General features: G+C 42.1%; 16 protein-coding genes and 1 long non-coding RNA gene across 25 annotated transcripts in view; 9 read left to right on the plus strand and 8 right to left on the minus strand.

Moving 5' to 3' along the window:
- Positions 1–5,855: 5,855 nt before the first annotated feature.
- Positions 5,856–19,807, plus strand: satb1a (SATB homeobox 1a). Its single transcript, XM_071204738.1, is given in 15 exon segments — positions 5,856–5,871; positions 6,261–6,423; positions 6,425–6,491; positions 6,576–6,616; positions 6,618–6,701; positions 6,703–6,720; positions 6,722–6,755; positions 6,839–6,965; positions 8,453–8,576; positions 9,892–10,003; positions 10,605–11,146; positions 12,860–13,057; positions 14,354–14,509; positions 16,922–17,119; positions 17,945–19,807. Coding segments are annotated over 14 exon segments (2,706 nt in total). The 5' UTR covers positions 5,856–5,871; positions 6,261–6,273; the 3' UTR covers positions 18,800–19,807.
- Positions 19,808–22,005: 2,198 nt separating this feature from the next.
- Positions 22,006–48,826, plus strand: tbc1d5 (TBC1 domain family, member 5). The gene is given in 23 exon segments (XM_071204880.1): positions 22,006–22,108; positions 27,141–27,192; positions 27,539–27,657; positions 28,486–28,543; positions 28,720–28,828; positions 29,004–29,093; positions 30,404–30,475; positions 31,344–31,411; positions 31,523–31,625; positions 32,067–32,155; positions 32,698–32,748; positions 33,509–33,578; positions 35,123–35,295; positions 35,935–36,077; positions 36,633–36,739; positions 40,201–40,286; positions 42,242–42,549; positions 43,713–43,921; positions 44,389–44,439; positions 44,441–44,489; positions 46,219–46,298; positions 46,403–46,759; positions 47,677–48,826. Coding segments are annotated over 21 exon segments (2,664 nt in total). The 5' UTR covers positions 22,006–22,108; positions 27,141–27,192; positions 27,539–27,557; the 3' UTR covers positions 47,968–48,826.
- Positions 48,827–49,524: 698 nt separating this feature from the next.
- Positions 49,525–78,446, minus strand: LOC117455160 (inactive phospholipase C-like protein 2). Its single transcript, XM_034094551.2, has 12 exons — positions 77,822–78,446; positions 65,596–65,697; positions 64,865–65,014; positions 64,577–64,737; positions 63,481–63,949; positions 61,472–62,674; positions 60,761–61,010; positions 60,377–60,663; positions 58,136–58,339; positions 55,896–55,971; positions 50,828–50,937; positions 49,525–50,661 (listed from the first exon to the last, which is right to left on the minus strand). The coding sequence occupies exons 1-12, from the start codon at positions 78,044–78,046 to the stop codon at positions 50,512–50,514; spliced, it is 3,387 nt and encodes a 1,128-aa protein (XP_033950442.1). The 5' UTR covers positions 78,047–78,446; the 3' UTR covers positions 49,525–50,511.
- A 2,467-nt stretch (positions 78,447–80,913) lies between these two features.
- Positions 80,914–120,690, minus strand: dnah3 (dynein axonemal heavy chain 3). The gene is made up of 62 exons (XM_034094544.1): positions 120,667–120,690; positions 120,086–120,187; positions 119,769–119,976; positions 119,567–119,612; positions 119,307–119,475; positions 119,015–119,207; positions 118,487–118,682; positions 117,821–117,946; positions 115,950–116,145; positions 115,686–115,865; positions 115,442–115,572; positions 115,254–115,359; positions 114,983–115,161; positions 114,671–114,855; positions 114,407–114,530; positions 112,969–113,122; positions 112,466–112,610; positions 112,087–112,298; positions 111,874–111,965; positions 111,411–111,525; positions 111,089–111,205; positions 109,568–109,747; positions 109,337–109,473; positions 108,978–109,179; positions 108,748–108,840; positions 108,395–108,505; positions 107,004–107,118; positions 106,718–106,916; positions 105,151–105,259; positions 104,949–105,062; positions 102,534–102,710; positions 102,336–102,427; positions 102,016–102,235; positions 101,775–101,909; positions 101,569–101,680; positions 101,235–101,476; positions 94,227–94,327; positions 94,008–94,113; positions 93,762–93,891; positions 93,442–93,675; positions 93,243–93,346; positions 92,864–93,158; positions 92,592–92,771; positions 92,390–92,513; positions 92,142–92,298; positions 91,914–92,057; positions 90,894–91,560; positions 90,340–90,505; positions 90,011–90,227; positions 89,753–89,935; positions 89,404–89,602; positions 88,774–89,287; positions 87,051–88,678; positions 86,684–86,909; positions 86,360–86,604; positions 85,550–85,666; positions 83,522–83,679; positions 83,078–83,245; positions 82,806–82,948; positions 82,477–82,681; positions 82,079–82,216; positions 80,914–81,985 (listed from the first exon to the last, which is right to left on the minus strand). The coding sequence occupies exons 1-62, from the start codon at positions 120,682–120,684 to the stop codon at positions 81,632–81,634; spliced, it is 12,135 nt and encodes a 4,044-aa protein (XP_033950435.1). The 5' UTR covers positions 120,685–120,690; the 3' UTR covers positions 80,914–81,631.
- A 1,390-nt stretch (positions 120,691–122,080) lies between these two features.
- dazl (deleted in azoospermia-like) lies at positions 122,081–129,415 on the plus strand. 2 transcript variants are annotated; one of them, XM_034094541.1, is made up of 10 exons: positions 122,081–122,214; positions 122,883–122,999; positions 124,592–124,683; positions 125,118–125,169; positions 125,260–125,326; positions 125,434–125,573; positions 126,089–126,169; positions 127,222–127,272; positions 127,645–127,714; positions 128,107–129,415. In XM_034094541.1, the coding sequence occupies exons 1-9, from the start codon at positions 122,212–122,214 to the stop codon at positions 127,687–127,689; spliced, it is 648 nt and encodes a 215-aa protein (XP_033950432.1). In that variant the 5' UTR covers positions 122,081–122,211; the 3' UTR covers positions 127,690–127,714; positions 128,107–129,415. The 2 variants fall into 2 exon arrangements, with proteins under 2 accessions (XP_033950432.1, XP_033950434.1); XM_034094543.1 differs by lacking the exon at positions 127,222–127,272.
- A 637-nt stretch (positions 129,416–130,052) lies between these two features.
- On the plus strand, positions 130,053–162,135 carry rftn1a (raftlin, lipid raft linker 1a). Of its 2 annotated transcripts, none has more exons than XM_034094812.1 (10): positions 130,053–130,297; positions 137,446–137,597; positions 149,634–149,817; positions 153,050–153,158; positions 155,459–156,155; positions 156,730–156,933; positions 158,511–158,620; positions 159,097–159,200; positions 160,147–160,222; positions 160,493–162,135. In XM_034094812.1, exons 2-10 carry the CDS (start codon positions 137,450–137,452, stop codon positions 160,901–160,903), a joined length of 2,043 nt encoding a protein of 680 aa, XP_033950703.1. In that variant the 5' UTR covers positions 130,053–130,297; positions 137,446–137,449; the 3' UTR covers positions 160,904–162,135. The 2 variants fall into 2 exon arrangements, with proteins under 2 accessions (XP_033950703.1, XP_033950704.1); XM_034094813.1 differs by having other exon boundaries at positions 155,459–156,152.
- Positions 162,136–162,165: 30 nt separating this feature from the next.
- Positions 162,166–171,445, minus strand: oxnad1 (oxidoreductase NAD-binding domain containing 1). The gene is made up of 8 exons (XM_034094814.2): positions 171,293–171,445; positions 170,483–170,591; positions 169,262–169,325; positions 168,391–168,494; positions 166,408–166,549; positions 164,647–164,892; positions 163,870–163,978; positions 162,166–163,646 (listed from the first exon to the last, which is right to left on the minus strand). The coding sequence occupies exons 2-8, from the start codon at positions 170,587–170,589 to the stop codon at positions 163,489–163,491; spliced, it is 930 nt and encodes a 309-aa protein (XP_033950705.1). The 5' UTR covers positions 170,590–170,591; positions 171,293–171,445; the 3' UTR covers positions 162,166–163,488.
- A 5,361-nt stretch (positions 171,446–176,806) lies between these two features.
- Positions 176,807–180,849, plus strand: LOC117455409 (proline-rich protein 15-like protein). 3 transcript variants are annotated; one of them, XM_034094924.1, is made up of 2 exons: positions 176,807–176,861; positions 179,449–180,849. In XM_034094924.1, the coding sequence occupies exon 2, from the start codon at positions 179,469–179,471 to the stop codon at positions 179,805–179,807; it is 339 nt and encodes a 112-aa protein (XP_033950815.1). In that variant the 5' UTR covers positions 176,807–176,861; positions 179,449–179,468; the 3' UTR covers positions 179,808–180,849. The 3 variants fall into 3 exon arrangements, with proteins under 3 accessions (XP_033950815.1, XP_071060840.1, XP_033950814.1); XM_071204739.1 differs by lacking the exon at positions 176,807–176,861 and adding an exon at positions 178,283–178,359; XM_034094923.2 differs by lacking the exon at positions 176,807–176,861 and adding an exon at positions 178,369–178,666.
- A 1,369-nt stretch (positions 180,850–182,218) lies between these two features.
- On the plus strand, positions 182,219–190,810 carry wipf3 (WAS/WASL interacting protein family member 3). 3 transcript variants are annotated; one of them, XM_034093876.2, is made up of 8 exons: positions 182,219–182,506; positions 184,707–184,795; positions 185,912–186,044; positions 186,540–186,674; positions 187,072–187,776; positions 188,080–188,214; positions 189,173–189,274; positions 189,450–190,810. In XM_034093876.2, the coding sequence occupies exons 2-8, from the start codon at positions 184,724–184,726 to the stop codon at positions 189,488–189,490; spliced, it is 1,323 nt and encodes a 440-aa protein (XP_033949767.1). In that variant the 5' UTR covers positions 182,219–182,506; positions 184,707–184,723; the 3' UTR covers positions 189,491–190,810. The 3 variants fall into 3 exon arrangements, with proteins under 3 accessions (XP_033949767.1, XP_033949766.1, XP_033949768.1); XM_034093875.2 differs by having other exon boundaries at positions 182,220–182,506; positions 189,170–189,274; XM_034093877.2 differs by lacking the exon at positions 182,219–182,506 and adding an exon at positions 185,302–185,345 and having other exon boundaries at positions 184,754–184,795; positions 189,170–189,274.
- Positions 190,811–190,889: 79 nt separating this feature from the next.
- LOC117455166 (peptidyl-prolyl cis-trans isomerase FKBP14-like) lies at positions 190,890–196,422 on the minus strand. The gene is made up of 4 exons (XM_034094560.2): positions 196,119–196,422; positions 195,241–195,392; positions 194,252–194,379; positions 190,890–192,117 (listed from the first exon to the last, which is right to left on the minus strand). Exons 1-4 carry the CDS (start codon positions 196,307–196,309, stop codon positions 191,959–191,961), a joined length of 630 nt encoding a protein of 209 aa, XP_033950451.1. The 5' UTR covers positions 196,310–196,422; the 3' UTR covers positions 190,890–191,958.
- A 622-nt stretch (positions 196,423–197,044) lies between these two features.
- On the minus strand, positions 197,045–206,183 carry LOC117455426 (acetylcholinesterase collagenic tail peptide-like). The gene is made up of 18 exons (XM_034094943.1): positions 205,767–206,183; positions 205,084–205,198; positions 204,895–205,004; positions 204,674–204,787; positions 204,411–204,455; positions 204,249–204,275; positions 202,910–202,981; positions 202,774–202,836; positions 202,639–202,665; positions 202,500–202,544; positions 202,145–202,180; positions 201,986–202,066; positions 201,632–201,728; positions 200,792–200,931; positions 200,560–200,679; positions 199,931–200,060; positions 198,932–199,034; positions 197,045–197,899 (listed from the first exon to the last, which is right to left on the minus strand). The coding sequence occupies exons 2-18, from the start codon at positions 205,184–205,186 to the stop codon at positions 197,830–197,832; spliced, it is 1,383 nt and encodes a 460-aa protein (XP_033950834.1). The 5' UTR covers positions 205,187–205,198; positions 205,767–206,183; the 3' UTR covers positions 197,045–197,829.
- Positions 206,184–206,874: 691 nt separating this feature from the next.
- Positions 206,875–210,014, minus strand: LOC117455253 (cytochrome c-a). The gene is made up of 3 exons (XM_034094683.2): positions 209,770–210,014; positions 209,174–209,351; positions 206,875–207,797 (listed from the first exon to the last, which is right to left on the minus strand). Exons 2-3 carry the CDS (start codon positions 209,340–209,342, stop codon positions 207,649–207,651), a joined length of 318 nt encoding a protein of 105 aa, XP_033950574.1. The 5' UTR covers positions 209,343–209,351; positions 209,770–210,014; the 3' UTR covers positions 206,875–207,648.
- A 2,335-nt stretch (positions 210,015–212,349) lies between these two features.
- Positions 212,350–214,345, minus strand: npvf (neuropeptide VF precursor). The gene is made up of 3 exons (XM_034094163.1): positions 214,199–214,345; positions 212,556–212,899; positions 212,350–212,464 (listed from the first exon to the last, which is right to left on the minus strand). The coding sequence occupies exons 1-3, from the start codon at positions 214,343–214,345 to the stop codon at positions 212,350–212,352; spliced, it is 606 nt and encodes a 201-aa protein (XP_033950054.1).
- A 40,316-nt stretch (positions 214,346–254,661) lies between these two features.
- Positions 254,662–257,126, minus strand: LOC117454689 (uncharacterized). The gene is made up of 3 exons (XR_004553015.2): positions 257,069–257,126; positions 255,976–256,071; positions 254,662–254,957 (listed from the first exon to the last, which is right to left on the minus strand). It is a non-coding gene; the product is annotated as an uncharacterized lncRNA (long non-coding RNA).
- A 12,407-nt stretch (positions 257,127–269,533) lies between these two features.
- On the plus strand, positions 269,534–279,390 carry nfe2l3 (nfe2 like bZIP transcription factor 3). Its single transcript, XM_034094041.1, has 5 exons — positions 269,534–270,403; positions 272,175–272,258; positions 275,179–275,286; positions 276,555–277,017; positions 277,118–279,390. The coding sequence occupies exons 1-5, from the start codon at positions 269,888–269,890 to the stop codon at positions 277,891–277,893; spliced, it is 1,947 nt and encodes a 648-aa protein (XP_033949932.1). The 5' UTR covers positions 269,534–269,887; the 3' UTR covers positions 277,894–279,390.
- Positions 279,391–279,956: 566 nt separating this feature from the next.
- cbx3a (chromobox homolog 3a (HP1 gamma homolog, Drosophila)) lies at positions 279,957–282,867 on the plus strand. 3 transcript variants are annotated; one of them, XM_034094043.2, is made up of 6 exons: positions 279,957–280,064; positions 280,154–280,215; positions 280,822–280,975; positions 281,171–281,327; positions 281,572–281,666; positions 282,256–282,867. In XM_034094043.2, coding segments are annotated over exons 2-6 (534 nt in total). In that variant the 5' UTR covers positions 279,957–280,064; positions 280,154–280,214; the 3' UTR covers positions 282,383–282,867. The 3 variants fall into 3 exon arrangements, with proteins under 3 accessions (XP_033949934.1, XP_033949933.1, XP_033949935.1); XM_034094042.2 differs by having other exon boundaries at positions 279,961–280,215; XM_034094044.2 differs by lacking the exon at positions 280,154–280,215 and having other exon boundaries at positions 279,965–280,064.
- A 3,634-nt stretch (positions 282,868–286,501) lies between these two features.
- Positions 286,502–288,358, plus strand: part of snx10a (sorting nexin 10a) — a 3,016-nt gene continuing 1,159 nt past the window's right edge. Inside the window, exons 1-5 of the mRNA XM_034094966.2 lie at positions 286,502–286,787; positions 287,640–287,689; positions 287,838–287,924; positions 288,002–288,102; positions 288,203–288,301. Coding sequence (XP_033950857.1) covers positions 287,657–287,689; positions 287,838–287,924; positions 288,002–288,102; positions 288,203–288,301 — 320 coding nt within the window. The 5' untranslated portion in view covers positions 286,502–286,787; positions 287,640–287,656. The remainder of the gene's footprint in view (positions 286,788–287,639; positions 287,690–287,837; positions 287,925–288,001; positions 288,103–288,202; positions 288,302–288,358) is intronic.

A 288,358-nucleotide genomic window follows, 5' to 3' on the forward strand; every position in this document is an offset into this window, starting at 1 on the left:
CATCCATTGCACCACAGCGCCCTCATGTGGACAGTAGAGTGCCAGTCTCCGATTCATTAAATAAGTATATCAAATAATAAAATCCACATGAAGTCTATAAAGAATTCAGAGAAAATAAACGCATGTTCTATATATTATAGCCAGATGGAATGTGTTAAATGGGATGTAAAGACCGGTAAATTAGTTACACTATGCAAACAGGAGAAATATGAGTTTCGTGAAGTTATCACTTAAACTAATAAATAAATAAATGTTATGTATACAGCATCTGTCCTTTTTAAGGGATAGATGTTGTACAAAAAGGGAACGTAGATATTTAATCAACAAGAAAATACCTAACACATTTAAAAATAAGTGGTGGACAGTATTTAGGTACTTTAAAGTACTTGAGTATTTCCCTTTCCTGCCACTTTATACTTTCACTCAACTACAATTCAGGCAAATATTAGTCCTTTACACTCATCTGACAGCTTTGGCTACTATGAAGATTCAGGTTAATAATCCAATATATAATCCAAAAATGATTGATTTTTTATTATTATAGGTTCTAATAAAACGTTATTGAAACCTTTACCTATGAGCTATATACATGTTGACTGATAGTGAAATCAAGGTTTACGAGCATGCCTCACTGGCAGACTGGGCAATATCACAATATAATGATGGAAATCATTTTGGAAGTAAAATGTTCCTCAGGTACTCCCAGTTTCTAATCCAAGTCTGCAAATTCTAGTCTGTAAATCCTCTAATTGGATTGCACACAACGTTTTTTAATGACACACATCAGATTGTAAGTACAAGACACCTCTGGCAAATAACAACAAACCTGGAGAACATCCACACGTACAAACACACACACATACTGTATATAAGCAAAACAACACAGACCAAACTCCAATCCAGGTCAATCCCATTACCTTCAGTGCCACAACATTCTGGCTGAACACCAACATCTAGCACTGTGCCTCCTACTCAGGTCCTCCACAAAATAAAAGTAGCTGTTATGTCATTGAAAAAGTGAGTCCTCAGGTAGGCTGGCTGCTGCATGTGAGTCACATACTACCTACTTGCACTCATACAAAGCACATGCATGATACATACAAAGAATCATGAGTCATTTCCCTGAGGTAAGTCACTGTGAAACGCAGAGGTTTATATCCATAAATGTATAAGCTAATCAAATGAAACAGACAGTACAGATGGGCAGCAATGCTGTACCTGAGTAATTACGTACTTAATGCATAATTTAAGCCTAATCACCGCTTCAAACACACACTTTGCATTGCTCACAGTTTAACCTCATGAGAAAGTTAATCTAACCTGCATCAACGTCTCTATTTCTATTTCAGAAATACATAGTGCAAAGCTATTTGAATTAAAAATACTAAACAAGGTGTCTTTCTTTATTCTACCAGTAGGAGTCGCCAAATATATTTGACTAATTGATACATACTGGAGGTTTAAGGCTCATGTATTGTCCTTGTGCAGTTGTAGTCCCTTTATGGTAAACAAGACAAATACAACCAACAACAGCAAGAGGTTTAACATTGACAATGTGTATTAAATATGACAGAAACGTCATAAGCATCAGTACCACCCATAGACTGTATAACCATGAGTACCACCTGATCAATTTAATCAGTTAAATGTTAAAGTCACACAGTTACAAGATTTGTGATGTGTTTTTTCTGAACAAACACACTACAGGAATTAGGTTTTGGCTAAGTATTTTTCTGTCTCTCTCTGTTCTCTAGTTTCATTATAACCCGTCTTGATTAAACTCTTATCAGATCTGGCCTTGTGCCTGCATACCACACAGTTATGCATTTATGCTTTAAGACTCCCTTGCTGCATTGCATAGGAAACATTGTGCATGCATTTTAACTTTATGGTTTTTATGATGCCCTCAGGTGCCATACAGGAAGTGGGCTTGGCTGTTTAAAGATGCAACCATACGTTTTGTGCAGATAGTTTGACAAAGCTAATGGTCCATATTGTATGTGCAGCATGTATAAAGCCACACACACACACACACACACACACACACACACACACACACACACACACACACACACACACACACACACACACACACACACACACACACACACACACACACACACACACACACACACACACACACACACACACACACACACAATGCAATCATCGCTCATTGCCAAAGTCATCCTTGTTATATTTTCTCATACAAGTAAACAGAAAAATGTCCCATGACACTTCATGCTCTCTTCCTACCCGATGTCTCTCTTTTGTCCTTTATTCTGTCTTCTCATCTTTATCTCAAACAAAAGCTTGAAAACCCTCTAACTACATAACAAAACCCATCATTGTTTCCATTTAGTTGGTACGGATCCTTCTGATCCCGAGCTCACAATCTCATTTGAAATCTGGAGGTCCCTGTATTCAAAGAATGACCCTCTTTTGTAACAGACTCCCTGATTTGTATACATCAAAACCGCCTTAACCTGAGGCTATGCTTTTTTCAGCCAATATTTGATACCTGCGCTGGTCCATTAACAGGGGAGAAACCTGAGGAGCGTCCATTCTCTTGAAGCCTGGTTTTGGCACAATGTCAGATAACACCATTGTATGGACATCTAATATGTCTATATAGAGACGTTTCTGGGTTAAGGTGTTTTAGGTTAAAGGCAGGCAAGACAAGGACAGTGGAAAAAGTCAAATGGATCCTTGTTTAACATGTAGTAATACTCAATTTGAAGTAACATTTAAAAAAAGGCAGTGATTGATACTGTATATTATTAAATACAGATATATTTTCAATACTGATGCATCAAGGTGCAAGTATCATTTCACTGATGTACTGGCTTCAAATAGACACATTTTATTACCTGAAGACAGTACAGTTAGTTTAGTCCAAAGGGATGGCACCCTTCAAAAGGTCTCAAGGTAAATCTTAGGGGATGTAAGATTATTAACACTTTGGTAAGATATTTCCCTGAAATGTGTTGCGGTTAACATAAAGCCAATACGTGGAAATACTCAAGAAAAGTACCTAAAATTGTACCTACAGTAAGTACAGTACTTTATTTCCTCAACCACTGCACTGGAGATGGTAGTATACACTTTGAGTAGATGATCGTTTAGTTTGCTTGTCAATCTGCACAAACTCTAACTTTGTATTGTGAATCTCTGTGTGTCTTCTATGACATGACGTGTATCATAGTGTGCATCTGCAAACATACTTCACATATGCACGGGCAAGAGAAACAGAGATGTGCAATACTGAGTGTTGGCAATCCATTTCCCCTTTAACGCGCCAACATGATGCCTCTCCGCCCATCTAATGGCAGCAGGCTCACTAACCATATCATGAGTTTATAATAACCACATCACATCCATGGCGAATGAGGTGGAATGAAAATCTAACCTAATTTGGTGAGATACACGACTGTGAGTAGTAGGGTGTCCCGTGAGATGAGGCTCCGAGGGAGGAGGGAGCCGTGTGCTGCACTGGTAGCATGCTCTGTGAGCGTGTAATGGTCTTAATTATCATTTAGCATGCCAGCCTCATTGACGACGGTATCAAAGCCAGTGATAAAATAGTAGAGCAGAGGGTGACAGGGAGAGAGACTTATGAACATAGCAACCCTCAGAGGCACAGGTGCAAACAACATAGTACTAAATATCTCTCAAACACACACGCAAAACAGTGAACTCTTACATACCCAGAGGTTCAATTGGGAGTGCAACACAAACACATTTCCATCCAGCTGAGTGACATCTCTCTCTTTAAATTAGTCACGATGAATGATGTGTAACCAGCCACGACTCGTTCTGGCTGGGGAGATAGCTAATTTACTTTGTTTAATTAGTCAAAAGTAGTAGAGCATGCTCTCTCTCCCCAAACATACACTCGGATTGCACAACATCCACCCATCTACCCGTTTCCTCTGCAGAGAAAAAGACCTGTGACAGCCCGGTGTAAGATTTCATGGTCCAGTCTTTGACTCTTATCTGCCAGAGTGATAGATCTCTCTTCTTCTCTCTTTCTGTCTCTCACAGACACTCAACACCTGCCACCCTTTGATTTGTGATACCTTCACAGTGTTCAGACTCCAGAAGTGCCTCTCGTCCGCAGTGGACGGCGTGGGGGAGGTCTGCTAGATACTTGCCTGAACGTTTCTGGGAACAGAAGATAAGTTGTGTTCGGGGCCAACAGATTCATCAGTCTCACTACTTTGAGGTACAGTGATGTTTCCTTTCATGTCTTCTTTTAGGTTTCGTTGATATTTTACAGTATCATTCAAATGAGTCAGTTAAATGATTGTTTTTAGAAAGATGTTTGCTTTATCTATATATCTAGAACTTACATCTGAACTACAAGTTGCCATATATTATACAACGATCCTATACTGTATTATAGTACTGTGTTATACTATACTTTACTGTGTTATACTGGCAATACTATACTATACTATCCTGTTATTGATTGTACTATACTATAACATACTACTATACTGGAATGTAACTGTAAAGAATAGTATAGGGTATTGTTGAGCAATAGTTCCTAAATACCTGTATTAATACTATACTGGTATTAATGGACATAATATGCAGCCTATTCTACTTTTATCTTTTTAGAAGTGAATATTATGACATCATATAATTTAGTATAAGCTGCTGAACCACAACAATATGCTTTTCTTTATATACAGTTTACTATATGATACTATTCTATATTTATACTGTAAGCAACAATGCATATAGCCTATTTACTGTGGTATAGTATAGCGATGACTTTAGCTTTAGGCCTATTGTATAATGTAATTTGATATAGTCACATTCGGACACGGTAATTATATCCAGGCCTACATATAAGTCAATAAGCCATAAGTTAATCTACGGTATGACAATAACACATACAAACGTTAAAAGTTAATATCAGCAGCCACTTGCTCCATTTTGGTTACCATGGAGAGCTCCATACCCCTAAAGACAATAATAAGTGCGTGCACTCATGCGGAGAATAATAAATAGATTTAGGGCGCACTTGTCCATTTTACTTTACAGACGCGCTATTGATTCATTATTACACCATAGTTAATGCTAGCTGGGACCGCGTATTTATAGTCTGTGGTGGTGTGGGAGTCTCGCTCTCCCAGCTCTCTTCCTCTCTCCCTCTTCTCGCGTGCGCTAGAGCTCTTAATTGTAAACCAACAACTGCTGTCCCGTAGTCCACCGCTGTTGCCTCATATATGATAGTGAATGCTCTCTGGGATCTGCAAACCGAGCATTGTTCTCTCCATTGCCGGATCCACAGAAGCAGCATGCCCCGGTGCTCTGGATGGGGGGGTCGCTCTCAACTTGCTCTAAGGCCAATGTAGCGTTCCACCGGAAAAGCGAAAACGCGGACGAGATAAAGGGGGCGATCAGAGGCAAACTTGGACAGTAAACACGAAATAATGCCGATGTAAAACAGGCGATTATTGTGAGGAAAAGGACGAATACAGATAGCAAAGAGACGCGTTTTGTTCCTGAATTGGAGATCAATAAAAGGGAGGTATGGACTACAGCCGATGTCTACATAGAGAAACGGGCTGTAATGTGTGATGGCAGGTCGGATTTGCACGTTGTGCCGACTGAAACAGGTGGTTTCTCCTCGATCAAACTTCAGCAGAATCAGACGTGGACAATTAGCGCGCATTTAGGCGCCGAGGGATGAACTGAGATCGCTCTCTCGCTTTGCAGCGGCGCGCCTGATATACAGCTGGTTTATTATGGGGAAACTGCGCTCCTCATTCACTGGCTTTTACTGGATTTAGAGGGTTATCCTAATGCGGCTGCATCGTGGCTGAAGGTCATCCAACACTGATCCGGATATCATTGTGTGTAGGTGTTTTTCAAAAATTGTTACCCCAGTTTTCTTGTTAGAAGACTTAACTGTAAAAGATTGAAACTGCTTTTTCCCCCACTGTGTGATGTTCGCCAGGTACAGTAATCAATACACTCCTTTATATTTAATGATGTCATTACTTAGTTACTGTAAAGACCCATGCAGCCTATTCTATCCCATGGACACATTTTTACAAGGACACTGTTTGTCATTGCAAAAGTTATTTTTCAATATAAATTAGATAACACTCTTTTGGAACATATAGCAGATCACCATAATCTCACTGCTGCCTACATACACACATATTATCAAGATTGTATGATACTGTTTCATTAGATTTCCTCGAACACTGTTTGATTTTAATGTGCCTGTGTCTCTGTATTAGTGTGAGCCCACAGATGGCCGCCCTGTGTAATGGAGCCAAGAAACCTGAGGGCAGTGATCTGGTTGTAGACCCCCGGCCGCCTCCTGCCAAGCTGGCTCGACTGGAACAAAACGGAGCGGGACCCTCGACGCAGGAGAGGAGCTGTCAGGGGAGTCCTGTGGCCAAAAAACCCCTGCCTGTCCCAGAAACCCACCCCATTGAGGCCCCAGAGCAAGAGCTGGCACAGCAAAGGTACATGGAATTAGACTGGGGTTCAGTGCATTATGACTCCTGTGTTATCCGATATGTCTAATAACTGTTTGTCCATTACCTCAGGGAGCCTGCTGCCGGTTTTCTGTGTGGTGGAGCACAGAGAAAAACCCTCTGGAGGTGGAGAGGAAAGAAGAACACGCTGAGTTTGTGTTGGTCAAGAGAGATCTGCTGTTCAACCAGCTGATAGAGAATGGCTCTGCTGACACTGGGGCTACTCGCACAGCTCTGCTGCGCAGGCCAGAGGTACATCACAGACACTTGCAAAGATAATCAATTACATACAAATTGGTTACTCACATTATTCATAATTGTGTTACTGTGTTCAGGTCTGATCCAGGTGGGCAGGTGGAACCCGGTGCCGCTGTCCTGTGTGACAGATGCTCCTGATGCCACCGTGGCTGATATGCTGCAAGATCTTCACCATATTATCACACTTAAAATACAGCTGCACAGGTAGTGGGATCACATCTATTTTAGTTTCTGTCTACAGTTAAGATTTAAACCACATCCTGTCCGTGGATTTACAATAATCAGGCGGTGTGAATGTGACCATTAGTAGCAAGGCTGGTTTCTTTATTTTCCAGCCTTTCACCATAGTGCTTGCTGCAGAAGCCACCAACTTGTATTACTTGTATTAAGAAAGGGAAATGACCAAAGGGCATGGGCAACCAGACCCAGCATGGAATGATACATCTCTTGTTTTATTCAATCTGGATGTCATTAGATTAGATTGAACGGGCGATTTTGCTTGCTTGTTGCAATTATTATGTAGAGTTATAGTGTATCATTTTTAAGCAATCAATGCCCAATTGTTTTAGGCGGTTTAGTTGCACAACTAATAGAAGTTGTGTCAGATCCACCATGAGTGTCAGGACATGTGCTGCACATTTATCATCACAAGACACAATAGATCATTTAATATTTGAAAACCACAGGTGATACCTATAGAATTAACAATGGTAGGCACTAACAGGAAGTCAGACTTCATTAACTTTATTATTTACAACCCACTTTTTCGACTGTGACATGGCAACATATGTTTCCTGTGTGTTCACATGAGTTTCTTCTATTCATTTGTTTAATAATGTATTTCATACACAGCCCAGACAATAATTGGCACTCTTGAAAACTGTTGTGTTTTGAGACTGGATGATGTTTCAGTTTACAAGAAGAAATACTCACCTGTGAACATAGTTGTGGGGCTCTGAAAAAGAGATTTGTTAAATCTGAGGAAACAACCCGAACAACACATCAGGGTCTTATCAACGATGCCATAAAGTTACATTGTGGGACTTATAGATACAGCGTTTTAAGAGCTTTAACCATAGAGGATACTAAAGCCAGTTTGTTGATTTTCACAACTTTATGGAAGTGCAACAAGAAATCACTGGACCTAAGGGAAATATATAAACAATATTCTATTGAAGGGTCAGAACAACTGTGAGAAGTATGTGCATAACAATCTGTGGGGTGATTGTATGGAATGGTTTGGAGCAGGAGTTTCAAACAAGCACAAATATAATTCAGTTTAGAAAAAGGGTGTACAGAACACTTTTTGGAAAACTATGAGAATGAAGAAGGTGAGTTGAAGATGAAGGGATTATGTAATGTCTGTGATAAATGTAAATATGTAAGTAGGAATAACTTGCAGAAATATTTAAAGGATAATCATTGATCAGCAGTACGTAAGGGGTGGGAATTGATAAGGCATTGCTTCCTCCTGCTCCCTTTCGGACATATGATTTATTATTATGAATATATTTTTGGAATATATAAATATTATTATGAATATTTTGTTGAATATATAAATATGACTATTTGTTGTTGAATATATAAATATTATTATGAATAATTATGAATTCTGTTTTTCACATGTGTTACTTTAATCTGTTCGAAATGAAGATGGAAATGAAATGAAGTGTGTCCTTTTCCCTTACTAGCTGTCCCAAACTGGAGGACTTACCACCCGAGCAGTGGAGTCACTCCACGGTGAGAAACGCTCTGAAGGAGCTCCTGAAGGACATGAACCAGAGCTCCCTGGCCAAGGAGTGCCCCCTGTCCCAGGTACCAGACACACACACACACACACACACACACACACACACCACACACACACACACACACACACACACACACACACACACACACACACACACACCACACACATTTTTAGCGCATACAAGAAGAAAACATAAGAGACATTGCACTGTAGTTCGAGGTTTGCATGAAATGTCTTTGCCCTTCCATGACCTGCAAATCTGTGTCTGTGTATGTGTTTTATGCCTACTTTGACGCACAAGCACGTGGTCCAATAGTTAGACAGGAAGTCCAGAGATGCAGAGGTAGATAAGGTGTGGGGGGCAGAGCGAGAGAGAAAGCAGATAAGAGAGATGGATATCTCTTAAAAGCCTTCCTGCCTGGGCTGCTGCATATCTCGATTCTCCTCACTGCCTACCTGTCTGCCTGTCACTCTGTCTGTCTGTCAGCCTCACCCCCCTGCCTCACCCCCTGCCTCACCTCTTGCCTCACCTCTTGCCTCACCCCCTGCCTCACTCTATCTGTCCACCACTCACCTTCTTTGGTATTTAGCTTCTGATTCAGCAATAACGCCCACATCTGGTTTTAAAATCCTGATTGTTTAATCAACCAAAAACAGAGACAATTGCAGAAGTAATTTTACGTTAATCATGCAGTATTTGGGAAAGACCTTTTTAATAAGATTTATAATTATCATCTTAGTCCTATCTGGTTATTGAGGGTGTGTATGACATCTACATTTTGAAAAAAAGCGAAAAAAATGCTCCCTATATCCTTTTTTCTTCAGATTTCTTCCTTCTCTGCAGATCTAATATAAACCCCCATCTTTTCTCCCCCATATCCCTCTCTTTCTCTCTCTGTCTATCTCTCTTTCCTATCACTCCCTTTATAACCCACCCCCCCCCGCTGTTGTTTGCGAGAGGCAGATTAAAATAAATACAAGAAGATGAAAGGTGTAATCAGATGTAAAGATTGCACAGTATGGTCTTAGGGGAAAATGTGAGAGTGAGTGAGAGTGAGTGAGTGAGACAGACAGACAGACAGACAGAGAGAGAGGCATAGTCTCTGATGACCTATACAGTGTTTTGTTTGATTGCACACACACACACACACACACACACACACACACACACACACACACACACAACAACAACACACACACACGCTAACAGTCTGACACACTCATCTGTCTTTATTATCCTATTTACCTGGGGGTCTTTTTAATAACACAGATCTGAGTTCATTAATATCAGATGTGTGAACAGCTGAGACACCCAGGCCGCCCATAGCAGGAGCTTGGAAAATGTAATGAATTTCTATTGTCTTTCCCCCTCTGTTTCAGAGTATGATATCATCTATTGTAAATAGCACTTACTATGCAAATGTCTCAGCTGCCAAGTGTCACGAGTTTGGTCGATGGTACAAGCACTTCAAGAAGACCAAATGCTTCAAGGGTGAGGGTCTTCAATCAATTATGCAAACATTAAGTGTGCCTGATAAGTCTCACAGCATGTCCCTAATCCATACCACATACTTATTCTATGTGGTATGTACAGTACTGTATGTAGACATCATGACAGTATACTGTTTTAGAAGTTAGACCAACTATGTTATACTTACAGTAAATCATGAAATATATGCAACATCAGACATCTGGATGTTTCCATGGTGTCTCTCTTGCATTGTGGAAGAGTGGCATGCCTTGAAGACCACAACCACTGATGAGTTTCCCTTTGGTCAGGCTGATGGTGTTAATGTCTCCATCAACCTCTTTTTTCTCATTTACCTTTTTAAAGAGGCATACAAGCTAATTACTGACATATTTTGAAACAAAACAAAACAAATGGTGTCCACTGGCAGCTCACTCAAAAATCTACCATATTTTGTTTGCATGCTGTCTGTTTTAAGTATACTTCAGTTTAGATACATGTTACCCTAATCCTATCACTCAAACCTGCTAGGGAATTAGTATCTAGTATTTATTTAGGACTCACTGTTTGCATTTGATGTGATAATAATGTAACATCTGTCTTTGCTTTCCTTTTCCTGCACCAGATATTGACAGCTTCTCTGACCAGACTGCACATATCACCCTCACTCAGCAGCCAATCACAAGCAGCCCAGCTGATCAGAGCCCAACCATGTTTTTCTCTCATGGAGAAGTAGCCAGCATATGTGGCCGGTCCCCGCTCGGCAGGCGCCCCCCCGGGTTGGTAACCCAGCCATTAAGCTCACAAATGGTCAACCAGCAGCTGGTGATGGCTCAGTTTCTCAACCAGCAGTATGCTGTTAGCCGCATGCTAGCTGGCCAGGGTCTCTCACCGTCCCCACAGCAGTTTCTCAACCACCCGCCGGTAGTGATTCCTCCCCCTCCTCCAATGGTTTTCTCCAAAGCCCCTGATTCCCAAGCCCCACAGCAGGCCCAGTGCTGCCCAGGAGGAGGCCCTGTAGCCGGGACGCAAACCCAGACATTGGCTGGGTCTTCTGTTGGGTCGTCAGACGTGCCATTTGAAATCTACCACTGTGTGAGGGAGGAACTGAAGAGAGCAGGCATCTCTCAAGCTGTCTTTGCACGAGTGGCCTTTAACAGGACCCAGGTACGGAAGTAAGGGGGTACGGAGACTGTGATCTGCATGAGAGGTGTTGAAAATTAGAAGGGGTTGCAACTGCTTGTGAGTGTTCTGTGAATGTGTGTTTGATGGTTGGCACATTGGCATGGCCTTTGCCGCAGTGCCCCCTCCCCCCTATGCATGTGTGTACGTGCGCGCGCGTGTGTGTGTGTGTGTGTGTGTTTTTTTGCCAGCTCTCTGCAGCATAAAGCTGGTGCCAGCACTGAAGCAGCTGCTGGGCCAACTAATCACAACCCCGTGGAGGGAAACTGTCTCCCTCTCTACCTCTTCTTCTGTTGTACTGTCCCTTCATCGTTCAACCTTTCCCTCTAAAAACCCCTTGAACAGTTTAAAAAAAAAAAATCTTTCCCTTTTTTCTTCCATTGGTCTCCCTCATTTTGTTTCCATATCTCGCTTCTAACACTAAAATGCCACATAATCTGTGTCTATCATCTTACATTCACCACCACATCCACATAAAGGGGCTCAGAGGACAGGCTCAGCCCATTGTTATTATTATTATTACCGTCATTATCATTTCCATCACAATAAGCAGAGCTAGCTATTATCCACCCCCATGTTCCCCACTGCCAAGTCCAAGGTGCTCCGGTGCCAGCCATACAAGTTGGGCATGATGCCAAGATGCCATATAGAAGTGATGGGAACATTTGTCATTTGGCGATTCACCTTAAAGCCGCCGTCTATTTGGAGGGAGGGGTTTGCTGGGTGGATCCAAAGATGATCCATGATTTGAATAAAAAGCCTCTTTCCTTGCTTTCCATTTCACTGCCAGCGTGAAATCTGATTTCTTGTCAGGACGGAAGCCCAACAATCAGCATGTTTAAAGGCTTTCCTGCATCCAAGCTCTACAGGCGAGTGCCGTGCGGCTCTGTATCATAGCTGTGAAACACTAAACCGCAGGAACTTGATAAGGTGCCTCTTTGAATGAGATCCAAATATGGATATAAGGAGCTTTTCAAAAAAATCCTTGAGGCATATGAGAAACGTTGTGTTAGCCGCTTTAACATGAAACATATAGGCAGTTCTATATTTTCCTAAAATCTTAAACATTGATTTCAAGTGTTTTTTATTTGATGCACAAAAAAGGAATAAACAACAGCCTCAAGATCATTTAGATCAGGGGTGTCAAACTCAATTTCATCGCGGGCCACATCAGCATTATTGTTGCACTCAAAGGGCCGGTTGTAACTATATAAATATACATATAAATATATAATATATATAAAATAATGTGTTATATTACATTATTGCCTCTGAATTGGATTATTATCGGATAGGATAATGACTTAGTAATTAATTACGTCTGAAAGCAAATAATTGCAAGTCTCTTCAGTGCGCATGTCACAAAACGAGATGCATTGTGGGACATGTAGTTTATGGGCAACCTGATTCTGTAAAGCGGCATTTAATCGTATAATACACGTATTACATTCTTTGCAAGCTCTTGCGGGGCCACATCAGATGAAGTCGCGGGCCGGATGTGGCCCCCGGGCCTTGAGTTTGACACCCCTGATTTAGATAGATGGTTACTTTTTACACCAACTATCCATTTATTTGAATAGTAATCTGATTTACATCAATATGCCTGGATGCATTTGACATGTGAATTTATCATTTATTGTGTATTATTTCCCCTATACCAATCAATGAGTAACTTGTGTGTTTGCGTGTCTTTACCAGGGTCTGCTGTCGGAGATTTTGCGGAAAGAGGAGGACCCTAACCACGCCTCCCAGTCTCTGCTGGTCAACCTGCGGGCCATGTACAGCTTCCTGCAGGTGCACGAGGCGGAGAGGGATCGCATCTACCTGGAGGAGAAAGACAGAACCTTGACTGGATTCATCCCAGGCTGCAATAACACGCCACCGAGATCCACACAGGTCAGCCTGCAGACAGGACATCAGTGGCACAAAGCTGCTGTGAAATGTTTGAACTGAATAGGGAAGTGGAAATAAAAGACAAAGAGTGCAAGACAATTCAAATGTACTGTAGGGATGAATCTTAATTTACCAAAGACAGGTAAAGGTCATAGTCAACAGCAAATCTAAATCATCACATCAGGGAGTCGTTGTTGAAGTTGTGAATGTCACAGACCCCTGACATACTGTACATCACATATTGCGAAAATAGATAAGAGTTGCCTGCTAACAGATGCCTTAACGACAAAAAGGATGCCGGTTTTTTTCTTCTTATGTCCCTACATTTTTCCAAATTGTAGTGCTGGAAAGGATGTACTGTATGAACCGTGTTGTGGCAGTAGGTTACTCTGACCCGACCAGCTTCCTCTCGAGCCATGTTTTTAATGAATCCTCCCTCATAGCTTATATTTCCATTCTGATATGTTCTGCTGCTGTGCTCTACGCTGCGGCTCCACCTCAGAACCTGGAGAGGTGCATGCATATATACATGAAGTTGCCAGCTGCTTCTCCTTCCAGGGAGGAGCTACATTCCCACTGAGCATCGTGTGCATTTGTTCATGTTTTCCACCCAGAGCACACCCCCTAGGGTTTGTTAAAGGACAGCATCCCTCACTGGCTTCCCATTTCCTAGTCAAAACCCACTTCTGATAAAGTAAATACGAAACAATGCTTTTTTAATTTAAGAGAAAAATAATGAAAATCTGTGTTGTTCCTCTCAGCTGTAATGATAAACATAAATATTCTGCTAACCCTCCCCCTCACTGCCTGCCATCATGAATGTTTAAAATATTCAAATATAATGTATTCAAGTTTATATTTCCTCACCACACGGTTTGGAGGTTTTCCTGAAAAAGGGCCATATCCCAAAAATACAATCTATTTGGCATCTTTCACTGGATCCGAAGAAACGTTAGGTAGCTATAGCGAACAGTGGCAAAACACTTTATAGTCTGTACCCTCTGTACGTGATTGGCTTGCTGATAAAAGGATGTTATTGGATTTGGAAATTACACATTTTAATTTGACATTTTTTATTGAGGTGAATTCCTGAGCACATTTCGTTAACTAGCTTACCAAAAAGCTAATACAATCCATCATCTGGTAGTACCTACATGGCCAACTGGAAGTCACTGGGTTGACAGTACCTCCTTTAAAAGAGTGTGTGTCTTAGCTCTGTATTGGATTATTTCACATCGCAGCAAATGCCGCTAAAGCTTACTAACTTGTCTTTGTGTCCTCTTGTGTATCTCTTCTTAGGCGAGACTGTCCCCAGTTTTAGGAGACAGAGGGTTGAGGACAGACAGCTGTGTACTCAATGTGAGCTCTTCTATCTACGAGGACATTCAGCACGAGATGAAGAGAGCCAAGGTGTCTCAGGCTCTGTTTGCAAAAGTTTCCGTCTCCAAGAGTCAGGTACTTCTGGTGTCCGATCTTTAACACACACATATTGCATCCAATAGTTTGCACTGCTTGATTGTTCAAATGCAGCTTCCATGATGAGATGAATCCATCTTCTCATTTAAAGCTGGGATAACTAGTGTGTGTAGAAACCCAGATAATCGACCCAGCAGCTGTACTCTGCAGAGGACTATCATCGGTGCATCAGGCTGCTATTGTGTCCTACATTATCGCTTTAATTGTCGCACTACAAAAACCAGTGCACACACACATACGTACACACCACTTATTTCTGCACAAAGACACACTGAACGAGCACATGCATGTGCAAGCAATCCCAACAACACACACATACACCCTGGCAAACAAATGCACTAATACGCATACACACACACACACACACACACACACACACACACACACACACACACACAGGCCTGATTCACATTTTTATTGTTCTCATTTTTATGGCGGCCCCATAAGCTTGTTATTGCCTTTTGTTTTGAGGATAATTTCCCTTCATGGAATGGGGGGATTTCAGCTGTCTCATTTTCTCCTCCTCTCGTGTATGTCTCCAGTTTTCATTTTCCTTCCTTTCTTTTTTTTTCTCTTTCTTTCTGTCGTTCTCTCTGACTTTCCTTCTCTCTCCCTTCTCTGTACTCATCATGAAGCGGTTTAGAGGTCGTTCAGCGGTCAGCCAGTACAGACAGGTGGTCCAAAACCCCTGAGGTTTTTTTCCCATCTCTTCGCTGGCCTCCCTTTTTACTTCACTTTCTCTATGTCCTCTTTCTCTCTCTCTCTCCCGCTCCCTTTCTCTCTGTATTACCCGAGTGTTTGGCACGCAGAACCATGCTGGATCTCTCTGTTCTATCTGCACTGTGCATCTGGATGGCATTGTGTGCTAGACTTGGGCAACAGCCAGGTGTGAGTGTGTGTGTAGGTGTGTGACCGCGTGCTGGTGTGTGTGTGGGTTTGTGAATCTGTGTGTGTGTGTGTGCTGTTCAGCTTGCTTGCAAATGTAATCATGCTCCAGTTCATGCATTTGAAACTAGCTTGGCTTTTTGTTACTCAATCTGCCACTCACAAGTTTCTTCCCTTCTGTCACGATGCAGACAACAACTTGAGTTAATAGGAACATCTCTCCATCATCATTTGGCTTTGCTTTTCAACATAACCCCTTTTTTAATCAATTATTGTGAATTCATAGTTTATAGACCAGGGAAAGGCTGAAACTAGACCTTAACTTTGCAGTTATTACTACTTGTATCTTCTTAAATTCTGATTAGTCACAAAATGGATGTGAGGGTAAATGAAAAAAAACAACTGCAAAAGCTAATAGAAATATTACATTTTTAAAGAACAATGCTGTGACTTTAAAATAGATTTAATTTAATTTACATTTTTGTTTCGAACAGATTAAAAAAACAAATGTGAAAAACAGAATACCGTATTGTTAAAATACAGTATTTATCACTATTCATAATCATATTTATATATTCAACAAAATATTCATAATAATATTTATATATTCCAAAAATATATTCATAATAATAAATCATATGTCCGAAAGGGAGCAGGAGGAAGCAAATGCTTATTAATTCCCACCCCTTACTTACTGCTGATCAATGATTGGATAATCATTTCTGCAAGTTATTCCTACTTACATATTTACATTTATACATTTACAATCATTCCTCATCTTCAATCACCTTTCTTCATTCTCATAGTTTTCCAAAAAAGTCCTTTTAAACTGAATTATATTTGTGCTTTGTTTGAACTCCTGCTCCAAACCATTCCATACAATCACCCCACAGATTGTTATGCACATACTTCTCACAGTTGTTCTGACCTAGAGTTATTTTTAATGTAGATTTCCTCTCAAATTATAAACCAAATGAGTTAAAATAATGTTCAATGGTGACCCGGCCACGATCGAAATTACACGACAAGTATGTTGACTTCATACATACAATAAAATACAAAACGTGTCCATGCATTATTTGAAGAGGTTAAATATACACATAGAGTGTATAAAAAATACTGACAAAAAAAGGCATGAAGTAAAAAATAATAAAAATGCTTAATAAGTAATAATTTGGCTTTGTTTATAGTCCCCCAATATGTTCCTGTTTTGTATACTTGCTAAGTTGCAGATGAACGTATTAAGGCCTTTGCATGCAGTGCTTAAAGGTGTGGTGCATGGTTATAGCTTAGCTTACCTTGAGAAGAAAATGTCTTTACAATCAAGTAGAAGCTCCATTTAAAGGAAGTAATCTGTACCCATACACTTCTCCAGACATACTGTAGATGCCCGGTCTATCTATTGACCTGTCAGGCCCCTAAATCTGCATACAACTAGAATGTTAGAGATCATTTATTAAATGTTTGCATAGTGCTTTTAAATAAGTGTGAGTGTTCCTCCTGTAGGGCTGGCTGTGTGAGCTGCTGCGTTGGAAAGAGGATCCCAACCCAGATAACCGGACCCTGTGGGAGAACCTGTGCATGATCCGCCGGTTCCTCAGCCTGTCGCAGACCGAACGAGACGCCATCTACGAGCAGGAGAGCAGCAGCACGGCTCAGCAGCACTCTGACAGGCTGACACTGCTCAGCAACGACAGCACACTGGTGAGAGAGCAGAGACAAGATAAACACAGCATCACGACACACACACACACGCTGCTCTACACACTCTGACTCGGTATATCTCGCTTGTCAGATATAGAAACAGCTGTTAGGAATACATTAAAATGGAAACACAAGCAGCAAGGCTAGCAGATAAATAACTGGTTAATAACTTTCTAAATCGTCATTTTTTTTGTAGGGGAGCCAGAGGTGATCTGACTTTGTTCTTGGAGGCACTTCTATCTGTGTAGGAGAAGTGATTTATTAGTACTGTAATATTATTCTTCCAGAAATGTTGAAAATAATGTGTCACATTAAATGCCAATAGATCTCTGGGGTGTTCAAAGTAAAAGGAGCAGTAATGGCAGCTAAAGGCCAAATATGTGCAAAAAATAAAAAGATGATTGCCACGTTAGGTAATGTTCTGTAAAGCTTATTAGTTACTAATCTTTCACATACAGTAGATTCTGCATGGATAGATGGCTTGATTAAAACACAGACCTTATATTTAACATACAAAATTCCTATGTATATCTATAGTACACTATGTTACATTGAGTACCATTGTATTTATAGCAAGACAAGAAGACTTTGTGTCTGCTGCCCTCGCCCACACATACAGACACACGCTAAAAAGTACGTACAGATTTAAAGAGAATATTTCATACACAGTTTCATATACATTGCGACAGTAGTTTTTCCTTTATTTTGCTTACAGACAAACATTACATCCCTGCCAGAAGTACTAAGTTGTTGTTAATACAAATATGAAATCCAAAAAGAAAAAATACAGCATTTTCCTCATATTTTCTCTTCTTCTCTTGTCAGTACCAACGCCACTCTCCTCTGCCGCAGCAGCACCATCTCCAGCCCCATCAGCCCCTGCAGCCAGAGGCAGGACCTCACCTGTCTCCACGACAACCATGTGCTGCATCACCAGCAGAGTGTGAGGCGGGGAACAACTGGGGGCATGTGAGGGGGCATCTGCAGGGCAGGGGCAGCAGTAATGGAGAGAGGGGAGACAGTAAGGACTGGGTTGAGGGCGAGGTGAGCATTTTCGGAGGGGACTGGGGTTGTACTGGGAGGGTGGGGGAGAAGGGTATGGAAAGTAAGGAGCAGGTGAGGAATGGGAGTGTTGGGGAGGAAGGGATTGGTGACATCATTAGAGAGTGCAAAGAGGAGGTGAAGCTCACTATGAAGTGGCCCAGCGTGAAGGATGAGGAGCGAGGTGAGGCTGGGGTGTGTTTAGAGGCAGATAGTGAGGTCCAGGGGTTAAAAGTGTCCCATGAGGCTCTGGGAATCCTGCAGAGCTTCATTCAAGACGTGGGACTCGACCCAGACGAAGAGGCCATACACACCCTGTCCGCTCAGCTGGGCCTGCCCAAACACACCATCCAAAAGTTCTTCAACAGCCAGGACCATGACCGGCATCCACACCACACCCAGAGCCCAAAACTGAGTCAAAAACACGGCTGCACGGACCCAAACCTCTCCCAGACAGTCATACCTGCAGAGGAACAAGAGGAGGAGGGTGATGGAAGGACTGAGGCAGAACTAAAGGAGGAGCAGGAGGAGAATCAAACGGGGAGAAATGAAGCAAACGGGATAGATGTTTTTAAAGATTCTGATGTCGGCACTCAAACCATTAGCACTATGAAGGAAGAGCACGAGAGTTACATATAAACTAATTCCATTAGACTTTTGCTATTTGCTATTGGTTGTCCTTAAATCCTGTGGAAAGACTAAAAGCTGACTTTCTACCACAGCCTTAAGGATGCTACTGCTACAATAGAAAGCTCTCATGTGGTTTGACCCCTTCTGCAATCGAGACAGAACATAACTGTGACTATATGAGCAGATGATGTCTCAACACATTGGTTCTGTGTTGTGTCTGGATGAATGGGACCTGATAGAAGAGCCTCAGATAACATATCACTGTGTAAAAAAGGGTTATTATTATATTTGGTCGGTGAAATGTTCAAGCCAGAAATGCCTTGTAGGAAGTGGCACTGCCAATCTGTTTTTTTAAATATACTGTATACTTTGTTTTTTTAAATTGTGGTTTGTGTTCAGATATTCGTAAATCATTTAAAACGGTTTCCTTCCTTCACTGTTATATCTTACATTGTCGTTATTTGTCACATTGTAATAAATCCTGATTATGTTAGTTGAATTTGTAAATGATATATAGCATTTAATCCTTTCATAAATGACAGGAAATAATCTGCATTGTTACTGCAGTGTTTAACAAAGGTGACCGCATGAGTTACTGATTCATCTAAACTGCAAATCGCTCCTTTTTTGTTCCACTTTGATCACAGAGTTGGTAAAGATCTAATTCGCTCCTGAACACATCATAGTTTACATACAATGTTTCTGTTTATGCATGAACCTACAAATCTCTCTCCCAAAATAGCTATGGAGTGTTTACACATCTTGCTGTTGTCATATTGTTCTTATTTACAGCAGTGACACAAAGCGTGCTGGATGGAGTGCACAATGTTCAATATTTCTTCATGAAAGATCGGGTGTGGACTAGAAGTGTGAGACTGAAGACGTGCAGTGTGTACATCAAATGTCAGCTCTATCATTTGTAAACATAAGGACGTATTCATAATTTGACTATGTGTATTGTGAAATTCAGATTTAGCAATTTTTTTCAAAAACAAATTCAATGCGATAAATAAAAGAAATGTGTTTTGAGATGGAAGTGAAATGTTACATTTGAAATCCCTTTATTTTATTTATTTAACATCACCCACACAAACAGGGACATAATGTTTATTACCAGGAATTTCTGATTTGAACCTCATGTGATAAAATCTGCGGGAACACAGAGGCTGTGATAGCTTGGAGGGCATTGTGCTATTCCTTCTCTCTGGTTCTTTTCCTCCTAAGTCGCACAATATCAGCAGATGATATTTGCACTTTGACTATATTTAGTGTGTAAGCAATGTATAGCATTGGATTTGGGGACGTTTGAGATTTATCACGTAGGAAAGACTTTCCGAAACAAGTAAATAAGAGATGAAGCTCATTTATCAGACTGCTATTTTAGGACAAACAGAAGCCAGCTATAAAAGACCCATTAAAGATTAAATCAATCGTTGTGATGCCCACAGTCTGTACCAGTTAGGGATGATGAATTTCTGTTATATAACTACGTCTTTGTTGGTGAATTGCTGTCATTGTTTCCATCCATGGGACAATATTCTACAGTGCTGATCTCTCTCTCTGTACCAGTGGATCTGTGTCTCTGCAACCACATGCCCCTCAGTGCTGACAGTGTTTCCTATCTGTCTCTTTTTATTCTTTTATTTTCCGAAGTTGCTATTTCTATCCATGTTTCCGTCTCTCTTTCTACCCCTGACTCTCATCTGTCTCTCCTCAGGACTCTTCACAGTGCAGCTCCCCCACTATTCTCTGATAGTGCAACATTCAAGCCCCATTTCGTCAGAATATCTTCATAGAGTAATTCAATAAAGCTATGCCCTTTTTCTGTCATCTGTTTCCATGACGATACCTAAGTCTGGGCCAGTAAGAGGCCATGAACGCCTCATCATCAGCAATATTAGCTATAATAATGATGATAATGGCTCTCTTGAAATGCCATGCCTGCGATGATGATGATGATGATGATGATGATGATGATGATGATGGTAATGGCAATGATGGTCATTATGTCTTCTTTCTGGTAACCCCCACTAACACACAAACACACACACACGTTTGACTCAATATTGCTTTTTAATGTCGTTTTTTTTTATTCACATGGACGTCTGATTTTTTTCTGTTGCATGACCATCCTGCTGCTTGGTTTTTGTGTCCTATGTTTATCCTTGGGGCAACACTTTGTGATGAAGATGTTTGATGCAAGCACTTTGCAGATCAAATTGACTTGTCTGACCTCAATTTTTTGCAATTAAGTCTCCATAAAACTGTCTTAATTAACCCTAATGTTGTAGAGCCCCGTCAATCTGTTGTATTTCTTCTGGTTAGTGTAACACAACTTTGCATGCATCTCTCTTTCGTACTTTCTTTCTTATTGACACAAACTATGAATGTTTTTGTTAAAAACTGGAATATTCTAATTTATTATTGATACAAATGGGAACCTGAAAGCCACAGTGTGCTGATAATGGGTAATTAAATTAACTTAACAGTGTTGAACATCCTAGTAGTAACCTCAAACATTTTTTAAACATGTGGTAGGATTTACATGTAGTTGTGAGGGGACAGTGTAAAGGGAAAGTGTAGGGCTTTAATAAGGGGGTGTCAATTATCTGAAATATGCTCACCTCATTTATTTTATGTTTCAGACCGTCTCGACATAACATAGCTACTGTATACTGTAAATAAGGAGTTCCCTGTGACACTATGTTTCATAGATAAATGGGTTTGATAGGTTTGATTCCAATATCTACATTTATTCTTTAGCAAGATACTTACCCCAAGCTACTCCTGTCATGATCAATGGTTTGTGAGTGTGTGTGTGTGTGTGTGTGTGCGTGCGTGCGTGCGTGTGTGTGTGCGTGTGTGTGTGTGTGTGTGTGTGTGTGTGTGTGTGTGTGTGTGTGTGTGTGTGTGTGTGTGTGTGTGTGTGTGTGTGTGTGTGAGTGAGTGAAGGATAGTCTCCCTTAGCAGGCGGCCCCTTGTGTGACATTAACTCATTCTGAATGAATGAGTTAATGTTGACCCTTTATCCATACAACTCAGTGTAATGCCTTAAAACAAGATTAGGCAGCCATTTTTAGTCATGTTTGAAAATGACTTATTAAGAAGAGTGTTTTAATTTATGTAAAGGTCTCAGCATTTCTCACACTTCCCTGCAGGCAGGTATCCTACAGTTGAGACGCTGCAAAGCAAGCCTTCACTCTGTGTTCACGTGATCAGTCAGCTGATCTTCAGCACATCCGCCTGACCCGCGACTGTTTACAAATCAGCAGACAGTCCGAGAGACACAGGATGAGGAGACCTGCGTGATCCCTACAGGTACCTGAGACATACTGTCAGCCCTCAGCGGGTTATGGATAGCTATGTGACGTTACTGACACTTATATCCGCCTGTTGGTGTGTGTATGTTACGAGTGTGTCTCGTGGCTTGCTGCAGCTTGGTGTCGGAAGTGCAGACAGGCCCGTGCATCGGCTCGGTCACTACTTGCTAAAGTCACTTTACATTACCTGCTTCCTGACATCTGTAGTCACATTCCCGTCAACATTGATAACTACAGCGTGCAATTGTATGTTTATTTACCTAGTTTAGCCTACATTTAGCATTGTTAGCCGACGCAGGATATGAGCTAGCTTAGCTGTTGTTTGGCGTTTTGACCTGCTGCTGGCATCGATAATCCATATGGTTGATATCACCATCGGTGTGCATGACAGAAGACGGACACTGCTTGTGTTTTACGTCAAATTATATATACATTGTCTGTACTGGCTTTGGATAATTTGCGTCTAAACGGTTCCTCTTCTTGACAGGTTTAGTGTGTTGTGCCTTTTTTCCTCGGGCTGACCCACCCTGCCTGACAGATTTAGTGATGTGTTCAGGGTAGTGCAGAGGTTTTGTAACAGTCAGTACTGCCTGCCTGCATGCACGGTTTAATACAGATTCACACAAGTCTTCACACTTCCAAGAACCAGTTCAGCACATGCGTGGGAGAGTATAGGCTGAATGTCTGCAGGACAGAGGAAAAACACTTTGACAAAGGCACAAATCAGGTGTTTTAGTGGCCGTCCCAGACTGCACAGTAGCTGTCTATTGTGTATGGAGACAATAGATAACATTTAATACATATGGGGAACTGTTTTTAATCTTTCTGAACTCCACTGCTGTTCCTACAAGTTTCTAAGTGTTTCTGCATGTTTTAAGCGTTTCATTCTTGCACTGCAGGTTTTCCGCTGTTGCAATTATTCCCTACCTTCTTGGCTATTGACCTATTACTAACAATATGTACTCATGATCACTCGGCACTGTTGCATACGTTTGTGATGTGTGAGCAGCTTTTATCAAATATCCTTTTGCCTTAATGGCAAAATTCACAAGCAAAGTCGAAGATTAGTCTGAAAACGTCTTGTTGATCATGTAACAACCCCTTAGATTTATCTCGTGACTTCTTGTGGAGATATAGACCCCCAGTTTAGAATCTGTACTCTAGTTTTTGTACACCGACATATATTTGTCAGGTTTAATATCTTGTCATGTATTTGATAATCAGATCAGTTCACGGCATTTTGCCAAGGTTGAGGTCTCAAGCATGTTTCCCAGCCTCTGGTGGAGCATGTGACTGAAGGCTCCTGGGCTATTTCTGTGTGCAGAAGTAGAGGCATGTGAGTTTGTTTAGCCGGGGTGTTTCACTTTGACTAAACTGCAATCTGCCGCTCCGACCGTAACTGCCAGGAACCGACCCACAAAATCATGTTTGAATATTCATCCTGAAGAGCCAATGTTCTGATTCTCTTTCTGAATCTACTTCACATCAGCAGCTCTGAGAGAGGTTAATGGAATAATAGACGAGTGGACTTGTTCATCTAATACAATTAATAAGTAGTCATCTTCATCAGAATATTTTCCAGAGCTGCAAACAAGGCTGCAGCTTGTTTATTTCAGAAGAACAACACGTGTACAGTCATTTAGTCAGACGTCTATACAAAGATATGCAGACCCTCTAGCAACACATTTAATACAGTTTAATCTGGGTTTAGTTTCAGACTTGTTAGCCTCTCTGCCTTTTACGTCAATGAGCTCAGAGCAAACTGAAACTTTTCTTCTTGTCCACTTCAACGTGAGATCTCTAGCATCTGGTCATCCAGTAGTTTCACAATCGAAACCTGTCACTGCAATTTGAAGAACAGCTGAAGTTAATTTGTCATCTTTTCTGCTGTGTTAAAATGAACCCTCTTGCTGTAAAATAATCTCATGACCCGCAAGAATGTAATGCTTGCCTCGGTTTTGATCAAGTGGAAAACAAGAGTGAAGTGACATTTTTAAGAGGCTCTTTTATGCTTTTTGTAGTTTACCCTGGAGTGTTTGGGAAACTGCCTGAAATGGGACCTTTGTTTACTTTGCTTAGATAGTGACAATCACACTTCTATTGGCTAGCGCTCCAACACATAGTACGTGATAGGCTAAAGGGCGGTTGACCAATCGCAACAGAGCCGGCCAGCTAACCGATCAGAGCAGACTGGGCTCTGGTTTCAGACGGAGGGTGAAAAGAGGTGCTGCAGTACAGGAAATATGAGAAAAATAAAGAGCTGTTTGAACATTATAAACATGTCATAGTAGACACACAAAATACAAATATGAACCTCAAAATAGCATATACGTCCTCTTTAGGTTGCTTTGAGATTAAATGTTTGTTAAAGTATAAAGGGGAGTGATGTGTTTTGTAGCTGCGATTCATTGAAGGAAGTGGAGGCTGACTGGCGCCGGTTGACTTGACTTTGATATGCTTCCAATTTGATTTACACAACCCGAAACATCCGCTTTGCTCCTTTTGAAATCATGCTTGAGGCAACAACTTGGAGAAAGTAGTGGTTGAGAAATGTTAATGTTCGTAACATGGTAATGGAATGGCTACAGTTTGGATTGAGCTTCACGCGCTGTTGTTGGAAATCCCAGGAATGCATCTTCTACCTTCCGAACAGATGGACGCAGTGTTATTTGTCTGTTGATTTATTTATGCATTTCATTATGTATTGATTTGATTATTTCATGAAAGTTTCGTGATTTGAATTATTGAGCTGTCTCCAGGTGCTGTGGATTAAATTATGCAGAAGCTAATTTGCCTTGATTATCATGTAGTAAAGTTAGGATGTCGTTTTACGGTCGACTCTGGGAAGAAGTAATGAAGGCAGCAGGAGGCTAGGAGAAAACTAGCTTCAGGCAAGAATCGCTAACACTGCAAGGCCTCGGGTCTTTTAACCACATCATCTTTCATTCGCTTACAGAGGCTTACACACAAGACATCCTCAAAGCACAGGGAGCAGTGAGAGATGTGAGAAGTCCTTAGAAACTTTAAATTGACTTTATTTTTAGAAAAAGGGACAAAGTGCAGGATGTAGGGAAAGTGTACCTGAACATATTTGTAGACACTCTGCAATGCACATTTAAGGTGACCATTGTTATATTTGTAATTACTCAGGAGAGTTTGATACATCTTTAATGGCAACCTTTCAAAGGAGAACTAAGGCAAATGGCTATTGTTGTAGATACATATTCACACCACTCCTCTGTCTTTCCCTATAGTTGTGGATTAGTTCTGATTATTTAATGGGATAATATCCTTATTATGAGGGAAGGGAGAAAAACCCCTCTGATTTAAGGAGAGCATTATTCTTTGAGGAGAACAGATGTTTCCTAAGCAAACAGACACATACATTATGCATATACAATTATTTCTATTTTGATGGCATGCATAGCTGATTGATCCAGCGGTGTCCCTTTCACATGGTTAATAGGTTTAAGAGATGCCTTTGTTGTGTTATTTCCACAATTAATAAAGCGGCAGGAAACATAATGCTCTGCGGAAAGCGTGCTATTCCGAAGGCCTGTGTATTAGGCTAACCATATTCATAAACGTGGAATAATCCCAAGCCGGATAAAGAACCGGGGAAGTATTGTTTAACCTAGATAGAGATATCTCAGAGAAAGTTACACTTTTCTCGTAGCTGGGATTGTTGGCAAAGACGAGTTGGCCGGGTTTATCTGCTAAAAACCATTACTATTGATTATTGAGTTTTAAAGATATCCTGCTTTTTCTGTTGTCTAATGCACGATTTGAGCTAGGGCTGTGCAATTAATCGTATTTTAATCTCGATTACGATTTCAGCTTGCAACGATTACGAAAACAACGCAATCGAAATAAAACGATTATTATTTTTAATTAAAAAAAAAAAAGTATTATAATTTTTTTTTTTTGTATTGTGTTTTCAGTTGAATTATACTTAAAGTTCAGGGTAATCAACTAAACATACAGTTCAACATTTTCTTTTCTAAAAATTAATGTTTTCAAAGTAAATGGATAATCGTTTTTAATAATCGTGATATCAATTATTGACCAAAAATAATCCTGATTTTCATAATCGAGCAGCCCTAATTTGAGCTGTAACCTAATCTTTATAAATTGTCACATTTACCCCATCTCCCTCACAATGTGCAGTTTGTCTGATGCAATAATAAGTGTGTCTAATAATAACTCAGACAATAGTGAGAAACTGCCATTGTGATTTCACGAAGCCCAAGGAAACATACGTCTTATTTGCTTCAAATAGTCAGTTTAGTAACACGTCATATGTGTATATAATGACATTTAGGCAGTTAGTATGAAGCACTTTCAAGCTAAATAGCCATACGTTAGCCTATTAGCTGTTTTATGACTAATCGACAGCTCCAATCAATATAAATAGAAAATGTTTTTATTGTTAGTGTTTGTTCTTTTTTGAAACTGTAGTTCTTTAATAACTCCTCATTCAGCGTTGATATTGTTTACGTGTATTGTGGAGAACAGTCTGTTGTCATTCAAATATATAATGAATGCATTCATTTACCTACTTAATTACCTCATTAGCATTACCGCTTATGTTTAATATATCACAGTGAGCATGGCGAGGCAGCTCAAGTGCTTCATGTTCATTTAAGCCACTGACGGCAAACACTGTCACTCTTTCATTTTAAATGCAGCAAAGTTGTTAAATGCAAAAGGTAAAGACACAGTTTGATCCTCACAATGCAGAAAATAGTGTGACCAAAGTTATTAGTTGTACTCCGAGAAAAGCATTGACGGAGATTTATGTCATGTCTTTATATCAAATTTAAACGTCATAACTTTGGGTTAGAGCAAAGTAGTTGTCAAAGCTTTATGCAAATGAAGTTACTATTTCAGGATATATAAATGCGATACACACCACTTCATTTTTTTCTTTTTCTTTTCACACAATTCATGATTACTTTATTTCTTTGCCATTCTCTTTACTTCCCTGTGAGCTGAAGTGCTTACATTTTATTGTTTCTTTTTTTCTGCAGAGACACCCTTTTCTTCCGAGTCTTGGCGGAGGAGAATCGCGAGGCTGTGACAGTAAGTCCTGAGTTTAAGCCGTTCAACCGTGTTAATGTTAATGGCAGGGGAAATGCAGTGCAGCAATTGATGTGGATGGATTTTACATGCAACCCTTCCTACAAGGGGGTCAAAGGTCAGGGTCAGAATAACACCGCTGCTCAGGAAAGCTTAAGCTGCAGATCAATTGCAAGCCCTGATCAAAGGTCAGTTTCCTTATCAGGAGAGCTATTGTTCTTTGACATTTAGAGTTTTTGGATTGTTCTCCGAGTTGCTTTACATAACCCACGCTGGTCCAGCTGATCTTCCAGCTGATTTGTGTCTTACTTCCTTTTTCCTGCTTCCTCTCTGGTCTCACTTTCTCCAGGTCCGGCTGGGTTGCGGTCATGCAGCACCCAAATTTCGAGACCTGCCACCCGCTCCAGACCGACGAGCAGCAGGAGACCGGCTTCGACCCGCTCAATAACTTCAACAAGAACCGCAGCAGTACGTCAACCCTGATACACAACTAGATTAGGATTTAAACCCTCCAACACACAAACACACAACTTGGAAAGAAATATGTAATTCCGTTGTCATTTCTTCATTTCAAACCTTTGTTTGTTTGTTTGTTTGTTTGTTTGTTGTGCTGATACAGTTCCTAATTCCTCTCTAATGGATTTGTGTTAACATTTTAAAGAACCAGGCACTAGATGTTTTGTTAAATCCCTTCATAAAAGCAGCTCTTTCACTCAAAGCAAGCACCCATTCTAAAGCTCTGACCGGAAAACACGACATCAAGTGAAACTTCAGTAGATTGGAGATGATCAAATATACATTTGACTCCACAGTGAAGTGTGAGTCACGGACGTGGCAGGAGACGCCCCTGGGGCTGAGGGTGTTTTTGTGTTTTTATGTTTACGTGCGAGAGAGAGGGGATGTTGTGGGCTGGCATGTTGTGGAACTGATGAATATTCATGCTGAGTGTCCCTGTGGAACGATCCACTCCTGTAACTAATGTTGATAGACAGCTCTCCGACTTGAATGCATGTTCACCTGCAGGCCAAATTAGACTTAATACCGCCAATGAAGAGGAAGAGGAGGATGGTGCGTCTTTCATTGTCGTCACTTGCCCTGCTTGTGGCTCTTTTCTGAAACGCTACAGAAAGAAAATGACTGATGGGTCATTTGGAAAGAGTAAACAGGCGTGTTCATTGTTATGTTAGCTGTCAAAGGTTATGTTTTTGTTTATAAATCTTTAAAAATGATTTATTTCCACTCCTTTGCACTTGGTAACATCCCCCCCTTGTGGTCGCTGTGTGTGCGCTTTAACAGGAGGCTCTCTTGACAGCAGCACTTACTCACAGTCTCAGTCAACCTTCCTCTCATACAGGTGAGTGTTTCCAGTACTTTCCGGTGTGTGGGTGTAGCATCAACTCTTGGCCCGGCTCACTGCTCCAGCCTCCTGCTTTAGTGCTGGATGACACATTAGATGGAATACCGAGCCCAATTTGGGTTGAGAAGCTCATAAATCTCCTTGTCCTCTGCCTCCCCCCCTCCCCTGCCCAGGAAAGAATGGGACGACTTGTTCCTCAACAGTAATTACTTGGCCAGGATCCGGCAGGCGGGCATCAACGGCCGACTGAGAAGCAGCCGCTTTCGGAGCGTGTGCTGGAAGGTAACTGCGGAGTGGATCAAGCAGTGCTTTTTCAGTTTGATGTAAAGTGCCTTTGGCAATTTCCCTGCAATTGGCAGTTCTGGCAGCCTGCAGAGTTCTTTGTTGGAAACAGCAGTCTAGAGTTTTGTTCGGAAAGTGTTATATGAATGTTAAGAGTGCGCTAACCTGTGTGCAGTTGTACCTGGAGGCTCTTCCCGAAGATAAGGATCAGTGGATCAACAAGACCAATGAGCTCCGGGCCCGGTATGAGAAGATCAAAGAGACGGTGAGAGCGCCTCTGTGTGGCCGTTTCCCTCAGCATCATGGGGGAAAATACATACAGTTGCAGGAGAATTTCGACCTACTAACTACATGATCCTTTATTCTGTTTTCCACATATGGTAGTCTAAATTAATTGTTGATTCTATTAAAGGTGGGGTAGGTAAGTTTCAGAAACCGGCTCGAGATACACATTTTGTTATATTCCATGGAATGCTCTTAACATCCCGATGCAATGAATATCTGAAGTGCTTTGACAACAAATCCATACAAAAATGTCATCTGTGGACGCCGTAGTACTGTAAAAAGTACAACCAATGGCTAAACGGATTGGTTGTACTTTTTACTGTCAGCCTTCCATCTCGTGCACGCACAAATGTATCTCGTGCCCTCATTGGGCGTGCATTGCAGCAGCACTTCAATGACTCGCCAGCAACAGGCGGCCACTTTCACCAGTCTGCTGACGTCGTGTGTGCGTTCATATGTGTTGGAGGAGGTGCTCTGTAAGGAAGTCTGAAGGAAGGGGCGGATTCTTTTCGGCTGTATACTTTCAAATGTTAGTGCACTCGAGCCGGTTTCTGAAACGTACCTACCCCACCTTTAATGGTGTCTTATTTTAACCTAGTAATAGCCCAATTGGAAACAAAATCTCTCTATCATGAGTGGCCTGGACAAGAATGAAGCATAAGCATTGTTACATCCATCATCACAACCTATACAAACAGACAAATACAACACACTACAAATGCATGAGCACAATATCCAGTTAATAAGCCATATAAAAGAACTGACATAATGCATACCAACGGGTGTAGCTTTAATGATGTCAGTAAAAGATTTAGGAGCAATCACATTGACCAAGAGTGATGGATCTTTATACTTCTCTATACGATCAGCTCTGACAGTTTCAGGTCTTTCAGTCCATTATTCCAGGAAGCTGGCGCAGTGTATTTAATAGTTTATTGACCTTGTTCTTTCCTGACCTAAGGGACACACATCATATATATTATATTATGGATGGCAGGCCATATTGATTTTGTGTTTTACACGTATATGAACACAGATAGCAGGGCACCAGACCATACATTTTTTATTATTGTTCATTATTTTGAGGAACTACTCACTGTTTATGCAACCACCAACATTTAAAACAAAATAAAAGGTAGTAAGTATGTGCTGCTATAGCTGAGGAAACCCAGGTCACAGTACGGTCATGCATGTGTAGCAGTGCAGCTCTTCTAGGAATAAACATGTCACCGTTCTGATGTCTGTTGTTGACATTTTTGTTGGTATTTCTTGCTTTTGTTGTTGTTGCAGCACATCACTAACCCTCGGAAGGCTGCCGGCCAGGACCTGGTGGTCAACAACCCGCTGTCCCAGGATGAGGGGGTCAGTTGCTTCATATTTGCATGCGAAATGTGACTCCACTGCATTCACTTCAGACTGTGTTGCAATAATTATAGACCATGTCAGTGATTTATTCGTGTTGATTCATTAACAGATTTTTAAGAAGTAATTATGAAGCCATTTAACAGATTTTGGGTTAGGCTATTAATAAAGTGTTTATAAACATTGAAAAACTAATTTAGTTTTTCTCATCTCCCAATTAATCTGCCTGCCGCTTTACCACTTGATGGTGACTTTGTGACTTGCACTCAGAAAACCACACTGATAATAGCAGAGTAAACAAGAGCTATGACTGGCCATCCAGGGACGTTTGTAGGATATTTAATATAATCTTTTGTAATACACAGCAAGTTTTCTAAACATGAAAAAACTGTCTGAAGTCAAGGTTTTAAGTAAATAAAGGATAGTTTACAATAATTAATGAATATTTAAATGTATTCATTCATCACAAATACCTAAATGCAAATGACTATCTCAGAATGTTGTAAGTAGCTTCCAGGGGGAGTACTTATTTTGAGACTTCAAAGAAGAAGAATTGCAAAACCAGACATTGCAAAACCAGACATTGGACACACAAATGGCAAATAAATGCACCAAAGCATAGCGTGTTTGTTATGTTTCCATCAACCAAAAAGTGAAAAATTGCTTTGGAAAGTTGTAGAAAATGGATAAAAAAAACTGTTACTGGACAGGTTATTTAATTCATCGATCTTCTATTGTCTTACTTTTCCAGTCACTCACAGAACGGTTGTTTTTGTAATTATTGTATCATCAAAGTGGTTCCTCAAAGGCCCCAGATTTGGGAATAGTATTTGTTCACTTATGTCTTGTTTTGTCCTTTCCTTTCCAGAGCCTGTGGAACAGGTTCTTCCAAGACAAAGAGCTGAAGGGGATGATCAAACAGGACGTGTTGAGAACGTCAGTATCACCATTCTGTTTGTTTGTTTTAATTTGATTACCTTTTACCTGAAAGCGTTTCGGCCTCCACAAAAAATACAATTAATTCTGTACTGTTTCCATTTATGTCAGGTTCCCGGAGATCCGTTACTTCCAGAACGGCGATGTGAGGACCATGCTGACGGACATCCTCTTCTGTTTCGCCAGAGAAAACGAACAGTTGTTGTATAAACAGGTACGACTGACACATTGTCCCAACTGCTCTTTTAGGAGATTAAATTAAAAAGTCAGACATCTTTGTTTTCTCTTAAAGGTCCTTGAAAATGAATCCTTTGATGTCTCTGATTGGGTTTTCCAACTGTGTTGTTAATCTCAGCATATCTGTTTATTTGTGTGTGTAGTGCCCAGTGAGACAAAAGAGAATACCTTTGTAACCTAATCATTATCAGTCTCTGTAACGGGTGCCAGCGAAAGAATAGACAAGCACAGCATCTGCTTTTCACAAACTGGAAGTGACACATGGCCGCGTAGTGGCTAACGATATCTAAATTAAAGCTGTCATCACAGATTAGAAAGCTCGTGCATCACTATTAAAGAAAGACTGACCACAAATGAACCATAATTCCTCTCTCCCCCGGCCTCTCTAAGCCTTTCTCTTTTTCTTCTCTCTCTGCAGGGGATGCACGAGCTGCTGGCCCCCCTCGTCTTCGTGCTGCACTGCGACCACCAAGCCTTCCAGCATGCCAGCGAGACGGCCAGCCCGAGGTCAGATCCTCACAGCCGGGAAACCCAATATTTCACCCTTAAAGGGGACCTATTATGCAAAATCCACTTTTTCATGTCTCTTCTACATAAACATGTGTCCCCTCTGTGTAAAGAGACTCTGAACGTTTCAGGAAAAAAGATTCGCTCACTTTTTGTCCTGATCCATTTATATAAAAACCTGTCTGAAAATGAGCTGATCAGATTTTGGTCACTTTATGATGTCGTAACGGTTTTTTGGCTTGTGTAACCATTAGCCAATCACCAACCAAGGTAAAGTAACAGACATACAATCAGCACTTTTGAAACAGGGCTGAAACAGAGGGGATTATGGGATATTGCAATGATCTGTTTGGTATTCCGAGCCTAAAACTTCAGAGACATGTTTTGTATATAACTGAGACCTATAATATATTGATGAAAAACAGTATAATTGGGGACCTTTAAGTGGCCTTGAACACTAGACCTGCTTTTACTTTAGCAGCTTGTTCAGGAGGGAAAGATATTTCTGCATTTATTTGAGATCCATTTTTATTTTTCCACAGTGAGGAGATGAAGAGTCTTCTGAACCCAGAGTATCTTGAGCACGATGCCTAGTGAGTACACTCCCAATATTGCGATGTTTACATATATATATATATATATATATATATGTAAACAGGTGTTCATGTTCAGAAATGTCATTACTTTTCAAGGAACTGGAATTGGTTCACATGTCTCTATTTTTATTTTACAATATGTCATCATTATTTATCCATCGGTCACCTTTCCACACACACACACACACACACACACACACACACACACACACACACACACACACACACACACACACACTAGGGTTGCTCGATTATGGCAAAAATCATAATCACGATTATCTTTGGTCAATAATTGATATCACGATTATTAAATACGATTATTCATTGACTTTGAAAACATCCATTTATTGAACTATAAATCAAATACAAATAATAATTTGAACAGTCTCTTTTGAACTGTTGATTACCCTGAACATATAATTCAACTGAAGAACCAATACAAAAATAAATGATACATTTATATTTAAATTATTTAAATATAAATAATATCAAAATAATAAATACCAATAAACAAGATCAACAAATATTTTGGAGCGCACTTCCACAAGCTACTAAACATATATTAATATGATAAATACAACTAAATTAGACCAAAATAAATTGGATCAAATATGTTGCATTGCACTCTCACAACCTAGCAAAGCAAAATAATCGTTTTTTTCGATTATGTTGTTTTCGTAATTGTGGCAGGCTAAAATCGTAATTGCGATTAAAGTAGGATTAATTGCACAGCCCTAACACACACCTCTGTCTACAGTACCTTGTTCTCTCAGCTGATGGAGACAGCAGAGCCGTGGTTCTCCAGCTACGAGAGGGAAGTGAGGAGGGTGAGTGTGATGTGAAGAACTGCTTTCGACGTTCTAAATACAATAATGTATTCTGCCTTGTTACACATAACAAGTTTATTGCGCGATAACTGTGAAAAAAGACATGACATTATACTATTCTGGCACGTTAAGTTATATTCCTTGAGATTTCACTCCTGGTTGAACTGACAACAACCCTTGGTTACCAGGGCAACGGCAAGTGCGATGTAATGCTACAACAAAGACGAAATAAAGCAGAGGAGCTTCTGCTGTATCTAGTTACTGTGCAGCCAAATAGACTCCTGTTGTTTTCATAATCTGATTTTCTGCTGCGCTTATTGCAAGCAGTTTTCCTCATCACAGCAGGGCAGTGATTTAGTTCATCTTGTAGAGAAGCTGGAGTATCGAAATAATTACTGTGACTACTGGTTTTTATCCGTAACTCCATGCATTATTTAAAACATATTCACTGTCTGTTTGTCTTATTCAGCAAACTCAGTTCTAATAAGTGGTCGTGCTTACAAATACATGCATTTCCTGCGATTGTTCAACAATATGAGCCATCCATGTTTTGCCTCAGCACTAACAGGAAATGTTGGGTTAACATCAGCGGTGACTTAACAGCTCTGTCATGCCGTTACTGTAGGAGAGAGAGAGAGAACAGTAAACATGATGTGCGACCCTGATAACTCTGTTGGAAATATTATAAGTGGTAATTCAGGGTGTCCGCAGGGTCTTAAAAAGTATTAAAAGTTAATAAATCAATTTAGCGAAAATTAAGGCTATTAAAAAGTATTAAACGGCATTTTCCAAGGTATTACATTTTGTAGCTTGTTTTCAATAAGTATATACATTGTGGTTGTGTTCTACAGTCTGCCTGAATGTAATCATTGCGTAGGTGTGTAGTGTGATTCTGTGTAGTTTATTTATGGCATCCCGTTGGCTTTGACGTCATCTGAACGGGACATTGCACGCTCACTGCTTGATAGCGCGCGAAGTTAAACAACATCGTTATGGGGAAATGCAAGTCTGCGTCAAATGGTTGGAAGACAAGGAGGAAGGACGATCAATACTGTATAGTAAATGTGAGGTAAAGTGTGTCGCCAAGGTAACCGGTTAAAACTCCAAGTGGTGATGAGGTCTTAAAATGTATGGAAAGGGTCTTTAAAAGTATTACATTTGACTTCAGGATTCCTGCATATACCCTAATATAAAGACTGTCCTACTAATAATCTAAAAAACTGTACAGAAAAACAATTACTGATTGCAATAAAGTAAGTGGCTTTTGGTGAAATGCCGGCCATAAATAGGATCACATTGTTGTTTGATTTAATGGAAACTTGAATGAATTTTCCATTATCCAAATTATAGCATTTGCACATTTGGTCTTAATATAAAATGCGTTCAAACTTAGCCAGTTGTACGTCCTCCTAAATAGAAACCTTGTATTTGTCACTCCTCCTGCTTTTCAACCTATCCGGTAAGAGTGTGCCATATGGACACAGATGGTGCTCACGTTTGTTTATATAATGCGAAGCTAATCACATCATGGTCTCCTGCTGCAGGGTAAGGAAGAGATGCTGACCAGCATCCCGTTCGCACGGCCCCAGGACGCGGGGCCATCTGTTGCCATAGTGACCAAAGTGAACCGCATCCAGGACCAGCTGGTGAAGAAGCACGATGTTGAACTGCACATGCACGTCAACCGGCTGGAGATCGCCCCGCAGATCTACGGCATGTCAGTATCTGGAGTTCAGTTCGTTTGATACTTTGACCCTCAGATGGACACATACATTACCCTGTCTCTCTCTCTCTGTCTGTCTCTCTGTCTTTCTCTGTCTCTCTCTGTCTGTCTCTCTCTCTCTCTGTCTATCTCTCTCTGTCTCTCTCTCTGTCTTCTCTCTCTGTCTTTCTCTCTCTCTGTCTCTCTCTGTCTCTCTCTCTGTCTGTCTCTCTGTCTGTCTTTCTCTCTCTCTGTCTGTCTGTCTCTCTGTCTCTCTCTGTCTGTCTCTCTGTCTTTCTCTGTCTCTCTCTGTCTCTCTCTCTGTCTGTCTCTCTGTCTTTCTCTGTCTCTCTCTCTGTCTCTCTCTGTCTCTGTCTCTCTCTCTGTCTCTCTCTCTCTGTCTTTCTCTGTCTCTCTCTCTGTTTCTCTGTCTGTCTGTCTGTCTGTCTGTCTGTCTCTCTGTCTGTCTTTCTCTCTCTGTCTCTCTGTCTTTCTCTGCCTCTCTCTCTGTCTGTCTCTCTGTCTTTCTCTGTCTGTCTCTCTGTCTTTTTCTGTCTCTCTCTCTGTCTGTCTCTCTCTCTCTCTGTCTGTCTCTCTCTCTGTCTGTCTCTCTGTCTTTCTCTCTCTCTCTCTCTCTGTCTGTCTCTCCTGCAGCCGGTGGGTACGTCTGCTTTTCGGGCGGGAGTTCCCGCTGCAGGACCTGCTGGTGATGTGGGACGCTCTGTTTGCGGACAGCTTCACCCTGGACCTGGTGGACTACATCTTTGTGGCCATGCTGCTCTACATCCGAGACGCTCGTACGCTGCGTTTATTACTGAAATAATCCAATAACGCAATGTGTTGTCTTTGCAGCATGTGATTTCACAAGTAACACTTAACTGGAAGAATTTGATTTATTCCACCTCATTTAATCAGATATTGCTTTGAATAGAATACTTGTAGATCTTGATGGAAGATAAGGCCTAATGTCAGAAAACATCGTCTCTGCTTTAAGGAGCTTTATTGCTCTCATCTTCATAATCGTATTTGTTTTTTTCCTATAACATCGACATGCTATAATGTGTCAAAAACATTATTTTAATATTACTATCGGTTTGAATATACCGGTATGTGTCCTTTGTTTAGCGCCTGTCTCTTTAAGACCCCCTTCGCAGAAAAAAGCCTAGTTTGCTCTGAGAAATATGGCGCACTTCTGCAAAGTTAATCCTCATATTGCGGTTGAATATACTTCTCATTAGCCGACATACGACATAAGAAGGGTAGCCAAAACTGATCATTAAACATTAATAGGTTAGCTCTCGGTCAAAGAACTACATCTTTATAATGTGTGTATTGTTTATTGTGTGTTTCAGTCATTGCTAGTAACTTCCAGACCTGCCTGGGCCTGCTGATGCACTACCCTCCTTTAGGAGACATCAACTCCCTGCTGCAGAAGGCTCTTTTCCTCCGAGATCCAAAGGTAAGCAAACAGCCACACTAGGATAAATAATTGTACTTTTCTTGCTGTATGTCTTTATTTTGTATCCAAGATAAACAGCTATGTGGTTAAGTGCCATTTGTATAGTTTTGTTGTGTTATATTAAGCTCTCTGATTAAGCCTGTCACAAGTTAATCATGCCTGTCAAGTTAAAAAGTGAGAAGTTTTGAGTTCTCAAAGTAAATGAGATACTTCTCTAACAGGATTTGTTGTTTCTGCAGAGGGGGGGGAGATTTGCAGAAGTGAAACACTAAACACACACAAAACACCTCAAACACCATGGAGTGTAAACCAAAAAGTCTCAGTGTACTGTGAAAGTGTTCGGGTGTAACAAGGGAAGTTAAAATTAGCTGCTTTTTTCCACTGCGTCACACTTCAGTGGTTACAGATTAGTGATGAAGCACTTGTTGTAAATACTTAAAGCACAGGTGCAGGCAATGAACCAGTTAATGAGACAGGAAGTTAGATACTCCTCCTTTATACTGTGTTTAACACTTGAATAAAGATTTTTAAATCTTGTTCAAAATGAAGACAAATTTACCTGTAAAAAAATCGGGTTTTTTACCTGTAATTTCCCCACCTGTTTAATACATAAACACTTATCTTTAAAGGGGACCTATCATGCAAAATGCACTTTGTGATGTCTTTTATACATACATATCAGGGTTTCCGCTAGGATTTTTTCTCGCCGGTCAAATGTCCGGGCAGAATTTATTTTACCGGACAAATTTCAATAATAATAAGAGTTGTTTAGCAGAGTTTCCGTTAGCAGGTAATTACCGGACTATGAGCAGATATGCTTCAGTTTAAAACTCAGTTCACGGGTCTCATTTTTATATTGCTTCAGTTTATAATCGTAACAGATCGAAACATTCAGATTCATTTTTCAATAAATGATTCCACAAACAACAAACAACATGATTATTACATTCAAACAAACTACTTGTAGTAGATAACGTACATTATTCCAAAGTTTACATTTGAATAGTAACACGGGAGAAACGGATCCTCTCTTTTCCCCTCTCCCTCCCTCTCTCTCCTGACAGTTTCTCAAGCAGCTCGCTAAACAGAGGGCGGGGCTTCAGGTGATTATGCAGAGCTGCGTGTCTTGGTCAGACTCAGCAGCTGATCTGATCTCTCTCTCGCGTCCGGTTACACTTCACTCGCGTTTATGTCCATATCGATCAGATCCAGCTCTCCTGATCGGCCTTCATAGAGAGCACCGATCAAACTATTAAGAGTGAATATCGGCCGATAATGACCGGCGGCCGATCGATCGGAGCCTCCCTAATTATTACCAGACATTTTGACCGGCAGGTTTTGAATTTACCGGTTTTTAATACATTTTACCAGCTAAAAACCGGTAATTACCGGCTAACGGAAACCCTGATACATATGTGTGTCAGGGAACTCACGCGGCGTCAGAAAATAAAACCCTCTCTTTTCCTCCGTACCCAAATCTCTAAAAACGGGGCTACAACGGAGCTGATCCAGATTTGCGTCCGATGTGAAGTAATATCGGAAATGTAGGCTGGCTTTACGCCCACGGCCCTATCAGAAATGTTGCTATCAGAAACAATGCCCGACTGTTTTGGACGTAATATGGTTGGTGTTTACATTAGCATCGCTAACACTCCGAGCTAACCGGTACTGGAGAGCATGTGTGTGAAGAAGCAGGAAATAAAAAGGAACTCACCTTGTGGTATAACCGGCAATAGAGAAATCCTTTGAGCTCCATACTGTTTCAGAAATAATCCTTGATAATCCATGATATGGCGTTTCATCACCGCAGTATCTGCCGGTAGAATCTCCGGCATGAGCTCAGCACCCTCCTTTTTTTTTTTTTTAGCTTTATACCCCAAATCAGGAAGTGAAATACAGGGATATGAGGCATGGCTAGAATGGGTGATCTGTTTGGTATTTTGAGCAAAACACTTCATAGACATGTTTTTTACATATTTTTATATATCTGAGACCTATGCTATTGCCTAAAAATAGCATGATACTGTAGGTGCACTTTAAGGAACTTGGTTTTAAAGGTGGGGTAGGTACGTTTTGAGAAACCGGCTCGAGATACACTTTTTGTCATATTCCATGGAATGCTCTTAACATCCCGATAGCAATGAATATCTTAAGTGCTTTGACAAAAAATCCATACAAACATTTCATCTCTGGAAGCCGTAGTACTGTAAAAAGCACGACCAATCATTTTAGCCGGCCCGGCCGGCTAAAATAACTGGATGGCCTGTCAGCCTTCCATCTGTGCACAAACTTATCTCGTGCCCTCATTGGTCATGTGTGTGTTGGAGGAGGGGCTCTGTAGGGAAGTGGCAGATTTTTTTGTGTATTTTCAAATTCTAGCGCACTCAAGCTGGTTTCTCCAAAATGACCTACCCCACCTTTAAGTGATTTTAAAAGGATAAAACATTTCAGTTTAGGCATTATGAGTCTATTAAAGGTTGCTCATAAACGTAACGAAAATACTATTCAAAGCTGTAAATAATTCATGTAAAGGCTGTGAATAAGGTAACATTTCAAGCAAAGAAAAAGACCACGAGCTGCCGGATGTCCCCCCCAACACGGTCAACACTTTCTGGCCCCAAAAATATCTCTAGAAATAAAACAACAGCCGAGTGTTGGAGGGTTACATTGACAATCTGAACTTGAAGACCTTCTGTTTCCTAATTAATGTAACTTCTGCCTATTGCAATGATGTAATTATCATTTGTAATGTTAGACCGTTGTGACTGCAACAGATGGAAAGCGTGACTCTGTGTCGACACCTTGAGAATTTCTGTACCGGATGTAATAAATCCTGATTCCTCTTTTTTTATTACCATATCTTACAGTCGTCAGCATTTCCTGTCATAGACTTGTTTCAATGTTGCTCTAGTCACACACACCATATCAGACGCCATGTTTTCTGTCACTCCTCCTCACACACAGCAGGCTTACATTCTTTCTTCTACCTTTTTATATAAAAACTATCTGTTGATGTGAAGGAATGAGAGCTCGGACATGAGTTCTCTTTTGACCTTAGCGAACACCACAAACCATTTTCTGTTCTTCCTGCAAGTTCACTGACCCATACACTGGAACACAACAACTGTCCCGGGATGATAATCCAGGAAGTAGCTGATCCGACGTGACAGCGTTTCCCCCAGATGAACGACCATGTCACAACATGTCCTATCACAGTGACACCTAGGGAGGGGGCATCATCCATGATGACAGGCAGGTTGGGGGTTGAGATGGAAACGGGCTCGTTGCTCATATGCTGTGACTAAGAAACGCACATGTATCTGCTTGTGTACGTAGTCATGCGTGCATATACTGTGCATATAGATTTTAGGCTGACATGTTTACTCTGCTTATCACGCACACCACAGATATTTTTAATAACTTTTTATTTAAAAAATGTTTGTATTTCCCTACTTTTACAGAACTATCCACGACCGGTTAATTACCAATTCCAGCAGAACCTGGATTACTATAAAACAAGGGGAGCTGACCTGATGAACAAGACACGGTATAATCTACATGCACGCACAAATGTTTATCGCTCCCAAGATTGAAAGTCAGTTTACCCTTTTTAAATTGTCCCATTTTATCTGAAACAAATATTTGAAACCCTCATCCCCTTGTAGACTGTTTTTACAGCCAATTACAATATTGATTACTTTTGTTAACGGTGTAAAGAGCCATAACCGTAGCTTTAACCATCCATCAAGGTGTTACAAACGGGTGTATCTTTTTGCCAAAATGGCGCTAAACACCCTGCTAATACTGGGGCCGTTTCTCAATCTCGAGGAAACTGGCTTCCAAGCCAATATTTCGTCATCGAGTGCCGCCGAAGGACTGTTCCATTCTCCAGCATACTTGGAATTCCACGGAGGCCGCGTCCTTGGTTTGGGGGAAATTTCGAGGCTGCACATGGGTAGACTTTGCGTCCTTAAAAATCCCCACAATGCTTTGCGCACGGACCAATTTCAAAAACCCTTGCGGAGAATTACTGAACCGACGGAGCACACATTTCAATGTAAGTATGTAGTGGCGTAGAACATGTGTTGGTAAATATGTTACTTTGTTACATTTGTTTGTTATCATCAAAAATGTGTTCCGTGAAAGTAAAGCAAGTTCATAATTAGATAGACATCGTGAGGTATTTATTTTCGGTACAGTTTATGTTGAAACCGTTAGAGAGTGGCACACTTGGTAGCCTGTTCCATTCTTCTTCGTTTTCCGAATCCGTGGCTTGGAAGTATACTTGCTTAGTTTCTGAAGGAAGTGACTTGGAAGTACGCAACTACCAAGCCAGCATCCTCGCATTGAGAAACACCCACGGTGTTTCTCAATGTCGAGGAAGGCTCCTCCAGAGCCACTATTTCAAGGATGCTACGTCATCGAGTACCGCCGAAGGACTGTTCCAATGTCCAGGATGCTTGGAATTCTACCGAGGCCAGCGTCCTTCGTTGCGGGAAATTGTGAGGCTGCACAGGTGTATCCTCCGCGGTCTTAAAATCCCCACAATGCTTTGTGCACGGACCAATTTCTAAATCTTTGGCAGAAATCGCGCTCCATTTAAGGCGGGGCCTCGAATATGATGCACACCCTGTTAGCCTGTTCCACAATTCTTCGTTTTCCGAGGCTAGGAAGGATTCTTGCCTCGCTTCTGAAGGACCTGACTCGGAGGGACATGTCCTACCAAGGAAGCGTCCTAGACATTGAGAAACACCCACTTTCTCTATAAGAGTTCTCATGCAGCTTTGTTTTTGTTTTTTTTGCATAATGAATAGACATATAAATCTGACTTGTCCCTTGAACTGAATTTTCAGAAACGTTTCCCATGCACAATTCTCAAGGTACTTTTGGTCTTGCCACCCAAGTTTACTGAAGCTTTAACTAGCTTCCATTTCCTTTCAGTGCCAAGCAGAAATCACTTAACAGAGGCTTGAAATATGCATGAGATTGGCAGCCCATTACAGTGAATACTCTGAGTTCCTACGTTTTTATCTTTGAAGTTTTATAACTTTTAATCACAGCCATTAAGTGGCAATTTTCAACTGCTTTGGCAAAATTGGTCTCTTTAGCGCATACGTTCAAGTCTTGAGAGAGCCAAGAAGACGAGGCCATTAAAGCCTCATTAATAGCAATTTTGTAACTATACAACTTCACCGAAAAGCATAAAGGAGTTAAATCGTTCACTGTGAGAGAAACTAATCACACAAGTTTCAAGTCTCGGAAAGTGAGGCTTTATTCATGAACAGAAAACAACAACAAATCCTGTATGGAATACATCTGAATATTAAAAGTGTGGCGGTAAGAAGGATCAACCATCTAATAAGAGTCTGACACATGGAAACCCACTGCTAATTTCCCCTTCTCTCGGCTATTGTTTTCCTTATTAACCTTAACATACATCAATCAATCAATCTGTTTATTTTAATTTTAATTTATTTTGTATTATATATCTTCTTCTCCCAGCTCTGGCTCCAAACCTGCGCCCCTGAACATCAACAAGGTGTCCAGCAGCCTGCTGAGCTTCGGCAGGAAGCTCATCGCTCCGGCCATATCCAGCAGCTCCAGCGGCATCTCGCCTATCAACACGGAGGTTCACTCCTCCTCCTTCTCCTCCACGTCAACCTCCCCCGCCTTGGGGTCACCGCCCGCCCTGCCTCACCCGCTGGCCGACCCCCCTTCAGGCCACACCCCCCCGCAGACCCCAAGCCGCGTCCAGAACCAGCACTACCGTCTGCTCAAGTCCGAGAGCATGCCGGTCCACCTCAGCAAAGGTGAGCAGCGTGACATTTGCTTTTTGTGGTTACAATGTAACTGCGTGCGTGCGTGCGTGCGCGTGTGTGTGTGTGTGCGCGTGCGCATGTGTGTGTGTGTGTGAGCTTTGACTCTCCTGTCTTTTAGATGTAGTTTCAGGGGAAGTGTCTCAGGTTGCTTTTCCAGCCCAGACTCACACTGACACACAAGGCAACATGTCTGCACACAAAGTCTTCATTCACCTTTCCTGCCGCTCTATTAGCAGCTAGTCAGGGCAGTAAGTGGACTTTAGAACATGTCATGGTACACTTTGACCAGCAGAGGGAGATCACAGCTATCCAGATCAGTGGAAATTGAAATGATAACATAAACATCCTGGAGGAATTATGGCATCTGCTGCCAGCATTGCTTTGACCATACAATATGCTGAAGTCTGTGTGTGTTGTTGTTGTTGTTGTTGTTGTTGTTGTTGTTGTGTGGCATGTGTTTGCAAGTGTTTTCTTTGCCTTTTTATAAAGAAAAATTAAATGACACATGGTTTCCTCTTCAACCATTGAGCCTTTAAATAACTTTAGATTATACTCAAATAATACATGTTTAAAAAACTATTTTAACATTTGCAATTTAATTATCAGTTGATAAACATCGGAAATTAAGTTTAAAAAAAGTTGGATTAATTTAGCATTTCTATTTACATTTTCAGTTATTTATACAGAATACAAAAAATTGTAATGTAATTAATCTTTGTTTTTGATTTTTTTTATCATAACTTTTGGATTTTAGATTTTATAATCATTCCAATTATTGCACGCTGGAGGATGCATATCCTGGTCGTACCCTGCTACTCCTTAATGCAATGGAATGGCTTGTATAATATAAAATATCTAAATTATTTATTTAGAAATGTAAAAATTAAAAGCACTGATTGTCCTAAACAGCAGTATCATGTGACAACAAATCTTAATGCAAGTTCCAAATACTTTTGTCCCACTTTTTCACAAATGGTCATAATGCTAAATGATTTTATGACACATAAAGAATGAACAGCCGTTGCTCAAGCTGTATCACACGGTTAAAACCTCTCGGTTCTGAGATCATATCTTATATTTGTGATTGAAAATGATGCGCATTTGTTTTGTGTTAATACTAATCTCCTGTCCTCCCTCTTGTGTCCCCCCTGCAGGCCAGAGCTCCAGGGCGGTCAGCTCCTCTCCCAGCATAGAGAGCCTCTCTGCTGGGCGCGCTCAGTTCACCGCCTCCCCGCCTCTCCCCCCCTCCGTCGGGAGTGATGTAAGCACTTCATCTCCTCCCCTCTCCGACACCAAGAAAGACTCTTTCTTCAACATCACTCGTTCTCGCTCGCACAGCAAGAGCATGGGCAAGAAAGAGTCGGTGAGATGTTCTTCCTGCTGTCTTTCTCCTAACGTTAACGTCTTTGTTTTTCTCTGACAGACTGTCTCCATGTCTCTGTCTGTCATATTATTGTTCGTCTCTCTACAGATACAACCCTAATCCCTCCTCTGTGGCTTTGTCTTCCCTCCGCCTGCCAAGCTGCTGTTTGTTTCTGTTCTCACCTGTGTGTGTGTGTGTGTGTGTGTGTGTGTGTGTGTGTGTGTGTGTGTGTGTGTGTGTGTGTGTGTGTGTGTGTGTGTGTGTGTGTGTGTGTGTGTGTGTGTGTGTGTGTGTGTGTGTGTGTGTGTGTGTGTGTGTGTGTGTGTGTGTGTGTGTGTGTGTGTGTGTGTGTGTGTGTGTGTGTGTGTGTGTGTGTGTGTGTGTGTGTGTGTGTGTGTGTGTGTGTGTGTGTGTGTGTGTGTGTGTGTGTGTGTGTGTGTGTGTGTGTGTGTGTGTGTTTTCAACAGGAGGAGGACCTGGAAGCTCAGGTGTCGTTCCTGCAGGGCCAGATCAATGAACCTGGCGGCAATGAGCAAATACTGCGCCAAGATGATGAACTCTCACATCTGTGAGTACAGAAACTCGACACCAGCAACAGACGACAGTCACATCTCCATGTTTATTTATAGGATCTAAAACATAGTCGGTTCAACACATTAAACGCTGTTAGTTATTTTATAGTTTGAATTACATCATGTGTTAGTGTCCTAAACAAGTAAATCCAACATTTAATTTGGATGTATTTTTACATTACATTTAGCTGACGCTTTTATCCAAAGCGACTTACAATAAGTACATTCGACCAGGAAGACACAACCTTGAGGAAAACAGAATTTGATATACTTTATTACTTTATTAATCCCCGTGGGGAAATTGTTTCTCTGCATTTGACCCATCCTAGTGTTAGGAGCAGTGGGCAGCCATTTTGAACAGCGCCCGGGGAGCAGTGTAGGGAACGGTGCCTTGCTCAGGGACACCTCGGTAGCACTTGGTCTTGCTGGGACTTGAACTGGTGACCTTCCAATTACATTACATTACATTGCATTTAGCTGACGCTTTTATCCAAAGCGACTTACAATAAGTACATTCGACCAGGAAGACACAACCTTGAGGAAAACAGAATCATATAAGAACATCAGGTTTCAAAGAGCCAATCATTTCAAGTGCTACTCAACTGGCTATAGATAACCCAGTCCTTTGTTAGTATATAAGTGCTCTGTTAGCAGTTCTTTGTTAGTCATTCTATCGCTCGAAGTGGAGTCGAAAGAGATAAGTTTTCAGTCTGCGCCGCAAGGTGTGTAAGCTATCTGCTGTCCTGATGTCAATGGGGAGCTCATTCCACCATTTTGGAGCCAGGATAGCAAACCCACGTGTTTTTGCTGATGGGAACTTTGGTCCCCCTCGCAGCGAGGGTGCAGCGAGTCGTTTGGCTGATGCAGAGAGAAGTGCACGCGCTGGGGTGTACAGTTTAACCATGTCCTGGATGTAGGAAGGGCCAGATGCATTCGCAGCATGGTACGCAAGTACCAGTGTCTTGAAGTGGATTCTAGCAGTTACTGGAAGCAGTGGAGGGAGCGGAGGAGCGGAGTGGTGTGGGAACATGTAGGAAGGTTGAAGACCAGACGAGCCGCTGCATTCTGGATGAGCTGCAGAGGTCCGATGGCACATGCAGGTAGACCAGCCAGGAGGGAGTTGCAGTAGTCTAGGCGTGAGGTGACGAAAGCCTGGACCAGAACCTGCGTCGCTTTCTGGGTCAGCTGGGGACGTATCTTCCTGATGTTGTAAAGCGTGTATCTGCAGCAGCGGGTTGTAGCAGCGATGTTTGCAGTGAAGGACAGGTTGTTATCTAGGATCACACCCAGATTCCTTGCAGTCTGGGTCGGGGAGACAACAGAGGTGCCGATGTTGATGGTCAGGTCAAGAGTGGGACAATCTTTTCCCGGTATTTAAGTTGATGAACATTTTGATGCTAACAGCAGTTCATCAACTTAAACTTAAATATTCCTTGTTATGTATTTGACTACATTTAAAAAGAAATGTGTCTTTATCTTGGATACTTTTGCAATGTATTCGTCTGATTACATTTAGATATTAGCACCTATGGTATGGACTCTTTTTTCCCTCCTTGAAATGCAGAAATCCAATTGACGAAATCCATATAACGTTTAATTTATGATATAGTGCACTAGATTCTTTTTTAGGGAAGTTTTTGAAATAAATGTTTTCCAATTTGTTAATATAATGTATTGTTTTGTAGCTGGTTGTATAGCTTAGTGGTGCTTATTACTACTCCACAGGTAAAATCCAGGAAGTGATTCTCCAAGAGCATCTGGAGAAGGAGGACGAGGTTCTAGTTTCTCTGGCTGGACTCAAACAGGTCAGTGAGCGAACCGCAGCAATGTCTGTGATGTGTATGGAATACATACTCTCTACATGTTCATTGTTTTCTGTAACATTGGCACGTTGCTCGTATCCAATCAGATCAAAGACATCCTGAAGGGGTCGCTGCGCTTCAACCAGAGCCTGCTGGAGGCCGAGGAGAACGAGGAGATCGCCATCGCTGACGATCACTACACCTCCACCGCGGCCGCCGCTGAGACGGCTCTGAACGCCAGCAATCACCTCCGAGAGGAAGAACAAGCCAACAGCGGGCAGAGCCGGGACTCTGATCTGGACGGGAGCGTGAGCACGGAGGAGAAGGAGCAGGAGGAGAAGGAGCAGGAGGAGAAGCAGCAGCAGGAGGAGCAGCAGCAGCAGCAGCAGGAGGAGCAGCAGCAGCAGCAGCAGCAGGAGGAGGAGGAGGAGGAGGAGCAGGCCATCACCCCCCCTGAGCAACAGGTTAACTGACCATCAGTCCTCTTTTACACTACTGGAATAAGAGCTATGCACTGTCGGCACTTGTATCAATATAAACTACCACGCTCGGTTCAGACAGGATTAGTTTTCAGTCATTGTTTGAACCGTTCAACCTTCTGACCCAGTGTTCAGTGACTTTAAATCTGATCATGTGATGCCAAGAAATTCTACCCTCTGTGCAAAAATGATCCAATGTTTGTACCAGAATTGTTTTCTCTGCAGGAAGTGGCTGCTTAAGCTCTCCCATTTGGAATAAATCAAACCCAGCAATGTGCTGTTTTTCACAGCGACTGTATAATGAAAATACTAAGTCACATGTTCCCTGGAGTCTGAGGTTTGTCGCATTTGAATTCATTTAGCTTTAGGGCCAAACAAGCAGCAGATTATGGTTATACAGCCTGGGTTTGTGTACACATCTTCTCCTTCCTCTTAGTGCACTAGATTAAACAGGGTACATAGTAGCACTGCACAATATACCTTGTATTAACGTCATTGCAATTGCATTACATTGCCAAAGCCCACACTATTGCACTTTGAACATAGTAACAACATATTATATTACATTCTGTCTGTAGGCACTGATTTTGTATGATAAGCGTCATGCTGTTAACTCTGGCCAATCAGACATAGCCCTCGTCTTTATTCATCATCTGATTGGTCAGAATCTAAAGTTGATTAGACCATTACTAGCATATCACTCTGTATGGTTAAAGGAGGAAAGTGTAACAAGATGAGTGCAGAGATATAAGAGGAACTAAATGTGTTTATTTATTGCAAGTAATATCATGATTTTCAACAAAGTTATCAAATATGATGTCTTTTAGACCTAGTAAATCATTACAATAGGAGGACTACACAAACAGAACAAAGACACAGACCTTGCCATCTCTCGTGTGCAGGCGGGGTCTTCCCTGGGCTCCGAGGGTAAGAACTGGGACGACTACATCCTGGTGTGTCAGGACGGAGACCTGGCAGCCGGCGAGGGAGGAGGAGGACGAGGGGGGGCTGCAGCCGAACGCACCCCTCCAATCAGGCGGGGGCACGGCCCGGTGCGCCTGGAGCCGGAGGGGGCCGTGGGGGTCCTCCAGGACCCGCTGACGGCCGGCACCTCGGGGTCTTCCAGCCCAGACGAGGGCTCCACCCACAGCAAGGACTCTGACTTCACCATCGTCAACCCCAACGACCTGTGAACCAGAAACAAAGTGACTTGGGATCAGAGGGTGGAGCTGCTGTCGGCTAAAGAATTGCACATGTGGACTGTGATGCTTCCTGTCACCATTACGTTATTCTCTGTCTCTTTCTGCCACTTCCTGTCAGAACTCATGCTGTATGCCGTCTCATTTCCCTAATGCCTGTCTCCTCATCATGTCCCCTCACCTCTGATATTTAACTGTAGCCCCCTGCTCTACAGAGAGAGGGTGCCATTGAACTGCTGACCCTGTCACTACATGATTACTCTAAACTAAAGACTTGGATCAAACTGCAATTTGTACACAGGGCGGTCTCTCTCTCTCTCTCTCTTACTGTAAGAATTGCTCTGCTTCTCCTGAATGTGGACATCTGGCCAAACCTCTGCTTGTTATGTCTGTTCGTCTCTGCTCTTTAGAGGGAGCTCTCTTCTGTGAAATGAAAGAAGGATGACATCCTCTGGCCAGTCATCAGCTCCCCCCCCCCCCCCCCCCCCCCCCCGAACCAGTGCCTCTGACCGTTCTTCTTCGCTCAACCAAACAAAACCTGACTCTGTGAACTTACTGTTTTTGTTAGCTTCTTTTTTTTTTTTAAGAAAGACTTTTAACCCTTAGTTTAGGTTCCTGGATGAAAACCATTAAAGTATGGAGTATGTCTTTTTTTCCTTTTCTTTTTTATTGATTCCAACGTGGACGTTTTAATCTTTTTATCGATGGTTGTCATTTTGTTCACATGACAACTGAGTTGTTTTGGTGTCCTGTGGTAACGTGTAACGCAGCACACAAAGAATGTCCCTCTCGCTGCCCATTCAGCATAACTAACTCAAGACCAATAAAACGACATCGCTCTTGCTACACTGATGTTACTGTGCCTGTTTGGGAATGCTTCAAAGTGGATGGTGTCCGGGTCCAGATTTCTCTCCACACTCCAATACGTTTCTACTCTAAGGTTTTCATCATATCACATAGTCTTCATCGGCCTATGATGGTAGCCTTGTTTTCATGGAATAACGGGTTGCTTTTTTCATGCCAACATGGTCAACAATAAGGCCTTTTATAATGCTAATTTTTTATTCTTCAGCACACATGGCAATGGCTGTAGTAAATGTTATTGAAATTAGTCCTATATTTTGTAGACTTTCCCTCGAAACCATAAAAGTAAACCATGTGGAGTAAATGAGTAAAATGTCAGTATTCCTCCTCTGGGGAAGACAAAATGTCATTACAATCCCTCCAATAGTTATCAAGATATATCGGTCTGGAGTGGACCAAAATATAATAAATAAAATGTCTACACTTTCACGAGAGCTCCAATATTGGTTAATATCATGTGATAGGATTGAATGCTCCAGAACAGCTACAAACTGAATGTTATGCTCAGATTGTTGGAAAAGTTGAATTAATTATTACAAATGCGCATAATTTAAGTGACTAATCAGCCTCTACCCCAGTGAGCACTGAACATGTCAGTTTCACATATACTGTCTCCAGCTGTCATCTCGGCCTACTCTGAGTGGATGCACATCAAAGGAAAAACAGTGACAGACACATGAGCATCAGTCATTTAAAAACTAGTTTATTTCCATCTTCTGTGAAGGAAGGCGAACCGTGAACTGAAACCTTCTGCCAGCCTCATCTAATGCACCCATAACTGGAATGTTCTCATTCGGGAACAATAACTTATGTAAAATATTCTTTACAGCAAAAGGATGACATAGTAAAATACTGTACAGTGTTTTGCACACAACATAAGCACTTTGAACCGCATGTGTTCCCTAGAGGCAGGCAGCTACACGTCTGTTGATCACTATGGTAGGTAACAGTGGTTTGTTTAGCACAAGGAAAATAGAAAAATAGAAAATACTGTATGCGAGACAACAATATTTTGAGAGTTAAAGGGAGGATTTCAACACAAAGCACCTCAAGGTGATTGGACGAGGACCCACAAATGTTTAATGGGAATTAGATGGAGGATGTAATAAAGGGGCTGCGCTGGTCCATGAGATTTAACGTGAACATTTCGAAAACATCCACAGACTCCTGCTTACTCCCACTTTTATAATCAGTGTTTCAGTTCAACCTTACCTCATCTTGATTGGAATCCTTGCTATGAATTGCTAGCTTTGTTGAAGCACAAGTCATTTTTTTAATCCCTCACTCAGCTCGAAAATGACATTTTTCTTCCTCTCTCTTCAAGACACATTGCACATTTAAAACATTGATAGACATTTGTGTATGTACAACAGACAACTTAACCGTGGCTTCCAAACTACATTCATCTCCCCAGTGTCATGTCTCTCCCGTCTCTTCAGAAGTGCCACGGATTGTTTTTCTGCGACAGGTGGGTGGACAGCGTCTGCATTCTGAAGACTAAAAAACAGTACTTGCTATTGCTCTCACTTGGCATGTGTGAACGTCTGACACTTAGACCTTGGAAACACTTTTAACAACACACAAAGGGTTTGTCACAGCAGCTACAATGGCAAATTGGTCACGTCCTCTTTTATTTGCTCGCTATGCCGAGGGTCCTCCAGCTCTGGTGGTGGGTTACTCATCCTGGCCTCGCCGCGTTTGGGAGCGGACTCTTTTCACTCCGATGCTCTCCTTGGTGAGGTTTCCCGTCAACGCAGCATCGTGGACCTGCTTCATGTTCTCCTGGACTTCAGCTTTGGCGTGTTTCAGCAAGTCAGCCTGACCCTGAGAAAGAAGACATGAGGAAATGGTGCGAGAATAATGAGTGGGGGGTAGTAAGGAGAGATGGGTAATGAAGAGTAGGAATGGAGGCAGGGATGCCAACTAGCTACAGGCCAAAACAAGTTTTAATGATGTACCCTGAAGGTGTGTGTGTGAGTGTGTTGCTGACCTTAAGGATGGTGATGTTCCAGCTGAAACTCTCCAGCGCGCGGCTGACCTTGCGACCCCGCAGCCCCTCCTTCTCCGCCAGAGTCTGCAGCTTCTCGTGAAACTCCATGGCTAGAGAGGAAATACACACAACCACAGCAGGTAAGACAAATACGCTTTGCACTTTATTTTAAATGATCCAAAGATCCACATGAAAAGATTGAGAATGGATGGCACAATTATCAATGTTTTATTTGTAGAAAAACAGTGTAAAAGTGGTACTATAGCTGTAATGATCAGGACACGGGGATCATTTTGATTGCTGTGTGTTCGTTATTTAAAACTGAGAGAACACTAGTCTTATAGTCTTTGTCTGCTTCAGGTATTGAAATCTGACAAACCAAACACACTCCTTATCGACCCCATCAAGTGCATCACTCAGACTTGCATTCCAACCAGCACATTGTTTTTCTTCAGTCCTGACTTCAGTCCTGACTTCCACTCCTCCAATAAAGATGTTTTCCCTCACATTTCTCCCTCCTGCCTCTCTGTTAATAACATTCACACATTCTGCAGCTCCATATCTGACCAGTCTTATTTTTCCTTGCATTCCTTAAACCAATCGGTTTGTGAGTTTCCATCCTCCACTCGCAGGCTTTACTCCTCTATAGTGAGTCGACTCCCAGGAGCTCTGTTATCTCCCGTCTTCATGCAGCCTGACGCCCAATGAAAACGCTTCACATCAATGAGGCCTAATCGGCAAAGTCTGTCTGTGTTGCCACCCTCAATTAATTTTCATACCCTTCTAATTAATCCCTCCTTATTGAAATTCAGACTATGAGCATCTGATTTCCCAGAGAGAGGAGAATAAACGGAGGATGACAAATGCAAAGGGAATATTGGAAAGCTGATGGCAAATCTGAGAAATGTGAGAGTGTCGAGGAAAGTCTGTCCTCCGGCTAGTGACAGTACGAGCGCTGAGTTGTGTTGTGTGTTTGGCTTCCTCTGACCGCCCCAGGCCACTGTCCCACTGTTACCATGGAAACCCGGAAATGGGTTAACACGGGCGCACATATCTGTGAGCGATCAACGAGAGCCTAGACATTAAACGTGCCAAACAGTGGACCACACACACACACACACACACACACACACACACACACACACACACACACACACACACACACACACACACACACACACACACACACACACACACACACACACGAAAGCGTAAACAGATTGGATGCAAGTATAATTTAACAATTCCTCACATCCCTCTCGACCAGACACTAAACGTCTGCAAACACACACGTGCACAAATATACGTCTCTGTCACTGCTCCACTCTCACACACACCTACAGAAGTTGCCTGAATAATAACCTTTCCCACACGGTTGCTAGGCAACTCGAAGCCTAGGTGCCAATTTGATGTGTGTGAGTGTGTCTCTATTCCCCTGTGAAACCGAGTGAAGCCAAAGGAGGGAACATTATTTCCAAGCCAACACTGAGAGAGTGTGCATACACAGAGAAACGGGGACCTGACCCACAAATATCCTTCAATACCGGCCAAACAGGGCGCTACAGGAAGTGCATCACCTTCACTTCCTGTCCTCTATCTGAACCGGGCGCAGGAGAACACAGATCTGACTTCCTGCGTTAAAAATAGCCAGGTATGAGTTTGTGTGTTAGCATCGTATGAAGTGTGAGATCTTCAGAGTAAATCCAGATGTGAGTCTCACCACAGGACAGGACTCTGGAGGGCATCAGCTTATCCACTGAGGTTCATTATAGGTCGCTTCACCCGAATAACAGAGCATTCTTCCAAGAGGTATCCCCATATTTGGCGAAGTTGGAGGAGAGCGGCTGAAATCTGGTATGTTATTCATCAAACCATCCACAGACTGTGCTCTGTATGGAAGCATGTTCATCTATTCATAGGGTGTCCAACAGAGCGCACTAACATGTCTATTTTCAACGGGAAAACGCTTTTACAGTACATATCTTTATTCAAATTGTTTAAAGACAGTTAAAGTTATGTGGAAAGGATTGTTGGTCATAGGGTTGGAGTAGTATCTGTTTGTATGAAAATGGATGTTATCTTGCCATCTCTTGTATATATAAATGGAAAAAATGCAACACAGTTTGTTTTATACATAACTTTCAAAATTAGATATCATTTACTTTGGAACTTGTTTTTTACTTATTTAATTAATTTCAAAAAGGGAAACTTTGTACACTTCTATTAAAAACAATTGTTTCGAGTAAACGTTATAATAAAGCGTTTAAACTATAATGCGACATTATAATTGATAATCAAGTATAAGTTGGGTTCTTCCACGTAATACTTCTAGCAGATTTGATCCCTTTTGGTTTGATCTGCTTTTAAGGTATTATTTTCTGAAGTACGGTGAACCAAATGTTATTCGGGGTTGAAAAATGGAACAGTGACATCTCTTACAGGAATTACTCTGGATACCCCCCCCCCCCCCCCCCCCCCCCCGACCTCACTGACCTGTTATTGGAATTGTTTTTTGGAGAGGAAAACCAAACCAGTGTGGATTATCCAAAATAATGAGGACAGACACTTGGTTGGAGAGAGAACAACCTCACACCCCCTAACAATCCACCCTGTGCTCCACGGTGTTACAGTACGTGTGTTGCAGACGGGAGATGGCTGAAAACAATGCTATTCAGTCTAGTTGCTACTTTTTAATAAGCTTTTCTTCTAATAAAAGAGACAGAAAAATGGCATTATTGAGAAAACAAGTGGGGTTTTTTGTTTACGACGAAATGGCCCTTTCACAAGCTTCAAAGAATTCCCTCTCTCTGGGTGTTCTTGTCTTTCTCTCAGCGTTACAGCGTTTGGTCCTCCCACAGCTTTCTTCTCCCTCTCCGTTCCAGCTCTGATGTAACTTCCAGACATCCATCTCTGCCCCCCCCCCCCTTCCCCGGCTGAGAGAGGAAGACCTCTGTCTTGGGATCACCTGATCACCATCTTTAATGTGTACACACAGGAAGAGCTTTGTTCATCTGATCAGGCCTCGGGGATCTGCAGCACCTCTTTTTTTCTCAGATGAACATACTGGCACCGTACTAAAATACTTCGCTTTCAAATCACACCATTGACAAATATTATAACTGGTAACATGTGATTTTCAAGTAAATGATAATAGATGGTTGCCGCAGAGTTTGCCCTTCCGAGCTGACCATGTCCCACATTGTTCATCAGCGAGTGGCCCTGTGGCCCCATACACGCAAAGTTAAGTTGAGTGGAGGACGGGTTGAGTTGACTCGGAGCAAAGTGGAGCAGCCGCAACATTCATCTTCCTCAAACTCTCCCGTCCTCCAAAATTGCCCCAATCCAATCATCATCTTCCTCTCCAAATATCTCCTCTTATCTCTTCATGCTTCTCTCCAGGGCGGTATTGAACATACTGATGAGTTTGCATGCATTTCAACTCTTATAAGACCTATAATACTTAGATATGTGTCCCAATTGTCATACTTATGAAACCCCTTGATGTTTGTCACCGCAGCTTTTTGAAACCAGACAGCGAGAGAATAATAACGTGGAAGTGTTTATTCTTCTTCCCAAGCCAATCGTTCACACTTCCAAACGTCTATCAAAGCGTCTCCTGGGTGACCGCTGAATAATGACTTGGGCTGAGAAAGGGGATGTGGGTAACATGTGTGTGTTGGTGTGTACGTGGCTTTGTTTATTGCTGCTGTGACGACGGCAGTCTGGCTGACTAATGTCAGATGACCCAAGGGGCCCTGCAGAAGTAAACAAACCTCTGCCAGAGATCTCAGAAGTCATAGCAGAAAGTAAGATAGAGTGCTTCGCCAAACAGACTGAAGGATAATTGTTATAATAATAATAATAATTGAATTGCCAATTCACAATAAACCCACTCAATCCAAAACATACAGATGAAGCGGGCCGGTAAAAACACTCATTTCACCCTCGTGTGAAACTGTTGATTAGCACATTTCTGCAGCAGATGGGATTGGAAACACGGTGGGAGAGAAGAGGACACAACTGAGGGGTTTCTCTGGAAGGGTTTCCTTGTACGATGTGAGGGTCTAAGGACAGAGGGTGTCGTATTGTCATACTGATATTCTGTACACACTGTGAAGACCACTGAGACAAATGTAACATTTGTGATATTGGGCTATATAAATAAACATTTATTGATTTATTGATTGATTGATTGATTGATTGATTGATTGATTGATTGATTGACATGAGGGGACAGGAGAGGACACAAGAGTGCAGGAGAGGAAAGGAGAGGACATGAGAGGAAATGAGAGGGCAGGAGGACATGAGAGGAAAGGAGAGGACATGAGGAAAGGAGAGGACATGAGAGTACATGCGAGGAAAGGAGAGGACATGAGAGGACATGAGAGGACAGGTGAGGACAGGAGAGGACATGAGAGGACAGGTGAGGACAGGAGAGGACAGGTGAGGACATGAGAGGACAGGAGAGGACAGGAGAGGACATGAGAGGACAGGAGAGGACATGAGAGGACAGGAGAGGAAAGGAGAGGAAAGGAAAAATGCAAGGAGGGAATGCAAGAGGAGCGGAGACAAGGGAATGAAAGGGAAACTAATGCTATGAGGATACAGGGAGAGGATAATAAAGTGCACAGGATGAGGATGAATGGAAAAAGGATGGAAAAAGGGGTGAAAATAAATTGGGAGAGGGAAATAAATTAATAAAATGCAAAAAAAGGGGATAAGCAGAACAGAGAAGATGAAAGTGCATAAACAAAAAATAATAATGAAGAAAGGAAAGGAAAGAGGATACAGCAAAAAAGGACAGAAAGAAAGGAGGGTATGAGAAGAGAGGAGAGGAGAGAGCATGAGAGGAAAGGGAGTTCAATTAATGACAAAAGCAGCCTCCGCAGTGTTTATCAGCACTGCTGAGGGTGTGTGGGAGTTTCATGAGTGCAGTAGGAACATGGGCATTGTACTGTTTCTACACACACAGCATAAAACATGCTCAACATAGCCGTAACTCACACACACACACACACACACACACACACACACACACACACACACACACACACAGACGCCTACACACCCATTGTCTGTATGTGCAGGATCCGGTCGTAGATTCCGTTGGAGAGCTCAATCACTGCTCTGCTCGCCTGGACCATCTGCAGACAGAGGAGCATCTATTAGCATGACACACACACACACACACACACACACACACACACACACACACACACACACACACACACACACACACACACACACGTAGACCACCACGAACAAGTGTGACCATGTCATGTTTTACAAGTCAGAGGGTCAAATCCTGGGTCGTGAACTCTGAGTTTCCATGCACTGGGTCATAATGCTTAATCATCTGTAACTTTTGACAAGAACAATTTGTTTTTGGTCGACCAACGCATTGGTTTTTTACCCAAACTAACGTTTTTTTTTAATCGTTTTTTTTGGTCTTTCAGGAACTCAGCGCTAGTTGTTCATGGTTATCTCCTGCAATTTCATGTGGTACCGGTTCAAACTAAGAGGATCTGGGGAATTAAATGCAGACTTGATGGCAATTAATAGCGTTAATTGTAGAAAATATTTGGTTTATGGCACAGTTTATCTGTTTTCTAGTATTTACGAGTTGAAAAGCTCAGGTCTTTTTGGATTAGTTCCATCTAAAGTCATTGTGTGTAAATCAAAACACGTCAGCTCACAGTCTGTTTAATTGCCCACTGTAAAATAACACGATACATCAAATTGGTGTAAATCCCACAGGATACGAACATTTACAACTAAATCAAACTCTATTGTGATGTTTTGCATAATGCTGGCGGTAGTTAAATGACTGATGCAGCCAATTGGATTTCACACTGTAGGCTGTTTCCACACACATTGCACAGCAGACACAAACAGTACTTTATATATTGATATGTACACACAAGGCACACAGAGATTAATGTGACAGCTCTTTCAAAGTAATGAAACACACACACACACACACACACACACACACACACACACACACAGGAATGACATGCATAGCTCCTGCCTTATTAATTCTGCGCACTACAAACCCCACTGGGACCAGACCCCCTGTATGGGGAGAACATAGTACATACATTTGACCAGATCCAATTCAATACCACACACACTCCTCCATATTTCCTGTCGCTGTTGTTCGCCTCTCGCTCTCCAGGCTTCGGGATTGAGGTGTGGAATCCATTCATCCAAACGACATTCAAATCTATGCTAATGTATTCAGTAAAGCTTTTTCTACTCTTACCCGCTAGACTGCAAATGAAAGCGGCTAAACACACACACACACTTCTTACACACTGATGCACACAAAGACACACTATACAGTTGCTTGTTGTATAGCAGAGACAAACAACCCTAGTTCAATTAAAGTGTCATGCTTTAAAGACAAACACCTTAATCATGACAACAGTAAGGGGTTTATTTGTCTTCAATCCAGCCTGTGTTTGGTCATAAACCTCCCTCACTCACAATGCAGTCACTATCTGTAAATTGGCAATTCATACTGCCTGTCCATCCTCCCTACCCACAATACTCCTGGGGAATATCCGATATGAAACATAAACAAGTGCACTTTGAGTAAATCTCCGACTATGTGTGTTGCAGCCGGCTTAAACAGGGTGTAATGTTGTTCACCACAGCAACACATAGAAAGGGCTACAGTATGTAAACCACTTATAGGGGGCCGGCAGCAAGCCCCTCAGGGAAGAAGAACTGAGAAAGATTAAAGGGCTGAGAGATAAAAGAGGAGATATCTAGAAAGAAAGACAGTCTCACACTGTATGCTTGCTGCGACCTAAACCCACAAGCTGAATGATTAATCCCGCCGTATTGACTAGTTAGTTGATTAACAGTCCAATTGACCGCTCTTCCCCCTTTTATTTCTCTCCGTTTACACGGGGGAGGCTGGATTTATTTTTAGACGTCATTAAATAAAAATAGGTCTGTTAAATAACTTTCTCCCGGTCGATGATAGCCTGCAGTTTATTAGTCTGGGAACACGTGGTGGCTTGGAGCCAAGGTGAGGATGTCGCCAATGTGTTTACGAGTCATGTTGCAGCCATAGCAAATGTGAATGTTGTTTCCTACACAACAATGAGAGCCCACTTTGTGTTAAAAAGGAAGCTTTTGTCTTGAAGCCGGTGGTGGGGGGTCATTGTTGGGTCAAGTAGACAGGAGATGGGAGGGGCGCACTGATCTTTGCTGCTTTTGTTTGCTGTTTCCTTCCTTTTTATGTCCATCTCCTTTATCTGAGAAACCTAACGCATATTTACTGTCTTCCTTTCTCACCATTTCATAAGTGGAGACGACCCGGCGGAGCACGTCAGGGAGGGGCCCCTGGGGGTCCAGTGCGGGGTAGTGGTCCCGGAGGTCAAACAGTAGCAATGGCGCCCCGTCTGGCCCTGAAACCCGGGAGCCCAGAGCGAGCACACACTGCATGAGGTTAGCCGCCACGGACACGCCACACAGATCTCTGAACACTGCTACTGAGTTCTGTTGGAGGAAAGAGAGACAGCGCGGACACATGTTAGTCTGCTACTGTACACACACACACACACACACACACACACACACACACGGTTTAGAATCTCTCTCTTTCTCTCTGTATTTCCTGGTGGAAAAACAGTACGGATACACGGAGTGAAATCAAAATTAAACAAACATAAAATCTGTGAAATCACTTCCCTGCTACGTCTCACACTTGATTTGCTTTCACACACACACACACACACACACACACACACACACACACACACACACACACGCACACACACACACACACACACACACACACACACACACACACACACACACACAGGTAATAAAAAGCCACTCCTGCTGCAAGAGTACAATCTGGTCTTTTCCTTCAACTATTGATTTTCTGTTCTGCAGCTGTGTTGTTATAGTAGACCAGAGGCCTATACTACGAAGCTGGTTCAACCTAACCTGAATATGTTTGAGTTAGCCGGTTGGCCTAATCCAAAACATACGCGCTCTCGCTAAACTGTACTACGACGCGGGTTATCAAGTGGATCGCTCAAGCCAGCCGTGTCCTATCTAGTTAGGTGCGCGTTCACATGAAAGGGGTGGTATTTGGAGCATTCGACCAATCACAAACATGGAGAAGCGTACTGACAGCGCAGCGTCATACTTCCTGAATGAAAAGTCAATTATAATATTAGACAAATATGAAGAAGTTAAACTTTAAACATCCATGACTTAAACACTTGATCCAGGATCAAAGCCACAGAGCTGCACCTGCAAGGTGAATACAGCTGGGAACAGAAAAAGTGTTTGAATGCATACATTAGCAGGTTTATTATATCACTGCCCCGTCTAAAACACGATCTGACTTTAATTACATTTGACTCGATTGTTTCGTCAACTTAATGTGTTGCTTAAAATAATAAATCTGCATACAGTATGTGACACTGTGAGTGTTGCACGATACGGCTCAGCTGACTCAGATAAGAAAATCTATGATACAGATGTGATATGATGTGATATGAATGATAATGGGACACATCGACGTCTGCACTCACAGTGCCGCGGACTGTACTTAATGTACTCTGATCCGGTTACTTATGTTGTGGCAGATATTTAAGTGCTTTCTTAACGCTAATGTTATAATAGTCAGATTGCTCTGAAGATGGAGGTGATATTCTATTCATGTTCACGTTCACACAGTCGGTGATTTTTGCCGGCCGTCTTTCCTGCAACGGCAATTTTTCTGTATTTCCTTTCTCCTGTGATATGACTTGATCGCTTTAAACTCCGCACACTGAGCTCTGATTGGTCAGCAGGCGGTGCTTTCACTGAGCTGATCTCTTAGCCTGCATCCTAACCTGCTCCGGAGCAGGTTAGCCACTCAGCATAAGTTACCATGGAGATCTAGCCCGCTAAAAAGAGAACCAGCGTCGTAGGACCGGAAACCACGAGTTTTCCCTGAAGTTAGTTCGCTAAGCAAACATCCGGCTTCGTAGTACAGGCCTCTGGTTGAAGGTGTAAAAATATATAATTGTATAATTGCTGTTTTTCCTCCGGGTGACACGAGAAACCACAGATCAAGTTTCTGCCTGGCTCTAAAAAGTTGGATCAGTTTTTAGATTGTTTTGCACTTGCAGAAAATGTGCCACCCTTTCTTCCCTTTGGTTCTTTTCTGGTACAAACACAATCATTACTGTTACATTGCAATAGATATGAGCACGAAGGATAAGACCGTTTACCCTCTATGAACAAGCAGGAATATAGTGGGTTATTTTTTTCAAGATTCAAGGCTTTATTGTCATTTGCACATTAGCTACAGTGTAGATATGGCAATGAAAACATATTTAGGGGTGCAACCTAATTTCCCAGAATCCAATGCAACATCTTCCTATACCTATGTTATCTGACCATCAGTCTAAAACCCAGTGATATTCAGTGTATCAAATAATCAAATTTGAGAATCCTGCTTGATGAATGACTTCAATGAACCCAAAAAACGAACAAAATCATTGTTCATTAATGTTATGCTGCTTTCTTCCTCACCTGCATGTTTTCCCTCAGGTCAGTGGCATCTCTCAGCGGAGGAGAAGCCATCTTGAAGACCTCGTCCACAGCCCGGACCCCCAGGTCCCTCAGAGCTGCGTAGTTCCTCCCTTTGCGGGCCTTCCTCACCGACAGTCCCCTCTTGTGAGGCTTCCCCCCTCCCCTCCTGTTGGTAAGTGCCACGTGGACGAACAGCTTGGCGTGGGGAAGCTCCTCCCCCGTCAGAGACTGGAGCGGGACGTGTCTGTACCCCGACTGAAGACACTCCAGAGGAATGGTGTACTGCCCTGTGGTGGTAGGGAGATTAGATTGAATTTGAAAGCATATCATGACATTTGAATCTAATCCATCGTTACAGTTGTGACCTCTGACCCGGACACTGACCTATAAACTCATCCCCTATGAAGTCGTCATCCAGCACCACGAAGCGCACCATGGTGAGCTCCGGCAGGTTGATCTGGAACTCGAAGCTCTCATCGAACACGGGGTTGTCTCCGTTCTGGGTCACCGTCCTGGTGCGGCGCTCCGTGCAGTCGGCCGGGATGCCGTGGATCTCGATGTACACGTAGGGGTCCACCACGTCTCCTTTGGCCCCCGAGCCCCTCGGCTTGGGCAGGTTCTGGCCGCTTATCACCTGGGAGAAGGATCAACATAAAGGTTGTTCATACATTTGGTTTTTTCAGAACATCATCATGACTTCAGAACCGAGGCTTTCAAAGTAAGAGGCAGGCCTGTCCAGGAGGGCTACATACACTTTTCAGGAGAGGTGAAACATGTTAGAGGTTATTACATTACTACATACTTTCGAAACAGTATTTCTTTTTTTTCTATTTTTCCCACTTATTCATAATCTTATAAATACAATTTAGTTTAGTCTGCAGTTGTGTCAACCAGCAATATGAAACTATCTTAACTAGTTTTTTCAGAGCGTTTATGACCAATGTAGGTTCCAGGAATTGAGAGACATTATGAAACTAAGGGAGATTAAGGAGATGCCTTTCCAGCTTTGTTAGGGTAGGCCCACAGAACCAGACTTTGAAAACACCTGATTAAGAGGATCATTCAAGTTTTAAACAACTTCACAAAACACCACACCTTGACATGTAGCAGCTGCGGAGACACACCAGGCACCGTGTCTCTGGTGTTGGCGCTGAAATAGGACACCTCCTGCCGCATGATGGCAGGCCGCAGGACGTAACCACAGTTCCCATTCTGCCTGAACCACGCCGTGTTCAGGTCCATCATCAGTCCCGCTGTCTGGAAATTCATAGACACTATCTGGCAGCCGCACTTCCACAGGTCCTGAGGGTTCATGTTGCTGGAGTCAATACGCATGGGGCTGGGGTAAACCCTCGACAGGAAATGCTTGTTGTGATTGACAAAGTCTCCGGGGCTCTCGCCAGCGAGACGCACGGCCAGAGTCTCGTGGAAGGAACACAGCTCCCAAGGGTTTTGGCTTTTAGATGACGTGGGGAAATCGATGAAGCTGATGGAGCGGCAAAGTGTCACGAGATCAGAGAGCTCCTTCAAGAGTTGGAAACGTTTGGGAGGAAGAGGAACAGGAGGGACAGCTGTGACACTTTTCGGCAACATTTCCTTTTCATTTCCTCCAGGCGCTGCCCCCCCGCTGTTGGCCGCTTTTATCTTTTGACTCATCTCTGCCCCTTCATCCTCCTCGCTCACCTCCCCATCCTCCCCACTAGGCCCCAACTTTTTACCCTTTAGTAGAATTCGATTCCTCAGGGCATGCGGTGATGGCAGGTATGACTTCCCTTCGTATGGAGGATCTGCGTATAACTTCTCCCCGAGTATCCTCACCAGATGTTGCCACATGACTTGCTGTTGTTGGACAGAACAATGGTTCTCAATACAAACAATTAAAGGGTAATGAGAAGCCACAAACGCAAACCTTCCGATTGCGTCTAACACACAATGCAGGAGCAGAGGTGGAGAGAGGCTGTGTCCCGTACAGACCACAGGCTCTCCATCGGGGCCGTCCCACACGTCCACCTCCACACAGCGACATCCCATCTTCAGCGCCCGGATGTAGCCGGAGATGTCGGACGGACCTCGAAACTGGTCCTCGATGAGGTAAGTGTTGTGGGAGGAGCTGATGTAGTAGTGGGACAGAGGCTGGGTCATGTCCTGGCACACGCCGTCGTGCTCCCTGTCGAAGAGGTGGCACTCTGCTGAGGTGAGGTAACTGGTGAAGCCGTCCAATGACAGGTACCCCTGCTGCCGGCCCTCCTCCGACGGCTCGTGGGAGAGGATGAGCTTCAGGCTGGTCCCCTCACTCACCTGGGGGAGGAAATGGATGGAGAAAGAAAATGGATAAGGGTGTATGCTATGTGTGTATGTGCATGTTCATATATCTCAACAACAGTTTGAACCTCACACTTTGAGGGTTTATTTCTTGTGACTGAAGGGAGTGCAGTGTTGACATGGGGCAAATTGGTAGGATGGTGGTGCTATATTAAAAAAAACATACATTTCCCCGACAAAATAATTTTTTGACCAATCCCGTCTATCCATATAAGCCATTTGTGTCTAAATCAATTTTCTCCCAATTTTAATTGCTTCCCAATCTTTTTCTGCTACCCCTAATATAATTACTTACCAATTTTCACAACATTTCGTACAGAACATCTCTGTACCAAGCCGGAAACAGCTACTTTTTAAAAAGTTTTATACAGTTTCGCCCAAATGCTGTGGGCAGGGCTTATCCAAAAATATGTATTGTGTTATTGCAATCACATTAGGTAGAAATGTGTAAATAGGATTCAAATTTGGTGCCATTTTTCCATTTAACTTTAATGGATGCTCACATCTCTTTCTGACTTGTTGTCTATATCTGTATGTATGTGTGCACTTTCTCAAGAACCGTTCATCCAATCGACTTCGCAGGGGTATTGCTGAGGACCCCATGGGAGGGAAGTGTCGAGTGGATCAGTGGTTCTTAACAACACTGCAAGAAGCCCTACAGAGGGCAAAGCAATCAGCCCGTTCTGAAGGGAACAGGCACTGCAGGAGTGGATGAGATTGCATTTGTGAATGCCTGACTTGTTTTCTGCTATTAGTAGGCGGGATTCATTTGTGTTACCCACTTGAGCCATGCCTTGTTCAGCCTCGAGGAACCTCATCAGGTCTTTGGTGTCCAGAAACTCCTTGTTGCTTGAGAACTGCACCAACAGGAAGTAGATCTCTGGACGTGTGCAAAAGTCATGGAATACCTTGATGAAATCCTGCTTGGTGACGCGCTCATTTCTTCCTATTGGTCTTTTGTTCTCGCCGGGATCTTTAGCTCCGGATTCATTTTCTAGAGTGAGCCCACTCATGCTGGTCCTGACTCTTTGAAGCTCTTTAAACCTGAGCTCCACTTTGCCACCGCCCACACCAGGATTCACGCTCCGTATCAACTTAACGGCCAGCTGCAAGCGTAACCCTTCCACGTCTTCTTCCAGATCGTCTGAATCCGCGGCCGAGGAGAACAGCTGCTCCAGCCAGCCGAGGCGGAGGCTGTCCTGACTGCTGGCCAGCATGTCCAGGGCGTGTTTCCCATACTGCATCAGATACCTGGAGGGGGATTAGAGAGGGACAGACAGAGTTAGAGGAAACAGAATGTTATCCTTACAAAGTAACTCGCTGACAATAAAATACAATAACTGCAGCAGTCGAATCAATTTCAAGTCAAATCAAATTCACCGCCAGTCCTGTAACACAAACACGTCTCAGAGAACTACACGAAGAAATAAGACAGCCACGATGTCACTATTCACAGCCAATAAAAACAGGAAGAAAGGAAAGTCTGCAACATGAGATATCAGGTTGGACTGACATAAAGGGCTGTATTTGCTAGATTAGCTTACACCACATTTACAAACCTCAGTTAAACCACAAATACATTTCACCTATCTTTAGGAACCAGTTTCTCAAAATGCACAGGTGTTAAATGCACCAAGTCGACCAAGTTTCTGACTGACAATGAGTGATTAAATGAAGGCAAAATGTCAATATATGGGTAAATATGTCTTCCCTAAATCACCAAAATGACAGCTTTATACAACAAAGACCAACATGCTAAATATCAAAAAGGAAGTATGTAGATCAGAAAGCTCTTTACCTATAAAATCAGTGTTTCTGGTACATATTACAAGCGGGTGAACAATGCAAGACTGCTCCTGATTATGTGTTGCATCATACCTCAGGCCGGTCACCCAAATGTTAGCCACTTCAGCAGAGTTGGCCACCAGGTCCAAGCTCTCATACATCTCTCCATAGATGATGGAGAACGCACAGTCCTCTGAAATCTGCTCATAAACACCACTGGTGCGGAACGTCTCTGTGTTGCGGCCGGTCCGTACCTAGAGAGATGGGAACAGCCACATCAGACGCAATAAAAACAAATCAAACGTTGACCTCCATTTAGTAAAGGGTTGTAAATATTCCCTCTGCCTCAGTCTAAAGGAGTTTCTTTCTCTGGACACTGACCTCTCGTATGGAGGCCAGAGATATGCGGGCTTTGTCTGACTCCTTCTTGGACGGCTCCCAGCACAGAGCCTGCAGCCCGGCATCCAGCAGGTAGTAACGCTGGTAAACACGGGAGTTGGTTCGGATTTTCTTCAGCTCAATCCCCTCAACCTGGAAGCAAAATATAATAATAATAATATTCATAATAATAATAAAGTGCTTTAATGACACATGACACATCACAAGTTAAAAACAAACAACAAGAAATTCCCCTCAGATTATTTGTTAAGAACTTTAAAAGGAGCATGCAGCAAAATATGACATGTTATCAGGTTAATAGACACAAGGAGGTCAAATGTATGATAATACAAATAAAATGAATAATAGGTAACACACAGGTAAGACACAAGACAACTGAGTCGATGCAACAATATAAAACCCCATAAAACAAAGTGAACATATAGGTACAACAAAAATAAAAAGATTAAGACCGATAACATAAATAAAACAATATAAAGGTAGGTAAATAATAAAGACTAAAAGAACATTTAAAGTTGGGGGTTGCTAATAAAAAGATGTGTTTCAAAATATGGATGAAATTGTAACCCTTACACCTCCGAACAAGCCCCTATTAGTGTTTGAGGCTGTGATCTTACATAGACCCTTGATGCATGCACTGGACATTCAATATGTATTGCACAGATATGTAAAATGTATGTTCTATGTAAAGGGTTACAGTGTGGCTGACCCACCATGGAGTGGATACAGTCTGCAGCACTGCTGATCTTCTTCTCTGACAGGCTGCTGCTGAAGGACACCGTCTTCTTCCGATCCCGACCGGCACGTGAGCCATCCTGATGAGAGAGGGGGGGGGGGGGGGGGGAAGGAGTGATGAGAGGACGTCGCAAATCAAGGGACGGTCGAGGAGATACTAAGAAGTGAGTTGAATGAGAGTTAGCCTGTTTTGCCTTTAGCATGACAAACAATTCTCTCCATCCACTTTTGATATCAGAAGATTAAAGGGCATGTCATTTTATATAACCGTACATAAACACAGATTATTTGGTCTACTGCATAAAAGCCTCCCATTCCCAATCCGTTATTGTTTTTCCTGATGCTAAAAGCCTTCGCGTGCCCTTGCCCTTCACCATAACATCATTAATTATACCTGAGGAGGCAGCAGGCAGCAGCATTTTAATTCTGCCCCCCCCCCCCCCCTCATTGACGCCCGCAGACCCAATCAGTTTATCTGCGCTCACCATCGCAGCTCATCCATCTGATCTATTGACCGATCAGATATCACCCCTACGGAAGACAGATAAGAGCATATATGTGGGCGAGGTTATTCAATTATAGATGTATTAGAGGCCTGATCAAATCCAATCAAAGACTTCATTGAAGCTAATCTGGGGCAGGATGACATCATTGGAGCTGAATCAAGCCTACGTAAAGTGATTGAAGACGCAAACACCCACATGCTCAACACACAACGGTCTTCTTATGTACTGCATATATATCACAACAAGCAGTGAAGAAGAAGACACAATGTCCTAAAAATAAAAGCTTTTAAATACTTTTCACACACTGGGAAGATTCCGATTTTCCTTATGATAATTCAAAAGAATGTACATACTGTACAATGTTGCCCATAAAGTTGGAATATCTTTTTCTTTTTTTTTAAGATATATACTTTATCTATCAAGAATAAATCACATTGTCACACTCATTATGAGAAGAAGTCAAACCTATGTTATTCCAACGTTATAGACAACAGTGTATAACTACTTTTATTATGAATTCATCTAAAAATCGATATAAACAAATAAATATATAATTGATAGTTAAAAAGACCATCACATTTGTCTAGAGCTAATAGTGCTGTCATCAAATAACATGTTTTGTATGACTTAGAGTAAAAAATGTAGATATTTGTTCTATTTTAACGTAAATCTTCACATTGTAAAAAATCTGGAACTTTTTGAAATCGACTGAAAGAATGAATCAATCATCAAAATAGTTGTGAATGAATTTTAGGTCGAGGTAACCTTAATAACACAGTTAAATACATGTATGTCGTGTGTGTGAGTCCTTCCCATTGTATATTTTAATACAATTAAACATGTTATCAAAGTCTAAGAATATATTTAGATCTCTTTATGAAGTAGTTTACCTTTAAAAAAAGTGAATACATCAAAGACAATAAAATATAAATACTCAATATCAGTATTTTTGTTGTTGAAACTTGATATCGTGCAGCCTGTTGCCGTGGGGCTAACACATACAGCTCACTTGTTTTGGAGTGATTCATAAGTCCAAATTGATCACCAGTAGACCAATCAACATTTTCATATTCATAATGAACATCTGTGAACACTGATCCGCCGCTAATTAAAATCTACTCATCAGCATGACTATGATATCATTCAAATAAGAGTTCAAATGAACCTCAAGAGCACTTGGATCTTTTATGAGAGGATAGAGAAGGAAACCTTTCATATAAAAGAAATCTGGGGGATATGAAAGAGATATAAGAAAAAGAATATATCTGAAGAATATGAATGAACACGTGAGAGAAGGGAAGCTTCATTCTCAGAGGATGAAAAGCTTTTCCTCAGAGGGAAGTGAGGTCACCTAACCATCGCAAATCCTCATTGAGTTGCCTCATTACGATGAAGAAGTGTTTCCAAAGGAGACGCGCTCGTTTAAGCCGGCGCACGGAGGGAGGGAGGTGTCGCTCTAAAAATACCCACGGTGCTTTAGGGTATAATAGATGTGGTGGGGTCGTAGAGACAGTAAGTTCCCTTCAAGACCCCCCTTTTGAGCTTACTCTGAAAACTGCAGGAAGCTAAAGGAAGAGATCCACATTGGAAAATGTCAATCGTGCTATATATGAAAATGATTGACCTGTACTTCAAATAAAGAAACATTGCAAACTCAGATCTGTAACACAACCTTAGCTATAGATGATCACTCGTGCTTGTGATCCCAACTACAATATACTGCAATTCACTTTTAACCTGCCTCAGCAAATCGTCTCTGAACTGTCTGCAAATGGTCCAAAACGCTGCTGCAAAGCCCCCCATGTACTGTAATCTTCTTTACTCAGCCTTCCAATCAATATCAGGATTGTGTTCCTTGTTTTTAATAAAGGGCCCTGCATGTTCAAGTACATCTCTGACCTGTACCATCCTTAATTCAGCCGCTGTAGGTCACCTAGCTTACAGGTTATCGTACGCACTCAACTTTAATCTTCTTTGAAAGCAGCGAAAGAAACACTCATTCAAACTGGCCTTTTTCTCACCTTGTGGCCTACTATGTTGTGGGTTTTAAGGTCTATTTCGGCTTAGGTTTAATTGTTTGTTTCTTTTTACTGTTTTAGTGTTGATTTTTACCAATGTTCTTGCTTGGGGAGAGGCACTTGGCTTCACTAAATTAACTTTCAACACTCACCTACTCTGATGGTCAATTTTAGCCCCTGAGAAAGACATTAGCAAATCAAAACACTAACTGGGATTTAAGCTAATTGATTTTGTGTTCTAATTTTGTTTTAAAGCTGCCATTTTCGGAGTGTTAGAGTAACACCTCTGATTGTTACCTCAAATAGAAAAACAAATGCAAGTCCACCCCACCAGCAGCAGCATTTAATTTGAAGACTGTGCTAAATTAGAAAGCTCATGGGAAATTCCGAGTGATGCACAATGAGGCGCCGAGACACATGCACCATCACACAGGAGTACAGTATACCACCATCCATAATGGTAGTGTGTGTGTGTGTGTGTGTGTGTGTGTGTGTGTGTGTGTGTGTGTGTGTGTGTGTGTGTGTGTGTGTGTGTGTGTGTGTGTGTGTGTGTGTGTGTGTGTGTGTGTGTGTGTGTGTGTGTGTGTGTGTGTGTGTGTGTGTGTGTGTGTGTGTGTGTGTGTGTGTGTGTGTCATTAGCAGTAATGGTCCCGGTGTGGCTGTACCAGCACCAATCACAGTTCACAGGTTACTGCACATAAATAACATGGTCTCCACAGACAACCATGTGACCTGTAACACACGTCATTCTCTGTTTAATAGACCAGCGATAGACAAGAAATCTTATGGAAGTAATATAATGTTCTCTAAATACTGTTAAATCTAATAAACCGTGAAAAGGATAAACACCAGGATCCTCACAGTGGTTTCTTCAAATGTTGGGATTCAATCATCTCACATGCGGAGGTTGTCGTGCACCTCTGTTAGCGCAGACATAAATTACAGATAGAGAGAGACATAGCCAAACAGCACTAACGTCACTGTGGACTCTAAATTAATTATCCTGACAGGATAAAACTAAAGGTCACAGATTAACCCGCAAGTAGATAAACACATGAATAAAACACAAAGGTAAATGAATTGATTTTTCCATGTAAAAAAAAAGACACATGCCTAACCAGATTAGAGTACACAAACACACACACACACACACACACACACACACACACACACACACACACACACACACACACACACACACACACACACACACACAACAAAGAACAACAAAACTAGTCATCCTCTATACCCTGAAAAAATTCCATTTGGCTTTAATCTCTGTGAGAAATTACTTTATGTCTCCGTCACAAAGGCCCTATTTTGTTTTTACTGCCTGAGAGGAAGATGAGTCTTCAAAACCACCACTGCGCTTCAAAACAGGAAACCGGCCGTCAGCTCGTCACAGAGAACTTCCTGTGGCTTCACTGAAGCGACACAGAAGACTGAACCAAGAAAAAGAACAACGAGAGGATTCCTGTACAGTGACACCGCAAGGGCGGGTGTCACTGCTGTGTGAAAACTCATCACTCCGTAGTATTGAGTTCTATTTTTATTTTCTTCGGTATCCACATGCAGTATGTGAGCCCAACAAGTTATTTCTTACCAAATGTACAATAGTAGCCATGTTGACAAAATTGGTTCCTCTCAATACATTGTAAAAACAGCTTGTTGAATATTTATATCAAAGTATTTATATATATTCATCAGAACCTCTCTTGCAGCTTCAGAAGTTAGTTAAAGGGGCCCCATTATGCTAGTTTTCAGGTTCTAATAGGAAAAATATTTTTTAAAAATAAAAGATAAATCATAATTTGAAAGATTTACGGAGCCCTGGAGGGTTCATTGAGAGAAAAATAAATAAAACGTGGCCACGCTTTAGTAACTCGTGCGCACGCTTTAGTAACTCGTGCGCACGCTTTAGTAACTCGTGCGCACGCTTTAGTAACTCGTGCGCATGCTTTAGTAACTCGTGCGCACGAGTTACTAAAGCGCGGCCACGTTTTATTTATTTTTCTCTCTATGAACCCTCCAGGGCTCCGTAAAGATTATTGATTCGAAAATAATATGATGCACTACAGTAAAAATACGTCTGGGTCTCTGTGTTTCATTCAAGCTTGGTTCTGTGTGCGTGTGGAACGAGCCATTTTGTGTGTGTGTGCGAGCGAGAGAGAGAGCGCACCGGTACCGGAGATCGTTGTTGTTAGCTTCTGGTGCTAGCGAGCTACGCTAACGGATATAAGGAGCTTTTTCAACAACAAGGTGGAGGAGAGTCCTCTCCTGTCGGACTGAGAGGCTCAGTGAACTAAAGGACTCCCTCAGTGGCCGGGTCTCAAACGTTTGTAAACAATTATTTCCGAGGCACACGTTTATATGATCATAAAAAAATAAGAGAATAAATGAAAAACAGGTATGAAATACTATATGACAGTAAAAAAAGAAGTTTAAAAGGAGAGTGATTTGTAAAATATCCATAAAGAAATAGTAAATCTGTTTACAGTTCTGTTTCAAATGGGTGTTGAGAGATGTATCCATAGATCTCTTCATTTTGCTCTCAAAGTGCACCAGATGGATGCTTTTAACTTCAATATTTAAAAAAAAATCTTCCCGGGGGAGCATGCTCTGACCTGTTTCCATGCTTTAATGTTCAAAAAGATCTATTTTGTGGAAGAGAAACTCCCTCTGGTGTGAACTTTGGTATTTTTGCCTTTACAGACCATTTACATGCACTAAAACCTATATAACACTATACACAAGAAAGAGAAAAGCTACAAAAAGCATAATAGGGCCCCTTTAATAAAAAAATGTATCTGCCGGTTTTTAGACTACTGTGAATACATTTTTGAAAATTATGCACTGCTATGAAACTACTGATGTTCCTGATAGGACAGATTTAACGGTAGGGGCAGATGGACGGAAGAAGGGCGAGAGAAATGGGGTAGACTGTGTGGCAGAGCAGATTAGATGCAGTTATGACAGAGAGACATCACAGAAAGTTCAAACTTGAGGACAAAGATTAGCAAGAACAGAAGAAAAAGCTAGAGGACGGCTGGAGCAAAACAATAAACAAGCTCTTTGGCAGATTGCTTCTTATCTTTATGGATACAGTCACAAAGACTCTGCCCAAGGGCACAGTTTAATGCCTGTAGGCAGCAGCAGAGCCTTCAGGACCCAGCTGACATGCATGAATGGTATGATGCATGAGAGCTTATGTTTATATGGATGCAACAACAAGCCTGTATCACTAATTACAGCATCCCACACTCGAGAAGAAGTATGAATGAGAAGTAGTTCATTAGCGCATGTCATCTTTTCTTCCACTAATTCAGACAGACAGAAAATCACAGAGATGGTTGTTAGGTGGGAATATAAAGAATAGAAGAGAGATAAATTGGCACTGTCTTCCCTGTGGCCTTGTGTTTGACGGCAGATGATGGATGATTAATGGCATGGCTTATTCCAGTGTCTCTCACAGTGGAAGGGGCTTTTAGGAGGTGATTTACTGGGAAATGTGAGATACAGTGTGGAACGAGCAAAATAAGGCATTCAAAATAAATGTAAGGGACACTACTACCAAGATTTAGTGTTTTATGCCGAAACATAAGGGGTTGTTTTTAGGTTTAGTTGTGTTTCATTATAATTACTTAAAGGCTCAATAAGTAGGATTAGTAGAAAACAATCACTTATGACCAAGCGGCAACCTCCGGTGCTGGGAAAATAACTGTCATATTGAATAATCATCAAAGTACTTAATATTTGGGGACCATTTTTGATCCATGGTACTAATTACAGTTTGTTTAATATTAGTTTGTAATAATGTGTTGAGTGTGACTGCAATTGCTAACAGGACAAGTTAAAGAGCCTGTGACACCATCCCAACAACTGTTGTGCAATGAAATATTGGGCTACTAGTAATCTCGAACCGTCAGTTTAAAAAAGAAAAAGCCATACCGTTTCGTTAAATATCAATAATTTCGAACATCGCGGGGACATTCCTTCACTCATTTTGAAGTTTTGGGGGAAGCCGGAAGTGACGTCAATGCGGGAACGCTTCGAGAGCCAAACACGGACAAAGTGTGTTGTGTCATGCGTAGAAATGGTGAATTACTGAGTTTAGGCACGTTAATAACGTTTTAATGAAGTTGACTACAGTATATTCATATTTGTCAGTGCTTTCATGTCAATTCGGCGACATAAACATAAATGATCGTGGTGAAGATGATACATTAGGATTACAAATCGGGAGTGAGAGCTGCTGAATTTCCTCCCGTCGGATGTGATATAAAAACAAATCGATTATTTTTGTGGTTATAAACTCAAGTGGATGAAACTACATGTATTAGTGCTTTCATGTCAATTCGGCGAACATATGATACATTAAATGATGAGTGAGGATGATGATTAAAAATCGTTTGTTTGAGCCGGTCTGCATTTACTGATGAGAAAACAAACCGATGCTTTTTGTAGTTGTAGTACACCAACGTGGATTAAACGTGTGGTTTTTTACCACAATGTTGGGGAAATTAATGGATAAAATGCACGGATTATTATTATTATTCCCACTCCGATCGGGACACTAGGTCCACCGTTTCCCCGCAGCGAGGCTCCCCCCGTTGACAGTTTACGTGGGCTGGGTGCAGTGGCGGACTGGCCATCGGGACGAATCCCGATGGGCCGGTACCGAAGTGGGCCGGTCGGATAAGTAACTAGCACATCCCCCATAGGCGGCGCGTGAGGCTCAGGTTTGAGAAGGCTACATAACTTATTTTACCTGACGCTGCCCGCCTCCGGCGTCTATAGAAAAGAGATCCACTCAGTGTGCGGAGTTTAAATCTCTCAAGTCATATTACAGGATAAAGAAAATACAGTTTAAACTGCCGTATGCAGAGAAGACGCCGACGTGTCGCACTTATCATTCATATTACATCATCAATCAGATCATCGATCATATAATATCATAATATATCATATATTTCCTTATCTGAGTCAGCTTCTCCAGCCTCATCTGGCCGTGCAACACTCACAGTGTCACAGACTGTATGCAGAAGTATTATTTAACACATTATGTTGACGAAACACTCGAGACAAATGTAATTAAAGTCAGATCCACTCGTGTCTTAGACGTGAACGCGCTCTCAGCTGGAGAGAGAAACCCTGGCTTGATTTACCGAGTTGATAACCAGCGTCGTAGGACCGCTTAGCGAGATCTCGTTTGTTAGTTTGTTGTTAGTTTGTTTGTTACTCAAACATATCCAGGGTCTGTTGAACTGGCTTCGTAGTACAGGGCACAGGTGGCTAGCAGCGCTAATGTCAAAGACACAGACATTATACATTATATTTGTATTTTACATCCCCCGCTCCCCCCGTTGACAATTTACTAGCGGTACCGAAGTGGGCCGGTCGAGAGTCTCGGGATGATTTTTAGTCCCATTCCACCACTGGCTACATGACCATATGATCGCCCATATTGACGCACCTCATTCCTAAACTTCTAACAGATACAACATAAACCGATCCTTCAGCCTCATATGAGCTCTCAGACACGTTCAACATTAACCTGTCATCGCTGTCTGAGCTTGCTGCTGTGTGCGCCGTCGTGCGTTTACATCTGACTGTATATATATATAAAGGTTTACATGCAGATGCTGGGATCCTGAACGGTGCAGCTGGAGCGCTGTGCCCGCAATGACGTCACCCATCATTTGGCGGGACTTGAAGAATCCGCGAGAAGATCCAGAAAATTGTCAACATTGAAGGCAGATTAATGGTTATCAAAGTACAAATATCCAAAATCAGTTCAGTAACGGTTTTCAACGGGACAATATGTACTCAAATTGATGGGTTTGGATGATGGGGGAAAACCGTGTCACAGGCTCTTTAAATGGGGCGCAGGAAGCATTATGTGGTGAAATTATTCTGTCAGCAGCTCAGTGTAGAATATGTGGTGATTCACAGTGTCTCAACCACTCCGTCAGTCAGCTGATTATTTTTGGTGTATAATCTCTATTTTGTATAACTTCTGCAAATGCACGATAAAACTCTAAATCTAGAAAAAGTCTGAGACTGCTCAGTCTGACTTTAAACCCTGCCTTTGAGGCAAGTAGAGCTGCACATGCTCTTTTACGCCTCAAACCTTTGAAGTCCCATGTGAATTCTACACGTAAACAAACACACACACATACACAACACAAAAATGAAACAAGTAAAATGTGCGGTCATATTGCCAGAAAGCTAACCATGATTTCAGCTGAAAAACGTCACAGGTGCATTTACTGAAAATAACATTACCGCTAAAACCGAGAGCAGACAGTTTGAGCCTTGAGTCGAGCATCAGCAATGTTTCCACACGACTCGGTGATTACTTTTGCAGAGGCTCATAAACAGGCACAAACTTAGACAGCCACACTTACAAAGCTGGATATGATGATAGTGAGCACGTATGTGGAGCGATTCAATCACCAGTGGCTCCATCACAATCAGAGAGAAGGTTTACCCACTCCCTGAGCTGTGCAGGGGTCATGCTAATGCAGGCTAAAGTGTTTTGAAAGCAGGCACAATATGTGGATTTAAACTGCAGGAGGTGCTCAAGGCTCCCCCTCCCCCCCCCAACTGTGCTACTGCTAACGCCTCCGGCTAATGCTGCTCCCTGGGTCTGAAAAACACACACAGTAGGCCTATGTGTTTTTACACATTTGTATGCGTTTGCACAGATTTACTATTTGTAACACAGGCACGCACACACTGAAAGTGACAATACAACATGCGTTTGCTTTAACTTATCATTATGGAGTATGTCCATTTCACAATGTCATGGCCATGAAAATAATGACTTTCAGCTTTTAAATTGGTTCCCTGTAAGCCTCGCTTTAACTATGCAATTATGTCTGCTTATAGATGGTGAAGTCTCTTTCACAAGATAAGAGAGACACTGCATCACTGACTACCAGAGAGAATTTATATAAGAAGCAACTAAGCAAGTCAATAAAACAGCAGTAGCTATCCTCAGGTAAGGAACAGGTACACTACACACAAGTAACCTGCCTTATTATGTATGCACCAGGTGTTTTATTTTTGCCTTTGTCATAGCACAGAGATAAGAGCTTCTAGTTATTTTGGATTCATACATCTCTTTTGCTTTGGACCGTAGCCAGGCTGCTAGCCGTAGCCATGTTGCTAACGATTATTTGTGTTAACTTCAAACACACAATGTCAACACACTCTAAAATGGCACGCCAACATCGGACAAGGCCGTCGTCACATGTGGAAAATAATGCATGAAGCGGCCCGGTGATTTGAATCCACTCCAACATCTTTTTGTTCTTCCATTTAGTTTTGACGCTGGAGACAGGAGAAGGCTAGCTTTGTTTAGCATCAAGACTGGAAACAGCTGCTGGCCTGCGATGTGTTACCTTCTGACAATGCCAGGTTTACTGTTTCCTTCTGCTTTCAGCCTTTTAAGCTAACCGTCTCCAGTGGTATCAACCTTCTCAATTACATTTCAGGATATAGAAAATGTATATGTATCCTAAAATGTGGCTATATTCAGTATCTTTTAAGAATTCAGCCAATTCTTGGCTTATGTCCACTTAAAAAAAAAAAAACACTAGATTTGGTTAAAATGCTTCATTTCCCCCTTGGTTGATAAAAAGCTAAGGATCTGGAGATGTGGTTTTCATGTCATGCTATGTCCCTACTATTCTATACTCTCACACACACACACACACACACACACACACACACACACACACACACACACACACACACACACACATATTAACATGCAAATCAATGTATGTCTGAGTGTATGCAAACGTCAGGGCATGAGAAATGAAAAGCTGAAAATATATATTGTGCCAAGTTGTTTTACTAGAAGACAGGTCTATGCAAGTGTGTGTGTGCTTGTGTGCGTGTGTGTGTGTTTGAAGCAAAGAGATAGACAGTACCTGATGGTTATCTACATGGAGATTAACTGAAATAGAACAAACTAAGTGGACACCTTATTCTGCATCTCCTTCACGCACACAAGAGTGAGACAGAATGAATGAGAGGACAGAATGAATGAGAGGACAGTCTGCGGTACATACTGATGAAATACAAAAAAACACACGCACTGGACCTAAATCCCATGACTTGTGTGAAAAGCAGACAGGAATGCTGTGTTTCCTGTTTATCTGCCCTCATACCACCCCAGATTCCTATTGGTGTTGTCCTGAGCTATAGAGGTAGTTTGAGAAACAGCACTGTAAGCTGTGGATTTATTTATTCTCAGCTCCATCTTTCTAAAGCCTCAGGTGTCTAGAATTGAAAACAAAAGCACAAGCATGTGTACACTGTTCTGCTGGAAGTGCATCGATCACTGTCTCAGCATTAAATGGTGCTTACTGAAAATGAACAATGATCATATCCTAAAAAGACATGTTTCAATACACGTGACACTCCTCCTGCATTACTGTTTTTTGTAGTTCAAGTGGTGCTCTGGATGGAAAGCCAGGACTTATTAACGCCATATCTGACACAGCATGAGACGCCAGTACTCCAACAAAGCAAACAGAGTGTTTTTAAATCTCTGAGTCAGGCTGGCAACACTGTCGTAACAAACTGAAGACAAGAGCAGACCTGTGTGTGGGCAGGGAGGTGAGAAAATGTGTGTTTCGGTAAAAGAGAGGGAGAAAGTTGAGTGTTATCACCAACTGCTCATGACTTAATAGCAATATTGCAACATGAACCTTATGAGGAAATTGGCCAACTGGCCGACTTCCTGTCTCACAGTGAGAGCCAATCAGACACAGATGAGGCCGTGTTGAATAATCGTGTCTTTACAGGCAGCAGCTCTGAAGACAAGCAGCCACAAGACCTCCCACATGCCCAGAAGGCCATAAAATGACAAAGTTGAGTTATTGATTAGTGCCTTGCAAAAACAACAAACTGAGTATGATATGTATGTCAAGAGCTTTCTACTAATAAAGTTTACATGTTCTTAAATATGAGCCTGGATCAGTTCAGGCAGTGGGGTTATTGGACAGGGGTATTTGAGTGTGAGACCGAGTGGGTGGAGGAATTTAAATGTATCTTTAATCACAATAACAGCAGGTGCTATCACTTATAAGTCCCTTCCCAGATCCTCTCTTGCTGATGGAGTGTTAATTACTGACATGTGTCTGGCAACACATCAACCCTGTATGACACATAGGAAAGAAAATCTCTCTAATTGAGGATTTGTGCTACTGGTTTGGAGTCCTGTGAGTTCATTATAGTCAAGATGTGGGGTCGAAGTGTTTGACAGGCAGCTTTTAAAGTCATTACCATCCTAAATGTGACATGATGTCCATCTTTAAGTGGTAAATACTGCTACTCAATTTCTTCAACAGCATTGAGAGTGGTGAGGAAACTGATTTCTCCACACAGATGCAGAGGAAGCTGACAGGAAGCAGTCCCAGTGTAGTGAGTGACTGTGTTATTTATTGCATTCCATGGCACCAGTACTACATTCATGCAGGGGCTTGCAGTGTATGTGTGCAACTCAAACAACCATAGCCTACTTTATCACTTCCACTGTGGACTCATTTTTCATGTTTAGAGGTCTACTCTGGACTTGCAACAGTTTGCATGCATGTTTAACATCAAACTACATGTTATTATAAAGCAAGGCTAGCTGGTTTCTCCCCACGGGAAGGACGGCCTACCTTGATCAGACTGCTTCGTCGAGGGATCGCTTTGGAGGCTGAATCCGAACCCGCGCTCTCCCACGTCGGGGACTCGCAGCTGGGCTGCTTCTGGAGCCTCTTCACGGTGCAGTTTCCGTTTGAAACCGGCGTCTCCGGGCTCATACCGCCGCCTCCTGACGCAGCTTTCCAGTCAGCAACCGGTGGACCTACGGCGCTCTTATTGTTCTCTCCAAATTCAGCCATTTGGTGACTTTTTTTTGTTTCAATTCTCAGTTGTCTTGAAGGCGGCGGGGCTCTGAACGCAACAGAGCTGTACGCGGATACAGGCGTTCCATCGTGTGAAGTGCACGAGCGAGAGCAGAGGAAACTTCTCTCTCTCTCGCTCTCTCTCGCTCTCGCTCACCCACCCTCTCTCTCACACACACACACACACACACACACACACACACACACACACACACACACACACACACACACTCGCACACACACACACACACACACACACACACACACACACACACACACACACACACACACACACACACACACACACACACACACACACACTGGTGGGTGACAGAATGAGAGACAGCAGTGACCGACACACCTTCCCGCCGACAACACTCAACACATCACCGCGGTGTGTTCAGGAAATGCATACGCTAAGGAGGCTGTGTGCTCCTCCTCTGAAACCGCCCCTCTCCTACATGTAAATCCTCTCCACACTGTGCTCCAGAACAACGCTACACTATTATGTTATTTACATAAAGCTCAGCTCCAGTGCCCCCCCCCCCTCCCCTGTGTCTGCTTTGTGCAGCAGCAGCAGCAGCAGCTAATAAAGCCGTCATCTGTCACCAGGCTGTCAGAAGAGAGGTGTTAGTTCTTTTTGTTCCTCCAGCAACCAGAGTGTTGTTCGGTGCTGCTGCTTTCTATTAGTGGTCAATAAATCAGTAACTAGTGCTCTATATAGACAGTTATAATCCACTATTAAAGACACCTTTTTGGGCTGCCAGGTTGTGAAAGGTGGTTAATACTGGTTTGATTGTTTATTTATAGAAAAGGGCTGAATAATATCTTGACCAGAATCAACTAAAACTACTTTATTAACAATAACCTCCAACAACTCTTACAACTCTCAATTGATGATTTATTTACATATTAAATGCCCACCTGACAATAAAAAAACGTTATAATGACTTATAAACATTTATAACTACAGACTTGGTGATTTAAACTTTTGAATTATAAATATGAACACATCGATGCAAGCCAACTAAACGCCTCGTAAACTATGGACTTATTTTGAAACCATCTACACATCACCTATTGACTTTCATAACCACAGACATCACACTTGTGAATAATTAACATTTATAACTGTAATGTCTGATGTATTAGTCACCTATCAAATCAAATCAAGTTGTATTTATATAGCACATTTATAAACGATTTTTGGTCGAGCCAAAGTGCTGTAGGCCTACATATAATAAAAATAGCCTACAGTAGAGACACTTTACAGCAAATACAACAGCACAGATTGTTCAGAATATCAGTATGAGAAAAACGACACCCTCTATCCTTAGACCCTCACATCGTACAAGGAAAGACTTCCAGAGAAAACCCACAGTTTAAGGGGGGGAAATGGGAGAAACCTCAGGGAGAGCAACAGAGGAGGGATCCCTCTCCCAGGACAGACAGACGTGCAATAGATGCCGTGTGTAAATCGAAGAGATAATACATTTTCCAATAACTTAATTAGATTAATTTAATGGCTGCAATAAAAGTTGGGCCCTTGCTCAGAAAACTGAAGTATTTTGTGTGATGTAATGCAAGGTGTGACACTGGCGTGTTGGAAGACATGTCTGTGTTTTCCTCCTCTTGGCAGCTTTGTTTGCTCATTTCCATTGAAGGGAAATCATAGGTCTAGCATTCCAGGGGAATCTTTCTGGAGGACATTTACACATTAGTGTAAGGAGGCCTGAAGGGATAAGACAGAGGACAAAACTGTTTTGAGAAGAGGACTAAACTGGATCTGGCTGGACCCCAGGGTCGGATGTCCATTAATAACAGGTGGAGATGTATGGCTTCCATTAATGCCGAACACACCACTGAAGTTATAGCATCTGTCACGGTAGCCTCCATCAGCTGCATTTCATATTTAATGCTGCAGTATTTAAAGTAGGCTATTGGTGCAGTAAATGGCAGATTAATTAGGTTTAAACCCACAAATGCTGGCTACACGTTGATCAAGCTTTGCTGACATTAATACAGCAGCAGCCAGGCAGCACCACCAAGTTATAGTTATAGGGTTGGGGAAACTATGCCACTTGGGTTTTAACCATGTTTTAACATTCCTTTCACAAAGTTGTGGTTGAATTAGGTTCAGCATGAAAAGGCTCAGTGGTGATTTGTGGCATGGTGTGTCATAACCTATGGCCTGTATGGAGAGAACAGCATTCATCCTGTACCCAATTTCATTATTGAGTCATGAATCTGCTTTGTCAGGACAGAAAATCGTTGTCACACGACCAGCCTGACCTCGATCAGTGATGGCGAGTGAGGTGCACTTATCACAACCAGTTTTGCTCTTACTGTGCGCACAACTTCTCAGTCCTTAATGTGAAAGGGAAACAAAAGTGTGTGTCATATGAGAAGTTTAAATGTGTTATTACCAAAGCAATAAGGTCAATAATTTGTTGGTAACCCATATGTACAAAAAGTGGTGTTTTGGTGGTATTGTTTCTCAAAATTAAGACCCACCCATATACCATATACTTTCACTTGATGGCACACTGTTTGTGCTATACATTCAAATATACTATTGGTATGGGAATGGAGATGTAGTGAGGACACCCTCATCATGGGTACCGTTAAGGATCCCTGTAACCAACTGGTTTTCCTTTGCCGCCATCTAGTGTTTGACATCAGAACTAACTACTGAGTTGAAAGAGCACTACAAGTAGTGAAATCATCCTGTTGTTTGACATTATGTTGATTTTATTATCAAGGGATATAGGACATATTGCAAAAACCCATCACCCATTAATAACAGAAAAACCATATAGAATATAAAAATATAGAGTAAAGTGCATCAAAGAGCAATATCAGCACCAGCTCGAAACACATTTGAAATATAATATGTTTTAGAGTTTAAAAAATATATATATTCTCCAAATCCAAACAAAGTATATTTTGTTTACAGTAGGGCTTGTATAGCATTATCAAAAATGAGGGTTTGGTTTTAAACCATCTGAGCCATTTGACAAAATGTTTGTCATTTGTGTACACCAACTGCAATAATCTGGATTGTACTGGAAAAATATATGCAAATATACTATCAACCAAAAAGTTTAGTTGCAGAGTAAATCCATGTCTGTCCACATTGTAATCAATTCATTATATTATTCTATTAGATATTTGTGGGAAATGCATAAAATTAGAAAATGTATTCTTGAGGTATGTCGGTGTGTTTTGTAAAATCACGGTGACCTTGATCTGCGTATGACCCCCATAATCATATCAGTTCAATTTTGAGTCCAACGGGATGTTTGAAGAAATTCTCTCTAGGAGTTTTTGAGGTATTGTGTTCACGAAAATAAAGAAAAAAATCTCGCCAATCTCTAATATTCACGCTGAGAGAATGATGTCCTCTTTAAGAAATGATTACCATTTCATTGTCATTCACTATGAAAAAATGCATAGTTTTGATTATCATGGTTGCAAATATGTGCTTACGACCTAGCTTTAGTCCCTCCACATGTTTCTTTGGCATACAAACACATAAGCTTTCTTTGGCATTTACACTTTTTTTTTAATAGTCATTATTTCTTAGTCGTCCAGCTGACAGAGGCATGCCACCCCGCGGTTAATCCAGTGTTTCTCAGGCTTGTCAGAGGGCAGCTCGATGGACATGACGTAGTTGGTGGAGTGGCCGGAGGTGGACAGGGTCCCTCTGCGAGCACTGGTTTTGTAAACAGGACAGACGTAGAGGTCTTCATGTCGGAACTTGGACATATCTCCAGGTCTGAGCTTGATGATGGGCAAAGAGTCAAAGAGGATCTTGGGGAGGGACTCTCCGATCACCATCTTCTCTCTGTCCCAGCGCGCTCCCTCCATGAAGAGACCCTTAACATAAGCCCCATCCTCTGGCTTCTCCTTTATATGGTTCTCCTCTTTGGTAACCTGGAACACAACCACAACCTATATTCTTATATGCAAATATTACAATTAAATATAACAAAAACACTGAGAAAAGTTAGAAAAAAGGTTACATGCCTCAAATTCGAAGCCAATGAAGTCTATGGGGATGGTGTACTTCCTGGCAAAATTCTGAGCCACTCCTGTTAGAAATGACTGGGTGAAGTAGAAGCCAGAGAGCCAGAAGACTGCAGGCGGGCCGTCATCTATCCAATCCTTTAAAAAAAACAATCAAGCATACATATCGTTTTATAAAAATGCAATGTAATCTGCTACCTGTAAAACCGATGGTGCTTTACTACAATCCAAATGTCAAGGATCAGTTTAAAAAAGAAAAAAAGGTATTCTCAAACACTGACTGTACACAATAAGGCTATTGGGCTTCTTATATGTGCTGCATTCCTCTTGCCAGTCATATTCTCCATATCTTACCTTCGCGCAGGGTCAGTGTGATCCATAACAATCATAACTCTTACTTGTAGGAACTGCAGCCTGGTGAGCAGATCGGTCACGTAGCTCCCCATTGGTTTCAGGGAGGGGTATGACACGGCAGCCCACAGAGCGGGCAGCTTGCCCACCATCATACTGTTGAAGACGTTCTCCAGTTCGGCAGACATAACAATCTGTCCCTTCAGAGCTTTGCGGATGTTTACCAAGCTGACCCGCACCACAAGAGTGAGTCTAAGGAGTGGGGGGGATTAATGTCGTCAAGTAATCATGTTTTATCAGTGTGACCCGCACAAAACGATTAAGAAACACGAGTTATTAGCAATACATGTTTGTCTTTTCTAACAGTTGTTATTACCTGTTAAAGCGGATTATTTCCTGCCTCAAAACAGTATTCATGGACTCGTCGTACATGACTGGGTATTTTTCGATCACCATTTGTATGTCAAAGTCTTCTGGCAGCTTGGAGAGGATGTCTTCTGCAAGCTCATCCACTACTACCTGCAACAGAGAGACGACAGCGCTGAGTGTGAATATGAGACATCGAGGTTTCATGGAGTATTTCCTCGGGGAAATAAGTGCAAGCCAAGAGTCTAAAATGAAAGTGTGAGTGCTTTCAGATAAACAAACCTGAGGAGACTTGGCCCCGCCGCCGGTCTGCCTGGGCAGCGTCAGCAGAACTCCATCCAGCAGCTGATTGGTCTCCTGGTTATCCTTCGTGATGTCAGCGTTGCTATGAAGGCCGAACACACAAGGATCGGCACAAATCGGAAGACCGCGAATGTAGTTTACATATGTCTGGGAAAGAGAAAATCGTTGTTTAACATTCATTTCATTATGGGATAGGATGATTGAATAAGTGCTTCAGTTCTTATAGTGATCTTCCACACGGTGCCCTCCAGGCCAAACATTTAAGAGTCCAGACTAGTATAACACTCCTCTGGGTAATCAGTGCGATCTGCTGCTGTTGTATTTATTTGAAACACAAGGCTGCATCGTGAGACGGTTACTCCATGTCATGACTGAAAATGATGTCTTACTCAGTGGCATTAATTAGCAGAGCTCTCACAGTACCTGATATGGGCCGTGACCTGGGACATAATACAGATCTCCCTCACACATGTGGTAGCACTCCTTCTCTATCAGGTCCCAACTGTAGAAGACGGAGAGAAGCGACATCAGCAGACGCCGGTCTTTGTCATCTGTCACCCTGCCGCCATAGTTGCATTCACCTAAGAAGAGGAATAAAGGGATTATTAAATGGACCGATCCAATGTCTGCTTCAAGATATCATGACCTGGTTACTCAAAATAATCCAGATAATCCGGAGAATTTCCTGTGAGAATTCATATAGGAACTATTTTCTATTTACTGAACAGACACCCACCAACTCTATCACTGAATTCTATGTGATATTCCATTAGCCGCTTTCACAACAGGTACTTTGCCATACTTAGTTCCCAACACTTAGTTCCCAGCAGTGGCTTAACAAGGTTGTGATTGGCCCCGGTGCAAATATTGTTTTGGGCCCCCCCCCAAACATAAGCGCACGCTGATGCGCTCACACACGCACGGACATACACAACCACTCAGAAGCGCCACATGTATAGGCTATCAACAACAGCCTGCCCTGGCCTCAGACCACCACATCGTGACAACGGCACAATGAACTAAGAAGAGGATTAAACCTGTTTCCTTGAGGTTTGTCTCTGGGGAATGGGCCTACATAGACCGATTGCTATAATATAGCTTTTGATCTTGGCGTCGGGGGTCTCAATAGCGGCATAGAGTCGCCTATCGGTTGGGGCCCTTGGGGGAACTGTTGTACCACCGCCGGGCACAGCCAAATCCAGCCTCTCCTCCTGGCTGGCTGGAGAAGAAGGTTGCACAGCCACGGCCATGGATACAGCTTCACTTGTCGAGCTAGATGGCAATGATGGACGGTGAGGCAGATGAGCTATCGTTAGCCTCCGGCTCCGGCTGCCGCTGCACGTCAACATTGCTAACGTTAGCGCTCGATTTCGAGGACGATGTATGACAAAAAAAACGGTCTAATTTTAGCAGTCAGTTTAGCTGTTACATCTCCTTGTTCTCTCTTGCCCTTTCTCTTTTGAGCGTTGCTCTTGTGCTTTGGTTTGCTCTACATTATAAATGCAAGCTATTACATTTTTATAATGCTACCGAACTTGCTGCTGCTAGCTACAGTACAGTACAGGTTGATTAAACGGTTCGCTCGCCACGCAAGGTATCACATGTCATGAAAGGGAGCAAGGTCATTGGACAGACACATTACAAATTAATTTAGGTTGCTTGGTTGCTTTGAAGACAGCGTGAACCGGTCAATGCCATTGGGGCCCCCCAAAAATGTTAAACAGTTGTTTTTTTGCATGGGCCCCTGGCCGGCTCTGGGCCCCGGTGCGTTGCACTGGCTGCACCGTCGATAGTCACGCCACTGGTTCCCAGCTCTTAGTTCCCCCATGGAACTAAAGAGCTGATCGCGTTCACACCGGAATAAATCCCTGAGGGAAGATTACGCAAATGAAGCCGCTGACGTCACTTCTTCTTCTGCTTTGGGTTTACTGGCAGGCCGCAAACAACTTCACGGCGTATACAGCCACCCGAAGTCCCCGGCCGGAAGTCCCCGGAGTTGGGGACTGGCTTCAGTGGCTTCAGCTGCTGGGAGTCCCAGCAGCTTCTTCTGAAGCCTTCCGAGTAAATCGCTAGAACGCCGACACCTCCTCGTCACTCCACCATTCCCATGTTTTTTTTTGTGTTGCCATAAGTTATTCTCTCTCCGTTGGTGCGCGGGGCTAATGCTAATAATGCTAAAAATGCTAATGCCAGCAAATAAAATGGCGGCTTCACAAAAACCTTCCAGAGTTTTACAGGGCGTGGTTTGCAATTCGCCCAGCCAATCAGAAATTGGAACTTTTTTCTCCCCAGGAAAGTACCTGCTCTCTAGCAGGGACTGAAAAGGGGGGAACATTTCTCATGAACTAAGTTCTCTTTTTGGTGTGAACGCAAAATCCCAGGAACTATCGGAACTAAAAGGGAAAAGTACGGGGAAAATTACTCCGGTGTGAAAGCGCCTATATGTTTTACCTGTAAGATATGTGAGGGCCTCCAGTGGAACGTCCTCATACTCATCCAGGAACATCTGGATCTGCCTCATACTGATCCTCAGGTCAGACTCATTAAACTCATAGGGAATATTCCAACCTGAGAGAAGATGGACAAACAGCAACAGGATTGTTTTATATTTAAATCAGATGAATGGAACAAGGATTTCCCTTGAAAAAGAGATTGTTGATCTCAATGGGATTTTCACCTGGTTAAATAAAGGCTACAAACAAACAAGGAATATATATGAAATGATTACAAAATGGTTTCAAATACCAAAAATGAAAACCATACATTTAAATCATCCAGGGTAAAAAGGTCAAACGTTAAACTAGATCCAATCCAATCCACTTTATTTCTATAGCACATTTAAAAACAACAGAGTTGAACAAAGTGCTGTACATCAACAACTGTATAAAAACAAAGCATACATACATAAAAAAAAACAGACAGGACATGAAACAAATGTAAAACAGGAGACAATGAAACCAGATCAGAAGCCACAGACTGAATAACTCCTACATAAAAACAATACAAAACACTAGTATACAAAAACCCAAATTTAACAGCACAAGTGTCATACCTGGTCTGTAAATGCAAGGGAAAAGAAATGGGTTTTTAAAAGAGATGAGGCAGAGTTGGAGCAAGTCTAACCTGGAGGGGCAATTTGTTCCATAATTTTGGAGCTGCAACAGCAAAGGCTCTGTCTTCTCGCTGCTTTAACCTTGATTTTGGGACTTCCAGAAGTAATCTGTCAGCAGACCTCAGTAATGTAATGTTTCCATTTCTTACCTAGTGGTCCAAAGTTCCTCCTCTCCTGCACTAGAGCGTGGAAGAAGGTGAGACCAAACAGGAACTTCTGCCAGACGGCTTGCTTCTTGGAGCTGACAAAGAAGGCGGGGTCAGAGATGGGGTGACTGAGGTAGGAGCGCAGCAGGTTGGCTCTTATTCCTTTGGGAGGCTCATTGGTCATCTTCAGCCCGTTCTGCAGGATACTGACTGGGAACTTGTCGGATGGATAACTGGTTAACCACAACCTGGGGAGAAGAACATATATTTATTTAGCATTTTAATGCATGAACATGTGTGAGAAAAAGGTACTGTGTAGCGACGTACCTAAAGTCGGGGTGTGTGCTCTCTGGGTTGATGGTTTCCTCACAGATCCTCTCCAGAGCGGGCATCCAGCTGGTGGCCAGGTGGCAGTTCTGCAGCACCACCCAGGTGCCCGCTTTGATGGCTTTGTGAATCATCACGGCTGCAATGGGTCCTTGTCCCTGACCCAGAGAAATGGTTTGGGTCTTACTGCCCCCCATTTCTACGTCATCAGCAAACTTCAGCAAACCTAAAGAAACAAGTATATTTTAAGACTTTTGGCAATAACAAAACCAGAAAAGTCCACTTTGAACCAAGTTTAATTCTAGTTTTTAATTCCATATTCCACTTTGATTAGATAAAGATAAGAATCATGTTTATAATTAGTCACCTGCGGTTGGATCAGATCCTGGTGACAACACAAAGATGAGAGGAGAGCAGCAGTTGGAGTCTTTGTAACTCCCTGCCAGGTCAAAGGTGGGAGGTTCAATGTAAGCCTGCCCCATGTTATCCATAATGAAATCCTGCACAGCTGGAACCATCTTATCTGGCCTGAAGCACCTGATCACAACCATTCTGTCCATCCCCACCAGCTCGCTCCACCGGTCAGGTAACTGGTCCTTATGGGGCTTTCCTGAGTCGTAGAGCGTCTTCCATTTCGACACGTTGTCTTGGACATGCTCAAAGAAACCATCCAGGTTTGCTAGTTTGGACGCCCTGACGATTTCAGACCAAGATTTTTCAGACAGCCACTCTGGGGCAGGGTTGGGGTACGGGTTATCTAGAGCGATGCCCCCTGTTAGGAGAAAGCGCCAGACTTGGTCGTCAACCTGGCCTTTACCCTGCATGATGCCTACAGTGAGCAGCAGGGAGAAAAGCAGCTTATCTTTCTCAAAAAGCGAGCGGCACACGTTATTATAAATGCTGAGAGTGAAGTGCTTCACGATGTTGCCGATCCTTTCAGCCAAATCATCGCTCATCAAACTCTGGGCGATGGAGTACAGGTAGAGATTGATGAACCAGCTCAGGGAGTACTGATACATAGGCTCGATGTTTGCCAATTCTGAGATACAGAAAAACAAAATGGATGAGTGCTCAGCCACGGGGCGGTAACCCATCCGAGTGTCATCAATCTCTTTCTCTGTGACACTGGCAATTTTTTGTTTCTCTGATATCTCCTCAGAGAGGATTTTGGAGGATGACAGGACCTTAATGGCGGTCTCGTCCTCCAGGATATTCCCCTCAGAAGAGGAGAGCACTTGTAAGATTTTATCCTCAATTTCCTTCAGCTGCTTGTTGTTGGCAGCACTCTCCAGAATGAGCTGGTTCTTCTTCTCTTCCAGCTCAGGCTTCTCTTTGGCTGCTACGAGCCCTAGAAGCTGGTCCTGTAGGCCCTGTGGCGTGATCATGAAGTTGAGCAGACACACTTTGACAGCCACCTCTGGGAGATAGTGAGGGTTCCTCAGTCCGGTGGTCATGTAGAACAAAAAGTCTTTACAGTATTCCACGATATTCTCCCCAATCTTCATGTACTCCACACCCTGTTGTTTGAAGGTCTGCTTCAGCAACACCGTTTCGAGTACGGGATCAAGCTCCTCCCCCACGTTCTCCAGAAGAACTGGGGTTCCAAACTGGATGCAGTTCTCCAAGACTCTCACATAGTTTGGATCAGACATTTTGATGACGGCAAGTTTATTCGCCTTCTCCATGTTCTTGATCCACTTGTTGGCTTGACCTTGAGGGTCAATCATCAGGGGCCACCGACGGGAGTTAAACACGATGATACCGTTGTCTGTGGAGTAGGAGTCCACTGGTAGTCCAGCAATCTGCCAGGCCCTGATAGACACCTGGTTACCAAGAGTGTTGCTAAGGGTTAGGTCCTCAGAGCAGGGGATTTTCTTCTCCTGGCACAGGATATGCCACTGCTCCTGGCACTCTATACGGTAGTCTACTGTAAATGCACCTAGGTAAGATACCGTTCCTGAAGAGAGGAGTACATCACCTGTCAGGTTGATGTATCTGCAGAAAATAAATACAGTAAAACCAGATTAATAAACTTCACGGATCATGACTTTGTGAATATGAATACACTGTACATGTTTGTATTAACATACCTAATCCCTAGAAGCCTTGCAGCCTCTGTCCACCTGTCCTTCTCTCCACCCAGTCCTCCAATCAGCTTCTCCGCCCTAATCAGCTTCTGAGAGCACGACTCAATGTTCTCCTCCAGGTCTTGCTTCTTGTTAATCATGGCGGTCAAATTATCATTAAGGCTCTGCAGTCTGTCCACCACTTTCTTCAGCTCGGCTCTTTTCACAGACAACATCTCCATCTGCACAGCCAGCTCGTCCTCGGCCAGCTTCAGCCTCTCTTTCTTGGGAGCGACCAGTTTGGCCACTCGCTCATACACTTCCATCGCTCTCACCCATTTACAGAGACCCTCACAAGCTGAGGAGACGTTTTTGATGATAGAGGGCTGGAACTCGGGGTTGTCTACAAACTTGTCTCTGATTTTTTTTATGTATGGGGCGGGAATGTTGTCTCTGTCGTAGGCTTTGAGGCTTTCCAGAAACTTCAGGTCTCCAAGGAGCTTCTTCGAGGGGCCCCAATAGTCCTCAACCATCTTACCTGCAATATATGTATTCTGTTATCATATCTTATATTGAGCTTAATATTGTTTTCATAATACAACATTGAGCTTTTTCAATGACATGACGCCATTTCTCTAAGTCTTGCGAGCTTACCTGAGCCACTAGGATCTGGTTTTCTCTCGGGTTTGATGCCCTTCATGATGCAGATGGACTCCATGACTAGTTTGACTAGACCCGGTGGGTTCTGCATAGACTTTATTAAAGTAATGTCTGAAGGCTTCAAGGTGTCCAAGGCTGACAGGGCTGCCTCAAGTGCAGGCATTGCTTCTGCCAAGTCTCCCTCACACTCTTCCTGAAAGACAAACAATCTGTGTCCAAACATCCAAACAACAACACTGCTCTTTTGAAAACACATGGCAGATACTGTATATTTGAGGAAAACATATTTTAACTGGACATTTCTGCACTGGCAAAGATAATTTCTCTTAAATGACATGTATACCTTGATGCCTTGGGCTGCAGCTGCTGCGTCGTTAGCCACTTTCTCATCAGCGGACACAAGTTCTTTCTTAGCATCCACCTCAACAGTTTCCCCCTCTATCTTAACCATCATCTGATCGGTTTCAGCTGAAGTCTTGATGAGCTCTGGCTGGAGGGCTGTGAGCTCCAGCTGCATCACTGACACCTGTGGACATGATATGAAGTGTCAGTATCATTCATTTGGTCGTTCATTCAGGATCATATTGTTTGGGTGTATCACCTGAGACGCAGCAAACTCCAGTTTCTCGAGACCAACGATGTAGCGGTTCATGGCGGTGTTCACTTCATTCCTCTTGGCATTGAGCAGAGTCTTGAAGGTGAGGATGAGTTCTAGGTAGGAGGTGGGTGTGACATAGTTGTGTCTCCTCAGTCTGGAAAAGTACCTTGCAGACATTTCTCCGACACTTGTTTGGAAGGTCTTGCACATCTCGACCACCCTGAGATCACAGAAACAGGCATTTTATACATTGCTAGATGCAAATGAGTTCCATGATACTGTTTGACAGCCGTTGCAATTATTTCTTTTTTGCATCATTTTAATGTCCTTACTCCATTCTAATATCCATGTCCATTTCTACATCCTCCAGGAATTTGTGGGCCACCATTTCTAGTGCATCATTTGGCCATGCGAGGAACCAGTCAATAGTGCAGCAGTTGATGAGGGAGGGGAACATCCTAAGACGGTTCCTAAATGCATCCCCAATAGGACTCATAGCTGTTGAATACAATGATTCCCAGTTAATAGAGTGCCACAGTGACGCGTCCTAAAACCCGGAAGTAAGTTAGCATTTCACCACTTCCGGTTCCTTCGACAAAAACAAAAAATAGCTCGAAATAAGGTCTGTGGTTGACACACATTGAAGAGACAGACCACGTTTTGTTCAGCCGGATAATATCCACATGTCTACCCTGCTTTTATAATTTTCTAATCATAAATCTATTGATTCGATTTATGATTAGAAAAAGATAAAAGTAGGGTAGACATGTGGATATTATCTGAAGGAACCGGAAGGAGTTTACTTCCGGGTTTTAGGACGCGGCACTCTATTCCAACACTTTAATGAAAGTTAAAGAAAAAATAAAGATCACATAAAGGCGCCTACCAAGCACAATGTGGAGGTTGACCTTCACACGGTCAATGAAGAAGTTGTACATAGAGAGCGGAGTGGCATCAATCTTTTTGCCCTCGAGTCGTGCGATTCCCTGCACTTTATCAATGATTTCAGCACGTTCATCGGCAGCAAACATGTTAGGCACATCCCCAGTGTTAAGCAGCATGTCAATGTCTTCTAACATGGCCTCATCCTTAATTTGGCTGTCGTTGAACAGGAACACCAGGCTCCTTCCTTCGATGCCTGCTTTAAGCATAATCTTCTTCAGGTCGTCACGCCAGTCGGACATGCTGTAGCTCTTGGTCAACTCAATCTGGAACAGGACATAGTCATTGATGAAGGTGCCCAGCTTGGTGGTGCTCTGACGCCCCGAGCCCCCGATGCCCACGAGCAGAAGGTGGCCATTGTCTTGTTTCAGCACACGGCAGATGCGGGAAATGTGCTCAATGGCAAATTTAAACATGACTAGGGACATTGGTGCCTTGCTGCAGTTGTTGAACTCATCCAGGTAGAACTCCATCACTTCTTGTAAAGCAGCCATATCTGTGATTTCATCATATGCCTTAATGTCAGCATCAGGCTTGGCATAGTCACCGAAGAACAAGCTGCGTATGCTCTCATCTGCTACTTTGCCATCTGGGCTAAGATGGCTCAGGAGCTAGAAAACAAAAGGAAAGATTTAGGGTTATAAACAAAAGCTACACCGCTAGCCATTACCTCACATCGAGTAGCAGCAGCTTCTCAGTTTGTTTGTTGATTGAATCTGATCATCTGAAAACAAAGTTTGTGATTGCAGTACTGTTTTGTGAGTTGGGAATCCTTAGATTTGTACATTGGAACTAGCTTGGATGCAAAACTTGTTGTCGGATAACATTTAGTTAACAGCAGTAACCCTTTGAACAGATTGTATTCTAAATCTAAGTATAATATTTTTGCAAAGGGTTTTGTGTCCACAAAACTGCAGTCATATTTCTCCATACTTATGAAATGTAATATGCACAAAATATGCACCTTTTCCACACTCAGCTTAAAAAAGTTTGATGTTCTCTCTTTGACGATGCCAAAGAAGGTCTCCTTGCCTTCGGTGTCAATGAGCCGGTCATAGAAAACACGATAAACTTCATGGATCCAAAGACGGATCAGTTTGTCTCCATCCTGTCAAAATCAGCCAAGAGACATGAGGAATAGAGCAATTTCGAATAATCAATTCAAACATTTTACTATTGTCTCCACTCTTACCTGCATGTGTGTGTGTGGAGCCAGTAGCACACCCCGTATCACTCGAGCAAAGTCCCGCAGGTTGAAGATGTAATGGGACTTGGACGGTGTTGGGAGGAAGCTGTCCATGGTGTCCTTATAGACCGCCATGGTGGCCTGGACCATGATCTTGCCTAGCCTTTGACATAATACAAGACAAAGTATGTATATCTGACAACCATCATTGCTATAATTCTGTTTCACTTCCTTATACATATTTGAAAAGTTACCTGCAGAAAGAAGCATCAAAGCCTTTGCTGAAGTGCCAGTCAGTAATGGAGGTGAAGATCTTGGTCAGTGTTTCATCATCAAAGGAATCAATTGAGATGACGTTCAAGTGGCGGGTGAGGCGGCCTAGCATTTCAAACAGTTTGTCAATTTCATCTGCTGCTTCCTTTAATGAAATGAAGAATTAAAACGTTTTTTAATTACCTGAAATGTCATTTTTCCCACCACCAGGAGGTCCCATTGCAGACATAAACAGCACGTCCACTATGTTTAGCCTGGAGGTGTCCTTCTTGTCATACCAGTGACGATGGTCAACCCACTGCCTTAACAGCTCGATGGGGGGTTGGGCACCATAGATTTCTTTAGTAGGCATGTTCAGATCATCTATGTAGAAGAGATCATTTTCAAATTGTATATGAAAAGTAAATACATATCAAAACTTGATGATCCATTTTTAGCTATTTGTGCATCCGTACCAACATAGACGATACACTTCTTCCCCACAGGAGGTCCGAACACACCCTTCCTTCTCCGGTCCAGCTTGGCCATGATGATGTCTTGGGTCTGATTGGCTGAGGTTCGGGCTGAGAAGTTGATACAGTTTGGTGTGTACTGCTCTTTGGGCAGCTTTACCAGGAAGCTTTTGTTGATGACAGATTTTCCAGTGCCAGTGGGCCCAACAAACAGCATGGGTATTTCATGTGCCAGGTAGGTGCGCAGGAAAAACAGCTGACGTGCCGTCTCCATGGTAGGGATGATGAGGTCTGACACCTGGTGAACATAAGCAGAGTTTAAGTGAACTCATTTATCGAGGCTGTTTAGTAGGGGCCACCTCTCTAGCATAAACACACTCACATTGGCTGAAACTGGAATGATGTTTTCTTCCTTTGTGATTGAATCAGTCCATGTTTTCCACTGTCCTTGTCCTTCCTTATGAAAGAAGAAGTCATAGACAGTGCCTGCAAAACAATAGGTAAACATCAAGCATTTCAAATGTTAAAAAGGCAATAATTGGTTTACTATACTAACTGTATACGTTAATAGATTTAGTCACCTCTCTCAGGGAAGATGTTGTTCTTCTTGAGTGGGATACTCTTTGGCTTAGGGTGGTTTTCGTCCAGGCCCATGATCAGATTGCGGTAGAAGACGCTGAATTTATTTCGACTGTCCCCCGAGATGGTCCCACCCACCGTCCATACAAGAGCGAATAGGAACAGACCCATCAGCCACATGGTTATCTGCTGGCTGGTCATCGGGGTGCCATCGGGTCCTGACGCAGCAATTTCATCTGAGTATAGAAAGGAAAGTTAACACACACACTGACAAAAGACTTTGTACAGTAAAAATGACTAATTTATTTTGATTATTTCCAACCCATCAGGCAGGTGTACAACTTCATTAGACTGTAGGCCAGGTGAATGAAAGATGTTTGAACCACAAAGCGACACTCCCTTTCTATAAAGTTCAGACATGGCTGAACTAGCCAATCAAACAGGTCCACGATCTGCGGGGGGAAAGATAAAAGCAGTAGTCATACAACACATTATTTGTCAAGTACATGAAGGTTATTATATCTGAGCAACACTGAGTCAACTAAGACATGCCTGACTGTAATCTCACCAGTGTTCTGTGTTCAGTGCTCAGGCTCTCAGGCAGTGTGTTCATGTAGGAATCTCTGAGAGGAGTCCAGCCCATCTGATGAGGCTCCATGTAGATCATCCCACACCTTCAGACAGATGGTAACATTTCAAATCACAGATCAGATTCAACATGTGGGCTCTCTTTATTTACAGTAGATACACTGCAGGTGCTGGTTCAGCTTCTGTCCGTGTTGCTTACCTACTGACGGTAGCCGGAGAGGCTTGCTCCAGGTCAGCAGTTTCAAAGATCAGACTCATCTTGCTGCTCATCTGGATGATCTCACCACTCATCAAACAAAGCTAGCAGAGTGAACAAAACAGATGAATAATATATAAAGGCTGTAAATATCCCATATATATACCATCACACTTCAATAAATCTGGCCAGCAGTTCTTGATATAAAACTGTTTTAATATACAGAAAAGGAAAACAGTAAGAAAAATACCAAAGTAAGTGTAGTGGCTTTTAACTTTATCCATACTTAAGCCACTGAGGGATGGGAGCGGGAGAACTATGTTCGGACGCGTGTTCCAGATGACAAAACAATGGCCATACGAGTGTATATCTTTCAATCCATCGATCGTTCTATTTCGTCCCTACTGACCGCCAGAGGCGGTGCTTTAGCACTGGATATGTCCATCGCGCGCATGCGCAGCTCGAGTACCAATAACAACAAAGTCACCTGTGACCCACGTGACACCGGCTACATCAGCCGGTGTCGACAGAGGATCTGTTCCTTTTCATCTTCTCGCTGCGCGAGAGTACCTTGGCTACATTTTTTGTAGCCTACAGCGTTCGTTCGTTCAGAACATTTGTTGAGGATTCTCTGCAAACAGCTGGCTGCATGTAGCTTCGCGACTCATCCAGTCGGGGCCGCGGGATTACCCGTCCTCCAGGAGCTGCGGCTGGCTGCGCAGAGACTTCGTTCGGACAGGTTGGTGTCGGCTTGGTTGGCGACGGCAGTGTTTCTACTCCCTCTCCCAGCCTAGTTGTCCTGATTTCTGTCTGTTTGCTGAGTCTTTTGGTGACGGAGGTGTTTTCGCTCCCTCTCCCAGGAGTATTGCTGTGCTTTTGTACTGTTTTGGCCGCGGCGCTGAGCCAAACGTCATTAGCATTGAGCTAAACCTCATTAGCATTGAGCTAAACTTCATTAGCATTGAGCTAAACTTCATTAGCATTGAGCTAAACTTCATTGGCATTGAGCTGTACTGGCTAGTTAGCAGTAGCGGCTGCAGCCACTCGGCGGACGCCGGGTTGAGCACCGGAATTTCCCGTGCCGTTCTTTTTTCTTTAGCTACAGCTGGCATTCGCCTTTGATTTAACGCTAAAGTTGCCGTGTTTATCCTGTTAAACAAGTAGCTGGTGAAGTCTGTGTTCCCACACCCGCTCCCGGTTACGCTGCATCTGGCGTTCGTCTTCAGTTTAACCAGTAAAGGCAGTGTTTGCGCCCCCGCTCCTGGTAGGCGCTAAACGGCCTGGTTTTTTGCGTTAAGCAGGTAGCTGGTGAAGGCTGTGCTCCCGCACCCGCTCCCGGTTACGCTGCGTCTGGCATTCGTCTGTAAATTAACCAGTGAAGGCAGTGTTCTCGCCCCCGCTCCTGGTAGACGCTAAACTGCCTGGTGTTTTCTGTTAAGCAGGTAGCTGGTGAAGGCTGTGTTCCCGCACCCGCTCCCGGTTACGCTGCATCTGGCATTTGTCTGTAAATTAACCAGTGAAGGCAGTGTTCTCGCCCCCGCTCCTGGTAGACGCTAAACTGCCTTGTGTTTTCTGTTTAGCAGGTAGCTGGTGAAGGCTGTGTTCCCGCACCCGCTCCCGGTTACGCTGCATCAGGCATTCGTCTGTAAATTAACCAGTGAAGGCAGTGTTCTCGCCCCCGCTCCTGGTAGACGCTAACTGCCTTGTGTTTTGGTTTAAGCAGGTAGCTGGTGAAGGCTGCGTTCCCGCACCCGCTCCCGGTTACGCTGCATCTGGCACTCGCCTCGGCTCAGCCAGTGAAGGGCAGGTAGCTGGTGAAGGCTGTGTTCCCGCACCCGCTCCCGGCTTCTCTGCATCTGGCTACCTACAGAATGGCTCATTCATGTAGCGCCTGTATGGCTTCTCTCGAGCCCGAGGACGGCCACGACCGTTGCCCCTCTTGCCTCGGCCTCGAGCATCTAAGGGAAGCTCTCACAGTAGGGGCCTGCATGAACTGTAGCTGCATGCCCCGGGCACTCAGAGTGGCTAGAATCACTGAGGTGGAACGTCACCTCTCTTGGTCACATCCTCCCCCAGATCAGTTCGACCGTCCCTGGCGACTTGAGGGAGCGATGGCCATGGGTGCACCCCCCAATAAGAGGACTAGGAACAGGCTGTCCTCTAGAGTGGATCAGCTAGCTACCGACATGGACACGATGAAGTCGCTCCTCGTGGCCCTTCAGCCGGGGCCCGGTATAGGGGCTGCTAGCGGGCCGCCTGCCCCTCCTTCGGTTGCTGCCCCTCCTTCGGTTGCCGCCCCTCCTTCGGTTGCCGCCCCTCCTTCGGTTGCCGCACCTCTGTACGAGGATGCCTTGTTGCTAGCGGCTTCGGCTAACCTCTTCAATGAAGAGACGGAGGACGAGGTCCCGCTCGAGGAGTTTTCCCTCTCCTCTGCTCAGGGGTCTCTGCAGGACGGGGAGGACGGCTCCATGGCGGCCATCATTCGTACAGCCTTGGCGCACCTGCAGATTCCGGTTCCGCAGGCCAACTTGGCTCCGGCTAGTGCCTTCTTCAGGCGTAACCCAGCCCGTGTCCCCCTCACCGTTCCTCCTTCAGAGGAGTACCTGAGGGAGCTCCAGGCATGCTGGAGGGACACCAGGGCCTTTAGCCGCACTGGTTCCGATGCCCGGACCTTGGCTGCCATGCAGGACCCGGCGAGGGCGGGGCTGGGTGGCATGCCACCCATTGAGCCTGCCATCGCCTCCCTGATTCTGGCTCCTGACGAGGCTTTAAGGCCTGAGGTCAGGTGCCCTCAGCCTCAGTGCAGGGTCACGGATGGGCTGCTCTGTAGGGCCTACGACGCAGCGGCACGCATGGGTCGTATCGGGAACTCCCTCTCCCATCTAATGCTGGCCGTCTCCGCCTCGCTGCAGCAGGCTCCGGCCGAGCCTTCTTTGCTGGGCCTCAGCGATGCATCACTGCAGGCCTTTGCCCTAATGACTAGGGAATTGGGACGAGTTATGTCTTTTCTGGTACAGACTCGTCGCCAGGTTTGGCTGGCCCAGTCACCACTGACGGAGACATGTAGGAGGGTCCTACGTAGCGTGCCAGTCGAGCCAGGGGAGCTGTTTGGGTCAGCTGCCCTGGAGACACTGGAGCGCGCTGCCCAAGCGAGGCAGACCAGGCAGCAGCTCTCGGGTCTTCGCAGTCCCGCGGCCGCTCCCGGCAGGCCCAGGGGCCGCTCTAGCAGCCGCGCTCAGCCACCGGCTTACTGGGGTGGTCGGCAGAGTTCCCAGCGGCCCACTCAACCGGCCAATGACTTTCGTGCCCCAGGTCGCCTGGCTTCCAGGCGGCCTCGCGCTTCAGAGCCTTACCGGCGCCCCCCGAGGGGCTCCAGGGGCCGGGGGGCTAGGCCCTGAAGTCCCGGGGCCGGTCGTCGGCTGGTTTTCCCAGCAGCAGCTCAGCTACTGGGCTGCCTGTATTTCCGACCCCTGGGTGGTTTCCACACTAACCCGGGGCTACGAGTTGCAGTTCCGACGCCGGCCCCTAGCCTTCGGCCGGGTCAGAATGACAGTTGTCAAGGACCCGGCGAAGGCCTTAGCGCTAGCCCAAGAGTTGTCCGTCCTCTTGGCCAAAGGCGCAATCGAGCCAGTGGACCCCCTGCGTCAGAGCGGGGGGTTCTACTCGACGTACTTTCTTGTGAGCAAGAAAGTTGACGGATTCCGTCCAGTTCTGGACCTCAGAGGAATCAACAGATTCCTGAGGGTACTACCCTTCCATATGCTAACCACAGCAGACACCCTTCGTGTTGTCACACAGGGGGAGTGGTTCACAACCGTGGACTTGAGGGACGCCTACTTCCACGTGCCAATTGCATCCCATCACCGGAGGTTCTTGAGGTTCGCCTTTCAGGGTCGACATTATCAGTTTCGGGTGCTTCCCTTTGGTCTCTCCCTCTCCCCAAGGGTGTTCACCAGGGTTGTTGCGGCAGCACTCGCTCCCCTGCAGGCACAGGGCATGAAGGTCCTGCCATACCTGGACGACTGGCTGGTTTGCGCGCCGTCCCGGGCCCAAGGGGCCCAGGATACGGCGCGCCTCTCATCCCACGTTGCCCGGTTGGGCCTGACAGTGAACACCGGGAAGAGTTGCCTGGACCCTTCCCAGCAGGTCACTTATCTGGGGATGGTCCTAGATTCGGTCACCATGAGGGCCTACTTGACACCTCGTCGTGTGGACGACATTTCCCACCATCTTCGCATCTTCAGACTAGGCAAGAGGGTGCCTTACATACAGTTCCTCCGGCTCTTAGGCAGACTGACAGCTGCCTCAGCCGTTGTGCCCTTGGGCCTGTTGTCACTGCGCCCCATGCAGATGTGGCTGAACAGCCGTCACTTGGACGCCAAGCGGCACAGGCACAAGAGAGTCAGGGTGTCTCAGCGGTGCCTCCACTCTATGTCCCGCTGGAGGGACAGGGCCTATCTCCTGAGGGGTGTGCCCATGGGCACCATCCCATCCCGCCGGGAGACTGTCACTGTGGATGCGTGTCTCTCGGGGTGGGGGGCGGTGTGGCAGGGCAGGACTGTGCAGGGTCAGTGGTCTGCCCAGGAAGGTGCACGCCATATCAATGTGCTGGAGCTTCGAGCGGTGTTGCTCGCACTCATGCACTTTTTACCCCAACTGGCGGGCAGGCATGTGCTCGTTCGTTCGGACAACATGTCCGCAGTTGCCCAAATCAACCACCAGGGGGGCGCCAGGTCCGCACAGCTGCTCCGCGTTTCGCAGAGCCTCTTGCCTTGGGCGCTCCCCCGCCTCACCAGTCTGCGGGCAGTTTTTCTGCCAGGGGACCTGAATCAGGTTGCAGATTTCCTCTCACGGCGCAAGCCTCCACCGGGGGAGTGGAGGCTTCACCCGGAGGTGGTGGAGATAATTTGGAGCCTCTTCGGCAGGGCCGAGGTGGACCTCTTTGCCTCGGAAGAGTCGAGGCACTGCCCCCTCTGGTTCTCCTGGTCGGAGGTGACCAGCCCATTGGGTCAGGATGCCCTGGCGCACGACTGGCCGGACACTCTCCTGTATGCCTTCCCGCCGTTGCCTCTGATACTTCAGACGCTTCAGAGGGTCCTTACCCAGGGGCACAGGCTCCTTCTAGTCGCCCCCCGCTGGCCGGGGAGAGTCTGGTTCCCACTGCTACGCAGTCTCTGCGGCAGCCCACCGTGGCATCTCCCCGACAGGAAGGACCTCCTGTCACAGCTCAAGGGTCAGATCTGGCATCCCGACCCTCGCCGCCTTCAGCTCTGGGTTTGGCCTCTGCAGGGCCCAACCCACTGTTGAGCGGTGTCACGGCATCTGTCAAGGAAACTATCCTGAATGCCAGAGCTCCATCCACTCGGGCACAGTATGAGTGCAAATGGAGGCTCTTCTCCCACTGGTGTGTGAGTAAGGCTGAGAATCCGGGACATTGCTCCGTGGCCACCATTTTAGAGTTTCTGCAGTCCCTTCTGGATAGTGGACGTTCTCACTCCACTTTGAAGGTGTATATGGCTGCTATCTCTGCCCGACATGTCGGAGTCGATGGCGCCACAGTGGGGCGCCACAGGTTGGTGTCCCTCTTTCTAAGAGGGGCTCTACGGCAGCGCCCCCCCTAGCACCCCGGCTTGGGACCTGCCCCTAGTGTTGGATGCACTATCATCTCCTCCCTTCGAACCCTTGGCCCAGGTCGGGCTTAAATGGCTGTCCCTGAAGGCAGCATTTCTGCTTGCCATAACCTCAGGGAAGCGAGTCGGAGAGCTTCATGCCCTCTCCGTAAGCAGTACATGCCTGAGGTGGAACTCCGATGGCTCGGGTGTCACCCTCTGGCCGAATGTGGCGTTCTTGCCCAAGGTGCTTCCACTAGCCCACTCCAATCGGCCTATCCAGCTGGCACGCTTTAACATTCCACAGGAGAACGGCACACCTGAGTTGCTGTGCCCTGTGCGTGCCCTGAGGGCGTATATTGATGCTACGGCCTGTATACGACAGTCAGAGCAGCTCTTCGTTTGCCATGGCGGCACTAGGAAGGGTCGTGCTCTCTCGAAGCAGCGGCTGTCCCACTGGGTGGTGGATACCATCACATGTGCCTATGGGGCCAGTGGCCGCCCCCCGCCATCAGGGGCCAGATGCCACTCTACAAGAGGCGTCTCAACATCGTGGGCTGCCCTAAGAGGGCTGCCCCTGGAGACCATCTGCGCCGCGGCATCATGGGCGTCTTCGGGTACATTCTCCAGGTTCTACCGGGTCAATGTCGCCACTCCTCACCCCCTGGGGGTGGTCTTGTGGCCAAGCTCCGCTGCTTCCAACTAGGTGAGTAAGTGCTTGGATTCTTCATGACATGGTTGGTATAGGTCATCCAGTGCTAAAGCACCGCTTCTGGCGGTCAGTAGGGACGAAATAGAACGATAGTTACGGCTGTAACTACGGTTCTATGAGTCCCGGATGACCGCCAGAGTTTCCTGTCACTCAGAATTCTTGTGTGCTCGCGAGAAGATTCTGGGAACAGATCCTCTGTCGACACCGGCTGATGTAGCCGGTGTCACGTGGGTCACAGGTGACTTTGTTGTTATTGGTACTCGAGCTGCGCATGCGCGCGATGGACATATCCAGTGCTAAAGCACCGCCTCTGGCGGTCATCCGGGACTCATAGACTGTAGTTACAGCCGTAACTATCGTTTTATTTTGTTGTCCATATAGCCTTTCTGTTACCATTCAGATACCAATATATGCACGTCAGTCACGCTGAATACAAACAGGTTTAACACACACAGCTCATTGACACGGCTTCTGCCGACACGGTCGAAAACTGTTTGCTTCCGTCCCAAAACACCTGCACCTGATCACCCAGTAATTACATGTATACACACACGCAAGTGAATACTCCATCTTGTGTAGAAAGTTGGAACTGCATCATTAATTAAACGTGCAGATAAAATACAAACAAAGACACATGCATTACGGCTCCAATAGTGAGGACATAATTGAGTACTAGAGGAAAGTATGTACCTTCTTGTTGTCATCCAGCACAGTATTCATGTTCTCAATCCAGACAGCGTCGATGGGCCCATCAAAGATGATCCACTGTCGATCTTCGGAGGTGGAGATGGCCTGATCTCTGTAGGTGGTTGCTAGCACACCATCAGACCACTCGTGGCTGACTGGATCAAAGCAGCCATACAGCTGGCCCATAGTGACGGCCTTGGGGTTGATGATGCTATAATGCACTGCAAACTCCTCCATCAGTTGGGCTGAAAAGTTAAATGGGAGAGAAAAAAATCCTTTCTTTTCCAACGGTTTTCTAAATACGATTTAAAAAACATCTAGAGCCTGAGAAACATACCTTTAAAAAGGTCTCCAAGGGCAGCAGCAAGAACTTTATATGCACAGGTCTTTCCTCCCAGAGGGTCTCCTACTATCATGAAACCATGGCGTACCAACATCATCTCATACACCTACAAACACACAATCATACATTCTGAGTATAACAACAAGCAAAACAAATATAAAGAGTCTTAAGTATTTTAAAGCGATTATCCTCCTTGGTACCTGGATGATTTTGCCAATGAACCATGGGACAGACTGCAGGTTGAGCTTAGCGATGTTGTCGTTAAGAGCCTTGAGGAGGAGATCATAGTCTGGTGTGGGAAGGACCACGCCAGGGAATAAATCAGAGATGATACCCTGTTGGCAGCACAATGAGTAGTATTAAGAAATTAACAAATGCATACTCAGGAGCAAAAACCATCAGTAACTAGCAATTACAATTGGATTTGGCAAAGTGTCTCACCTCAAACAGTGGCACGTCCTGGGCCAGAAACTTGGCCATGTTGACGTCCATCAGCGCCCTGAGCAATAGCACACTCTCGTTCTCCTCTGGATACTTCAGCTTCAGATTCCCTGCTGCAGTCAGCACGGACTTCACAGCTCGCATACCGTAGTCGTAGTGGTGTTGAGAAGACAGCTGCTCGGAGCACAGGCGGTAGGTGGCCACGATCTTTCCTGCAAGACTGGAGATTGAGAAGTACGAGGTTTGATGAATAATTCAACTGGGAGCAAAGACTAGACGAAAAAAAAAAGAAACTAGCTCAACATTTTTTGAAAACATACCTGCGAGATTCAATGAAGCCCATAGAGTATAGTGAGATTTCTCCAATGAGACCATAGTCTGGCACCATCATAGCCACTGTACGGAAAAGAGCCTACAAGACAAGATTGACAGGTGTATATTTTTCGTTACTCCCATTTCTTCTTCCGTCATTCTTCTCTGTAGGCTGATGTTTAAGACTCTGCTACGGTGACATGTACCTTTAGGTTGTCAGGGAGCTCGGCCCTGCCAGCGTACCCAGGGTTCATGGTGATGAACACAGAGCAGGTGGGGTTGAGGGACAGCTCTGTCCCCTCAAACAGGAAAGTCTTCAGATCCTTGGCAATGGCCTGTTGTATGCAGAGGATCTGCTGAGCCACCACAGAGAGCACCTCCACCTGTAACACACACACAAACACATTATGGGTTATTAAAGTCAACACATTTGTTATTAATATACGTTTTTGTTACTGCCTTCAGCAGAAAAAACATTTGATTGCATCGTAACTAAGAAATAAGAATATATACAGTGGGGCAAAAAAGTATTTAGTCAGCCACCAATTGTGCAAGTTCTCCCACTTAAAAAGATGAGAGAGGCCTGTAATTTTCATCCTAGGTACACTTCAACTATGAGAGACAGAATGGGGGAAAGAATCCAGGAAATCACATTGTAGGATTTTTAATGAATTAATAGGTAAATTCCTCGGTAAAATAAGTATTTGGTCACCTTCAAACAAACAAGATTTCTGGCATTCACAGACCTGTAACTTCTTCTTTAAGAGCCTCCTCTGTCCTCCACGCGTTAACTGTATTAATGGCACCCGTTTGAACTCGTTATCAGTATAAAAGACACCTGTCCACAACCTCAAACAGTCACACTCCAAACTCCACTATGGCCAAGACCAAAGAGCTGTCAAAGGACACCAGAAACAAAGTTGTAGACCTGCACCAGGCTGGGAAGACTGAATCTGCAATATAGCAGCTTGGTGTGAAGAAATCAACTGTGGGAGCAATTATTAGAAAATGGAAGACATACAAGACCACTGATAATCTCCCTTGATCTGGGGCTCCACGCAAGATCTCACCCCGTGGGGTCAAAATGATCACAAGAACTGTGAGCAAAAATCCCAGAACCACACGGGGGGACCTAGTCAATGACCTGCAGAGAGCTGGGACCAAAGTAACAAAGGCTACCATCAGTAACACACGACGCCGCCAGGGACTCTAATCCTGCAGTGCCAGACGTGTCCCCCTGCTTAAGCTAGTACATGTCCAGGCCCGTCTGAAGTTTGCTAGAGAGCATTTAGATGATCCAGAAGAGGATTGGGAGAATGTCATATGGTCAGATGAAACCAAAATAGAACTTTTTGGTAAAAACTCAACTAGACGTGTTTGGAGGAGAAAGAATGCTGAGTTGCATCCAAAGAACACCATACCTACTGTGAAACATGGAGGTGGAAACATCATGCTTTGGGGCTGTTTTTCTGCAAAGGGACCAGGACGACTGAGCCGTGTAAAGGAAAGAATGAATGGGGCCATGTATCGTGACATTTTGAGTGACAACCTCCTTCCATCAGCAAGGGCATTGAAGATGAAACGTGGCTGGGTCTTTCAGCATGACAATGATCCCAAACACACCGCCCGGGCAACGAAGGAGTGGCTTCGTAAGAAGCATTTCAAGGTCCTGGAGTGGCCTAGCCAGTCTCCAGATCTCAACCCCATAGAAAATCTTTGGAGGGAGTTGAAAGTCTGTGTTGCCCAGCGACAGCCCCAAAACATCACTGCTCTAGAGGAGATCTGCATGGAGGAATGGGCCAAAATACCAGCAACAGTGTGTGAAAACCTTGTGAAGACTTACAGAAAACGTTTGACCTTGCCAACAAAGGGTATATAACAAAGTATTGAGATGAACTTTTGTTATTGACCAAATTATTTTCCACCATAATTTGCAAATAAATTCTTTAAAAATCAGACAATGTGATTTTCTGGGTTTTTTTTCTTCTCATTTTGTCTCATAGTTGAGGTATACCTAGGATGAAAATTACAGGCCTCTCTCATCTTTTTAAGTGGGAGAACTTGCACAATTGGTGGCTGACTAAATACTTTTTTGCAAAATAAGTAAATATTTAAACCAGCTGTGTTACATACAGGTTATCTTGTTTTCCTTCTGCCAATAATTAAAAATAAAACCTTGTAATTAAAAATAAAAACCTTGAGGTAACAGGAAAATCAATATTGGTGCATATGTCTCACATTATTCAAAGAATATAGCCAATGTGATGCAGACAAAACAGGAATACTGTTCTGTCATTTCTCTCTATCCCTCCTTTTTTTTTGAAGACTAGCATCAGTGTTGTGTGTTTGTTGCAATATATCAATTACTCTCTTTGTCAGGATAGTTTTCTATTAATATAATCCAATCAACTTGGCATAAAAGCTAAATCAGCAACTCTACATCCTGCTGAGTTGCAAATGATCTAAAATTAGCGAGGTTTCTGTGTTGGAGAAACACACATGTTACTGTGGTGGGTGTGCACATTTTATTCCAAATCCACAATGACTCTTTTGGAGTATGTGGGTCATGTCATTTAGCAGACATACACACATTTGACCTGCATAACAAAGGCTGTGCTCACCGGAATACGATTGAACTCATCAAAGCAGGCCCAGGCTCCGGACTGAGCCAGTCCTTTGAAGAACTTACTCATGGCCTTGTAGTCCAGACCATCGGAGCAGTTGAACACCACACACTAGAAACAAAAAACAAAAGGGGAGTTGTAAGAAGCAAAAATAAACTAAATGCAGGTCAGTATTTTACTGAAAGCTCTTTTGGTGTACCTGTTTAGCCAAAGCTTTTGCCAAATCTTTGGTGGTCTCAGTCTTGCCAGTTCCTGCAGGACCCTCAGGAGCCCCCCCGAGGTACAGCTTCAAAGCCCCCATAAGAGTTCTGGTGAGACACAAAGTAATTTAATCAAAACCATGATAGAAATTCAAATCTAAGGTTTTGGAATCTGCCATATTTGTACCATGACATTGTATATTGTAGCTCTCCATTCATAGCCAACACTGTAAAAACAGTTCCGATGGTGAAGTCAACAAAACTCAATTTTTTTATGCAATCTACTTGCCCTAAATTAGTTTTCTTTTCAATGTGCGTTTAAATAAGTAACACTTAAGCAACAATGAGAACATGTTTTAATGAATTCTACTGAAATGATTGTTACATTGTCATCATGTAACTATGTTGTTCTTTTATTTGCCTCACCAGAAGACAGTCACACCTCCTCTTGAAGACATTTTGCCTCCTGCTATGGACTTCAGGTTCACATTAGGTAACCCCTTGAGTGTGTCAGACGAGTTGTTGTTTCAGAGGTTAATTCAAGGCGTGTTATGTTTACATACTAATGTAATGAGCATCAGGTAAATGTACCCATTTCTATTTTTTGAATTACAGATGGGATGGAGATGTCACCACTCAAAGTGATATTTTAAAACATTATCGACTCCATCATGGAAACCTTTGGACAGAAACGTGCCTTGCCCTGCATTCATGTAGACTGGCCTGCGCTCTCACTTATCAAGATAAAAGTTGAAATAATCTTCTGTCTTTTTATTCTAGGAGGCATGTGCCACATATACATCTCTGAGCATGAGGTGGGGTTAAAAATAAGTCGTTGGACATTTTATGAACTATATCAATCTTATGACTATTTGGTTCATTCTCTTGCAAACCAGCCTTTTTTGATGGCTTAAACCCCTTGTAATGCATGTGAATAGCACCTCTGTTACCGTCTGTTAACAGCTAATGTAAACTGGCTCGTTATGATTTCAAGACGGATTTGATTTTTGTTTTGAGGAAAACACATGGTGTGTCCTGATTTGTACTCAATTTAGTGTTTTGTTTGTATTTACAGGGAACAGCAGAGGTCGAAGTGCAACAAGCTCGTGATGCACAGCATGAAGTTAGACATTGCCCAAGAGCCAGATGGAGTTATAACCATCAAGTAATAACCATGTGTCTCCATGTATGTTAATGTGTTGTGCTTTTAAACAAACTTGTTACTCTTTTATGACAACTGTTTTGAAATAATCACATTTTAATAAAATGTATTAACATGTCCATGACGTTCCCTTTTTTAATTTATTTGTTTAATCTGCAATGTTTCAATGCCATCAAATATTTAAAGGGTTGGATTGAAATCAGGAAGAGTTTGTCGTTTATAGGTTCCGGCAACTCAATTGTGTTATAATTTACTTTATTCTCGTGTGGTTCTTAGCAGATTGTTATTTGCATTGGTTACACTTAATATCTGGGCTTTAATTGTAGGCTCATCTCATCTTTTCATATGCAGAAAAAATCACATTAGTGAGTTTACCCAAGCTGACTAAATAGAGTGTGAGATACCTGTAACAGCGGTCAGTCAGTGGTGTAATGACAAGACGGCCGGAATTTCCCAGATATTCATATCCATATTTCAAACAGGTGGTGATCATGCGCAGCATCACTTCTCCATCCTCCCAGAAGTAACGCAGCTGAGAAATCCATGCAAAGTCGTTTGTGGAGGAGATGCCGTCTTCTGCCAATTTCGCCACAACATCTCGAGCTAGTAGAGGAAATAAGCATGAGATTTAGTGCAAGATTAAATCAAGACAGCATATTAAAATTCCCCTTAAATAAACAGCTACTTTACCGTGAACATCTATAACAGTTAGACCACCAAGGGTCATCCTCGCCCCTCCTGACAGCTTCCCACGCACCAGCTCCACAATGTCAGAAATCTGAGCGTTGCACTTCTCCACATAGGCCTTTAGGTTTTAAGAAAACCAGGTTAGACTACAGTGTAATAAAGTCTGTGTTGTTAGTAAATCCTTTAAAGTTCATATTCTTTATGCTATATTATATGGTTGTAGTGCATAAATGTTTTAATTTCTTCTTTCCATTTTATATTTCTACATTCTATTGTTTGAAAATGACTGTTTTTAAATGCCATTTTATAATGTGTTTCCACTGCACTATTTCTTTATGCTCTTACTGTCTTTTTGTAAAGCACTTTGAATTGCCTTGTGTTGAAAGGTGCTATATGAATAAACTTGCCTTGCCTTTTAATTTACAGCATGCTTTTTTTTGGCAGATTTGTTATTTAATTGTTATTATTTCATGTAGCCTGTATGATTGTTAATTCAGGGCATTGTTGTAAAAGAGCTTATTTCTTAGACCCTAACCACACGGAGACGAAAACGAACCGAATTTAATATCAGTATTCCGTCCACACGCAATCGGCACCAGAAACGTGTCCGTCCACACGAGACCGCTCGACCCGCTGTAGTACATATGCCGGGCCTGTAAGTGGCGCTGTACTTCCGCCACAAAATACACCGAAAGCAGCGAAGAAGACTTCCCGGGTATGGTTGCCATGGTTGCCCTTCTGTTTATTCTCCGCGGTGGATTTAGCAGCAGAGGTGGGGAGAGGCAGGGGCCAGGGCTCTGGCTCTTTTTCTCCCTCTCCGAGGCAAGCGTGTGCTCCTGCTGTAAATCTCTCCGGTAGTCCACCAGCAGATGAAAAACACCCACCTCGCCGCCTCTTCCAAGGGACGAGGGGACCGTGCGGCAGTTTCCGTTTGAATTTTTTTTCAGCCGGTCAACATGTCTGTTAAAGTTTAAATCCTCCGGACAAAATTATAAAAGTGCCGGTCAAAGGTCTTCTTTGTTATTTATTGAGCTTTAAAATAAATGAATAACGACTCTATATAATAACATAGGAATAATATACGGAGTCTCTCTTTTCCTCCCCCTCTCCTGACAGCCCATCAGTATTTTCGTTATCAGGAAATGATCGTATAGGACGTAATCACAGAACCGTTTGGCCCCCCCAGAGCGTTGCGTCCGCAGATCTACCCACCTTGGGACCCGTTATTGTTATCTGCGTTTCCCTGTCGGCCTCGTGTGGCCGAACCGTCTATATGATAGAGAACTGTATCGTCTCCGTGTGGCTAGGGCATTAGTAAATAGTTCCTGAACTAACAATGGCTGTTGATGAGGATAATCATGTAATAAGTGGCAGTTAGTGATGGATGTACTGACAGGAAGTGAGTTGTTCTGGATGGCTTCAGATACTTCAGTAGTCCAAAAGATGGAGGAGGCACAAATGACAACTTGGCCAGGCCACTGCAACACCCACTTCTTCCTGGGCAGCTACAGAAAAACAAGATCAAATGTTACAACATGGAGGTTTGCATGTTTTTAAACTGCTTCTACCCAAGAAAATGAATTATAAAAAAAATCAGATGAATAGTTATGTTTTGCAAGTTCCTTTCGCTGCCATTTATAACTCCCCATTTGAATACAGCTCCAAAGAACTGATGGAAGGTTTTTGAAGGCCAGGACTGTCTGTCAAGCGCATCACAGATTGATAAACAAAGATATATTCAAAATACCTCTGTATACTGCATCACTCCTTGATGGATGACATGTCGAACACTCTTGATCATTAATTTCTCCACCTGCAGGAGCCACTTCTCTACCATACCCTAAAAACACATACATCCACTATGTTATGTCGAACAAAGAAACATTTTTCAAGAACTAATTATGATACCTAGAGATCAATTTATGAAAAACAAATGACTGCTGACATTTGATGTATTCATTCTGTCTGTCTCTATACCTTAGCTTGAGCTGGATACATCTTTTCTGTAAAGGTCACAGTCTCCTTCTCAGAGCTGATCATGCCAACGATCGCCATGTCCGCAGTGAACTGCAGCTTGGCGATGCCCTCAAAGCACTTCTTCAGGTGAGGCTGCACACACAGCGGGTCTTTGGTCTGGGATAGGATCTCCAGCAGCTCGTCGTTAGAGAGGAAGAAGAACCTGGGAATATGATGAAGATGTAAAGGAAAATCGTGTGTCTTTATATATGTTCTTTATATATGTTCTGTGAAACTGAAATAGCTTAATAAGACAATTGTGTGTGTGTTTCTATGCTACTAAATTGTTTCATTTTTGGGAGTATACTAGTGGTCAAAACCTTGGGAAATAGAGCCTCTTCATTTCCAGATAGGTATTGAGGCCTTTTTGGATTTCATCTAGAAACACATTGGATTCCTGCAGCCGTTGCAGCATGTTGGGCTGAGCTGTAGCCACCAGCACATGAGTATCCTTAACCTGGGCAAAATAAATCACACAGAAGCAAAGATAAGTGCATGAGACTCAGTTACCGAGAATTAAAAAAATAGGTTGTGTTTCAAGAGAATCTTACCGCCTCAGCGATGATGTCCTTCCAGTAGCCGTCCACAATGGCAAACTTGCGTCCCTCCTCGGGCATCTGGGCGATGATGTCCTCTGAGCTGAAGATGGGTTCAAGGTAGAGCCAAGTGGACTGACACTTCAGCATGGAGTCCAGGATGTCCTGCATACTCAGCAGCTTGTCCTCCCATCGCTAGGTAGGAAACGTAATTACGAGAGTGACAGAATTTAGCAACACGAATCTGTTGTTGCGTCTAAAAAGTGTAGCATTTCTAAATTAGAGTTTACAAAATGCTAATCAATCCAACAAAAAGCATCATTATACCAAATAAATTAAAGGTCACATGTCATGCTTTTCCGGTTATTACCCGTCCCCTTGTGTGTTATGTAGCTTTTTATGCATGTAAACGGTCTGCAGAGTCACAAACCTTCAAAGTACACCCTGTAGCGAGTACAACACACACAGAAAAGACGTGTCTATGCTGCCCCAGAATGCCTCGTTGGACCTTCTTTTTTTTTTTCTTGGGTATAGTGACGTATTGGGTATAGTGACGTAACGGTCCATTTGGACCAATCTGCGGAGCTCCTCACACACACACACTCACTCAGCCTTATTTTTCTCACCTGCAGCTCCGCGGACAGTGGGACACGGCGAGACTCGGCCTGGGCTCGGTCTGAGCCCACACAGACTCACAGCCAGGCTGCGTGTGTGTGCTCGGGCTGAGTTCGGGTTTCGCTGTGTCTCGCTGTCTCGCAGACCGCACGCAGCAATCAGGAAGCGACACCAGTAAGCCAGCTCACACTGTCCGCTCCAGCAGCGAGCCCCGCAACGTCCCGCCAACACTGCACTCAGACCCCACGCAGCAAACGCCATTGTAACACATAAACACTGATGTTCCGCTGTAACGGTGGTGGAGTCATCAGAACAGAGTGGGCGAGCTGACCAATCAGAGCACAGTGGGCTCACAGGGAGGGAGGGGGGAAGGAGCTCCAACAAGCCGTTTAGGACAGAGAGTGAATACACATATACAGAGATGCTGTGTGAGAAACCAATGTGAGTTTGGAAAATTGCACAATATAAATCTATTCTAGTAGACCTCAACAATGGAAATATGATCAGTAGAAATGGCCATGACATGGGACCTAACACATGGACTCATAAAAACACAAGGTAAACTAGTCCATAAAAATGCATTTGGATTCAGATGATTACTGGGTAGTGAATATTTTATCCCGATTCCTAAAAACAGGTTTTAAAAAACCCTTTGATGAATGGTAATTTTATGGCAAAGCGACTTCCACTGGTGTATAGAGTGGCACAGCTGCAGTTGTGTTTATGCAGAACAGGCAATTTTGTTACTTGTTCTGGCATGAAATTGTGCTCAGGCAGCCTCTTATCTCAAACACAAGAGTTACTTCTGTGACTCTAGTTGGCAAACGTGCACACACAGACCTTCAAAACTACACAAACTTATTTATGTATGATGGCTCTTCAATTTTCATAAACTTTTTGGAGAGTGGCGTCATGTCTTACCTTGCATTCAGCTTCGATGGGCTTAATGAAAGGTGATCCTCTCATAGTCTGCGTCTTAATTACGTGGTCATCAAGAAGCATTTGGATATCATCCACTGCTGACACAATATTGGTACCCTATAATGAAATATTAACAAGTATTTAATACAGGTTAATGTCAATGTTGGGCATGAAATGATGGGCAGTTTGAGCTGGTGACAGTATCATAACCAACATGCCAATTTCTTGTAATATTTAAAAATCTAAGATTATTTATTTGAGAGTAGTAAAATATCAATCCACTTATATATCTATATTGACATTGTATCTGCATTTTTCATACTGTATCTCTGTATGGCGTGAAAGAGAACAGGAGCTCGGTCCATTCACTTTTCATCTTATCCATGGACTTTTCCAAAGAGTACTCCTTACTAGCTGCTGCTCCAATCTCTTCCAACCTAGGGCAGAGGTCATTCATTAGCTTCAGATGATTTCCATAACTCTGTCACTTTAAACCAGTGGTTCCAAACCTGGGGGGCGCGCCCCCCTCAGGGGGCGCCAAAGATCGCAGACGGGACGCCAGGCCTCAGATGATTTGAGGCCAAATATCATATTTAGACTTTTTTTTTTTTACATATAATTGTAAGGGGGGGGGGGCGCAACTTCCAACAGGAGTCATTTGGGGGGGCTCTTGGGAAAAAAGGTTGGGAACCACTGCTTTAAACCATAGTGTACCTTAAAAATATTGTACATTATTTTCTCTTTACATGTATTCAAACGTTGTGTCTGTTAAAAAAGTGTCTTACTTTTTGGAGAACTTGGAAAGCCCCAGCTCTAACATGTTCAGCAGTGAGCTGCTCACGTCCGGTTTGACAGCAAAGCCCACAATACTGCTGATCTGTATACAGACAAGTGTTGTACATTAGTCATCCTCATGGATCACAGGACAAGTAGGACACTTACAATGTGACACTGCATTTCTATCAGATGATCTAGTGAAACTGAAAGGTTCAGCTGACCGTCTCCCAGTGGCGCTCTTTGATGCCGGGGTTACAGATGGTGGTCAGGATGGGCAGGTGCTGCTTGAACTCATCTATCTTGTTTTTGAAGTTTTTCGCGACCCGACAAGGCCCGGGAAGATTAGACAAAGACTTAGTCAATTTATGCATGGTCCTCCACATCATGTCCAGCTCATCGGAGATTTTCTCAGCATCCAGCTGCAGGAAAGGGCCTAGGAGGTAATACAGAGAGTACACCAATGTGAAAACAGCTGAGCATCCTGCTTGCAGTTACTGTGTGCAGTGAGGTGTTATTTGTGCTATTAAGAGTTTTTTTTAAATGCAGCCAGTAGCTGTATGAAAATGTAAAAAAAAATATTCACAAGTGTGAGCCGCCTACCATTAATCCACTCTTCTGACATGCACTGAAAGTTTAGTGCTGTGGTCCAGAGCTGTTCAAATGGCTGTTTGTCAGCTATCAGAGTTTGGACCTGCGGGAACTCTCTCTGTTCCTTCTCCAGCAAAGTCTGCTCATTGTTGATTTCCTGTACAAATGACGCTCATATAAACATTTACCACCTACTGTACCATGATCTATAGTATGTTAGCTGTATGGAGTCAAAGGAGTGCCATACAATTATTATTCATTTATTCTTTCATGTATTGTTCTCCGCTGTCACAAAAACAAATAAAACATTCCTGCCTCATGCAATAACTCTGTATAACAAATCACCTCAGACTGGTAGACAACTCACAGCTCCATAGTTTCTCTGGATTATAACTTCACACTGTAGATTTATATTTAATTAAATGTGCCATTCCTTGCTCACTTAAATAATATCCTACTTTTATAAAGCGGAGGATAACCAAATATGCAATTGTGGTGTCAGAACCATCTCTTACCTCTAGTTCTGTGACAGCAGCCTCCAGGTTTGCAGTGATTTCATTGAGATTTCCCACATTGTTCTTCATCTCCTCAATGTTCATCACTTCCTTCCTCTTAAATGCCTGTATAGCCTTGTCCACATTCTCCAGCTTATAAGCAAATTCTAATATCCTGAGACAGTGAAATGGAGGTATGACATGTCATTTCGGTTGTTAGCGTTAGAGACACTACAGTCCCTTTGGAGTATCAGAGCAAAGCGACACATTTTCTGAACAGTTAGACATTAGGAGTTAGGGATGCTGGGATTCTTAACACTAGAACCACCAACGGGTCAATTTTACCCACAGCTGTTTTTTGATTGTATGTCACTTTTTTTCAATAAAATATTCAGGTCTCCCAGTCCGTGACTTTTTCTGAAAGTGTGTTATGTAGCATCTGCTGTTGTTAAAAGTTGTCAATATGAAGTCAGATTAAAAAAATTCCATTTATACCTATATCCGCCAGCGGGCAATATTCACCTCATAGAAAATGCAGCGTAAACATGACGTGTTGCTATAGCAATGCCTTTTGTCTACTGCGGTTCCTGAGAGATAGATTGAGAGAGAGATAGAGAGATAGACAGAGAGAGATAGAGAGATAGAGAGAGATAGATAGTTATAGATAGATCGATAGATAGAGAGATAGACAGATAGATAGTCATAGATCGATAGATAGTTATAGAGAGATAGACAGATAGATAGTTATAGATAGATCGATAGATAGTTATAGATAGATTGATAGATAGTGATAGATAGATAGAGAGATAGACAGTTATAGAGAGATAGACAGATCGATAGATAGTTATAGATAGATCGATAGATAGATAGAGAGATATAGATCGATAGATAGTTATAGAGATAGACAGATAGATAGTTATAGATCGATCGATAGTTATAGATAGAGAGAGATAGAGATTTGTACCTAAACAAAACACAAGTCTAACACCAAGCGTTTAAATAAGCACTGGTAGCGATATTTTATACTTCATCTGCACAAACTATATCATATGAAAAGCTGAGAGTCCACAGATGCTATTGGTATAAGTTTCATCCCTGTGCGATCAAAACTCACTGTTCTGTATGATAAATAAAAGAACATTGTACCTTGAAAATCAATAGCGGGTACATTTGACCCGTTGGCGGTTTTAGGTATACAGCGACCTCTGGCGGTTCTAGTGTTAAAGCAGTTGTAAGTGTGTGAAAAATAGATAATTAAAAACATGGACATTGTGTGACATTACACATCGATTTTTGGAAAGGATGTGTTGAAAGTTGAACTTGGAATTCTGCTCTTTCTGGAGACAAAAAATATGATCTGGTTGGTGACTGGGTGGAGCTGAGGAGGGACACACCACTTAGCTGGAGCTGTCGTACCTGTAGTGGCTGCAACTTGTGTGAAAGACGTATACTCAGTAACCTGGTTTGGAGATAGTCCTCAGCCTGTAGTTTCATGGAGTCCAGACGATTCTTGTTGTTGTCAAGCTCAGTCAGGATTTGACTGGGCCACTTGAAAACACGGGAGTTCAACCTCAAGTCACCAGCTAGAGTAAAAGAAAGGACGTATATAATTGTATTTATTCCAACATTGGTTCATATGTGCTTGGATTTACTGTATACTCAAACATGAATGAAATGTAAAAGAAAATGTGTTTTCTATGGTGGTATGAGAGGTTTCACATACAGGGTAGAGTGGCATAGTCCAGGAGGAAGCTGAGGCGGTATACCGCCGCTTCAATCTCATCTATCAACTTGTGAATGGTCACATCACTGGTCTTTTTAATGTACTGGTTGAGAGACACCAACTCATCTGTAGTTTCTGGGATGCCTCTGACGGTCTCGGTAATCTCCTGGTACTTTTGACAGATCCTGGGAAAGAAGGTTAGCTTGTGGTTGACATTCTCTCTCTTCAAACCCATGTATACATTTGTATGTAAAAGGCCCTTCTTGATGTTCAGGTTAGAAAAGTTTAAGGAGGCAGAGAGTTTCCACTCACCCCTTGTTCAGCTCTCGGTTCTCCTCCACTTCGAACATGATGATCTGGTCTTTCAGTTTCTCAGCACGGTCACACAGGTCATCATTCAGCTTGCCAGCGTAGAGACAGAACATGGACATAGGCACCGTAACACGCAGCGAGGCAATCTCCTTCCACAAGTGGTTAATGCTGTCAATTTTCTGAAGATTGAAAGAGGGAGAGAGGACTTGGACACTTAGACGCAAAGACCAGTTGCCAACATAAAACGTGTTCCAATGGAGGGTGTACTCACCGTTCTAAATCCGTCTAAGGAGTGTTTCTCTTCGAGGAAAGCTGATATCTCTTGCTTTGCTGAATGGTCCAGTAGATTGCTGTATTTCTTATATTCATTCAAATACCTGGAGAAAAATACTTAGTATTAGCAGCTCTTTCACACTTGCCAGAACATCAGAGTAAATGATGCCACTTATATGTGTTTACTTTGTGGGCCCCACAGTGTTCTTATGCAAAAGGTCCTTGGCTTTGTCGATAAAGTTTGTCACCAGGGACTCATCGGGACTGATGGTGCGTAGGTACAAGTTCTGGATATCGGGGAAGAGGAAACATTCCACCTGGGGAGCATAATTCACAAATGATACAAACAGAAACAGCATTGTGTGTTGAGTAATACAAAATAAATGTCAATAACGTAATTTAAGCATGTGTTGCCAGGGGGACGCTGTACCCTTGGGAGCTCCTCAGCACTCTTGATGATTTCCATGAAGGCTCTGTTGATGAACTCCCATAATTCCTGAAAGCTCGGACTAAAGTCAATGTGAGGCTCGTCCACTTGAAGCTTAACCAGCAGCACCTGACGCTGAACGTACGTCATTTCATCAAACACCTCGCCAAAGTCATTGCCCTCCTGAAGAACACAGTAAGAATACATGTGGGTACTCCTCGCACATAATAATGTGAAAAATGAATCAACTCCGAGTGATGTCCAAACCTCGTGAATGGAGAAGAAATACAACAGGTCCTGTAGTGAGTCTTGGACCAAGCTTCGGAGCTGCAGGGACATGAGAGCAGCGACGCAGCTGAAGAACTGCTGCACGCTGAATGGAGCCAGATCCTCACTCTTGGGTATGAGAGGCAGCCACAGGTCCTCGAAGGTCTCAAAGAGCGAAGCACAGTGAGGCAGCCAACTGTAGGGAGATGGACGTGATCATTTTAGTTCTAGCTATTGGTTTGTGTTTAATTTTAAAGCACAAAAAGAACTGACATGACCGGTCATATAAATACAAATATTTCCATTAATAGTGTTTTAAGATATATGGATACAAAATATAGATGGTAAAAAAGTAAAAAGTGTGACAGGTCTGAATTTTTATTTTGTTTCGCATAACGTGGGTGGACATACGTCGTCTCTCTGTAATCAGAGGAAGACAGTAACTAAAGTACTGTTCTTGAATACAATTTTGAGGTTCTTGTACTTTACTCATGTATTTTAACTTTTTCATACTTTAAAATTGTACTTTGTTCTGCACAACTTTTATCTTACAGCTTTAGTGGCTTTGACAATTCAGATTTTGATGAATAATGCAACAAATAGTTCATTATTAATTATTATCGATTAGGATAAACATTTACAAAAGCTTTATAAAAGTTAAAAAGCACCTCTTAAATTATGAACACATTAATGCATCAATAATTCTATTTAATAACATACCATATATTATTCTGAAATGGGCAGAAGTGCAAGATTAGTACTTTTTATTTTGTGTACTTAAAGGTGGGGTAGGTAATTTTGGAGAAACCAGCTCGAGTGCGCTAGAATTTGAAAATACACAGCCGGAAGAAATCTGCTACTTCCTTACAGAGCCCCTCCTCTAACACACACGAACACGCACATGACCAATGAGGGCACGAGATAAGTGTGTGCACAGATGGAAGGCTGACAGGCAGGTAGGCCATCCAGTTATTTTAGCCGGGCCGGCTAAAATGATTGGTCGTGCTTTTTACAGTACTACGGCTTCCACAGATGAAATGTTTGTATGGATTTGTTGTCAAAGCACTTAAGATATTCATTGCTATCGGGATGTTAAGGGCATTCCATGGAATATAACAAAAAGTGTATCTCGAGCCGGTTTCTCAAACTTACCTACCCCACCTTTAAAGAACATTTTGATGATGATGCTTTAATGCTTTTGGTTTAGTTTAGTTTGACTGCAGGACAATTACTATTGGAGTATTACTACACTGTAGTATTACTAGTTTTACTTAAGTAAATACTAAGTACTTCTTCCTGTGGTCTTATTTTGCATCCAAGAACATGAAAGGAAAACACCTGCAGAACTTCCTGCACTCTTAACTAAATAAAAGCTCTACTGAAAGCACTAGTTACTGCAATAATGTTATGCACGTTTACACAACCCCATAGAGACACATTCTGTCCTCTGGATGGAGTACGGCTGGCATGGGACACTGAGGCACTGCCGAATAACTGAACGGGTGCAAATTACGTACATGGATAAAACAAGCAGAAGCAAGTTTCTACAAATTACAGCGGCTCATGTTTCAGTCATGCAGCCAGCCTCTTACAGGGCGACTATGGTTGAACAGGATATACAACAGGCACGCAACAAAGGATGCAATGGAATCCTAAAGTGAGGCCGTGTGTTAAGCAATCCCCTGAAAGCCGGCCTGACAAAGTGGACAAGGTGGTAACATGAGACTGAACCTACAACAGGATTAGCTGTCCTTGTTGTGTACATACCAACAAGCCAATGAGCGACACACTGCAATGATTAAGTCTGGACACGATGTACGGTCTAACTGAAAGTCTGGCTGTGTAGAGTCTGGGGAATTGGCAGTACTCACATTTGGAGCAGTTCCTCTCTCGTGTTTTGGCACTGTCTCTGGACAAACTCCTCAAACTCAGATGGCAGGAGGGGGAGGCTTTTGGAAAAAAGGTCCTCCAGTCGAACAAATCTCAAGGATGAGAATCTGAAACAAGAATCATTTTATGATTTTGACTTTTTATCCATTTTATTTCTTTGCACATTTTATTTAATTATAATTAAATACATGATTTGTACCCAAAGACACACATATTAAAGGAATCACATCAACAAAAATGTAGAAAAAAACTTGAATTCCAAGTAGAAGTAAGAAGTAGTAATTATCAATTTTTATACTGTTTATATTTAATATAATGTTTTTTATTTAATTTTAATTTAATTGAACACACTGATGATGCTTCTGTAACAAAATAATTTCCCAAATTGGAATCAATAAAGTATCTATCTGTCTCTCTGTCCTTCCATCCATCCATCTATCTATGTATATAGACAAGAGTTAATCTCAAGGCAAGATAACAAATATATAATAGAAAAAATAAAACCTAAAATAAAAAAAAGCTGAAGTTCTGAAATAAAAGCAAAAGAGGATGAAGGATGAACAATATGATACATATGAATTCAACAGAACAACAAATCTTACCTAAATAAAGGTGTTTCCACATTACTGGAACATAAAGACAGTTACCTGTTAAACCAGACATCCTGCAGCAGGACCATAATTTGACTGACGGTAAACAGATGTTGGCTTTGCCACATGTGGGTTTCCTTGTAGCTAGCTGCCCAGGGCACCGGAGGACGGATCACTCTCCTGGGAAAGGGCTTAGGGATGCTGGATATAGACAGTCTCTGCAGCTCAGATGGGTCCATCAAAATGTAGTCCACTGAGAAGGAACAACATGGAGGACAAAATAGATTAGACTGATTGACAGAATGTAATTCACCTTAGACAAAATATTGATTAACTAAAGCTCCAACTAGAGGGACTAGTTCTTCAAAGCTATATGGTCGTATATTCGAAAGAATAGTACTTTTTTGTAATCATGACGCAACACAATGTTTGAATATAGCAGTGGACAAAACAAAAGTAGAAGTTAGAATTATGTTGTCCAAATGTCAATAAAACAATCTTAAAGTTATACTGGGGAATGCTTAGAAAGTCTAAATAAAGCAATACCACCATTAAAGTTTCATCGCCACTTTATTGTTTTTTTACCTATGCTCTCCTTGAGGCTGAAGTAATAATCTCTTTTGACCTCTTCTTCCAAGTTTGCCCTCATAATCTGGAGGTGTTTACTGCAATCCTCAGTCTCTGGAGGCAGCAGGCGCAGGATGCTCATCATCTGCTGCCGTGGCATAGGGGCCAGCACAGAGCTCGGGACACCAGTGGTGATGTAGTACATATACCTCTGTGTGAGCAAAATGTATTGAAATGTATCAGTAAAGCAAGAGTCAAAAGATTCTAATCAGGGAGTCACATGTTCATTTATGATTTCCTTGCTACTTGCTTTCAGGTCTTTCTCATTAGGGTCTGTCTGTATGGCCTTCCTATTCTCCTCTTGGCTGTTCATGATGTCCAGCTGCTCTTTAGGGCTCATGGGCCGGCTGCGGGGAGTATGAGCGTGCCTCGATCGAGACTTTGGCCGAGGCGAGAGTGAGGCATGAGGAGATGTATCCCTGTGAAAGCATGAACAAATCAGATCAAGGGTTTAAAAGAACATCTTAAAAGATAAACTGTATTTAGAGTTGCTTTAAAAAGCATAATAACCTTCTTCTTGGTGTTATTGCTAGTCTCTTTCCAGGTGGGGCACATGCTAGAAACCTCATTAAGATCAAAAAGCCATTTGTTTTAGAAAACAGTGTTCATCTTTCAAAAATGTAATCAGATGACAAAGAATATGGCAGTTTTAGACAGTTGCAGAATAGTCACATAGACCGGTGTTTGATATGAGAAGAACATGAAAGGATACAAGGCCCTGCAGGTTTTCCCAAGGTCTGGCAGAAAGAGTGTCGTCGGTGCTGGAGTTTAATAATCTTTAAGTCCTGAGCCCGGGAACTGTAGTTATTTCCAATAGACTCACTGGGAGTACGATGGTAATGTTGCTCTTTAAAGGGAACTGCAAGTGTCCAAGAATTGGACTGGAGGATGGGTGGGTAATGACTGTGCTTTGAGACCAGCTGGGGAAGAAATAACAAAATGAATTTTAAAATTGTGTTTGTTAGCAAGGTTTAAAAAAACAGGTTTCTCTGAAGCATTTGTGTATATGATAGTGATTGGTATTCTTACTTGGTACAATTCTGACGGTTCTGAATTGCAAGCCATGGGCAGAGGTGGGGGAACAGGGTATCCTCTGCTCTGACTCATATTGTAGATAGAGTCATCCTCCATCTGTGGTTAGGACACAAACAGTGAGGCTTGCAACACATAGGACCACTGGCACTTGTTTGATTTGTATGTGCACATTATAATAAACAAATAAATCCTACTTTTTTTTATATATTTTAAATAAGCCTTGTTTATTACGTTGTGTTACAAGATGCAATCAAGTGCCTATTGAGACACTATTTCCCAGTAACAGTACTTTACCTTATGTGACAAATATGCATTGTATTGTTCTTTTAAAGTGACTATAAATACTTACCATCTGCAGAATTCATACAAGTCAATACAGTTAATTTAAAAACAGGCCATATATAAACAATGTTCAGAGAAGCTGCAATGTAATTTTCTTTAAGCAAATCTAGCTGGACAGAGGCATATAGCTGGTATCATATAGGCCTCTATCAGACAATATATTATACATAAAAGTAATTTCACAATGACAATGTAGACAACAGTTAAACTTTAGCTAGCAAGGCTAACGTTACCTGTTTTAGTCGTTCCATCTTCTTCAACTTTTATGAGACTGAGAATGAAATACATTAAATATCAATGAATGAATGGAAAAACATTTACATATTAACTCTTTATCGGTAACGTTAAAACCTATGACTCTAAATGAAAGCAAAAGCTGCAAAACATGTTGTACCGTTAGTGTCAGTTAACTTTACCTTCATTCGTTATGTAGGCAGGATATCATTCATTGTTGCGCAGCATTAGCGCAAACGTTTTTGTAAAAATGTCCGTCAGCAGTCATAAGTATGAAGTATTAATCTACCACTTTTCTATTACACAAATGACAGAGCTATTTGAGGTGTACGTATTGCCCTGTCAATGTTTTGACTAAGAAAAGCCATCACGTTGCTGTAAACTGAAACACTGTTGATCTCCTCCGGGAAAGTCTCCATGGTAACATCAACTATCATAGAGCTGAGCTATGTGGTGGGCGGGGCCTCGGCGGCTGTTTCCTCTTACACCAGGTGTGTTTTATTGTGTGTTTTATAGTCATAAACCAAACCACCACCACGACTATTTTATGATATTTCTGAATGTGTTTAAAACATGCAATGAAAGAAAACAATTGGCTGTGGGTTGGGTTTGTGGGTTGTCCTAATAATAATAATTACCTGGAACTGGAAGCATGCACCATGAAGCAGATACATTCCGCCCTCTGCTGGCAGTCACTCTGCAGAATGGGCCTTTAGATTAAGTATTGTTGGTGTCATTTCATTGTAATGGAAGATTAAGTGCAGAATAATTCCCAAAATCACCTTAGACTGCCTTTAACCTAATTTATTCTGTACTCAAAAGATTAAAACAAAAATGGAATACAATGTAAAATCTCACAAATGTCAAATATATACTCAAATGCATTGATATGTTAATTTTCTTTGTCAGTTTCAAATTTAAATAAGTTTTCGAATACCATTAGTATGGTTTAAGGCTCTGGTTTAAGTCAAGAAATCCGAGCCACCATAATGTTATGCCATAAGAATAAAAAAAATGCATATCATCATAACACAGTCCTGAGCTGCCTTTCTTAAAATGATATTCAGGTTCCCAGCTTTGCTTACAGATGATTTTCACCTCTTCTATGTGGAATACTGTTGACTTGTAATCCTCCCCTAAAGAAATGTAATGTGAGTTTTTGTTTACAGGCCAAGTTTCATGGTTGCAAAAACTACATTTTAAAATGATTTACATTACAGTTCCATGCTACATTTAGGCCAAAGCCTATCCCCCACGAAAATGTTTAAGTGCAGGATAATAGTCTAAAAATACTTGTTAAATTACAGCTTCTGTAAAGATAATAATGTCAGAGTTACCGGCTAACTAGTTAACATTGAACTTTATATAGCTTACTTGTTATCTTAAACGTCATAGGATGTTAGAGATCGGACGGTCATGTGGGTGGACGAGGCGTGGTTTCTGCTGAAGTGAGGCGGTCTTCGTCGTCGGGCAGAGGAATCGCCGCTGCAGCAGCTTTCTTGGTCGTGTGTCTGGCTAACTTACTAGTTTTAATCCTTTTAAATATGGTGAGTTTCAGCTATAATTGTATGTGCAAATCAATGCTAAAATTCTAGCCATACAATCGACAATCGTTTTTTAAGTAAATGCATGCGTCAACATGCTAGCTAACTACGTGCTAACACTTGTGTTAGCACGTGAGCTAGCACGTAATGAGCTAGTTAGCCAGCTAGCTCATTAGCGCCCTTCGCCTTGAGAAAAAGGCGGACTAGCTGCTAGTAGCTTACATTAGCTCAGCTAACACAGTTAAGCTAGCAACGTTAAACTCTTATCGTGTACTTTTTAATGCTATTTTCTTAACTTTCTTGCTGATCAATCGTTGGATAGGTCAATGTTTTGCTTATCGAAGATATTTAGATCATTAGCTATCATAATGTAATCTTCCACTATCATAATTCGGCCACCATTCAGAATGTTGCATATCATTGTTAGCATAAACCAAAGATAACACTATCGGTTGACAAATGTGCATCCGACTAACATTGGTTATTACAGACTGAAGGCATTTGTCGGTTTAACAAGTTATTTTGGTCTTCACTACCAATCTAAATTCCATAACTGACGTTTTTATTAAGTCAACAGTTATCACGTGGACGTAGCGCAAGAAAGCTAACAAGCATGTTGTGCGATTTTCATATCGGATAACTCAATAATTCAATCGTTGTTGCATTGTAAGGACAAGCCCAGGAGCAACACCCAGACGTCTCCATCCCTGAAGTTGTCAAATGGCTACGTTTTACCCGAGGGCAAGCTGACTCCCAACGCCCTGTTTGTCGGTGGGATTGACATGAAGGTAAAATCAGGTGCAGCCAGTTCAGTTCATATAACATTTCCACCTTGTTAAACACAGGGCTTGACATTATAAATGGCCAGCTGGCCCGGAAGCACTATTTAGACGGGGGGGGAGAGAGTTCCAGAGGGTGGGGGATGCCACACTGAAGGCTCTGTCACCAAAAGTCCGCAAATAACTCTGTTACCTCTAATCATTATGTTTGTATAATGTAGTCAGCTCCGTGTGTTGCTGCTAGCATACATAACACCTGACGTGGAAACGTTACTCGTGGACGGGGCTACAGAGCTGCTAGAAAGACAGTCGAACCCGGTGCATTCCTCCGTCTGGATGTGGAGCACTTTTGCTAAATGTTTAGACAAATAGCTCGTGTTACTGCCCTTACATGCTAAACTCTTATTCCACTTTTGGCAACGAGTATTCTCCACATCGAGACGGGTAAAGTTTAACCACCTCGGAGCGCGTTCTCTCCGCCATCTCCCGTGTGTGTGTGTGTGTGTGTGTGTGTGTGTGTGTTGCAGCTGCCCATGTGTAAACTGCCCCGCCCCCTCGCAAGCAGGCGGGGGAGAGAAAGATCGAAAATACATCATAGGCGCATTTGTTTGTCTTTTTGCATATTAGAAACGAGTTGGCGATCTTCAATCTTCAAATAAAAGAAAGTCACCGGAGGAGTTAAAGGAGAGTGACAGGGAGCATGAGAAGAAGAGGGAGAGAAAGTTTCAGCCAGCTTGATCGATGGAGTTGGCTTCTATAGAGTGGTGCAGTGACCGTCCTAAAACCCTTTTATAATCTATCGATTAGATTTATGATTATAAAATTATAAAAGTAGGGTAGACATGTGGAGATTATCCGGCTGAACAAAACGTGCCTTTATCAAACAGGTTTGTTTTCCACAGACCTTATTTCCAGCAATTTTCCAAAACCCTGTGGAGAAATCCCATTGCTTTTTGTCGAGGGAACCAGCAGCTTACTTCCTGGTTTTATGACTCGTCACTGGCTGCATCTCTCAATATGATGCCAATATAAACAAGGTCTTCTGTCGGCTCTGTACATCAATGCCGACCTATGCTGACAGTAAGTGAAGAGTAGACATTAAGGTATTGGCTATAGGGAAATGTCCCAGCAGTTTAGGATAATGAAGAATCTAATCTATAGCCATTACATGTCTAACTCCTAATGACAGGAAGGCAGAAAGTGCATTATACAAATAATAATGGCAGACATTTTTTAACAATGACCACAATATCATTATTTTAATAAACCAAATATGAACAATTGAGGAAAATGAGGAAGAACTGATTGTTCAACCGTTGTAGTACAAGTAGTAATGTAGTTAATGCATAAATTACTGTTGCAACAAATGTGTTAATTTTCTTCATTATTAGTCGATTTTTTTTGGACGAATGCTCCGGGCCAGTGGTTACAATGGTGGGGCCAGTGGCTTTTTACCCTTAATGTCTACCCCTGATACATTACCAACAGTGGCTAACAAGCCACCGTCAAGCATATATTTGTGTAAAATAGCTTCCCTATCCACTTCATATATAATTATTATTGTACATAAAAATGGCATTGCTTTACTATTTTACTTTCAGGTGGAGGAAAAGGAATTGCGAGAGTTCTTTGGAAGATATGGTGCTGTTAAGGAAGTAAAGATTATAACCTACCGTGGAGGGGTCTGCAAAGGGTGAGTTTTGCTATACATAGACCCTAATGTTTAAGGCACTTTATTTAGCTGACTTGCACAAATGTGAAGTTCTTAACATATAAGAACTTCTAAATGTACCGTTGTGAGGTATGTTTGCTAAGGGATTAAAAGAGACTATGTAAATGAACAACTGCAGTCCTGTGACATTCAGTGAGACATTCATGAATACTGAATTTGTATTAAGTCGTACATTTTCCTCCATAAAGAGTATTTTTTCCTGAATTTGTTTATCGACTTGTGTGAAAATGTGTGGGTGGAAATTGAAAGATTGTTGATTTGCATTTCAGTTTTATGAATATTCAATAGCTTATTTCACAATTGGCTTTGAGCTCTAGTTGCTTTTTCCATATTTTACATTTGTATTGAGTCAATGTTTTTTATTTTTCATTCTGAGTTGTTTTTAATCTTCCTAGGTACGGGTTTGTGTACTTCAATGAAGATGTGAACATTCAGACGATCATTGAGGTGAGTGGAATTCTTTCTGTGCATATATCACTTATTATTTATCAACTTCAACTGAAAGTAACATCTCTGTTAATGTATATTTCCCAATAGCAACCGATTCATTTTGGGGGCCGGAAACTCAAGCTGGGCCCTGCCATCATGAAAGAAAGGAGCGCCAGTATGTATTGTCATACACTTCAGAGATAATTAATTGGATGTTTGTTTGGCATTGAAAATATAAGATCTACATACTAAACATATGTTTCATCCATTTTCTCCATACAGGAATCATGCCACCCCGTCCGGTTGGCCCTGCTCCCTGGATGAGCCTCCCTCAGTACGTCTACTGCACCTGCTGCTCACCCATGGGAGGGGGAATGCCTCAACCTTCACCCATCCTCAGTGGTGGAAGCCCCTACAGTCAGGTAATGCAGACGAACATAGCCAAGCTATCAAGAATCTAATTTCAGCTGAGACAGATGATATCATAAAAAAATATGTTTTCACGTCAAGTAAATGCACTTTGGGGCTTTAATAACGCTGTCAATCATACCAGTATTCTCTGTTACACTCTCTTTGGGGAAGATGGTTTATTATCTCAGCCAAAAATAAAGGTGCATTATGAATAGCAATTTATTATCTTAGTTTTCAATTTGCCAGAAAGAAATATAAAAACAGGGAGTTGGCAATTGCATAATTTATGATAATACTAATAATATTAAAGTTGGTGAATTATTCAGACAATACCACCTGTCATAAACACTAGCACTTACAAAGCATTGCAATAACACTAACATGAAAAACAGTTACTTATCCCTGTAGCTCTTCAGTTGGTTTAAAGATATTCAATAGGTATTTTAACATCTGCTTGACACTGTTTTCTATATTAACATACTTCTCTGTAATGTGGTTTATATGTTCCTCCTGGCTTTCTTTTCAGCCGTACTCCTACCCCAACTATGGAGGGGCCATGTACCCACAGATGCCAATGAACTATGCACAGAACCCCTACTCCTACCAGGTACACACACACACACACACACACACACACACACACACACACACACACACACACACACACACACACACACACACACACACTACTTAGTCAATAGTATCCCATGCAAGGTCCCCTAGGCACTGCACATATGCTCCTGCATATGTGACCCGCTCTATCGAAATCAGTCGGAAGTCGGCTCATTTCAGAATAAATGTGGATTTACGTAAAAAACTATTTAATATAATAATAAATACATTTTTGAAGCTTGTAAAGGGACGAAGACAGGCACCTCTGACTCGCAATCTGCTCTTCCAGCAGCGCCGCCCCCCCTCCCTCCGGCTGACATTATGAACGTAAGAGTATAGTAATCATAGATAACACGGCAGGCTCCGTTACAGTTTGTTTTCATCTGATTTAAATTAAACAAAGTCTTGGCTTTCAGAATATTAAACTTGTTTCGGCAAATTCAGATGATAAATACAACTTTGAAGCTTTTAACGGCATAATTACAAGCGGAGAACGGAGTAATTTAACGTCACAGCAGGCATAACAACAGCCGGTGTTTCTCGTGAGGGTTTTCCCCGGGAAACAAACACAATACACACAAATGCAAAAATACACAAACACACACACGTATACACACACACTCGCGAGCTTCCCTCCAAATGAAAATATCTTCCCTCTGTAGTATTTTGATCATTTGCTCCACTAATAATCAATCAGATCGATGGATTCCAGAGAAGAGGAAACTTTAAAGGCCTTTTTCTCAAAATGAGGACTCGGTGACAGTCATTATATAATGTGACATATTTCGCGTAATATTTGGAGTACAAAAACAATCCTGATATCATTAGAAAGCTAGGAATCTCCTCTTTCCAACAGTATATACAACTCAAAATGTGTCTTTGGGTCAATGCGACTGATTTCGATGGAGCAGGTCACATATGAGATGAAGGCTTCAGCGTGGCTTACATCCACCTGTCCCTGCCTACCCCACATACCCCCATCTCCAGTGTTCTGGGTTTGTCTGTTGCCCTCTGTTTCACCGCTGACCCCTCTCCCCCCACACGCAGTACAATCCCCCGCACTGGATGATGGACCAGAGAACACCGCCTGACAATCAGGTGACATTTAGAGGCAATAAATAGAAGTTCAAATCACTTTGAGAACCTTGTGTGGCCAGTGGGAGGAACACATTGATGGAGTCTTTGATTGATGAACTCCATTGAATGTTTTATTTGTATATTACCTAATGTTTTTGTTTGCCAGCAGTGTTTGTGGCAGCACATTGTCCCCATACTGCAATGTTTGGGCAGGCCACTAGGTTGTGTTGTCTTGCCAGTGTTCACATCCTGAAATATGGACTGTGCATCAACGAGTTCTTACAATAATACATTTCTAATGTTTGTTTTTTGAGAGCCTAGTTAATGGCAGGATGACAGCTTTCATGTCTTTGAGATTGTACACACATAAATATGTTAATGTCTGTTCTTTAGAGCTTTGTGGACAGTGGAGTCCAGACTATGATGACTGTGCTGTAGTCTGAGCTACTGAGCCCCCTGCCAGGTAAATAAACACTATTTCCAACTAAGTGTTGTCATACCAGGGATACAGTAGGTAACAATGCGCCATGGAGGGCCAAGCTTCTGCTATCATTTTTATCTGAGTGGACATTAATAAATGGCGTAATTGTGTTTTATTTAGTTGCAAAGATAAACCATCATACTGTCAGCCTTGTAATATACATGGTGTCCTATTTGTGTTTAACTGCTTCATCATCTTCATGTTCTGCTTGGCAATTAGTCCATTAATGTTCCGTCCTCGATGTCCCCTTTCATTCTTTACTTCACACATTTGATTAATGGTTTTTATCTGACCAACACGGCTAATCTTGAGTTGGTATGTAATTGAAGGAGGAACCATTCTTGACTTGTGATGTCTGTCCTCTGCTCCCTTAGATTACGCAGCTTTGGCCACAGTGAGACAAAATGCAGACAGGATGACATCTTGATGTTCCGGGCGGCTGGAAGCAATCGAATGCCTCACGGTTTTTCTTATAGCCCTCCTCCCTTCTCTCAATGTACGAGACCCATTTTAACACCACACTGTAGGAGCTCTCCACTGTAACTATTCTTGTTTGATCACAATCATTTTAATCACACGGTATGGACCGCTGTCGTGTGGTCAAACTGCGTTGAACACACACGGATCACAGTGACAGTCGCACAGGAAGAAGCACCTCCACCATATAAATGGGCTCACATTCTTCTTCCTTTTTGTTTTCTTTTGTCAGTTATCCCAAAGGAAATAATACTTAATACTTTTAAGCTCACCCTTTGTGACTATTTATATTTTATTTTATTCTCTGTACATAAACAGTAAGTTTATAGATGTAGAAATGTCTTGACAGGTTTCAGCTTTGGAGTAGAATGCTACTTTCAATCCAGTTCAAGTCTAATGCTTCTAAATTAAGAAATGTAACAAGGGCAGTATAAGGGCACTTGGTCAATTATTTCAAGCACTCACATTTTGTTTAGTTTGTGCTCTATTCTGTTTAAATGTTGGATTGAGGCAATAACTGAACAGCAATTTAGATTATAGTTCCTAATCAGTATCACTGATTTTGTGTCTTGGTCAAACGGCAGACTTTTCAAGTTGATTATCACAGAGCATGGTTCGACACACTGATCATCCGTGTCGCATTCCTCAACCATCCCATTTTCAAATGGTTCCTGACGTTCACACTCAAGGACAATCACGGCATCAATTCTTCCCATTGCTTGTCAATCAACTTATATTTGGCAATATAAGTGGAATGCGGTTTTAATCCACTCTGAAAATGAAGGACATGATTTAGAGTAAGGAGCTCTGTCTTTCTTATACAAAATATTCACTGTGCATGGTTCACTTTATACTGTTTCTATCTGGCTTTTAATGGCGTCGCAGATGATAAAGTATTTTACTGTAATGACTGATCAATGATTATTTTTATACATTTATTTTCCTTCAACTTTATACACTAAAAGTGCAGCTTTGAATTGTGGTAGATGCACATTTGGTGCACATATTTTCTTTTTCTAAGACCCAAGTTTTGTATGGTCATTATCCTCAGGGTCTCCTGTGTGCAGACATCTGATTGTTTTGTTGTTGTGTTGTTGTGTTGTTCGAAGAGCTTAGGCACTGCACTGTTAAGTTTGGTTAAATGTTCATGTTTGCAGAGTTTGGATGTTTTTGCTAAAAAAAAATAAAGTATGTTATTTAAGCTTGTGGATGTCTTTGGTTTCTTTGCATGATTTTGAACACTGGTCAGTATATTTTAGGAATATTGATTTGAGGTTTGGTGATGATGGAGCTTTCAGACACTCCCAGCTACAGTAAGCCTGTCAGTGGATGCTGCTTTTCCCACATCCCTTGTCTTCCCTGGCAACAAGCCCATCATCTCTTGGTCACAGAGCATTTTGTTTTTGTCACAGTCTGGTGGTGCGACTGGGCTCCCCAGGGTGCCCTGTTCAGCCTGTGACCACCCAACAGCCCCACCCACCTACACTCCAGTCAGACGTTTGTGAATTATGGATAAGTCTGGATAGCTTATGAAATATGAATTCTCCAAAGCAGCCCATAGCATTGATAGTAGACACATAACCATGTGTGACCAAAAACTGTTATTTGACCCACGGTGAAAACTTGGAAAAATCTCAATTTTATACCCTTTTTTTTAAGTAATATGCAACCACTGAGCTGGTTTATTTAATTTCAACCCACAATTTGATTCATACTGTTTCTCAAAGTGTTTCACAGTATCCTATCCAACCTGGAGAATAGTGAGAAAGCACATTGAGGAGAGAGGAGGTGTGTGTCTGTGTGAAGCTGCCTCTCCTCCTCACACACACGCTGGTGACAGAGAGGGAGACGGTGTTTTTATCATGAGCCGCCCGTGAGATTCAGCAGCAGTCAGATGTATACTTTCCAAATGGAGGATTCATGTTCAGCTCACATTGGATCGCCAGCATCTGACCTGATGTTTGTCATTTCTTAGCAGCCGTGACGAGGACAGACATTAAAGAGAGGAGAGAGGGGCTCACATCGACACAAGTGAGGAGAGCTCTCAGTACAGAGAACACACCGAGCAGACTGGGGACCACTTGATAGGTGAGTGCAACTCTTGATTGTTAATTTATATACATACAACATTTACTTATTAACATTGTTGACATTTATGAGTATTGGCAACATGATTCACTGGAAGTAAATTCATATTTTTTTGTCTTTCTTATCGAGCCACGTGCATTTTCTGGCTGTACAAAATGAGATTTACCAGCGTTTTAAGAACTTGAAACGGAGTTAACGACATGTACAGGCGGAAATAACCTATTAAAGTAAAGGTCAGGAGTCATCTTTTGAATCCTTTAACAATAAAACTCTTGTGACAGAGAGAAATCCTTTGAGTTTAGACATTCAGCGGCTCGTTTGATTTGTGTGATGTTGTGTGCCATTTGTTATCCGTGGCGGAACGAAATGAATAAGCCCTCTGCTGCTGGCTGTCACAGGTTGAAGTGAACTCAAGATATGCGTGACGGAGTAAAAGTCTCCAGCGCAGATGGAAGAGGGGGCTGAAGTGTGCGTGTGTGTGGGCGCGCGCGCGAAAGATTTGGTGCGTAAGCAACCTGTCATGTATCATTTCCATTTCACTAAACTACCGGCGTTAATGGGCAGCATCAGCTAGGGGGGGGGGGGGGGGTTGAGGTTGAAAACACCAAAGAGGGAAAACCAGAAACATGTAATTTCAAGCAAGGCTGCACGCACAAAATGCAGCGGGCATCAATTAGTTACATGGCTATGTATGGGTGCTCACCACCATATAACTTGGAAATCTATTAGGAAGCACTATACAAAGAAATGTCTAAACATATAAATTATGGATTTATGGAGGTGGAAGAAGTACTCATATCTTATAGTTAAGTAAAAGTAGAAGTACCAAAGCGTAGGAATACTGTACTTTGTTACAAGTAAAAGTCCTGCATTCAAAATGTGAATCAAGTAAAAGTACATAAAGCATCAAAATGTACTTTAAGTACCAAAAGTACTCATTATGCAGATTGGCATATAATATATATGTGCTGGTTATCGATGCATTAACGTGTTGTTTAAGCTGGTAAAGGTGCAGCTAATGTTGTTGTTGTTGTATACTGCAGGTTAGCTTGTGAATGTTACTCCAGGTGTAACTAAAGTCCTATTATGTATGATATATTTCATATCATTAATTCAAATGTGCAAAGTAACTAAAGATATTACAGAAATAAGGTGGGGTAAAAGTTCAATATTTACCTGTGATTTGTAATGGGGTGGAAGTACAAAGTAGCAACAAATGGAAATACTCAAGTTCAGTACAAGTCTGTCAAAATTGTACTTAAGTAAAGTACTTAGTCACTTTACACTGCTGGATTTATGTCCAAACGTAGCTCAGGGTTTAGTAAATTGATTCCCCGGTCCTAACAGCTTTCCTCTGTTAATAAACTGTTATTTTTTTTGGACAAGAATAGGCTTTGCGACAACCAATACATCAATGTCATAATTCGTTTTTTATCCTCCCCATGCAGCCTCATTAAAACGCCGTTTGAGGTGACTACTTTGTTGCTTGCAGGAATCACACCTCCCTCCAGGCAACTTGACATGCTCCCAGTCTGCTCTCCGTCTGTCTTCCTCGCTCTCTCTGTCTGTCTCCCCCTTTCTCCCTTCCTCCTTCTTCTGCTCTTGCTGTCACCCCCACTATCAGCAGCATACCCCACCCCTAGATAGAAACTGAGTGGAGCTCCAACCCAGTGGAAGGGAAGCCCACTCCCCAGGACTCAGTCTGTCACCTCTCATTTAGAAATGCATTGAAAAACATCACATATAATACATTAAGGGTTTATTAACAATAATGCAACAGTTTTTATTGACTTACCTCTGTGTTTTTTATGCTGGTAAACAATCACGCAGCTATAAAAGGGAACTTGATTCAGAGTCAAACTGCTGATAGACTATGAATTCCTTGCATAGACATTAGGCAGTGCACTCACAGGCAGTAGGAATTATGGCTTTCAAGCAGGCCCATAAATTCCTATAATAAAGGAGAATGGAAGCCAGTAAAGACAGTTTTATTTGCGGATGCTTGTTGTAAATCAGTTTTGTGCATAGGATGAAAAATACTCAACACAACTGGAAACTGCTTTGTATTATATGCAGCAAAACACTTTTCTTTAGGTGGCATGACGTAGTCGTGATCAACAGTTCTGCATTACATTTTGGTCTTTTGAATAACAGCTCAATAAAGACCCTTAATTAGTAACATGTAGAATCCTTGGCCTCTCTTCAACATTTAAGATAGAATATATGTATGGATAAGAGACTCATCTGTTGTTGGTTCCCAGAGTCCACTAAATAAGCTAGAGCTTTCGGCGACCAAGCTCCGTTCCTCTGGAACCAACTTCCAGTGACGATTAGGGAGGCAGACGGTGTCCACACACTTAAGAGTATTGAAGACTTTCTTCTTTGGTACAGCGTACAGTTAAGACTGGTTTTAAACCCCCTTTTATCCATCCTCATGGACCCTTCGTTTTATGGAATTGTAATTATTGTACTCTAACTGTATTTGTGTCATTGTGTTATGTTCCTCTTTAAATTGGTATTTTCACATTGATCTTGTAAGATACCTTTGTTGTTTTCACATTGTCAATTGTGTTTGTTGATTTGTGAAGCCCTCTGAGACAAATATGATTTGTGGCTTTGTGGTATTGGGCTATATAAATAAACTGTGTCTTGCAACTATACTGGTTTGGCTGAGATTCGACTACCAATGGGCATTTGTTTTATTTGTTTGAGAAAATCAGAGAAGGAATTATACACCTTTGTTGCTCTTTCCTTCACATCCATAACATTTTGCTAAATGCCACACTGCTCTGTGCATTGGCCTTTATTGTTAATGCTTGGGCAGATTTGTTTAAAAATTGGATTTATTCCAAACAATGTTTTTAGGGACATGTGTAGTGAGAGTGCAGAGTGGCATTTGCTCTGCTGAGCCCATAGTTATTGGAATGCTTCAAAATGCATAATCACACTCATTCTGTAACCACAGAAGAAATGGATGGGATGAGGTTAAAAATATTGCATTTAGAGCTAGACCATTAAATCAGCCGTGCGTTGGTCATATTATTGGTGTACTGCAGATACATCAGTATTGGTGTATATAGCGGCTTACAAATAACAAGAAATTGCAGAACAGAAACAACACATCCATGTTTGAAGTCATTTAGAAACTATGTCATTATTGCTTACTTATTTCTTACCATAACAGCTGTTCCTACCTGTAGCTAGTCAGCACAGTAGGGGATTATGATTAGTGAGCTTATATTTATATACTGTAATTGTTTGGGAGGAAGAAACCAACATGTGAATTGAAGAGGCTCCCTGATGGTTCTTTCTATTTACTGTTAATTTCCCCAAGCCTGTGTGCCCGTCTGTACAGTAGCTCTATCTGCAGCGGATAAATGCTGTTTCTTGGAAAGCAGAATCCCCCCCGCCCTTCTGAGTGGCACGGGAGGTAGCAGAGCAGTGGCATAGCACAGTCGGATTATACTCTCATGTAAATCTGCTGTCATTTCAAAACTCTCGGTTACAAGAGACTCTCTAATGAGAAGCCCTCTGCTACTCCGTGTCTATCTGCCTCTTCACTCCATTCTGTCGCTTTCACTTCTTTCATCTATTTGTCTCTCCCGTCTCTCTGTGTTAAATGGAAGTTTTTTTGCTGTCAAGGCCTTTTTCTGTCTGTATGCTTGTGTGGAGAAGCGAGAGATTCTGTTTGAAGTCAACATGTAGAGAAAAAGGCCTCATATGTTGCGAAAAGGCCTCGAGTCTAGGGGGCGCTGGGAGTTTCTCCGGTGCTACAACCACTTTGGTTTTTCATTCCACGTTGTGTCCAATTACAGAGATCTGTTTCTAAATGGTGCAGACAGAGTTCATCTGTTAAAGCGAGGCCTTTTGTTTTGAAACTGAACCATCCGCGTACAATACAATGGACAAAGACATGTAGGATCTAACAGTAGGGCTGGAGGCTAGTCAAGACCAAGACTACAGAGCCAATCAGGTTTCATTTGAGAGCAATACATCCAACTGCCCTGAGCAAAATAGTAAGCAAGATATTCCAAATTGTTATGATTTGTTAGCACTGCACAATGCATTATGCATAAAGACATTTTTGAATATTGAGGTAATTTGCAATGGGGTAATAAATTGTATTAAGATGGGTGAGAAAGTCTCTCCCCACAGACATTTCTCTTACCCTATTTGCCGATCTTGACATTGTCTTCCTCCCAATTGTCAAACAGCTACCATTATCATCATATTTTAACTACATTGTTCTTCTTTATCGTATGCTCCACCCTAACCTCATTTTTCCCAGCCACAGATTATGCCTGATAAACATTCCCACATTAACCTGCCTGTGTCCTTGTTGCAGACAGAGCGTATTAAAGCACAGCCCTGGAGGGGAAATGTGTAGCAGTGGATATACGCTCCAACTTATTCATGTACCAGGACCTACTTGACTGTCTGGCTGTCTGTCTGGAGACAGTGTAATAGTTTTATGGGACTTAAAAGGCTCAGCGGGGGAGCACTTTGGCTGTGAAAACTCATTTAGCCACCAGACAGAAGGACTGGACAGACGGAGGATGGCTGGAGAGGGTTTGAGGCCTGGGAGGGAGCGTGGAAGGACATAATGTAACATTATAATCAAAGATGTTTTATAAAAGAGACGCCACACTAAGAGTCAATTTCCTGTATCTTTGTCACATGGGCTTTACCACAACCGCGCCCCTTCAGGAGACTGGCTTCAGGTCTGAGCCCATTGACTCCACTGGGAGAAGTGAACACAGATTATTACTGATTCCTTGGCCCCATAGTCACCAAAGTCAATATTGGCCCCATTGTTTACAAGCTGTGTGGCTTCCAAAGATTCTGACAATAAAATGGCTATTTTCAGACAGAAAGGTCTGGAGAAAACACTTTTTTTTCTGATTTGTCTGTCCCAATAACACACACTCTCAAAATAGTTCAAAACATTGCGTTAGTATTAGTCAAACTGTGTCAAAACGTTAAGCTAACATCAACTAACATTCGCAAACGACCTAGCTAACCAATTATGGTAATGATAACCACATTTTTTTAGCTCCATATCTAATGCTAGCAAAATAAGATATAAGTACATTAGACCATGCCCATTTAGGGGACAGGAAGTTTATACCATTTCATACCATTGGCGTCAATTGTAAAGCGCTATCTTTTTTATCTTTGTTATAATGTATCTACAAGAAGAATTGAGGACAGTTGAAATGGATGGTTTGACAATTATGAATTGAATAGCAGAATCAAGAGAGTAGAGTTGAGGGAACGGGTTGAAGAGGCAATACTTGAGGGAAGCTAGGAAAACATAAGTGGACAGATTGAGTTAGATTAAAAGTCAGGGAAAACTGAAGATGAAACGGGTAAGGATTGGAGCTCTTGTAATCATTGGTTAGCAAAAAAAGGAAAGACATACATGACGAGTATACTGTCAGACTAATCAAGGCCATTGTACCAGGAGAAAGAATGGAGTTGTCCTAATCAAGGATGGCGGAGAGAAGCCCAGCAGAGGCCATAGAGAGAAAGAGGTGATTAAGGCATGGGTCAGACGGGAGCAGAGAATTGAGCGATGACACATTGAATAGCTAATGCGAGTTTGAGAGAGGAGCACACATGTCAAGAGGAGAGAGAAGTGGTGGGAGGAAAAAGAGAGGGAAGAATAAGATGAGATATTCTGTTGCCTCTCTGTTTCTCCTCCTCTTTCCCAAGCGTCACCCCTTTGTCTCCATTGGTTTGTCGTCATTATGAAAGAGCATGTTGTATAGAAAGAATAATGGCTCCTAATTGCTTGTTTTTGAAAATTCTAAAATGACAGTGTACCATTTTAAGACAGATGAGGTATGACAATGTCACGTAGATGCTGCCTTTTGCAACTTTGTAACCTTTTGGAAATGCACTTACCATCAAAGTAAGTCACCAAAACGTGCACACACACACTAACACACACCAGGCTTAATGTCGTCTGTCAGGATCGTTAGCCGAGTTAATGTCTGTGCACTTGGCCCAATGGGAGTGACTGTGTCATTCTCCATGCTCCCTAAACAGATACAGAGATGCAGATATAGACCTGCCTCTAGGGAAGACACACACACATACACACACACACCCACACACAGATATGCAGATGTGGACCTCACCGTGTGGCACTTACAAGTCGTGGCAGACGGGGATATTAAGCGTAACCGCGGTGATGGTTTGAGTTTTCCGACGCTGTCACATCCAATTAGCTTGATGATATTTGACCACGCCCTTTCTCCGCTTGTCCTTTACCCCTCTTTCTTGTCCTCTCTTCTCCCAACCTCCACCCATTTGTCGTTCATTTACTTCCACTTACCAATTCTACCAAAAGCCTCACTTCTTTTTGTTTTTCCCCCCATCTTTTTTCTAAATTGCCTGTTGGAGAGGAGGAATTTAAAAGGAAATTTGAGGCAATCTTCAAACTGTGTTTCCAATCTCCTACGCTTGAGGGTTTCTCCTGGTCCTTACAAAATCTGAAAGACTCTTACAATACCATAGATTTCTTTGTGCGACAAGGCTACTTGCATCAACATATAAATTGGTTAGCAGTAAAACACATTTAACGTCTCTCCTCTCCTCCCCGTCTATCTAGTCACATGTCGCTTTGTTTGACAGGGCAGGAAATCGCTCTCATTTCTGCTTTAATTCATTCCGATCAAACATGTCGCTCCCAATCAGCCCCATTTGATTAGGAGAGCAAGCAGGTAATGGCTGACACTTTCATAATTCAGCTTTACTGCGGTGTGTGAGTGTGAGGAAAAGAGATGGAGTTAGAAGCATACATTATTTCCCACAGCTTGAGTTCACACGTGAGAAAGCATTCCAACTTGTGACACACACACACAGACTCACACACACAGACTTACACACACGCACGCACACACGCACGCACACACACACCACACACACACACACACACACACACACACACACACACACACACAGACACGCGCACACTCTGTTGGAAGTGCTAATATGTTTTGTATATTTAGAAACTCAATTTCTCCCTCTTGAGTCTTTGTTAGCACTCTCACTGTGTTTTTCTCTTTTCATCGCTCATCTTTTTTATTAACACTTGTTTTTTCCTCTCATCACCTCTCCTCTCTTCCTCTCCTAAATCACAGAGATATGGGGTGTAGGCTTCCTAAGTTGCGGAAGGCAGAAGAGAGGCGAAGCCCGGGTAATATCTACTCCACCCTGCGAAGGCCTCAGGTGGAGACCAAAGTGGGCGTGGCATACACCTACCACTTCCTGGATTTTCTGCTGGGGAAAGAAGGTATGGATGAAATTATCAATGTCCTGTCAATCATTCCTGTTTAACAGTTCTCCTGTGAGCACTAAACATTGTACATATCTCCATCTATGTGTTTTCCTTAGGCTTGGCTCCTCAGTGAGATGAGATATCCATGTGACTTCCTGTCTCCCACACTTGCATTCTTGAAATAGTCATACAGTATGCTGCTTGTTTTCTCTATCAAAGACCAAAGATAATGATTGTGATTTAGAAATTCAAGCATTTTGTTCTTTTACCAGAAACTACTTGGGTAGGGATCTGTCAATCACAAGGTAGTCCCGCCCTTAATAGTATACTTTCCTCGCATAATGTACAAAATGAATATTATGCTCCTTTTAAGAAGAATTACAACCAGCAATTGAAACCAGAAAGTCATTATACATATTTGTAGTAAAGCAAGTTAGTAGAAGGACATTTTCTCATAGACTTCTATACAATAGGACTTATTTTTTCACCCATTAGAATGAATGCAAGTTTAAGGATCTTTCCTATTTGCTTCACTTTTCACACCCTCAGGTTGACGCATTTACAGCATATATTCTGTTTTGTGTTAATTATCCCAAAAATGCAGTGCTTTTAGCTCCCAGGATGACGAGGTGATGATGATTCCTAAGTGTGTGAAATCACTTTAAAATGTGCTGAAGGGAACAGTGAATGAGAGAGTGATAGAGAAGGCAATTTCGGAAAAAAAACGTCTCAAATGTGAAGCACAAATCTTGGCCATCGGATTCAGCAGATAGTCTCCATTCAGATCAGTTAAACATTTGTCGAAGTTCCACTCTGGCGAAGGGAACATGCTCCAAGGAATTTGCTTCACATTTGGTCCTTATTCAACGGAGATATTTTTGCTGAGAACCTTTTTTTTATAAGTATGGTTGCCTATACTTCATTTTTCTGTTGAACCCTGCTCTGCGTCGTCATCCTGAACCCTGCCGACAGTGTTTGTGTGTTCCACTCGTAAAATAGCCACAGTTGCTGTTCCAACTTCAACCACTTAAATGAAATGTTTAGGTCAGCAACTCTGCGGAACTGTGTGTTTTTTTATACTGTAAGTATCTGGAGGGCGAAAAGTGGCTTAAAAGCTGAAGTTGTGTCTTTGTGCGGCTCCTGTTGCAGAGTTCAACGAGTTCTCTCTAATTCTCAGATTCAGCTATATTGTTCAGCAGCTGTAGCCGTGCCCCCCAACTTCCCCCTGCCTCCCCCTCCCACGATGACAATACACTAAAGCTGATGTGTGTATTAACCACATTTGTGTGTCTAATAACGTGTGGGTGTGTGTTTGTTTGTGCGTGTGTGTGTATGCTCACGGCGTCTTGAGAATGTTTGATGAGAATCCTCCAGAGGCATCTGGTTTCTAAAAATACTAATTCTGCCATTGTGTTGGTGTGGACTGCAAAGAGATGGAAGGGAAGGAATAGAGAGCCGAGGAGCAGAAACAGATAGTGTTAAAGCGGATAGATAAAAAAATAATCACCTTTTTTCCCCCCTTTTGGTTTAATACTGCGACAAGCCTGCTCTGTGCACTCCATCCCCCTCCTCGCTGAAGCAGGTGCAAGTTGCTAATTGAAGTCGTTTTTTAGAGGAGTCTCCAATACAACACTGTAACAGACAGCAGGCAGAGTGCCACGGCCAAGTGGTAATGTGTCTGTTTGCCAGTCGGCTTCATTTCCAGCCAGCCCTATTATGTTTGGCAAATTGGTTAGGCTGTAGTCTTGGCTGAGGGAGATCTGGCAACTCCAACTGGTGGTGGTGACCAGAACACACAATAGACATGAGGATTGCTAGTCTTTTTCTTTGCTAAAGGCAGGAGCAGCAGACACATTGTCAAATCGCACGGGCAGCAGATACAGAAAGACCACACACACACACACACACACACACACACACACACACACACACACACACACACACACACACACACACACACACACACACACACACACACACACACACACACACACACACACACACACACACACACACACACACACGCGCACTGCTCATTCAGTCGATGCCAGTTAATTCACACTCACACAAAACACTTTATAGCACTTAGTCAACGGAGTTAGTGTTGTCTTTCAACCAGCAGGCAGGTCATTTATCTGGTAAACTCACTGACGATACCTGAGCTGCTGAAGATGGGTATACTCTATTTTAGGATAAAAACAGCTACTGTGAATTGATTGTGTTCATGTGTGTGGTGGTGAGTGGGTGTATGCCTGCCTCTCTCTCCCTCTCCCTCTCTCTCCCTCTCTCTCTCTCTCACTCCCTGTTTCCCTCTCCATTTGTGATAGAGAAGTGAAGGATTCCTGAAGGATTATCTGATTGTTTGTGGAGATTGAGAGACCTCATTCCCAGCAAAGGGATTTATTTGTGTGTGTGTGTGCGTGCGTGCGTGTGTGTGAGAGAGAGACAGATAGAGGAATCTGTATGTCGGTCTATGACATTGAGGAAACCCACGGTCAAATCCATGCTTTAATTCAATTTGGCTTCCATTAACTATATTATTTCCCTGCCAGCGTCACACAACGACTCCTACACAGTAATGAAAAACAAATATCTCAGCCGATGCCCTTCCGAGATACATTAGATAGATAGATAGATATATATATATATATATATATATAGATATATATAGATATATATAGATATATATAGATATATATCTATAGGCGAGGGTTCCAGGAGAAAGCAGGACGGGAGTCGCAGGTACAGCACGGGTCAGGGAGCAGGCGAGGCAGGCTGGTCAGGGACAGGCGAGGGTTCCAGGAGAAAGCAGGACGGGAGTCGCAGGTACAGCACGGGTCAGGGAGCAGGCGAGGCAGGCTGGTCAGGGACAGGCGAGGGTTCCAGGAGAAAGCAGGACGGGAGTCGCAGGTACAGCACGGGTCAGGGAGCAGGCGAGGCAGGCTGGTCAGGGACAGGCAGGGTCGAAACCGGGAGAGCAATCTGAAGGGTAATGCGGGAAAGACTGGCATGCTGCAAAGTACGATCTGGCACTGAGGTGAAAGTGAAGTGGGCCTAAATACTAATGGAGCTGATGGGTGCAACAGAGTGAGAGAGAGACAGGGTGTGACTACCAGGTGACTAAGGAAAGTTAATGCAGAAAATAGGTGAGTGAGAAAGCAAACTGTGACAGAACCCCCCCCTTAATGGACGGCTCCTGACGTCTAAGAAAATTTCTAGGAGAAAAAGAGAAAAAAAAAAAGAAAAACTATATATATATATATATATATCTAAGAAGAATAGACAAAAACCTTACAGACAAAGGGTGGAAGGTGGAGGTATGGGGAAAGGCTAATACTCATCTGAGAATGCTCTCTCGGTTTCTCCCTCCTGGAAATCCTCGTCCTCCTCGACTGATGACGCTTCCCCCTCCCCCTCGACGAAGCCTCTGGTCTGTAGCGGACGAATGCCCCCTGGCTTAACGCCTGGTTGAGCGTGGGTCCTAGAAGGCTGCTCCGGGTAACGCAGGTGGAAGTCTCGGATGAGTTGAGGGTTGAGGATATGGCGAGCAGGAATCCACTGCCTTTCCTCGGGACCATAGCCCTCCCAGTCCACCAAATATTGAACCCCTCTTCCTCTGCGACGGGAACGGAGTAGACGACGAAGGGTGTAGGTAGGGCCCCCATCGATCATCCTAGGGGGTGGTGGTGGAGGGGCGGCGGGAATCATAGGACTCTCCCGGACCGGTTTAATCCTGGAAACGTGGAAGGTGGGATGGATCTTCATGTTCCGGGGCAAACTCAGTCGAACTGCTGCGGGGTTAATGACCTTGACAATCTCGAAGGGTCCAATAAACCTGGGTGCTAACTTTTTAGACTCCACCCGAAGGGGAATGTTCTGAGTGGAAAGCCACACACTCTGGCCTACCTGGTACACAGGTGCCTTGGTGCGTCGGCGGTTCGCTGATGTGGCGTACCGGTTAGCAGACTGAAGCAGAGTTGTTCGAGCCTGCCTCCAAGTCCTCCGACAACGTCTGATGAAAGCCTGGACAGACGGGCAGGTAACCTCCTTCTCCAATGCAGAGAACAATGGGGGTTGAAAACCGTATGCACACTGAAAAGGGGAAAGACCAGTAGCGGAACTGATGAGGGTGTTGTGGGCATACTCCACCCACAGGAGTTGTTTTGACCAGGTTGTGGGATGATCGGAAGCCATGCAGCGGAGAGTGGTCTCCATCTCCTGATTCTTCTGTTCGGTCTGGCCATTGGCCTGTGGGTGGAACCCGGAGGTGAGACTGACCGTCGCCCCGATCAGTTCACAAAACTCCCTCCAAAACACAGAGGTGAACTGGGGCCCCCGGTCAGAAACCACATCAGTCGCCAGTCCGTGAATGCGAAAAACGTGGATAAGAATCAGTTCTGCCGTCTCCTTAGCTGACGGGATCTTAGGCAGGGGTACGAAATGAGCCATCTTACTAAACCGATCTACCACCGTCAAGATGGCAGTATGTCCGTGGGACGGTGGTAGACCAGTCACAAAGTCCAATGAAATATGTGACCAAGGGCGACGTGGGACCGGTAATGGATGAAGGAGTCCCGCTGGCGCTTGATGAGATGGTTTGTGCCGATTGCACACAGGACAGGCGTTCACAAACTCCCGAGTGTCAGCCTCCAGCGTGGCCCACCAGAACCGTTCTAGAACCCTCCCCTTGGTACGTTGAATTCCAGGGTGGCAGGAAAGTCTGGATCTGTGAGCCCACTGAAGCACCTCAGCCCTCAAAACCTGAGGCACAAACAAACGGTTGAGAGGACAAGAACTCGGACCGGGTTGGTCCACCAAAGCGGTCTTAACCCTCCTCCGCCAGTGTCGCCACTCCTCCAACGCCAACTTGACTGCTAGAAGCTCCCGATTCCCCACGTCATAGTTCCTCTCCGCCGGACTCAATCTCCTCGAAAAGAAAGCACAGGGATGGAGCCTCTGGTTCTCCCCAGAACGTTGCGACAGGATGGCCCCCACCCCAACGTCAGAAGCATCCACCTCCACCACCAACTGACCAGCAGGATCTGGTACCTGCAGGATAGGAGCCGATGTAAACCGGCCCTTGAGGTCCTGAAAAGCCTCCTCGGCTGCAGGGGACCATCGGAACGTCACCTTGGACGAGGTCAGGGCGGTGAGCGGGGCGGCCACGGTGCTGTAGCCACGGATGAACCGTCTGTAAAAGTTGGCGAATCCCAGGAAACGCTGCAGCTCCTTCCGGGAATCAGGGACCCGCCACGAAGTAACCGCAGAAACCTTAGAAGGATCCATCTCCACACTTCCTTGACCCACGATGTAGCCGAGAAAGGCGACCGAGGAAGTGTGAAACTCGCACTTCTCTGTCTTGACGAACAGCGAGTTCTCCAGAAGTCTCTGGAGGACCGTCTGGACATGATGGACGTGTTCCTTGAGGTTCCTTGAAAAGATCAAAATGTCATCCAGATAAACAAAAACATAACGATCCAACATGTCCCGGAGTACGTCGTTCACCAATGCTTGGAAAACTGCAGGGGCATTGGTAAGTCCAAATGGCATCACCAGGTACTCGTAATGTCCTGAAGAGGTGTTGAAGGCGGTCTTCCATTCGTCCCCCTCACAGATTCGTACCAGGTGATACACGTTTCGTAGATCCAGCTTAGTGAAGATTGTAGCCCCCTGTAGTAACTCGAATGCTGACGAGATGAGTGGCAAGGGATAACGATTCTTCACCGTGACGTCGTTCAGGCCCTGATAGTCAATGCAGGGTCTCAGGGTCTTGTCCTTCTTCGCCACAAAAAAAAAAACCTGCTCCTGCGGGTGATGTGGAAGGACGAATAATTCCTGCAGCCAGAGAGTCATTGATGTAAGTCTCCATGGACTTCCTCTCTGGTGCCGAAAGCGAGTACAACCGGGCCTTGGGTGGAACTGCTCCTGGATGTAGCTCAATGGCGCAGTCATAGGGCCGATGAGGTGGGAGAGATGTCGCCTTAGCCTTGCTAAAAACCTCCTTAAAGTCCAAATATTCTGCCGGAACCCCAGTAACATCCGGAACCAGGTTCATATCCACAGATAGTTGAGGTGCGGAAGCCTGCTTGAGGCAAACCTGATGACAGGAGGAACTCCAACCTAAGATAGACCCAGTTGCCCAGTCAATGTTTGGGTTGTGGCCACGGATAGCGCAAAATCAGAGGGATTTGGGGGGACCGTAGCACATGAAACTGGATTGTCTCATGGTGGTTCCCCGACATGAGCATATGTACCGGCGTCGTCTGGTGTGTCACTGTTCCCAGTAGGTGACCATCCAAAGCATTAGCCGGTACCGGCTGGAGCAACCAAACCTGTTGGATGCCCAGCTGTAGTGCGAGCTCCTCGTCAATGATGCTGACATCTGATCCGGAGTCGATAAAAACAGCCAGAGCCTGAGATTTGCTTGTCAGGAGGAGTTGAGCATGGCACAAGGGTCTTAGATTGGGGATCAACTCAGAGGTTTGGCCCACCAGTATACTCCCCATTACTGATGAGCTCTGCCTTTTACCGGACAACGGGAAACCATATGTCCAGCCTGACCACAGTAAAGGCAAAGATTACCTCTTCGACGTAACTCCCTCTCCCCAGAGGTAAGACTGGTACGACCCACTTGCATGGGCTCGGCCTCCCCGTACCGTGAGTCAGAGTAGGAATGGGAATTCTCCGCCGAAACCGGAAGTCGAAATCTCCCAGAAACCGGAAGTTGTTGTCTGTTGCTCTCCTCTCCGGGTCTGGATTCGTCTGTCAATCCGAGAGGTGAGCTCAATCAACCCATCCAAGGAAGCAGGGAGATCATAGGAAACCAGCTCATCTCTCATATAATCCGCTAATCCTCTCAGAAATGCGTCACACTGCGCCGGCTCGTTCCAGCTGCTGCGGCGGCTGCTGGTGCCGAAGTCAAGAGCGTAATCCACCACCGTGCCGGAACCCTGGCTCAAACTCAGCAGACCCCCGGCAGCGTCGGGACCCAGACGAACGGAACCGAACACCTTCCGCATCTCCGCGGAAAATGCAGCAAAAGAGGCGCAGGCTGACGTCTGCTGCTCCCACTCTGCAGTTCCCCATAACCGGGCTCTTCCCGTCAGATGATTAACGGTGAAAGCTACACGAGCCGCCTCGGAGGCGAAGGTGTGGGGCTGCAGTGAAAACAATATGGAACAGTTTGTGAGAAAAGGACTGCATCCCTCTGGCTCACCAGCGTAGCGTTCCGGCGTTCCCACACGAGGCTCCGGAGCGTATCCCGTCGGGCCCGGGGCTGGAGCGGGCATCGGAGCTGCGGGCGGAGGGGCGGTAGCAACCATGGTAGCAGTTAGCTGCTGTACCGTGGCGCCCATTTGTTGCATCTGGGAGGTAAGGTAATCCAGCATTTGTCCCTGGGTTGAGGTTGTCTGGTGGGTCTCGGTAGCTAAGGTAGCTATCGTGACCTCCTGTCTTTGGATGGCATCCTCAACCCTTTCAAAGCGGTCTCTAGGAGACCCGGTGTTTGCTTGGTCCATTTCTGGCCAGATCGTTCTGTCACAATCGAGCTGAGGACCAAAGTGCAGAACACGGGAAACCAGGGATAGTCGGTAATCAGCTTTATTGATGGCAATAGGCTGGTAGGAGACAAAACGGCAGATAGTAGGCAAAGGGCTGGTCGGGGACAGGCGAGGGTTCCAGGAGAAAGCAGGACGGGAGTCGCAGGTACAGCACGGGTCATGGAGCAGGCGAGGCAGGCTGGTCAGGGACAGGCAGGGTCGAAACCGGGAGAGCAATCTGAAGGGTAATGCGGGAAAGACTGGCATGCTGCAAAGTACGATCTGGCACTGAGGTGAAAGTGAAGTGGGCCTAAATACTAATGGAGCTGATGGGTGCAACAGAGTGAGAGAGAGACAGGGTGTGACTACCAGGTGACTAAGGAAAGTTAATGCAGAAAATAGGTGAGTGAGAAAGCAAACTGTGACACAGTGTGCTCAACATTACAATACAAATGCTTAAAAAGTGGAAAAGAGTTAACAATTAAAGATAAAATGAAAAATAGAATATCAAATATAAACAATATGCACAATTCTGGATAATTAAAATGTTCTTTAAAAAAGAAAGGTAAAAAATACCGCAGTAGCAGACTGTAGGTGGATATTTCTTTTCCCATTTTTAATGTGGAAAATAAAGAGTGCGCTTTGTAACTTGACCTCTGACTGGCGAGCGATTAAAACTCGGCAGAAACAGTGTAGCTGATAATATAGAGTCAGCCTTTGTTTTATGAGCGTTGCTCTTACTGCCGGAGTGCTTCAGTGACTCAGCCCAACTTGCTCTCACTGGGTCAGAGCGACCCTGCGGTGAAGACAGGGAGGATGAGGGAAAATGGACCATTTATTTTGTTTTTCTCTTACTCTACAATCGCCAATCTACTGCACCTTGACACCCACTTTTACAATAGGTGCCATGATTGTCATTACTCCCTTTTTAACATTGATTGCTCATCTTGATTTGCCGTCATGAATATTGAGTATGAAAAGTAACAGCCAGGTGTGACTCTTTAACCCTCCTTTGTGTCGAGGCCGTGCTCGGATAATGAGCAAATCAGAATGGAGAAAGCGGAACAGGAAAAAGGAGGAAGGGACGCAGGACAAAGGTGGTGTTACCGAGAACAGAGGGTGAGATAAGGGATGGCGCATAAAAACGGGAGAGATACCAGCGAGGTCTGCAGTGCCTCGAGAGTGAGGAAAGGTGTGAGAACGAGAGTCAAGAATCTTGAAGATGTGTGAGGAAGTATTTGAGGTGTGATGCTGCGTGACTAACGCCGGTCTATGTACAGTGAGGAGCTGAACGCTGCTGATGACTTTCTGCCGCCCTGCGGAGAGGGAGACCCACTCGGCTCATTAAAACTTGCAACATGTGGCTAATGCTCAGCAGTGTGTGTGGGCGGGTGTTTGCGTGGCTTCTTGCGACTGTATACCTGTGGGGTACTTTATTTTGTCTGGAGGTATATGTACGTGTTGCTGTGTACGTGATCCACACCTGAATGCTCTGATACATATTTCCTCTGCTGTCAAAGACTGATAAATGTTCGCTCTGCCTTATGCGGTACATCTTTGCTATCAGAATGCGTGTGTGATGTATTTGGTTTGGAGAGCAGGCAACGTGCAAATCCATCAGTTTGCGAAATCTTTGCTGCCTGACACACTTTTCCAGGCATTTTTTTTCTGAAAGATTGTTGATCTGACTTTAAATCATTTCCCTGCATTTGAACAGTTTCAGTCAAAGATGGCTGAGAGATTCACAGCATCACACGTACATGATAATATATGCGCCTTAAGTGCCACGCTGTGTTCTCACCAAAGCAAACCTGCTTTTCCCCTCCTGCTTCTATACTGTACTTGTCCAACATTTGAGTCAGGCGTTTTCTGTAAAGCGGCCTTCTGAAGAGATCAGCCCCCCCATTTTGACAACGTTTAGATGCTGACCAACAGCTCTCCTAGTCTGTGGCTGCATTCCCAAAAACAGTAGGGAGCTCCTGGTTACAGGAAGCGGATTATTTTATGGTCACTGTTTTGGCACATATCCTAGCCTAAAACCTCTGCAAGTCATTAGAAGGCTATTTAAATAAACGTGAACCTCCAGCATGCAGAGGGATAAGCCTTGAGGGTAGCTGTGAGTAGTAATCCCCATGCATCACCTAGCAGGCTTAGTGCGAACTCTTTCTTTCCAGTCACACACGCACATAGGCAAAGATGGTCCATACACACTCGCTGAGATACTGGGGCACACAACACCACTGGATATATGTTTGCTTTAAAGTCATACAATGAAACTCAGGGACTTTGTGCAAGGAATTAATAAGACCTTTCAAGCAGCAGCAAGGGGGATGACTCTCTCACTCCAAATGCAGATTGTGATGTCCAGGGTCAAAAAGTGAAGCGTCGCACACGACACATGGCGGCTGTCGTGTGGTCAAAGCTTCGGGTGGGGACTGAAATAGCTGAGCAGAGGGGATCAACAGCTGAACAGCCGCTCTGCAGCATCCTGAGTCCATTAAACAATGTCTGTATCTCCCTTTTAAACATGCATGTATGGGTGATGATGATATTAAAGTGTCTGGAGTTGATGAGAGAAGGCACTACATTTGAACTGTACTGATGTCACCCTAACATATACTTCTGTCGCAGTAAGACTCCATTATTTCTAGGGTTAGACATGTTGTCCCCTTTTTACCTCTGAGGAGTGTGCACATTTTAGTTTTATTCACTTTTCAGTTAATCAAATTCAATAAAATATATACTGTCGTTTTTTATGTTGATTTTAACCACAGTAATGGGATTGTGTCCCTTTTTGAGTGATTAAAAAGGGCTTAAAAATCAAATTAAACATACAATAAGCTGAAACCATGCTCTATGATCTGTATATCCTCGTACCTCTCTTCCCTGACCCTCAAACTCACACAAACACTCCATCACACATCTCCAGGTTACTCTCCAGATGCATGCACACACTTTTGTGCTCGTCTACACCCCCCCCTGCCCTCACTTGCTGGCACTATAAAACTCCACCCGGCTTTTCTGCCCTGAGCCGTTCCCATTCTGGAGCGGAATTGCAGCCTCCCCTCTAAATCCCACAGTGGCAGACAGCATAAATGAAGTTTGTTCCCCAGCCTACAGCGCTGAATAACACCCTCATAACTTCTGTTTGCGTTGCCTGAATTAGCTGCGATGCCTTGCCCGCGTCTCGTCGGTGGGTGAGTGCCAGCCGCGCGGGGCTAATGGCGGCTAATGACTGTTTACGGTGACAGGATCGTTGTTATCCGCCCGCCACCCCCACCCCAGTCTCCAGCTGTTATTATCATCATCATCACTGTACTGCTTTTGAAAAGTCCCCACACATAAGTGTTTGCCTGATGAAAGGCCCTCATGGTTCCAAGCAGTTATGCCAAGTGTGATGTGATGGATTTTCTCAGGGAATTTTGTCTCCCATTGTTTAACTGAGATAGAAGTCAGGAGCGTGTGTGTTCTTGTGTCTTCGCATGCTGGCCAGCCTCTCATATGTGTGTGTGAACAGGCCTCATGATGGAGAACAAATTGAAAATGAGATGGCTTGCACATCCTTTTTTTTTTTTTCTCCCTCTGTGTGTGTTTGTGTGGGTCTAGTTAATTTATTCAGGTTATTTTCTCTTCTCCAGACCCATGCAAATGAGATTGAACGGGAAAGGATGACAAGCATTCAGGCGCAAACACAGCCTCATCTCTCTCTCTCCATCACGACTCTGCTAACGGCTTTCTCCTTTTCTGTGTCACCCTTTTCTTCACTTCTCTCAACTCATTTTCCACGCTCCTCTCTCTCCCTCTAACACACACCTGGCTTCACTCAGCGATACAGAAACACACAGCAACACATGCACGTGTTCCGTTTAAAAGCCAGTGAACAGAGAGGGAGCTTAACTACAATGCACTGACCCTGAGAGGGAGGTTCTAGCAAACAGCGCGCCCTCCCTCGTGGATTTTGCCGTGACAGCTCTGCTAACCATGTTCCACTGAAGTAAAGGGGGTTTCTCTCCATTGTGTTTTGTAATAAGAGAACCAGCTCTGTGTTAGCGATGGCTGCTAATACCTCACCGTGATAGCATTGCCATCCTTTTGATGTATGTGCCTTTTTCAAATATATTCCACCGCTTGTTTGTGTAGGTGTCAATGTGTTCAAAAGAGCATTTTCCAGTATGAGAAATTGCATTTTTGCCGTTGCACATTTGCCTCCATGTGTTTGTCTCCCAATAAACAGGCTGTTGGTGACAGTGGAGACAAAGTCTAATAGTTCTGGTGTAATTAGTTTCAGATTTAGCATGAAGATGCCATGTGTTGTTCTTCAGGGGGAATTATCATAATGAAACATGCCCTGTCTCTGTTTGTTTACACCCTTTGTCCTCTCTTTTTTCCTTCCCTTTTTCCTCTTTGTTCCAGCGCTTCCTCTCTTCCAATTTCCCCTCAGCCTCTTTTGTAACCTGTCATGTCCATTTCTTAACCATATGCATTTTTCTTCCCCCCCCCCTCCTCCCTCCAGAGGTGCCGGTGTCATCGGTGCTTTGTCTCTCCTCCGTCAGAGAGCTTCCTGTTCAGGTCAGGGAGCTCTACGCTCAGGGTTTTGTCCTGGTCGCCGTCCACCCGTTTGTCCATCCCTGCGGACCTCGTAACGCACACATCCAGCGCCAGCTCCACCGGGCCGTGCTGGTCCGAGAGACGCCAAGGTACACAAACTAAACACACACTGTTTTTCAGCATGAGGGCCACCTTTTAATAGATGGATTTCTGTCACGAATTGATTAAGATAGATGATTTACAGCCACTTCATTGTTTTGACAAGGAAGCCAATTGAGAGCCATACCACAAGCTCAATTCTGCGCCTCACCTCATTCCCTTGATGTAAAATTAATTGCGGATGAGCCACAAAAACCCGCTAACTTTAGCTCCTTGTCCCAATTCTTTCTCTTTTGACTATACATGATAATATACTGTACTGTGCGTCTGTGTTTGGTTTACCCAGTTATTCTCTGGAGAAAACATCAATATTCACGTCATATTTGAGCAGAGCATTATGTTCATTCATCCCTGCTATCAGCTCTAGTACAGCATGCAAGCTGAGCTTTATTCTCTGCATCACATCGTGGAAGTGAGTGACAGATTTGCTCAAAACTAAATCTATATTCGTGCGTGCAGAGTTTCTGTTGGTGGATTTGTAGCTATGTTTCAATTTGAGTCCAAAATTATGGATCTTTTTTCCTGCTAATGGCTTTGGCAATGGCAACGTCTTTGGTTGGCAATTTTGGGACATTTTTTGGGTCCAGGCGTAATAATCTCAACAACTATTGGATGGATTTCCACATTCGTGTGTCCCTCAGGATGAATCCTAATTACTTTGGTGATCCCCTGACTTTTCATCTAGTGCCTCCAGGAGGTCAGAGTTTTCACTTATCCTGTGAACTATCTTGACATCTTCCAGATGGATTGTTACAAAATGTGCTACAGACATCCATTTTCCCCTCAGGATGAATTATAAAAACTTGAATGACCTTTTAAAACCTTTAACTTCTCTCATCTAGTGCCATCATCTGTTCAACATTTAAAATTGTCCAATTAGGGTTGGTATATGACCCAATACATCTACTTAATGGCCCCAAACCTCAGCTTTACTTTTGATTTTAACGAAATAGCAAAGGTCAGTATACTAACATGCCAATATTAAAGGTGGGGTAGGTAAGTTTGAGAAACCGGCTCGAGATACACTTTTTGTTATATTCCATGGAATGCTTTTAACATCCCGATAGCAATGAATATCTTAAGTACTTTGACAAAAAATCCATAAAGAAAAGTCATCTGTGGAAGCCGTAGCACTGTAAAAAGTACGACCAATCATTTTAGCCGGCTCGGCTAAAATGACCGGATGGCCTACCTGCCTGTCAGCCTTCCATGTGTGCACAAACTTATCTCGTGGCCTCATTGGTCATGTGCGCGTTCGTGTGTGTTGGAGGAGGGGCTCTGTTATGGGGGTTATTCCCTATCTTTATTCAAGAGCGTGGTATTTAAATTTGAGAGCATAATTTATTGATTTCTTTCCCTCAAACCCTGTCCTCACACTCAAATAGTGCCTGCTAGCGCTTAGATTGGCTCTGCTTCTGCTCAAACTGTACGCTTGCACTCAGATATATTGCTGCTTACAGAATCTGAGAGCAGACATTTCACGAGCTCACAGAAACAGCCTGAGTGCGAGGAGAAGGTTTTAAGCTGGAACACAGGACATCTGTAAGCAGCAATATATCTGAGTGCAAGCGTACAGTTTGAGCAGAAGCAGAGCAGATCTAAGTCCAAGCAGGCACTATTTGAGTGTGAGGACAGGGTTTGAGGGAAAGAAATACATAATCTGAACGTGAAATCAATAAAGTATGCTCTCAAATTTAAAGACCACGCTCTTGAATAAAGATAGGGAATAACCCCCATAAGGAAGTGGCAGATTTTTTCCAGCTGTGTATTTTCAAATTCTAGCGCACTCGAGCTGGTTTCTCCAAAATTACCTACCCCATCTTTCAGTGGTAAAAACGATAAACATACCTATTTATGCGAGGGAATATAGATATTTGCAATTTATAGTATTTGGACCATATATTTATCGCTTGCTAGTAACATTTCTTTAAATAACTAACAAAGATAATGTGCCATATAAATGATAGGGATCTTATATCTTTAGAGTTTACATAGGAATTTATATAGAATTTCCTAAAACAGTGTTATTTTTTTGACATTTCCGAAACATACCGTGTGAAAGTAATCTACATTACTTTAAATGATGCTGACTCTCTTTAACATATCAGATTACAAAAACTTTTCAATACAAAAGTGTGTCCCCCTGTGGATCAGTCTGTGGGTTTTCACAAAGAGGAACATAGTTACATATGTTCCCTCCATATGATATCAATTTATTTTCTTCGACTTCTTCGCAATTAAAGGAATTATTTAGCTAAGTATACAGTTTTTGGCACCCTCCTGTGTGCCTTTTATAATGTGAATCTAAGGAATAGCATATTGTAGACACACACACACACACACACACACACACACACACACACACACACACACACACACACACACACACACACACACACACACACACACACACACACACACACACACACACACACACACACTGCACACACAGGTGCCGGGCTGCTCCTTTGATGCCCCTCCTGCCAAGTGGTCCTGCTGCTTCCTGGCACCTGTCACCGTGGAGACGGCTGATTGCATCATCAGCACTCGCCAGAGGGGAACTGTGCGCTGAAAGAGAGAAACCATCTCTCCATCCTTTCATCTGCTTCCTTTAGCGATGGCTGATCCCCCTTTTCTTTTGTCCTCCTCGCCCCCCTCTGTCGCCTTTTAACTCCGCCTTTTATCTCCCCATCACCGCCATCCCCTTTCATCAAAAACCCTAAAAATGAAAGGGAAAAAATCTGACAGAAGTACTGTTTCAAATCTAGCTGCGAGTGTCACTCACGCCTGAGAGCACACGATATTACCACGGCCTTCCCACTGACCTCAATCCAAATGTGAAGAGGCGTATCTGAATGCTGCTTTTATGATGGTCTCTTGCAGTGGGAGAAGAAGGAAATTCAGTCCCTTTTTCTATCTAATAAGTCTATTGGTGAATGTGTGCTCCCGTTTAATGGGAAAGTCAGCCTGTAACATAATTGCCATTATATTTCTCCTGTGATCATTCTGGGTCAATGAGTAGTCGTGAACATGTGTGCCTGAATCTCATGTAGTCTGTAGGTGGTGGAACTGCTCTGGTGATAATGGACAACCTGGAAATGTAATTTAATAACAGTACAAGGACACTTTTGGTTGATGGGAGCAGAGATGAAGGGAACTAAATTACATATTAATGTTTTATACTGAATATTTGTTTGAATTCTCGAATTGTTCAACCTGTAGTTCAGAGAAGAGCCAACTGAGGTGGTCGAGACAGCGCCTGGAGACAGATGTGTGTGTGGCCAGTCACCAGGCTGCTGACCCAGAAGTCATCCAGAGCTATGTCAAGAGGGTGAGTTCATTATTTAGCATTCAATTAAGTCTTTTTACTGTAATTACTAGGGAAGGTCAAAGAGGATGTTTGCGCAACATGGTATTAACGATGAGGTAAACCGGGTAAAGGGCCTAACATCGCCACACTTACTTAGAGGAAAGGCCTTTTAGTGAAAACAGGTTTCGGCCATAAATGCTTCCTTTTAAAAGAAAAAACTAGTTTAGATTCACTTTTGTATGTGAACATACTAGGGATGCTGTTTCCCTCAATAGGTATTCCAAAACCTCAACTATGGCTTTACCATATTCCCTAACTGCAATTGTAAACTGTTTTATAGTTATATGAGGCCAAACATATCTGTGGCACTAAAAATAGTTGCTGGCTAATGTCCATTGAGTCAGCTTCATTTGGTCATTTGGTCAAGACACATTACTGTCGTTATAAAACATGTAGGTAAGCAGAGAGACTTTAGAAGTCTGCTCCTCATCTCTGCCTGGGTCTAGTTTCCACTTGTTGTGTCGTATAAGGTTGCAGGAATGTGTGAAGAACAGCCTCTCCTTGTAAACTGTTGTGAGTCTGACAATGTTCTTGGAGTACAATACTAAAGAAACAATGGTGAATAATTAGTATATACTTTGTGTGACTATATGAACAAAATAGAGTTATGAGAGGTTGGACCTGGTGCACACCAAGACATGGGTTTGATGTACTGATGTTGCCATGTTTGCAGGAAAGTAAAAAAAAACATGTGGAAGAAAACAATCTGTTTACACCCCAGCTCCCCCTTGGATTGTCTCTGTATTTGTTTTCCTGTGTGTCTCTCATGTTGTTGCAACACTGCTGCTGTGACAGTGGAGAAACATTATGGGGCTCAAAGGGCTACAGGCAACTGTCTGTAATTGCCTGTCTGTGCCATAATAACCCTGTCTCTACAAAATAAATGGAGGAGGAAAAGAACAGTGATTTCCTTTCCTTCTCATTTTTTAAAAATAATTGATCCCCACTAGTTGCATCTCATGTGACAATGCTCCATATTGTGTAACTAGGGAACAGAAGGAGGACCTTTGATAATGAATGGAAGGTCACAGAACTATGGATTACTATAATGAGACGTAACCCTAAGATACCCCGCCAACCACGGCGTCATCACTGGCATTTATCAGCTGTAAAACTCACTTTTGGTCTCCATGCTCATGAATTCGCCAACGGTCCCACAATGGGAAATGAAAATGTGCTCTATTGAATAGATTTGCATCTGAACACCCATCGAGCACAAAGGGAAACCTGATTGGATGGGAATGCACATCACTGAATATAATGTGATAGGCTCCGGCAGCGCGACATGAATAACCAATCGGATCACAAGCTGCCAGAGAGAGTTCGAGATAAGAGACCAGGAGCGGCACCGGGCAGGCAGAGTGACAGGCTGGTGTGTGTGAGTGTGTGTGTGTGTTCAGTTTTGAAATTCTATACTTCAATATCTCAAGCCCTCGCCATCCCACCCACTCTCAGTCTGTCTCGGGACGTACTCATCAGATAAAAACTGTGTGACTTTGTGTAATTGCGAGGGTGTCGGCTGGTAATGGAGAGACTGTTAATATATGTGATTGCGTGTGTATGGACGAGTGAAGTGTCAAGAGCTGTGGGGTAATGGGGGAAGATGTGTTTCGTTATTGTTTGGTAGTAGTTAGCAATTTGATTTCTCTCCCGTCGAGCCTGTCTAAAACTGTCAGCTCAAATATCAACTGACAATTAACCACCAGTGCTGCATGGTAGGGAGCGGCACACACACACACACAACCCCCCCCCACACACACACACACAGGCAAAGTACGCACACACACGGATGCGTTGAGATAATGAGGTCCCTTTGTCATTTGAATATTTGATCTTTGCAGATGATTAGCTAGGTTGTTATTCAGCTGAATATCTACTCTGCATACGTCAGCCTTTGTTTGTGTGTAAATGAGGCTTTGTTTGTCTGACGATAGAAGAAGAGACAGGGCACATGCTGCTTTGAAAGACGCCTTTTTATTTATCGTTTATTTGGCCGGGACAATGCACAGTAATGAACACTTAAAACATTCAAATGTGTCAAGCGTAACAGTGCCAGATTTAGCTTTGAGCTCATTTCCATCCGCAGTCCCTCACATAAAATATTTAAGAAGTTTACGTTTTACAAACATAGCAAAAACAAAATACATGATATGCAAAAGGTGCAAAAGAGCAAGAGCAGCATACACGAGTATTTTTATTTCCACATCTCTAAATGTATTCTAATGTGAGTGAATGTTGTGGTTATGCTAAACCCCTTACAGATCCAGGATGTAGCGGAGCAGGGGGTGATGTTTGTGGGCTTCCTCCAGCAGCCAGGCGGAGGACCCTGCTACTCAGGGAACTGGGACCCTGAGGATCTGTCCTCCTTACATTCAAGCCCCTCACCTATTCACCGACATCCCTTCAGCGCCAAAAACAGCCCGACAGATCCAACAGAACCACATCATAATGAGCCCGGGTTAGATCATGAAGGTGTAGAAAATCACAAACAGGACGACGAGACAAGAGACGTCATTCCTCTGAAACCCATCCAGAGTTTAGAGCTCGACCAAGAGGAGGCCAGTGAGCAAATCTTCAACGAGTCACTAGAATCAAGGAACCAGCATCTCAGCGGTGTGGACACAGTTCTTAAGCGTTCAAATCAGAACCCGGCAGAAGCCCAGGTGAAGCCGCTGTGTCCCAGCCCTCCAGAAGCTGCAGGTATAATCAGACAGCAGAGAGGCCGTCTACCAGACCTCCAAGAGTCCACAGAGGCACATTTGGATCTTTCCAATCAGACAGACAGACAGAGCTCGAGCTCCTGCAGCTGGCCCAGCTCTCCTGAGCTGGATCGAGGCACGGAGAGAAAGTCCTCCTGCACAGAGGGGCAGAGCAGAGCGACGACGTACAACAACAACCATATTCGGATCAAGGGCTCAGAGAAAGATGAGAATGCAGCTACACCGCCAGCGAAGGGTAGTAAGTTACCAGCTTCCTGTTTGCAGTGAGGGAATGTCACTAAATCAGAATCAGAATACCTTTATTAGTCCCACAGAGGGGACATTAGCATTTGTTACAGCAGAAAAAAGCCCAAAACAGCTTAATATCACCCAAAAGCATGCATTAAGAGTAAATGTACTCAAACACTTTTTGCATATATAATATTTCTATTTTAGGCCCCTTTTGAATTATATTCCACTTAATCTCAGCTGCACATAATGATACTTTTTACTCCACTACAATGATGTGATCATTTATATAACTTAGTAGATTTAGAATTATTACAAATTTTGAAATCAACTGATAAATAATGAAGGATTATTATTGGTGAGCTCGACCATCACCAGCTTCAATGTAAAAGTGATAAACACATAAATAAATATGTATTCTGAAATTGTAAATCCTGCAGTGCACAATGAGTACTTATACACTGCAGTAATACTATTTTAGATCTTAGTACTTCTGCCACCACTACCTGTTTCTACTGGGGTTATTGAATAAAAAAGCCTCATTATGCAGAGTTCATTTTGGCTTTGTGTTTGTGTGCCTGTAGGGATGCAGCTCTTCGCCTTGTACAACCACACGGAGGAGCTGAACACTTCTCTGAGGTTCTACTCTCTCAGGGTGCCGCTGCAGGTGCAAAAGGAAGCAGGGCTGATCACAGATGTCGACACAAACTGGCTCGACCACATGACTCAGCATTTCACCAGCGGGGCGCACCTCATCGATGGGTTCTTCCAACTTGAAGACAATAACGGTATGGTTTGTGGCCATAGCAATTAACTACTGCATATGTCGTCCTTTTTGAAGGGCTGTCACTCTAGAGTCACACATGTAGAGCATGAAACATCGAATCAGCAAATGTACCATTAAGTACTCAACTTTAATCTTTAATAGCACTTGATGGAATCTTGGTCATTGCTCTAATTCCCCCTCAAAAACTGCTGAAAACAACGTTGATGAGAACAGACAGAAGACTGAGCCAAGCCAAGCTGAGGGTCGTAAATCCAAAAAAATACAAGCTTAAAGAAGCTACAAATCCTCCGGAAAGATAAGGTTACCTGCAGAGTTGGGGGACGATTACCTGTGGGTTCTCCAATACGGCGGACCAATAAGGCGGACATCACATGAATTAAGAATTGTAATGTTTTATTTCCATAGCCCAGGGAAAGAGCTGCTCTGTAGCCAATGAATGAGAGGCTGATTTCAGTTTCCACAGAGTTTTTTCTTTTTACCCAAAAGAGCCTTTTTCCATTGTTCCCGGTTCTAAAACTTGAATTGTCCCAATTTAATCAGCATACTCCCCTTGGTATTCTCAGGGCATAACATACATTATTCCCTGATGTATTATGAAGTCTATGGAGCAGTTTCAGACTCTATATTTAATGACATCACATTTGAGTTTTAGCACATCTTGTTACGATTTGTGGGGGTGTTCATGTTAAAGGGGACCTATCATGCAAAATCACTTTTTCATGTCTTTTATACATAAATATGTGTCCCCGGTGTGTCGGGGAACTCACACAGTGTCAAAAAATAAAACCCTCTCCTTTCCTCCGTACCCAAATCTCCAAAAAACGGGGCTACAACGGAGTTGATCCAGATTTGGCAATAGAGAAATCCTTTGAGCTCCATACTGTTTCAGAAATAATCCTTGATAATCCATGATATGGCGTTTCATCACCGCAGTATCTGCCGGTAGAATCTCCAGCATGAGCTCAGCGCCCTCCTCCTCCTTTTATTTTTGTCATCAATATGTTTTTTTCTTAAAGCTTTATACCCCAAATCAGCACTTTTGAAACAGGAAGTGAAATAGAGGGATATGAGGCATGGCTAGAATGGGTGATCTGTTTGGTATGTTGAGCAAAACACTTCATAGACATGTTTTTTATATATCTGAGACCTATGCTATTGCCTAAAAATAGCATGATAGGTGACCTTTAACACCTTTTTGTTGGACTGTCTTAGTCTTAGATGGGTGTAGTTACTCTTAAACACATTCACTTATCAAATAAACATATGGATGGTTGCAGCTCAAACGTAACTTTCACCACACCGCCTCACCTTTCACAGCATTGACAAGATTAAGGAGCATCTTGGGCTGTAGCCTCCGCTCCAACTGCAGGGTATGGATGATATCCATGGAGCGACGTGAGTTAAGTCCTCGGCTTATGCCATAAGTCACTGTTCAGTCACCCATGGAATAAGTAGGCTTAAGCCAGAGGGAACAGGGGGATCAATAGTGAGAGATTGGAGAGGGGAGATGAGCTTGTAACTCCCGTCTGACTCGCATACATCCTCCCCTCTTCATCTGACCCTGTCCCGTTTCTCCAGACAATGGCGTTTCATCAGTGGACAGTGTGTTCATCTTCCAGAGCTCCGCGGAGGACGCCACACACACCTCCTACGACGCCATCGTGGTGGAGCAGTGGACCATTGTTGATGTGGGTCTTTTGAGTTTTTAATACTCTGTGCACTTTGAGGAATCCTTTGTGACTGAAGGCTGTTTTCTGTCAAGCATTACTTGAAAGAGTGGAGATGAAGGAATGTAGCAAGTGAGCTTACGGCTGAGTTAAAATTGTGTGTGTGTGTGTGTGTGTGTGTGTGTGTGTGTGTGTGTGTGTGTGTGTGTGTGTGTGTGTGTGTGTGTGTGTGTGTGTGTGTGTGTGTGTGTGTGTGTGTGTGTGTGTGTGTGTGTGTGTGTGTGTGTGTGTGGGTGTGTGTGTGTGTGTGTGTGTGTGTGTGTGTGTGTGTGTGTGTGTGTGTGTGTGTGTGTGTGTGTGTGTGTGTGTGTGTGTGTGTGTGTGTGTGTGTGTGTGTGTGTGTGTGTGTGTGTGTGTGTGTGTGTGTGTGTGTGTGTGTGTGTGTGTGTGTGTGTGTCAATGCCTTTTCCTCAGTGTTTTCTGTCTCTCATGTCCAGGGAGTTGTGGTGAAGACAGACTACATCCCCCTACTCCAGTCTCTGGCTCCCTATGGATGGAGGCTGATGTGTGTGTTACCCACACCCATTGTGAAGACCAACAGGTACAGAACCACACCACACCCCACCCTGGTGGAAAGTATTTACTCAAGTACTGTATTTAAGTACAATTTTGAAGCACTGGTACATTTAAGAGGTACACATTGTAGTCTCTACTCCTCTACATTTATTTGACAGCTTAGAATTCTAGTCACTTTTAGGATCATGGATAATAATACACATTTGTTGAAGTTCAACACATTTTACGGCACTAAACCAGTTTTTTTCAAACTTTTGGGATTCAGACATCTTACACAAAGCAAAAAGTGTATTTGGGACACATTTCAGATTCAGAGTTACTCCATTAAATATTTATAGTTCCCTCTAAACATTTCAAGAAATGTTAAAAAGCGCCAACTTTTCACCAAAAAGAAAATACATAAGTCCAAAAAGGTTTTTCTTCTGTCCTCTCCCATTAAACATCTCAAGCATGCTGCTTACACATTTAGCTAATTACTTCATGTCATATATAATGGACCAGTTAGAGGGACCACATTTCTATGTTGTGCTGCTACTACTTACAAACTAGGATTCTTAGGTTTGTGCTGTATATTTGCATTTACTGAAGAAAGGACCTCTGAAAGATTCCACTTTAACAACCTTAAACACACCTGTCCTTTACTTTCTCTATATATTCACACAACTAAGGACTAATTAGTGCTTTGTTGATTTCACAGTCTGATGTCTTAGACTCTGTCTGTCTGGTTGTTTTTGGGATTAGAACAGATGGTTTAAGATCTGACAAATAAAGATCATATGCTCGTCTCGACATGAAACCGCTTTTAATATCTGCCGCTGCTGCGAACCAAAGCGCTGTCGCTGACGTGCTGTTGTCTTGTAACCTGTCACTTTCCGAACAGCAGCAAACAGAACCTGGATTTCAAAAGTGACAGATTATAACAAAAACAGGTACAAGTAATAATAAAAGTGCTGTTTCTTTTCTTTCTGCAGTGACGGGAGTTTGTCGACCAAGCAAATCCTCTTCCTTCAGAGACCCGTTCTGCAGCGCAAGAGAAAAGACTTCAAGGTTTGTTCCCCATTGTCTTCCATCTCCGCCTCAAATCTGTCGCTTGTGTCTGTTCTGCCTTTGGGATACAGGCTTCATGTCACACAAGGTGCCATTAAAAAGTTGTTACTAAATACAAGACATACAGCAAATAAAAACACTCAGTATAAATGTCTAATAATAGGCGAAGATATGACCTCAAACAGTACAGGAAAGAGGCATCAATGAGAGAGGCTTTGTTGTGGTTTGGCAGGTGTCAAAGCTGTTTCAAACACATCTCTCTGGTTTCAGATGCGCAACCTCAGGGGTCGCAGCAAGGCGAAGAAGAAAACTACCGGGGAAACGGAAGAGGAGAGGGAGAACATGTCCCCTCTGATGGAGACGGAGATGGACAGGTTGAGGAGGAACTCAAAGGAAGAGGAGGAAGAAGAAGAAGAGGGGAGGAAGAGCAGGGGCAGCGTAAGGAGCGAAGGTGGAAAGGAGAGTGAAGAGGATACACACCATCAAAGGGGCTTCTGGTTCTTATCGGGGAGCAGGGCTTCTGTCGAGGAAGAGGAAACCGACGTGGACGAGATCAAGCTGTCCGAGCTGGAGGAGTCGGTGAGATGGACAGATGTGTGCCGGAGAAGTGTCGGGGGGGTCAAGGAGGAGGGGAAGACAGAGGAGAGGATCAAGCAGCAGCTGTTTTCAGGCGTCTGTTGACACATTGGGCACAAAGCAGGCGCGGGGGGGGGGGAGCTGAAGCCTGTTTATAGGATCAAAAACAATGCCTTTTTAAAATAACTTTTTGTTCGTCTGGAGTTTCTTTTTGTTCCCCTGACAACCCAGATGTAGTCATACTGTTCCTGGTCCTGATGTGCTGTTACCTGCACTGTTGAGTCTTTGAGGTTGTAGATCCCAGATTTGGGAAAGTGTTGTGCGTTCTTCTCTGCTTTGGGTCACTGTTGCTATTTGATGTGTTTGATTATATGAAATGAATCTGTGCAAGGCTGATAGAGAACCACCTCCAGTCCACGCCTGAATTCTCTTGTTGTATTTTAATACTTTTCTTGTAATAGGAACGTTAAAAAGGGAGTTTCACTGGGCTCGCTGTATTTTTATATATGGAGTATATAATTAAAGATAGAAACAAGAAAGGGACAAGTCGACAGAGTATGAAGTACACGGTTGGAGCACGACTGATGCATCAAATTTAGCTTATTATAGATTTGTATCTATACCGGCCTAAGTAAATAACTACGAAATTGCAGACTTTTTCTTCAAGACATACTGTAGTTTCGTCAACAGTAAGTCTATTATTCAATTCTAAAATATTTCACTCGATGAAGTATCTTCACCACAACTTTATATTCAAATATCGACCAATTTCATAATTATCAGACTTTTACAATTCTCTGTATCGGCCGGACTCTTCTCCAAAATGTAAATGGTGTTTGGTCGAAACAATAATGTTTAGTGAGTTCAAAAATAATTACAAAAACGTATTCTGTCACTGGAATCTAGTTTTCTCTGGCCTGATTTTGGGATAACTATCTCTGAGCTTTCCTCACCTCAATACAATGATGTTAAAAGCTTTTCTGCTCACCACCTAAATAGAAATCACATCTCTTATCTGAAGCTGTGATCTAATAGTTTACAGAACACACCGTTTCTTCTTTAGAAAGCTGTTCCTATGAAGACTGATTAGTTGTCGGTCTGTTTATTTTCCAGAGTAACAGGGAAATTGCTTTCCAACTTTTTTAAATGCTGGAAGACAGACCATAAATGAGTTTACTTGATTAGACCACAAGATGAAAGGAAACAAGCCTTTTGTAATTCAAGAAAACTGACCTTTTCCTTCTTTGAAAAACGTGTAAATTAACAATCAACTATTTATTTATTATTTCCTGGACCACCTGTGTCGTGTCTCAGTACATGTGAGTCTTTATATAAAAGTGGAGGTCAATAAAGTGTTTGAAAACAGATTGACTCAATTTCCTTTATTTCCTCTAAATCTCACGTTACCGGCATAAACTGTGTTCTTCCTACGAGGAAGAAAAGCAAAAAACCACTCAAAAGGGCCGACAAGAAGCTCTCTGAGGGATGTTCAGTGATCCAAGCCAATCAGAGACCACCTGGAGCTTCTATTACAGTGCACCATGGGAGACGCACTGCACCCTGGGACCAGAACCATTTATGGCTACGTAGATGTGTGTGATTGAGTTACAATGTATGTGAGATTGGCACACTGTCTGCATGCAAGGGTGTGTGATGGAGTAAAACATGCAGGGGCACGTGCCAATACGTGGGAAATTGTTGCTTTTCTTGAAACACTAAAAATACACTGAAGTTAGCATGTGGGTAAAATGTGAAAAACAACACTCCAATGCAGTCAAAGTCATCAGCCAAACAGCTCTGCAAATAAATAGCTCCGAGTTATATATAAACCATAACACTACTTAAACACATGATAAAATAGATAGAGATAAATCAGTCTTTCCAACACGTATGTAAAGTGTAAAATAACAGATTGCACTAACCCTCTTTACCATAGAGACTTTGAAGACATCTGTATGGGTATGGCGCTTATTTAATGAATTGGCAAGAGACATAAGATTGTGAATTAAATATGCATACAGTTTGTCTGCCTAAAAAAAAAAAAGACTCTTTTGGCTATGCAGCTCAGTCTGTAGGTATCTTGGCTTGGAAACTGAAGGTCGCCGGTTCAAGTCCCGCCCGGCCGGTCGAAAAAATTAAAAGTGCGTGGACTAGTAGCTGTGGAGTTGCCAGTGTCCTGGGCACCAAACCTGTGTGTGTGTGTGTGTGTGAAGCTTCATCTGTCTTTTTCTTAAATTATTGTTCCATGACTTGCTCGAATAAATAAATTGTTGCCTTAACATTAATGTGAACAATTTGGGTCAGTCAGACTAAACATTATAATCTATTCAAGTAGAACCTCAGTCAAGCAATTATAGGCTGGAAATGAGATCAGATATGAAGATGTGTAACAGCTGTGTGACAGTGTGTCTTTGTTGTTAGAATATTCAGCAAAACAGTGAGCTTTTCTAGACACCAAAGTAGAGATTTTACAGTCTGTTAGTCAGTCCTCTTTTGTCGATGATAGGAAATAAAACTCATTGTGTTTGTGAGTCAGCTTGTAGTTGCATAGTGGGTGGTCCCAGTGGTAAAGCAGATCAGGCACAGGTTGAGGTAGCTCGGGATCCGTGAGTGAATTTCCTCCGGCGCTCATAAATGTTTTCATTCTCGACACACACGCAATATCCTCCCCCTGAAGATTGCAAAGGGTTCTACCACCACTTCTCAAAGAGGATTCTGTCTTTCGGGAGTCCGAAGTCTAGGAGGGTTTTGGAAAGTGTTTCTATCATGGGCGGGGGTCCACACAGGAAGCACAAAGTCCTCTGCAGGTCCACATGAGAACGCAGCTCCTCCTCTGTGATTCTCCCACCTGAGGAGAGACAAGGAAAGTCAAACAATGAATCAATGCTCGGCGCGGCGGCGGCACCTAGTCCTCTCTCGTCTGCCATGTGCAGCTTTGATAGAGTCGTTCTACATGAAGGACAGATTCATCAACAGAGAGAAACTGTGGTAGAACGTGACAGTCAGTAAATCATCCCTGCTAACAAATAAAAGATATGCGTGTAGATATGTGCGGTTCGAGCATTACTTACAGTTGATAAAAGGCTGGAGGTGTGAGTCAACATCTGTGATCTGCTGCGTGACGTGGAGGTCACAGGAGAGCTTGTCGGGGAACTCCAGACACGCAGCGATGATGGAGCTCTGGGAACAACACAGGTCGTAGGTAGAGTTTCTCTTATATAATGCATACTGGGCACACCTGCTCGTGTGTACAAGACAAACGCTTAGACACTGTTGTGTTTGTCTAGCTATACCGAAAGCTTAAAAAGAAATCCTCAAATTACTCTGCAATATATTCGGAATATTAGTAATATAACTAGGAATAGGTAGTATATTGATACAACTGCAAATTGTTCTACTTGAGATATAGTTAGTGAGCATATTGCATATTGCAAACATCACAAACACATTTTTAAAGCTGCCGGCATAAAGGTTGCTTTGCGTTTTCTTCTCTTGATCTCTCCCTCTCACAGACACAAAATATAGATACTAAATAATAAATATAACAAACCATTAAAACAAATAAAATACTGCCCGAAGACTGTATTTCAGATGAAACAGAATATATATATTGTGTGAAATCAAACTTAAAAAACTAGCATACTTATATATCATAAACAGCTGTGTTCCCCTTTAAATTCAGCTACGTTTGATAGGATGATCCCACTTGTATAACCATATGCATCATAGAGTTAAATCAAACAGTATTTAAATCAAGAGAATACTTCCTGCATAGGTTTAAATATAATATATTATATTATAATAGCCATGTCACCTAGACTTAATTCCAACAGTGAAAACCAACACACCTTGAAGAGCAGCTCCTGGGTGTTCTTGGCGCTGTAGCAGAGGTGGGCGGAGCCTATGTTTAAGTCCCGCCCCCCTGAGGCCTGGTTGCGATGCAGCAGATCTGAGGTGTGCAGCAGGATGGAGTACAAGGGGTTGATCCCCACACCGCCCGCCACCAGCAGCAAATCAACAGAGGGGTCAGAGGGCGAGGGGTCGAAGAAGAAGTCCCCGCCGACACGCATGGCAACCTGGGAGCCCACTGTACACTGGGGGGGGGGGGGGGGGGGGGGGGGTGAAGAGAGGCTGATGAGGAGAGAGCAGCAGACTGTGTTGACTTGTTGTCTCTTTCCCAGCAGCTGAAATACACCTTTTGACATAAATAAATACAGCATCGCTTCACCTACACCAAACACAGGCCTCAGGAAACAGACACTTTCAGTTCAGCGTGCAAACACACAACAAGCCTCAGCTGAGTGTGGGGAAGAGAGATTTCACAAGTGGCGCAGAGAAAGCTCTTTGAAGTCAAAAAGAGCAGTAAATACGCCTTCATCTGCTTTTGTGAACACACACACACACACACACACACACACACACACACACACACACACACACACACACACACACACACACACACACACACACACACACACACACACACACACACACACACACACACACACACACACACACACACACACACACACACACACACACACACAGCTTGCATTCTTAATCTGCTGCTGTGGTCCCTACACTATCCCTGCTCACTGAGAGGAGCCGAAGCGCAGTATCAAACAGTCCCGGAGCAGAGAGCTCAGGATGCTCAAACACATCACTTCGCTTTCTGAGACTTATTAACACGAGGCGAAGAAGCTCAAAGCTATTTATTAGTCCCGTCATCAAACACAAAAGCTGCAAACAAACAGGCAGAATGTAGGAAAGCGCATTGTTCAAGTTCACACTACTACAGTTAAGCACAAAGGATGCTTCTATATCTGTATTCCTTTTATCTATGTATTCACACAACCTTTATTTACCTCGTTTATTCACCATCGTTCTTACGTCTGTAAAGCCGTTGTGTCCTTGGGCAAGACACTTCACCTGAACTTGCTCCTGTGGGTATTGTCCACAGTACATGACCATTGCATGTATATGATATGTGTAATGTGTATTTGTGAAGCGCTTTGAGCATCTGGAAAAGCGCTATAATAAATATAAGGAATTATTATTATTATTACGTTTGTAGCCATACTATTATTCTTCTGAACTTCTACGCAGGCAGTTTTCAAATTCGCTGACTCGCTTTAAGTAACCCACAGCTGTTACGCAGCACCTCGACAAAAAGGATGAAGCTGATTATGATTTATGTGATTAAATGGACAATTGGGAGAGTATTGCAAGTTTTTAAATGGAACTTTTTAGAACCGGCCGATTGCTTCTGCACGTCAGTCAAATTAAATCCTCTGACATTATCCTTTACAAAAATCACATTTTTAGAAATACCAGTGCTGCGAATGTGTGGCTGGAGTCTTCATTTCGCAACTCTATAACATTCGTAGCATTTCCAAACACCCTGATGGCTCCACTCCTTCTCTTCTGCATTTCACTTTGACACTTTCTCCCTCATGCTTACACAAAATAATCTTCCAAACCATTAGATAGCAATCTGACCAAATGCACTTTACTGAAATATTTCAACTTATAGGAAGCAATCTTTTCCCTGGATAATGACCACTCTATTTCTGATACACAATATCATATCCTGCTTTCTGCCCACTCACCATGGTGTGGATCCAGTGGGCGGGGGGGTGCTTAGCGTATTTGACGGCCAGCTCCACGATGCCCTCCCTCTGCAGCAGACCCGGGCCGGAGCACATGGAGAAACCTCCCACCTTCTCCACGCCGGGGATGAAGAGATCCACCCTGCACATACCACCACAAAACACACACATGAATCCACCCACTTGTTCCATAATAGGCTGTTTAAACACATGCTTATCCACGTATAGACTAAAACCATGTGTTCCGTGTGAGTCTGACAATGTGTGGTACATGATGTAATGCAGTACAGTAGATACAGTCATAGCTGTTAAAGTGAAATGTATATACTGTATATTTAACCTTAATACATAAAAAATCTGTATATTTGTTCATTCAACTGTTCAGATTTTAACTTGTGTCATTTTTATTATTTCTATTCACACTGTTACTACATGTTTAATCTTAATCATATTTATTTTTATATTCTTATTATCCCATGTCTACTATCTGTCTGTCTGTCTTATTCTGTTTCAGACACCTACATTTCCCTACAGGGATCAATAAAGGTCAATCTTATCTTATCTTGGAACATAACATCAATTGTTTTATTTCAGCCATTTTTCTAATGTTTGTGTTCCCGGACAAAGACATTCTTATCGGAAATATAGCTGACTTTTCAGATTATTACAAAGGTTAATTGAAGAGTAGAAAACACGTTGGACTGAGGGTCAAAGTGTGAATGAAGTTAAGGTGGTGCCCTTTGACCTCAGTGAAGAGGGCAGCGTGTTTCAGAAACCAAAGCAGAACAAAACCAGACCAGATGCAGAGTTGCCTTTTAGTCTTTTCAAAATGAAGCGTCCCAGTCTCTCGCACAACGTGGTCGCATCTGTCCGTCAGCGAGCGGTCAGCATTGCTGTTCTCCACCCCCAGAGGAAAACAGCAATGCTTAACAGTCTAATGTTCCAACAACACAAAGAGCCACTGTTACGCATGAGAGAGAGACTCCACAGCCCTCGGAGGCATCATAAATATGGATCTGCCGCACACATATGTTCCACCCACCTCCTCATCCTCCTCCTCTCCCACCTGGAGACGAGCAACTAAACAGTCTCTTTTCCTCAGAAACATTGAAATGATTTCCATACTTTAACATTTCTTATGAGTCGCTACGGAGCAACTGGCTGCTGGTTTAATGTCTCACCACCGCCCACCTACAGTATGGGCTCATGCACATATACTGCTTGTGGAGGGTCCTAATTAACATTGACAACACTGACTGACAAGACAAAGCTATGCCTTCAACATGAAGTACTTAACTTGCTATTAGGGATAATGAGAGTCAATGAAGATTATCTTGAAAACTAAACCATTTTCAAATGTTTTGCAGAAGTCAAAAACAAGACACTGTGCCTCAACTATCTTTCAAGTGCATACAGTGCATAAATTATTACCTACATACAGTATATTTATGAGCTAACTTGTTAATTAAGTCCCCAACTATTTGGTTGCTTATTTGAGTTAAAGCTTTAAATAATTCATGAACTTTCATCCTTCCTTTAGCTGATGAAATATATATCCTGAAAACACATTTCTCTTATAAACAGTGACCTAGAACTGGTTTACAGGCATGCTGTCATGTAGAATTGCAAATTCCTATTAACTGTAAAAGTTTTGGAAGGACTGATCCAACAAAATGCCGCCACCTTGTGGTTACCATGAGCGCTACAGGCAAAATCCAGAAGGATGTTTCATAACGTTTTTAAAATTTTGGTTTGAATTTAGATTCTGATTTGAAGTGAACAGAGACTCGGATAACAGAGGCTTATGTAGATCATCGAGCATGTGTCGCTTGAAAGTATCATTAATGATATTTTTCTAAATATAGTGTGAAGGTGAAGGTGCATGTGGTAATATGGTACTGTTCTATGGAAAAATAATAGTCTGATGACCTGATATAACTGTATTTTCTTTTAAAACATACATTTTCTCTCGAGTCTACTCACCACTGTCCTGCTTTGAAGCTGAAGTCTGGGGGAACAGCTATTCTCAAACGTTTCACCGTCTCCGACTCGTTAATGATGCCACGTACTTCAGCAGGATACAGAGCCTAAGTAAGGCAACACACAGGAACAGAGCAGAGTTTATTTATTTTATTTTTATTTAATCGTTTATTTGGCAGGGACAATGCACAGTAATGAACACTTAAAACATTCAAATGTGTCAAGCGTAACAGTGCCAGATTTAGCTTTGAGCTCATTTCCATCCGCAGTCCCTCACATAAACCATTTAAGAAAATTACATTTTACAAACATAGCAAAAACAAAATACATGATATGCAAAAAGTGCAAAAGAGCAAGAGCAGCATACACAAGTATTTATGACATGGTAATACAATATAGCAGCTACGACATATAAGGTGCAAGAGAAGAGAAGTGCTACATAAAGTGCAAGAGGAGATACCCCTGTGTTAAAGTGCATTTAGCGGTGATTGCACGTTTGTTTGTTTCTCAACCATTCTTTGAGTTGACCTTTAAAGCTATTGAGAGAGGGACAATCCCGTATCTCAGTTGGGAGGCTATTCCAGAAAGAGCTGCCTTTAACGGAGAGGACATTTTGACCAAAAGTGGTCCATCTGCGGTGGACTTCACAGTCTCCTCTGGTTTCTGACCTAGTGCAGCGTCCAGTGTGTGGGGGGCAGTTTTTGAGTGTCAAAACTCAAGAAATTGTGTTTTTCAAGGATGGTACAGTGATGGTAAGAATTTGGCTTCCTATAAACCTAGGATGGGATTTCTCTTCAAATGTTACTGCTAAAAAGTGGCACAAGTAAAAGATAGTGTATATTAATCCAAAAAATAAAAATAAATATGAACTTACATTTTGTCTGTTGTTGCCCGCTGTTCTCTCTAGATGGTCCATCTTTCTTTTGGAGGACATGTTTCTTTTAAAACAAAGGAAGTAGTTTAACCTCAAACATTACACAGTGAGTGAAGAGCCACATGATATTCAAAAACTGCAAGTGGACTTTGCCCTTTCTGCCAGAGAGCAACAACAAACCTAAAAGGGCCAGTGCACCTAAATTACAACTCACAACTAGCTGTGTCTAGCCATGGAGATAGTTTTAGTTTCATGATTCACACTTGTGCTGTTTCCCTGATTTAACAAAAGCAAATAGCCTTTTGTTTGTGGGGCTCTTAGCATTAAAAAATACAATTTATTTTCTTTTAACTATATGGGGTGTAGACAAATGTCTGAGTAGACGATATCTAAAACCTCAACACATAAAATCCAAAAGCAAAATACATCGTAATACCTCTATATGTTTAATTACTTTTACAATTTGCAGGGTTCATACACTTTTTCACCAATGATTTTCAATGATGTTTCCATGACCTTTACCTAATTTTCCATGACCAAAAAAATTACTCTTTCTCAGCGGTACCACTGAAAATGGTTTGCATATGAAACATGTTGTGCCTATCTAAAACAAATCCAATAGTAGGCTTACTAGCTTCTACACGCTAAAGCAACTAAAATCTCTCACCAGCAAAGTACCTCGTCAGTTAAATGCCATTTTACGTTTCATTACTATACGATACACTATTTATTATCATTATAGTATTACTATTTCGGCGATTAGATAACATATCAATTATAGTTGATGCAACTTTAGTTACATTTCCATAACTTTTCCAGGGCCTGGAATTAGCATTTTGAATTTCCACAACTTTTCCAGGTTTTTAATGACCGTAAGAACCCTGCATTTTATAAATATAAGCTTGCCTCTTTAATTAATATTTTACTCTACTTGTACTTATTTTTCCGTTACACTGTCCCCTTTGCTGTAAGAATGTAAATGTTCCCGCTGTGGGACGCATAAAGACTTCTGATTCTGATGTTTGACAATATAGTCCTTAAAGTAAGTAACTCTTTAAGTAAAAACACACTTTTAAAATAACTAACAAGCATTCTCCTGGATAAAGACACACTATAGCTACCTTGTTGTCAGTCCCCAGTGCTTCAGGAGTGAGTAGCCTTAGTAGTAGAACACAATAAAGCCCCAACAAACACAGCTGGTACCTTCCAGAGTAAACTCACCTTGTGGCCTGGCTGGGGCCCAGCAGCCGGCAGCAGAGCGTCCCGGCGGCGGGAAACTGGAGGCTGAAGCTCCGGGCTGCGAAGGACCAGAACCCGGGGACTCGCATCTCTACCAGGGACGACGAAGAGAATTTAGCAAAAACTTTTTAATTCCCACTTGGAAAAAACACAATCATTCTCAGTTCATTTTCGTATGATCAATAATAAAGTCTCTTTAAATTACAGCAGCTGTCATCCAACTTAACCCCCGAACAATGCGGTGTGAAAACGTCACCAAACTCACAGAATAATCTAGTATTCAAATCAGGTAAACGCCCAGAAAGCTTTCTCATTATTTCACTTATTGAAGTTACTTGAATAGACCCTTTCTCTGTTGTAGATGATTGTTGTTGTTTTTTGTAATTTCTATCTGTGTAAACCGTTGATTAGATCTATACTGTGTATGTGTAGGCCTACTATTCAATGTTCAAAAATACTTCCTTTAAATGTTGTACATTGTCAGGTAGTACATACAGCTAAACTGACAAATGTAAGATGACTAAAGACTTAAGTGTTACTCACAATTTCATAATCTAAACTGGTGTTTTTTATATGACGAGAATGACAGGAATAAGAGGTACAAATTGTGACATATTGATAAAAAGCCAAAAGGTATAATAGTGATTTATTTGTGTGTGGCTTGACCTCCCTCGTTGATGGTTGATGGTTAGCTCACATGCTAAATCTGTTAGCATTCCGAAGCCGGTTCGTATTTTCACACAGACACATAACTCTATAGGAAACAACAAGCGGCAGAGAGGCTTTCCTTACCGAGATAAGACGATGTCAAATGGTATTCATATGTATCTTCGTTATAACCTTGTATAATAAGCTTACTGTTACATGACTATACAGTAGTCTTCTTCTTCTTCGTCTTCTTCTTTGAGGTTGTACTACAGCTGGCGTCTTCTTCTAGTAGATGAGTCGCTTTGCATTCAGTTTTTCGCAGTAGCGCCATCTTTTGGAACATGGACCACCAGACTGCCCACTCTTTCTTACAATTTGCCTCATTTGTCTCAGTGGACTTCACAGTTTGTACAGAATATCAGTATGACAATACGACACCCTCTGTCCTTAGACTCTCACATCGTATAAACTTCCGGAGAAAACCCACAGTTTAAAGGGAAAAATGGGAGAAACCTCAGGGAGAGCAACAGAGGAGGGATCCCTCTCCCAGGACGGACAGACGTGCAATAGATGCCGTATGTAAATATGTATTTAATTCTTATTTTCATCCCTTTTTTTTTGTTTGATTAAAAAAAAAGTATCATATTAAATATCATCATATCTTTTTTTCAAGTTAGTTTTTAAGATTATATTTTATTTATTTTATTTATTTTATTTATTTTATTTATTTTATTTATTTTATTTATTTTATTTATTTTATTTTTTGGGCCACATTTTTTTTCAAGCCTCAGTAACTTTCCAACTTTACCAAACTTATGTTTTACTTATGTCTTGTTCTGTCCTCCATAAATGTGTGCTCATCGTGTACATAAAGGTACAAATTCACTCAAAATCACAACAAAACCTATAGGGCGTTCATTATTTAAAAACACATTGGTGGTCCAGAGGTTTATGCATTGGTTTTTCATGCTCGAGGTTCAACACCCAGGGGATGGACATCTTGTATCTCCTGCTATGCTGGTGTTAAATCTGGAGAAATTGTACCCACCACTTTTTCTAACCAAGTGACGCCCATGGCTGATACCAATACATTCTTGTTAGCTTAAAATATTAGCATGTATGTATAACCCCTCCGAAAAGTGTATTTTATGATACCCTGAAGTGATTATCAAGATGTAATCTGTCTCCATCTGCTGGTCAAATAACAATTTGCTATATTGGGATGAAGATGTGAGAACTCAGCTCAGGATTCTAATGTACTTTGGTGAAGCTGGTAAACAAGTTGTAAAAATGGTCAGATCTTGCACTCAGACCCTCCTAATTTAGCCCAGTTTTTATATCCAGCTTGATATTCTAAATGTTATAGTGAGCACTTTTTGATGTGATAAAAGTTTAGTCATTGATAAAATATTGCTTCACTATTAGTTGTTGGGAAACAGGTTTGTAGATTAGTTAAATGTTTGTAACTTACACCTGGTGTGGCTCTGTAACTATGTGAACATAAATAAGTAAATGTAGCATAACAAGTTCAAGGTTTCTCACTCTACTCTAAATCTATTCAAGAATTAGGAGTTTCAGTTGGAGGGTCAATCACTAACATGAGGTGGCATGTTTCCAGGTTGCACTAAAATTGGTTAAATAATGTCGTTTTTGAAAAAAATATTTGACGACAAAGGCTACTTAAGACACTTTCGACAGCATGTATTTATAAAAATCTTTAACTATTTATTGGAACATGGTTAGTTGTCATGCTATATATTGGACAATGCTTTATCTAACTTTAAAACGGTTTACTCTAATGTGTTTGTTGTTAAATGTGGGTATTTCGGAAGTACAAAAAAGGTGAGGCCTGAGTACTTGATGCAAGCCTTCGTGCTTGTTTCTTAACTTCTGCAGTAACAAGGAAATGTTAGCTTTAAAAAAATAGAAGAGTCACAATGACAAGCCTCCAACGTTAAGGTGTAACTTACTAGTTTATGTTAGGGGAGTTTTGGTTTAAAGGTAATATTGGATAATGCAGTTTCACATAAGTCATGCAATTGTGTGGGCCAATTGTGTGGGTCAAGGTTAAGTGTAACCCTAATCAATAAGGCTCCTTATAAGAAGAATAGTCCACCAAATATGTGTGTGTGTGTGTTTGTGTGTGCATAGCTGCATGTTTATGTGATCTTTAGTGTGGTATGAAAATTGCCAGTAAATTGAGATTCCTTTCTGCATTCCTGAAGGTTTCATCGTAAGTGTCTGTTGTTAGGCTCCGGTGAGTTTCAGAGCCTTTACTCACCGTTTAATAACTCAACAAATCAAACAGAAAGAAACGACCCAACAATGCAATCCTTAAATCAAGCACACAATGCAATAGAACGTAACTATTTCCAATCACCAACACATAACTCGGCCTGCTCCACCCAAATTATTGGGAAGAGACAACAGTGTATTTGTTTAGTAGGTACCATTCCTTCTATCTGTTGACCTCTAAAACCATCAGCTTTTGGCTGTAATACATGCAATTGTTGACCTGCATGGTAACCAGTGTTTGAAGAGGCCTTTAGTGTTTGTGCTTTGAGAGAAGGCCGGTAAACCAGGTCTGACCTTATTGTTCTCCTTAGATACAGTAGCCGCTCACTTCCTCTGAAAGGTTTTTGTAAGCTGACTCTACCAGTCCAACTGGCTGTCTTCCTGCCCCTTTTCCCATGGTTAGCACGCCTCGGCTCAACCTGTTGTTCAATGCTGCACAATGACAGATATTTTCAGGTTTATCATGTCCCAAGGACTTACTAGCCAACTAGTCTTATACGCACACGGCACATGTTTGATGCAAGCACACTACCGTCATCACACAGGAAATCACGACCGTAGACAGGCGCACGTATTTTGAAGTGTGCGCACCTGACTCAACATACGTTTTTATGCATTGTTCAGTGAGTCATTTTGGGTTTAGCTTGCTTCTAATTTTGTCTCAGCTTATTGACCTGTAAATAGCAACTGAAATGATGCAGCCGTTTTGAGATTTTTAAACAATTATTGACGTCTATTGCATGTTGGTAATAACTGATATCCAGTTACAAACAATGAATACAACTGTGCTAGTACCCATCAGGCTCCACAATCAAGGATTGACCCCTCATTACAACGTTTTGCAACCAGCACCACTGGTACATGACTTGTACCATATGTACCTACTTGGCCTCGCAGGTGTACACTTGCACATAGACGTTATATATATTTATTGTTATATTGATAATTATTCACATCTGTCGATATGTTAACAGAATGGCTCCTAATTTTGTTGCCATTTTATTTCATGCTGTTACTTAGGTCTTAAAATGTTTTTGTATTATTATTGTCACTTGTGTAGTCTTACCTGCCCAATCCTGCATGTGTTTTATGATCCTTTGCTGTTGCTAAGACACCTGAACTTCCCCACGGGGATCAATAAAGACTTATCTTATCTTACAGTTTTGGTTCTTGTATCTACTATTGACTGACAAATATGATGTGATATTATCCTTGACACCTCCAAATGTTTGTTATTGACTCAGTTCATAGCATCTTGAGCACATGAGAGTAACATTGTCGTTGTTCTTTTTGCTGGTTCACCCTCACAGCTGGGAGAACAAACGTTGAGTATGCAATCAGAAACGGATACAGCTGGAGGGTATCCCCTTATACAATCTCTCCGTCAATATCTCTCTACAACATCACTTTGCTTTCTACACACATTCTCAACATGCCTCTCAGTCTCACTGGGCAAATGCTCAAAGGTCACACTGAGGAAACCCTTGTGACAAAACTGGAACATGTTCAATGAGAAATATAGTCTTGTGGGTGTATTGTGCAACTGTATCTGAAAGATCTTTGCATGGATGTTTTTCTCGATCTCGCCTGGTTGAAGTTAATGATCAACTTTCAGTGAGACTACCTGGGGATTGTGGAAGGAGACGCAGATTCTGAGATATGGGACCGAGAGTTAGAGAGGAAATGCAAAAGTTAGACTTGTTATGATAAGAAGACATCCTGAGATTGCGATTCTGTTTAGTCCAGACATTTGTCTTAATTGTTTATTTTTCAGGTTAAACATCAACAAACTTAAAGCAAATACTTTCATTTGAGAAACTTGGTTATCGTTGCTTTTTTTGACCTACTCAAACTACTCAAACTTGAGTATATATATTCTATATATATTCATATATAACATTTTGGGGGGTTTGCTATGCAAGGCTTGACAATACATCATCTTGGGCTTTGGGAAACACTTTATGGGCATATATTTGCTAGTTTTAGAACTTTTAGGACCAATATATTGATCCAGATAAAAAAGAAATGGAATAATTGACATTGAACATAAACATTAGCTGCAGCCATGATGTTATTATTAAGCATCATCTGTGTCCTCTCAATGCGGAAATGTGTTGAAATGTGTAATTGAGTGTTCATTGCATTCATTCTTACCTGTATGTCGGTAGAGTGAGGGGTGACTCTGCAGAGTTTCGACTGGGATGGGAGATGGAGTCCCCCAGGTATGCAGGCCACCAGCTGCTGAAGGAGAAACGGCGCACATTCCTTCATCAACTTTCACTCTAAACTTTAGTGGAGCGAGACAAAAGGCATTCCCTGATTCCTCCCTCCTCTCTCTGTATCTGTCTTCCTCCGTTTCGATGATCAGACTCAGACCGGGTCTCGTGTTGACACTGATCCACACAGAAACCACTTGGGATTCCAAAGGAACACCAAGAAAAAGAGCATAATGTCATAGAGGAGATACCATTTAAACAAACACGTGGCTTTTAAAGAATAGAACGTTTCAAAATGAAAGATTGTACTAGTTGTGATGCATTTTAACAATATGAATGTCTGAAAGCCCAAGGCGCATATACGTATATTGTAAACATGTGATTGTGTTTGAAGGATGGACTTTGCTTGAGAAAGTTCCTATTTTAAGGAGGTTTGTATTACTGAGACGTTGCAGCTTTCCATTATAGCTATGTGTTGTGTTTTATTGTTTTTTTATGATAGGGCATGGACAAAGTTCTTTATTATAACATTTTATATTGTGTTTTATGCAGTAGGACTTTTGTTCATTTGGATACAAACACAGACTTAAACTGTTACAATGACTTAACTGGCTTCCGCTTTTTCATGAAGCAACTTTTTGAATATCCATCCATCAAAAGGAATAGTGGAAAGTAAACTGCAGCTCGTCATCACCAGCCTCCAGCATGAGGAATGCTTTGTCTCTATAGCTTTGGAGTTCATCAGAAAGACAGCTCAATAGGCCATGGTGGAAAATAGCTGAAGGGCAGGTGTACAAAAAGTATTTATAATGATGTTTTGGTGGAAGAAATGTTCAAACCGTTTACTTAAGCAAAAGTGTCAATGCACAGTTTCGTCAGTAAGATGTTGTTGCAGAAAATGCTAATAATGGCCTGTAGGATCATATGAAATATTGTTTAATTTCCTAATTAACAATGATGCACTAATGTGAAAGTAGCATTTTAATTAATAAATAATAGGATCTAAGTATAGCACTTTCCACAACTATCATTATTATAATCACATAGTGAGTCATTAATAGCCTATGACTGTATGCCAGCTTATGAGAGAGTGAGAAACATATGACCTTCATAATACAGGTAATATGTTTCTCAATCTTGCAAACAGGCTGTATTCATGTAAGGACTATTGCTACTTCAAACATAAAAAGGTACGAAAAAAGGTGAGTAGACGTGTTTTTTCTCAACATTGCAACCCAGAGGTTCTATGTAACATTTGTACATTATCTTTTAACAGTTACTGTGTTAGATAATGGTACTTCTTGATGTAAATGTAATAAAACCAGTTCAGCATTTTCAAATGTTCTTAGAGTCATTAAGGATATTCAAAACTGAGGATTGGCTTCTTTCAAAGGTTGAGGCCACAGTATATGTCTATATTTCTGGATCTAACTAACTATATACTTGGCTGTAGAGGACGCAGCATGTTGAATGCCCTGGTTATTACTTCTAACAGACAGGAAGTCAGACAGACAGGCATAAGGACTACATACAGCGGACATGGACTTGATAGAAGGCCTGCAGTGTGACCAGCAGAAGCTTCTAGAAGAATCATGCAGGACAAGGAGCCTGGAAGGTGAAACCGGCACCAGGCTAAACTGCTTCCCCTCACTTAATTGCACGTTTGGTGCAGTAATGCGACTTCAATAAACTCCTGACTTCTTCCTGTTGCACACCCCCTCTACCATGTCAACACAGGTTCTCATTTAAACCATGTAACCTACTTGCTGCTGAGTAACCTACAACAGTGGTGTTAAGTAACTAAGTACATTTACTCAAGTACTGCACTAAAGTATAATTTTGAGGTACTTGCATATTTTTTGCTACTTTGTACTCCTACTCCACTACAATTCAAAGGGGCATATTATTATACTTTTACTCCACTACATTTTTTTAGTAGGCTACCTTTAGTAACTTTGCAGATTAGGATCAACAATTGAAAAATTAAGATACACCTGGATTCAATTCACATTTTGCCCAGGAGTAAATAAAGTGATTACATTATTTCCAATTTTACGAGCTTGATACATATCAATACATCAACATATAACCAAAACATGATGTATATCATTCTGAAAGGGGCCAATCTGCTTAATGAGTACTTTTGGTACTTTAAGTATATTTAGATGCCAATATGTTTGTACTTAAGTAACATTTTTGAATACAGAACTTTTAACAGAGTATTCCTAACTTTTGTACTTCTACTTTGACGTAGAATACAAGATCTGAGTACTTCTTCCCCTCCTGCATTTAAACCATGTAGCTTACAGCTGCTGAGTAACCTGCAACGTATTTAGATCGGTCGCTATTAATATCATTAATTAAGTGAACATCACTGTCCCATTCCATTCCTTTGTGTGTACAGCGTAGGCCTACACTACACGCCATTGTGGCCTAAACTGCTGGGCGTCCAAAGTTGGAGCATGATTGGGCTCCCTTTCTTGGGTTGGGTTCTGGTGATACAAAGGGCTCTTTTTTTAATATGTCACTGAAGAAGAGCACGCTCCCATGGGGTATGTTGCCTCGCAACCACAGGCCCCGCCTACCATCGCAGTGTATTCACCTGAGCTGGGTCACACGTGACACAACCTGCAGGCTCATCCAATCAGGAGTGAGGACAGGTGCTCCGCGAGAAGAGTTTCGGAGGCGGAAACCTGCTGGGTCAGTGAAAGAGAGCCTCTCCTTATAAATGTGTCAATTGATGTGTACTATTCTAAAGAAACAGCAGAAGTAGAAGAGTATTTGGCGAGAGCAGCTAAAGAAATTGAAATGTTTTGGAGGTGGCGTTGAAATGGATACTGCTACGACCCCTTGAAGGACTGCTGTCACACAGTTGTTGTCCACCACTGAAGACGACACTGACCTGTGCTGTGGATTTATATCTCAGAACAATCAGTAGTGTAACATTTACACTTTGCCTCGGGTCGTTTTGAGTGTCCACACACTTTACTGCACTCCTGTAGCTCAGGTGAGTTTTCACGACAACTTTTTTTGCGCTTCTGTGAATCACGGCTTGGGTTTGTTTATCTGTCCCTACCACTCATGAAACCAGTTATACAGAGAAGATACACATGGTTACACTGGTTATTCTGAGGAGTAGCGGGTGAGAAGTTGTGTCAGCTGTGGAAAATGTTACCAGATATCAGGTCCTATCATATTCAAATTTAGCAAAGGGCCAAATCATGATGTCCAAACAGATGATATGAGTTTTGAATATCATATGGATCAAGATGTATGATGATGTGTGAGTGTTTTTAAGTAATAATTAGACATATGGATTGTCAACATGGTCAAGATCTTCTAATACAAAACAGGTATCACAATATAACATGTTTCTCTGGCTATTTGATTACAAAATTGTCTATTTCAAATAAGCACAGGGTAAAGCTTATTTATGTATACTTCTGTCTGACTAACTACTTGACAAATGAAAAGTACTGAATATTTTCTCATGAGGAGAACTTTAGTGCACAATAAGCAAACACGGTGAAGCTATACCTATAGTTGAACCCACAATGGAAACCAAATGGAGAAATATTTACAATTCACATATTTTTACAGTTTTGACTATATAAATCGTCATATAGCTCAGTCCTATTTGATGTTTTATGGGAAATTAGGATATTTAGAAGCCAGTTTAGAGCATGAATATCAAATGACCTCAAAATAAAATGACAGCTCTTAAAATAAAACTGATGCAGAGGAGAAGATCTCAACTAAAATACTGATGGCATCTGTTCCCCATTCCAGCATCCTCCCTCCAGTCCAAGATGACAGAGAGGATCCCATGGTGGAAGGCATTCCTGCCGAAGAAAAAGAGTGGAGGCCCTAAGGACACACCCCACTCCCTTGACCAGGACTTTGACCCCTTTGCACAGCAGGCCGAGAAGCAGAAAGACCCAGCAGCCTCCAAGCCTGCAGGAGACAACCTCCAAGGGTCCAACAAGGGCTCCAGCCTCCTCAGCGATGACACCTACGATGACTCCGACCTGGAGTCGGTCTTCAACGAGCAGACATGTCGCAGGAATATGAATGTGTCACGCTCGGGTCGATTTAAGGAGAAGCGGAGGGTGCGCTCCAGCCTTCCTATACAGGACAAAGAGACATAGAAAGTGTCATCAAGGAGAGAGGTGATGGTGAGGAAGTAATCAAAGACTGCTGTATAAAAGATACCTGAAGGAAAGGAGAGGGCTTTGAGTTTCATGAAGATGCTTTCTTCTCTTGAGGCAGCCAACCAAGAGGCCTGTTGTATGTTGGTTACCGGGCGAGGAACGTTCAACTTTTAGCCCCAAACTGCAGAAATTAAGTTATTTGGTATATGACATATTGGAAATGTGGACATTTTTCGCTGACTGACTTATGCCAGAAGGCCACAGAAACTATGAAAGGTGACTTGAAGAGGATCATATTTGTGTTTCATGATGGTTCTGGAACCATTTCGCCAATAATATTGAATAATCAAAGCCCAAAAAAGGAAATATTATGAAATTGATGTAGGCACTTCAGACCTTAATATGTAGTTTATGTCCCACAGTGTCACATTTCCAGTCATGGACAATGTAATCATTGAAAGAATCTTTAAAAAACCTACAAACTTCTAAGAAAGCACATTCCTCAAATCCAATTGTCTGTCAATACTGAAGTGTAAGTGTGATATGCTCAAGAAAAGAAATACTGTTTATAAGATGTTAACATTATTTCTATGATGCAAATAATATATGTTTGATAATGAAGGATAAGTATAATGTTCCTTTTACAAAAAATGTTGATTCAAAAGGGTTAGAAGGATGTTTATAAAGGTGTAAAATGATTTTATAATTATGTTTGACACACAATATCACTGTGGAAGAAATTAAGCAATGCTTGTGAGCTGCCTTTAATCAGATGCACAACACTTGCCAGGAAAATGCATACAAAATGTTGAATGAAGGATGACATCCAGCATGTTGTTTGACATCATGGGTCCAAAACAAACTACCGACTATGAAGTAAGAAGCTCGCGTTGTGATATATCCATGTTAATGAGATATATGCCGTGTAGCTGAAGAAGTATGGTCCAGGTGTAGTTTGCTTTGCAGGATTACTGTATCTTGGACCAACTGTGAACACTTAAATGAAGGCAAAATATGAGAAATAAATCTGCTAACTGCGTGCATGTGTGCTTCATTATCCTATTCAACCACAATCTAATTAGTAAACTTGGACAGGGCAAAGATAGCTTTGTGTTGTGTTGGACAATGTGTCTTGATATTGCTTCTAAATCTAAAAAAGGTAACTTATTTTACAGTTTAAGGATAACATAAAAATCACCCAAAAACATGAAATAACCTCAAAGTAAAACAGATTGTAAACAGATTTCGTATCACATCGTGTTAGTGCCACGTCACTACTTGACTTGAGACGATGAGGGGGTTTAAAGTGTATTTATAACATGAAAAATACAATTGCAAAGGATTAGTGCCATTTAAATGTGGCGTCTGCAGTGTGTGTCAAACCAAAGTTCAAAGGGAGCCTGTGTCACTGCATTCCTCTTGAGGTGTGTGTGTGTGTGTGTGTGTGTGTGTGTGTGTGTGTGTGAAAAGTGCATTTATGCAAAAGGTTATGACGCATCATGCACCATGCGTCAATCATTTTCACAGGTAATGCATTAATACCATTTCATTATCATATTTTAATGAATTTGCCTTGAGTGAAAGACATACTTTGATATTAGTTAATGCACACCCTTGAAAAGGATGACTTGTAATGTCATATTTTAACACAAGGGGGCGAAAATGTGCAATGAAACAGTCGGAAAATAGAGTTTTAGTAGAACTAAAATATACTTAAATGTAATTAAAAAAAATCCATAAAGGAATACGTTGTTACAGGACAGCCATGGGTTTAGCTATCAATACAAGCAGTTATCATGATCTTGATAATGCCTACTTAATTTGCATTGGTGTAAGTAACTAAGCAATAAGTACAATTTTGAGGGATTTGTACTTTACTTAAATATTTCAATGTTTTGCTACTTTGTATTTCTTCACTTCAATTTAGAGGTAAATCCTGTACTTTTACTCCACTTAATTTGTTTATTATATTTAGTTACTTTGCAGGTTTGGATTAATAATGATAATTTAGACAACACTTACATAAGACTTAACTTACACCTAGTAACATTCACAAATGACCCTGCAGTAAACAAAGTTCAAACCAGATGCACCTTTACTATACATTAATGCATCAATAATTGTATTCATAAAGTTTATATTATTCTGCATAATGAGTGAGTACTTTTGGTATTTTAAATTGATTTGGATGCTTATACTTTTGTACTTTTACTTGAGTAACCTTTGATTACAGGACTTTTACTTGCACATACACTCTGGTACTTCAAGTTAAGTACAAGATCTTCTCCCATCTCTATATTTCACACAGGTGTAGGGAAAGTTTCTAGGGAGCATGAATTGAGTCGATGACACGGTCCTCCCTCTGCCTCCTCATTGGTCCCGTGCTGAGTGGGGGGGTCGGTGAGGTGTGGCCGCGCGCTGCTCGCCCCCTGCAGCGCGCTCACAGTTTTTCAAACAGAGCCAGAAAGAGACCATCGTGCACGACCACTTTCGCTTGTTTTCTCTCAGTGTGAAGTAAAACAAAACGTTCTGTTAGTTTTGAAACGCTTTCTCAAGGTTTAGCGGAACGGCCGGATCAGTGGTGTCCTCATCGGACTATAAATAACTGAGGGGGGTGCACTATGAGGACACTGTGCTGTGGTCCACCTCACTGAAGCTGTCCCTGCAAACAGGTGGATTTGGGATACTTCAAGAAGGTAAGACACTCCTGGTGATCTTGTGTCTGACTGTCTGGGTTATTTTTCTTCTGCAAAACTGTCTGATGACATGTGTAAACGTAGGACATACCATGACATCACAATGAACTGTTTATCTTAACGTCTCCTTGTTTTGTTATTGTCTCTCCGCATCAAGTTCATCTTACTGTCATAGGCATTCTTGTTTTAGTGGAAAGGTATTCAAGCTGCATATCATTCCCACAGTGCAGTTTACACTATAAAACAATGCATACTCTTTATACACTATTTATAGCTATTTTCAATTTTAATATCGTTCCACCAAAGTTTCAAATCCATTTTGTTTAAGTTTTAGAAATAAAAAAAGATAAGATTAGATTAGATAAGATTAGTTTTAAAGACCCACTACTGTATGTGTTTGAAATGTAAAAATCAACTATTCTTACGATTTTCACATTTAGTGAATGGGACACATATATAAATGAGGTTATGCAGTCCTTCATAGTTTTTAATGTTTCAATATATTTCCCCTGTTGACATCTTATGTGCAAACTGTAAGAAATGCAAATAATACAAATGAAATGTATGTATTTAAATGTGATTGTAATGCAGCATAAAAAAGTCCTGACACTAACGCTGATGAAAATCCATCGTATTCACGTTAAGAAAACATGGCCACCTGTAAACATTACAGGTCTATCTTAGACCCCAAACAGAAATGTATAGAAACACTCTCCTCATTGATTCATACATAAAGATATTTATCCTTTAGTCAATAAAAAAGCCGGTACTACTGAGGCTTCATGTTCTCAATCTTCTTTGCATAATTACATATAAAAGTATACAAATCCCTTGTTAAGTCTGCCACTTCCTGCTGCGTGTGTGTGGTGTGTGTCATCTGACTTCCCAGTGCTCCAGGAAGAATTATATGTAATACAGGTCAAAGAGAAACAGCTGGTGAGAGGTGCATTAACACTCAGTGTACCAACTGGTCCTCCATAGAGCCAAACAGTGTCCAGCATTTCCCCCTTTAAAGACCAGACGTTTCACAGAGGACGCCTGACACAGATATGGAGATAGAAATAGAAGTGAAGAACAGTCTGATGACACACACACACACACACACACACACACACACACACACACACACACACACACACACACACACACACACACACACACACACACACACACACACACACACACACACACACACACACACACACACACACACACACACACACACACACACACACACACACACACACACACACACACACACACACACACACACACACACACACACAAAGACAAGAGGGACTTATACTAAATTCAACAAAAACAGGTTCTGTTCTGTTTGATTAAATTGCTCAGCATGTGCAAATTCCCCAGAGAATTAAATGTTCACAAAACTCAAGCTGTTTTCAGACTTTCACAGCTATGCAAGACAGCTCGTCAAGAATTTATGATGTCAACTAAGTTGTGTGTGGGTCTCAGTGACTGTCGCTGTGGATCATTACCCAGCAAAGTCGCCAACGACACAAGAACATTCAAAGACGGTGATGTAATCCCTAGTGAGTTTATTTGGTTTGATGTGGACAACACAGTAGCACACGGGCCAGATGCTATGTGGTAATGGTTTGTTGTGAAATGCTAATTTACACATTTGTTCCTCTTCTTTCAAAAACATATAAAGTCAAAAAAGAAAACACATCCACAAATACATACAAAAGATACATCACAAAAACTCAAAATACAGTTGTGTCTATCTGTTCCTGGAAAGTTGCTGTTTGGCTACTTTAGCTTATCACTTGTATTACTGAATCACGAGACATCCTGTAACATGTTCATTTGGAAAAATAATCAGGAGAAAGTAGAGAACAATGTGTTTGCAGGCTGCAGCAATTTCCTGTGGACTTTCCTCAACGTGTTTTCCAATTCTGACTGAAGGGTAGGGGTCTATTACTTTTCACACAACACTCTCCATTGTCCCTCTCCCAAGTCCCGCCACTGGGCATTGTGGGAAGAAGAGGAGGACAGGGGGGTGTTGTGTCGGATTTCTCTAGAGAGGATGGAGCGCTTGCTGTTTCCTGTTTTGTGCTCTCCGCTGGTGAAAGCTCTTCCTGTTCAGGGGAGAGGGTCAGAGGTCATCGATCCCCCTGCGCACTATAGCGCATGAATAGGATGGTGACAGTTTTTGCTTTTGCATTGTCTTCTGTAGGTATCTGAGGCCTCAGCATGCCAGTTCCCCCCCCGCCTCCTCCCCTGGCTCCCCCCCCACCACCTCCACCCAGCGCTGCCCTGCCACAGGTAAGAGTCCTTCTTATGCAATTTTGCAAAGACTCACTCGTGTCCTTCTCAATGACCATCAACCATCACCTGTAGGTTGTTTGCATTATTGATTGAGGTAATACACACACACGCACGCACACGCACGCACACACACACACACACACACACACACACACACACACACACACACACACACACACACACACACACACACACACACACACACACACACACACACACACACACACACACACACACACACACACACACACACACACACACACACACACACACACACACACACACACACAGTAGGGCAGACAGCAGTATCTCAGTAGCAGAGGAGTGTTATGTTTCCGCAGCAGGCGCTCAGTGTCCTCATGTTAAATGAGAAGCCGCTGCCATCGAGCACGGACACACAGCGGAGACACATCAATACACTGTACACACAAGTCATCTCATCTCTCTGTGAATTTCTCAACATTACTTAAAGAATGCTCTTACTGAATCTTAGTTTCTTTTAGGTTTTTAGGTTGGACGTCTGAGAAAAGGTGAAATGGAATGTTCTGTAAGTCCCTGACATTGTAATCAGTTCACCTTTGAGTCCAAGTGGACATTTGTTCCAAATATAATATATTTGTGAGATATTGTGTTCATGACAATGTTACTCAGTTACAGAACATTCCATTTCACCTTTTCTCACCCATCTCTTAATGTGAAAAATTATCAAATACATATTGAAAATACACTAAGCAGGGCTGAAAGTATTTATTCTTTTTTTTTTGCGGTTTTGTGTTGAGTTTTCTTTGGAACCCTTTTAAATATATCAGAAATACTTAAAAAGAGAAGAAAAAGTTACATTTAATTAACTTGAGTCCAAGATGATGTCTTCAAATATCTTGCTTTTCTGATCCCGATTCCAAAACCCAAAAGATATCCAATACAGTAAATGAAAACATGAAACAGGAATTAACCATTGGAGCTTGCATTAAGTATATACAGTAAATAACATAATTAAATGATTTTCAAAATTGTCTTTTCTTTATTTAGTGTCCTGAAGTCAACCCTCAAGGCAGAACAAATATGGGGCAATTCACTGTTAGATGAAAGCTGTTTTCTGTCTCTGTGTGGCAGTGTCCGTCGGAGCCTCCTAAGCTCCAGTGTGCAGGAGCAGGTGGAAGGAATGCCCTGCTGGCCGACATCCAGAACGGAGCCCGACTCAGGAAAGTAGCACAAGTCAACGACCGCAGTGCCCCGGCCGTGGAGAGTAAGACCAACAACCTTACAGAGCTACTAATGTACACATGGACACACTCACCTAATTCTCACAGTGGAGCTCAAAGGAAGGCGAATGACGTGTGTTTACGTGTCAGGATGCCATAGTGTGAGATATAAATGTAAAACAAGACTTTGGGAAAAAGGGAGGGTCGTGTGTGTGGTCGATCTGGAGTGTGTTGCTTCTCTTTGACCTATATACACACAACAAGTGGACACTTCAGGAAGGAATGCCCTGAAGGAGATAAGGATGCAGGAAGAATAGGAAACAACTACAGTGGCACACACAGTAGACAAGACATACAATGTATCCCCAGTATACAATAAGATTTATAAAATGGTTAAATATGTTGCATAAAAAGTATTTTTCAAGTATGTGTGCATTCAACGGTATGTTTCAAATGTTTGTATGACCACTAAATGGACAGTGGTGCCATTATTATGATCACTTGTGGTGTAATGTATGTGTTCATGTGTTGTTCCACAGATCCCAAGACTAGCCCTGGAGATGTGTCCAGTGTGAGCTCATCAGGAGGGACACCCCTGGGACCCTCTTTGGGGGGACTCTTTGCTGGAGGTTTCCCCACCCTCAGGCCTGTAGGACAAACAGGGAAGACCCCAGGTTGGTGAAAACATGTCTTGCTATGTCTAAATCTATAAATGATATAGATATGCAGTAGTTGCAAAATGTAGTCAACCAATGGACCAGTTGTTCAACAGAAAAATAACTTTTTTGAGTTTCGTAATTTTACATAAAAACATGTCTCAAATATGGATCATGCTTTTTTGATGTTTCATATGATATTAAACTGAATATAATTTGGTTTTAGGCTGACTGAAGAAATGTAACATTACCTTGATATTTGACTGGGACGTTTTTCATTGTTTTCTGACATTTTGTAGTCCAAACAATGAGAAGTTAATTTGTAGTTTTTCTTGATAATGACAATAATCACTATTGTCAGCCCTAACATTGATTATCGAATTGACTCCCCCGTGTGTGTGTGTGTTTCTCAAAGTGTCCCGGTCGAGCTCCTCCGCCTCCCTGAAGCCCCTGTGGAACCCCCCCCCTCCTCCTCCTCCAGCCGACAGCAGCAGCGTCTCGGAGCATCAGAGGACAGCAGAGCACCGTCTCTCCGTCCACCGCCCTCTCCCCCCCTCCTCCTCCGCTCCCACCTCCCCCTCCCACAGCAGCAGGCACTCACCTTCATTCCCCACTTACTCTCCTCCTCCACCTGCTCCTCCCTCTGCCCCTCCTCCACCGCCTCCTCCACCTCAGGACCGACCCGCCAACAGACACCCTCCCCTCCCCACCTGCCCTCCTCCCCCACCTCCATCCCAGGTCACCAAGCCCACCTGGCTCCCCCTCCAGCACTCCCACCACAGCCCCATCTCCCAGCCCTCTACTCCTCCTCCCCCTCCTCCACCTTTCCAGTCTCACTCTGCTGTACCAGGGGATCGCACCTCAGGGTGCTTCTACCCTCCGCCTCTAGTCTCCTCTGAACCCTCGAGGTTCCCCATCCTGCGGGACAGCCCCCTGGGACCTCCTCCCCCACCTCCGCCTCCTCCTCTCCCATCTTCTTACACCCCCACCTGCCCATCCACTCTCCCCCCTCCACCACCCAAGCTGGCCGCAGTACCCTCACCAGCCATGCGCCCTCTGCCCCCCTCGTACCCCTGCAACGCCCCCACCCGACGGCCGCCTGCTGTGCCCAGAAGTGCAGGTGAGTTGACGCCATGATGAGGAAGGGTTTTTTTTTTTCACCTGTGATTTCCGGTTAGTTTGAAATGCAAAGAAGTTAGAGGATGGATTAAATAATTAACCTTCTGTCTTATTGTTTAGAGTGAGCATCCCAAGGCAGTGGATATTGAGATGTACCCACCACTTGTAGAAAAGCAAAGTATAGCCATAACCGACACAGGAAGATGGAGCCGGATGTTTTGGATGTTTTTCATTTTTTGGTAGATCTTATTGCTTATGTCCGACACCCCACTGACTCCTCTGCTCTTGTTTCCCATGGCGACAGGTGGCGGTCGGCTGGCTCCCCCTCCGGCTCCCCCGGCACGCTCCCCCTCGACCGAGCTGTCCACCCGCATTCCTCCCCCCCCGCCTCCCCCCCTGCCTCCGTCAAGCCTCAGGAATGGACACCTGCAAAGCCTGGGTGAGTGTAACTATATATCTGACAGTATTGATCTGACATTTTTAAGGAGACGATTAAGGCCTTTAGTGTTTTTAGTGTGAGTTTCTTATGAAGAGTGCTTTCAAATGAGAGAATACGATTGTATTAAATGTAACTTATTTAATGAATTCAAATGTCATTATCTCTTCTCTACATCCTCATTATAATTATACTGTATCAGAGCTTTTGTGTCTTCCAAAAATAAAAATAAACCTGGTGAGGATGAGAGACATCTCTGCTTGTGGAGAATGTCTGCTGTAATTGTACAGAGGTATTCATTTGTTAACACTTTTTAAAGTACCTCACCGCAGTTTTCATTGCTTGTGAAATGAATATACCTGATTGTTTTAAAAAAATACTTGTATTACAACTTGTCGTAACATCTGTTGTTGGCTATTAAAAAGTATTAAACAGCATTTTCCAAGGTATTCAATATTGTAGCTTGTTTTCAATAAGTATATAAATTGTCCAAAGAGGTTGTATTCTACAGCTGCCTGAATGTATTCATTGCGTAGGTGTGTAGTGTGATTCTGTGTAGTTTATTTATGGCATCCTGTTGGATTTGAGGTCATCTGAACAGGACATCGCACGCTCACTGCTTGATAGCACGAAGGCCCGTTCACGCCGGTTGTTAAACAACATTGTTATCGGGAAATGCAAGTCTGCGTCCAAATGGTTGGAAGACAAGGAGGAAGGACAATCAGTACTGTATAGTAAATGTGAGGTAAAGTGTGTTGCCAAAAAATGAGGTCTTAAAATGTATGGAAAAGGGTCTTAAAAGGTATTACATTTGACTTGTTTTGCTTTTAATCGATCGAACAGCTGTTGAGAGACCAGTAAACGGAAGACAGCTGGGAATGGCATGGAGACCTTGTATTTGAAATTAGCACAACATATCACCCTTTTAATCACATCTTTACTGTATATTTACTTCCAGCAGATGATTTTGAATCCAAGTTCCAGTTCCACCCCGTAGAGGACTTCCCTCCTCCAGAAGAATTCAAACCCTTCCCTCGGACTTACCCCAGCAAAGAAAACAGAGGTAGAGCCTCTCAATATTGTTCATCCTAATCCATGACGTCATCATCATCATCATCATCATCATCATCATCATCATCATCATCATCATCATCATCATCATCATCATCATCATCATCATCATCATCATCATCATCATCATCATCAATTGATTGTCTTCCTCTTTCCTCTCCATGCAGTGAATCCCAACCCCCCTGGGATAAGGACACACCTCAGATGAGTCATAGCCACATCCTGATCTTCATCCCCCCCACTCACATATCAGGCAGTTATCCTCCTCTTCCTCCTTCTCGTGACAATTACATAACTGTCATGGACTTATTTGGATGAAAACGGTGTGTGTGTTCATGTTTAGTGTATGTGTGTGTGTGTATGTTGGTGTCAAACAGGGTCCCGCCTTATTCTGACTATGTGACCTCTGACCTTTTCCAGTGTGGAATGTTTTGAATGTGTGAGGAGGAGGGCGACTCTCCCTCCTCAGACTCACACGTTACATACAGACCGTACACACACAAGAGACAGTGTCTTCCAGCAGCTGAATTTAGTATTACAATTGATACATTTTTATAAGCATTTCAAAATCTACGTGCAGATTATTATATTTTCATTTCATGTCAGGATCTGTCCCTTTTACAGAAGCACTTGTAAAGTGAGTGGTTAATGCAGAAACAATGTTTAGCACACAGAAAGTAAAGCTCTTTTAAATATACAAACTGTGGTCCAGCAATGATTACTGCACTAAAGTAAACTCTTTAAAAGGTTTAAGCAGGACAATCCGTTTAAAATGTTATCTGTCAAAAGCATGTAAGAAGAAAACTTAAAGAGGCCCTATTATGCTTTTTAGGGTTTTCCTTTTCCTGTAGTGTGTTGAATAGGATTGTATGCATGTAAATGGTCTGCAAAGGCTTAAATCCCAAAGTTCTTGGAACACCTATATTGTAGTTCTTTGTTTACTTCTGTAACATAATGACATCACTAGGTATCACTTGAGCTTCTATTGGCTAGCTCTCCAATACATTGTACGTGATAGGCTAAGCGGTTGACCAATCACAACAGAGCCGGCCAGCTAACCAATCAGACCAGACTGGGCTCTGGTTTCAGACAGAGGGTGAAAGAGGTGCTGCAGCACAGGCAGTATGAGAAAAATAAAGAGCTTTTTGAACATTAAAGCATGGAGACATGTCCCAGTAGAGGCATAAAATACAAATATGAACCTGAAATAGGGCCCCTTTAACCTCAATGAGAACAACAAAAGTGCAGGTGACTACTTGGGCTATGCTTTCACCTATCTTTGTACATATGGTGGTGCTCTCCTTTGTGTTTGATTTTAATAAGTAACTAATGCATCAAGACATTTAATAATCATGGGAATGCATCTGGTTTCTCTCTGTTGTGAATGCATAATGAATGCGGTGTAGTGTCACCTTCCTCCGTGTTAACCAATACTAACACCTGTGAAGACAGTGCCACCTGCTGGTTCAATGTGTAAAGTGTTACAAGGTGTGAAAACCAAATAAACCACAGTATTTTGTTTTAGAAAGTTCACTTTTATTGATCACATTGGTTGTAAAAACTGAACATTTGAATATGCCTTGACTAGAAGATACATTTTCATAATGAGTTTAGTCTTGACATGTTTAAAAAAAAAAAAAACTGGACAGTCTAGATTAAAGTCGATACTGTGGGAACATTCTGTGGTTTGAAACGTGTGTGCAATTTTGGAAAACAGCCTCCAGCGTGTTGGTAATAACAACAAAGTACAGTTTCTCACTTTGTCATTCAGACGATTTACTTTGGATAGTAGCGTGCAGAGTATGTTTCAGAATTTTAAATATTGATTCTTTCAGCATTGACACTGCAGTGTATGCATGTGCACTTTCCCACAGCGGCTGTCACCTGTCAAACGGGTGTCTCTTATAACAACCACGATGGCTGCTTTGTGCTAGGACCTGAGTATTGTGTATACTGGCTCGCTGGGAACACGCAGAGAAAATGAAACTAAGCCATTATGTTCTCGGTTACACCTGCTTTTCCTGCTAAGTCAAGTAATCACGGTTGCCATGGAAAACTCACGGTCATCAGTGCCCTATACACAATACATTTCACTGCTCCATAGAAACAACAAATACCAAAGTTCACATTGTCCTGCCCCTTGAACCTAAACACAATTTAATCAATATCATACGACTGATTTTAATGACATTTTTTTCCAATTCTTCTATAAAGTGGACACATTTATTTGCCAAATGTATTTATATACAGGTATAAAAACAGTCCCTTTACTTATGAACCCACAAAGGGTGAAATTAAATTGATGTAGTATATTCTTTTAAAGGAAATAAATACAATTTCTCCCCCAAAATTGAATTTTACAGCCAAATTTAGCAACTGTTATCTACATACTTTGGATACATTGTTAAAGGCATTTACTTCCCGTCTACTTTTCCTCAGATATTTGGTGACACTGATAAGCGAATATCATTTGAACACATTCTTAAAAAGTAATTTCAAGTGACACGGAGTGTAATGGACTATTGTAAACACATTAACAAAACAGACATCAATTAAACACACCCATTGGCTCAAAGATCAGACACACAACGCTCCTATAAGTACTTTCATGCTGGAAATAAGGCTCTGCATCAAAGTATATCAACCACAAATCACACTGAGCGAGTGAGTGAGAATTTAGAGTTCATCGTGTTTGTAAGTAAACTCTCGGGAGGATATAAAGCCGTCTTTGTTCGCATCCTCTTTGTTGAAGATGTCCTTCACCATGTTCTCATGCAGGGTGTCGTTGGGAGGGTAGCCGTGGCGCTCAAACTCTTTCCTCAGATACACGCTCACCTGGTGGATGAAGGTGAGAGCAGGAGGAAGAGTGAGGATGAGACAGGTTGAGACTTTAAATTAAAAATAAAGCCCTTGAGTGTGGAGTCAGATACATAAATCCAATTCCTTAATTTCTAAATGTTTTTGACGCAATAATGCCAATGTTGTATTAGGATGATTCACGGGAGGGCTTCCCATAAGCTATGCTTATCTTTGTGTGTATGAATTATACTTTTTTTCTTCTTTGGATGATTTAGTAGAATAAAATAATAATAATACTCTTGGTGTTCAGATAAGGTTAAGGTGAACCTCTTTAGAGCTTATTGCACTCCTCTCTATACTGCCCCCTTGTGGGTCAAGTATATGAAGGCGAGCCTCCGGAAGCTCCAGGTTGCATATAATGACTGTTTGCGTATACTGCTTAGAAAACCAAGGTGGTGCAGTGCAAGTGAAATGTTCTGTAATGCACGAGTCAACACGTTCCATGCTCTTTTGAGAGGTCTGATGTACAAATTCATCTGTCGATTGAATGTTTCTCATAACTCTGTCATTATGCTGCTTTCAAATCCGTGTTTCAGTGCTGTACGATACCAGTCACCTCTGTGGAAACATTGGTATGGCGGCCTTTTTTTAGTTTGTATTTGAGTGTTGTATGTTTTGTAATAATGGACCAAGAGTCTCTTTAAATAAAGATGATGATGATGATGATGAATACAAAAATCCAAAGATTAACAATACACTGTTAAAACAGATACTGCAGTTTATTTTTGACAAACAAATAAAGATATGGAATAATAACATGGACACTACTTAATAGTCCAAATTGCTTTACCTGCACAGCACTTATAGTTTGGGATATTCATTTTAATGTGTATCCACTTCTTAATTCTTAGCCATTTCTAATAATTGACACTTGGCCACGCTGGTCTGTTTCAACTCCAATCAGCAATTGTGTTAATATATATCAACATATATCAGGTAGCACAGTGAATGATTTGTTTATAGCAGTGTTAAAATCTGATGGGTCATGAGGTGAAATGAAAGCTTTAGCGCAAGTTCAATAAGGAAGACCTAACAATGAGTCACTTACACGTCACTCTATTGCTCTCTCTCCCCCCTCATTAAATGCGTGGGCGTCACCCCTCAGCAGCCAATTGCTGCACACGTTAAATTCCTTAAATGCCTGCTCTTCCTTCCTGTCAGTTGTCATTTCAGGTGACCACACGCAACCCTCTCGCCTCCCGTCGTCTCCTCCAGGACAAAGATAAAACCTTCCTCCTTCAGACCGGTCCCACCTTCTTATCACCACCACCAGTGTCTAGACCCCGGGGATTTCATCGGAGCGGTTCTTTCCCTCCTGAATGACTATCCTGCAAACCGGCCTAATCGCCAAACACCATTCCATTCTCCTGTTGTATTATCATGGCAATCATTTCATTCATATGACGTGTAACAATAAATATGTATTCCATACATCACGTCTCTCCGGGTTGAAATAATAGAGAGAATGTCACCCTTCAGGCTCTTAAACTGTCAGAAGACCACAATCTGAGAAGGTACCTGCTCGTAAATGCTTAGTGTCGTGTCAAATTATCATATAATCATTTAAAACATATAGGATTACTCTGTCTTTTACTCTAATTATATTTTTAATCTTGTATGGGTTTAACAGAGACATATGTTTAGGATTAACATTTCAGGAGGGTAAAAGGAACTGTAAAGGTGGATTTGCAAATGGTTAAGGGTAAGGGGGTTTTATGGTTTGATTACATGACATGTCACATGTTAGACGCTTTTATCCAAAGCGACTTACATACTCAACACTGTGGACAATCCCCACAGGAGCAATTTGGGGTGAGGTGTCTCAGGGACACAACGACATGCTGACTGCAGTGGGGTTTGAACCTGTGAACCCCTGATCCCAACACCAAGGCTCTATCCACTGCGCCACACGCCGCCTAATCATTCAATTTAATGATGGGATGTACGACCAGAAGGCCATTAATTATTTATGAGATTCTGTTAAGAATTTCCTCCACACTTAGCTCTTAGCCACAAGGGTTTTTTATTAGTATATCATAGGAAGAAAGCGCATATTTATCTACTCCAAGTGAGAGAGTTTTCTGAAGGCAGTGTGTGTGCTTGTGTATACCTCCTGCATGGAGAGCCTCCAGTCATCGTTGAGGTCCATCTCCTGGAAGGACTCGTGAGACCTCGGTCCATTTTTGATGTTAAGCAGCTCGACGACAAAGGTCAGCGTGCTTTCAGGAGGGATCTTACCTGAGCAGAGAACAGCACAGAGCAAGAGGTCAGTGAGAACTGAGACTGTCAACTGGGTTTTATATGAGAGTGCTTCAGTTTAAAGAAAGCATTTGGTGTGACATCCCTTAAGAATCACAAATATTAGAAAAGTCCTTTCAGGAAAGAAATGAGTGTGATCAAGATTTTTCTTTATCCTTCATCTCAAGAACAATGTTTAAGTTCAACTTTCAGTAAATGAGAAAAGCTAGTTGTTCAATATAATCTAAATAAGGTATATCATTACATTACACATCAAAATAATAATCAACAAATCAGATGGAAAACATTTAACTATATTTTTTTATAATTACTGCTGGCACTAATACTGAAAGTAAAAAAAAAAAACTTTCCTTTTCGATTTTTTCCCTTACTCTGGCCCTAATATTTGCCCTCATAGCAACACATTGTAAATTAATTAAAGTAAACATAAGTTTGAAAACATGTTGAAAGTGTTACTAAGAAGTAAAATTAGGTTGCATTATTAGTCATGTTTAGTCATTCAGCTTGTTATTGTCAAGGCAAAAGTTAGTCAGAAACAGAAGAGATAGATGTTAGGGGTTAAAGTGGTGTGTGCTTACCAGGAAAAAGCATAACATTGTTCACATGCTCCATGTAGAGAAAAAGTGGACTAATACCACTGAATGAAACCTTCATTCAGTTTGGGAGTCCTGGAGAGCAATTCAAAACAAGACAGACAAGTATAATATGCATACATGCAAAATTAATGTACAGGAATATTACACATTTTCTAAAAACCTCAACCACTTTTATAAAGACAGCCATGTTTCTGCATAGCAGCATGCACAGCAGTGTGCATGAATATGGTCAAAGCTGCAGTACCTTTCCCTTCCTTCCCGTAGGCCAGGGCAGGAGGGACGACCAGTTTCCTCTTCTCTCCAGAGCACATGTCCTGCAGGCCTTTATCCCAGCCTTTAAGCACTTCCATGATGCCCAGAGTAAACCACATGGCGTGCCGGTCACCATCAGTTCGACTGGAAAGCAAACACAGACAGAGAGTGTGGGGTTACAGGTCTGAAAAGGAAGGACTGCAAGAAGACCCCCTTTGGAGACAACAGCAGGTAACACTAGTGGACATTAGAGTAAACATCCCTCACTTAAATCACAAAAGAACACAACATGTCCTCAATTACAGTCCCTACTGAGAAATGCTGCATATCACGCCTGTTTGACCTCTGACCTCTGGGTTTATGCATGTGTGTATTTGCATAAGGTGATATGTATGAATAAGAACATGTAATATATGTTTACAGAATGGTTTTGTTAGATACACTTTTTTGAATTAAATATCACATTGTTGTCTTTTTAAGTAAGTGCCTTATCTGTTGTCATGTTATGTTTGGCTTTTATGGTCAACTTAATAAAATGTGTCTTGTAACTTGGCTGAACTGACCCTTTACATGTTTTATCACGTGATCCTAACAGATGGAGGATTGACCAATGAGATTTGACACGTGAACACCTGGCATGGAGTAGCAATAGCAACCCGGCGAAAGAAAAGTCGGATTTAAAGTTTTAACAACAAATGTCAAAGCTGTATGAGCAGTTTATTTAAATGAAGAAGAAGAAATACACTAAATGGCTTCAATTTAACGTCTTGAGAAAGTTAGTTTCGTTAGTTTTAAACTCGTAACAACTCCTGCTCTCTTGAAACTCACCGCGGGAGTTTTTCAGAGACAGTTTGCCGACATGAAACATACCTGGTGTACAACATGGTCCCATTCTCGAAGTACAGCTCATGATGCACCAGCAGCATGTCTCCGTACTTAGTTTTCCGGTGACAGAGGAAGGGTCTGTGCAGGACATCTATCTCCACCTCGGCTTCAGGGAGCTTCCCCCCGCTGACGGAGAGCAGCATGGAGGAGCATAGCCAGGCGAGCACCGTCAGCATGCTGCCACACTGTCACCTCACTCTGAGCAACAAAACAGGTAAGTGAAATGTTGGGAAAAGTTTGGAGAAGCTGCAGCGACACGCGTGCAGTTTATTTTCTACGTGGCAGTGACGTTTCATCCTGCATGTTGTTGCAGGAAGTATTTTCCTGATTGGTTGGTGTTGACCAGTAAACCCGCCCACAGACGCTCCCTCGTACAGATGTGAAGTTTAAAAACAAAAGTGTAAGGCAATTTGTTTGCATAAGGCACATACAAAAAACACAAAACAGGGCATTCATATAAAAAGATGATAAAATGAAATAATGGTGGACATTATACTACAACACAATCTGTCTCAAATAATAAACAATTGAAGAATCTTTATTATATTATCATGACTAAAAATCTAATATTATTTTTAAAACTAAAGAACAAAATATAAGGTAAACAGACAAGGAGAGACAGTAAGACTGAGACAAAGATTCTAATTATACACTGTGAAAAAGGGATTACTTTTTCCACTCACAAGTACAGTAGCCTATACATCTGGAATATGTTCTTGTAATTTGTCCATGAAATACAATTATATTTCAATACATATCAGAATGTTATCCTTTTGACAAAAGCAAACTATATCAATTCAGTTTCTGAAGAACAACATTAATATATATTTTTTAATTATCATTCTTCTTTTTTGAAGAAAATCACCAACAAGCGAAATCAAATGAAATTATGGATAAGAAGAAATACACTCTGAATTGTTGGCCTCGCCTTTATTAGTGTACAGTGTGAACTTTACAGTCATGCAGGCAGATTAAAATACACTTATTACATTTGGCTGAATTAAGGTTGATTTTCCTTTGATGTAACTGAGCAGTTTCTTCATGCTGCTGCGATGATCACAGTTTTTCTTGTTGCAGTACGACATTCGTTTCCCTCCTGTCGGTATTTGAACATTCACATCGAGAGGGCTATACTTTGGATATTACATGTATAGTTAAACAGTACAATGTGCACTTGTACACAATTACATGCATTTTCACAGTATTGCACTTCATAAATACATGTTTCCTAAGGAATAAACACATGTACACACCCCTGATTTGCATACTACAGTATATATAGTATCAATAATATAATTGCCTCATTTGAAAGGCTCTTTTTTCTGTCTCTCTTTACAAAATAATCTCACAATACAGTTTATTTTTGCATTAACAGTCAGCAAGTCATACACATTGTAACTATTTCATTGGATACAATCATTAAAACGTGTCCCACCTCCACCGGTGTCCATAACAGTGCAGCAGCCGATGACTATAACAGGAAGTGGCTCCCTGAGGCCAGACAAAGATTGAAACCTCCAGGGGAGACGGTCGATTCACATGGCTCAGAGCAGGCGCAAGAGCTTCCTTTAGTCTCTTTCAGTCTGTCATTTATTTTAAAGGGGTGAGACTTCAGTAGAAATCTGAAATATAGACCCCAGTGATCAGAAAGAGGAACTGCGAAGTTGCAATCAGGCAATTTGTCTCACTTTCCAGTTCAGGTGAAATACTTGCAACCAGTGGAGTCAATGAGGCAAGAGTCGGTGCATCTGAGCCGCCCAAAGGACCTGCGGAAGATGGGGAGATATGTTAGGGAAACATTTTCTTAAAAAGTAAAAAGCAACTGATTTAAAGTGGAAGCTTAGAATAATGAACAAAGCGGGTCTAGTCCAAACTGAAAATGTTGATATATATGAATGCAGCAGTTTACATCAAGAACGGTAGTTGTAGTGGAAACGTGCACTCGACAATTCATTTCAATATCAACCGGAAAAACACAGAGCAGGAGACTTCATTGTACTTCAAAATAAAAGCACTTCCTGTCAAACATTTTATAGTTAAACAGAATTATTATCCTCATATTTAGAAGCAAATCAGGTAAAAAATATGCTTCAGCATTTCTCCTGTAACGTATGTCAGTAAGCAAATAAACAATCAAACAAGTTTCAACAGGAGCGAAGGGGGGACGCCATTTCCCTGATTGGCAAAATGACCAAAAGACATCCCCTTTGTTTACCTGCTCACCCCCTATCCATCCCAGAGGAACATACACTGTGCTTTGTGGTAGACATAATATATGGCCCTTACTCTTGATAAATCCATGGAGATGTCCTTGGTGTTGAAGGAGCAGACATGTTTGTAATTGTGAATTTTTATCTGAGTGTTTTGTCACTTTTGTCTTAGATCCATAATATTCTCTAAACTACATAACAGCCAGACAGACTACCTGATTACCCTGCTTCGAGTCTTAATGCTAAGCTAAACTAACTGCGCTATACATCTTCTCAACTGTCAGCAAGAAAGGGAAATGTGCGTTTACCCAAAATGCTGAACTTTTCCTTTAAGCAAGAATAAAGCATGCATAAAGCAGCTAACTCATGGTGGTGCCAGGCCGGGTAATGCACCATCATCTCTGCAGGGTTTGAGAGACCTCCCACTATACAGTAAGTACGGTATTTCATTCCAATGACCGTTTACTGTCCTGAGTTGGTGCCGTATAAAAGTGCTGCGGTCTAAACTGCAGAAAGTCTTATTGTAGTATTTCGACACCAATAAATGGACACTTAGTGATTGTTTATGCACGCTGTCAGAGAACATACCCGGGGAGATAGGATTTGCAGGTCTGATAACCAAAGTCCTTCCCATCACACTCCTCAATGCCGTCATGTCGGTAGCCATCGCCGCAGTAGGCCCACTTACAGTCTGAAGTGAGGAAAGGAAAGGAGGTGAGGAGATCGTATCGGTGATGGCAGCGTATTGAGAGAGAGAGGAAGGGAGGGAAGGGAGAGAGAAGACGTTACTGATTGCTTTGGCACTCCTCCTGCGTGTTTTACAGTGATGCCAATACAGCATTTTGCTGCTAATTTAATTGAACAGAGGAGAAGTGAGAGGATGGCAGGAAAAGAGAGGGGGAGATGAATGAAAGATCAAGGAAAGGTTTCACAGTGTGTGTGTTCTGCTTTTATCCTCCGTCAGGTGGTTCAGACTCACTGCAGCTCTGCAGGAAGCTGGCTCCGCAACAGCAGGGCGGCGTTTCTGCAGCAACAGCCTAACCTTCTGTTTTGTTTATCTTAACTCAAGTTACACTGTATTACATAACATGAAGGGAATTGGTTTCCATATTCATTTATAGCACATTTCAACCCAATTACAAGACAATGAACAAACAAGTAAGCTAATGAATGCTTGTCTTTATCCATTACAGTTTGAATTGTTTTGAGCTAGTTCATTGAAATAAATAGTAGGTGCCGCCAATTCATTCATGTTCCGAAAACCACACAATATTCAAATTGTAGAAATATGACATTAGTTTGTTTTATTAATGTGAGGAAGGTTACATCAGATCCGTGATGAGCAGAAGCTTCAATGGACATTAAAGTCACATGCTTCCTGTGCATCATCTCTTGTGCGTAGAATCTTAATCCATAGCACTTTGTAGCATTCTGCTTTTAACAATACACAAACTTTTCCACTTCAGCCAAGCTTAAATCTGTAAATGAATAATATAAACTGCCTACTGTCTGTAGATCACTCTTCACCTCCACATTACCGGACGTGTGTGCACATGTTCAAATGAGCAACAGATGCTTGTAACTCACTGAGACAGGCATCGGTGACAATCTGGTTTCCATCATCACACTCCTCTCCGTGCTGGGCCTGCACTTTCCCGTCTCCACACACACCAACTCTGTCCGGGACTTTCTCTGTGGACTGGAACGGCTGGAAGGGCTGAACACGCAGGACGACAAACGCTAACTTGACATTTCAGGCAGTGAGAAAATCGTAACTTTAATTGTTAAGGCATTACGCTGAAACTGGACTTTATTAGGGGGAAAGTGAGCCCCTTACTTAAAATGATGCATGTAGTTTATATACATTTCCCCATCACATCTAGACCAGTTTGGACGAATACATCCGAAGTCCATTTATTAGTTTTTCTACAGCTTTTCAATTGCGTCTCATGGTCTTCCTTCGCTCCTGGAAAAGCCAGTAAGTGGACCTTGAGTTAAGATATCTAAATTCTAGTCAAACTTTGTTTCTGAGGTTGTAAATGAACATTCACTCTTAAATACTGCTCACTTTTAGCCTTGATGTGAGCTATACATGATCACTTATGTGCTCATTGGCATCAGTTTGAGAAAATACAGCACTGGTTATTGGAAGATCTTTAGCTTCATCCTAGCGAGTAAAAACACTAGTAGTGTGTACAGTACATAATAGTTGTTACCTGTATGGGCTTCCATCCATCTTTATCTTTGAAGTACAGCACCCTCTGGTCCTTCCTGAATGCTATTGAGTCGTCTAAACGCAGACGCTCCATCTCCTCCTCATTGTTTACCACAAATATCTGCACAGATACACAGTCAGCGCGTTATGAGTCATGATTGTTTCAGTGGGAACAAAATATTCAGTTTGGATAGATGAATAATATGGATGTGCTTTTATGTGAGGGGTCTTACTGCGGGGACTCTATTGAGGCCCCCCCGCTGCGTGTAGCTTCCGAAAGGAGCATTATTGGCTCCAACAGTTGAATCACAGTCACAGCGACCCGCTGCACCAGGAAGACCCTTCTCCCCCTTTTCCCCGACTAGATAGAGACCTGGACGAGAGAAAATCCCATACAAAATAGGATGATAAGATCACCTTTAATGTCTGCCACATAGCAAATAAATTAAACATGAATTCTACTTTGACATGGCTCAACAACAAACGAAACAACGCACATTTAAAGACTAAAACACATGCGTAAAATAGGACTGAAGCTGTTAAAGCTACAGTTGGTGGTGGCGAAGTCGATAGGGACTTGGCTTGGGAACTGGAAGGTCACCAGTTCAAGTCCCGGCAAGACCAAGTGCTACCGAGGTGTCCCTGAGCAAGGAACCGTTCCCCACACTGCTCCCCGGGCGCCGTTCAAAATGGCAGCCCACTGCTCCTAACACTAGGATGGGTCAAATGCAGAGAAACAATTTCCCCACGAGGGATTAATAAAAGTCCATCTTAACATTTCTTAGTTGATAAGGATAATACATTGAAGAGGGTAGTGTTTATTTTAATTTGTTAAGGGTTATGTTGTTCCGGGTTAATGGGACGTAATGATAGCAGTAACTTAAATATGTGTTTGAGAGGAGTCCTGCTTCATCAGACAGGCTTTCCTCGTCATTGACCCACTGACCCGGAGTATAGTTTATAGTTCAGTTTGCGGCGAATTTGCATTTTGCTGGCTTTATAACTTATGCTGTAAATAATATAGGTTGTAGTCATGTGAGGCTGATTGAGCACCAGTGTGTGAGTTGCTGTACCTGAGGCAGGTGGACCAGGTGGTCCTGGATGGCCATGTGGTCCTGAAGGTCCTTGGGGGCCCATGACTCCTAGGGTGCCAGAGTGACCCTTCATGCCCTATGCAAACCAGGAAACATCCCAATATTAGAAAATACATACTGGAAGTACTCACATTCCACTACCACCTGTGCATAGCTGCCATGTGTGCTAATGTGATGTAACAGACAAGGTGTGTTTACATGCATAGACTGTACATGTGTAGGCTGAGAAGATGCAACAGAAGTCTTTGCTAAGGATATCTCGAGTTATCGAATTAGCCGAAGAGAAGACGCAGCTCTCACTTGAGCTGCATCTTTCTTCCTCGTCTTCCTCACCTGTTTGCCTCTCTTCCCTGACCGTCCAGTGGGTCCTCTCTTCCCTACCACTCCCGGCCCTCCATTTGTTCCTTGCTCACCCTGGGAAAAGAGTAGAGGAATAATCCGTTTGAATCAGACTCCTAACTGTCCTTATACTACCTACAGTATAATACTTACCTTCTGTCCAAGCATCCCAGGCAAACCAATGGAGCCCTGCATGAAGACAACATGAGAGCCTGGTGTCAGAAAAGTCATTATTTCAGCAGAGCAGAGATCCATCTAATCTTTAAATTGAATCTTTCACTGAGGCTCAAGTGAGCTTGAAATGTCGGCACCTGAGAGAAAGAGTAAAGTCATCTACTTAGTATTCTAACCAGCATTTTACATTTCTTTTCAAGTCCATTATAACACAGCATGAGGTGCTTATAATGCTCACAACCAAAGCATGGGCTGTAAGAGTTACACACCACAGTACATTCAAATACAATTTTAGGATCTGCAATTAAGAGAAAATGGACAACTGTCCACCAACCGTATCTCCTTTTGGTCCTGATGCTCCAGGGTCACCATGACCCCCCTTGAACAAATAAAAGAGTAAAAGAAATCAAGGAAGGATTTAATAATTCTGTTGTGACATGTGGCAGACATGAGAGGAGTCATTCTGAACCTACCTTATCTCCTTTGTAACCAGGCAAACCCTGAACAGACACACAGGGAGTATAACAGCAGATAATTAAAGACTGTTTCTCTTTTCTTCCCTATCATTAACATCATTGTGTGTATGCCTGTGTAAATATATGACTTGCCTTTATCCCTGGTGGTCCCCTTAGTCCTGGTAATCCCATGAGTCCTGGATCCCCTTTCTCAGCCTAAAAAACCCATACAGGTTCATGTTCTTATAGCAAGGTGTAAGACCACAACACATTGTGACACAACAGTTACCTGGGGTCCCTCTGGTCCAGGCCATCCTTGTAGTCCTGGTTTCCCTGGGAGGCCTGGAGCCCCTGTACGTCCCTAAGGCACACACAGGATCAGAGCAGGCACTTATTCAATCTGTTGATGCTTTTTCAAGTGTTAATAGTCTTCTCCTCAACAGCAGAATGTGTTAACCTTGTTCTCCAAAACAAATTGAATAATTGAATTCATTTCGTAAAGAATGAGTTCAACAGGTTTCTTTGATTTCTTGCCAGACGCTTGAGGAAATGATATTAGCTGAGGTAAGTAGCATACATTCTGGAAACAGAGGAACAGCAAGCCTTTATTTTTAACCAAATGTCCAATAATCAGCCTACCAGAAACTCTTAAAAGATATTATATATTTCTTAAACATATTGTCTAATCGGTACATAATCTGTGGTGCAAAAATGACAATATATAGTTTCACAGTGGGGTTTATTATCTGACTCTTGGGATGAAGCAATAAGAATCTTTTCTAAAACGTCAGGCTTTTCTTTTAAACTGGGACTGATTTCTGCGTGTGTACTTTGCTGATATGCTGATGAGCTGCAGCATTTTACGTTTGCCAAGATGCTTCTTTAATGGCCCTGTTTCCCCTGAAAAAAGAGCCACTGATTTTCTTAGAGTCTAACCAGGTAAGGGTCATAAACAAATTAGCATGTTAAACGGACCTCGTATGATTTCCTAATGGGACATGACAGAGGACAAAGGAATAAAAGCCAATGTTGCTCTATCGCCAGCCAAGAAAAGCCGAAAGCATTACAAATCAGCCTCGCATCTCAATGGCACAAGCATCCCAGAGCGGCCGCCATGCTACCAGCGGGCTCTCATTTAGCTGTCCGTCATTAAAACAGCAGCCTGTAGAGACACCGTGGACCTGCTGCTGCTGTGTGCAGTGATTTATCACAGAGAGCTAAAGCACTTAGGGAGATTAAAGTGCAGAAGTAGAGTGCTGGAGAGCCTGGATCAGCAGGACTGGAGTCCAGTACGAAGAGTAATGGATATGGGCCAAGGAAAGGGAGAGGGGAGGAAGAAGGAAGCAGAGGGAAAGGATAGAGGGGAGAAAGAGAGGTGAGACATCCTGGGATGTGATCGAGCTTTGCTACATGGAAAGAGCGGGACTAATGTCACGTGACCCATTTAGCAGCAGCAGCAGAGGATACTCTGAGCACATCAATAGACAAATCACATCACAGAGATGGAGGATGCATAAGGGGGACGACGGAGAGAGACATTCAGATCCCATTATACCAAGGAAATGCGAGATGGGCCAGAGAGAGACGAGCGAGGGGAGGCGACATGCGGGAGGGGAGGAGCGGCTCACCTTTGACCCGGGACGTCCAATTTCTCCCTGGAGGAGGACAAATGAGGAGAGAGGAGATGCAGCAGTCATTAGAGCAGGGAGGAACACAAGGACACACACACAGATCCTTCAACAGCAAAGTACATTAGAGACATTTTCAAGACTAACAAAACCCAAACACACCTTCTCGCCTTGTGGTCCTCGGATGCCGGGTAATCCACCTTGACCCTGTAAAATAAGACTACATTTATATCAGCTCACACAATTGAACAGAGCTTGGTCCATTTGTAAAGAAATCAATAATATTGAGGTCATTTTGTTTCATTTCAATTCAACAATATTCTGTCTAAATGGCTCCAGTCTCATGGATGCACATTAGCTGAAAAGTGGTGCAGGCCGTGATGAGAGTATTTATACATTGTGTTGTATTTATATAAGGGTCTTGCCTCTGGGCCCTGGGGCCCTGGGGGTCCTGGAGGTCCAGCTGAACACCCAGGTGTGACAGGTTTTTCCTTTTCCTCTCCTCCAAACACGCTTGGCTCCAACACGCTAACACCACCCTTCAGTCAAACACACAACAACACTGTTTCAGTCCTATACTCTTAGCATGCAAAAGTGTGCAAATGAGGTGTAATAAGGCATCAGGTGTGTGTTTGTGAACACCTACGGGGCTGCCATGCTTCCACAGCTGAGGTGGCGGGGGGAAGAGAGGTGGGGGGGGCGGGGACATCAGACAGCAGGGGTCAAACGTGAGCGGCTCATCCAGAAATCTGAGAACTGAGAGGGAGCCAGAGTTGAAAAGATGTGTGCAATATGTGTTATTTGCCTTATATGACAAGTTAAATGTTCAATTTACCTGCGCGGGGGGAGAGGATGCTGTCCATGTAAGAGTGGCGGGCCCACGCAGAGCACAGCAGGTAGTGAAGGGACACGGCAAGTTTGATCAGATCCATCCTCATGGTTTACTCTCCCTGAAGCGGACAACACACGCTGTCAAACACACACTCTATTTCTGCTGAGCTTAATGCAGTAACTGGCAGCTGTCACTTTTTCCTTACTCCCTAAGGGTGTCACTTTTTCCTCAACCACTTAACCCCCCCCCCCCCTCCCTCCCTCTCCCCCCCCCCTCTCTCTCTCTCTCTCTCTCTCCTCATAGCATAATAAACTTGTTGCAGCTCCACACTGCAGCAGATGCAGCACCGCTGTAATACCAGTTGTGCACCAAACCCCCTTCAGCCAGAATGAGACAGAGGGTGTGTGTGTGTGTGTGTGTGTGTGTGTGTGTGTGTGTGTGTGTGTGTGTGTGTGTGTTACACAAACATTTCATTTCCAGTATGCTCATATTTCTTCTGGTAGTGGATGATATTAGAAGTCAATGCAGAAAGAATGCATGCAGTAGTCTTTATTAATAAGCCTCAACATCCCCCTCTTATACTATCTAATTTAACAAACACAACGCCTCAATGCACACATGATATAGTTAAATGATAGCAATGTCATCTAACATCCATGCTTTCCAATGCATAAGACGCCCCTTACCTTCCACTTGAGATTGTGCCGCACTTGAGTACACGCTGCTGGATCTCCTCTGACCTAATGTGCGGTGTGCAGACCCTCAGACTGGGGCTCCTCTGGCATCTGGCGAGCTGTAGACCGCTAACAAATCTGATCCACTTATCGACCCACTTCTGCTGTTCAATACCAACACAGATGCAGAAGGAGGATGGTTTTTATTTGTTCTCCCCGAGGGCTGAATGCCCAGCAGAGGCCACTGAGTGGAGGCAGCACAGCGGTGGCAGCTCACTGTCAGCGGGTCCGGGTGGTCCAGTCTATGGTCCGGGTGGTTCGGTCTATGGTCTGGATGACACAGTCTATGGTCTGGATGACAGGGTTTATGGTCTGGATGACACAGTCTATGGTCCAGATCAGAGGCTCGTTAGCTGCTGTGTCTTCTTGATCGACTTCACAGCAGCTGGATGAATATATGGGATGGCACCAACATTTTATGTCGGCATGCATTCACTCGTTTGGCACGTTTTTAGTCTATTGATGGTCTCTGCAGCAGGGAACTGGCGCCCTCTGCTGGGTGTTTTAGTTAATGGCAGAAATAATAGGAAAAGTCAATATCCCTTAACTTTGCCCTACATTATTGACTTATTCTTATACAACTCTTAAAATAGATGAGTGAAACTGACATAAGGTAGGGTTCTTTTTTAACTACACAATCTCTGTTGGAAACAATAACTGGATTATTTTTACTTACTGTGAATGTGTATTTCAACATGTATATTTGTAATGCTATTTTATTTCTTTTAGAGATGTTTACATTTTGAATTGTTTATTTCTAGTCTTTTAATTTCTCTAATGTACAATGCCTTGTCTTTTTATGCTGCTGCAACGCAAATAAGTACATCTTATTATCTTATAACTATGTTTATGTCTTTTGTAATAATTGTTCTGACATTGATTGGACCACCTTTATGTTATGGTGTCAATAGTGTGGTTAAACTAAGTACATCACATACAGCCTAAATAACTAACTTACATCAAAAACCAAAATAATTCTCAGAAAGAAAAGTGCATTCTAAGTGGAAGGAAACAATAACGGGATCATATTTCCCCCTGGAATCACTGACTCAAGTAGATATATTGTATTGCCACATTAATGTATTCAAGTCAAGGTCAAGGGATTGTCTAGAAAAGTAAAAAAAAGCAACTTAGGACATAATTGAAGCAATTTGGATTGACCTCATTCAACATTATTAGACCAATTGTAAAAATAGAGTAAAAAAACAGTGTATATTTTATTTAAACCAAATAATGGCTGTTTATATAAATGACAAATCAGTTTGACATTCCAGTTCTTAAGTCAGAAACACATTAATTCATAAGTGTATGAATACAAAACACACTCATATTAAAGTGCAGCTCTCGTAAAAGTAATCACACCAAGTAGCTTACAAAGAGGAAATATAATACAATCCAGCACCGTTTTTCAAAGTCTTGAGACTTTAGAGAAAAGCTCTACAAGTAGTAAACAAAATATAATAGAAAAATAGACCTGAACATGAGCTGCCAACAGTGCAGCGAGAGTTAAAGTGGCAAACATGCAGAGTTTGTGCGAGCAGTAGTAAATGGTAAACAACTGTTTTCCGAAGGTCCCAAAGGAAGGCTGCCTCTTTAAGAATCCTCGACTGAGAAATGTCTGGAAAACACACGATAATTAAAAACAGTCTCACACAAAAGCTGTGTGGGAGCAATGCTGTAATGTAACTAAATGCAGAAAGAGAACTCTAACTATACTTTAAAACAAAGAATAAACTCTATTGTTTTTCCTAAATGTACAGTGCTTCTGTCCACAGCTGTGTGTGTGTGTGTGTGTGTGTGTGTGTGTGTGTGTGTGTGTGTTTTGTTTGTCAGTTTATTTAGAGGTGGAGTCCTTTAGATACGCTATAATATCCACTCTTTCGCTTTTCTTTCTGATCCCACTGAAGAGCATCTTGGTACCAGGAATGTACTTCTTAGGGTTTTGAAGGTAGACTGCCAGGGTTTCCTCATCCCATATGATGCCTACAAAACCAACACACACATTTAACAACATGTTTGGCATAAGTATGAAAAATCTGCCTTCTCACACATCTGATAACGGTCTTTAGGTTTTATGACCTAGTGTTAGAGCAGTTTTTAGAGCGAGAGTCTGCCTGTTCAGACTTGCTGCTCTTATCGTCAGGTAGAGAAAGGACCAAGCTGCTTCTCAGCTAGAGCTGTAACGATTAGTTGATTGACAGGAAAACACTTGCAAACTATTTCGCTAATCCATTTATTGTTCAAATATACTTTAATCATATGATTACACGTAATATTCGTTGGGGTTTTATACTGACAAAATTTAAAGACATTCACAATTGTCTTACATTTTATAGGTTAATCAAATAATCTAGAAAAAACGTTTGATATTGAATATTTGACAACGAAGATAATTGTTTGTTCAGCTCTGTAGAATAACTTTGTGAGATCATTTCTACACATATAAAACATGCAGATGCATATTGATATGTTGTATTCATGGGACAAAGGAGAGACAGCATTTGATACCATGTTTAAACCAAATTATAATTCTGAGTTAAAGTAACACGATCAGATGATTACACTATGATCGCTGATGTAAGACTTATGAAGGCTTGTCAAAAGGGCTAGACAGCTAACTTGTGGAATCTGGGCCAATGAATGAACTTGAAGGGCCCTCAGTTAGGTGCATGGGTTTTTGACAATTATAGGAAGTTGTACTGTCCATGCAACTTTATATAGATACAATATAAAGTTTCATTGCAGAAGGAACAATTAATCCACTAATAGAGGACAGCAAGCACAACTGTTTCTCAGGAACGATATGCTGCCATGCACTGGATGAGTTAAAGCATTAAAGAAATCATCAGAAACTGTGCTAAATAGTACAGTTGCTTACTCTGTCTTTCCTTTAAACACTTTTAGAGAACAGTTTGGTTTGGTAAGGCAAGTTTATTTATATAGCACTTTTCAACACAAGGCAATTCAAAGTGCTTTACAAAAAATGAAAGACATTAAGAAAATGGCAGGTTACCATGGTGGTTTTAACATCATGACATAGACCTGGTTAAATAAAACCTTATTGAAGTGCAAAACAACCCTTTTGTTAGAATGTATGTATTCACTGGTAAACATGTTTAATGTAATATTTTATGGTTTAAGATTAACAACCATACATCCTAAAATGTAGCCTACTTTTGTCAAAGATATACAAACAAGTAAAGATTGGATTAAAATGTTTGGGTAAACTTTATAGTACAAATGTGGGGTGGTTAGAAACGTTGCTTAATGCTTGCTATACTGGGGTGCATTGTTATATAGATAATTCCTCTTTGGCTGGTTGGAGTTTGGTTGTATGTATGGGCTTTTTTTATCCTTACCTTTGTCGATGTTGGCCTGTGTGTACTTGAAGCCAGATGCCTGTCCTGTCTTCCTCCCAAACAGACCCCACAGGTTGGGTCCCACCTTGTGACGCCCCCCCTCTGTCACTGTGTGACACTGGGAGCATTTCTGAACAAACACCTTCTTCCCTTTGTTGATGTCCCCCATGACCAGGAGCTGGGAGGAGAGGAAATGGTGGCAAACAATGAGAGTTACAGTCAGGAGCACTGAGGGTAAAATACTAGTGATTCAAAATGTGAGAGTGGAATTAATATGGAGTCCGAAATTATTTATGACACAATGTTGCCTGGGGCATATTGGTAGTTTAATAACCCTCACACACGGGTTGTTTTAGAAATCCGTCGAAAAAGACAGACCTATGCTGTAGAAAGTAGGTCAAGCTAAAACTGCTTGTTAGCCTGAATGAAAAAGATCGCAAATATATATCTTTTTTTTCATTTTAACTATTGAAATCATGAAACTGCGTAGTAAAACGCGACTACAACATAATTCAGCACAGACATTTTGTTTTTACCGGAGGAAGACGTGAAAATACAACAAACAAGACAACGTAACAAAAAGTTAGAGATGTTACCGTAGTCTACCAAATAGAACTGTGTGTAGTTCAAGGATCTCCAGGTAAAAGTGTCCTCCCCTTTCCAAATAATGTGATTGTTGTTGTTGTTCGCTAAAGTTTCTTGCTGTTTTCCCTTTTAAACTACTCGAACAAGTACACGACCGGATCTGCTCCCAAATGTAGGAAGGAAGGGGTTGGGTCGGGTTGAATAGATACAACGTTATGATAAACTCGTTGCGCAACTCATTGAAGAGGTAGCTTCAGAATGGCGGTCACACCCATCTAAAGGCAGGTGAGGTGTGTCGTTTGCAATGTATGGGAACACATACCTGTTGTGAAAAAAGGCGTTATTGATATCAATGTAAATTAGAGTGCACATTTACTTTTAAGTGAATTACAGAGATTATGAGGTAGGCCTACGTGATCATTTGATTTAGGACTTTACTGTGGTTTAAACCACAATAATGCACCAAAAAGTAAACCAGTAGAACTAAACCGGGGTGAAGTAAGTTTCATGTTGGAGATTTGATCAAAATGTCTTCTCGTCACCTGCCATGCTAAATTGCCCATATTAGATAATTGACGTGTCATGATTTGATTTTACAAAGATATCTTTTTTTAGAGATAATTTTTTTGGTGACAATTCTGCAGTTTTTTTATTGAAAAGTCATGATTTATTTTCAAAACGTTCACGTCACGTTACCTTGTGATTCAAATCAATGCAGAACTGTATTACTGCACTTGACAATTAGAAGAAACCTATTTTTCATGTAATGGATTTTAGTAAATGTTTTACTTTACATGGATACTGTTATGAAATTCAACAGTTTCTTTGTTGAAAAGTCTCAATACTTAATGAAATGTCATATATTTCATGTGACCCATTGACTCAAAATATATGCAGCATTGTATAACACTCATGGACAAGTACATACCTATTTTTTCTAATAGAATGTAGTACTTTTTATGTTTTATACAAATATTGTTGTCAATATTCAACAGTTTCCATTTGGATGTCAAAGGACAATGACTGTTACAAAATACAAAAATGTCATATTCATATATATCTCCAAGCAGTACAAAGTATAATAGTGACTCACATACCGTATAACAAACCTATTGTATAAGAGCACGGCTTATTGAACATGTTCCTTCACAATGAACATGGGCGCTGATTTAATGCATTTTTCACATTCATATTTTGACATATCACAGTAATGGATTAGCAACAACGTAATTTTCCTGCTGAAATTAGTCTCACTATCTGCTGTTATGCGTATAGAGTAGACATATTCTCGATAATGATGCCTTTTCCATTCAGGTGTCTTATAGGCGCAGCCATATTAATGAGCCAGAATAATTACCAGGGTGTTAGAAATGACACACCGAAGAAGAATGCAGCCATTGACAATGTCAATATACACTGGTGCTCTTCCTATCCTGACACGTGTCTGCTGTGAGGAAGATTTACATTCAGATCCAGTTATTTTGTCAAAGAAAGAGCAGGGACTCAGAAAGAGGTGATGTTTGGAGGCTGACAGGAACATGGCATAAAGATAAGGGACTGAAAGGGGGTGTCATCTGGGAACTGGCCCCTTTATTGACTTCTCTCTAAAGGAGAAAGATAAACATAAAAGGCTATATTTTCCAAATCCTACCATTTGGTCCTTTGAAGAGCTGTTGTTGTTGTTTGTTGGTTTGTTTGTAACCCCTTGAGTCAATATAATTCTCTGTCGAGACACTAAACTAATGTGTGTCTCCCTCTAGTGGCCAGTCACTGATCACACACACACACACACACACACACACACACACACACACACACACACACACACACACACACACACACACACACACACACACACACACACACACACACACACACACACACACACACACACACACACACACACACACACACACACACACACACACACACACACACACACACACACACACACACACACACACTGTTTTGAAGGTGATCTTCAGAAGGCTTCAAACTTTAAAGTCCCGCCTGAAGACCCATCTATTTTCCCTCGCTTTCTAGTCAGTTTGAGCTATCGATTTTTATGCTTTTATTGTCTGTCCATAGCCTTTATGTGCCTTTTATCTATTCTTATGTATGCCTTTTATCTATTCTTGTAATATTATATTTTATCATAATGTTATGTTTGCTGTGAAGCACTTCGGTAAACCCTCTGTGTGTGATATAAATAAAGTGGATTGGATTGTTATGATCATATCATTTAAAAGCCACTTCAAATACGTCTGCAGCCTGCTTGATTACAAATATTGAAACACATTTTAATGAATATAACATCATTTAAAAAATAAATCCTCTATGTTTTAGATCTTTTGAAAGAAATTAAAATAATGTTTGTTTTGATTTCCATTAGAAGCATCCCCCCATCAATCTGATTTCCCAAATAATTATAAACCCAATAAAACCCAAACCACTTGCTTGAAACTTTTATTATGATGTCACAGTAATATACCTTTAGAATGAGTCGTAGATTGGAATATTTCAACATGCTTATCTATTCTTTAACATTTGATATTTATCATCCTGACTGTACAAAAAAACACTAGTGATAATTACAAGTTATATAGACCCTGGTGCTGGCTTGTCAAAACTCCTTTCACCCCTTTAAAGGTCTTTCCTTGCATTTCCAACTCTTCTGAGCTGGTTGTAAAGTCAAACACGTCAGCCCTGTGGGAAGAGAACACAACATTGTTAGCAAACAAAAGTCACAGTCATGGTACATTTATTTGGAAATAAAGGGGTTAAAAGTTGCACCCACCATTGCAAGCCAGCGTTTAATATCTGTGCTTTGGTCATTGTCCTCAGAAGGCTCCAGAAGGGACTGCCTCTCCCAAACCTCTGGGGCAGCTGTGCTTCTCGGTCCTCACGGCACTCGGCACACAGGTCCCAGGTGCGCCCAAACCTCTGGGGCAGGTTGGTAATTTCATCACCAGGCAAATTCTCCCTGCCGAAACGCATGGGCATGTTGGCGTGCAGGTGGAAAGGTATGGCCATGGGGGGGTGGAGCTTGATGATGGTCGGGAGGCTGATTCTGCTGGTGGTCGGGTTCACGTGCACTTTGTAGCTCTCCAGATCCAAACTTTTGCGAATGTCACTTTTTGTCTGGAAACAAAAACATGTGGAAGTCAAAATCAGTCTGATTTAAAGGTCCCATGTCATGGCCATTTCTACTGATCATAATTCCATTGTGGAGGTCTACTAAAATAGATTTATATTGTGCAATTTTCCAAACTCACATTGGTTTCTCATACAGCATCTCTGTATAGTATGTGTATTCACTCTCTGTCCTAAACGGCTTGTTGGAGCTCCTGCCCCCCCCCCCCCCCCCTTCCCTATGAGCCCAGTGGCCATCTGCGAGACAGCGAGACACAGCGAAACCCAGCCCGAACACACACACCCACAGCCTGGCTGGGAGTTTGTGTGTGTGCTCACAGCCTCGCCGCGTCCCGCCGTCTCAGGGAGGAGAAATCGGCAGAGCTGCAGCTGAGAAAAGATTGTGTGTGTGTGTGAGGAAGTAACGTAACGGCTCCGCGGACGTAACGTAACGGCTCCACGGATTGGTCCATTTGGCCCAATGGGTCCATTTGGGTATCTGACTCTGCAGACCGTTTACATGCATACAAAGCTACATAACACACAAGGGGACGGGTAATAACCGGAAAAGCATGACATGGGACCTTTAAAGAATATTTTCATGAATGTTGTCGATTACTAGCTCATTAGTCAACTAGTTTCATGATAATTTCATATTTTTCTTTCAAGTTTTAAACAAATATGACACATTGCTGGTTCCATCTTCTCATATGATGAGGATTTGTTGCTTTTTTGTCATATAAATAATGATCACGGCAATATCTTAGGTGTTTAGACAGTTGGTTGGAGACATACATATTTTAAATAAGTCATCTTAGGTTCATCTTTGACATAAGACAACAGTATAATTTATTACCACAATTATTTGTTTCAGAATTAGTTTTGACCACTCATATTTTCTCTAGGTTGGATCACATAATTTCCCATTATTATTTCATACACAGTATAATCAAAAGCAACACCATCATGTACGTGAACATGAGTGGTCCATTTACACATTTTCTTGTAAAAGATATGTGACATTGCTTTAAATAGTTGGAATCAATTGTAATTTTGCGATCTTGAAAGTTGTAGTACAGAATACTAGGAAAGTGGAGCTGTCCAAAACACATAAATACTCAATTTATAATCATATATGACAAATGAAAGTAGGAAATCCTTACATTTGATAAGCTTCAATAACATATAATATGTGGCATATTTGTTTGAAAAATGTGCCAATTGAAAATGAATGAATCTATGTACATTTGATCTGTAAAGGAAAACTTAAAAGGACTAATTGAATAAGCATCATTGGATAGTCCTTACCTGTTGCTGTTTCCTCACACTGTGTCTTCCATAGTCGCTGCTCAGCAAAGTCTTATCCCTGTTGATGAATGCCCCGTGTACCTGCAAGTCAGACGCCCCGAGCATCAGGAGCAGCACCACAGTCAGCATCTTAACAGCAGGAGACATGTTGTCCGGGGACCCCTCTGACCACAGTTATTAAAGTCCCCTGAAACGTACGTCACCTGTCGCATGTTGTAGAGACACACACACACACACACACACACACACACACACACACACACACACACACACACACACACACACACACACACACACACACACACACACACACACACACACACACACACACACACACACACACACACACACACACACACACACACACACACACACACACACACACACACACACACACACACACACACACACGCGCACACACGCACGCGCACACACGCACGCACACACACTAATACCTTCAGCTTCATTTAAACTGAGGAAATTCCTGCTTTAATAATCTTCCAGCTCTGAAGAATAGAAGAATAGATTTGGAAAGGGATTTATGTCCTCATTAGGCTGCTGAATGAACCTGTTGGCAGAGGGGAAGGAAACTATACATGGGCATCTTATGGAAATGGCCAATTCACATTCAATACACGTGATACAGGGTGTGTTGTTCGATATAAAGGCTCTATTTCCCCCTTTACTAAAGCTCTGCTCATTATGTGGCAACGTCAATTAGAGACTAAGCAAGCTGCTTTGAAGGAGACAGGTTCACAAGTAGATGTGTTCGAGTTTTCTTTTATGTTTGGAGAAATTTGAGTTCTCTGTTTTTGATTCATTCAGTTATTTCCTCTTGTTTGCCTCAAACAATTGCAATTAGAATATAACAATTGTAATCTAACATTTCCTTTAACCCTTTTTTTGCCCATAATTTAATTTGAAAGATTTGGATACTAACAGCTTATCCTTATCATTGAAGTTATTACTAAGTTAATGAAGAGCTGCACACAAACTGTAATTTGTAATTAATACAGTGGAAATAAGAGTAAAGGTTGAAGACTCTTTACAATGCTCTGGCCAGTACGCCAGTATTATAGAGTCCAGTGTTTTCCCATAATGACCCATAAGATATAATAATACTTTTATGACAAAGCTGGTGATATTTCCGGTATTTTCGACACACAGAAGAGCAAAAATAAATACATAAATAAATAAAATGATAAAGAAGCCCATCCCTCAATAATATACCAGCCTGTGTCCCTCAGCCCAGAGCACACTTGCCACTACTGAAGACATACATCTTTCAAAACTCTTAAAGGTAGGGTAGGTAAGAATGGAGAAACCAGCTTGAGTGCGCTAGAATTTGAAAGTACACAACCGAAAAAAATCTGCCCCTTCCTTCAGACTTCCTCACAGAGCCCCTCCTCCAACACACACGAACGCGCACATGACCAATGAGGGCACGAGATAAGTTTGTGCACAGATGGAAGGCTGACAGGCAGGTAGGCCATCCAGTTATTTTAGCCGGGCCGGCTCAGATGATTGGTTGTGCTTTTTACAGCGCCACGGCTTCCACAGATGACATTTTCTTATGTATTTATTGTCAAAGCATTTCATTTATTCATTGCTATCGGATGTTAAGAGCATTCCATGGAATATAACAAGATTTTTTTACGGTTGTGTATTTTCAAATTCTAGCGCACTCCAGCTGGTTTCTCCAAAATGACCTACCCCACCTTTAACCATTTTTACTATTAATAATACATATTGGTGATTCGCTTCAAAGCTGTGCACATGGGGGTCGAAAGTATAGAGAGATAGACTCAATGTACGATTGTAGGATTTGTAGTCAATATCAAAAATATACAATATCACCAGCTTTCTTCTTCAAATAAATGAGGCCTTATACGTCATACTGGATAAACACTAGAAAATACCCAAAATGCATGTGTGTCACATTACACATTGTTCACAAAATGCAGCTTAAGCCTCTATGGAAACGTAAGTATCTAGCAACCGTTGGACAACAGCTTTCGGCAACAGGCGTGGGGTCGACGTCACTCACCATTCCTGTTCCTGAATGTGACAATAAGTGTATTAAGATGCAACCGATGACTCACCGGAGCTGTTTGCATCCTTGGCAGACAGAATGTGAGGAATGCTTGGTGTGAAACAGGTTGATAATGACAGCGCACAGGGAACTTTCATTTGATCCATGCGTCATGACCCTGACATTGTTTCCATTTGCCTTGTTGCCATATCCTGTCTCACCTTTAGCTCAGCGGGCCAGTGGAAGAGTATCCCAGTCATCTGGTTTCAGTGATTCAGTATCATCCTTAAGATGTTTTTTTATGGCTATGGTTTCAGTCTATCTTTCCGTATTATCATTTACCTCCCACCTCTCCCCAGCCTCTCTCTTTGTGCTCTCCCTCCCTGACCCCCGGCCCCAGCTTGCAGACTATGGGGTTCTGGATTTACGATCCTGTCTCTGACACTTATCCAGAGTCTTATCCGCAGAAGGCTTCCCTATACCGCGAGCTCTCCCTTTGTTCTTTCACAGAGCACTCCCTCAAAGACCTTGTTCTCGGACACTGTAATTCTCTCTTCTTAATGTTTTTAATGTGCATCCCTCACCACCCCGGCGGCCTTTTCATCTTTCCATTTTCATCCTTTTGGGCCTCCTCTCCCTCCCCTCCTCTTTGCTTCTATGCTGTCCACTTGCTTGAAAACAGACGCCGCTTCTTTGAAATAAATACTGCCCTGCAGGTTTGATTTAAAACGCCTTGAACCTCCCACTTATAACATGCGTTTGACTCATTGTGCACCCGTGGTTGAGGTGGCGTACGGTTTCCTGAAATGTCTAAAACAATAATGAATTATTTTGTTAACTTCAGGAAAGCTAATCAGGCATACAGATGAAAACTATAGGGAAAAGGTACAAATAGGTAGATCCAAAGAAGAAGCAGAAGCAGGAAGTAGAATGCACCAATGTTGATCCCCACCTCTCTCTCTCTCTGTCTGACTGGGATCTGGCAGCCTTCCCAGAATTCCTCTCTAGGACCAGGACACCCTCGGATTCCTGGGATGATTTGTGGGAATGTGCTGTTATCCCCCTGCTGAGCTGATTTATGTTCGGTTTTATCTTCCCCCTCACTTAGACATCAGCCGGGTCATCATCACAACGCTTTACATGGCCGTACACTCAGCGAGGAGACACATTCATCAAGCTCTAGTGACGGGTTATAGTTTTATCAATGATCAAATCAATTTCTGCGGAATCACAGCATTATGATGTATGGGAAGACACACTGACGCCAGGCAGACAGACACACACACTCGCACATGTGGTCGGCTGTGTTGCGTTGTTGTGATTGTAGGGAGAGGTGATGGATTCGTGTCTCTCACATCCAATACTAGGAGTGACAGAAGGAAAACGTTGGGCCTATTGGAGGTTAGGAGAAAGACAGGAAGTGTTACTGTATGTTTCTGTCCTCACAAAGACAGAACGTTTTATGTTAAAGCATTTAACCTGCTGCACATGCAGAGGTCCAGGCGTTTTGGGGTCCGTAAGCAGAATTTGAACCCCTCCACCCCATTGAAAGCATCTTAGGAAAAGACAATAAATTATACTGATTAGTTTCCTTTTTACGACAGGTAGTAAAACTCCACAAAAACCCAGATAAGACAGAATATTCCTTAAAGGACAATGTTTTATATTTGTGTTTCTGTCACCAAGTCTCAAAAAAAGGACCAAAGACGAGAATATTTGTGTCTGTCTCTCTTAGTGTCTAACTGATTGGTTACTACTGAAGGCATACATCTTGTAAAATAGGTCATAAATAAAAGCAAAAGGCCAAAAAATGTAATATATGTGGACAACGTCTTGTGAAACATGTGAACTGGTGCAATGATGTGTCTTATTGAAGTGTTTCTATTTACTATTAGGACAACAATGCGGAGGTACCGTGTGAGACTTACACAGACCATTCTTGTAAATAAGATTGATGTTTTGGGTGTTTTCTTAGGATCTCTTGACATTAATATGACGACATAAAATATCACAAGACCTTTAAAGAACCAACATTAACACAGGCTTCCAATAATGTGAATATCTTTATGAGTTTGAATTCCTGCAAGTTAATAATCCCTTGAGTGGTTTGAGTATAAGCCTGAATAACAAAAGGAAATAAATAACTTTTTTTTAGCCTGACACCAGCAGTTTCTAACTTGCTGATTCGTGGCCCTCCGAAGCACCTGAGCAGCTGCTCTGTTCACCTCTGCTTTTGTAAAGCTCTGCATGCAGACACAGAGAAATGCACATATTTCTTCATTTTAGTCAGTTTATCGATCTGCAAAACATATGTATCTGTCGTGCTCAGGTTTTGAGGGTAATTCACTGTTGGCGTCTTGTTTCAAAATGTTTAATTACATTAGCACATGGGCATGTTTGCAGGTCAAGAGGTATACAAGTGTTATTATATACTGTACCCGATGATGAGCCTATTTGGACTTGAAGAATACTAATACTTCTATTTAATTTAATAAAGAAATGGAACCTTAAATGGAACAGTCTTGCATGTTCTCAAAAAGAGTGAAATCTTTCCTAGGCTCTGATTCACACACCTTTTAAATTAGTGCAAGCTTTGTTCAATATTAAACACCAAAGAATCAATTTGTTTAGATGTTTTTTTTTTGTCCATAGTTAATGTAACATCACATTTGAGTTTTTTTTGATATTTGTCACATTTATGGACCACTAGATGGTACTCTAGGTTTGGATGATCAAATCTATACTTTAAATTTCTAAGAGTCTCTAATCGGTTTTACATCCAAAAATATATTGTTTCTGTTGAGCTTTTACTTAAATGTCAGATCAGTTGTAAGCCTTTTGTTGAGGAAATGAAACTAGTGTTGATTTTAGTGCAGAAGATTGTTTTGAACAGTTTTAAACAGCATTGGACACATTGTAAAACATGTCGTCCACCCGGGGGCGCCTGAACACCCTTCTTCTGTGTTTGTCGAGGAGGAGGAGCAACATTAGGGGTGGAGAGTCAGAGGAGGAGGCTGTCCTCAGAGAAAGAGGAGTGTCTCCAAAAAGGGGAGGTGTTGTCACGGTGACAAGGGGAGGCGCTGAAAACACTGACCAATCAGAGGCGTGTAGAAATCCACCAATCGGAGAAGGAGAGGAAAGCAGGAAACTGAGCAAATGACCCTTGATGAGAGAGTGGGAGGATGGGAAAGATGAGGGGCCCTCGGATAGGGGTGTGTGTGCGAGTGTGTGTGAGTGAGAGTGTAGAATTGATGGAAAAATCTGCTATTATTTCTTATACGTTTATTTTATGGTATTTTCCTTTTTCACAATCATAAATACTTAAGGTTCGTTCAAGTGTAGAGAGATAAATAATGAGTGGACAGTGGAGATGAGTGATTGAGCCGCAGCAATAAAATACAGCGCAACTGCTGTGATGATAGAAATAGAGATGTATAACGTGGGGGGGGGGAAGGACATTTGTAAAAAAGAATGGAAGAGAATTTGATATATTTACATCGGAAAGCAGAGAACAAACTGGTAGATAAAATGAAAAATTCCTGATGGCAAAATAGTCCCCGCCATGTTGTTGTTTTCCTTTCTCCTTCTGTATTTCAATGTTTACGCAGTCGTTTATCTGTTGAGTGAGTTTCATGATCCCTGGGCCTTGTAAACCTTTTAAAACCCGGGTCCTTAAATCCTAAAGACACTGGTGTCAACGAGAAAATAAGTATTTATTACTTATTCCTAAATTATAGGCTTTTTTTTTTACACATAATACTAATGCAGTTTCAGTGATGGGAAGATACATTGAGTGGGAAAATAACAAAATGAAAAAGAAGTTGTAGGAAAAGGAAGAAGATGAAAATGCTTCCCTCAGTGTTTCTCCTGACCTCTGGGTCTTCTCTCTGCTCCCAGTTGGATGTTCAGTTCGGCTGCTGTTCAGCGGGTCAGAGGAGGTCAAAGGTCATTCCAGACACCCACGCTGACCTCTCGTCACCGTGCAGCTGAACCCTGCACAGCAGAACCCTGCACAGCACATGAAGCAAAGCGTCGAGGGAGAGGGGAACACTGAATGTTTTAACACAAAAAATCGTATTTGTTTCAAGCCAGTTGTAATTTGCCACTCGGAAAGACAGACTGACGTGAAAACAAAAAATCCAAGGAATCAAAAAGAGTTGTGTTCACTCTAATCTCAGTGATGGAGATGGGACGGCTCAACATTATCGCTAATTGAATACACGAGACTTTCATACACGAGACTTTCATACGCAGAGTCAGAGACAGGAAGCATGCGTGGCCTTGATTCATTTACTGCTCACTTTGTGTTGCGTGCTAAAGCGGGCGGGGGGCGGGGGGACTTAGGCAAAACATGAGAGGAAAAATACCAGACCTTTTGATTTAAAATGAGAATTTCTTTTCTTAATCATAGCTATTTGGAACATTTCTCAATGTGTCTTTGTGCTGTGTTTGCCTGGAAGCACTGAGTTTGGCAGGCCGAAAAATAAGGAGCCTTCGTGCAATGAAGACTTTTAATGCCAAATAAGAGTCTCTGATTAAGATTTGGAACTGTAGAATAATGTTGTTGTTATAAAAATGCAATGTATGGTAGTTTGTAAAATGAAACTTTATTTACATAGCATTGTTCATACATAAAAGGTCATGTAAAGTGCTTTACAACCCTGAACAATCTATAAACAACACTTTTAACTTCATGATTAATATCACTGGTACCAAAAGAAGTCATGAACACGGGACTGAATACATTAATGAAATTAAAATAATTGAATTGAAATTATTTGGAAATTGTAAAACCATCTTGCACAATTCACCTAATTTAGACATAATGAGCCTGGGTTTGTTTACTAAATAAGATTAAGTAAGACTTTAAGTTATCCCTAATATGTGTCTAGTTTGCACGACGCTATACACGAGTGTTACCATGTGGACTTACACATTGTTGTGGGAATATCACACAAAACCCTTAATTAAATCACGAAATAACAGCCCTCTAAAAGTCCTCCATTCAAACAAAAGGCCTCAGCAGAAGTATTGAAGTGTGCACTTAGCAGTATTCACTTACAGTACCAACTCTCATGTTTCACTTCCAGGAAGCTTTCAACCTCTGATGCGTTAAGCTTCATAAATGAAGAGCATACAGTAGTTATGCTATATTAAGTGTGCTGTTATTCTGCTGCGTTAGTGAATGTACTTATATATGTACACGGTATATATGGGGCTTTGTTGTTTGTGCATTCATAAACAAATAAAAGCTTTGGTAATTAAAATAGCTTCATTTAAAATACATTCAATCTTATCTGTAATAATGGTTTAGATACCTTCAAATCATAAATCCGGCCCAGAGGCTTTAATACAAATATCTCAAGAGAGCTCATCAGGTTGATTACAGAGGATACCCTCTCTTTTAAAAACGTAGGCCCTCAAATATGTATATAAAAGTTAATTGAATATACTATTAACTATTTCTTGTTACAACACCATTATCAGAAAACGATTTATCTCAGCTGTAATAAATGACTTGACAATATTTCCAATTTGTTAAACTTTGTAGATTTTCCTTTTACCCTTGATTCAATAGGAAACATATTGATTTGCTTTCTTTATAGTAAATATGCAATAGTTTACATCTAACCATCTATCATTATCTGTTATGTCTACAGAATCATGAGACATCTTTTTCCAATGAATACAATTGCAAAACAATGTGTGTGCGTGTGTGTGTGTGTGTGGTCAGTAATATTTGAATACAATACTGTTATCCTCTGATGGTTTGTGATGGTTCTCCTGTGAAAGCATCCCCACTTTCCCCTCATTTCCCCTCCCCTTCCCACTCTCTCCCCATGCCTTTCCCGGCAGCTAGTACACATGCGTGTGTTGATGTGTGTGTGTGTGTGTGTGTGTGTGTGTGTGTGTGTGTGTGTGTGTGTGTGTGTGTGTGTGTGTGTGTGTGTGTGTGTGTGTGTGTGTGTGTGTGTGTGTGTGTGTGTGTGTGTGTGTGTGTGTGTGTGTGTGTGTGTGTGAGGGAACTTGATGCGGACCATAGCTTTCAGCACAGTATGTAGGATCCCCAGAGTTATGGAAGAAGACAGAATTAAAGAGAGCGAGATATGGGAGAGTCCAATTTGACCTAAGCAGAGCTTTTCGCACGCACGCACAAGCCACACACACACACACACACACACACACACACACACACACACACACACACACACACACACACACACACACACACACACACACACACACACACACACGCGCACACGCACGCACGCACGCACGCACACACACACACAGTGTAGTCTAGCACTGATTGGTGGGGACAGCTGTGGGATAGTGACATCATCTTAAGTTGCCGGTTTGTTTACTTGATCTGAGCTGAGGGGAAGATTGAAACTGAAACACCAGACTGCTCTCTGGACCCACGTCCTCTGCCAGAAACCCCCCTGAGTGTGTGTGTGTGTGTGTGTGTGTGTGTGTGTGTGTGTGTGTGTGTGTGTGTGTGTGTGTGTGTGTGTGTGTGTGTGTGTGTGTGTGTGTGTGTGTGTGTGTGTGTGTGTGTGTGTGTGCTTAAATGCATGCAGTGGTGTGTGTGAAGGTTTAAGAGCACCAATAAAACCCCAGCATCGAACCGGTCTCCACTTTCTTCCTCTCCCTCTCTCTCTCTGGTTGTCTCTCTCCCTCCCTGGCTCCCTGCTGATTGATGCGTTGTATATATTCCTCACGGTTAATCGGATCCTTTTCTTCCAGAGGTTTCTGTTTCTGTAAATACAGTCTGCTGAAGCACCAGGCAGCCAGGCAGCCAGGCAGCCAGGCAGCCAGGCAGCCAGGCAGCCAGGCAGCCAGGCTGATTGTCTCTGAGGGGGATTTAGCCACCGCTCTGAAGCCTGGCTCTGTGCTGGGGAGGCCCCAGAGGACAGGAAGGAGCACATGATGCCTCCTGTGACGGGGCTGCCGCACGCTAGCTGTTATTCGTGTGTGTGTGTGTGTGTGTGTGTGTGTGTGTGTGTGTGTGTGTGTGTGTGTGTGTGTGTGTGTGTGTGTGTGTGTGTGTGTGTGTGTGTGTGAAAGGGGTCATCCGAGTTTGGTGTTAGCAAAGTTGTGTGGATTCATTAGACATTTGACTTGATCTGAGCAGTAAATGAGCTGTTACATGGACATGAGCGGGCAGCGAGGTGGTGCACTGATGTGACTTTTTGCGGTTCAGTGAGGATGACACAGGAGGGGGCACACACGCACACACACACATGCACACATGCACACATGCATGTCACACGATATGTGTGGCATCTATGTCTCTCTTTGCTGTCAGATATCCACATAATCAGCTCATCACAGAAATGATCTTCTATTTAAAACAGACAGCCAAACCAGCAAGAATGTGTGTGTGTGTGTGTGTGTGTGTGTGTGTGTGTGTGTGTGTGTGTGTGTGTGTGTGTGAGAACGTGTGGTTTAAGATATTTAGCCTGAGCATGGGAAAAAGCTCAGTTTTAGACTGCAACCACTACCCCAAGTAACAAATTCCAAAAAATCCCTTAAACAAAACAACATGTTTGCACATACTCACACACAGATGGGGGATGCTATTAGTTTCTTCTCATAAATAACATGACGGCATGTTTTAGGTTTGGAGACAGTGAAGAGAAGACCATTATTACCAGTGGAATAATGGAGTCACATCATAATGAGTATAAAACCACCTTTCTGGTTTGCCCAACTTTTATGTTCCTCTCCATTACTGCTGATTATTTGGACACACTCTACTCAAGGTGCACTTAATAGCTTTTTATTGAGCTTTCAACTGCCTCACATGTTCTTAATCAGTAGCACTTTTTGATAAAAAACACTTAAAGTGCTACAGTTGAAATCATAGCTGCCACTGAGCTCACATGTCAACAGATCAATCTCCAGGACAATTGAATAAACTGTGGTTATACGGTTGAAAGCTCCAGACAAACAGGAGGTGTAATATGAGTGAAGATTGTTTTGTCAAACTTTAGTTTAGTTAGCTTTAGGTTGATACTAATATTAATATTTTCAAATATAAAAGAATCTGATAATTATATGACACATTTTGTATTTTAATAATACGTAATATATTTTATTATTTAAGATATTTTATAAGGGACATTTTACAGTTGAAAAAAATTTCACTGGATATGACAACAAATAAAACAAATCTACACTTCATTTTTTATTAAAAAAACAAATAATTAATTTGAATATAATCCTTGCAACCAGGTTCCGACATCTTAAAAAAGCATTGACCAAAGGTAAGGTCTATGCACTTTGAAATGTAAAAACAAAGTCACAAAGAGGACAGAATTATTAAAGAATGCTTTATTATAGGCCACAAATTAGTATAAATTGAGCTCATCTGTCAAAATACAGTTTTATGTTTAGAGTCCTTCTAAAAGTCCATGCCTATAAAGCCCAATTTAAAGGGATCTGAATGGACACATTGAGAAAACAAGAGAGTGGGGGACAAAGAGACAGAGAGCGAGAAGCTAATGAAAGCGAGCAGAGGGCTACCACCCACTGGAGCAGACACATTCACTGTCTCACTATGCAGAAAGTCAGCAGAGACACAAAAGGTATAAATGCCATCTGGGCTAGGAGGCTACGCTACATCCAGGGACAATAGGGGCTCATTCACGCTGCCCTGCCCAACCAGGGCCATCTGCTCCTGGTGAGAGTGAGTGGGAGAGGGGACCCCCTGTACCTCCAGGACCCCCACAGGTCCAATCATGCAGCAGGATGCTAGACTGAAATCAGCATAATATTTGAATCAGGCTATGAAACTATAAATAAAGATGATCTGAATATGTTTTGACACAATAGAGGCGACTGAATGTGCGGCTGTGTGAGATTCCTACACTGGGAATGAGAACATGTGTGGTGTATTTTTTTAGCAACAATGGTGAGAGGAGAGCAACTGTTACACCAGCGGGGGGCCTGGCGGTGAACGGGAGAGTGGTGCATGCAAACATGTATACATACAGCACGCAAAGCACAGATGCACCCAATGTGCTACACAACAGCGGCCATTCATCACGCAGTGGAAACATGAAGGAAAGACACTGAGAGCAAAAGCCTATGACTCTAGTTCTGACTTGTGACTAACTGTACCAAAATGTAATCTTTTAAAAGCTCAAAAGTGTGGTAGATGATTGGAGATACAGATCTGTTTCCAGCTAGTCTATACTTTGGAACGGGGAATATCCATGCCACAAAGGCTTGTCTCACCATAGCATGACAGCGAAGCAGCCAGAAAGAGAGAGCATCTCGAGAATCTATATTTGGGATTTGCAACTGGGTTATTGAACCCACACTGAGGCGCACACACACACACACACACACACACACACACACACACACACACACACACACACACACACACACACACACACACACACACACACACACACACACACACACACACACACACACACACACACACACACACACACACACACACACACACACACACACACACACACACACACACACACACACACAAAGATACGTGTATATATATAGAGGGAGAGTACTTGCCACATGTGCACATTACAAACATGCAATCATGCAACCCATGAACACGTGTACCATCAATCACCGAGCATCAAACTAGGGAATTTCCCTTTTACATTTCATATCTCACACACTTATTAGTCAAAGACCCTCTTTGAGTTTTCATGATCATGAACGCGATACTGAGCTTTAAGCTTGTATTTGAGTCCAAAGCAGGCTGGACATGCCAGTGCTGACTACATAACTCTAAAGTTTGTGTCGTTCATCATTCAGTGATCACTATTATTGGATAACTGTTTAATTCTTAGCAGGTTTTATTTCTGTAACAGTGGCAAAAAGGTTTTTCTTAAACCTGCAGTTACTGCTTTCACGAGACACGGGCCAACATAATGAGATTACTCAACATTTCTAAACTGATATGATGGATTTGTTTGTAAAAAGATGCTTATTTACATCCAGTATCCATATCAATCATTCATTTAGAGCCGTGTTCCTTACACACCGGTGTCCCAATGCCATTTTAACATTATTGTTATGTTAAAATATTGATAATCTTATTCAATATAATTATATTAACAAAGGATAACACAAGGTGAACATGTGCCCCTTATAGTGATGAACCTGATGCTGAAGCAGTTCTTAGCTTTATGGAGCTTTTTAGTGTCTTTTAGCTTCTCGTTTTGGTGGTACATCCCTTAACTTAACATTAAGTGGTTTGTGCCAGCCTTATTGCCATTTCCAGTAGAGGAAGCATCTATTTGAGGAGCATCTCTGTTAACCCCACTGTATGCCTCATCAGCAACCAGAATCAAAGAAAATATAAAGTGAGTGATCAAATCAAATCAAATGTTATTTATATAGCACATTTTTAAACGATTTTTGGTCGAGCAAAAGTGCTGTACATCTAATAAGTGATTGCGTGTAATGAGTGATGGCGGACACCAAAACAGAGCAAACATCTGAGTGATATTGGGCTCCCATCCAACATGAGGCCAGAAGTGAAGTCCCAGTGAATCGTAATGTTGTGCTCGATGTGTAACTATGCTACTCTCTGCCAACACGACATATTTACTTTCTTAAGTGGTGACATGTCAGTGTTGTCTTTACAGCTTGTTGCTCTGACCACAAGTGGTTACAAAAACAATTACAAAAAGGGTGTTACAGAATCTTGTCATTTTAATGTGTATTTGTATGTGCTTTCCAATAAAAGTCAACAGACACACCAATCACGCTCAAGTTAAACATGTACACTAACATCAACAGTTGCCTGCCGTCAACAGCTATTGTTAAACGGTATCGGACGCGATGACAACATGTCAGCATTTGCTCTTTACAGATTCTTCGACGTCAACATCTACAGCTTTACGCTTTTGTGTATCCTCTCTTTTGTGTATGTGTCCTCACCAATGTCACCGTCACTGACTGTTTACACTCTGTGGATTGCGCAGACAGATTGGCAAATGTTTGAGGCTTGGGTTTAAAAGAGATTTTCAGTGAGGGTTATACTACTTAAAATGTGACTGCCTGCAACTGAGCAGCGCTCTGGCTTCATTTGATGAGTGTGCAGTTTAAAGGGAAACACCTAAATTCGCTCGAAGATGCTCCACGTCAGGCCAGTCACTGATGACAGGTCCCGCGTCAGAATTGATGCCCTGTATTAATGACCGGTTTTGTTCTGAAACACACCCAGACACAGAGAGTGTGGAAATCCCCTTCAGCTGCTGACAGACAGTTGTCAGAGGCGTCAGATAAAGGAGTTTTTCAGTAAGCCGGTTCCTAAAAGGCGGACACAGCTCACCCCGAGGCTGAGGCGGCCTGTTGGAAGTTGAAGTTGGAAAACAGGAATTGTTATTGCTAACAAATACATGCATTAGCAAACAAGCTTCGATACCTAGAAATATAATATAAAGAAAGAACTTCTATCAGTCAGCACTGATGTTCGTTGATCTCCGGATGCAATAGAGGTTTTGCAATACAATATAAAAGGAGGATTGTGTTGGTCATATTACCTTGGGTGGAAAGCTCAGTCGAGTTATTTCACTTATTAAATATTTTCCTGGTACACCCAGAAAAGCAGGCGAAGAAGGCAGCACTAGAATAAGTGTTCACTAATAGATCATTAAGACTTGAAGTAAAAGTGACAACAGGTGTCAGATGAAAGATAGGAGTTGTAATTGAACTTTTTAGAGATTTCAAATAACTAAAGGACACCTTGGTTAAAGAACTCCCTGGTGAGGAAAGGTTACAGATGTCAACGGACAGAACTGGTTTCAAGTTCATTCATATAGCTAAATGCAATCAATGTGTGTACTGCACATGTTTATCACAATAACATCACTCCGAAAAACCCCCTCATTAATTTGGGCCGTATATGTGCCTTGTTTATTTGGTGCTGACCTGATTAGAAGTTGTGTTTTAAATTCATAACGATAACCATATTTAAAAAACTGCAGCTGTTCCACAACATGCGTGTGTTGCTGGGACTCTTCAAAGTTCATATATGCTGCTTTGGGACTCATTGCAAACAACCTATTTTGGCATTTAGCTATTAGGGTGTCTTAACACAAATCCTGTCCCATCTGAAGAGGCAGTATCTGTGTTTCAAATCAAGTGCAGGGGATTTACATTGTTTGATCTTATTGCCAGTGAGTCTGGAATTTCATTTCTGCTTGTGAAAGTGAAGAGCGGTTAACATGGACGTTTTAGAGGAGATCCTTCCCAACGTAACCAGTAGAAACCTTCTAACAACTCTACAATAAGTTGTTGGAGGCCGGTCGGGACATCCAGCAAGTCACTGTGTGTGTCCATTATGATGAAAGTTGGTTGTACATATTAAATCCGCAGGATAAAAGGCTTGAGTTTGCAGAATATATCTAAAACCAACGCTCTATGGACAGACTGAAATCAACAGTTGTTTTGCAAGCAGTTTATCAAATGTATAGATACATTCATTCTAAAATGTCTTATCCTTGAACTCTCTTTTCTCTGTCTGTCATGGCCTTTCCATGTGTGTGTGTGTGTGTGTGTGTGTGTGTGTGTGTGTGTGTGTGTGTGTGTGTGTGTGTGTGTGTGTGTGTGTGTGAGCAAGAGGTTTGTGACAGGCTTTGACAGGTACCGCGTGATGTCAGACCTCCCTGCTGTCAAACAAACAGACAAACTAAAGGAACTAGAGATAAAGCACGCCGATAGGAGGAGAGTGACTGACTGATCGCAGAGCAGATGATAGGACCGAAACATACAAATGACTGAAAGGCGAAACATTATTATAATAAATTACCTTCAGTCGCTGCCCATACTTCTTTCCCCTCCACCCTTCCTTTCATTTGCTCACCTCTCTCTGCTGTATGATTTCTCACTTACCTCTCTCATCTCTCAACACCCAGCCCTCACCTGGACGAATTGCCCAAATTTCAGCGCCCCATGTCTGTGCTCAGGCAAATCTAAATACACCTCAAATGCTCTGAGTGGAGCAAACTTGCCTGAGCACGAGGGAAGGCGATCTGTGTGCAGAGAGCTGCTGCCAAGTATGAACTTGCAGTCAAAGGAAAATATACATAGACGGAAGGAAAATCGCTTTTGAGTAAAAGACTGGAGAGAGTTGCAAGAAAGAGAGAGGGAGATCTGCGTGTGTTTATGTGGATTTCCTTGGCAAATGGCTGTTGATGTTTTAGTTGTAGTGTGCTGTCAAGGCCTGTCACCTTGACGACAAAGCCTGTATTTCACTCTCTCGCTAAAGAGAAGGACTGAGTGAGGGCCCCTGGCTTCTAACCCCCTGTCAAACCCATGTATTCACTCACACACTCACACACACACACAACTCTCTCACACACACGGCAGATTTGTCCTCCCTATTCATTTAGTTCACTCAGCTCAGGATCCATTTCACAGAAGTTACACAACCTGTTAACGTTCCACAGACATTCTCCACTGTGTGTGTGTGTGTGTGTGTGTGTGTGTGTGTGTGTGTGTGTGTGTGTGTGTGTGTGTTTGGTTGACATCTCGTTCAAGAGCTCAACTGGCATGTAAGGTGAAAACAACAGGTACATAAGGTCATGGGAAGTGGCGTGTTCCTGTGTGTTAGCGTGTTTTGAGGTGCACAGGTGTGTTTGGCCGTGTCTGTGTAAAAGCACGTGCCGGCCGAGCCTTTTCCTACTTCAAGTCTGTCACCATAACTCGGGCAGAAAGAAATCGAGATCACAGCGGCCGCCACAACAACGTCACGGCGCACAATAGACAGGATGGACAGATGAATGAATAAGGGACGCACCGAAAAGTGGACGAGTGCGTGGCTTGAAGGATTGATGGCCTAATGGGCGGATGATTTAAGTGACAAGAGAAATGACAGATGCTGTCGGGTAAATGGACGGATTGACAGATCGATGGAAGGGCAGACCGATGAATAGAGACGCAAAGTGACAAAAAAGGAAGACAGAAGCAACAGATAGATGATCTTTTAGGTAACAATAGAAAGAAGACATAATGTTTAGCCAATGAGTGATGAAACCCAAATCTGCTGATTTATGTTTCGATCAGTTTACGGCTAAACTTGAAGTGTTGACAGTTTCCGCAGTTAGTAAGAACCAGCATCTAAACTAGTCCCGGCTCTCTGTCGGGCTTCCGATTGTTTCCGCATGACTGGATGGGGCAGAAAGGAGGGCTGGGATGTTGAAGGGGTGGGTGGGTGGGGGGGGACTGGCATTCCCCTGCTTCTTCTCAATAGAGGCGTCTGATGCTGAAAAGGGTAGATCCCCTCACTCCCTGCCTCGCCCCGTCACATCTATTAATGCTGCGGCTGAAAGGCAAACGAAGAGCTCTCAGAGACACACACTTCCCATCAAACACACACACACACACACACACACACACACACACACACACACACACACACACACACACACACACACACACACACACACACACACACACACACACACACACACACACACACACACACACACACACAAACACGGGATGGAAAGGAGGGGTGGGGAAGTTTGACTAATACATCTCTACTTCATAATTACGTTGCGTGCTTCCAACCCTCATAAGGCTTTTGTTAGTGTCTTGCTGTGAGTGTTGACGTCTTGCTATTTATGTCCCCGGTGTTGCCCATTAGTTTTTGCTGTTGTTGTGCTTTATTGTCTTTTGTCACTTAAGACAAACTGTCTTGTAGAGGCAGTGATATTAATCAGTAGCAAGGGATATTTGATGTGTATCCAGCACATAACACAGGCATCAAGCAGTACTTTATTTTGGGCTTTTAACTGTCAAAACTTATGATCGTTACATTTAATCTAACTAATTATCTGTCTGTCTGAACAACCGTTCATCTGAAGTGATTCACACTTGGCGGGTTATTGCTGAGGAGTTTAATGTTGAGTGGAAGCAACACAAAGAATGAAAGTGACTTTATGTTTTGCGTTCAAAAACATATAACTGCATCGGGCAATAGTTTTATATCAAGGAAAACTGCAAAATTGGGCATGCAATGAACTAGCAGCTGTGTTTGCCTTTAAGGGAACATTTGGACATTTTGGGATAGACTTACATTCTTTCTTGCCAAGAATTAGATGAGAATTTAATATCACTCTTATGTCGGTCTGGGAAAAAGCTGGGTGGGATCGGTCCAAAAGTAACAAAAATCGAAAACCAGATCAGTGACTTCCTCATCACCGTGATGTTGCCAAGCAACCTGGCAACATCACGGTGAAATTGTAATGTTTACATCTGTTTTGTACAGATAAAACAAACAACATGTAATGTGTTCACCGGCTACTTGCTGCAGATTGATGGGAAAGAGAGTGGTATCAATCTTACTGTCTTCAAAAAAGCTACAGTAATAAGCTTTTTCCCCAAATGGTAAATGGACTGTACTTATATAGAGCTTTATCCAGTCTTTACGACCCCTCAAAACGCTTTACATGTTACGGGCCATTCACCCATTCATACAGAGCAGTGCACCTTGCTCTAGGAACTAACATTCACACGGGCTGGGATCGAACGTACAACCTTCAGATTGAAAGGCGACCGCACTGCCTCCTAGCTACAGTCGCCCAAAGTATCGAAACATTCCTTCAATCAAAATCTAAGCGAGCAGTTCATCAAATGTTGTGTGATTCAAAATGTCAATGTTTGATATTGGCACTGTGCAGAACATCATCATCAGCCTGATTAATATACTATACTAACTAAATAAGCATCTTCAGCAATTGTCATCTGCATAAAGTCACGAGTTTCTTATGACTTTCTTGTCTTTTAATATTCATGATTGAGCCTGCATACCTTGGGAAAGCTCTTTTTTGTTGTTGTGCATGCATGAAAAAAAGCCATCCCAATGCAGTACCTTTGTAGATGATGAAGAGGCAACAGTATAGCGCCGTAGCATTAGCAATAGTCCATGAATTCAGCAGCAGCCATCATTGAACCTAAAGGTGAATCATATCCAAAAAAACGATTTGCTAATTTGTTACTTTGCCATACAAAACAATTCAAACTGTACCTATAAAGATAACATTTTTCTACACACACGGGTTATGCCTTTTTTTTTGTATACAGCAGTGACTTTACTTTGTTTCGGGGTTTCACGTGGCGTAATTCTGATTAAGCGTTTGTTTAGTATGACATCTGCCAGCGTTATAAAACAAGCATAGCTGTAATTCTCTTTTGAAGCAGGGGCTGATTCATTCCTCTCAAAGTGTGCATCAATGTTATCATTTGTAATCTGAACACAGAGAAACATCTTTTGTTCTGTCTGCTTGTTGATTGATGTCATGCAGCAACAACTTTTCACTTGTCAGTTAGTGAGTTTTAAAGTGGTTACAAATGTTCTCAACCAAATATTCAACACACAAACACACACACAGAAGAAAAGTAGACGCTTGCAACTTGTGGAATCGTGTGGTTATAGTGAAGCTTTGTGAGTCTCTCTCATGTCACTCTGCACATCACAGCTGTGGGACAAGGAGTGTTGAACACTTTGAAAATACAGCATGACCTTAGGCACACGCGCACACACACACCTTAACAATCAGCACACACACGCATACTGTAGGTAAACACGGGCTCAAGTTTGTGAACTCTTTGACATGCGTCCGCTGACCCTCCCGTCTCGTCCACACACACGCACTCAGGTCTCTGATTCATTAATCTTCATTTCAACACACACTCTGGCCGCCGTCAGCACATATGCTCCCAACAATCACTTGGCACTGTGCACTCTCTCTCTCTCCCTCACACACACACACACACACACACACACACACACACACACACACACACACACACACACACACACACACACACACACACACACACACACACACACACACACACACACACACACACACACACACACACACACACACACACACACACACACCACACACACACACACACACACACACACACACACACACACACACACACACACACACACACACACACACACACACACACACACACACACACACACACACACACACACACACACGCACACACGAGCTCTCGGAGGGTGAGATCTGATTGCTGACACGGATATCAGGTACCCTCCTGCTGCTGAGCTGTCCATCTGGCTGCCCGATCAGAAGACAGAGTGGGGTCCTCGCAGCGGGGCTCCTGTCACTGTGCATTAGGAGAAGGCTGACAGCAGATCCGAGCTGACATTGAGGATAATATTGGCATCAACGGAATCCTTTGGCGCCAGTATCGCATCAGGGTTAGGGTGGAACACGATGACATTCGAGGTGGCCAGGTCGAGTCGTTTCGAGGGCATAGCGTTCCCAGATGATCCGATGGATCTTATTCGGGAATTTGGATCACTTCCAGGGGACAAATCCACGTGGCTGTGTGTGAGCTACTAGCGGATCAACTTTTAGAAGCTGAGGCGCCCTACTTTAATCCAGAACTATACCTATATATATATATCCTTTATTTAACCAAGTAAAAGTCTCATTGGGTTTAAAATATCTTTTTCTAGAGCGACCTGAACAAGAGGGCAGCATAAACAATGCTATCACAAATGAACACAAAACATTACAGGCAGACAAACAGCTGTCATAAAACACAAATTAAATGGCACATTAACCAGGCGATATTCAAATAAAAGAGACTGTTATAAAACATAAAAAACTGGCACAATTCTAAAACGACTTCAATTACGGTATATAAGAGCAATCACATCGACCAATGGTTTCTTGTCCTCTGGCCATTAAGATGGACCTGAACTCCCCCATAGTGATCAAATCGGACAGTTCCAGCTCCTTCTGTACATTATGCCAGGCAGAAGGGGCAGCATATTCAAAAGTGTTTTTCCCTAGTTCTGTTTTCACTTTAGGAATCTGAATAATATCTTGGGAGTGCAGGCCATAAAGACTTTTTTACACATATATGTGCAAATATAAGACGGGGCTACTTTATTATTTTCCTTCTTATTTCTGTGGTTTGATCCGCACTTAATCAAATCCAGAACCATGAATAATGTTCCTTGAAAATCAAAAACCACAAAGATGTAAAGTGCCAATCCACTCAATTTATAATGTTGTTTATAAAGATCCCCAAATTGTGGGAGCCATATGTTTCCTTTGAATTCTTTTTTTAACACGGATGACTAAATCTAGTCCTTTCGTAGCCTCTGATTCACTACAACAGAGACAAATAAACTCCAAGCTTGTGTTTGGCCAAGCAAATCAGTACTGTTGAACGATTCAATCCCAACGTTTATTATGTTTTTTACGCCATGCATTCCGAATGAAGCCCTGAGCACGAACAGGCAAGTAGGAAAAACCAGGCACTTATGTTTTGTATATTTCTCTCTGTGTCTGCAGCCCTCTGAATAAGCCTCTTGTTCTGAAAGATACGTTCTTCGCCCGAGTACTGTGATAAATGCAAGCAATACTTGAACATTTTTGAAAAACTGTACCCCCCGTTTTCACATCATGGCCTGCTCATTCACAAATTGCACTGAACAGAGGCATGTAGTATTTTATGCCGCTATCCCCAGCTGTGACTTGGCTGTCAGTGAGACGTTTGGGGTGCTTGCCGGTGGGCGACAGGAAGGTTTAGGTGTTGTAATCAAACTCCCCTTATTCCCACCAGGCTCGTTACAATGCTCAAATTCTGCACTAATTGGCCGGCGAGTCACATGCCAGCCTGGGACCCTGTCTGCCCGGAAACCCCGAGAGAGACGAGAGGAGGGAAGTTTTATTATCTTCAATGTGTAACAATATATAACCTTTAAGTTGATTTCCTGCATTGTGAAGGGTAGCTTAGGAAGCAGCTCATATAACAAACTTATATTTGAGAGGTTTAGAGTGGCAAAGTTTAGTTTACACGTATAATTAAGAAGCGTTGATTTCACGATAGTTTCACTATGAGCCTCACGTTCACAATGGACAATGTCTCTGCAAAATGAAGGCACGATTTCTAGCACAAAACAAGTCAGTCAACAATTGTTCAACCGAAACAGGAAGAGGATACCGCTGTTATTCTGATTGATGATCAGCGATCAATGATCTATGTAGTTACTATCCCCGTTAGTGTGAAGGGCGGATGGCAGAACAAGCAAAGTAACATCGGAAAGCAAAATTCGATGTCTTGTTTGCCGTGCTGGAAACTCTTTTCCAATCAAATTAGCTAGCACTAGCTCCAAAAGTCACCAGATGACGGCATACACTCGTTTGCTGATTGGTAACGAATTATAATACAAATATTATTATTGCTTCTCTGAGATATTCAGAATAAGTCTTTATACGTCTATATTTGTTGCAGTCGGCTTTGAGTAAACAGAAAGTGTTCCCATTTTTTGTTGTGACAGTGGTGCCAAAATAATACCATTTGAGATGCCAACAGCATGTAGAGGTTGTCTATTGCCACTTTAACTGTAAAAAAGACCCAGTCATATTCACTTAAAAGGTTAATGTGTGTTTTATAGAGATTTCTCGAGGGTTATTGCAGATGCATTTTAAATCTTAATGGATTTCGATGTGGCTAGATACTAAAGATAATGAAGTGTAACACATAAAACTGGGTAATGCAACAATGGTTTTTCAGTAATTGGCATTGGAAGATAAAAATCTTCTATTGTCTGCTCTTCTATAACTCCTTCGTCTGGCCCCCTCCACTTTCAATCTTGCTGGTTCCCCTGCTGCCTGCCGTACTGGGGTTTATGGCTCGCAGTTCTTTGACTGCTGAACCATTACCCCAAAGAGCAACAAACTGATCTTTATAAGCTGTCAGCTGAACCGTGCTCCTCCGCCGACAGGTGAGGGATGTTTTCCTTCACCTCTCTGCCTGGCTGTGGGTGTCTCACTCACTCACTCACACACACACACACACACACACACACACACACACACACACACACACACACACACACACACACACACACACACACACACACACACACACACACACACACACACACACACACACACACACACACACACACACACACACACACACACACACACACACACACACACACACACACACACACACACACACACACACACACACACACACACACACACACAGTTAAACGCATCTCGTCTCTGCACCTGGGCGCAGCACTTTAGAGATGAAAGGAAGGGGACAGAAGAAGACAGAAGATGAGAGGCAGAGGCGAGCGGGAAACGTGATCCATCATCACACAGGTCTTTCTTTCAGTTCTCCAGCTACACCCCCCCCCACCCCTTCCTCCTTGTTCCAGTGTTGTGTACCTGAATTCAAGAGCATGCGTGAGGCCTTATACCCAAGAATTCCTCAACATTTTGAGTGTCTTCCAAAACCGTATCAAATGACTGTTGGAAAAAAAACATCACTATGGTCAGACCTATTGAGGCGCAACTGTTACTTGGACAGGTTAAGGTAACAAGTATTGCTTGGATTACAAATATTCAAATTTCAATGTAGACCAAGTACTTTTTAAAGTTTGCAAAACAAACTTAAATTCACTGTGCCACTGTGTTTTTCTTTGATGCCTACATCAGTCCTGTCCCCAAAACACAAAATCCGAAAATGCAGAGGGTTGTGGGGTCTTAGCAGACACACACAGACCCTTCTGGGTCATCGATGATGATTGAGGGGGATTGTGTTCTGCATGAGTCTAAATATTGTTTTAAAGTCTTACTGCCGCTAAGGTTAGTGGCCCTTTGTTGTCCAACAACCACTTGGTTACGGTTAGGGAACCACTGCATGTATAGGCTAAATGAACATCCATCCGTCGGTGGGGATAATGGCAGAAACAGCATATAATGGGATGTTTTGTAGTCCCATCCATTCACACTGACATCCCCCTTCTACTTCCCCCTTTTCCTTGGACAGACACAAGTCATGATTACTACATCTGCTAGAGAAATTTGACACTTGAATGTGAACATATATATTGAGAAACCATTTATCTTAGGAGGACTTCTTTCACCACACCAGAACTACAGAAGCACTATAACTGTTTATGAAATAAGAAACTTGGCCTAAAATACACTTCCTTCCATGATTTTGGCTAGCAAGACAGCTATTGGCCATTTGATCTCGGTGTTGATCCATATTAGCTATGAACTTGTTTGTGCCTGTGTGGCTGATTAGTGTGCGTTTGATGACGGCTAAAGTTTCTCTCTCTGACTCGTGCCCACCCAGCAGCCATCATGGATAGCTGCTAACGGAAAAGAGGGATTGTGGGAAAACACGGAGGCCTGGGGTTGTTGTGTCACCATCGCTCAGCATCCTTTGGCCCCATTGCCAGCTCGCACGCACGCTCGCACGCACGCACGCGCACACACACACACACACACACACACACACACACACACACACACACACACACACACACACACACACACACACACACACACACATGAAAATGTCCCAGCCATCGTTTTATATGTGACATCAGTAGTCTGACAAAGACAAGCTGGCCCAGCAGTCTCGATTTTAACAAGCTCCAGCTGAGGGCGGACACAGGCCACGGTGATCGGGTGTGTGTGTGTGTGTGTGTGTGGGTGTGTGTGTGTGTGTGTGTGTGTGTGTGTGTGTGTGTGTGTGTATGTGTGTGTGTGTGTGTGTGTGTGTGTGTGTGTGTGTGTGTGTGTGTGTGTGTGTGCCTGCTGGTACCCATGGTGACACAAGGCAGCCTGTGTATGTGTCTACTCCTTCATTTCCTGTTCCTGTGAGGCAGACTTTCCTCTCAAAGTAACATGGCAGCTCACCGTCGGGGGGCCAATGGGCCTGTTGTGAGTATGTGACAGTGTGTGTGTGTGTGTGTGTGTGTTCTCTCACTATTGGGAATGAAAAGACGTGTACTCAAAAAGAAATCAATCGAACTTGTAGCTGATTGAGCCAGGACTCCAACTCTTGGCTCTCCTGGTACCTCTGCCTCTTCTCCCTCTTCCTCCTCTAGCTCTCCTCAGCTGTGAGTGATTAAGTTGAGCCAGGGGGGCGGGGGGAGGAAGGGTTGGAAGGGTGAGAGGAGGGGACAGGGTACTCACTCACTGGCTGAGTAATGGCTTCCAGAGACCCCCGACTCCCTGGCTCTGTGCAGCACGAGGCCTAATCAGGAGTGACGGCTCGGCCCGTTTGGACAGTGTAAAGGCAGCCCCGCTTCTGTCAGCCACAGACATGGATAGCCACCCCCCCCCCCCCCCCTTTCTCCCTTAACCAGAGGACCCCCACCGCTCGGCTGCTAGTCCCTGCCACAACCATCTGACAGGGTAAGGACACAGAGAGAAGGAAAAGCCAAAAAAATGAGAGAATAATTCAAGCAGATTTGAGGTTGAGACAGCAGCCAGAGAAAAGCGCGCTTGGAGACATATGTAAGGCCTCTGAACAGTGGAGTGGTTTCTGTGGCGACTGTTTGTGCGTGCTTGTGTATCAGATTGACTGTGTGTGTTTGATGAAACCGTAGAGCTCATGTTCATTTAACAGTACACATCTCAGGCAAAAGCAATACTGAGGTTACTGTACCTATGTGTGTGCGTCGAGGCCTTTCCGTCAACTGTGTGTTTGCGATGGTTACGATGTGGTCTGCTGATTCGTGCTGTTTCCACGGTGATTGGTTTCCATCACGCATCCGAGGGCTAAACCATCGACAGCGCTCCCTCCTTCTCTGCAACCTGACTTCTTTTCATTTTTCAATTTCACTTTCATCAACCGCTGCCGCCTGTTTTTTCATTTTTCTATTTCCAACCGATGACAGAAAGCGTGTGAAGTGTGAAATTAGAAAGAGCGTGTGTAAATAATGGCGTGTAACACAGAGAACACACACATGAAAAAACGTGTATGAACACACACACGTACGATTGCATAAGCATGAGACAAAACTCATTACCTTCAAACTGAGCGATAGGAAAAAGTGAATCGAATGCAGAGTCCTGCCTCCATAATTACACACATAAGATGATAATGGGAATTGTTATTTTTTCATTTAATCGAGTCGGAAATCAGAATATTGTACAAAAAGAGGCCTGTGTTACTTTATGGCACAGCCTAAGAAATGTAGTCTGGAGTTTAAGTGTGTTTTTCCGTCCTTTTGGGGTCTCGATGTAAAGAAGCCCCTGTTCTATGTCACTCTTTGGCACATTCTCACACACACACACACACACACACACACACACACACACACACACACACACACACACACACACACACACACACACACACACACACACACACACACACACACACACACACACTCACCCCACCTGGGTTTAACCGTCTGACAGAGTGAGATGTTGGCGTAGTGGAGAGCTAGAGAAGGAGGTCAGGGGCGCAAGGGCAGTCAGGTCCCTCAGACGTCCATCAAAATGACAGGTACCCCAGCCTTAAAACTCCCCGACCCACCCCTAGACCTAGTTTCCCTCCATTTGCAGATACATGCACACACACACACACACACACACACACACACACACACACACACACACACACACACACACACACACACACACACACACACACACACACACACACACACACACACACACACACACACACACACACACACACACACACACACACACACACACACACACACACACACACACACACACACACACACACACACACACAGTGAAATGCCAGGCCTAAAAAGTAGCCCCGCAGCGAAGGAGACCAGCTCTCTGCAATTAGCACATTCTGCGGCCATGAAATCATTCTGAAAATTAGCTCCAGGAAGTAAGAGGTGGGAGACAGATTCCTAAAGAGAAACAAAAAGAAAGGGGAAAAGGAGTGAAAGAAAAAGAAAAAGGGTGAATTTTGGGGAGAAAGAAAGAGTTCTGGATCTCCTCAGCAGTCAATCGGACGGGCCACATGTGCTTGCAAGGTGAGAATGAAGGAATTTAGAATTATCCCAGATAATGACGGCTGTTAAGATTAACAATTAATCCTCTGGCCTCATGACATGTTAGATTTGGATCTGGGGAAACAGCTCTAAGAGGTGCGAAAGGGCTCCAACAAGGACTCAGTCAGCTAAAATACTGTGTGTGTGTCTGTGTGTGTGTTTACCCGCATGAGGGTTGGAAGCACGTACAAGTAGAGATGTATTAGTCAAACTTCCCCACCTCTCCTTTCCATCCCCTGTGTGTGTGTGTGTGTGTGTGTGTGTGTGTGTGTGTGTGTGTGTGTGTGTGTGTGTGTGTGTGTGTGTGTGTGTGTGTGTGTGTGTGTGTGTGTGTGTGTGTGTGTGTGTGTGTGTGTGTGTGTGTGTGTGTGTGTGTGTGTGTGTGTGTGTGTGTGTGTGTGTGTGTGTGTGCCTTCAACGGCTGACGGTGTCCAGGCCCCAGGTCCTGACAAGAAAGGGAACCAGGGTTCGGATCTCCTGACCGAAGAGACCTGCTCTATGTTCTTCATTCGTCCCGGACATGGCTACAACAACGTCTGTTCTATTTTCTCCAGGTCTGCAGCACTCCTGTCGCCCAAGGTTTACCCTGCCGTGACCTTCTGCCATTACACAAACAGCATCTGCCAGCGATCAGCCTCCAACAAGCCCTAAGTAACGCTGGGACAACATTACCCATGTACCACCCCAACCCTCAGGCCAGGCTGTCGCTTAGGCTAAGCATTTGAGAGATAGATTTGGGAATCCCTTGCAGCTGGACATTTCTACTAACTTTAGAATAAATGGATGTGTGTGAGCCCAGCTGTGGGTTGTTAGTAGCAAACTCAGCTCAGCGGGGAAGGGGCACCAGATGGTTGGATGAAACGATTGAGAGTTGAAAGGAAGAGGTGTAAATCGCAATTAGAGAAGACGTAGAAAAGCCTTTCGGAATGGGAACATGAGGAGAAATTGCAGAGCGCAGCACAGACTTGATACCAAGCTGAACTTTTCCATTGTCTTAATCCAGCAGTATCCTGCATGGAAACACAAATGATCACATCAACATAGACACACAGTTGCTATCAATTCAATAAATGGCAGTTTCATAGACTGACGTAATGTCTATGCCGATGAGCCTGCATTATATGTGTGAGTTGCGTGCCCGCCTGTTATGCATCAGTGTGATCGTGACCATTTCTACCTCAACATGTTATTTTCCCATGTACCTCTGCTCTTCTTGGAGAGAAAATTGGAGGACATGTGGTTACATGATCTGTAATTCAGATCTTGTATCGTTACAACAACATGTGTTTTGTCTTGACATGAGGAGAGTGTGTCAGTGTGTCAGTCAGGCGAAGATCACGCGATCGGCTGAGCTGCTAATCATGAGATGGGAGGGGTTGGGAATTACTAGGGAGTCAGACAATGGAGGCAGCAGGGGTTTTTGTGGTATCCGGTGGAGCAGCAGGCATTGGGAAATCAAGCTCAGCTGAGCAGTCCCACACACACAAAAAAGTTGGCAAGAGAAGTACCCATCTTGATTAAAGGCTGTATGCTTGTGTGATGTACATGACGTGTTTCTCTCACAGCATGTATGGACAACTTTTCCTCGAACTTGCTTTCATGTGTTGTGCCTGCATGTCTCCTGTCTGATTAGCTGCTGTTGCTTTCAGGTGTCCCTCGTCCTCCTGTTCTTTAATCAGAGCTGAGGCCCCTGTCGTAGCCGGAAGGAAACAACCCTGTTCCAGGAAGTGCCTGCCTGATACTGAGCAGCTGGCCCCGCTGTGCCCTCAGGGCCAATCAGATATCTATTCATCTGAGGAAAAGGAAAACTGCCATTCCCATCCTAAGTCATTCCCAAATCCAGTTCCTGTAGAATCCTGTCCTGAATAGGAGGTGTGGTGTGTTTGTTTCGGGCTTAGTGATTGACCTCTTGTTGATGTGTGTGACAGAAATACACACCGGTTACAGTCCTCAACTCAACACCCATGTATAAAATGTACAGGAATGTTTTTTCCCCCCACACAAGTCAAATTCAAGTTGCATCTTAAGTGCACCGTGGGTCATCGAGCCCTCACTCAGGCTCTGAGTGATGATGTCATTGTTAGTAAACCACCATTGGAACAGCAGGAAGGAAAATAAGAGTTGCATGAAAAGAGGGGGAAGGACACAGATTGGAGGCGACGGTTGTGATGTGAATGAATGTTTCTGGGCGCCTTGGCTGAGAGTGTGCCTTGCGGTTGCTGGCAGGCTGAGGGCTTTTTAATAAACAGCCTGTTGAAACATGACAGGAATATTGGGTGAAATCATGGTTGTTTTACTGTGATGACTGCAGTGACTCTCTGGACCTGGGAGACAAAGCAGACGCGGACAGGGTAGGAGCACGAATGTCGGTTTTTATGATCGTCAGTGGTGACACGTTTGGTTCCACCACATTTCGACAAATACCCAATGGGTAAACCACCAAATAGAAGTCCAGCTTGTTTACCAGTCAGGAATCCTTCTGCTTCAAGCAAAGCATCTGAAACCCTCTTACCCCCCACTTTTCCAAAGTCTGACATCCAACCAGCGTCCCCACCTCAAGCAGCAATTATCCAGGGGCTCAAATGTAGGGTGTAGGCAGGATTAGAACTTTTTTATTCTTTACACAACTACTTCTATCAGTATTTCTTTATAAAAACAAGAGAAAAGCTGCTACAAGAGACTGTAAAAAAGGTTGCTCTACTATCCATATTTGCACAATTTCTGTATGTAAGTCAACTTCTGGATGGCAAGTTTCTTACAGCTTTGAGTTTAATGTAAAATCTCTAAACTTCTACCTTCAGACGCAACCCAGTCTCATGGCATTTCGTGTTCACCAACACGATTTTTAATCTATTGATTCGTGTTCACCAACACGATTTCCCCCTTTTTTTCGTGTTGCACAGCACGATTTTAAAAGCAATGTATTTCTACGGGTAATGTGTTTCGTGCCTGCAGCACGTCTTTTTCTCCGGTCGGGTCGTGGAAGACCGGAAGCTGTGTGGTTCATAAAAACATGTTCTTACTCAATATCAAGCCACAATTATTGCTTTTATTTTAAATCGTATAATTTCGGACTTTTGTTGCCGTCTGTGAGGAAAATAAATGAGGCTCAGAGCCTCAGGATACTGAAATCTGTATTTTTTTAAATCTTTTTTTCCTTCTAATTTGTTATTCTTTTCAAAATAACACACTGTTATTTACTCACCAATAACACACAATTATCCTTGCTTTTATTTATTGGTTTAATTCCATAATCTCGGGCTTTTTTGGCGTCCGTCAGGAACTGAATTTCAAAATAAAAATAACCGGAAACAGACGTAGGCCTATAAAGGACATTTCGAGCATCATTGCGATTGTCAACATTTCTGAGTTTAGGATGGCCGAAGACACTACACTACCCATAATCCCCAGCTATCGTTTAGGACTACAGTCCCCGTGATTAATCTTCAAACTCTGGGATTGGATGTTGGAGTGGCAGTGCGTCAAGGTTACGCCGAGCGTCAAACAGCTGTTTGAAATGGAACGAAACCACGCCAGACTATCCAAAACTGGAATCGAATGCCCCCCCAGAACTACACATGCTGGCTATTGTGTTTTGCAAAATGTTCTATGGGACGTCTCTACTGAACGTTTTCGTTTTTCCCACAATTAGAAGTTGCCAGTATTAAACACATTGGTGTGATCAAATGTAAAACATATAATTAATAAATGGGTGAAAATCACTTGTGTCCATAATGCGCAGCATTAATATATACCCACATGACAGCTCATTGTTACTTTGTAATTCTACTCCACTACAATTCAGAGGTTAACCTGGTATTTTTACTCCACTACACTTATTTGAGTTACTTTGCAGATTCTGATTAATGATGTGAAATATAAACAACCCTTAAATCAGACTTTAGTTACACCTGAGTAAAATTCAGGTAAGCTGATTGTCAAGTGCCAACAATCAGGAGAGATATTTGATAGTTGGTGCTTGAGAAGACTAAACATGTATCTGCAATTGACATGAATGGAAACGAGTAATAAAGTATATTCATTACTCGTTATTCTCTACTAATAGTTCATTAAAGACTGTATATTATGGCTATTTTGCACATTCCTTTCAAGATTTCAAGATTTTCAAAGGTTTATTGACATATCATATACACAACTATGGTGCAATGAATGAAAAACTTGGGTCACAGGTTCCTCAACAGTGCATTACAAGACATCTATCAATATGTGTGTATACCTCCACCATTAAACTGTCATATTCTGCACATTTCTTATTCTATCTACATACATAAGAGTATAATTCATATGTATAATATCAGTTTAAGTGCTTCAACATAGTTAACATTGCAGGAAAGCAATGTATTAGATGTTAAGTACTTTGTCAGGCTTAATATTTATCTGTAGATAGATACCTCCAAAGTTTTTTTCTTATTTAAAAGAAGACCTTAATCTGTTAATGTTTAAATAAAGGTTAATTCGTTTTTCTGTTTTGCACCTCCTCCTATTAATATCTTTTTACATCCTGCACTAAACTGTTTTATTGTAGAGATCACTTATAGTATCTTCTTGATTTTTTATATTCTATATTTCTATCACAGACCTTCTACTTTCCCCCTATGAAAGTATGTACTCTTAATATTTTTGTAATCAAATATAACACATAAAAACAATAATTAAATAACGTGCTTTAACCACTAGGCGGTACACAAGGTACACACACAGCCATAATAACTTTGCATTATTAGTGTAGGACACTTATGTACAACATCTGAAGATGTGTAGTTTTATTCATGCTTTCACATAATTTTACAGCATATTGCTATACTATTTCAGACTCAGTATTTACATTCTTACATTCAAAGAAAATCAGTAATATCTTTAAAAACGACAAGTCTTTTTATATCAGCTGTGCACCGTTATGGTGTAAATATAACCTATCTATGAATTAGATCAAATGTAGATACCTCCAAAGTTTTTTTCTTATTTAAAAGAAGACCTTAATCTGTTAATGTTTAAATAAAGGTTAATTCGTTTTTCTGTTTTGCACCTCCTCCTATTAATATCTTTTTACATCCTGCACTAAACTGTTTTATTGTAGAGATCACTTATAGTATCTTCTTGATTTTTTATATTCTATATTTCTATCACAGACCTTCTACTTTCCCCCTATGAAAGTATGTACTCTTAATATTTTTGTAATCAAATATAACACATAAAAACAATAATTAAATAACGTGCTTTAACCACTAGGCGGTACACAAGGTACACACACAGCCATAATAACTTTGCATTATTAGTGTAGGACACTTATGTACAACATCTGAAGATGTGTAGTTTTATTCATGCTTTCACATAATTTTACAGCATATTGCTATACTATTTCAGACTCAGTATTTACATTCTTACATTCAAAGAAAATCAGTAATATCTTTAAAAACGACAAGTCTTTTTATATCAGCTGTGCACCGTTATGGTGTAAATATAACCTATCTATGAATTAGATCAAATGTAAAAGTCAGCGGAATTAGTGTTGATACTGCAAGGAGACGTATTGTGTGAAGAGAAATTGAAGATGTTGTTTAATTGTTGATATATTTATGATCCACGTCAAGTATTCAGTTTCGGCGGCATTTCTTCAGTTTTTCCAAAGGTCTTCTCATCAGGGCCCTATAAATAAAGAACTACGGCAGATCTGTAATATACAATACAGCCGAACCGTGTATTACAATGCCGTTATGTGATGACTTTCAAAGAGAAAAGCAAGAGCACTCGGAATTAAGTATTATTTTAAAATGTTTTCCGGATTTCATATAATATAAACACCAAATCCCAGCATGCATTGCGGCTAAAACATCCAATCAGCGAGCTTAAACCATAGCTGAGGATCTTGGGTAATCGCTCGAAATGCCTACGTCTGTGTTACGGTGTGTGAAGCAGGTAGGACCCAAATGCAGATTAACGTACAAATAATTCCTTTATTTCAAGGCTATGCTGACAAATACAGAACAGAACACTCACCGAGGACAAGCCAATACAAAAGACAACCCGACAAAGAGAGACAGAAAACCCAGAACTTAAATACACCCAGGACTAATCACATAAACACGAGACAGGTGAGGAGGGAGGAGAAAACACATAGGTACCAGGTGAACACAATTGGGTAATCAGAGAGGGAAACCGACAGAAAGCAAACAGGCAGGAAACGGGGGTGAACACTTTACAAAATAAAATAGGAAACCCAAAGATAGAAAAGGACAAGAAAAATACCAACACAGACAAATCCTAACAGTCTGTTTCCGGTTATTTTTATTTTGAAATTCAGTTCCTGACGGATGCCAAAAAAGCCCGAGATTATGGAATTAAACCAATAAATAAAAGCAAGGACAATTGTGTGTTATTGGTGAGTAAATAACAGTGTGTTATTTTGAAAAGAATAACAAATTAGAAGGAAAAAAAGATTTAAAAAATACAGATTTCAGTATTCTTTCACACACACATACGGGTATTGGGCCGAGTGCGACACCGTACTTCCGGTATCCGCCATTTCACGCGAGGTGCAAGCAGAATATCATAGTCTATTGCCTTAATCAATATAGTCAACTCTAAAATACCACATATATGCATTGGCATGATAATATTATTGTGACAAGTGGGGTATTCACCTGGTGTTTCCAGAAATTAGACGTAGATGCAGCCAAAATCGACGAAGGCCACTTTCAAGGTTCGTTTTTCCATACATCTGCAGGCAGTCTGTAAGGGCAATCCGACAACCCACACAGCTCTAGTTTACGCTGGTAACGACCTAGAGCACACCCCTCAAGTCCAGAGATGTAATCCGAAGACATGCAGCGATTTCTTCGGTCGTTAATTCAGAAAAAAAACTTAGTGCGCTCTGCCTGGCTACTTTAGCTAGCTGTTTATATTAGCACCTCCAGGATATTAGCACCTCCAGGAAAATGGCGTATTTATATATATATATGGCGCGCGTTGCATTGTGGGTAGCTCGTGACGTCACTGTGTGTGAACGAATCCTGAGGCTCCGAGCCCCATTTATTTTCCTCACAGACGGCAACAAAAGTCCGAAATTATACGATTTAAAATAAAAGCAATAACTGTGGCTTGATATTGAGTAAGAACATGTTTTTATGAACCACACAGCTTCCGGTCTTCCACGACCCGACCGGAGAAAAAGACGTGCTGCAGGCACGAAACACATTACCAGTAGAAATACATTGCTTTTAAAATCGTGCTGTGCAACACGAAAAAAAGGGGAAAATCGTGTTGGTGAACACGAATCAATAGATAAAAAATCGTGTTGGTGAACACGAAATGCCATGAGACTGGGTTGTCAGACGGTCTCAAGCCCACCTGGCCTTTAATCGTACTAAAAAGTAATTGTTGAAACATTGAGTTGGATGAAGTGTGCTGACATTGACCAAGAAGCAGCTTTTTTGCATAGATTTATTTGCACAAATTTGACTGCTACATGTTTTTTGTAGTTTATACGCCCCAAACAGCCATGTCCTGCCTATGCAGATTTTAGCTTTAATTATCTAGCAACACGCGTACCTTACTGACTGTGGCCATCAGAAACAAATCCATCTGTTTTGAGTCTACTCACGTTTTTTCAATGACATTGTGTGCAATCACCACCAATAAAATGGTCTTTCTGTTTACTCTGACTGACCACACCTTCAGGCTCTCAGCTTCTACAATGTATGTAGTCACTCATTGTAGGTGTCTCTGCCATGCAAATGCTTAAGCCATGTAAAATAGAACAAAACAGGCTTTACCAACCAATCCCCCCATGGCACTAAATGCTTTCAAAGGCAATTTGGAGGACAGAGAGGATGCTGATGTGAGCAGAAAGTAACCTTGCCTACCCTGATCCTTCAACAGACGTATTATGCTGCTGTTAGGGTGAGGGGTGAGAGGTTAGAGGTGAGAGGCAAGGGGGAGGATGCAGTGCTGCATGGGAGGGGGCTTGACTCTGGATGACGGCTCTCTCCCTCATCCGTAGACCAGCTGCTCCTGACGCGTACACACACACACATATGCTGACAATCATGCATAAGCACACTCAACACATTAACCCACTCAAGCTCTTTCCCCCCAAGCTCCAATCACTGCCTTTTTTCAACAAACGCTTTTTCAACATTTGATGCCAGCATTATTCATCGTTTTCTTCACGCAGGTGCTTAATGTCTTTGCTACATCTGTCCCGCAGTCTCAGTTTGACATTTACCGAGTCTGATGCGGCCTGTGTGATGGCTGACAGGTTGTATTGTACAAGCACAAGTCTCTGTTCAAAGGTGACAAACGGCACTTGAGGTGAAGCTCGTACTGGCTGTTTTCGGTGCGACTACAGAGCGGCATGGCTCTGCGACGTTGTGCGAGCAGCAACGGGTGCTGAAAGGCTGTGAGAGGTACAGGCCTACGGGGCAGATGTTAAACACACTGTGACTGGGGGAGACAGGGCGAGAGACGGGGCTACTGTCAGAGCCCGACCGCAGCACACAACTGAATAAAAAACAACCTTCCAGCACCTGTCATGGAGAACAAAATATGGTTGAATAATTTGTTTCATTGTGTTAAAGAAAGCAAGTTTACTTTCAAGATCAGGCCTCAAGGTGTGGAACATCTGCACACTGAGTCAAGTCTAATCAACGTGTGATCAAAGTTGGCACATCGTTGGCGAAAAAGACTACGATTTCCTTCCCACCGGTGCGATGTAGGTCCGAGCCGTCAAGGTGATGGAAATAAGCTCAGGCGCTGATCCGTCATCCCAATCGACACGTGTGCTGGCCCGTGAGCGAAGATCTCCTCCTCCTCCTCCTCCTCCTCCTCCTCCTCCTCCTCCTCCTCCTCCTCCTCCTCCTCCTCCTCTCCCATGGTTTCCTTCCATGGTTTATTATTACGATATAATCGCTTCCATCTGCCTGTCAAGCCACCGGGTAGACCGAAATCAGGAACAAAAGACAGTGAGAAAAAAAATGGCAGGAGGGATTTTTCTCTCCAATACAAACACATCTCCTCCCTCCCCTCTCCTCCTCTCAAAGTCCCTCATCAGACCAAATCAAAATGCTGCAGAGTCACTTTTCTCTTTCTGTCCGGCATATTATAATTCAGCATGACTTCTGGACAGCTTCATGCACAATTAGGAATTCAGCGGCTCTGGGCAGGAAAATGTGATTCAAATTAGTGCTGTATTACATTTCTGTTTACTTATGATCTCTCTGCCTCTCAGTTTCTCTTTGAGGCCGCTCTCTGTGTGAATGTGTTTGGATGCATGAATGCACTTACACGTATGATGTGTACACATACCCAGCGGGAATTTATTTATACAGGCAAGTAGTTTGAAATTCCTTTAAACTCACAGCATTGTCAAGGAAGTTGTAGCTCGCAACATAAACACATAACAACTTGCGATGTAGTTCTACTCCCAAATCACATGGCAAGGACCGGTAGCAATCAGCTGTGTTACAAACAAGCGTTTGATGTGAACATCTTGGGTCAGCAGAGGGGCGACGGGATACTCACTCACAAACCACACAGGACCCCCAGTCCTCTGATCTCCAATCAGATTAGCCCATCGTCGCAATTACAGCCAATCAAAGCCGATTAAATCCAATTATGACCAATTATGGATAATTAGAATGCCCCGGAGATTGATAGCTCAGAGAGATGGGGCAGCAGGCTGTCACATTCAAGAAACCATGACACTCAGCGTTTTTGTTTTTTTTGCTGAAGTCGTTCACTCAATCTCTGTCCAAGGCAAAGTGCTGGAACTTTTCAAAGGATGCCTGCAGACTTCAAAAAGACTTCACGATAAGTCAAACTAAAAATACACTTTAAATAAAACAGGACTGAGCCTTATTCTTGCTGGCCCATCTGCGTTCTCTCCTTCATTACTTGCAAATTAGGGAGGTTCCCAACTGGAACACTGAAATGACTGACCACCAATCTGCAGTGCACTGTTAGTACTGCCAGTTCGAGATGGTTTTCCTTGCTGCTTTTTTAAGATGTTTGACCACTTTGATTGTCAGCCATTTACCACTAAATAATCTACTCTTTCGACAGTTGGGTATTTTGGTAATGTGATTTGCAAGCTTCTGGTAAAAGGAGGCAAAGACCTGCTTTCATTCCCACTTCCAGATCATTTTAAGAGTGAGGTTTTAAAAAAATATCAAATGCAGTACCTGTGTGTTTTTTGGGGCTTCCCTGTATGTTGAATGTTTTCGCAGTAGTTCAAGCCCTCTCACTGGGTGCTATGGAATGTCTATGGGTTGTGTTATTGTATGGCTTTGAGTTTCGGACTGCCAGGGTGTTGATGTTTTGCTTGGATTGATACGAGATATATGGATACAAATCTCCATCATTTAGACGTTGTGCAGACATGGAGAAATGTGGACATTTAAACAGGTCTTCAGTTTAAAGTCCTGTTGACATTCCCGAGCTCAACAGGTCCGTCGCGTTTGTCCATCAAACCGCGTGGCTCCTGTCAGTCAAAAGGTCAAACTCTGACCACGTCCTGTCCCGCCTCTTGTTATCATTCAGTCCACTCGAGGTAGTTACAGCACAGCCTTTCATTTCAACAATTCTGTTTTCCATTGAGCAATTGATGTTATCGTTTTGATTCAAATCACTGCTCAGATTTTGGCTCTAATTGCTGACAAAGAATAATGAGGCCTGTTCCAGAAAAAAAAAAGTTCAGCCAAGATAAAGTGCGGGCCCTATTCTTTTGCTGTTTTGAGCATTTCGAAGATTGAAATAATTACTACAACATACTCACGTAATGTAAAAGCTTTCTTCTGTTTCACTTCGTCAGATTTCAGATAGTGCCTGCAGGGTTTTCTCTTTGCATGGGAGTTGAGCATGACTGAAAGAACTCAATGCTACGTGGTGACCAAACTTTGGATGAACCCCATCATCGTTCATCAGGTCTTTTTTATATTAATCAGTCTTTCTCTGCATTTCTTTCTTCCTTCGTCACACTTACACTCAGTTCCACTTCTGTTTCCTTTTTTTCTGTTGGGTTATATAAGTAGTTCATATATGTGTGTTTGGGGTGGGGGGGGTTCAAAGGAAACACGGAGGATAAACAAACAGACTTTGCAGAACCATAGAAGGCTCTGCACTGACTGCCTGGCTCAGATTGACTCTGCCCTGGTTTATTTGTCTATGTCACTGAGATAAACATCACAGTAACCCTTCGACAAGAAAAATGAACCCACCAGAGGATAGGCACTCACGCTGGTGAGCAGAAAACACTCACACATGTATCCTTGTACATGCTCAGATGTTGCACCAACAAACACACACTCTCTATTTTACATCCACTCACACATTCCTTCATGCCTTCCCTGGCCCCTGCCATGAAGAGACCTCTGTAAGAGCTGTCAGTCAATGCCGGTCACCATGGAAGAGACTCGAGCTCGTAACAAAGACCCTTAAGAGTTTCTCACAACGCAAAGAGAAGGCACACTGAGAAACATAACAAAGAAGAAGACAGAAACAGACAGTGAGAGACTCACCGGGAGACACATAAATGCTTGCGAGGCACAGAGATTGACTGACTGAGCGAGTGGGACGCCATGCAGATGAAGATGGATTGAAAGGACGTGATGGACAAATGAGACAGAAACATATTGAGATAAAGAGGTTGGAAGGCAGAGTTGAAGTTGGCTAATAGTAGAGAGAAGCTGGAGAGACACCGGAAGCAGATTTTCTTCTGTTGCTTGACATCCATACCAAGCCTCATTAAACACTGCTGGAAACCCCTTCCCCAATAACACACACATAAATGTATGCAGCGCACATGTACAAACAACAATGTTCAGAAACAAATTCTGTACATTTTAGAGGTTGAAGGCCAGTGTGGGTGGTGGGCTGAGGTGGCAAAAACAGCCAGAGGGAGCGTGAGACAGTGGGTCAGGAGGTGAGGGGTCAACGGGTGCAAAGGGGGCCGGGGCAATGGGCCTGTGGCTACGGGGTCAGATGGGTGTGTAGGCCGCGGGTAGAGTGCCAGGCTGAAAGGCACTTGGGTGGGCTTACTTTGGGTCCGATGGGTGAGAGGGGCATGGAGTGGAGTGCAGAGGCCCAGAGGGTAAGGGTGGGGATGCACACAGTAACTCACCCGTGTAATGTTTCAAAAATGCAGAAACTCTAATAAAATCTCACCCAGCAGCTTTTGCAGGAATTTGGGTGGACCAGCTTTACAATGAGCAAAACTCATATTAGGAACGTATCCACGGCCAGAGGAAGATAAGGGGTCACAGAAGGATTTAGTATGCCCAGCACCAACAACCCTCAAACTGTCAGTCTCTCTTCCGCTCAAACACAAACTGAAGTCCTTCTCACACAACCCTGGGCCTATTTTGACCCAGTTTACACAACTTTTCCTTAACTCTGAGAGACAGAACTGAGAAGCAGTCAAGCTGCTCCTTTAGATCCTGTAACACCGTAATAGAAAACAGCGCAGAGCGGTGACAGACAGAGTGAAAGGGAGAAAGAGAGGGGAGGAGAGTGAAAAAAGGCAGAGGCCTTCAGTGTAAGAAAAAAATACCCCCAGAGAAAGAAAGAAATAAAGAGACTTTTTTTGAAAAGGGACTGATGACGGAGAGCCAAAGCGAGGAAGAGGAAGGGGAGGCAAAGAAGAAGGAGAAAGAGCGAAGAGCATTGCAGAAAAAGAGAAAGAGGGAGAGTTAAAGAGATTACTTTCAGGTTCAGAGACACTCTTTCTGGCTCCTTACTGGCTGTCACTCAGTGCCTGGCTCCTAGGGGGAGGGACGCCTGGCTCTCATTGGTGTCATTCACCTGTCAATCGGCCTGACAGGCGGACCATAGGGCCCCATGTTGTGGTGCGGAAACTGTCTGTCAGCTACGCAGCAGCTGCGTATGACTTCATCCAAGATCAGGTTTTTCAACACGCATACACAAACTGTGTGTGTGACAAAGAACATACATGTTGAATTTGGAAATTCTAACTATGGGAATAACATCCCGTAAACACCTTTTGCTTCGAAACAACACACACACACACACACACACACACACACACACACACACACACACACACACACACACACACACACACACACACACACACACACACACACACACACACACACACACACACACACACACACACACACACACACACACACACACACACACGTGCATTAAGACTCACAACTTGACTCCCTGTGGATTGCACCTCAAGGCCTTGCTGCCAATCCCCTGCCTGTCCTCCCCTCCACTTTGCTCCCCAAAAGCCCTTGTTACTGGCAGGACGACAACCCAACGACATCTGCACACCAGAACACACACAAACACAAATACATCCGGACATTCGACAGCTGGACAGTTAGACAGCCAGAGAGGAAAGACAGATTTGTGCATACATCTTAGCTGTAATTAGCCACACACACAAGCGCAGAGGGAGATTGGTACATGACTAAACTGCGTATCGCTTACCTTCGCACACACACACACACACTTGCACAGGACACACACATAGCTCTCATAGAGAAGGCTTTGGCTACGAGACAGCACCCATCTGTTTTGAGCTCATTTAACATGGTCACTAAAACAAAGCAGACAAAGTCCCGTCTTGTGGATAATGATGAAGTGACTGTCAACTGAACAGCACGTCTGGCTTCTGTGTGTTTGATTGACTTTCTATTGGTTCATTCAGCACAATGCGGCGTTTTAGTGGGAACATCGGCACGTTTGAATCACTGAGATGAGAGCTTTTGTTGTATACTTGGAATGACTAGAAGGTTTGAGAACTGCTTACATTCAATTTGTGTACATTACATATTGGAACGATATTTGTAACATACCAAAAAAAGATCTGACTTTATGTTTCATGTAAAAAGTTGCAGTTCAGTTTGTTACTGTCAAGATTGTTGCCATGGTTCACTCATCTTAATGCACAGGTAATGAACAATACAATGTACGGTATCATGTGTAAAGTTTCAGTACAACATTGGATTTTTACAATATTATATGCAGTCGGGGAAACACATTTACTAATGTACTGTGCTTTTTGCTACTTTATGCCTTTTTAGCTACAATTATTAGAGAAGTATTGCACTTTTATTCATTGTTACATCCTTATAGTTAAAATCATTCTATCAGATATAATGCATTTGTATTTAACTACCCAAAAGCATACAAAGCATTAAAAAAAACTTGACCTCGTTCAATCATGTAACCATCAAAGTGCTGCTTAAAAACATAATTTATAATATTCAAGTAAATTCATAATTTAATACTGACCAAAGACATCTATGAGTTTTGATAAGAAGAGTTTTTTTGTGTGAAGGCAGCAGGGAGTGAGTGTGTCATTCAATTCTTGAACATTTTGGAGATACTGGTACTTTATTTTCACAACTTTACGCCACTGCATTTCCCAAGCAAATATTGTACTTTTCAATTTACACTCATGTAAAGTTTACATACAAATATATCTTTGTTATATATTATGTTTTGTTTTTAAGACTAGTACTTTTGTACTTTTGAGTTATATTTTAAATGCAGGACTTATAATGGAGTTCTATATTGCTGTTACTTCTTCTCAAGTAAAATATAAGAATAATGTACGTCGACTACTGGAATTGTGTATTTTAATTTGGTATATGCCATGAGATCAGGCTTGTGTACACACACACAGGCTCACATGTGTGTTCATGCAGACACACACTACACACACCGCAGAAGGGGAAATGGGAACTGTTGAACCATATCATTGTGACAGCTATTATGACGGATGACTGTATCATCTCAGAGAGGAAATCCTTCTTTCTCTTTGCTTCCATCTTCTGAAGTCTGATTACTCTGTCTCTCTCCAGCTTGTTTCTGATTTTCTGTATTGGGGTCAAAAGGCGACATTTCAGAGGTTACGAGGGAAAATAAAGCACATAGGAACACTTACATTTAATGACATATAAGAAAAAAGATAAAACATGCCTGGTGTTGAGAGCTTCATAGTATGAAGTGAATACTTAAAACGAAAGTTAGTTATAATCAAATATAATCAATTATATTCTTGTATAACCCACAATGAAAATGCTTCATATTTTAGGTTTTTCTATATTTACAGCATAAACAAAACAAAGTGGTTTGTTAAGTTGAGTGTAAGACCTATAATGAATTGCCAACAGGAAATCTAAGTGTATCTAACTTCTATTTGTCTTCTCGGTAAAGTAAGACGCAGATGATGAAAAGCAGTTTTTTCTTTGAATAGCAGTATTTTTTAAATAACTTTGGGGTTTTATCTTGAATTCATTACTGATTGCAGGTCATAGTTTAACCAACTATTTATTTACACTGGTAATTAGAGAGGGAAAATATGTATTGTCTTTGTATAACCCCATTGATCTTGGGTGTACACCAATCAAACACAGGCACGCAGACATCCTTTGTGGAAGAGAGGCAGCGCTGCTGAATGTCCCTGCCTCTGTCTGTGATGTGTTGCCTGCTGACAGTTTTGTGCATATGCGAAAGCAGCCAGGAGGCTGTTCATGCAGCATGGCGGGCCACAGATTCTTTGAATGCCTCGCATGGATGCTCAGAGCGTTCAGAATGGTTGCCCGGACACTGTTGCTCACAGTTACATCTCATTTGGATCACATAAGGTTGCTACCCACAAAAGAACATCCTCCTTTTCATCATACTGATATTATCTCTGAATTGTATGTCTTGATGTATCAGATGAACGAGATCAGGCTGATGAACGTAAATGTGTACTCCTACGGTTATGACCTTTAGAGTAATACAAATGATATAAAGCATGGACAAATCCAACGATTTCTCATAAGAACTGCTGAGTGAGTGGGAATGTTTGACCGCAGATACAATCAGAGAGCAGCGAGCCTTTTGTACAGATTTCTCGTTCCTTTCTTCTTTCATTTTCCTCATCTGTTTATCCTCCCTGGTTCTGCAGCTTAAAGTGATGTTGTTATTCCAGATGGATTGGTGCTATATTGAGAACAGACAAGAGGAATACTTCATTGAAAATGGGAAAATATGTCAGCATGCAGACATCATTATGGCAGCCTAGATCATTTAAGCACCCCTAAAATTACCTCCAGGCCTCAAGGAGAAAAATAATAAGTGTGTGTGTGTGCCTGCCTGAAGGCTCACATGTATGCCTCCACATCTGCACAGGACTCAGATGTGCAGATTTCAAACACATGCCTGCCTGTTTCTCAGAAACCTTGATATCATATCTAGCACTAAACCAATTAGCTTTACATCTGGCTTAGAAGCTTAAAACCTGCAACAACGTGGAGATAAAAAGAAAACACAAGACAAAGTGAGACACGCAGTCTCCAAGGCAGAAACCAAATACACAGCAAGATGTATGTTTTACATTTGTCCTCTGCTCACTGTTTTATATCCCTCAGATTGGTGTAGAGGAGCCACTCTCCACGAGGGACTCTATATCTCCCTAAATCTGCCTCTGGTGGGTCCTGGAAGTGCCGCTGTGCCAAATGAGCAGCATAAAGCATGCCCCAAGGCATGGCCCAAAACGACACCCAAACAGCAAAGCTGTCAGCCCATGAGCCAATGCACTAAAACATGAGTGCAGCAGAACCGTTGGTTTTTATGGCCTACAACTCCCAGTCACAAGCCCTCTAATGCCCCGTTTAACAAGCTGAAAATCCTCCATTTATTCCCACTTCATCTCCCTTTAGGAGCTCCTCCATTACCATTCACAAACAAAGGCTGGCTGAAATACACTCCACGTAGCGCTTATGTGCTGGCATAAAGCCCCTGTCACAATGTCCCGAAGTTGACACCCGATGGACACACGAATATGGAATTGTGAATTTCGCACGAAGATAGCCCCGAACCACACACGAAGGCAACATTTACATTACATTTAAGACATACAACTGCAATGAAAGTAACAAAAACAATTATGTTACAGTACTATGATACTGTACTGATATCTTCAGACTTTGTTCTTTACTTTATCCGTCTTTATATGTAGAACATATTACGTTTTCTCCGTCATGTTGTTGTTTCCATAGCAACAACAACAACAACTTCCTGTCAACTGTCCTTCAAAATAATATATTATATCCTTTTTAGTTTCACAGAACACAAATTGGGTTATTTACATAATATGTTTACATGATTTTGTTGTGCAATAAAACAACCCGATGGACACACGATAAAGGAAATGTTCAAATTCGGCTGTGATCGTAGCAACATCGGGCCATTCGTGAGGGTATCTTAAGCCATCGTATGATCGCTGGTGGAGTTTCTCAGGCTCCGGCAGCAACTTCGTGAGCGGCAACTTCGTAAGGCACTCGTGAGGGCATCTTGTCAAATCGTGTCATCTTCGTGTTATCATCGGTGCATTCACCCTCACTCTGATCGGGGCGAATGCCCGATGGCACGGATGATAACAAGATGCCCTCACGATGGCCTTACGAAGGGCAAAATGAACACACGAATTCAACACGAAAATGAACCTTCGCAAGGTCCTTCGGCAATTTTTTGGCATGTCAAAGATTTTGCCACCGCTCACGAAGTTGCTGCCGGTGCCTGAGAAACTCCACCAGCGATCATACGATGGCTTAAGATGCCCTCACGAACGGCCCGATGTTGCTACGATCACAGCCGAATTTGAACATTTCCTTTATCGTGTGTCCATCGGGTTGTTTTATTGCACAACAAAATCATGTAAACATATTATGTAAATAACCCAATTTGTGTTCTGTGAAACTAAAAAGGATATAATATATTATTTTGAAGGACAGTTGACAGGAAGTTGTTGTTGCTATGGAAACAACAACATGACGGAGAAAACGTAATATTTCTACATATAAAGACGGATAAAGTAAAGAACAAAGTCTGAACATATCAGTACTGTATCATAGTACTGTAACATAATTGTTTGTGTTACTTTCGTTGCAGTTGTATGTCTTAAATGTAATGTAAATGTTGCCTTCGTGTGTGGTTCGGGGCCATCTTCGTGCGAAATTCACAATTCCATATTCGTGTGTCCATCGGGTGTCAACTTCGGGACAGTGTGAGAGGGGCTTAATGCATGTGAGGGAATAGATGGTGCTCCATGTTTGCGTGTGTTGCATTCATTCATATAGCGTCAGCAGGGGGAAAAAAGCTTCTCATACAGAAATGCTATCATCAATGGCAACTAAACCTGAACTCATAACATTTTCCTGTATGCATGCAGGCCATCGAGCTGAGGAAGTGGAAAGTAGAATAAGGACAGGGAAGTGAGGGCGAAGAAGAAGAAGAAGAAGAAGAAGAAGAAGAAGAAGAAGAAGAAGAAGAAGAAGAAGAAGAAGAAGAAGAAGAAGAAGAAGAAGAAGAAGAAGAAGAAGGAAGTGAGAGAGAAGAAGGTGAAGAATGAAGGAATGAGATAGTGCTGTGGGGTCGAGGGGTTAAGGGGAGGATAGGGTTCACTCTCCCCGCTCTCCCATCATGAACACAGCAGATTGGATGAAGTCTTCATCAGCGTTACACTCCACCAGTCACAGTCCTGTGAAACCAGCACCGTGTCCCCAGTACACACACACACCTCCTCCCCATTCCACAATGGTGTCACTCATGGAGGCCGAAGAGACACAGGGAGTGCTCCATCATGGGTATTAGCTATGGGGATCAGTTGCTTTAAACAAGAGAGGAGGGGTGTGCTTTTGCAGCCTATCATGTAACAACCGCAGATTAATATACCTTTGACGTTTTGTCTCTATTTATGAGTTGTATTTCCTGTTCAAATTGGTTTGTAAGAACCGTAATGTTGTACCACCGGCAGGACAAACACTTTGGATTGCTTATATAAAACAACTTTCCCTATTTCTATGCATTTGAATAATTTCCAGGTGTGTATTATAATTTAGTTTAATTTTCATCATAGGTTTACCACTTTCTATTGAAGTGGTGAATTCTTTCCACTTTGTTTCATTTTACTACACATACTGTGGGGTTCTATTTTACTATCTCTGGAAGAAATTAAATACATTTTAAATGCACGACACAAAACAGCAATGAAAGCCCGGCAGTTAGCAGATCTGGCTGGCTGAGGGGTTATTTTTCCTGTGAGGTTTTGTTTGCTTGTTTGTTTTGCTACTTTTCCACCCTGAAATACGGGGATGGAAACATGCAAACTATACCGTCTCAGTGGCCTAACGAACCAGTGGTCTTGAAGCTGGCAACATTCGCTGCAAATTGTTTTTCCTTCATAAAACCTTCTGTTTTCCTCTAGTCAAGCATGGAAAACCAGGGGTCATCATCATTAATATGTTCGCATGCCAAATCCAGCTCTACAATCTCAATTTAAGTCGGCCGATTAACACTAAAATGCTACTCTTAATTTTCAAAAACGTTCCTTTTGACTGTCGATGGAAAAAGTGTAATTATAAGTGAAGAAGTGTGGAATGAATATTAAAAGATGGCCCAAACAGGAGTTGTCAAAATTGTAATTGCAAAAAGTGGGAATTATATTCAATTAATTCAACTAAAAGCATAATAAATAAAGTTGTAATAAAGTTTCATTCAATTCAATTCAATTCATTCAATTCAATGCATAGACTGGATTAGCTACACTGATTTTCACAAACACACCAACAACTTATTTTTTTGTGTTTATATCTTTGGGAGGATATGTTTATGTTCGACACCGTGACGGGACTAGAATTCTCCAGGGTGCTATGATGTGGACAGGAAACTCTGAATCTCTCTCCCCGACAAACATCGAACACATTTTCCCTCTCCTAACCCAGTGCTCTAAAATAACAGCTTTGACACGATCTACGCCGGGATGCCGGTAACTCGAGAGCAGCCATTTCTCGAACACGGAGCGCTGAGGAATCCTGTGGCTGTGAAAGAGGGGCAGTCAAGGAACCAGGCCACACTGAGGTGGGTAGATATCCTTGGTGGTATATAGGGGGCCTATACAGGACCCTCTGGACCTAGGCCCCTGGTGAGATAGACCCAGGCCATCTGGAAAGGGTAGCTGCCAAAGAGGCTGACAGGGGAGCACAGTGTTTTTTCCACAGCATTCACCACATGTCCCTTACAGTGACGATGGAGGGGACTTGGATTTTTGGTGGTCTCGGTGGTGGCACAAGCACACACACAATATCCTTTTCTCGTCTCATGGTCACAGAAGTGCAGTCAGGCCTCTGTAAACATCTGTCAGCCATTGCCTTCCTCGCCCCCTCCTTCTCCCCAAACCCTAGCAATTCAGCGTGCTCTTTGACCTTTCGTCTGAAGAAAGAGCAACTGTGACTTTCTGCCAAAAAAACTAGCAAAGACTTCAAAACTTTGAAAACTACCTTACCTCAAAAGAGGAGACAGATGTAACTGAATGTCTGTATATGGATAAATAAGTATTATCATAACAGAGAAATAGTCGTTTGGCTCTGGGTTCACAGTCCAGCAAAGAGGACTTAGTTAGTTAGTGATTACTAAAGAATGTGATGAAGTGGAAACCCCCTCTGGGTATTTACAAACGTTTACATACTATACACTGTAAAAAACGATTGAAGTTCCTAGCTCGCATAAGAAATTAAAAGTACTTTTACTGCTAATTGGCAAAGTTGAGGTATTTCAGATGGAAATTTCTGTTTAATTTAAGTGTTTAATGTAACACTTATGTATGTATATGTAATCTTTTGTAAATAACCAGAGGGGGTTTCCACTTTTTCACATTCTTTGGTAATCACCAAGCTAAAGTCCTCTTTGCTGGACTGTGAAAAATGTCCTAAAATTAAACAGAAATGTCCATCTGAAATACCTCAACTTTGCCAATTAGCAGTAAAATACTTTTCATTTCTTATGCCAGCAAGGAACTTCAATATGTTTTGTTTACAGTGTATATAATGTTTGAATCAAACAACATTTAGATTGTATTCCCTTTTTGGTTATGTTAGTTCATTAATATTTGTCTGCAGTCTCTGCTCTTCCGTCAGGGGATCGAGACCCTCACCATAGCCCTGTGGACACAGACCAGAGCTCTCATCTCTCCCACTCCTCTCTCTCTCCGGACCTCAGGTTTACTCTCCCTCCTTCCCACCCTCCTCTGCTTCCACAAACCCCCACAGGCCTCCCTCCCTCCCCACATCAATTACAGCCGATACCCTGTAGCGCAGGCCCCTCCCTCTGTGACCCTGGGGGTTACAGAGGGAGGGGGGTCAGAGGTCGTTCTCCCCTCTGCTACTCCAGGCATCTCTCAGAAGTCTGTGCGTCTGAATCCCCGCGGCCAGGGGAGACAGGGATCCCCCCTTTTTAGACAACAATGGTTTGTTCCTATCGGTCTTCACAACAAGATAATTGTTTCCTCTGAATATAAACCACATATGGAATTTTGCATCTCATTATGTTACCACACGCTTTCCAAAGTCACAATGCAACTATTAGCAAAGCTTATAGCATCTTTCTAAGACCCCTGTATCACATGGTGCACATTCTTACTGCAATGCCATTGTTGGTTAAAATGTAAGTTTTGATTTAGTTTCTACAAAAATAATTTCGTATAATTTTCAATTATGTAATTTAATATAGACGTGTTCAAACTAGAAAGCCACCATTAGAACATAAACCTCGTGCGAGACCATACCTTAACTCACATTGCTGACTAAAGTAAAAATGTATTTGTATATCTGCTCTGTGATGCAGAGTTGCTCCAAAATGTATGGGTTCTTCTTCCTTGGTCCTTTTTACACCAGAATAACTGCAGATTGTCCATAAATCTGCTGAAAAACAACAAACAGACCAACTAAAACAAAGAAAAAATAGTACCTTTGGTGGATTTCAATATGTGTTAAAATGTTGCCATGTGCAGCGTGTTTTGGAGACCTATCAATAAACAAAATCAAATCAAACTAAGAGTGCTAATTATCATGATTTAAAGACACATTTTAGTTTTACCAAAACATTGAACTTTACACCTTGACTTTCTGAAGCCACCTATGTTCCTATCAAACAACACAAATATGAATATGGAAAGCTTGCACCCATAAAAATCAATGAGTAATAGGATAAAAGGGTTTTACATCTGTTTCCTGGAAGATAGTGAGTGGGTGCCTTGCTGAGAAAAAGCGTCAGTATAATCAATTGTAATGCCTTTACATTCATATTCTCGTAAGGGGACGTGAGTAATCCTCAATACTTCATGTTTACATTTTGTAGCTATTTCTATGCGCTTTGAAACACTTTAAATGTATTATTAGTTTGAATAAAGATATTAAAAAAGTGAGATTTGAAATCAATGTAGTGATTCAGAGGTACATTTAACTCAATGGCCAACAGTGAAAGGATGTAGCTAAACAGCAAGTCGATGAGTCAGGTCATTTCCCGTTTTGACTTGGACCTCGGCCTCCCAGAGCAAAACTGTATTTCTGTCATAGTACCCAGACTTTCACAGTGTCAATACCAGACACATTATCTCTAATGGGGGAGTCTGAGGGTGGAGGGAAGAGGAGACAGGAGAGAGAAAGAGAGACACGTGGAGAGCGTAGCACGGTCTCTATATTGATTAACTGGAAGAGGACCTCCACCCTCTCCTGTCCAGACATATGGGGTAATAAGGACCACTCTTCTCCACTGCCATCCCCCTCTCTCCTCCTCTTCTCTCTCCTCCTCTTCTCCCCTCACCCCAGCTAGAAAGCCTTTTAATCAGCCCCCGGGGGAATACATGGATATAATATGGGAGAAAAAAGGAGGGGAAGAAAGAGGGAGGAAAAGGAGACAGGGTGAGAGCAGTCCATTAGTGAAGTAGACACAATAGCTACAGGAACAAAGTGGACACAGGGATGTTTCCTTCAAACACAGAAAAGGCTTGAGAACACACACATCCTGTATGCTTTCACTCACTTTAATGAACAGAAATGAATATACGTTTTGGTCCCTACTTTCTTCATCAAAGAGACACCTAAGGATGATTTGCAGCACGACGTGATTGCGTGCAGTCTGAACACAACTGAACTGATAGTTACCAGGTCACCTCATACAGGATCTGTTTTTCTGCTCGGCCGGGGACATTTTCCTCTGTTTATGTAGGGCCTTTCTGTTTTCTTTTCCAAGGAGAAGGCTGCCAATCTCTGCGCGCCAGACCGACTTTATCAAGGCAGCCATCTCAGTCTCTGACATCAAATCCACAACTGCTTCTCAAGCTGAAAAAAAGTGAAAAAGAAAATCTGTCAGCGCCTCGCCCTACTGCTGGCCTCTGAGCGTCTGGACTCATGAGAGATGGTGAAAGAAAGGGAAGGAGGCAGGAGAAAGTGAGGATGAGCTATACAAATATGTGCGGTTAAAACAGCTTTGATATTTTACGAGTAAGATGTTCATAAGTATGTGTGCATTCAGTAAATAGCCTTATGGAGATACATAATTTAATAGTTACACCAATGGTTCAATTGTACCCTAACAGCTCAAGCTTTATAATCCACAAAACCTGGATGCCAGCGCCCCCTCGTGGTTAATGTGTCACTAACATTTGGACAAAACAATTACTTTTCCAAAAATATAAGTACGCCTGAGAGACTGTAAATGGAAATAAAAGTTGGGAATTATCGTGTCTTACATGGCTTAGTGTGGTAATAAAAACAGCAGTCCTATATTAGTGTCAATATATGTATTACTGTTGCCGGTATAAAGTGGAAACACTGCTAACGAGCCTAACACAAAGCAGTCAGTTTCCCGCTCACAAGTGGGACACATAACGTATGAGCTGTGCAGTCCATCAGCATTAAAACAAAAACCTTATTGAAAAGGAAGAGAAATAAAACCCTGGAAATAGCAAAGCATTTTTCATTATTACAACTCAATTTGCGGAAAGCCAACCCTATTTAAAATTGCTTCCATGTGTCTCCGCTGCGAGGCGCCACAGAGTCTGCCAAGGAGGCTATCGTGAGATTTATGTTGATTTACGCTCTGTGATTGGCTGATGCACGATGAACCAATAGGAAGATGGGAATGTGATTCGTTCGTTCTATTGGCTAAACGCAGGTGTCAATCAAGCAGCGATGGGGTCTGGAGGCAGAGAGCAGCCAGTCTGTTGTTTTGCTCTCTGGAGGACAGAGCTCCGCTGGCTGAGCCACACACACACGCACGCACACACACACACACACACACACACACACACACACACACACACACACACACACACACACACACATACACACACACACACACACACGCGCGCGCGCACACGCACATACGCGCGCGCGCACACACACACACACACACACACACACACACACACACACACACACACACACACACACACACACACACACACACACACTTCATGTCACAGTCAATGCACAAGACTTTCCAAATACATACTTCATGGGTCAAATAAATTACATTTAGCCGGGCAAAATATTTTTAAGTATCGTAATTTAGTACAATTATACATCTATATATTTAAATCATTTTATGGCAATTTTGGTACACATTATTAAGATTATGGCATAGCTACTATTCAGAAAAAGCCTAATTATTGACAACACAATTAAACACGAGGGTAGATATAGTATTTTATATTTTATATCGGTATACAAATGATTGTTATAATAATTGGGGTATAGGAAATTATAATAGTGTACAGGAAAAAGTTGATTTAAAAAGAGTTGTATTTACTTTACGTTAATTTAGATCAGTATATTCTAAAGATGAGTTATAACTGTTACACTTGTTTAAACTATTAATATAATTGGATAGATATATTTCAACTGTATTATTAGTATTATTACTCCATAGATTATTAAAACAACTGTTTTGTTTTTAACTGAAAAAAATATTTTTCAAATAATTATTTAACAATGCAATTTCAAATACAGAGCTTATATCAGACCTGTACAATTACTTGTTTAAATATGATTGTATTTACAGGATTCAACTTTCTATTGCTTTGCTATTACAACAACAACATTCTCATAGCCTACAGACGATGCCATAAAGCCTACAGTCCAATGTAGATAATTGAATAAGGTTAATTACATATTAAATCTGTGTTTACATTTATTTTAGCCACTTTTAATAAAAAGTATACTGATCTGCTCCAAATGTCTAATATAAAATAATTAAATAAATTGATCAAATTAGGCGTATTCTATTGTATGAAATACTCTATTTGTATGTCTACTTAACATAGCTTTACATCTGACTCTAGATCTTTATATAAGTAGGACTTAACATTTGCGTCCAAATTGTAAATCCTGTGATTAATTAAATAAATAACAACGACAATAGTTCCATGGAAGTCACCTCGATTTCCCTCAGGTTTCCCATGAGTCTTTGCGGGAACGCATGCGTACTGGCCTCCCACACATCATGAACAATTCCACCAATCAGCTTCGTCCTCAGAGGAGCATTGTGGGGGTGATTTAAGAGCTCTCCCCCAATAAATCTGTCAGAACTTCACAAAGTTGATTTAAATGTGTTTCACATCGTTATGAAAATACTTGTGGATTAATCAAGTGACTGCACGCTGGCGTCAGATCAATTGGAGCAGATTACTCTTCAAGGCTTTTTTAAAGAGACGCGAATTTGGAGCGCGTATACTCAGGATTTGGCGTGCCACCAAGTCAAATGTGCAAAGCTTGTATGAGGCGGACCGCAAAATGTCACTTGTTATTTTAAATGTGCTTTGATTATAGCTTTGCAGGACTTTGATGGGGCCAGGGCAATAAACAGCTTTGGACGCTATTAGACAACATTCCTGCCGGTGATGGACCATAGGCTACGATTTCATATAGCTGCACATATCAGTCGACAGTTGCTCATTGTGTGAATGTAACATTATTGGTCTGTTAACACTGTTGCAACTATCTTAAACGAGGGGTGATGTAGCCAGCGTCAGATACTAGGCACTTTGACTTGTCAGCACTAGGACTTGTACTCACCCTGAAGGACTCTGCTGCAATGTGTTACACTTGTTTTGTTGAACTAGACCGCTCCTTGTTGTTCCTGTAATTTAATACTACTTTCTGTGTTTGTGTATAGACTATTTCCAAAAGGATTAAGGTGGATTTTCATAGCACAGCAAAACTCAAGTAAAGCAGCCAAGACGCAAATAGGCCAGTGCAGTAAAGACAAGGAGGAAATGTTGTTTTAAATCTATTTGGGCTTCAACACCGTACTCTCACAATGTGTTTATGGTGGAGTATACTGTCAGTGTCATGATGGATTTTTTTGTATAGCCTACCCGCGATTCCATTTCAACTAAAGAAAAAAGATGACAAATCTAAATGTAACCGGTAAAATGCATCCTATGCAGAACACTACTCAGTTTTGTATCATTATTTATAAACAAAGACTGGTTAAACGCAACAAAATAGAGATCTAAACTAAATATATAAAGCATTTATACAAAACATCTCTCTTTCTCAAATCTACATACCAGAAATCTACAAAATACGAGTTACTTTTTTTGTATTATTACTTGATTTAATGTCGAATCCCGAAGAGCGACCTAAAATGATAATCATTGATGTTACCACTGTTCACCAGCAGGGGTCGCAATGATCCAGATCTCTGACTCTCATGAGTTGAGTCCTTCAGCAAAGTGCAGCCTGATGACTGAGGGCCTGAGAGCCTGCTGTGGCCAGACCTGTTTCCTGTTTTTCATTATTTGGATCCAGTGGGGGATTTGAACAGTCTATGATTTGAACTCAGTAAATGTAGGCTACTTATATAATGTACTTGACTATAATAAGTGTTGTACTTGAGTTTTTCCATTTAATGCTGTGTATTTTATGCTTGATAAGATAAGATATACTTTATTGTTCCCATATTGGGATTCTTTTTGGGAAGTATTGCACATAATTAGAAATAAAAATAAAAAGAAGTGGAAAATTAACAATTATACAATATAAGCAGATCCAGTGGTGGAAGTTAACTCAATAGATTAACTAATATACTTTACTAAAATAATTTTACTTGAGTTTTCAGTTTTATGCTATTTTACTGCAATTTACTCCAATTTGGAAGCCAATGTGTAGCTAATGTGTACCCCACTACATTTCTTTCATAACAGTAGTTACTAGTTACTTTGCAGATGTATTTATTTATGCATGAATCAACTAAGACATGATTACGTTCATTATATCTACATCTACCTGGTAGTAAGGACTGCCATTAAAATGAGGCACATCTTACCAACTGCCACATTACATGTAGTGAACCCATGAACTCATCAAAATTATCAAACAATTCTCCAAAATGAGGCATAATGCTGAATTAGTACTTTAGCCTAAATAAATAGGTACAAATATCTTAAAGCCTACTTTTACTTTTGTTTTAAATGCAGTACATAACAGAGTATAGATATTGTTACTTTTTTCGTAATGCTTCTTCCTCCACTAATTGTATTCATAGCCCACAGCGTAATACACCCTGGTAAGGTATGCTTTGAGTATGATTTATTTAACCGATTCACTTTGTATCAGTCGCTTTGAAGATTTCAAATGACATGTTTAACATCCAAAAAAGATCCACCTTGGACAAGCTTCAATATCTAAATGATGATTAAAATGAACATTACAAGATAAAACAATACTATATGTAAAGGAAATACTCATACTGAATGTGTGCACAAATGAATGTTCATGTGCTATGTCACTTTTCTAGTAAAGTGTGTATTCAAAAGTAAAGCATATTGATGTTAATTCCACCACTTGTTGTACAGTGTATGCATTTTACATTTGTCTTCAACAATAAATGTTTTTTAAATGTGCAATCAATGTTTGTTTTTCATTTGAAGTCTGTACTCTGGTTCTGTTTTACTGATTCAACTCAAAGTTGTCAAACCACTCAAACAAAGTTTGAGAAGGCCTATAGATAACGATATAAATAAACAGGTTTTCTTCCAGAGAGACAGAGACAGTGGATGTCATTTGTGTTTCATTAAATCAACCCTCTTGATATGGTCTTGATAAAGCCAAAAGCCTGAGATCTTGGAAGAAAGATTGTAGCTCCTCTTAAACATGATGCTGTGTTACCTTTATCATCTGTTTTGTGCATTTGGTTTTCGTCCTGCATGACTTTCCATTTCCTCTCAGGATCAGTTTGTTCTCTGTTGCATTGACGTTGACTGTGCTGGATCATACAGGAGCTATCTTATTCAGTTGGGGGGTGCAACTTTAAAAGCTTCAGCTTGTTGTTGTGTTTAGACTAAGGGGAAATGTGCATGAACATTATGGGCAATGACATTGATGAGTAGTTATTATAAATGGACAGCTATGGAAGTATTGAAAACGTTATAGTTGTACTTCTGACTTTAACATTCAAGTGGTTGCTTCAAGGCCAGCCAAGTATAAACGCTAGCGTCATTACATCACAACAACATTTCAGCATCTCAAAGAATATGGATCTTAAATAGCTGAAAAACATATTTGTGTGGTAAAAGTGTCCAGTCACGTGTTCTATTTTAGAACCATGGTGATATTGTTTCCTTAAACTGAAATATTATTAAAGAAAATGTAGCTTAGCTTTAGCTTTGACTACTTTTGCACCAAGGATCATGAATAAGATAGATAGATAGATAGATAGATAGTTTATTGAAAAATTGGGAAATGTTGTGTTACAGGCATTACATTATTTAAAAGGTGGAATAAAGTAAACGTAAAAATAAAAAAATGAACTGCAAATATCATAATCAGAATACCTTTATTCATCCCACAGAGGGTACATTTGCATTGTTACAGCTAAAGTGAAGATAGGGACACAAAATAGAACGCTTAGAAGAGGCATGCACATAATATGTGAAATTACAAATTAAGTAACATTCGTAATAAATGTTTACAATTGACATATTGCTGTTACAATATAAACATATCTAGTAAAAAATACACATTATTACAAATAATACACAATGTAAAATGTTCTGGATACATTCAAATGTTGTATAAAAGACCCCAAAACTACAGCTACAGAGAGAGAACATACATATGAGAGTATACATTACAGATGTCGTAAGGTATGAAGTCAATTGTTTAAGGCAGTTGTTAAGGTGTTTTGTGGACAATGGGATTCCGCCTGGCCTGCCCCTTTGTGAGGAGGGGGTTAGTTACATAGGCTGCAGCAGTTGAACAAGTTCAAAGTGTAATTCAACCCTTAACCAGTAGTCCTAACATGGGCATGGGACAAATCAGGTCAGTAGAACAAACGTACCGGAACTGCATGTTCCTGAGAAATAACTTTAGATCATTGATCTGTTGGATAAACACATAACGACATATTCTTCCTGAAGTGAAATGAGTTTGGTTCCCTTTATTATTCCAGTAAACACAAATGTGTTGTTGTAAATGGGGGTGAGGGCTGGTGGTAGATAACAGCAGTCTCTCGCTCTCATTGGTCAGGTTTCTAACGGACATTCTTATCGTCCAATCACAATCTGTTGTGGTGAGCGCTTGTGACCAATCTGTATGAGCTATGCAAATCTTGAACCGAAGTTTCCCCAGTAGCAGCACACCACGGTGACAGCATTTAGCTTCTCAGATGTTTCATTTTCTGTTTAAATTAGAAACTCCAGGGAGCTATTGAAAGCTAGTTGTCGCGGTTGAATAACAGAAAAGCAACGTTTTTGCTATGTCTGTGCCACGAGGATCCCAATAACCGGTTATTAAAGCTGATAGCTAACTGCTAACAGCTAGCAAAGCTATCTAACGATTTCGCCGGTACAGGCGGACCTCTTTGTCTGACAGGGAAGGCGTGCTCTTTTGTTACATTTCTCCCTTTGTCCATTCGGGAAAGAGGAACTGTTGGGTCAGTATTTCGCTATTATCTGCAGATCTAAAGTGTTTAGAAAATGCAAATCGCGAAAAAATACTTATCAGAAGGCCTGATTCAGTTAACGATCTTACTCAGTTTGATTGGAGTTCGTGTGGATATCGACAGTTACTTAGGCGGCTATTATACGCCTCTGATAGAGATTAACTTGGGTCCCAGCTCAGCCTACACTCAAACACCCTTTCATAATTTGAGAGACAATCTTGACGGATACAGTGTGCACCCAAAATGTCCTGAGTTGGACTATTTCTTTGCAAGTCGCCGGCTGCTAGACGAGGTGAGGACCCTTGGCTCACCACGGTTCCCCACACAGTTGAACGCATGGCTGGTGCACCAAGTGTCTGCCACTGACAAGGCTGACTGTGGGCCTTCAACCAGCAACAACACTGACACCAGCTCAGGGGTACACAACCCCGGGGATGAGGCCCGGGATGAGAGTGAACACCTGCCTGAGAGAGGCCAAGAGGTGTGCCAAACATCCCCAGACCTCGGACCAAGGCCTTGTAGCCCTGGAGCCTGCGGGTTTCTAAAAAAGGCAAGTGTTTGTGTGTGTGTGTAACATAAAGGCAAACAGACTCTGCAATAAATACAAAGACGATAGGCTGCCCAGCTAAAGTACTGAAGTCGCCACAAGTGTTAAAACTTCCTCAATGGTTAACATAACAGCTAATGCTAACTAGTAGCACTAACCCATGTTATTAAATGATGGGTGTCTCTTTCTAACAAGTAACGTATTACTATGCAACAATTCCTGGTCCACAAGGAAACAAGAATAAAAACAATGTTATGGCCACACTTTGTTTGTGCATTCACTTTCTCTTTGTATGGCTCTACCAGTACTGGGTAACGGGTTGCAGATCAGTGATTAAGTTCTTGCCTAGTTAGACAAGGGGACATTTATCATGGTAATTTAGTATCTCAGTTAAAACAATACCTAACTGGTGTTGTTAAAAACGTAACTCATCATTATTACCAGTTAATAAGCCATACAGTTGACCAGCATAACAAGTATTCAGCTTACTGACTGCTACACCTGTTACCCTTCACTCAGGAAATCAAGCATTTCAGATAACATTAGCCTTACTTACAAGACCCTTTTTAAGTGTATTATAGTATTGGAGGACCACACAGCTTTAAAACTGTTTGTTTAGAGGTACACTCACTTGTTGTTATTTACAACTTTTGATAATAATTGCCAGTGATAACACATTTAAAACATGTGTTGATTTGTATTTGATGGTGTTAACTACCATCTGTAATCAGTGACTGCCATTATATATCTAAGACTGTACTCAAACACAGACCTTTTATATTGGGCTGAGCAAGTAATCCATTGAAACAGCTGCCTGGTGAATGTTATGTCCTTGGGGTAGTTGATGTCGCCATTTGTGTAACTTTATCCCCTTTCTTCAGTCTCAACCGCCAGCTGTGGGCCTTGAGAGGTGGAGAAGTGAGGCTTAGACCCACACCCTGTTTGCTTACACAAAAGCGGTGGTCCATACTTTAGCGGTGCCCCCTCTCCAGGGATTGTTGTTCACATGGATAATGTAATGTTGACATACCTTTTTAATCCTTACATAAAATAATGAATAGCTTAACTGCTAAGCTAACATTTTGTAGTTTTTAGAAACACATAGCCTCAAAAAAGAAGACTATACCTATCTACATTCACTCGGCTATTTGAAGCTGGAAACAACTCCAGTAGACGTTGACAAGCTCAGACAAAGCTCAGGCAAATCTGGGATGGTTTAAAATACAGTCTTACATAATTTTGCCTCAAGCATTAACGTCAAAAACAACAATCAGTCTTTCACTTTTTGGAATTGTGGAGAAGTCAACCCCCTGTTATCACTTGGGCATTACACATATTGTGTCTGTCAGCTGATGGCATGCATTAAATACTGTACATCGTGTACCAGGCTTTTCTTACAACATCTAAAAGGGTTGGGTTATTTCTGAGAGTAATTGCCCTGTATGTTCAAACATTATAAGCCCCTCTTTATTACACAAATACAGCTAACACATTTTACCTTAGGCACAAAAGGTCCTTCCCAGGGTTCACAGGAAGCTGAGTTAGGTTAGGGTTAAATGTAATCTGTTGAGCTGGTCCCCCCAGAACAACTGCTGCTTATTATAACAATTATCTACCCTGTCGAACCAGATCTGTGAAATATTGGCTAATTATCTGCAATTTCTGGATTGGGGTCACCAAACCAGAAATGTAGCCCGCTCGTCTTCAAGACCTTTGGATGTCAGCTGTCCCCCTAATTTATTTTTCTTTGTTTACACCTGCCTTTCCTTACCAGGAGGAGGATGTTAAAGTTAAAGAGGAGGAAGACGACCCCGCCCCTCTCACTCAGCTGGCTCACAGTTCCACACTGGAGCAAGAGGTATGACTTATCACACATGCCTTCATTCGTCTCTGAAAACTGTTGAAAATGTTGCACATTGGTGTTTTAAAATGTTTGAGTTAACTGAAATGTAGCTATACTGGTTTTCCTTTTAAAAGTACACACTACAGGATTTGTTAGGGTGCATTCACACCTAATAGTCCGCTTCTCTGGTGCGCACCAGCCCACAGTTTGTTACATTGTTACATTTTTCAGAAGGTTCGGTTTGCGTTCACACGGGCAAAACTCAAACGGACTATAAACTTAAACACAAGTCATGTGCACGGAAATGCTGTTCAACCATTGGTCAGACATTAACGGCCCCTACACACGGCGGCGTGCGTTGCCGCTTGGCGGTGAGCGTGTCTTGAGCTTGGGGAATCAACGCGAGCAGCCCGACCAACAACCAACCACATGAATGTCCCGCCCCGGACATACAAAGCAAAGCATTCATGCTACATCCATGCTGGCTAAATATACTGTCTCTGCTTGCTAGCTGTCCATTCAAACGAAATACACTGGATATAAACTCCCCAAACAAGCGAAAACCTACCAGTTTCCCCCACTGTCTCTGCCACCTCCCCCCATGCCTGGCTCCTCCGGTTTGTATCCCTGTATGTTCCCTACTGCCACGATCATTTTCTCCTCCTTTTGTTGACATATGGGAAATAACTGCGGTCTGGCTCTCCCAACATACACCCGGTTTGATTGGCTAGTGCTTGTACGGTCAGATTTACATACGAGGGATTTGATAGTAGAACATTGCTCTACTTTTGCAGCGAGCACCTCGAGAGAAGCTACGCTTTGCTCCCACAATGCAGTTCGGCGAATCGTGACGTCACCCCATTCAAAGTGAATGGGCAGAAGCGTTGAAGCGGCAACGCACGCCGCCGTGTGTAGGGGCCGTAAGGGGGTAAAAACGCAAATCCTTCTACCGGAGCCTCCGCCATGGAGCATCGGCACTTTCGGCAGGTTATTCTCATGCTGCTGTTAATCTGGAGATCAACAGACACTAGCGGCCCGCGCATATGATTATATAATCAGACAACATCCGTTAAAAAACATTATAACATAATGAGAGACGTTCTGCAGTAAGGAGGGGCGTCTCACCGACGACAGGTGTTCTTACTTTTATGTAGTTGACGGAGAATTTGTACACACTTAATTCTGCTTCACTCTTTAACTAAACAACCGCGGATGTCTTGAAAGACTCTTTCGCTAAAGATTTTTGAAGACATCCGCGTTCTTGTGACACGTAAATATGCGCTTCCTATGTTTTGGTGCGGACTGCGTTCACACCAGCAATGAACCGCTCCAGAGTTCGCAAGCAAGCGCTCCGAGACCACCTATTTTAGCGGACCAGAGTCCTGTTGTTTAGTTCACTTAAGAGGTCTCGGATTGTGTTCACACCGACCCAAATGAACAGCACCAAGCGGCCAAACGCACCAGGGTTCGATTAAACTGGACTATAAACGGCACCCTTAGTCTGATTCAAACTCTATGTCACGCTTGCATAAGATCTAGAGTCACGTGCGAGCAGTGTTGTGCTAGTTACTGAAAACCAGTAACTAGTTACCATTACTAGTTACTTCATTTCAAAAGTAACTCAGTTACTTTACTGATTACTTACACCAAAAAGTAATGCGTTACTGTGAAAAGTAACGTTTTAGTTACTTAAAAAAAGGGCTCCCATTATATTAATGCCCTTATAGCCTTCATTTCAGTACTGTTATTGCATTGGAGAATAATACAATCTGTTGATCAACTTGACATGCATTATATGCAATCTGGATAGCATCGATATTAGCTGGCTTTCCATTTTTGTATATTCTTTCTCCAGGTAGTTGGAAAAAGTTTTCCGTTTCATATGCCGTGTGCCGCCCGGACATGCTATCATGCTAACTAGCTCCCTGAAAGCGGGTGACTCCACTGTAGCAATAGCCTGCATGTGTTCTACAACATACCGTGCAATGGCTTTATCGACTTTTCCCTGGCTAGCAGTCCCTTGGTTAAAATCCAGCCGCTGTTGTTTAGGTGCAGGTGGAGGTGGAGTGGCGTCGGCTGAGTCTCTGTGGTCTTAGCTACTAGCTTCGTCCCAGCATGTTGTTTTTGCAGATGTTTTAAGAGATTTGAATGACTGGTTTGGGCAGTAGATAGGCTCTTTGACCCGCCAGGACACAACTTACATTTAACTAAAACGTTCTTTTCTTTGTGCTCGACAAAAGTGAAATAGTGAGAATATCTCCAGGTGGAGAAACTAGACTTGAGCTCCGCCGCCGCCATGATAGTCTTGTTAGTAAACAACACAAACACGTCCACAGCGCGTCTCCGCATGTGGGCAGGAAGTATCTGCCCACATGCGGAAGTATCTAAGTACATTTACTCAAGTACTGTACTTAAGTACAGTTCTCCTCTCTGTTCGCCTGGCTGTTGACTATATAAAAAAACTAACGGAGTAACGCACCATGTAGTAACGGTAACTGAGTTACTGAATTTAAAAAGTAATGCGTTAGAGTACTAGTTACTGCCAAAAATAACGGCGTTGGTTTGTAACGCGTTAGTCCCAACACTGCGTGCGAGTGTTGAAAATTACATTGTACCTATTTTTAACCAGACAATTCTTGCTCTCACATGACCTCATCTCTCAAATTGCGCAGTTCTGATGACTGCGTCGTTTGGATCAATGTGTATGATTAGGCATGTTGAAGCACAATCCTTACTGTCTGTCTCACAGGGCAGTAATCTAGCTAGCTTTTCCAAAATATTTAAGAGTATAATTGTACATTTTCAACGTTTTTTTTCACTTGTTTTAGTCAAGCAGATACTGTGGTATGATTTTTAAGCACAAGCGCTATAATTCCCATTAGAGACTAATGCTGTCATTGTTGTTTTCCATGTTTTTTATTTGTTCCTATTTCAGAGTCTGCTTGAAGGCATCACTGCTCTGTCTGATCCAGCACGCCAGCATCCTCCTACCATTGATATAGAACAGCACTGGAGCAATTTACTCTCTCTTACCGACCTTGATGTAAGTTCGTTTTCTTATGTTTATTAGTCGCCAAGAAATGTATTTTATAGGGAATTGACCATGATATATAGCATTACTTTTATGATTATCAGAATCCATAAAACATTTTTGCCAATAAACGTACTGAAAAGTGTGTTACTTCGGGTGGCACCGGCCAGTGTCTCTTGTCTGTAGTCATCACTCTTTAGCCTTACTCAATGTCCTGTCCTCACCGCTATCAGATTGACTAGACGAGTAATACTCAATGACACGGAACACCACTGTGCCACAGCATGCTAAGACGGGAGGGATCTTCTCTGGTGAGCGAGTGGAGCTCTGTGTCTAGCGTAAGGCAGCATCTTGAGCTAAAGCTATGTAATAAATACAACAATCCGCTCCATGATGAAGTTGCAAAATCACAGGGTTTGTAACTTGTTGCCATTAGTATTTATAGTTACTGATGTAACTAACCACTATTAGCAAATAGCTTTTGGAATTTTGGAATACATAAACTAGCCAAGCTGACCTTTTCGTACTTATAACTCCTCTACTCCTACTTGGTTCAAGTTACTCCAAATATTGGTTTACAGCAGGGGTGTCCAAACTATGGCCCGGGTGCCTAATGCGGCCCACAAATGAAACTTGTGCTTGTCTTGTACTTCTTAAATATAGATGAAAACAGATATTACACAGTATTCATGTGTTAAGAAGCCCACTTTTCAAACATTCAGTCAATTCAAGTTGAAAAATGTTTCTATCAAATCTAAGTTGATAAGAAAAAATCCCACTTATCTTCACAACACGCTTGAAATAAACCCTTTCTATTTCCTCTTCTGATAAGCAATCTGAGGCTCCTGTTTGTTTTAAGAAATGAGCTGCTAACAAAATAAATAAAACTCTGGAGAGCTGTGATGTAGGCCGTTGTTTTTCTTAAAGCATATTCAAGTATTAAGCATAATGTACCTACATTTGATTCATTTTGCTAACTTATGAGGCAATATACCTCACCTCTAGTGAGTGGCCCAGCCCTTTGTATATTTTTCTGTATGTGGCCCTCGGTGGACACCCCCTGGTTTACAGTCTCCTTGAATACTAATAAATGCATTATATTTGGCCCTAAAACATAATGATTGATCCCTAGTTTTAGACAATAATATTGGTTTTCAAACCGTGATTCAGTTGCATAATGTACAATATGACCCATCATTATGTTGCAATGGAGAATCTTAGCGTCCTGTGATCTACTAGTTCTTTGAATATTTCAGCTAAATGATATGCCCCATGTGTAGGACTTGGACTCGCTTGTCACGGAGCGTCTGTCAGACCTCGACTCAGACATCTCCAGTGCCATCAGCCAAGATGTCAGCTTGCATGACGCTATGGTCACCAGTGCTGGAGTGTTTGGCATGGCGTCTGAAAGAGCTGAGTCCAGGCCAGTCACCCAGCAACAGAGAACCCTCTTCCGACTGGAATCCACGGGCTTCACACAATCAGACGCATCACCAGGGATGGCAATGGGCCTGGCTGCGCTCCCCTTTGCTTCAGTATGTAATTTAACTGGCAATGGGAATAGTGCACTGAGTGGCTGTCTGGACGAGGCCGTGTTTGACCAGATCAATCAGTTAGGGCTGGAAGGCCTGGACACCCAGCTGATGGGCTCTCTGGAGGGCATAGACCCTCAGGTCCTCGAGGACTTGGACTCCGACTCAGGTCTCTCTTTGGAGAGCAGCTCTGGAGGCCCTGTCTCCCCAGGTTTGTTTATATTTCTACAAATACTTAGTAGATGAAATGCTTTTTTTGCCTACACATAAGAAATTGTTACTAACCCGGAATTACCTCCTCACTCGTCCAGGCTCCTCCGAGATGTCATCGTCTTCCAGTTCATACTGTGAGGATGAGTGTGGAGCCACAGGCTACAGCAGTGAGGTGGATTCAGTCGCTTCAAAAGGCATCATCGACTACGACACAACATGGTCACCTGTAGATCTGAGTGAGAGTGTTTGGCATGACCACAGCTACTCATCCCCAGCTTTCTTCAACCAGCCACCAGTACCATTTCCTCACAAAGGGATCAAAGAGGAGCCCTTCAGCGATGTTGAGGATGACGAGCCACGGTTCCACGACAGAGAGATGAGTCGCGATGAGATGCGCGCCCGTTCTATGTGCATCCCGTTCTCCGTCCTGCAGATTGTTAACATGCCAGTGGAGGAGTTCCTGGAGGTCCTCGACAGTCACGGCTTCACCACTGATCAGGTGACCCTACTGAGGGATATCCGCAGACGAGGAAAAAACAAGTTGGCAGCGCAAAACTGCAGGAAGCGCAAACTAGATGCCATCACAGGGCTACAGGAGGAGGTGGAGATGTTGCATGCTCAGAGAAACAAGCTACTGAGGGAGAAACAGCTCACAGCCAAGACAATGGGTGCTGTGGGCCAGCAGATAAAGCAGCTGACCAGGGACCTCGTGGCCCGGCTGAGGGACGACTCAGGGCGGCCCCTGAACCCAGAAAGATTCACCCTGCAGTGCGGGGCTAATGGGAGGGTTGTAGTTCAGCCTGTAAGACGGCCGGCTGTCTCCACAACAACAGGCAACAAAACAGACAAGAGGAAGAAGGAGAAAAAGCAATGATGCAATATTGCCACTGAGACTTGAACTTTTAGGTTTTTGGATATTTCTGAACTTACTTTGCCTGACTATGGTTTGGGATCTCCTCTTTTCAAAAAGTGTGTGTGGATTCACCGCTGTTGGGAGCCTAAATTGGCAAAAGCTGCAAACAGGAAAGAATACTCAGAACATCAATAAATATAAAAATCTCTGTAAATAAAATTTCTCTTGGGGAAAAATGTAGCTTACACACTGGACATTTTTGCTTATTCAACATGGACACGGCACACGGGGCAGTTTAAGGGATAAGCTGAACTGCTGCCAGTGCCACCAGTCTCTTTGTGCCTGTTAACATTAAAGTCACTGAGTCCTAGCATTTTTACAAACAGACGTAGACAAGCAGACATCTGAAGTCAACATGGCCAGCAGTGTGTGACACTTACTGGATAGAGATCTCGGAGGAGGATTTGTTTGTTTGTTTGTTTCCATGTAATCTTGCCTCTCAATGTATTGTTCAGTATAAAAAAGAGGTTGAAGATTGTATTTATTAAAGTTTCTGAAATGCTTATATGCATCATGAGACTGTCGATGGCAGTATCTTTTTTTTCTTAACGGTAAGGTTATCTCAAAGTGGTAAAAATATTGGGACATTGCCTATCTAAAGTTTACAGATTTGTTTCAGATATTTGAGGGCATGTTATGTTCAGTATAAATGTATACTGAAATGTTGTTTTCCTTATGTCTTGATGACATACAATATACCAATGATTAAACTAACATGGCCTTAATTTGCATTGGATAAGTGTTTTGGTTATTGTGTGTGCACACAATCCACAAATGCACATAATCATAACAAAAATGTTTTTAAGTGGCTACCATCCTATTTTTTTATATTAATGTTGAATAATTTGTTTCAAGCACATATTTTGCATAACAATTTCATTTAAATTACTTAAGCGTTTTGGAAAGATTATATTCTACCTCACGCCTTAGTTGGTTTTAGATTTAAAAAAATATCCCTTTTTTAAGGGAGCCTAAATTAACTCATTACACATTTTGAATTTTAGTGGGCCTAATAAATGGACCCTAACCATCCCATATCTGGAAAAAAGAAAATTACAATCACCAACTATTTAATGACTGAATGTTGTTTGGATGTTGCTTTTTTATTTGAGATTATCTGAGAGTTGAAGAAAGTATTTAGTGAAGTTGCCATCTTATTCATGGTAAAACATCTTTATACAGTCAGCTGAGTGAGTGAGCATTGACCAGAGAAAAAAAAGTGATAGTGCAACTCATGAAGAATTTTGTTTCTGGTCCCTCACAAATGTGTATATAATTTTCTGGTTTGACCAAGAGTTTACTTTTGTTTGTATACATTTTAAACTGTTTTTCTTTGTTGATGAGGGCAAATGTGTTTGATTGCATGGTGATTGTTGACTGTTTATAGTATGATTTTGCTTAGGGAATTTGAAATGCTCTTGCTGACCTTGTTTTTTCTGATTAAAAAGAAAAAAAATAGCTTGTCTCATTCTTGTGTCACTGTTTTAGTAGCATAATGCCCTCTAATACACAGCACTGATGAGCTCATTATGCTTTTTGATTATTATGCAGCTTTCCCTTTATGTTGTAGTAAAATGACGAGATAAGTTTGTGCATAGATGGAAAGTTGACAGGCAGGTAGGCCATCCAGTTATTTTAGCCGGGCCGGCTAAAAATGATTGGTCGTGCTTTTTACAGTACTACGGCTTCCACAGATGACACTTTTTTTTTATGGATTTTTTTTTTTTTTTAAGATATTCATTGCTATGGGGAATTAAGAGCATTCCATGGAATATAACAAAAAGTGTATCTCGAGCCGGTTTCTCAAACTGTAACTCACCTTAAGTAGCCTAGTTATACACAAGGTAGTTAGTTATACACCGACCCAGCGCTATGGCTCTGCACCGACCTTGCCTTTTAAACACTTCCTTGTTTTGCCATAACCTGCGGAGGGCTAATGGCACCCACCCACCCACGAGGAGCAGACAAAGGTATGTGAATAACGAACCGCGTTTTCCTTATAGGCTCCCGTAGAAAACCTACGATTAGCTTTTGGCGCCTGCTAGTACTGCTGCTGCACACAATACATAAAGCGAAGGTTGTGACCGCGTGGTACGGAGGCATCATTCAAGCAGTTCTTCTTTGTTTTAAGGGTGCGTATGCAGAAGTATTTCATTTTTCATACACTGCATCACTCCATCATGCAACACGTGGCGTAATTTTTTTTAAACGATTCACACAGGCAAGCTAACGATAGCTTTTTCAAGTCGGACGGTGAAGCAGGCAACGCAGCTTGCACAGAAAGTGAGATATAACGTTACGTTACCCCAACATTATTAGCTAGCTGTACTGTGTAAACGTGATTACGTTGTTACTTTATGCCACTGTATATCACAGTACTTTGCAATGGTTTGACTTGTTTAGCTAAAAGTACAAGTGTCTATTTCTGGATTTTGTATTTTTCTCGGGCCTTGAGCATTTGTATCTTAGCGTAACCGCAACTTTAATTTACCAATGAAAATGCTGATATAACATCACTCTTTAAGGTTATTTCTTTATACCATGCATCGTTATAAGCATTGCATTGCAGATTCCATAGTAAAGCCAATTACGTATTCTCCACGACCAAGGCCTGTAATATTATTAGCTACAATTAGCAAGTAGGCTAACCTACATAGTGCTATGTTGTGATTGTGCTAGATTTGAATTGTGGTTGAAGTGTTGTTGCAACGGTAACCTGGATTTGCAGACATTATACTTAATAGTAACACTGGCATCAGTAATTACAAAGAGCTAGTTTATGGCCTTTTCATCTTATTTGGAGAATGTTGGTTCATCTCATGTGAATCATAGCAGTAGCTTGTGAATTGAAACAATCTTAGCAGTTATTACACGCATTCTTTTTTATAGTGAACAACATGGCGAAGAAGCAGAATACCAAGGGTAAGAAGGATGCTCAGGACCCGCAGGAAGAGCCTGAGGAATTCGTGGTGGAGAAAGTACTCGACCAACGCCTTGTAAACGGGAAAGTTGAGTTCTTTCTGAAGTGGAAAGGATTTACAGAGTGAGTTGCCTGGGACCCTCCCCCTGCTGAGCTGGGAGTACTTCCCTAGTATGGGGTCGTGCTATGCTTTTGTCTTTAGTCATCTTGGTGCATGAATAATCTGTTCTGTATTGAAAGTTAGTTAACTATGTTAGCATCTGTGCATACATCCCTGGAGGTGGAGAGCAAATGGTGACCCTCTCCCCGCTTATTCAGGGCCGACAATACCTGGGAGCCAGAGGAGAACCTTGATTGTCCAGAGCTGATTTCAGCGTTCCTGGAAGCACAGAAGAATGTCAAAGAGAAGCCTGCTCCCGTCAAGCGGAAGTTATCAACAGAAGAGCCAGAGTCAGAAGCCAAAAAGAAAGATGTGGTGAGTTCACCGACAGTTTCATGTGCCTAAAATAATAATAATGCATTTTATTTATATAGCGCATTTCCTGTTGCTCAAAGCGCTTATCTACCTACCTATCAAACCAACACGAGATACGACACCAATTGTTTTTAAGATTCTTTTTCAGAATCTGATAAATCTTATAAAGATATGACATGTAAACATTATCTTGGTGTTTAGAGCAATCCAAAATTAATAATGCAATTGTTATCAATGCTTATAGCCTGAGAAACCACGTGGATTTGCCAGAAACCTCGACCCAGAACGGATCATTGGCGCAACAGACAGTAGCGGGGAGTTGATGTTCTTGATGAAATGGTGAGTATTGAGGGAGAAGTCCTCTTTATCTTTATCCTCAGGGCGGAGGGAGCTTATTCAGTAGGGACTCACTCTTCTTGGGAACCGGGGGGGTTCACTTTGAGTTGCCAGTTGTAATATATATATTATATCACCCAGGAAACAGTGCTGGCATATTGTGATTTATTCAAGTGAACCTTGGAAATGCCAATTTTCTGAATGTTGAACATTATCCATGATCTGATTTGGCAATTTATACTTTAAGGCCTCAAAGTGCAAACATTTTGAGCAGATTTAGATTACGAGGAGAACAAAGGGCAAGGGGGGCCCAAACACCAAAACATTCATTCAGATCAATTTCAACCCTACGTTTCCATGATGTGCACAGTGTAATCCTTTTATGCACATTATACAATTATTATTTACAACCATCAATAAACCCATTATTTTGTGTGATAATACTACTGATTACAAAAAATACATTCAGCCCAGTAGTGCTGCTGTAGCAGAATAATGCTCCAGGTAGATAACAATGGGCTTAAGGGTAAAAAGATTTGTTGTAAACAAGAAACGGCATTTACTGTAATATTTTTCTTTCCTTTCTCCTTAGGAAAGACTCAGATGAAGCCGATCTGGTCCCGGCCCGTGAGGCCAACACTCGCTGCCCTCAGGTGGTCATTTCCTTTTACGAGGAGAGGCTGACATGGCACTCCTGTCCAGAGGATGAGGCTCAGTAGTGCTGTCGTCTAGTCCCTTTGCACCACTCGCACCCTTTTCCTCAGGACTGAATGTTCTCCTCTGGCTTGCCTTTTAGTTTTTAGCTATGTTAGTTTTTTTCGAAGATATTTCAGCCCTCGCATTGTATGGCTGTTGAGGAGAAATATGTTGTTGTAAATAATAGCTGAACTGTTTGAAAGAGCTCAGGGTTTGGTGGCATAAGGACAAAAGTCTTCCGGTATATCATATGATGAATTAATGCGATGGCCGAAACTATATTCTTTGATTGAACCCACCACTGCCCATATTCATACCTGATGACAGTTTGTAAATTCTAAATTGTTACTTTGGTATGTTAAGGTTTCAACCACCTGCTCTATAACATCAAAAAATATCGTAGAATCTGGTCTTTCAAAATAGTCTTAACGTTTTGTTCTACAGTGCATTTTGTATACTGTCTCTAAATATTATTTTGAAGTTCAAATAAAGTTGTATGTGAACAAAATGTCACCGCTTATTTTTTCATGGTTTCAAAAATAAATGTCATGAGTTGGCCAAATACAATACCTAAGTTTACCTATAAAATGTTCATTTAACTTCTGCAACTTTTTTCCAAAGGCTTTGATCAAGTAGATTTTTTGGAAACCTGGAAATGTAGACAAATAATAACATTTACTTGTATCGTTTGAAACCGTAAGATTTTATTTGTTTTCATTATCCACATTTAAATCCTTGCCTTGATGCCACTTAATGCAATGAAACTACAGCAATGAGAAAATGTTTACACAGTTATAACTTATTCAGCTGACCACAAAGAATGTATGACCCAGTGTGTGATTTACAGGTCGCATGTTTATCACTGTGGAGACAACTCAAGGGTCCAAGACAAAGTATGCATGTTACATTACATGTTACTTGTTAGATGCTGCTATCCAAAGCGACTTACATACTCAATACTGTGGACAGTCCCCACAGGAGCAATTTGTGGTGAAGTGTCTTGCCCAGGGACACAACGACATGGGGTTTGAACCTGTGCTCCACTGATCCGAACACCAACGCTCTATCCACTTCGCCACATGCATGTACTGTACAAGTAGTCAGTTGTCAATGGACATGTCCTCATTTAACCCCTTCACTGAGTCTGCATCTGCATACGTATGCTCCTATAGTATTCAGCACAGGTTTGAGGCCACAGCACTTAAGCATTTTGATTTGAGAGGTTGCATACTTAATAACCAGTTTACTCTTTTCTTTTCACTTGTAAGATTTTAAAAGCATATTTTTTGACATATCTTTCCATTGCGGCATTGCTACTTTAACCTGAGGAAATCTTTTCACCAGAGGTGGGAACTCTGGTACTTAAGTAGATTTTTCTGGTATCAGTACTTTACTCCACTACTTGTTTTTCTGACTACTTTTTACTTTTACTTCTTACATTTTTAAAACAAATACCTGTACTTTCTACTTTCAAAACAGGTTGGGCCCGGTGAGCAATGGGAGTTAGGGGCGAAGGGAGTTGTCCGGTGCCTTTCTCAAGGGTACCACGGCAGGGCAGGAGGTGAACTGAGACCTCTCCAAGTAGCAGTCCACACTCCATTGAACCGGCGACCCTACGGCTTATAGTCCAATCCCCTCCTGAGTGAGCCACTGCCGGACATCATTTCCTGGTCTTCTCTAAACAAGAGGGACCAATGAAAACTTTGTAATTTTGCCGTTGTTCAGCATCGACACATTCATTAGCTAACAATGACATTATTGTTCTATTAATATAAAGTGAGGTCAGTAAATTACTCTTTAAAACAGATTATGGGTACTTTTTACTTAAGTACATTGCTAAGCCCATACTTCTTTACTTTTACTTGAATAAAGAAGTGTAGTCAGTACTTCTACTTTTACCAGAGTATTTTCAAACACGAGTATCTGTACTTCTACTTGAGTAAAAGATGTGTGTACTTTAGCCATATCTGCATTTCATATGCACACTTTTCAGCTCTAACATGTAAGAAACATCTGACTTCAGCTATGATTGGTATCTCTCGGGCCAGACGGCATGTCTGCGGCAGTGTGGAGAACAGTCTCATGACTGGCATTATGGCATAAGAGTTGGACTTTGGTCCAGTGTAAACATATTTTCCTAAAAAACCCACTCATTTTTGGGTTTTCTGTGGAAAAGTCACTATTTAGAGACGCCTTTCAAATCACCCATGGGCACCTTACAATTCATAAAATATTCTAAGGAAAGGTTTAAGACAGTACAGAAAGTGACGTGCATCCTTCAAACATTTCGTCTGAAAGCTTTTCTTCCTGCAACTATGAACCCCCACATGAAGGTGGACGGAGAAATGATGGCAGGTTTGTGTAAACACGTTATATATTAAACAAATGGGACATCTTTTACTGGAATATTTTTGATTAAATCACATCTCCAATCAGTGAAGCACAAACATCACTTGTGCTAATATGAAATCATCAGATACTAATTTGAAAGATACACCTATTCATGATAGCTCAACAATAAAACCCATGATCAAGCACTTGTAATGGAACATTTTCTGAAAATATTGCTAGGAGTTGTTCACGTTGCTGTATAAATATCAGGTTAAAGCTGAAGAGTTAAGGTATACATGTATTAAGATCTCATGATGAGTGAATGGAAGGACTTTGTGTTCTCCACAATGCTATCTATGGCTTTTTGTGTACAGCACATGTTGTCCATAGTCCAGTTTTTGAAATGCGTCTGATTATCTCTAAGAATTAAAAAAAAAAGAACTTTCAGTGAGAGAGACCTTTTATTCTGCTGACCTGACCAAAGATAAAGGCCCTTTATATGCAAATGAGCAGACCATAATGAGGTGAAGGGTATTTATAGGAGTCCTGGCACACTAGTGTTTGCCTACACTCCAGGTTGGATAGGATTTTAGAATTTACTCCTGAGGACTTTGGTAAGACATTTTGATGTATTCCTTAAATCGTAATTTTAGTGCACAAATGTTAACAGTATTATTTCAATTGTGACAGCAATGCAGGAAATGACCTATAATAAGAGTAGAGAGCAGAGTAACTTTGCCAATATCTGACTCAGTGAAGGAGTAACAGTGACTGGTAGAAAAACAATTGACCAATGTAGATGTTACATCTTAAATCCCGGGTAAATTAACCCCTTCATGTCTTGGTGTTAAATAAGCTAAAGGTCTCTTTATTTCAGTTATCTCTTTTTCTCTATGTTGAGTGTTTACTTTGCCTGCCTTTTGTCAAAAATACATTACCTCCTCAGCCACAGTGTACACCCTGCTGAATGGAAACTTTCTTTCTTACTGTTGTGGATCACCTGAACTACACTTTCTTGTCTTGAATATAATTGTTGTGGGTGTCACTCAATGGAGAGTATAGCGAAATGGGTTAAAGGGAACCAGGTATTGTGTCTGTAAGGAAAATGTATTTTTGGGATTCAACAAAAAATGAGGGCAATAGCCAGAATTCATAAAGTTTGTAAATAGCTACTTGATTCTTCACATGTTTATATTCAGTGAACATTTGCATTAGTCTGTCAAATGTTACCTATGCTAAAATACTTCTGTTTAGTCCTGGCTGCAACTGAATGCTTTGACTCATTGATAAAAAGCACATATTAAAACAAAAACAGAAAACAATTATATTAGGTAATTAGGAACACATTGATTCACAGTAAGTCATGAAGAATGTGAATATTAAATACAAAATAAAGCCCATGTGATTAAAGTATGCATTTGGTGTCTGCGGTTGGTGGGATGTACACATACATAAATATTATAATTTTATAATGAGAGAGACTGAGTGACAGAGGAGACATTTCCCTTTGTTTTAGTTGTCTCTGCACTCATTACAACTTGATTTAAATAAGGAATTCACTGATGTCAAATCTTATTTCAGATATTATTATGTTTTATTAGGTCTGGTAATGGCACCTGAATTGTAATTTGAAAAAAAAGAAAGATACTGTAGATTGTCTACAGTATTGATGGTGTATGTAATCAATACATCCCATATTTGATTGCTTTTAAATGTGGTCATTAGTTTTCACGACGTGCCATAGGCTCCTCCGACCAGGTGCAACCATTTAAACTGATTTCTCCACGTCATTAGAGACAGGTGCGCAGTGAGCACGTAGCCAGCACATTTTACTCAAGAGAGGTATCATTGTCCCTGTGTGGATTACTAACCTTATCGTAATTCCTTTTTTATCGCATTTTATTTATAGTATATTTTATAACAATAGAGCGAAGAAGACAAGAAGTGAACAACAAGGAAGAAAAGGTCGCACTGAGTAGTTACGTTTGTGTGAGCAGAAGTTCAGTCCAGGCAGTACTAAACCTCAAGCTAGCCGACTGAGCTGCTCCTTTTGGTACATAAACACCGGATTACTGCTCGGGAAGTGAAGAGGGAAAGGTAGGATACAAAACATATTGGAATTAAAGTTACATAAAAGTGTTGCGTTGTTGTACGCGTTTATTTGTTCATAACGGTTTGTATCACAAACTGTAGTAATGTAATTGACTTAAAATAATGTCAGTGCCTCCTAAACTCTATTGGGTAATTATATTCTTCCCTTTTTCTTGAAATAATGTACTTTAAACAAATGTTTGTTTGAATACCTTGGGGATTGCTCGTTGGCGTTTTAGGTTATACCTTTATTGTTCAAAAGTAGGCCTAATTAAAATAACTCTAATTTGTATTAAAGATGTAAGACTACATGGCACTAGAGCATTTTTTTCAGTCCTGCTATTTCTGGATCAGAGTTGGGTTGAATTGAGATGCCTATTTATCTATTTTGATCATAATTCAGTGCTTTAGTTTAGTGCACTGTAGCAAAGTAATCTGTTATTATATAAGCATAGTGGCTGAGGAAAATAAGTGGCTCCTTTAAGATTTTACTTGGAGCGAGCACCCTTTTGTCCCTGTGTTTTTTCCTGAGGCTATTGTGTGGCCTTCATTGATTTTCTTAAGCAGAACTGAATGTTTGTTTGTGTGTTAAGGTGTTTGGGCCCCCCTTGCCCTTTGTTCTCCTCGTAATCTAAATCTGCTCCAAATGTTTGCACTTTGAGGCCTTAAAGTATAAATTGCCAAATCAGATCATTGATAACAAAAGGCTTTGGTTGAAGATCCTATTATTCAATTATTATAAACTTTAAACTCTTGTGAAAATGTTCAAACTCATGGCTCACCACAGGAAATCATTTGTTTGTGCTGAAACATTCTTTCATTGAAACCAACTTTTTCTCTATCTTTTTTTTTTTCAAGGTTTTTCTGTACCTGCCATGGAAAGTATGCTGGACAATCTGTCAAACTCTGTAAGTGCTTTAGCATACTCCTTTCCCTTGCTCAATCTGTGCAGTCACCACTTTTTTTACATTTTGATAACTTTGCTGAAGCACATTGTGTGTGTTATTTTAAATGCATCTGTACAATGTGTAACCGAACCCTTTTTGAATTGTGTAGGACATAATCAGCATTTGTGTTCAAGATCCAAGGCTCTTAAAAGATTACCTCTGGCACACACATGTCGACTATGAGATCTGTTTACATGTAAGTGCATTTTGGAGTATTTCTTATTGGTGAATTCGACTGTGATGAAAGTATTGATTTGTTCTGTTGTTTTGCAGACCAATAGCATGTGCTTTCGAAAAAAGTCTTCATGTGTAAGACGGCGTTACAGTGAGTTTGTTTGGCTGCGACATTGTCTGGAACAGAACGCTCTGATCATGTATGTTCAAACCTCAGCTTCAAACCAATTATTGACTTTAATTTTCCATGCAATAGGTTTCTCTAAGCAATTTATTTTTTTGGTTGGTTATTCTGTTCAGCGAGTTGCCCAAATTGCCGTCATGGAACCCCTTCTTCAATTCGAAGAACCCGGGACAGGTCGCACAGAGGATGAAGGGCTTCGAGGAGTTTTTAGAAAGGTGAGTTGCTGCTAAAATAATGGCAGCAATCAAATTATAAGACTGCCATATATAGCT

The sequence above is a fragment of the Pseudochaenichthys georgianus genome, chromosome 11 (assembly GCF_902827115.2).
Source record: "Pseudochaenichthys georgianus chromosome 11, fPseGeo1.2, whole genome shotgun sequence".
Classification (NCBI taxonomy): domain Eukaryota; kingdom Metazoa; phylum Chordata; class Actinopteri; order Perciformes; family Channichthyidae; genus Pseudochaenichthys; species Pseudochaenichthys georgianus.

What these genes read in the sequence shown, in the direction of transcription:
- LOC117455160 (XM_034094551.2), bottom strand. Translation starts at nt 78,046, where the DNA reads ATGGCTGAATTTGGAGAGAACAATAAGAGCGCCGTAGGTCCACCGGTT. An exon ending in CAGACTGTATCCACTCCATG is followed by an intron (nt 65,015 to 65,595) that starts GTGGGTCAGCCA and finishes TTTTGCTTCCAG; the next exon opens with GTTGAGGGGATTGAGCTGAA. An exon ending in CTCTGGCCTCCATACGAGAG is followed by an intron (nt 64,738 to 64,864) that starts GTCAGTGTCCAG and finishes CCATCTCTCTAG; the next exon opens with GTACGGACCGGCCGCAACAC.
- dnah3 (XM_034094544.1), bottom strand. An exon ending in TGGGAAAAATGACATTTCAG is followed by an intron (nt 92,514 to 92,591) that starts GTAATTAAAAAA and finishes TTGAAATGCTAG; the next exon opens with GCCGCCTCACCCGCCACTTG. An exon ending in TTTGATGCTTCTTTCTGCAG is followed by an intron (nt 92,299 to 92,389) that starts GTAACTTTTCAA and finishes ATTATGTCAAAG; the next exon opens with GCTAGGCAAGATCATGGTCC.
- dazl (XM_034094541.1), top strand. An exon ending in TCGGTGGGATTGACATGAAG is followed by an intron (nt 123,000 to 124,591) that starts GTAAAATCAGGT and finishes TTTTACTTTCAG; the next exon opens with GTGGAGGAAAAGGAATTGCG. An exon ending in CATGAAAGAAAGGAGCGCCA is followed by an intron (nt 125,327 to 125,433) that starts GTATGTATTGTC and finishes TTCTCCATACAG; the next exon opens with GAATCATGCCACCCCGTCCG.
- rftn1a (XM_034094812.1), top strand. Translation starts at nt 137,450, where the DNA reads ATGGGGTGTAGGCTTCCTAAGTTGCGGAAGGCAGAAGAGAGGCGAAGC. An exon ending in CTGGTCCGAGAGACGCCAAG is followed by an intron (nt 149,818 to 153,049) that starts GTACACAAACTA and finishes TTCAACCTGTAG; the next exon opens with TTCAGAGAAGAGCCAACTGA. An exon ending in CCAACTTGAAGACAATAACG is followed by an intron (nt 156,934 to 158,510) that starts GTATGGTTTGTG and finishes CCGTTTCTCCAG; the next exon opens with ACAATGGCGTTTCATCAGTG.
- oxnad1 (XM_034094814.2), bottom strand. Translation starts at nt 170,589, where the DNA reads ATGCGAGTCCCCGGGTTCTGGTCCTTCGCAGCCCGGAGCTTCAGCCTC. An exon ending in GGCCCCAGCCAGGCCACAAG is followed by an intron (nt 169,326 to 170,482) that starts GTGAGTTTACTC and finishes TTGTTTTAAAAG; the next exon opens with AAACATGTCCTCCAAAAGAA. An exon ending in CCCAGGAGCTGCTCTTCAAG is followed by an intron (nt 163,979 to 164,646) that starts GTGTGTTGGTTT and finishes TGTTGTTCCCAG; the next exon opens with AGCTCCATCATCGCTGCGTG.
- LOC117455409 (XM_034094924.1), top strand. Translation starts at nt 179,469, where the DNA reads ATGACAGAGAGGATCCCATGGTGGAAGGCATTCCTGCCGAAGAAAAAG.
- wipf3 (XM_034093875.2), top strand. Translation starts at nt 184,724, where the DNA reads ATGCCAGTTCCCCCCCCGCCTCCTCCCCTGGCTCCCCCCCCACCACCT. An exon ending in CAGTGCCCCGGCCGTGGAGA is followed by an intron (nt 186,045 to 186,539) that starts GTAAGACCAACA and finishes GTTGTTCCACAG; the next exon opens with ATCCCAAGACTAGCCCTGGA. An exon ending in ACAAACAGGGAAGACCCCAG is followed by an intron (nt 186,675 to 187,071) that starts GTTGGTGAAAAC and finishes TGTTTCTCAAAG; the next exon opens with TGTCCCGGTCGAGCTCCTCC.
- LOC117455166 (XM_034094560.2), bottom strand. Translation starts at nt 196,309, where the DNA reads ATGCTGACGGTGCTCGCCTGGCTATGCTCCTCCATGCTGCTCTCCGTC. An exon ending in GGGACCATGTTGTACACCAG is followed by an intron (nt 195,393 to 196,118) that starts GTATGTTTCATG and finishes TTTGCTTTCCAG; the next exon opens with TCGAACTGATGGTGACCGGC. An exon ending in CTACGGGAAGGAAGGGAAAG is followed by an intron (nt 194,380 to 195,240) that starts GTACTGCAGCTT and finishes TTCTCTGCTCAG; the next exon opens with GTAAGATCCCTCCTGAAAGC.
- LOC117455426 (XM_034094943.1), bottom strand. Translation starts at nt 205,186, where the DNA reads ATGAGGATGGATCTGATCAAACTTGCCGTGTCCCTTCACTACCTGCTG. An exon ending in CAGGGCCCCAGGGCCCAGAG is followed by an intron (nt 204,456 to 204,673) that starts GCAAGACCCTTA and finishes CTTATTTTACAG; the next exon opens with GGTCAAGGTGGATTACCCGG. An exon ending in CTGGACCAGAGGGACCCCAG is followed by an intron (nt 202,837 to 202,909) that starts GTAACTGTTGTG and finishes TGGGTTTTTTAG; the next exon opens with GCTGAGAAAGGGGATCCAGG.
- LOC117455253 (XM_034094683.2), bottom strand. Translation starts at nt 209,342, where the DNA reads ATGGGGGACATCAACAAAGGGAAGAAGGTGTTTGTTCAGAAATGCTCC. An exon ending in ACAGGCCAACATCGACAAAG is followed by an intron (nt 207,798 to 209,173) that starts GTAAGGATAAAA and finishes TTGGTTTTGTAG; the next exon opens with GCATCATATGGGATGAGGAA.
- npvf (XM_034094163.1), bottom strand. Translation starts at nt 214,345, where the DNA reads ATGTCTCCTGCTGTTAAGATGCTGACTGTGGTGCTGCTCCTGATGCTC. An exon ending in GTGTGAGGAAACAGCAACAG is followed by an intron (nt 212,900 to 214,198) that starts GTAAGGACTATC and finishes TTTTGTTTCCAG; the next exon opens with ACAAAAAGTGACATTCGCAA. An exon ending in TTAAACGCTGGCTTGCAATG is followed by an intron (nt 212,465 to 212,555) that starts GTGGGTGCAACT and finishes CTCTTCCCACAG; the next exon opens with GGCTGACGTGTTTGACTTTA.
- nfe2l3 (XM_034094041.1), top strand. Translation starts at nt 269,888, where the DNA reads ATGCAAATCGCGAAAAAATACTTATCAGAAGGCCTGATTCAGTTAACG. An exon ending in CCTGCGGGTTTCTAAAAAAG is followed by an intron (nt 270,404 to 272,174) that starts GCAAGTGTTTGT and finishes TTTCCTTACCAG; the next exon opens with GAGGAGGATGTTAAAGTTAA. An exon ending in TCTCTCTTACCGACCTTGAT is followed by an intron (nt 275,287 to 276,554) that starts GTAAGTTCGTTT and finishes CCCCATGTGTAG; the next exon opens with GACTTGGACTCGCTTGTCAC.
- cbx3a (XM_034094043.2), top strand. An exon ending in AAGTGGAAAGGATTTACAGA is followed by an intron (nt 280,976 to 281,170) that starts GTGAGTTGCCTG and finishes CCGCTTATTCAG; the next exon opens with GGCCGACAATACCTGGGAGC. An exon ending in AAGCCAAAAAGAAAGATGTG is followed by an intron (nt 281,328 to 281,571) that starts GTGAGTTCACCG and finishes CAATGCTTATAG; the next exon opens with CCTGAGAAACCACGTGGATT.